The sequence below is a fragment of the Zootoca vivipara genome, chromosome 3 (genome assembly GCF_965207765.1).
Source record: "Zootoca vivipara chromosome 3, rZooViv2.hap1.1, whole genome shotgun sequence".
In the NCBI taxonomy this organism is placed as follows: domain Eukaryota; kingdom Metazoa; phylum Chordata; class Lepidosauria; order Squamata; family Lacertidae; genus Zootoca; species Zootoca vivipara.
The window spans coordinates 101,185,168-101,473,525 of record NC_142586.1 but is presented as its reverse complement, the minus strand read 5'-3'; the positions used below and the strand labels follow the sequence as shown (position 1 = coordinate 101,473,525).

Here is a 288,358-nt window from a genome sequence, read left to right as displayed (position 1 = left end):
GTTTCCAGAAACTGGCAAGGACTTTTATTTATTTCTATTTTTTTAGGAGGGTTTTGATCCCTGTGTTCAGAATCTCTTGATTTGGTCAGCTGTCAGGCTTTTTTTAAAAAAAAAATATTGGGAGGTACGCTGCTTTTAGGGACGCAGGTGGCGCTGTGGTGTAAACCACTGAGACTTGGGCTTGCCGATGAGAAGGTCAGTGGTTCGAATCTCCACGACGGGGTGAGCTCCCGTTGTTCAGTCCCAGCTCCTGCCAACCTAGCAGTTTGAAAGCACATCAAAGTGCAAGTAAATAGGTACCGCTCTGGCGGGAAGGTAAATAGCATTTCCGTGCGCTGCTCTGGTTTCACCAGAAGCGGCTTAGTCATGCTGGCCACATGACCTGGGAAAACTCTGCGGACAAACATCGGCTCCCTCGGCCAGTAAAGCAAGATGAGCGCCGCAACCCCAGAACTGTTCGCAACTGGACTTGACTGTCAGGGGTCCTTTACCTTTTACGCTGCTTTAGAATGCGTTGTCTCACAAAGGCTTTCTAATTCCGCTGCAGCACAACATTCTTGAGGAACCTTTAAGGAAACTGAGCTGAAGGAAGGGCAAATTCAGAACCCATTTCAAAGTGAGAGGAAGGCGGCTGGCAAATTTGCAATGCCGTTTTAAAAATGCATGATCTCTGTCCTCTGGAAGAGAAGCTATATCTGTTGTTTCCTATCTAAATGAAAATCCCACTGGCCCTCTGGGCTTCAGTTATTTGAAGGACGTTGGATCTGACTCCATTTTAAAAACAAAAAAAACCCTTTTTTTCGGTTCTGTACAAATCATGCAAGCGCAGGGAGGGGTGGAATGACTGGCGAACATGCATGCATAGGACCAAAGGCAAACATTCCCCATGATGAAAGGAACTCTGTAATTAATCGGACAAGAGCCTCTGAGCTAAAAAGGGAAGTAGAAGCAGGGGGGGGGATAGAACTTGGCCTGGATTTTTGCAGAAAAGATGCGAGCAAGTAAAAATGCAGGACTGGGATGCAGTGTAAGTGGTGTCAAATGAGGCAATGGATAATGGCATCTGGCTGTGAGTGCTGTATTGCATTAGGAGCCAGGATTTGGGGGCGGAGGGAGAAATGCTTACGTGGGAAGAGGTTTAAAAGAAGGACCTTCAGGTTTCAGGCTCAAAATACGCACTTACCGGCACGTAAACTTCAAGCTGTTGCCGCAATCCAATACTAGATGCAATTTTAAAAAAGTGTTTATTGGGAGGACACCCACAAGAGGCCAAATTATGTTGGCACCTGTGGCAGAAAATCCCACACCTTTGGCAGGAAAATCACAACGGCAGTAAGTGGGGTGGGGTGGGGTGGGGTGGGGGGAAAACAGCAACTTGCTACCCTTTTGTGACATCCAAAATCAGCTGCTTGAGGCGGCTGCCTCACTCGCTTTCAAGGTAAAAAGGTAAAGGACCCCTGGATGGTTAAATCCAGTCAAAGGCGACTACAGGGTGCGGCACTCATCTCGCTTTCAGGCCGAGGGAGCCGGTGTTTGTCCACAGACAGCTTTCTGTGGCCAGCAGGACTAAACTGCTTCTGGCGCAACGGGACACCATGACGGAAACCAGAGTGCACGGAAACACCATTTATCTTCCCACCGCAACGGTACCTATTTATCTACTTGCACTGGTGTGCTTTCAAACTGCTATGTTGGCAGGAGCCGGGACAGAGCAAGGGGAGCTCGCCCCGTTGCGGGGATTCGAACCGCCGACCTTCCGATTGGCAAGCCCAAGCAACTCAGTGGTTTAGACCACAGCACCACTTCACTCCCTTTAACGGTAGGGCCAGTCATAGAATCAGTAGCACCAGAATGTGGATGCACACCTTGCTGACTAGCATCATGAAAGTACACATTTGGATGTTCACATAAATCAAGGGCATGCAAGACATGCATGAAAGACCTAGGCTGGGTCCCTGGCAACTCCAATTAAAAAGATTGTGCAGCGTATGATGTGACGGACTCGCCGCCTAGACTCTAGAGAGATCCTGCTAGTCATAGACACTGCTGGTCTACAAGGACACAGTATGACCTGGCATGAAGTAGCCTCCTTTCTATGCTTTATGTATGTACTATATTTATGATCCAGCACTTCCACAGACATGTGGAAGCCTTGTTTATTTGGGCTCATCTCCTTATAGATGAATCAGGTGTTCAGTTGGGAGAGCGTGAGACTCTCAATCTCAGGGCTGCGGGTTCAAGTCCCAAGTTGGGTGGAAGTTTCCTGCATTGTAGGGGGTTGAGCTAGATGACCACTGTGGTCCCTTTCCAACTCTGCAAGTGTGTCTGTCTGTGATGCAGCTGAATGGTGAAGAAATAAATTGAATAAGCAGTAAATACAATAATAAAAGAAGGGGTGGGTATGAGGAGGTGGCAATGCAACATAGGCAGAAACATAGGAAGCTGTCTTAGAGTAGACCAGGGATCCCCAAACTAAGGCCCGGGGGCCAGATCCAACCCAATCGCTTTCTAATGTCCACAGAGGACATTAAGGTCCACAAACAATAACATATTGGAGATCCTGAGTCACAAGGTGGTTAGGCTGGCCTCGACCAGGACCAGGGCCTTCTCAGTACTGGCCCCGACCTGGGGGAACGCTCTGTCCCAGGAAACTAGGGCCCTGCAGGATTTGTCATCTTTTCGTGGGGCCTGCAAGACAGAGCTGTTCCGTTTGGCCTGCGGACTGACGCAGTCTGACCCCACGGTTACCCTCCCCTAAGGTTTTATTTCATAATGGTTTTATCTTATTTGTAGATTTTTAATTTTAAAATTGAATTTTAACATTGTATTAATCTGCATTTTAACTGAATTGTTTCTTTTATACTTGTGTTGATATTATTTGTTGTTAGCCGCCCTGAGCCGCCTTGACTGGGAAGGGCGGGGTATAAATAAAAATTATTATTATTATTATTATTAAATCCGGCCTGTAGACGGTCCGGGAATCAGCATGTTTTTACATGAGTAGAATGTGTTCTTTTATTTAAAATGCATCTCTGGGTTATTTGTGGGGCCTGTCTGGTGTTTTTACATGAGTAGAATGTGTCTTTTTATTTAAAATGCATCTCTGGGTTATTTGTGGGGCATAGGAATTCATTCATATTATTTTTCAAAATATAGTCCAGCCCCCCACAAGGTCTGAGGGACAGTGGACCAGCCCCCTGCTGAAAAAAGTTTGCTGACCCCTGGAGAAGACCATCTAGTTTAGTATTGTCTTACACTGACTGGCAGCAAGTATCCAGGATTTCAGAGATTGTACTTGGGAACCTCTGCATCCGAAGATGCTCTACCCTCTAAGCTGTGGCCCTTTCCATGTAAAGCAAACATTGTATACAATGTTGGTTTGGTACTTGGAAATAGCAGTTGGTGTAAACACAGAGAACTGCCAGATGGCATTGCTGTAATATGTCTCAGGTGTATTTCTACATCAGCTTCTCATAGTAGACCTCAAGAGGGACAACGTAGCAGATGTCTGGAGAAGGGATCTGACGTGCATTTAAAAAAATAAATAAATTATGTTTTATACCGGTACATCCAAAATGCCTCAGATTATCTCAGAATTATGTATATCCTGGCCACACCATTTGATTCCTAGGTAATGCAAGATTCAGCCAATTTTTGGAGCATCACTGATGTCAGTGCATTAGTATTTCATTTTCATTTATTAATTTCCCACCCTACCCTTTCCTCTCAAAAGAGCCCAGGGCAGCCAACAACGTAGTAGTAAAACAATACAATAAAAACAGATTTAAAACATCTAAAAGCCGTTAAGACACAAAGAATGTCAAAGAACATTCACAGCCCTTCACAGCCAGGCCCGGTGCGTCCATTTAGGTGGACTAGGCCATTGCCTAGGGCGCGAAAATGGAGGGGGCACTGCCGAGCCTGCCCCGCAAAACCCCTGCGCCACCGCCACCCTCCCAAGGCGCTCGCTCGCGCTCCTCCCGCCTATGGAGAGGAAGTTGGGGTGCATGAATCTGAGGGTCGCTGTGGCTCCATTCTGCTCACGCACATCTTGCCAGTGTGATTGTACACTGCTCTGGAAATGTTGAATTAAAGGGCATTACTGTATAGCAGGCATCCCCAAACTGCGGCCCTCCAGATGTTTTGGCCTACAACTTCCATGATCCCTAGCTAACAGGACCAGTGGTCAGGGAAGATGGGAATTGTAGTCCAAAACATCTCGAGGGCCGAAGTTTGGGAATGCCTGCTGTATAGAAATGTTTTCAATAAATAAATGTTCTCTAGGTTAAATTCCTCTCCCCAAATGTCTAGTAATTAAATCTCTTAAATTAAATCTGAATACATCTGATTATTATTATTATTATTATTATTATTATTATTAAATTTGGCAAATACTGTGTAACAGAAGGAAAGTGAAACGGGGAAAAATAGGATCATTGCCAAATTACATTAAGAACAATATATCTATGCTTATTTAAGTATATAAATGATCTGTATATGCAAACAGGCATCTAAATGAGATTGATTATTATAAGCCATGCCCTCATATGCAGAAGGGACGATGAGATATGAATTCATCTTAACTCTGCTACAAAGGCATGCACCTTGATGGGGAAATGCCCACCAAGATAGATATTCCATTGCACTTAGAGATACAACAGAAAAGCAACTATTAGAGAATACAATGAGCCCTCTGTCTGGAAGCACCTTTAGCCATTGGATAGGCATTCAGATTCCTAACCCCAAAGCAGCAGGCTTATTGTGGCAAGACGGACTGTTTCCAACATTCAAAACTGCGCCATTTTATTGTTGGAAAAATGTTGCTTCCCCCTAGCACCTAGGGACACTAGGTTGACACTTTCAGAACAACATGTAATGGCTTTTATACAAGTTGAAGCTAGTTTACAAAGCTATTGTACTACCAACCTTACTATATGCTTGTGAAACATGGACCACTTATAAACGCCATCTCCAACTCCTTGAAAGATTCCATCAACGGTGTCTCAGAAAATTTTTACACATCACTTGGGAAGACAGGAGAACTAATATCAGTGTACTGGAAGAAGCAAAGAGCACCAGTGTTGAAGCACTGATTCTTCAACATCAACTTCGTTGGACTGGTCATGTTGTGTGGATGCCTGATGATCGTCTTCCAAAGCAACTACTCTATTCTGAACGTAAAAATGGAAAGCATAATGCTGGTGGCCAACAAAAGGGGTTTAAAGACTCTCTCAAGGCAAATCTTTAAAAAATGTAGTATAAACATTGACTACTGGGAAACACTGGCCTGCGAGAGCTCCAGTTGGAGAACAGCCTTTACCAAAGGTGTTGTGGGCTTTGAAGACACTCAAACTCAGGACGCAAGAGAGAAATGTGCTAAGAGGAAGGCACGCTTGGCAAATCCACACCATGATCAACTCCCGCCTGGAAACCAATGTCTCCACTGTGGAAGGATGTGTGGATCCAGAATTGGCATCCAGTCACTTACGGACTCATTGTTCAAACCGTGTTTATGGAAGACGATCTTACTCGGCTACGAGTGATCGCCGAAGAAGTGTGACCATTTTGGCACATGCAACATGGTTGTGAGAGTGTCAGCCTGCAGGACACTGACTGCATGGTGAAAATGAGCTTAGAATCTGCTGGTTTGGCTCCTTCTGCCAAGTTCCCCAAGGGAACTCCAGGGCACAGTTCCACCCTGCAGAAAACAAGATTTAACAGCCCACCTTTCAACCTGATGCATGGTGGGTTGAATCCTGTTCTGCACTCATCTGCACTCGTCCCTGTGGGGCAACTTTGACAGGCGATTGAAAACCGCTCGCCTGTCAGTCACCAGGTGTTATTACGTGACGTCAGATGATTGACAAGTGGGTGATCCCATGCCCCTGCTGGCCCACAAGGATACGAGGAAATAAAGATCTGCCGCCCAGGCAAAAAGAAGAAGAAGAAGAAGAAGAAGAAGAAGAAGAAGAAGAAGAAGAAGAAGAAGAAGAAGAAGAAGAAGAAGAAGAAGAAGAAGAAGAAGAAGAAGAAGAAGGGGTCCCCCATGCCAGTTTTAGATTGTCAGGTGGCTACGGAACATCTGCTAGTTCAAAACATGCCACGGAAAAAAAAGATTGATCAAATGTCCTGTGTTTATCTGCATGCTGATTTGGGCCTTTAGGAAATGCTGCAGATCTATATTCTGTTTCATCTTCCGTAACCACTGGGGCTTTAAGGAACGGATTTGTCACAAAACCACAATAATAACGAAACTCTTGAAGCATGGGTAAGAATGATAGAAGAGAATGTCCACTGCTATCTGCTGTTTCAGGAAGCATTGTGCGTGGCCGTACACCTGTCACAGAGATAATGGGGCTGCTGTGAGTATGGATCTGAGTTTATATCCCTCTGTCGTTTACTCGTATTGCATTTGATATTAACAGCTGACATGACCTCTAGACTCAGAGAGGACTTTGGCGTGATTCAGCATGATGTCAGCGCCGGTTTAGGGCAGCGGTTCCTCCCTTAATGTTTCTAGACTACGACTTCCATCATCCCTGATCAATGCCCACGCCGGCTGGGGCTGACGGGAGCTGGAGTCCAAAACAGCTGAAAGACACCAGATTGGGGAAGGCTGGTTTAGAATGATGCTGAAGTGGAGAACTTTGTCTAATGTACAGGGTGCTTTTGTTTGAGAACGTTAGCAGCCACTCTTGGGTGTTACTGTTCCCACGCTGTTGCACTAGCCCTTGTTTTTCTTAACCGAGTTGTTCTGAGTAACTGTTATGCTAGGGGTGGGAAACCTCCGGGTTGGGGGGCAAGTATGGCCCTCTCTATCTGACCCGTGGAACACTGCCTAGATCCCACCACTCTTACTAGCCCATCTTTGCACCCTGAGTGATTTTGCCTTGCTGGAATGAGTCCTTGACCTCTGATCAATGCCTCTTGCTTGTCTGAATGAACGGAGAAACCAGGCTACCGTAGTTTCGTGACATTTGCATGCATTGCTCTGCCTGCTTTCGCCTCCGACCCTGCCCTCCACCAGCACGTGTCCCTTGGAGGGTTGACCAGAAGGGGACGTGGCTCTTTGCTTACGCGTTATTGTATTTTGTGCATTGCTGGAAACAGCCATTGCATGTGTTGCAAAGGCAGCCTACAAGTTGGGAGAAAAAAATGATGAGGGGACTCTGCAACTATGAAGGAAGTGTAAGGGTCCTAGACTATGCCCCCCAAAACTCTCCGCATGAGCAGAATTGGTCCTGAATCTCTTTAAACACTCCTTTAGGTACAGAATTAGAAAATAAGCATCCAGTTCAAATAGATTAAGAGAAAAAGAAATTCTGGAATCGCTGACAGTAAATATACATAACTAAAGTTAGATGACCTATATTGGATTTTCAAAAAGCCTCGAAGTAAGCTTTTTGAGGTGATGAACTTTCCACTATTGCATCGTTTGTGTAGAATGTTATTGTCTGCATTTCTACCCATCAAGATCCACCTGTCATCTGAAAATCGTCTGTATTTTTTTCTCAGCCCAGCCAAAACAATCCACTGTGTTTGTGACATGAGACATGGGCTACAACTAACTTCAAAACTCTAATAGGGCAAAAACCTCTTCTAAAGCATAATGTGACAACTGATAATAGGAGGCCGGTCTTCTGGTTCCCAGATCAAAATCAAGGAGTCCCCTTTTGGGTTGCCTGGTCAGTACTGTTCAACAGATTGATTCTGAAAGTTCACAAAGGCCACGATGCATCAAAGCAAATTAAATTTGCCAGATGAAGGTGCAGTCCTTTCAAAGGAGACTCTGCAATGGGAAAGTTCTGGATCCTAACCCTTGAACAAGTCAAGTGCAGATGGAATTCTGTTAGCAAACCTGGCTGCGTTTCTTGGGGTATAAAAAAGGATTATGGGCAATCCTCTTTGGTTCAGGCTGTGTTTAGCACACAAGAAATCAGTTTTTCCAGTTTTTCACCTTGTTAATTTGGAGACCTTGTTGAAGATTATTTAACACGCATTGGCCAACTCCCCAACATTCTGAAACCGAAATGATCTCTGGTGTGGACCAGATAACCATTTACTAAATTATTTATATTAATAACCCAACGTTCCTCCCCAAGGAACCCAGGGTGGCCAACGGGCAAGTGATAAAACATTTTTTTTTTAAAAAAAACAATTCCAGTACAGAAACAGACTGGGAAAGATCTCAGCTTAAAACATTTCCTGAAAGAGGAAGGTTTTCAGCAGGTGCCAAAGAGACTACAGAGATGGTGCCTGCCTAATATTGAAAGGGAAGGGGTTCACAACATTAGAAAGGCCTGTTTCCTACATTGTACAGAATGCACTTCCTGATAAGATGGCATTTACAGAGGCCCTCACTGCAGAGCAGAGTGATCAACTGGGTATAAAAGGAATGTGACAATCTTTCAGGTATCCTGGTCCCAAAACCGGCACCTTAAACTTTGCCTAGTAACTAACTGGCAGCCAGTGCAATTCTTTGAACAGCAGGGCAGCGTGTTGACAATCTATAATCCGACATCCCATAATACTAACTCTGTAGTCTGTGCAATTAATTATGCATAGGGGAAACAGTCAGATCTGAAAAACAAAACACCAAACTGGGAGACATCTTTGCTGCTGGTGCTATTCATGCATGCTTCCAAAAAAAATAATAATCAAATGCTAAAATGAGAATCAGGGTGTGTGTGTGTGTGAGGTGGGATTAATGCATCTTCAAATGAGGCAGGTGGATCCTGACACCATGGAAGAAACTTGCCCCGATTTAGTCTGGGCTCAGCCCACTTTGGGAGCCTTGCTTTCCTTCTTCTTGCTTCAACTCACAGCAGTTTTCAAGGCTGTTGTCCGTGGTATCATCTGTGAACTGTCTTCATGAGCTGGGCACTGGTGGCACGATTTTACAGTGGTTCCACTCCAACTGAAGGGGTTGAGTTTAAAGAATGACTTTAAGGGATTATGTGCCCATCCCTTGACAGTTGTATTGTTTGGTGCCTCAGGGCACTATTTTGCCCCCTTAAGGAAGGTTTATACGAAGGTGCTAGGAGCAGTTATTAGAAGATTTAGGGTGCAGTGTCATTAGGGGTGGTATTTTACTATTTTTGACTCAGAGTAGACCCATTGCAATTACTGAACATGGCAAAGTTGGTTTATATTCTTATGAATGCATAAAATCCCAGCACAATGAAAAGACCCCTTTACAAAGGTGGTCTGATCTAAATTGAGTCTCCAGTTTTCTAATTCGTACTTACTAACCAAGCCTGAATACTAATTGGCTACTATAACAATTGTTTCTTTGAGATGCTATCTCTGTCTCATTTCAAGTGGACTACACTAAGCACTGGAATGCTTCAGGTTATTCTGCTGTTCGGCTTATCTGCCTTTTGTATTACAGAATCTAGAGTTTTAGAGGATTGTGAAGTTACAATTGTTAGGACACGAAGCAAGATCGCTTGTTTGAAGGGTCAAGTATCCATAACTTTCCAGAATGGAAGGTTAATAATTACTGGCAGAATAATTTATTTGTGCTAGCACCATAGCTGCCAAGTTATCCCTTTTTTAAAGGGATTTCCCCTTATGCTGAATAGGCTTCCTCGTGAGAAAAGGGAAAACTTGGCAGCTATGGCTAGCACCCATGGCACTTAGCTGTCAATATAAGTATTAATTCATTATTTGCATGGTGCATACTTTCATATTGATAATGCTTAACGTCAAGTCACATTTTTGACCCCTTACGTGTGTTTGTTTCTGTAGAAAAGCATACTTTTTATTTTGCTTGATAGCTCTTGGATTCAGGTGTTTGAGATATACGGTGTGCAAGAAATTGTGAAGGGTTTTCCTTTTTCTTTGCTAGACCAAAGGAAAACAAATATCAGACAATGTATGGGGCAATTCAGATTCAGTTCACATCTATAATTTCCCTTTATCTGCCCAACGGCTGCTTCCAATAAGGGGTCATGCGTTGATGGTGGTGACAGATGTTGTGAGTTCATGTAGGAAATGAAACAATACCATGTTTCCACAAAATCACTATTGACACAAGTGCTACTCAAAGCAATGGCCCACAGACCAGCGGCTGCCAGTCCCTGGAGACTACACCATAGCCCAGGTTGAGTGTGATGCTCAAATGTGGTCCCTGGCACATTGGGGCGGCGGGTAGAACACACATCAGATAGTTTGAGAAGCACTGCTCTACACCTTTAGCCCATTTTATTTATTTTGCATATTTACCTGCTATAGATGTTCGCCAAATGTATCCATGGCATCTAATCAGTGAGATATCTTCACCATGTTTCCACTAAAGCCCAATGGTCTGTGTGGCTGCTCCCATAAAAGAATAAGGGCATGCCTTTGCAAGTTAACTTCCCATTTCCGTCCTTAAGAATAGAGAGCAACTTTAATTGTGTTTCACAGTGTATAGTTAGACCCATAATTTGTACTGCATTCAGAGCCATGGATTCAGTTTTTATAGGGGAAGCCAGGGGTGAGGGAACTTTTCCCAGCCCAGGGCCCACATTCCCGTCATAGGCAACCTTCCAAGGGCGACATATCAGTGGTGGATGTGGCAAGATACACATCACTATCCATCCATGTCGCCGTTACAATCTAGGCAGGTGAAATCACTAGGGGGCATAGAGCAAGGTCAGTGAGGGGTGTGGCTTGGGCAGAGTCCAAAGGGCCAGACAGAAAGCTTTGGGGGCCACACTCAGACCTTTAGGCCTGGGGTTCTCCATCCCTGGAATAGACTTTAATATGTTTTGTAGTACGTTCAGATACCTAAACAAAGTTTTTCAACTAAAGGGACACTATATTATTATTATTATTATTACTGTATTATTATTATTATTAATTCCATTTATATACATACTGCCCTACACCTTTAACAGGCCATAGATAATTTAATGGCCAAAGACCTGGGCAAAGAGGAAAGTTTTTGTGATTTAAAAAATTGTTTTATTCAGTTTCCAGAGTCCCGTGGCAGTTTAATGACTAACCAATTTATCATGACAAACTTTTGAGGGCTAGAGTTCTTTTTATTTGCTTCACATTTCTAAGAATAAAGCCTAAAGAGCTGCAGAATTACAATAATTATAAACATTAGCAAACGCACTGTTTCCTTAAAGGATGCCAGGTAATTATACTCAGATATATCACCCTGGGTCCTGACCTCAATATAATTTGATGTGTCACGAATAAAACACGCAAACATCTCTCCTGCTTCGCACACAAGGAATCTTGTAAATTTAAAAGGCAGCTCTCCAAAGCCATTTCCCCCTGAATACAGATAAAATCAGGTTTAACTTTCGTCTCATATATATGCCTCAACTCTTGCCCATGCGCTATTAAACTCTGCGCATTCCTTTAAAAAGTCACAAGCCCTTTATTCCTACACCCCTGACTTTCTTGGGGTTTCATAAACCCAACCCGAAGATGGATCGCCGAGACCGATTTTTCAGCTGCCTTTTACCATCATGTTAGGCTGGGAAACTGTGCACTGAATTTCCTCTAGCAGAAAGGGCAAGGAGAAAACAGAATATTACTCTAGTTCCCTTCCTTGCTGCACAACACCCCTCGCCACCTCTCGATTAGGGGAAGGCACCTGATGGTCTAGAGCCGAGTCACTCACCCAGCCTGTATATTAACCCTCGCGATTCTGCCAAGAGCTGCGTTGCCACCCACTTTACACACACCCCTGTACGTCGGGCTGCCGTGCTTAGTTTCCTACCCCCGTCGCATCAAACTGGCTCCCTCTGTCCCTTCGCATTGCTCAAAAGCACGTGAGCCGCCACATCGCACACGTCCGCTACACACTGCAATTGCAGCAGCAGCTACATACCCCGAACTTCTGACATTGCAATGCAAGGAATACATGGCCTCCTTGAAAAACTCCTAGGAACCTAGCCGATATCCTGGGAATCAGCCGGTGTCAGGAAGGCGCTTCTCCGCTCTGAAGGAAAGCTGATCTGCAGCAGAATAGGGGGCGAATCGCCCCGCAAACTCTCCCTAATCAGCGCCTTTTCTGTCGCTTCCAAGAACCAAGGCGAATTAAAAACTCGCTCCAGCATTCTAATCCTCAGCGATTTGTCCGGGTTTCCCACGCCCCCACCCCGTCCGAAGTTAAAAGTTTGCTTTCCCATCCACGGTGGTCTCCACCCTGGGTTCTTTCTTGCACCACTATCCCGCCACATTGCCCATGCATGTTAAGCCCCACGGTGCAGGGAGTGCACCGAACTTGCTTAAGGGAGCTGGGCGGGTTGTAGGTTTGCCAGGCGACTCCTTTTGCGCCCCTGCAGGAGTTGATCCGGCTCGGAAACGCCTTTTGCCTTTTCATTCTTTATTATTATTATTATTATTATTATTATTATTATTATTATTATTATTATTATTATTATTATTATTATTATTATTATTATTATTATTATCATCCCGAGGAGGTTGTTTGCATCCCCCTCGCAGCCTTGACTCTTTCAACACAGCCCTGCTGACATCTCTCTCTCTCTCTCCAAGAAGGCTTATCCCGCTTTTCCCTCTCAGCCCCGGAACTTTCCATATACAGGAGGCGCACATACACACGCATCCTGACGCTCAGTAGCGCCAGCGCCGGCTTCCCTCAAGACTCTGAGCGGCTACAGCCTCTTCCTAGGGACGCGCCCGCCTTTCCCGCCCATAACCCCAGTTCCCACTGTCTGACTCCTTCGCAGGGGGCGCCTCGCTCCACAGCTCAGACTGTGCATGCCCGAGTGACGCATTGCAGGTACGAAGCCACCAATCAGGGGAGCCCGTCGGTCGTTCACTCACTGGCACGTTTTGTCTTCCTCCGCGCTACGAAAAAGTCCCTCATTTGCAAATTTATTTATATCTTTTTTAAAAAATAAAAAGTACGACTTCTCGTTTCTTGCTGATCCTTGTTTGTTTCTCGTTGAGTGGGGACGACGGACAGCATCGTGGCGGTCTGGAGAGGCGGGGGGGGGAGGAGGAAAGGGATAGACAGCCGCAGCGACGGTTGATAACGGCTGCTTGAGGGCGTGGGGCCGGATCTCGTTTCGCCCCGCGCCGCGGCTTTTCTATGGTGATTTGGGAACGGGGGGAGGGGAAGGGAGATGGGGCGGGTTAGGAGCGCGGAGGGATCCGGGAGAGCGGTGAGGTGGTTTATGAGGCGCTGCCGGCAGGCGCGCTGTGCCCAGTCTGAGGAGAGCTGCCGAGCAGTTAAGGTAGCAGGAGCGGAGGAGACGACTGACAGCGCGCCACTCCCGCCTACCGCGCTTAGCGAGGCTGCCTTCATCTTCAGCGTTAGCTGCTGCCAAGCCCGGGCCAAGCCACCATGGTTAGCAAACGGGAGAGCGGGGAGAGGCGGTTTGCGTTTTAACTCGGATCGGCGGTTGGGCCGCGCGCAATCGGCGCCTTTTTGACCTGAGGCTGGCGTGAGACGGGGGGGGGGGGAGAGAGAGAGAGAGAGAGAGAGAAGGACATCCGCCTCCCGGGGGGGCTGTGGGAAGGCGCGGACGCGTGGGAGGTAGTTCGTCGTGTCCCGTCCCCCCCCCCAACCCCAAATAGGCGCGTGTTCATCGGCTGGATTCAAAATTCAAACCACCGGCGACGGTTGTTTCCGGCGCCATGCTGCTTTTCTCTCCCTTGCGTTCTGGACGAGGGAGAGATACGCATATGCACACCTACATAGTCGGCGGCAGTTTTCTGCCTAGTCGAGGGATTTTTGTTTAGGGGAAGAGTGGCGGAGAAGGCAGGCGCAGGCGGCAGTTGGCTGCAGGGGCGCGCGCGCGTGTGTTTATGTGGGGCGGGGTGGGTGCAACAGCGTCGTTATAGCAACCGAGATGTCACCGCCGCCCCTTCCTTGGCAGCCCTCGGCTTGGGGGTGGGGAGGCAGCTGCTGGAATCCAGAACAGCCATCGCTTATCTCTCTCTCCCCCACCCCCTAAAAAAATTAAGGCTTGAAGGCGTATTTGGGGAGAAATTCGGTGCATGCGAAACGGCGTGTTGTCGGGGAGGGGGCGGCTGCAAGAGGGAGAAGTTGCGGGGTGTTGCTGCTGCTTGATGCATTGCAAGATCGCACCTGGAGGGGTGGGGAATGCAGGGGGTATCCAAAACGGCTGCGCGAAGTCCCCGGCTTTGCTCTTCCTCAAGTGTAAGGGGGAAAGGGAGAGCAGATCGACCTTCACATTAAAAAAAAATGCAATCTGCAGAAGCCCAGAGGCTTGGAGTTGCATGATGTTTGTGCAAGGAGCGGGGCGGGGAGAGTAGAATGGGGCAGTCGGTGCCCCTGTGCTTGTAGCTGAAGAGTGCAGTCCTGGTAACCTCTGAGATAATATACTGTAAACCGTTCGCTGTTCTTGTGGATCCTTTTTAAAAAATAAAGGTTTTTTCTGTTGATGGCTACTGTCGAGCTGTCACATTATTAAGTAAAACTTGGCAGGGTTATACCGAGTTGTCATGCACTGGAATAAAGGCACTTATTTGGAAGGAGACTTAAGGCAATCAATCTGAGGGTCTGCTTGAACTATCCAGCAGCATAATGCAGAGGCTGTTGCTGCAGTTTTCCCTCTAGGCATAAACCCTTGTGAAGAGAGAGCAGCTTAGTTCTCTAATGGCAACTGTGACTCCCGTTGGGAGCACATCAAGGATATGTAAAAGGGAAAAAATATTTCCTGCTAATTTTGCAGTAGGATCTTAAAGGCATTAGTGAGAAAGCTGTGCACGATTTGATACTCCTAGTCTTTTGCAAAGCAAGGATGTGCTGTGTGAAGGAGATGGCTGCAGACCTCTGGCTTGGCAGTCATGGGTTTATTTTCACTTCCTATTGAAGGAATTGCTTAGATGAGCTCAGTTAATACCTTTTCACTCAAGTGAAGTTGAATGATTTGTTTTGACACTAAGGTTGTATGCAGATGTATTTATCAAGGGACTAGCTTTTCAGTTGCCATAAAAGTAGAGGTTCATATACCAAGGGATAATTTCAGGTCTTCAAAGCTATCAAGATTCCAGTTAGTGCTAGTATTCTGGGAACCTCATCTACAAGATGAACATATTTGAAAGTTGTTTTCTGTTACCCTGTCAGAGGCTTAATATTGACCATCTTCTAAATACTTTTACATACCTTAAATATATTGGGTGCAGTGTTCTGAATATACACTGTATTTGTAAAAGTGCAGTGCTTGTCTCACAAACATAGTGACCTACCTGAGAGAAATTACATTGCTTTAGATTTGGAGAGTAGATGTAAACCATTTTGTAAGTGTTCTGCAACATGTTTAATTTGGGTATGTCAGCCTCAGCAGCTGTCTCTTAAGCAGCCAACCCTGGACTATGAAGTTGTTCCTGGAATATGAATATACTGAAGGCTGGAAAAATGCAAGATGCCAGATCACAAACACTCCAGAAAAATAAATATGTTGACACCTAGGAATATAAACTTACCATTGGCCGGCCACTTGAGAACCATATACTGGCCTAGATGGAACACTGGCCTAATTCCACAGACCCTTTGCATTCTTTAAAGGCCTCTGCTTTGAGGCATTGGAGATTTTTTTTAGTGCCTCCCTATGATACCTTGTATTCCCGGGTACTGTTTGTTGCTCAAGCAATGTAATGTGGGTAAATGGTCAAACTGGAGTAAAAAAATTATTGGAGAAAAACACTTTGAGAGAGGATCTTATCCAAAACTCAGGCTTTCTTACTGATGTCATCCTTTTTGGAGCTCCTCTTGCATAAATCTGTTGGTAGCCGTGCTGTTAGTATACAGTAGGTGTTGGGTTCAAAGCCAACAAGCAAAATTGGATTTCCTTCTCTATTGCCAAATACAGTATTTTCTTCCACAGTGCTGTATTCCAACCTGGAATCCTTCACATAAGGATTACTGGTCACTATTTTCCCCTCTGTCCTCAATGGAGTTTGCCTTAAAGCATTATTTTTCCATCTACAACCACAGGAATTGCTCTTGGTTCCTTTTTTTTCAAAGCTTGTCCATAGCTTGTTGCTCACGACCTACACTTTAAAAGTCTTTTTTTGGGGGGGGGTGAAATTAGGGATGTCATGGGGAGAGATGGGTTTCATCAAGAGAGTTAGATGCTATCATTATTTATTAAATTTGTATACTGCCCTTCATCTGTAGAACAAAACAAAAATCCCTCTCCCACAAACACATTTAAAAGGGTATAGGATGTTAGTCAGCCAAAAGCCTGGTCGAAGAGGAACATTTGCACCAGGTACCTAAAGGTATATAACGGGTCAGCAAACTTTTTCAGCAGGGGGCCAGACTATATTTTGGGGGGGAAATGAACAAATTCCTATGCCCCACAAATAACCCAGAGATGCATTTTAAATAAAAGGACACATTCTACTCGGGTAAAAACATGCTGATTCCCGGACCGTCCACAGGCCGGATTGAGAAGGTGATTGGGCCGCATCCGGCCCACGGGCCTTAGTTTGGGAACCCCTGGAAAATGAAGGCTTAATAATTCCACATACAGAGTCACTGCAGAAAAGGCTCGTTCTTTCATTGAGGAGGCAGAGGAAGAAGGGCCTCAGGATGGTTGCAGGGTCTGTGTAGCTGTAGATTCCATTGTAGCTGATCCTGCGGGTTAAACCACAGAGCCTAGAGCTTGCTGATGAGAAGGTCAGCGGTTTGAATCCCTGTGACAGGGTGAGCTCCCGTTGCTCTGTCCCAGCTCCTGCCAACATAGCAGTTCGAAAGCACATCAAAGTGCAAGTAGATAAATAGGTACCGCTCTGGCGGGAAGGTAAACGGGGTTTCCGTGTGCTGCTCTGGTTTGCCAGAAGCGGCTTTGACATCCTGGCCACATGACCTGGAAGCTGTATGCCGGCTCCCTTGGCCAATAACACGAGATGAGCGCCGCAACCCCTGAGTCGGTCACGACTGGACCAAATGGTCAGGGGTCCCTTTACCTTTTACCTTACAGCATAAGTTAAGATACTTGTAGATGTGAATGACAGGTAGTAGCGACACCCCAAAATTCCATTCATACTATGATTTTTAGGTCAGATTGTTGTTTCTCTTGATAGAGCTACCGTGTTTCTCCGAAAATAAGACACCGTCTTATATGTATTTTTCCTATTAAAAAAAAAACCCCACAGTGGCTTATTTTCAGGGGATGTCTCACTTAAACGCATCCAGCCTTGCCTCTTCCTTGGGGCCCTCCAGAACTGTGCCTATCACTGTCTTATTTTCGGGATATGGCTTATATTGCACAAATGCTTAGAAATCCTGCTATGGCTTATTTTATGGGTATGTCTTATTTTAGGAGAAACGGTACTACAGAATATTATAACTGGTAATTTTTAGTGAAAGTATATGGTCAATTCAGTGTATTAGTAGTTATGCCAACACCAAACGTCTGTGGTGATGACCTCTTTTGGATGTGGGCCCCTCATTAATCCTAGCTTGCATGAAGGGATCCACTTTCATCTTGCATAGGCCTACCTACCTCATATTTGAACTTGCTCACTTTACCTTGGCACGATAGAGGAGTGCTAGTTTACACCAACACATCATGATACCTTCCATTAGTTTCTCTGTCGTAATCTGAATTTCTCACACAACTTCTCCATGTTTTTTAGTTTTTGATTACTTCATCCTGTAAGAAAATGTTTCCTCTTTCTTTGCCACAAGTATATACCTAGACCCTAACCAGATGTTTGGAAGTATTCTATAAATGCAGCACATATGAGCTATGTGTGCTATTGGCATGCACTCTTTCCAGGAAATGTATGAATTGCAAAACTAGAAATTTTACCTCAAAGTCAATTTATTTATACCGGTTCTTCCTCCCACTCAAGTAATTTAAATCAATCCACCTTGCTTCATGGAGCAGGTCTAGCTCTGAAACAGGTGAACAGGGTCCTTGATCATATGCAGAATGTACAGCTTGCACCAGTGACTCACCACAGTCTGTTCAACTTACTGAAGCAAAGCTTCTTGCTATACAAAGTTGCAGTACACTTCAAATGTTGCACAATGCAGCTCTTTGGTGAATAAGGGGTATAGTATGCCTGAAATACCTCTCATCCCCCAACCCCTGCTCATGTAAGATTGTGGATAAGGATGAAATACCTGATCCACCTCTCTCCATCCCACCTGGCACATATTTATTCAGAAATACAATTGATTCCTGTGGACCTGATGGAACACACTCCATTTGTGTTCCAATAAGTGAGTTAACGAAACAATTTGATGGTGGGGGAAATAGGCAAAACATGAGCATGACTTTGATTATGAGCCGCTCAGTCTTGCTGTTTTCACTGTCTCACTGAATCAGTTTCCTGAGGGGAAGTGAGCAGCAAGTTCACAAGACTCCTGCTAAATGTTTTTTAGTCATAGTATTCATGGTAACCAAGTGTGGTGCTTCTTGCAGGCTTCACTTCATGTATAGTTACCCCAGCACCCTCTACTTCCATTATATAAGTTTAGCTATATGTGTATGGCCATTTAGACAGTATATAAAAATAGATGGTGTTATGCTCAAACTCATAAAGCAGAAGTGAAGGGTGTGAAGCAAACTGAGATAGCCCTTTGTGTATTTTTCTTTTGCCTCTTCCACCACACACACACACACTTACCTACCTTGAGCCCACAGAGAGAGTTAGGATCTTGGTTTATAAAACTAAAGACATTTTTTGTTGAAATACATACTGAGGTGCACCTTAGGTGTGGTATTTTCAAATGGAATGCAGTACACTACAGGGTTATGAAGTGCAGGCCTGTGTAGCTTGTGGTTTGAAAGCCATCTAAAAGGAAGCTTACCAGCAACATACAGTGATGCACCAAGGCTTCAAATATATTTGTGCCAGAACAGTTAAGTCCCATCCTTCAGTATCTTGTCACCTTTTTCTTTGGTACCTAAACTATAGGAAGCTTGAGTATGGGGAAGGCAGTTCACATCATTCCACTTTGGTTCATATGTCTGTACAGGGCACTCCCTATTTGCACATTGGTTGCATTCTAGGCATTTGCCATGTCAGCGGAGCACACATAACCCCACCCTCTTTCAAGTCCAAAATGACCGATGTGTCTGTCAATTAAACATGCACAAAATGGTCACTGCCTGTAATTGGAATTTTTTTGTACATCTAGTTGGAGATTGGGGAGGCTTGCAACTTAACCTGAAAATAATTGAATCTGGGAATATAAAAGTGAAGATTGCTTGAAAATGTGACAGATTTGAACATTAATTTCTATTGTATCCAGAGAAACAGTTCAGGTGGTCTGCTGGTGAAGGAGGTTGCTACTGCTTGGCTTAATATGGTCAGTTAAAATTGGTTGAATGGTTCTGTGGTAGATTGGGCTATGGTTCTGTGGCAGACTGGGCTAGAAATCAGTGTTCTGGATCTTTGGGCTTCCAGATGCTGCATTGAGCTGCATCATTCCTAATATTGGCTAAACTGACTAGGGATAATGAGGGTTGTAATCCAACACCATTTGGTGACCCAAGATTGAAGGGCACTGTGGTAGATGATGCAAACTGAAATGCTTTCGTATTATGACTAATCTGATGTAATATAACTTGGCTTCAGGTGGGGGATTTAAAATAAGACAATATAACCAAGCTCTCATTTTTGTTCTAATAATGAGGTTATAGATAGTTTTTCCAAGGGAAGTGTGGCATTGGTAACCGCTTATAAATTTTGGGATCCTTTGGAAAATAAGTAATGAAATCATACTTTTTAAAATGTTAGCTTGATTTTATTGATTTCAAGATGCTTACATTTAATTGTATGGTACTATTAATAAGTAATATTAATATTATTGGGTGAATATGCTACTGAACACTTTATATTGCATGCAATTTTCACTAGGCTTTTTTAAATTTGGAGACTGATTTGTACATATAGGGGTTTTTGTATTGTGGCCTTGTCATCTTACATGCTATAAATTACTGCTATATTTAAAATTGAAATACAATTTTAAGGTACTCCTGAGTGCAATGAGTTTTTTTGGTGTTTATGAAACTGATAAATGCTAAGAGATTTAGTAGAATTTAAAACATTGTTCACATATCTGTTTCTTGGAAGAACTACAGTTCACTCTTGACAACGACAAAAAATATATATATATATAATAACTTTCCATTATGTAAACCATTATGATGCACATCTAAGATGTGTTTTTCCTATAAAACCATCATTACTCTTAATGTTGAAAATTAAGTTTGCATTGAGGAAAATCTATATTTGCACCTGAAAGAAGCAGGATGTGGTTAAGATGTTTAAAATCTTGCTAGCATTTTGCTGTGGTTTCTGTGAACATATTGGAATTGAATCACATGGGAACATTTGATGCAACCTGTAGCATACAAGTATAGCTCAGTTTATGCTGTAGGAAGTCCCATTGGGGTTCTTGACATAACCCAGTAACATTACTTTTTTCCAAGAAGTGTATATTTTAAAGCATGATACCTATTGTGCATTATTCCCTACAATAAGTGTTACACAACCAGCTTGCTTCCCAGTCCAAATCAACAGGATTGCAAGTTAAGGTGAGGCTCTCCATAGAAATAGGCATATGTGCCCTACTTAAAGTCATGAGCTTGCTCAAGCTCAATATATGGCAGGTACTTTGTAATAGCTGAAAGGATTATTCTATGCCTCAGATGAATATTGTGCCAGAGCTTCAGGGCAATTGAAAACTGCTCTTAGTGCCAGGGAACAAATAGTACTGTTGATGTACAGTCTCTATAGCATTATGACAAGTAATTGGCTAGGCCTCTAGTTCCAGTCATATCAAATGAATCCTTGATGTACAATTTAATTTAAATAGTTTTCTGGATAAGTGACATGTCATCAGATTTGTGAAATTTACTGGATACAATATTGGATATCAATCTTTAGTTTTCCATTGTTACGATTCACTTTGATCATGCTCAACACAAAGCTGCTTCAGCACTGCTGTTTGTTTGTTTTGCATTATTTAATTGAGGTAGAATATCGCTTGAGCAAACTGCCATCTGGCTTAGTTTCCCTGCTGCACCCAAGCAGTTGGCTGCTACGTAAGGGCAAGGGATGAGAGCTCAACCTGTCCCAGCTGTCGGCCAGAAAATCATCTGATGCAGATAACTCCTCTTCCCTTCATAAAAACTGCAGCTGTATGAGAAGGGCATGCAGGACCCCCCCATCACTTTGCAACGGACCAAGGGCTACTGAGATATTAGACCTATTCTTTATTGAAAGGCAGTGCCCAGATTGAACCCAAGTAGACTTAATGTCCATTCAGAATTTTTTTTCTGATTCTGGCATTCTCAAAATGATTCCTGGCCAAGCTTTATGTGGAAGTGGTAATTGCTTCAAATACTCTAGAAATAGCGGTGTTTTTAGGAGCGGCAAATCTGTAAGTAGGATGTCAATTTCCAAGGTACTAATTTAATTTTCCTCTATCTTTATAGGCTGATCAACTGACAGAAGAGCAGATTGCAGGTGAGATTCTAAAAATACACTACTTGTGATCATGGTGATATAAAACTTGCGTAGTTTTCAGTTGATGTGCAACTTTGTAGTTATCATAAGTAGCTGTGGTGCTATAAGTTGTATTGCAGAACTCTGATAATTAGATAAACATTCCTTGTGTCACACAGCCTTATTTTTTATCAGTACCCCTAATATTATTATATAACTAAGAACTAACTACACATGACTTCCCTGACATTCCTAACTCAACTCACAGGATAGAATTGTTGCATTGCCTATTTGTTAACCTGCATATTTTATAATACTTGCTTTTCTTGCTGTAACAAATTGGCATGTGTGCACTTCTATACTACAAGTAGAGTACACATTTACAAGCTTTCTCTCCTTGTGCAGCAAATTACACAATCTGGATTCATACTGACTCCTCCCTCCTTTGTTGCTATTAGCCAAGTAAGATAAGAGATTAAGATATTGGTATTTTTGGTTAGGGGGATTGATTTGTGTATGTGAACATTTAGATTTTTGTACTTCAGATCATTAATATTTGTCGAGTGCTAAAACTTTGCTTAATTCAAGCCCAAGTATAATGATAAACTTCACTTTTAAATTTTTTAAAGGAGATGCTGTCACAACGTAGTATGTTGAATAATGCAATTATTCACGTGTATCCAGTGCACTTAAGTTTAATAGTCTCTTAGAAGGTGTGATGCCAGTTTTTTAATAGTTTGTGACCAGACCAAACTGTGGAAGTCAGCAAACAGTTGCCTGGTAGCATCAAGAGAAATTGTGTACATGTGTTAGTATAAATACTTATTTGTAGCTGGTCAGAATAAACATTGATTTTGTACAGTTTCCGTTGAACACAAGCACTTAAATAATATTGGTGTAGCTAACATCTGCTGGTTAGTGAATCAAATCAACTGCTACACCATTTGTAGTCTTGGATTGATAGTGTTGAGTGATGTGGTGATTCCATATTTATCAAATGGCTCATTTTAAAAGTTCTCAAATCAGGTATAATTTATATTCATTAACACTTTTAAAGCATAGCTAACACTATGCTGGTGGAAGGATTTCCCCAAAATTCAGGGCCTGCTTTTATGTGGGACAAGATGGGTAAGGTGCTTTCCATGGTCCAATACATGTCAGGTCTCTAGAAAAGTGTCCAATGGCAAATGTTGTGATACTTTGCACTGAAGGGGTGAACATTGTATGCTACTATTGTTAAGGTGTGTATGAAAGTAGTGTTATTGTTGTATTGATTCCTGTATACAATGGGGGAAATTGGGCATTTAAGTTTTGGGAATGAGATGCCCTTTATTTAAAGCTGTCCTCTGAATATTACCAAGTGTATAAAACTCAGTTGTCTACTAACCTTGTTCTAAAGCAAGTGATCAATAATAAAAAGTAGCAATAAAAATAAAGGGACAGTTAAAAAATGTTCTGTGGCTATTGAATATGGAGCAAGTTGCTGATGTAATCTTAAAATCTTAGTAAAACATTTTTCATTTATTGTGCTTTTAGTAACTTCCCTAAGTGGTTTTATACAGTAGGTAGGCTTTATCCAGGGCATGTACTAGGTACTCCATACTTGAAAGGTATTTCCTCACCCTCCCTGAGGAATCTACTAGGCCAGCCACTGGATAGAACTAAAACACTGAGTTAACCAGCCCTTTAAATTTTCTTTTCCATTTCTTTGATTCATGATGTGTAGAGCATTGATTATAAATGGTGTATAGCGTGATTCTGTAAGATGGGAATAAGGGGTAGTTATGAATAGTAAGTGCCTTTGTAATGGGCAAATTTAAAAAGTATGCTGACATTTGTAGACACAGTTTGCTGCATTGGGTTGAATGGGCAGCACTTATGCGGTTTGCCACCCATTCTGCACATAGAATATATACATTTTTTCACATGTTCTAGGCTGAGCCATACTCATATTGAGCCTTAAGAAGTGGTAAGTGTTCAGAAGCTAGATAAAGAGCACCATGCAAGTGTTGGTGTATTTTGTCAAAAGTTACACAACTGAACTCTAGTGGGAACCAAATCAAGATGTCAGGATACTAAACCAGTAAAATGCGTTTTTGCATAGAACATGGGATAAATGTGTCCACTGTCAGCATATTGATAGAAGGTATACATTATCAGAAATAATAATAAAGTAGAGCCAGTGTGGCGTAATGATTAAAGCGTTGGGCTAGGACCTGGGAGAACAGGGTTCGAATCCCCACTCAGCTGTGATGCTCCCTAGCTAACCTTGGGCCAGTCACCATCTCTTAGCCTAACCTACCTCATAAGGTTGTTGTGAGGATGAAATGGGGAGGAGGTGAACCATGTACACTGCCTTGATCCTTGAAAGATAAAGGTGGTATATAAATGTAGTAAATAAAGTTTCTTACGTATTAAAGAATAGAATATTGTGGTATAGGGAAAGTTCTGAGGGATTCATATTATATTCCACATTTCTGATACTTGTGCTTCAGTGAATAGCAGTGGTGTTTGTGAACATGAGGTTAAAGAGGTGCATAAGTGGCAGAGGGAAAGCAAGTGGAGTATTTAAACATGCACAGGCTGGGTATAAACATGGCTTCCAAATTCCAGGAAGTAACAGGAGGCCTGCATTAAATTTGCTTTTTACAACAGCCTTAGGATAGAGGCTATGGCAGTCCAAACTTATGTTATCCTTGCTATCGACTCTTAAGTGGTCAGCACTCAGAAGTATGAATTGTATGTGACATATCCATTCTTTGCTACATTTCTCCAAGTCCTAAACTAAACCAAGGCAGAACTCAGTGAAATATTTTCCTGGATTCTTACATCATTGTGTGGGAGGTAGAGGGATTTATATTTTCCTATGGTGGGGGGGGGGGAGCTCCCTAATGTAGAAATCCATAACAGGGATTCAGTCTAACATTTTGTTCAAATCTTTCTCTGTGTGTGTTTAAAGGGTTCATGAAATGACATTTATACATGCCTCTCCCAAAGTTGTTTAATACAGGGGGAAATGCTACTTTCTTCTGCTGAATGTGTAAACTGGTCTTAACCTTAACATATTTGGCTTTTTCCTGGTTAACTGAAAGAAACAAATATCCCTAATGTGAAACTAAAAAGATACTTTAACTACTGAGGGGAGGGTTGTTGTTATTTTTTTGCCATAAAGCTTTAGATAAACTGTTGAAACAAATAAAACAGTAATGAGTGTAGTAGTCTGAACTAATCTTTCAGTTCAAGCTCGAAACCTGCTTAAATGCTATCTGAAAGTCATGGAAAAACTGAGAAACATGGAATGAGGCTGCAGTATTAGGAGTCTCACTGTATTTGGAGTCAATTTAAAGCAGGGAAAGGAAGCTTTTGGCTCTCCAGATGTTGGACTGCAGTTCCCGCCTTCCATGACCATGGAACATGACTGCTAGGGCTGTTGGGGGTTCTAGAAACATCTGGAGAGCCACATACTCCCCTTCACTGTTCTTGCTTTTTTAAAAAAGTTCAACCCAATTACTGATCTTACCACGCTAATCTGAATGCAGGAAGATTTTTCATTCTTGGTTTGCCAGAACCCACAGTTGATGCAGTAGTTTCATAACTGAAATATGATATATGTCTTACTGATAGTACAAGCAGTTTAGCAATGGGGCATCTATCAACGCAAAAGCTTCATTTTCTTAGTCAAATTTCCAAGATTGTTCAGTTCCATGAATTTCAAACTGCTTAACAGGTGTGCTATGCCATGGTCATAGCAGTTTGTGATAAACTACTGTCAACACAGAGGTGAGCCAATCCTATGGGCAGAAGGATAGGAAGGTGCTGCACATGGAAGAGAGAATTAGTGAAAATCTTCCATAGGAGCATCCAGTTCAGAGTTCCATTCCACAAACCTATACAGTCTTACTTTGGAAGTCGAACGGAATCTGTTCCAGAAGTCCATTCAACTTCCAAAAGTTTTGGAAAACAAAGCATGACTTCTGATTGGCTGCAGGAAGCTCCTGCAGCCAGTCGGAAGCTGCACCGGATGCTTGGCTTTCAACAACTGGAACACTCACTTTCAGGTTTTGATCGTTCGGGAGGCAAGGTGTTTGAGATCCAAGGTACAACTGTATCTCATTCTATATCTCCATTTTTCCATATACTGTTTATATCTGTATATATTTCCATATACCTTTGGGCAAATTAATACTGATATTCTTTTTCTATTAAAACTTCTGCTCTTATCTCAACAAGATTATCAGCATCGATCCAGCTCTGCTTTAACTATCAGAGAGGCTAGCTATCCTGTTTTTCTCTGCAACTGAGCATCTAACCTTACATGGTCACCTTCAGTATTGGGATTGAACACTCTGCTCTTAAAATTAAGGGTAGAATAAAGTCTATGAACATGCAGAGATAATGGAGAGCCTTTCAAGTATTCTTCAGTCATGTCAGGGGGAAAAGGTGGAGTATAAATAATAATAAAAAATAAAGTAGCACAAATCATGTAATAAAAGACTCAAAAATATATAGACCATTGTTCATTACTAGAAAGGGACAGGAATATTAGTTGGGAATGTCAGAAACCTGGTAGAAAAGTGATAATTGGTAAAATAATAGATTCCTCTGGTTCTATACATGTGCAAAGTAACTAGCATGCTATATACGGTGCACTGAAAACCTTCCACAGAACAAATAGCTTCAAGGTGCTTCATGGGAAACAATTCATGAATGAAATAACAGTCAACTTTGGAATCTTAAAGACAGAATTAGTAAATTCATTTTGGAAGCATGAAAGTTTAAAACTGCTATAAAAAGGGGTTGGATAAATGCATACTGCAGGATGGAAAGGATATGAATACCAGTGTGGCAGAGTAAATAGTTTCTAAAGAATGTCATAAAATGTAAGGATTATATTGATAATAGGAAACGAAGAAAGGAGGTGGGTCTTTGATAAACACAGATGAAAGTTATAATAATTGAGTAGAGATACTTCAGAGAAGCTAATGCATACTTTGCATCCATTTTCAGAGAAAAATGGAAGACCCTCTTAATAATTTTCTTCAGGGAGGGTGTCTCAAGGACTACTAATAAGCATAGGTATGCTCACCAATTCCTTGCTCCTGGGGAGAAGGTGGAGTCAGTGGGTGGTTTTGGTGGAGCCCATAATGGGAGAAGAGCTAGGAGTTCTGGTATCAAAGATAGTGGAAATGAGGCTATTTGCCTTTATTTCCACAAATAATGTTCCCTGAGAATTGAATGTCCACCTTGGTTCAAATTGATATGAAGAGAATTTTCTCATTGGGATGTTAGTGTTTGTAGTCTAGTTCACACCTCTCTCCAAGTGGGAAATGGCACTCAGTGTATACCGTAGCTATAGTTGAATTGGTGGTAACCATTCAGGAAGTATTATGCGATTTTGGACAACTTCCTATGCTGTGACAGTAGAAAAAGAAAATGGTACTCAGAATTACTAAGAAAGGGATTGAAAATAAACAGCCTATCATAATGTTAGTATATGCAACTTCGATGCTACCATGTTTGGAATATATCTGGTCACTCCATTCAAATAAACCACAGGGAAAGATACAGAAAGGAACAAATGATGGATAAGGTATTAGAGAACCTTTTTCTATGAGGAAATAATGATTATGGCTTTTCCAGTACAAAAGAATTCAAACAGTTGTCTCAACATGCTGTAAACTTGTTGAAAAATTGGCTAATCACATGAAAATCATGGACTTTTGGTCTGATCTAGCAGGGCTGCTCTACAATTACATTCTTGGCAAGACTTTGCCATTTGTACACAATGCAGGTCAGCTTGATTAACAGCCCTGGTTTCTGCTCAAGGCAGGTTACATTGGAGAGTGTTCCGAAAATGTTAGATGCCACAGATCTTGCTGAAACCATATTCGTTTGGATCTGGATGTGCTTTAGTTTCTTTGGATTCATTCATTGTGCTTCTCAATTCCTGTGCAGTTTAAGAGAGTTTGTAGAAATAAAAAGTTGTACAAGCATATCTTTAGTTTTAAGCTGTCTAATCTTTATATCCTATAGAATTCAAGGAAGCCTTTTCGCTATTTGATAAGGATGGAGATGGTACTATAACGACAAAAGAACTGGGGACAGTGATGAGGTCACTTGGGCAGAATCCAACAGAAGCAGAGTTACAGGACATGATCAATGAAGTAGATGCTGATGGTAAGCTTGGTCTAAAATAGTTAAGTCGCTGCAACACCAATGGCTTTCATTTAACAACCAAATTATCTTACAGGCAATGGCACAATTGACTTCCCTGAATTTTTGACAATGATGGCAAGAAAAATGAAGGATACAGACAGCGAGGAGGAAATTAGAGAAGCATTCCGTGTATTTGATAAGGTATTCAATTAATACACTCGGGAGGGGGAATATCTGAAACTGCAAAATCAGAGAATTTCCATATTCAGCACCAGTTTTCTAGTTTCAGCTAAGTTAGCATCTGCTCTCCATTTGGCTAGGTTGTTTAACTCAATCAATTAAACTTAGTTCTTTAAAACACTTCATACTTTCCTATTAATGCTTTTAGGAGATTGGTTCCTACTGGTTCTGATAAGTCTGCTGTTGATACATTTTATTGCTTAACCCATTTCATGAGCATTTTGAGAATTTGTTACTGTTTAAGATCTTATGTCCAGTTACTTCGTCACATTTCTGAAAAAGATCAAGCCACAGTTGGAATTTGAAACTAAACCTCTCATGAACCTGTCATATATGTTCCCTGTGAGAACAAGATGTTGGACCAGATGGGCCTTTGGCCTGATCCTTTCAGTTCTTCTTAGGTTCTTAACCCATTAACAAATTGTTGTATGTTTGCAGAACAATTTTGAGATATTCCCATTTCTTAAGTAGTTCTTGTTGAGGCAGGAAAGGAAGCAGTCAGATACTGTGACAACTCATAAATATTAGCCATTCATATTGCTACTGCCCTGCATAACCTATGTTGGAACTAGTTCATAATAACATTCTTTACTCGGTTGTGGAAGTCTAGTGATGCAACCAAGCAACAGTCTAGCTAGTCAACAACTGCATAATATGACTGGTTTCTGAAATTTAAATGGTATGTTTCTTACAAAACAATAAAAGTATAGGCAATTCGGGGACAATTTACATATTGGCAACACCATTCATGTGGGACCCAGGTGGCGCTGTGGTTAAAACCACTGAGCCTAGGGCTTGCTGATCAGAAGGTCGGCGGTTCGAATCCCTGTGATGGGGTGAGCTCCCGTTGCTTGGTCCCAGCTCCTGCCAACCTAGCAGTTCGAAAGCACGTCAAAATGCAAGTAGATAAATAGGAACCGCTACAGCGGGAAGGTAAACGGCGTTTCCATGTGCTGCTCTGGTTTGCCAGAAGCGGCTTTGTCATGCTGGCCACATGACCTGGAAGCTATACGCCGGCTCCCTCAGCCGATAATGCGAGATGAGCGTGCAACCCCAGAGTCGGTCACGACTGGACCTAATGGTCAGGGGTCCCTTTACCTTTAATACCATTCATAACTTGAGTGACCTGCATGTTAATTTTAGACCCAAGGCAGTCCAAAATACAGGTGGTGCTATACATTTTAAGTAGCCCAAAATTTCTGGCCATGTTGTGCACCTCTAGGCAAGGGTGGGATTTGAAGGGGATAGTGGATTTAAAAATATGGAAGTTATGCATGATCAAGGCAGTCTCTGTCATTAATTTCCTGTTGCATGAGTACTAACATGCACACACCTGGATATAGCAAAGCTCTACATACTACTTGTAAATGTTTTACAGGATGGTAATGGTTATATTAGTGCTGCAGAGCTCCGCCATGTGATGACAAATCTTGGAGAGAAATTAACAGATGAAGAAGTTGATGAGATGATTAGAGAAGCAGATATTGATGGTGATGGTCAAGTAAACTATGAAGGTAAAATTGATAACTGGTTTTCTCATTGACTAATAAACCCCAGCTGCCTGAACTTACTGGCCAGAATACAAAGGTGGTTTGTTTCCATGCACATGTTGGGATATTCCATACTGTACTTGCATTCTTTGCTGCTGCTTCAGCATTTGCAGCAAAGCTAGTGTAGTTCAGTATGGTCTAACTACCATTCTGCCACAAACTTAAATATGCTTAATAAATAATGAATAATAAACTTTGCATATGTCTGTACAGTAGGAAAGTGGTCTGTTCTCAGTGTAATGCAGACAGTGACTTTTTATAATACATAGCTGGTAGGTTTGTTCAGAAGTGCCATTGTAGTTTAAGTTGATCACTTATGTAAGAATAAGCTCACTAAACAGACAAACAATTTCCAATACTTAAAATACAAGCCATTAAAATATCTGTTAGGATTAAAAAAGTGCCTTAACCTAGCACCTAAAAGATACACATAGTGGCCTGACCTAGGAAACTAATTCAGTGTGTCTAATACTTGAAATCTTCATGTAGATTCCTAGATGGATAGCTTTTCAAGGTAGATAAGAAGTTTTGAAGGAAAACTGAGCAATGTGTATTGATGCAAGGAGGGGAGCTACTAGTAGTCACAAGCTGTATTTTAATTGTTGCTTTTAAATGTCCTCCAATGTATTTTGATTATTTTTAACGAGCTAGTTTTTATTAATGTTGGAAGCTGCTTTGAATCCCTGCTTGGGGAAAAAGGCAAGATATAAATCCATTTTTTAAACTCCTTATCATTTAATGTATATGAAATTGATCTGCCTAAGTTGTACAGACCAACCAGTAAGAGTATTTCTAATAAGTAGAACCACTTAATGTTGCAAATTGATTCTTAATATGTTCATGTTGCAAGAATACTTGAATAAACATGACTGTCTCTTTTCCTCTACAGAGTTTGTACAAATGATGACAGCAAAGTGAAGACACTGTACAGAATGTGTTAAATTTCTTGTACAAATTGTTTATTTGCCTTTTTCTCTGTTTGTAACTTATCTGTAAAAGGTTTCCCCCTACTGTCAAGAGAATATGCATGTATAGTAACAAACTCATTCCTCCATGTTTTTCCCTTTATCTGTCATCCTGATATTTTGGGAAAATGATCAAAGTAACAAATGTTTGCATGTGGCTTACTCTGGATATTTAAGCCCTTCCACACTTCTAAAGCTAGATGATGTGTTGGTCAAATGAGGGAACATCTAGGTTATGCCTGTTTTAAAATTAGTTCTTTTAGGAAACTTAGCATGTTGTTGAAATGTAGTCTTAACTCTTTGTGGACTATGGACAGTCAACAATATGGAACTTAAAAAGTTTGCACTATTGCAAAACGGGTGTATTATCCAGGTACTCGTACACTATTTTTTGTACTGCTGGTCCTGTACCAGAAGACCTTTTATTCTATGGTTACTATGCTTTTAAAACTTTTGTTCAGCCACTTATTTTCAAAAGAATCTGCTTATGGCACAACTTGCCTCAAATCCATTCCAAGTTGTATATTTGTTTTCCAATAAAAAATTACAATTAACCCATATTGTTCCTATGTCTCTGTAAAATTTTTGTATATCTCTTGTCATGTTAATTCTTGATACTTCAATAGGAACTGCAGTTAGACTTAAAGAATGTCGGGGAGATGGCCCACTGGACCTTCCATGTTAGGTATTTGTTGTCTGTAATGCCTCTATTGACACATGAAATCATTGATCTATTCTGTATGGACACCCTCAACTGTAAGGGACTGGGTTTGGGGTGTTTCTGGAGCTGGTTCCAAGTTGGGAGCTGTCGCCATAGTGGTGTTTTCAATTATACCCACTGCATTAATTCGATTACCTCTGATTGCATTATTGTAAAAAGCTGAAAAGCATTGTACACAATGTTTGAAGAATGGATTGAAAGCTTCAGTCTCTAGAGTGCAGCAGCTCATCTGCTAAGAGGTGGACAGATACTTGCATCATTTCTCAAAGCATAAGCACTGACTGCTGGTCTGTTTCTGGGCTCAATTCAAAGTGCTGGCACAAATGGCTTTGAGTACAACTGATTATATCAATGAATGTTTCCTTTCATATGAAGCCTTCCTCCTCAGCATTTATTAACTTCCAATGAGGTTCTGCTTCAAATTCTATCACAGGGACACCAGATTAGCCTTTATCAGAAGCATGGCTTTCTGTAGCAGCCCCAATGCTATGAACTCTTCTTCTGCAGACAAATAAAAACCTTGTTTCCGACAGCCTTTGGTTCCTGTTTTGCCATACTTTGCGGTTGTCTTATGTATACTATTTATTTTCGGCGTGTTTTTCTTTCGTACAGTCCGAACTTGGTAAAGCTGCCCTGAAGCTTGAATACTAAAGTGGTCTAAAATATTTTTAGTTAAATCTTCCTCATTCCATGAGTAAATGGGTGCAAGCCCAAAAACAAGGGTTTTTCCCCCCATTCCTGGATGGACAGATTGCATGTGTTTCAAAATCAAAAGCTCCCTCTTGATTGAGAGTTTGTACATTGTATCATAATGTCCATAGTGACACTTCATTATAACTGCTAGTGAGTGAAAGGAGGTACATAGGAAAGGTCTGGCACTTGCCTCTGTAGTGACTCATCATGAGTCCTGTCGTTTTGATACAGGTGTGGGATAGCATCTGGGGGTGATGAGTGAGGCAGAGCATGGCCACAACTTTACAAGGCAGTTTCACATCATGTACAGAAGTTCCATTCACTACCAACCATAACAAAACCTAAAAGTCAAAATGCTTGGTGGCCGTCGCAGTAATTTTGGGCTGCAAACGTCTGAAGACACGGTTTGTTACTTCTTTTGGTTTCCATTAAGCCTTTGACAATGTTCTATGGTGATTGATCACAGTGTGGGCCTTGGTCTTATGCATCATAGGTAGGAGATTTCTCTGGCAGCTGAAATTTGGTGCTTGAGGGAGGGAGATTAAGAGGTTTTATGTCTTCTCTTGCCCCCTGTCCCCCACTATGTAGCAATAGGAATTCTGCATTCTGAAGAGTCATCAAGCCCTGCCTCCATGGGAAAGTGGACAGGTGGGGTCATCATTGTATTACAAAAGCCCTTAGATTGGGTACGAGGATATTGGTCATAGCAACAAACGGATTCCCCACCTTAAAATACTGGTAATATTTGGCTTGGTGGGGAAGTATCAATCTGTGCTTATACACTTCAAGCTTATCCAGCCAAATCTATAATGGCAAATGCTCAGTTTGCGTTGCATTTGTTGTCAGGTTCCTAGAGTTTCCGCTGGGAGTCTGTATTTTCTTTGCATTTGTTAGATCTTTTTACAGCATGCAAGCCCAGTTCAGGTGCTTGACTCTGTAAAAGATGATTCCATCACCACACCTTTGCATGTTGAGAAGACCTGAAGCGAGAATCTTCCCACATTCTGTTGCTTAGATGGTTTTGTGCAATGATCATTCGGAGTTCTCATTTTAAGTGTGTTCCGCCTATTACACAAAGACATTTCAGATCTTTTCACACAGTTCTGGTAAAACGGGTGGGAATTGGAGTAGCAACCTTTCATGTTCTGAGAACACAGGCAAGTGTCTGTAGGACCTGTAGTATGCAGTACTCATGGCAACTTTGTATGATCCATCCTGTAACCATGCTGCATGTGGACTGGTCATCTGGTTGCATTTTCATGGGGCATGGGAGCCCTTCAAAGGATGAAATGTACTTGGGACATGTTTTGAGAGATCATCTGAATAAACCCATGGGAGTCCCCTGGAGATGGAAATGCACTTTAATTTTCATATGGTTCATTTATGCTGAAGAGAACAGCTGCATCACGGAGATTTTTTTTTGGGGGGGGGGAGAATGCAAACTACAAAAACCTTCCAATGTACCAAATTCTAAAGGGAACACGTAGGCTCATCTGTTTTTTTACAAGCACCAAGGTCACAGGTTCATTTCCCAGGAAGGTCTGGGAATGTCCCTTGGCTAATCCTGCTAGTCAGTATAGAAAACATTTAGCAAGATGGACCCAATGTTCTTACTTAATATAAGGCTACTTCCATGTTCCTTGACTCACAAGCAAACAAAGAGGCACACCCAAAGCAAGAGAGCAACTGATCTCGGTCGCTGGGAAACCAACTTGCAACTATGGTCTGGGGTCCAAAGAGCTAATTGAAGCAACCACAGAGCCTAGGGTTTGCCGATCAGAAGGTCAGCGGTTCGAATCCCTGCAACGGGGTGAGCTCCCATTGCTCAGTCCCTGCTCCTGCCAACCTAGCAGTTCAAAAGCACGAAGGTAAACAGCGTTTCCATGTGCTGCTCTGGTTTGCCAGAAGCGGCTTAGTCATGCTGGCCACATGACCCACAAACTGCGGACAAATAGAGCGAGATGAGCACTGCAACCCCAGAGTCGTCTGCGCCTGGACCTAATGGTCAGGGGTACCTTTAACTATTTTGCATTTTAACAGTAAACTACTATGCCATATTGCAAAAAGCTTTTCAGATTCAGTTTATAAAGCAGTTTGCCATATTCTTTAGTGTTCAAGAAACACAAGTCCACTCTCATTAATTTGATTGCCTGGTACTCTGCCTTCAAATCATCACGTTGGTATATTCATTGGGACACCATTTTATCCTTTATTGCCATACTTTTAATAAAAATATAGATAGCTTTTTTGCTGGAGGAAGACTGGCTTGTAATCGTAGAATCATAGGAGTTGGAAGGTCATCTAGTCCAACCACCTGCAATGCAGGAATTCAGGTTACTTTTACTCAGATTAGGCCTGTTGAAATTAATGGCCACGACGAATTTGGGTCTGCTAATTTCCATGGGTCTACTCAGAGTAAACAATTGAAAATGACACAATAGTGTTTTTTTTATAGGAATCGGCACTGGGTTTTGAAATTGCTCTTTTAAATGTCTTGTTTGCACACATCACTCTTGTCCAGCCGCTATCACTTCTAGTCAAACAGGTCTTGCACAGTTCTGAAACAACGCAAAAACCTGCACAGCCTGTTAAAATCAGGGTAATGCTGGGATCACAAGTGACTTCAAAATTGGATTGCTGTAATGCACTCTGCATGGGGACTGCTAAAAGCGTTTTTTGTTCAGGCATTTTAATCTGTTTTTAGTTTAACTGTTTCTTTAATCTGTTTTTAGCTTTGTCTTTTCTTGACAATTTTCATGTTTGCTTTCATAGAATCATAGAATTGGAAGAAACCACAAGGGCCATCCAGTCCAACCCCCTGCCAAGCAGGAAACACCATCAAAGCATTCTTGACATATGCCTGTCAAGCCTCTCTTAAAGACCTCCAAAGAAGGAGACTCCACCACACTCCTTGGTAGCAAATTCCACTGCCAAACAGCTCTTACTGTCAGGAAGTTCTTCCTAATGTTTAGGTGGAATCTTCTTTCTTGAAGTTTGAATCCATTGCTCTGTGTCCACTTCTCTGGAGCAGCAGAAAACAATCTTTCTCCCTCCTCCATATGACATCCTTTCATATATTTGAACATGGCTATCATATCACCCCTTAACCTTCTCTTCTCCAGGCTAAACAGACCCAGCTCCCTAAGCCGTTCCTCATAAGGCATTTGTGCTTTGTTCTTTGTAAACTGCTTAGAGGCTCTATTTACAATCAAACAGTATAAATTATCTTAAATTTAAATATGTAGCAATCCCTCTCCCCCCCAAAATGGGGGGGGGCAATTAATTGTTATTGCTTTTCAACTCTTTTTGATATTTCCTTAGTTCTCTGTTTTTAGCCACTTTCTGTTTCCAGGCTTTATTTATCTCTTCCTATTTCTCCTCTTGTGTGCGAACACTCTAATACAAAGCCCTTGAATTGTGATGTCACAGATAGCTTCATAGCTGTGATGCAGACCAACAGCAGTAGTCAGTTTAAGTCCAAAACAAGATGGAAGCCATAGCTCGCAGTAGGGGCGGAAGTAGAGTGAGCGAACCATTTGCGGTAAATCCTATACACTCATCTTTGGATTTATTTGTTTGTTTCTTTATTCAAAGTATTTGTACCCCATCCTCATTCAATGGCCTCTACGTGCCACAATAATCCCAAGAATAAAAATCAAATATAATAAAATTAATTACAAATCACAAATAAAAGAGCCTGGAGCAGCAGAAATAAAATATCACAATGCACTTAGAATCAGAATTGTAGAGTTGGAAGGGACCCTGAGTACTATCTAGTCGAGCCCCCTGCAATCCTGCCCACAATCGCCCCTGGGCAGCCTTGAACCACCAACCTTCTAGTTAACATCCAGACACACTGACCCATTATGCCAGAGACTTCGTCCTTCCCCCAAGGCCTGGCTTTTAATAATCATAAAATCCTAGAATTGTAGAGTTGGAAGGGGACCATGGGCCATCTAGTTCAACCCCCTGCAATGCAAGAACCGCAACTAAAGCATTCAACATCTGCTTTAATATCTCCAAGGAAGGAGAAATAATGATTCTACATTTAAAATTACAATCCTGACAAGACAGAAGTACTGTTCTTGTGGGACAGGAGACGGGCTGGTTTGGAGGACTCCCTGATCCTGAATGGGGTAACTGTGCCCCTGAAGGACCAGGTGCACAGCCTGGGAGTCATTTGGACTCTCAGCTGTCCATGGAGGTGCAGGTCAATTCTTTGTCCAGGGCAGCTGTCTACCAGCTCCATCTGGTAGGCAGGCTGAGACCCTACCTGCCTGCAGACTGTCTCGCCAGAGTGGTGCATGCTCTAGTTATCTCCCGCTTGGACTACTGCAATGCGCTCTACATGGTGCTACCTATGAAGGTGACTCAGAAACTGCGATTAATCCAGAATGCGCCAGCTAGACTGGTGACTGGGAGCAGCCGCCGAGACCATATAACACCGGTCCTGAGAGACTTGTATTGGCTCCCCGTACGTTTCCGAGCACAACTCAAAGTGTTGGTGCTGACCTTTAAAGCCCTAAACGGTCTTGGTCCTGTATACCTCAAGGAGCGTCTCCACCCCCACCGTCCAGCCCGGATACTGAGGTCCAGCGCTGAGGGCCTTCTGGCAGTTCCCTCGCTGCAATAAGTGAGGTTACAGGGAAGTAGGCAGAGGGCCTTATCGGTAGTGGTGCCTGCCCTGTGGAACACCCTCCCAGCAGATGTCAAGGCAATAAGCATCTACAGTGGTACCTCGGTTTAAGTACACAATTGGTTCTGAAAGTCTGTACTTAACCTGAAGCGAACTTTCCCATTGAAAGTAATGGAAAGTGGATTAATCCGTTCCAGACGGGTCCGTGGAGTACTTAAACTGAAAGTACTCAAATCGAAGCATACTTAAACTGAGGTATGACTGTATTTTACTTTTAAAAGACAACTGAAGGCGGCCCTGTTTAGGGAAGTTTTAAATGTTTGATGCTGTATTGTTTTTAATATTTGGTTGGAAGCCGCCCAGAGTGGCTGGGGAAACCCAGCCAGATGGGCAGGGTATAAATAATAAATTATTATTATTATTATTAATATTATTATTAGCGACAGCAAATATTTTGGAACAAGGGATGTAAGCAAAATAAATAAGAACTGCAAAAGCAAGTCATGCGCAAAGCAACAAAATTCATCAAAATTCAAGATGAGCATGTGACAGAATTGTAGTATAGAGCTAGAAAACCTCTACAAAAACCCCACATATAATACACTAATCAAAACAATTCATGAACACATTCACACAACACAAAACTTTGGGGCCATATCCTCATCCTGTCCCTCAACCAGGGCCGGTGCAACCATTTGGCAGGATGAGGCTGCTGCTTCGGGTGGCAGAAGCCCCCAGTGCAGCACCCCACCTGCCCGGCCATCTATTTCCGGTGAGATCTCACAGATCTTGCCTGAAATCAGTGAGATCTCACCTGAACTCAGTGCTGATGTCGGCGTTGCTTCATTAGCGGCAGAGGAGGTGGATCAGGTGGTAGCTGGGCAGGGTGGCACTTCCTATTTCGCCTCATGCAGGGCAAGAAGTCCCATTGTGCCAGCAGAACATTGGCTATAACCCAGCGTAAACACCCTATAAACCAGTATAAACCACACAACGATCACACCGTCCTTACACTCACCGCATTGCAGCACCCACTCAATTCCCGCTTCAGTATAGCTCTCATTCCACTAACCAATAAACTTGTGCAAAAAGAATTAAAATCAGTTAGCTTCCACACACACAAGCCTTCAAAAATTGAGTCAGAGAAGCCTCTCAAGAGAAGGAGATCCCAGAACAGGCTCTATCCCATGTACAGTACTCACCAATTTGCCCTTTGCCCTATGGTTGTATTTGTTTTTTAATGGAAAGGCTGGATTAGAGCCTACAAATCAGGGGTCTTCAACACGTGTGGAGTGCACTGCTTTCGCCTCCCAGTTTTGAAAGGGGTGTGTGTGCATTCTTCATTTCCCCAGGGCTCCCAAGGATGGCTGGTGGCCATTGGGACAGGCAGGGCAAGAAGGCAGAGAGGTTCCACCTCCTGTCAATGACAAGCAGAGCCAACTAATATCTAGCTCGCTCCCAAAGGCCCATGCTGAGACTTGGGAGGAGGAAAGCGACTGTTAGTGTCATGTACCCTAAGACGGCAAGCTGGTGGGCAGCTGGCTAAGGACAGGCTGGGGTTGGTGGGGCAAGGCCCCATTTCTCTAAGGGAGGAGCCTCTCAACTGAATGGCCCATTGTCCCGTGAACGTCAATGCAGTCTTTGTTGACTGGGAATGATGGGAGTTGTAGTCCTAAGCCATGGGTAGGCAAACTAAGGCCCAATCGCCTTCTAAATCCGGCCCGCGGACGGTCCGGGAATCAGCGTGTTTTTACATGAGTAGAATGTGTGCTTTTATTTAAAACGCATCTCTGGGTTATTTGTGGGGCATAAGAATTTGTTCAAAGGTAAAGGGGCCCCTGACCATCAGGTCCAGTCGTGTCCGACTCTGGGGTTGCGGCGCTCATCTCACTCTATAGGCCGAGGGAGCCGACGTTTGTGCGCAGACAGCTTCCAGGTCATGTGGCCAGCATGACAAAGCTGCTTCTGGCGAACCAGAGCAGCGCACGGAAACGCCGTTTACCTTCCCGCCGGAGAGGTCCCTATTTATCTACTTGCAATTTGATGTGCTTTCAAACTGCTAGGTGGGCAGGAGCTGGGACCGAGCAACGGGAGCTCACCCCGTTGCAGGGATTCGAACCGCCGACCTTCTGATCAGCAAGCCCTAGACTAGGCATCCCCAAACTTCGGCCCTCCAGATGTTTTGGACTACAATTCCCATCCTCCCCGACCACTGGTCCTGTTAGCTAGGGATCATGGGAGTTGTAGGCCAAAACATCTGGAGGGCCGCAGCTTGAGGATGCCTGCCCTAGACTCTGTGGTTTAACCCACAGCGCCACCTGGGTCCCGGTAAGAATTTGTTCACCCCCCCTAAATATAGTCCGGCCCCCCACAAGGTCTGAGGGACAGTGGACCGGCCCCCTGCTGAAAAAGTTTGTTGACCCCTGTCCTAAGCATCTGGAGGGGGCATCACATTGGAGAAGGTTCATCTACACGGGTTGGTGGCAGCTCTCCAAGGTATCAGGTAGAGTAGCCCAGTGGAAAAGCGCCCTGTGTTGCATGCAGAATGTCCCAGGTTCAATCCCCGGCATCTCCAGGCAGGACTAGGAGGGAACCAAACTTGAAACCCCAGAGAGCTGCTAGCAAATCCATGTAGGCAATATTCAGGTAGATGGGCCAAGTCTGTATTAGGGAAGGAAATACAAGAAAAAGAAAATACTTCCAATTCTTCGTTCATCAGCCTTATAGATTTAAGCAACACCCTTGTTCCAGAATAGTTACCAACTCTTCTACTTTCCATAAACCAACCTTTTTTCAGTCTTCAAACCCAGATATCACAGGTTTGTTTTCCTTTCTGTGCAAAAAGTCCATAAGGGGTTTCCGATCATTAATAAACGTCAACCATGGTTTTTCTTTACTTAAACACGTCAACTTCTCCATCTCAGCCAAATCCATTAATTTCAATAACCATTCTTCACTGTTGTTTTTTCCTTAAACAAATGTTTAGGGGTACTCTCATTTTCCTTCTCATGTTTAAACCCTGCCCCGCAATGAGTCCAAACTTAGATTCACAAAAAGTTTAGGGGTATGCGTACCCCTGCGCTGCCACCCCAGGAAAAAAGCACTGTCCATAGTAGATAATAGTGAGTCCTTCCATCTTTGTGGATATGATGTTAAAACCTTTTTTGGGGTTCAAAGTTATTGAGTTTTTTCAGGGAGGAGGTAAAATGTTGAGCTTTTTTAAGGGGAGCCACAGTTGTTCAGCTTCTTTGGGGGGAACCAGTGATCTACCAGTAGATCATGATCTACCTGTTGGACATGCCTGATGTATTGAAATAATACTCCACAACCTTTTTCTGTTTTTATATTCATTAGTCCCAGCAGGACGAGTTCTGGCTTTAGTTGAATATTAACCTTCAAAATCTTCTGTATCAATGTGTGTATTGGTATCCAATTTTTTAAAAGCTTTTTTACGCATCCATGAAAGCCACACATGCCATACAGCTTATCCACACCGTGAGAGACATGCATGCGCATGTCTCTCCTAGTGCCATAATTTTGGGCACACCTCCCTTTGGATTCTGCTCCCTTCCATTGATGGTCCTTGTGTGGAAAGCAGCACTATCTATGCACATGGTTGGGACCGCTTGGATCAGGATGTATGTATTTTGTTTTTGTGCTTTGTAGCATATATGAAGATTTGGGGTTTTGTCTGTGTTCGTATGTAGGCAACATGTATACAGTACGTACATCTATGACCAATGGACAAATGTAAAAAGTTGCACATAAAATCTGGATTTCTTTGAAGGTGGCTGAGAAAGAAAAGGATAAAGAAATTGATTTTGGAAGAGATACATGGTGGAGGGAATCCCTTAGGGTATGTATAATGTTCATTTAATTGCGCTTAGCTGTGTGTCACCAAGGTGGAAAATGAAACGCTGCATGATCCGAGAAGATTGTGCACAGTTTTAGAAGGCACTCTGCATTTTTCCAGCAATTGCAAGCCCTGGTTCTTAATCAGAGCAGAATTCTGGAATATATTCATTTACCGTGAGCCTTCTGATGGGGAAATCTGATGTGGAAAAGGGCACTCCATCCTTTGCATAACGCACATGGGAACAATGCTAATATAAAGTACGCCCCCTTCAACCAACCAACCCCCTATAGGAGTATTTCGCACATATTGACTTGGTTCATGTGGATGCATACTTTGGAAGCGAATTTCAACCTCATTTTTTTACCACTTCAGTCTGTGGAACTGACACTGTTCCAGGGACTGCATAATACTTGCTCTGCATTTCTGAGAAACTGATCTTTTAGTGTGGCAGCACCTACGCTTCAGAACTCCCTGCCTATTGATATTAGACAGGTTCCCTTCTTTTGAGCACCTGTAAAAAACAACAACCACGCATTTTTGTTTAGGCATGTCTATTCAGACATGTAGAATGTTGGCATGCATCTTAATTTGTTTTTTTTAGTTTTTCGTGGATTTAAATTATTTTTAAAATATTTTGAATAGTTGACTGTTTTTATCAATAATGAGATTTATTCGTTTTGTAAACTGTTTCGAATGTTTTTTATTTTAAAAACCCATCAAGCAGTAAATACATTTTATCAAATAGACAACTTTTTACACTACAAAGTACAACCAGAGCCCTTATTTTATGAAGGGGGAGGGGGAGAGTCCAGGATGGAGCAAACCATCTATCTATATAAAAATGTAAAAATCGTGAAACTGCGTTCTACACTTTTCTCTGTAACCGCTTGACCGATCGTCCTGAAATTTTGACACAACGATCCAGGCCACTTTCCGAGCGTTGTTGGGGGCAAAAATCCCTCAAATCACACACCTGGGCAGGTGTAGACCTGGTTTTCCACCAAGTCAAACAGTGCCCTCAAGTGGCGTAGTACCCTCCTCCACCCCCTCCCTTCCTGTGAAATCTAAGCCACACCCACAAACCAAATGACATCATCAACCAAGCAACTGAATGAAACCACCAAGGCGGCCATTATCAGACAGACTAGGCCGCTTTCCAGACTAGGCCAAGTGGAGGTGGGGGGGGGGAGAATAGAGGGCAGGGATAAGTAATGGGTCAGAACAGGGTGGGGGGAGACACAGGGATGAAACCTGCCCTCTCCACAATATCTCACCTCGGCTTTGCAGACTAGGCCGCTTTCCAGACTAGGCCAAGTGGAGGGGGGGGGCGAATAGAGGGCAGGGATAAGTAATGGGTCAGAACAGGGTGGGGGGAGACACAGGGATGAAACCTGCCCTCTCCACAGTATCTTGCCTCGACTCAGGGGGACTCTGAGGCTCAGGGGGATCTGAAGGGGGGCTATTACCCTCCATTTCACAGACTAACGCACAGCAACGCGTGCAGGGCCAGCTAGTCATTTTTAAAATCCTGCCAGCCTTCCAACAGCCAGAGTGGAAGGTGTAGGAAGGGTGGGAAGAAAGAGAGGAAGAGAGAGATTATACTTCTCCTCATTCTCTGTACTTTTTGAAATTTCCCCTATTATCGGTTTCAGCTAGAGGAGGACTAGCACTGTATGGTTGCAATACGCTCTCACATCCTCACCATCCATTTAAAGCACATTGCTTCCTCCGAAGAAACCTGGGAACTGCCATCTGCACCTTGCAGAACTACAGTTCCCAGCACCCTTGACAAAACTACAGTTCCCAGGTCATTCCCCTCTGTTGGAGGAAAGAGCTGTGTACGCTAAATTAACTGTCCTCCCCCTGCCCTGCCAACAAGCCAACAAGAGGGAAATGCTATCCCTTCTTCAACTGCCACCCCAGTTGGCTTCTGCACATGGAAGAGGAGCGGAGGCCATCTTGTCTTTTACCTCAGGCAGCAAAAGGGCTGGCCCTGCCCGATTTTCGCAGCGTGGTATTAAAATAGAGATGCAGGCAAGTGTACAAACATTAACGTAACTGAAGCCAACTGATTGTAATGCGTCTACTCTGAGTATAACTAACACTGGAACTCCCCTAACGGTTTTTGGCTGGCATTTTTTAACGGTTAATAACAAAAGAAGAGAAGAGATGAGATGAGAAGACAAAACAAAACAAAACAAAAAACAAAACAAAACAAAACAAAACAAAACAAAACCAGCTATTTAACCACAAGGAGAGTATGTGTTTATGCTTTAAAGAACACCATTTGGAGGGGGGGAGGAATGTACACTTGAATGCTGTTCCTCGTCTGCAGCATTGAGCTTCTTAGAGGAAAGGGAGGCTAAAACCTACAACATAGAGCAAATAAGTACAACAAATCCCCAAATCCTCAAGTTAATTGCTAGCCGCAGGTCAGATTTCATGTTTCCTTTCTTCAGGCCACCCCAATACCAGGCTTCTACCCAGTCCGGGATTTTATTGAGGATGCTCAGATGAACCCAGTGAAACAGACGTACAATTTTAAAGGGGAAGGCCGGAAGAGGATCTCCATCTTCCAGCAGATGACTGACATGACCCTACCAAGCAGCTTCAAATACGTCCCTCCTTCGTTTGTGCAGCTGGCTGAGAAAAGGCCTGCGACATATTCCTTCAAGAGCACCTCGAGGGACACGCCCACGACCACCTCCTATAGAGATAAGGTAAAAGTAAAGTAATGGGGCCATTCATTTAAAAAATTATGTTTTGGGGGGAGGGAGACATTCATTTTAATAACCAAGGAGAGGGGGGAAACCCAGCCACATGGGTGGGGTATAATAATAATAATAATAATAATAATAATAATAATAATAATTACAGTGGAATCTTGGTTTTTGAGTGTTTTGGAAGCCGAATGTTTTGGAAGCTGAGCACCGAAAACCCGGAAGTAATTGCTTCCATTTTTGAACGCGCCTCCGAAGTCAAAAGGCTTCCGGTGCGTGTTTTTCTTTTTCTCAATGGATTTTGCCAACCACCCATTGCTCTGTGACAGGTATAGGGCTCTATTGAGCGATTTACGACTCAATTAGGAGCCACTTATGTCGCCCGGCACACTCTCGCTGCGTTTTCTGCTCCGTGGACCCGGGCTTGGTAGTGAGAATGCAGAGTTCTTTCTCTTCTTTTCACGCACAGCGGTTGCTTGTATAGCCTTCGGATAAAAAGCCTTTTAAGAACACACAAAGTCCAAGTTCTTCTAACTACTGAGGTTTATTTACAGAGAAAACAACAAACGTCCTGGCGAGATAGCAGACATCTTGCGACTGTCTCCCAGGCAGAATCGAAACCAACTGTTACACAAAGAAATGCTTCCAGTATATTCTGTAACATGATATCTTCCTCAGTGGTCAGGTGGTACACAGTACACAGTTAACCCCTTGGTTACTTGTTACTCCTCACATGCTCCTTGGTTTTCGAAGGTTTCAGAAGTCGAACGGTCTTCCGGAACAGATTACGTTAAAAAACCGAGGTTCGACTGTATTATTATTACTCAACTTTAAAGGTTAAATGTATAGCTTTGCAATAGATAATGCCGCTATAGAAATATACTGCATTTCATCTACCGCAGCCAAGTCCCCTGGGTGCCTGCTCAGTCTGTTATCCGAATGCTTACTGTTGATGGACAACTTCAGAGCCCCTGCTTGCTTGCTCTCTCTTTTTTGGTGGTGGTGGGGGTCTTCATCTTTAAATTGGGATAGGACTGGACAGTGCTTCAGATACAAGCCTTCCTCAAAGAGAGGACTGTTCTCTGATAGAGGACAGTCTTCTGTGTGAAGAAGAGCCCCCTCAGTATTTGTGTGTAGGGGGCTAAGTCCCCTCCCTCAATCCCTTGTAGCCTGCCACTGCCAGGTGAGCGTTTGTGTGCGCAGAAGGGTGCATGACATCATTGTGTGTGATGTCACGTGTGCGTGTGATGTCATGTGGGGAGAAAGTTGGTGCCCCTGCAAGCGGAACACGTGAAACCGCCCAATAATCAAGCGCTGCGAGGAGAGAAGTGTGGGGATGTAAACCAGGAGCAGTCAAGTCACAACATTTCCTAGAGTGACCACATGGAGGAACACCTGACCAGGTCAGCAGCGGACTTCCTGCCACTGATCTGGGACGGACTTCCTCTCCATGTAATTGAGATGGGTGTTACCTGTCCAGGTAAAATATAGGGACAGGGCAGCGGCCATGTTCTCTCTCTTCTGACTCTCGGCTTCCAGAAGCCTGTTTTCTGATATTATGCTGTTAACTCAGGATGTCTTGAAAGTATACTCTTTTTACTTTTAAAGAGCATTGTGTTGTGCATTTTCTTTTAAGAGGGATAAAGGGGAAATACCAGGATATATATATATATATATATATATATATATATATATATATATATATATATATAAATTCTAGGCTTCAGCAAGCCTGAGCAACCGTTTCTGCTGTGCATTAAAAGGGGAATGTAACTCATGCTAAGTTTGGAGCTTGTTAACACAAGCTAGGATAAGATATACAGTGGTACCTCAACTTATGAAGACCATCCGTTCCGTGGCCGTCTTCGTAAGTCGAAGCGCCCGTTCTGCGCATGCGTGAAGCGTGCCTTTGCGCTTTTGTGCTTGCGCGGATCGCGCGCAGCGAAAAGACTTCCGGGGTTGTCGACTTCAGAAGTCGAAACCTTCGGAAGTCGAGTTGTTCGGATGTCCAGGTATGACTGTATTAAACAATATCTCCTCATCCACATTCCTGAACATTCCCACAAGAAGAAGCAGGGCCTTCTGGATTGTGGCACCTTCTCTTTAGAATTCTGTCCCCTTTTCCATCTCCCTCTTTGACGGCACTCAGAAATCATCTGAAGCCAACACTCTTCTCAGCTTTCAGTACAAAGATAATGTTACAATTTGAACATTGACCTGTGAGCTGCTGAAACTTTAATTGCTACTATTTTATAATCCGTAGAGAAAGCTTACCCTGTTAGATTCGTTAGCTGCCTCCTGAGTCTTTGTGATGAGGAATTGGGGAAACAAGTATTTTAAATAGTATATAAAATAGAACTTGGGTTACTGACATTTGTATTGTGTACACTTGATTCCCCGCAGGATATTAAGACTGACCCTGGGCAGTATGATCTTTTCCCTCCTCCTGTGCCCACTTTTCCAACCAAGTGAGTATACACAGTCTTTGCTAATCTCATTTCTCCCTCCCGCTCCTGCCCCACCCTGTACAGATTATTTTTGCCTGCTTTGTTTTAAAGCCTTCATTTCGCCTCATTTCCAAGCGGCGGCAAATCCCATGGCTGAGGACAAAGGGCGACTCGTGCCACCAACACAGATAGGCTCGTGCTGATTTCAATAAGCAGGCTTCAATTAAAAAGGTGGTTTGTTTTCAAGAAAGCGCCTCGCTTTGAGGGCTGACCTCCATTTGCACTGAGAGCATGGGGCATGGCTGGGGGGCTGTATGCTTCTGAAGACCGGTTGCTGAAAACCAAAGGAGGGAAGAGGGTTCTGGGCATCTGATTGGCCACTGTGAGAACAGGTTGCTGAACTAGATCGACCTTTGGAGTGGTCTGCTAGGATCTTCTTGAGTTCTTGTGCAAAGAATCAGTCACTAGGGCATTACTATTATTATTTGAATTTATTAGTTGTTTGTCAGGTGCTACATACAAAAATAAAAATAAAAATCTCCAAATGACCAAGGCTGCATACAGTACATGCCACGCATTCAAAACAACCCCTACCCCTGCAAATCCCGGGAACTGTAGTTTGGGAAGGGTGCAAAGGCACAATTAAATAAGCAAAGAAGCTAAACCCATGGTCCAATTAAAACAATATAATTGAAATAGATGTGTTTCCTGTAACATTCTTTAAGCTTTGCACATTGTCTGGTGTTATATTGTTAAGTTGCATACTGACTTTTGATCAGATAAATTTCTAAGCTAAAAGAAAAATGGGGCTGGGGACCGTTTCTGAAGTTGAGGCCTTCTCAAAAGAACTTAAAACACTTTCTCTCTCTCTCCCCCCCCCCCCATGCAGGAGTTATATGTTTCGATCTGCAGTTCAACGGCTTAACACTTTTGGTGGGGTAAGTACTCTGGCTAATCTTTTTGGGGGCAGGTAGGTAGCCGTGTTGGTCTGAGTCGAAGCAAAATAATAAAATTCCTTCAGTAGCACCTTAAAGACCAACTAAGTTTATATTTTGGTATGAGCTTTCGTGTGCATGCACACTTCTTCAGATACACACGAAAGCTCATACCAAAATATAAACTTAGTTGGTCTTTAAGGTGCTACTGAAGGAATTTTTTTCTTTTTGGGGGCTTGAGCCTCATTGAGCCAGGGTCATCTCCCTGGTGGCTTTGTGCCAAAGTGGGCTGAAGGGTAAAAGGGAGTGTGGCCAATTTTTAATTATTTTTATTATAAAATATGGTTTTTGGGAGGAGGGCTTACACTGGAGACTTTCTGAAATGATTCCTAAGGCTGAAATCCTGTACACACTTACTTTGGAGTAAGTTCCATTAAATTTAAGAGAACTTCCTTTTGAGTAGACAGGGTTAGAAATGCAGAATTTCTGCACTGGAAAAATACCCCCACACGTTGTTTAATTATTGTATTTCAGTCACACAAGGTGTGAAGGGGTGGGGGGTGTTATCCAACATGGCAACTGGATGCCCGCTTACATCTGTTGATGGCTCCAGAAACAGCTTTCTTCACTAAGATGGCAGGGTGCAGAATCTCACAGTGGGCCTTGCATGGATGAAGTGTGATATAAAGGGGAAAGGGAGTGGTGAGCTTGGGGGCATGAGTCATGATGATTCACATGCATGCACTCCTGGGACAAATGAGCCAGTTCCCATGTTATCACTCTGCACCCATAAAGAGATGCTCCCATGGGACTTGCAGGCAGCCTTGCACAATGAATGATGGATCTGTTGCAAAGAGGTTGCTGCTGCTGCTGCCATGTTAGGAGTTTTGAGCATGAGCAAGTTTGCCAAGCGGTAGTAAATTCGTATGCTGAGCACATAACCACTTGGACTACCCTTTCCCGTCTTGGTCCGATAATCCAGGCAAAATATTGAGAGTCTACTCACTGCTTGGCAAGACCATACTGATAATGCGGGTGACGCTGTAGTCTAAACCACTGAGCCTCTTGGGCTTGCTGATCAGAAGGTCGGCGGTTCAAATTCCTGCAACCGGGCGAGCTCCTGTTGCTCTGTCCCAGCTCCTGCCAACCTAGCAGTTCGAAAGCACGCCAGTGCAAGTAGATCAATAAGTACCGCTGCGACGGGAAGGTAAATGGCGTTTCCGTGCACTCTGGTTTCCGTCACGGTGTTCCATTGCACCAGAAGTGGTTTAGTCATGCTGGTCACATGACTTGGAAAGCTGTCTGCAGACAAACACTGGCTCCCTCGGCCTGAAAGCGAGATGAGCGTCGCAACTCCATAGTCACCTTTGACTGGACTTAGCTGTCCGGGCGTCCTTTACCTTACCTTTACTGATGACCAGCTTTACCTAGTCATTGAGATGCATGCTTAATCATGGCAAGGGGTTGTCTATAGTCAAGTCATTTTTATATTCTGTTATGGGACATCCTGAACATTCAAGGGAGCTGTGTGGTCAGAAACGAACATTTGAAGACCTAACCCAGATGTCTGGGCAGGTATGAGCATGTGAAGAATGCCTGGCAGGAACTTAAAGTTTATAGTACTAGAGATCAAGAAACACTTTCCGCATGACCACAACTCAGCATGTCTTTAAATAGAGTTACGGCTGGAATTGTTGGACTGAATATTGTTACTGCTTTCCTGCCAAAGCAGAAATAAAAGTTTGGGCTCCTAGTATTTATACTAGGCCTCGTGAAGTCAGAGCCTTCATACTGCCTGCCAAGAGCAAACACTGATGTTCTACACTTCTATTCTCTTCTGCACTGTAAAGTAATCTGAGGACAGGGTGTTCATCATATACTGTAGGCTAATTTACTAAACCTGGCCCAACCCCAGTTCAAGCGTTGCTCTCTTAAGGGCCTGCTCTCTTACGGGCTGTCTGTTACCTTATATTGCCATACCCTCCAACATTTCTCTGATGAAAACAGGGACTTCCTAAAGAAAAGTAGGACATTCCAGGAACCCGTACGGCTTCTGTAAATCCAGGGACTGTACCTGGAAAACAGGGACACTTAGAGGGTCTGTATTTCTTCAGGGAAAGAAATACAGTGTGGTGTAGTGGTTAAGAGTGGTAGACTCGTAATCTGGGGAACCGGGTTCGCGTCCCCGCTCCTCCACATGCAGCTGCTGCGTGACCTTGGGCTAGTCCCACTTCTCTGAAGTCTCTCAGCTCACTCACCTCACAGAGTGTTTGTTGTGGAGGAGGAAGGGAAAGGAGAATGTTACCCACTTTGAGACTCCTTCGGGTAGTGATAAAGCGGGATATCAAATCCAAACTCCTCCTCCTCCTCCTCCTCCTCCTCCTCCTCCTCCTCCTCCTCTTCTTCTTCTTCTTCTTCTTCTTCTTCTTCTTCTTCTTCTTCTTCTTCTTCTTCTTCTTCTTCTTCTTCTTCTTCTTTCCTATGGGCTCAGATGCACAGCTCTTTTCCACCAGAGGCCATGCATTCGGTATCATGAGCCCAATGTTGTGGAACTTGCTCCCAGTTGATATTTGACAGGCTCTCTCCATGTCAAACTCTTCAAAAAACTTTCAGCAGGCATTTTTAGGAAGTTTTCTGTTGTTACGATTCATTTTAATTGATCGTATCCATTGTGTGCACTTAATTTTTTGTGTGCATACACTGCTTAGAAGCTTCAGAAATTAAGTGGTACATAAATAGCTTAAATAAATAAAACCAGACCATCACAGAGTCCGTATATTGGGTAGCCTGTGCTGGCAAACACCAAATGCTTGTTACATCCCCACAAAATAATGCTGGAAGAACAAGAGAACTATTAGAAGTTCTGGCCTTCAGAAGAACTTGTGCATTCCACTTGCAAGGTATATACGGTCACACCATTCCCATTTGATGGATGTGTTGACTGTGATTGTCCAGATATAGTCAGGAAGAACAAGCGCACGTCCATTATTGATGCATCTGTGCCTTCGGTTAATAAAAACCCAGAATTCAGGAGCTGAGGCTGCGAGGAAGTATCAAGATCTTGTCATCAATATTAAGCAAGTGTATCAGCTGGAGAGCGTATGAGTCACCCCATCATAATCTTGATAAATGGCTTGATCCCAAAAGCGTTGAAAAGGTAGCGTGGACCGTATGAAACTCTCCAAAAGATGAATCAGTCATGTCCTCGAAGCTGTCACTTGAACACTGGCAGAATTATCCAGAAGACCTTGAATATCGCAGACACCTATGTGTGTTTTTCATGCCTCCCCCACAAAACATTCTTGCACCCGATTTTTTTTTAAAAAAAAACATTCTTGCACCCGAATGTAGAATTTGCACCAAGGGGACATCTATGTCATGATCTGTGAGGCAGATATTATTGTATAAACCCCTTTGGAAAAGTACCGTTGGAAAAGTGGAGTGCAAATATTAAACTCATCATTCAAATTAATTGTATCTTTAGACACTTGCCCTTCTTCACACAAGCCTGGTTGTGGAAAATGCTAGCTTTTTAAAGAATTTGCAACATTTTTTTTTTGTTTCGCTTTGTAAGGATGATCGGAGACATGAAAAGAATTATGTGCTCTTTTGTTATTGTGCTTAGCTCATGGAGCACAATTTGGGAACCCATGTTCTAAAACATAGGCACCAATGCTGAAGTATGTGGGGACATGCCTGAGCCCCAACCCCCAATCTTGAGGAACTGGGCCAGGGTGGCGGAGGGCCCTGCCAGGCCTTGCGGCCTTCTCCCAATGCGTGCGATGTCACACGTGTGTGTTGCGCATGTGATGTCACACACACATGATGAGCCCCCCCCCAATGTTGGGTAGAACTTGGCACCTCTGTTCTAAAGGAATCATAGTTCAATAGCAGAGCATGTAGCTTACATGCAGAAGGTTGCTTGATACAATCTCTGGTATCTCTGCTTTCCTCCACCCCAAAGAAATCAGAGGATGTGGGAAACCTCTACCTAAGACCATAGAGTGCTGCTGCTAAAGGAGACTACACAGGCTAGATGGAAAAATAATTTGACGTGCTACTACAGGGGAGCTTTCTGTGTTCCAGCTTTCTCAAGCTTTATTTAGGGCTCAGTTCCTTCCCCAGTGGTGGCGAACGCATCTTGTTCCTTGTGCACATCTGTTTAAATCGGGGCGAGGAATCTGTAGACCTCCAGAGATCATTAGACTCCCAGTCCTATCTGCCCCAGCCAGCATGTGCAATGGTCAAGGATGTTGGAAATTGTAGTTCAGCCACATCAGGAGGTCCATGGGTTGCCCAGCTCTGATAAAAAAATGCACACATTGGAAGAGAAAGGCACAACGAAATTGGCATTTCACACATTCCATCTACTACTTTCTTGTTGGCATTGGTCTGTCTCAAGAGACCATGGAGTGCGTGTCCGGGGTTGAAGTCAAATCACTGTGCTAGCAGCACCAAAATAACCTCCCCTGGATGCAAGCCTGGGCAGTGTATATAGAGGTCCTGGGCTGCCCAGACGACAAGACACTCCCCTTCCCCCGGCCTTGCTGATGTGGTCCAAAAGCAGAGCAATACGTTTGGCACCAGGCGCCATTTGATCATCTGGATTTGTGTAGGGTTTACTCCTTAGCCGTTTCTTCTCCCGTGATGTGCAGAACGGCTGGTTACGCAGCCTTCCAAAGAGGAGTCCCTCTTCTTTTGGTACAGAAACAATCATCGGATCATCACTAGTCCCTCTTTTTCTTTGGAAATGTTTCAGCTGGTGGAACACACTGTGCTATGAAGCCAGGGGGCAGGGAGAGCATTACAGCTTCTTAACACCTAACACATTCAGTGAACAGAGGTGACAGTTTGTGGCTGTGATTCATGCCTGCCTTACATAGGCGGAGCAGAGGAAGTGCCGCGCTCAAATTAGCCACCAAATCTGTACTGTATAAAAGGAGAACAGCCGACCTGTTGTCGAGGAACCCAGACAGGCTGCGGAAAGGGCCACAGTGAGAAGAAGGTCCAGATTTACCGGCTTCCTCCTTTGTAGCAGATGGAACTCGTAAGGAGGCTGATATGATATATTAGTGTTGACAGTCTTTACCACGAATGAGGAACCTCAGGCCTGGAATCCAGATGTTGCCATATAATTCTCTCTAGCTGATCCTCAGAACTCTCCCTAGGCACACTGCCTCTTCCTTGGCCACACCTCCCACTGGCTCTGCTGCACATGCCATCCATGAGTGTTTTTGCCTGGCTGGAATGTGTCCATGAGCTCTGATAATGCCACTTGCTTGTCTAGATGAAAGTATATATCTCTGTGAGTGTAGAAACAAGCCTTCTGCACAATGGTACAGAATTTCTCCTCCCGCTTTTGCCCAGTGGCTGGCATGTGGCCTTGAAGGGTTGTCCAGGAGGAGATGCAGCCCTCAGACTGACAAAGATTCCCCAATCCTGGTCCACCCAGCATGTTGCTCAGGGGTTGCAAAATTCAGTTTTGGTTGGTGCAGAATGCAGGTGGGCTAAATGCAGTGTAGTCACAAACCTGCTTCAGGTTCTGTTGAAGTCCACGTCCAGCACATCAGCCACGCATGCCAAATTGATTTATAGCCTAATGCTTTCAACAGGTTTGCCTGGGAATAAGTGCAGAGGCAAACCATAGGTTGTGGCCCCCCACCCAGAGAGCAGAAGTTGGTCAGAAAGGTTGTTGCCATCTGTGTGTCTTTGGAGACAATGGAGGAATGTGCCTTTGAGGGTGAAGTTGGAAGGTTGCAGCGCCTGCTGTGGCTGTAGAGACTGATACGGGAGAGACATGTTTTTTTGCAACTGGGGCAGATGAAGGCGTCCGGTTGTGCTGCTGCAGCTGCACCGCAGCATAGCCACTCATCCAAGTTGAAATGTAATTGGTAAGGGTTTGTACAGTTTTGAAAAATGGCAAAACCTGTTCAGTCAGAGACAACAGTGCAGTTGTGGGGAATATTTTTTTCAGCTTGAGGGAAGCGATTCCTTCTGGATGACCTCCCAGGAGCCAGCAGTGGGCAGGGCCAGAGGCAAAAGTGGGTGGACCAACAGAGGTTAATTTCCCCTTTATACAGAAGGCTGGCTTGAAGGTATATCCTTTATACAGAAGGCTGGCTTCTATACACATCCCTCTCTTCCTCCATCCAGGCCAGCAGTGTGCATTATAACAATTCAAGGGCTCTCCTGGTCCTTGGAGATCATGGGGGGAGGGGAGCTGCCCTTCGCAGGAGGAGGAGACACCTCAGCTTCTTCACTAGCCTGACTTATCTCTGCCTCTTGGCCTTCCTCCTCTCCAGCCTCCTCTTCTGCCTCCTCTTCTGGAGTGCTCTCTGCCACAGCCTCTTCCTGCTCACTAAACCCTGTTGCCTCTTCAGCTTCCGACACCTCCCCCCCATCTTTTCCCTCTTCTCCCTCTGGCCTCTCATCATTGTCCCACCACCAATCTTCGCGCTCTGAGCCTTCATCCCTTGGGGGTTCCCCAGCTGGTACCTCCCACCATTCCTCTGTGTCCAGCCAGCCCATGACATTGTGTGTGTGTGTGTGTGTGTTGATGTTGGCAAGGATTCTCCCTGCCAAATTAGCCTGGCATTTTTTTCATCAGCTCTACAGCGCCATCCGCAGAACTGATTCAATGTCTATTTTCGCCCTCTTGTCTTTCGGAAAGTTATGCTTACATGTCTTTTTTCTTTTCTTTTTAATAAATAAAGCGATCCAGCTCTGCTGTTTTCCTTTGGGCTTAAAGAAAACTCTGCTCCTTCCAAATACGTGGCTAATTTTTAGGTGCCAGCCATGCCAAATCCTTGATCAAACACAGAGTAGGATTTTGACTTAAAAGAGCACACTTCTCCTGTCCCCCTGATCAGATTAGCGCTTTTGAAGTCCTACAATGGAGGATCCTGGGGAAAGGGGAAATCCTGGTGAGGGTTGATCAGCATTTCTTTTGTGAAAGCAGAGCAAAGGATTGTGTGCAACTTGAATTCTCTTGAGGTTGTGCTTTGGCTTTTAAATAGATGTTAACCTTTTATTTGAAAATCCTTGAGGATCTCATTAATGTCCCGATGCCAGGTGGCCTTCTGTGATAGAAGAGACATTTTGTGTAAACAACAGCTCCTTAAATGAGTTATTGATACAGCTGCTGTCCAATATTTTGAAACAAATGAGCTGTAACCGACATCTTAACATTTGCAGCAGCCGTCGCCAAACACGTGTGCTTTGCAGGTGATGGGCTGGACTGTCTACTATTTGGGGGGGGGGGGACACGACAAGACAGGACAGGACAGAGGACCTCCAGGAAGGGTCTTTTGAGGGAGATGTGTGCAATGCACTTCATTGTGCATCGTTGTCATATGACACAACAGTCACACTGGTTTATTACCCTGCTAAGTAAACAGACAGCCACAGTTTCCTGTTACAGATGTAACAGAGAACTATGGCTTAAAGTAGGGATGGAGATCTGGGGCTCTTCAGATGTTTCTGGACCACAGCTTCCATCATCAATGACTACTGGCCATACTGCCTACAAGCCAACTATGTCTGGAAGGCCCCAGCTTCCTGTCCCCTTGTTTAAAGAGATGAGGATTAAAGTGCTGAAGCCGGCCCACAGAGGGAAAGGCAATGTATGGGGCTCAGTGCTCACTCTCAACTTATTTAGCTGTTAGTTCAAGCTTTCCAAACTTTTCATATTGGTGACACGCTTTTTAGACATGCATCATTCCGCAGCACAGTAATTCAGTTTTACTAGCAAACCAGAGGTTGAATTAACCCATTTCCAGTCCCAGGAGGAGTGCAGGAAGCGTTCGTGTGGCATATCTACACACTGCAGCCGACACACTAACATGTCACAGTCCACAGTTTGGAAAGCTCTGTTATTAAGTAAGTAATGTTATGCCCGAACTGCCCAATGTAAGGGCCAGCTCAGATGTAACAACAACCTATGGTTTAATTTTTATGAGCATGATGAACCATCAGGGTTGCACATTGCCTCCTCCAATCAGGTGGTAAAAGGTAAAGGGACCCCTAACCATTAGGTCCAGTCATGACCCACTCTGGGGTTGCGGCGCTCATCTCGCGTTATTGGCCGAGGGAGCCGGCATACAGCTTCCAGGTCATGTGGCCAGGATGTCAAAGCCGCTTCCGGCAAACCAGAGCAGCACACGGAAATGCCATTTACATTCCCGCCGGAGTGGTACCTATTTATCTACTTGCACTTTGACATGCTTTCGAACTGCTAGGTTGGCAGGAGCTGGGACTGAGCAACGGGAGCTCACCCCGTCGCAGGGATTCGAACCACCGACCTTCTGATCGGCAAGCCCTACTAGGCTCTGTGGTTTAACCCACAGCGCCACCCGTGTCCCAAATATAAAGAATAGGAAAGCATAAATGTATCAAAACCAGGAAAGAAGAAACCTTAGTTTGTCCACCTACCCATTTCAGTTGCTATGGAATGACTCATCATCATTCTTAACTTTTTCCAAGCGGTCATCCGCTTTCCGTTTGTTAAGATTTCTTTCCGTTAAAACCATGAAGCAAATTTTTTGCTTGGCAAAATACCCAGGGAATGGAATTTTAGTATCTGCAGCATGTAGAGGGGCTCCAGGCCTAGCAGATCGGTTTCTGTTTGCCAAGTTCAGGAGTGAGAAGTAAAGCATCTCAGCACAGCAGGGAAGACTAAGAGCTTGTGAGTGACCTGTTTGTTTGCCCTGTCTTGCTTGCCTAGGTTCTAATTGTTTATGGGCAACTTCAGCGCTGCTCTTTTCCCTTTCCCGAGTCCACTTTAAAAGCAAGGACTTGGGCCAGACAACCCTTCAAATAGCGAAAATCTTCTGTAAAGTAGCACATGCTAGCTTGGCCTCGGGGGAATTGTATTCCCATGAAGCTGGAGGGCATCAGTCTGGGGAGTCTGGTCTACAGGCTGTTAGAAAGCATTTCCTTAAAAATGGCTGTTCTTCTCATGTCCCTACTATATTGTAAAATGTCCCTACTATGTTGCCTCCAGGTGCACGGGTGCAGTCAGTATTTATTTGGGGGGCAAGCTTCATGTTGGGGGGCGGAACCTCAGTTAGTTAAGTATTTTTTATTGATTTACTTGATTGGGGGGCAGCTGCCCCCTTCCTCCCCCCCCCCCGGCTATGCCCATGTCCAGGTGAAATTTCCAGAAATCTGTACAAAGCCGTTAAACCACTCTCTCCTCTGGACAAAATAAATTGCTACAGAAGAAAGGATGGGTGTGTGTGTGTGGACAAAACAAAACACCAAATACCCACAAGAGATGTTGCCATTTCAAATGTGTTAAAAGGCATCATTTTTATGCTCTAAGGAACATGACAGATGCAAACACATGAACACGAGAGGCGGGGAATAGACAGGCGTTAACTCATCTACTGAACATAAATAGATTTTATTTTTCTTGGCTTTATAACAATAATATGAAAGTGTTGCTTGACACGTTGGTGCCACTTGTGTCTGCGAGTGATTGAAAATAGATGGACGGGCGTAAAGGGCTTTTGTTGCGAAGCAATGAGACAGCCCCACGATCTGTGTCAGTTGTTCATATATTAAAAGGTTTGCTTGTTTCTCTTTCCAAGATGAGGCTGATATCCTGTAATTACTTCAGGGGCATGTGAACCTGTCAGAATCCATCAGCATTGCTCAGATCTTCTGGGGCAAAAAAATGAAATGTTATTTCTGGCTTTCTCAGAACACAATGAAAGGACGGGAATAGTTTGTTCTGTGCCAGTGGCTCGCAAACTGTGTTCAGAAGGTGAACCCTGGGGGTTTCCTAGGATCTTAGCAAGGATTCTCAACGAGTCAATTACTAATGGCGGACCTTGGAAGACAGCTTGCACGATATTGCAAATCCTCACCAGGTGTTAGTAACCTCAAAATTGGATTGTTCCAAGATGCTCTATGTGGGGTCTCCCTTGGGCTATTCCGGAAGCAATGGTGGTATTTTCTCTAATTTTATGTTATGTCATGCTTCCCATGGCAGCCATTTTGTGTCAAGCCATGCCCCCATGGTAGCCATTTTGTAACTGGCACTCTCTCAAAATTCAAAATGTGGCCCCAGTCCAAGAAGGTTGGTGACCCCTGGCTTCCAGACTGACATGTGACAATACCACCACCACCACCACATCCACTATCAAAATTTCTATACTATTCCTTAAGAGAGGACCTTTTCTATGTTGGCTTCCCAATTGTGAAATGCTCTCCCCAAAGAGGCTTACAGGTGCCATCACTATGTTTTTAGGTGCCAGGCAAAAATATTCCTCTTACCCAGGCCTATGGCTATTCAATAATCTGTGGAAGTTATTATGATGACTATTTTATTATTAGGCTGTCTGTCAGTAAGCTTTTTATTATGTTTTTATTATGTTTCAGCACTGATGTTCTGTGATGTGTTTTTAATGTTGCACACTGCCCTGGGATCTTTTGATAAAGGGGATTATATGTTGAAATAATAATAATAATAATAATAATAATAATAATAATAATAATAAACAAACGGAGGATCACAGGACAGCTTACAATATAAAAGCACAAAAATACATAACATTGTAATGAACAAAAACAATAACTGTCTTCCGCCCCAGTTTAAAAGGCCATATAATGTTTAATTAGCCAAAGGCCTGGGAGATGGTGAATATTTTCTCCTGGCACCTAAAGGTATGCAGTGACGGCACCAGGTGAGTCTCTCTGGGGAGAGCATTCCACAAACGGGGAGCCTCTGCAGAAAAGGCTCATTCTCCTGTTGTCATCTTCCAGACCTCTGGCAGAGAAAGCTCATGAAGTATGGTAGGTTCTCAGGTGCTGATCTCAGGATCCAGGTCAGTTCATACAGGAAGAGGCGGTCCTTGAGGTAAAAGGTAAAGGTAAAAGGACCCCTCACCGTTAGGTCCAGTTGCGGATGACTCTGGGGTTGCGGCGCTCATCTTGCTTTACTGGCCGAGGGAGCCAGCGTACAGCTTCCGGGTCATGTGGCCAGCATGACTAAGCCACTTCTGGTGAAACCAGAGCAGTACACAGAAACACTGTTTACCTTCCCACCGGAGTGGTACCTATTAATCCAGTTGCACTTTGATGTGCTTTTGAACTGCTAGGTTGGCAGGAGCAGGGAATGAGCAATGGGAGCTCACCCCGTTGCGGGGATTCGAACCACTGACCTTCTGATCGGCAAGCCCTAGGCTCTGTGGTTTAGACCACAGCGCCATCCACGTCTTTGAGGTAAAAGGTAAAGGTAAAGGGACCCCTGACCATTAGGTCCAGTCGTGACCAACTCTGGGGTTGCGCGCTCATCTCGCATTATTGGCCGAGGGAGCTGGCGTACAGCTTCCAGGTCATGTGGCCAGCATGACAAAGCTGCTTCTGGAGAACCAGAGCAGCACATGGAAACGCCGTTTACCTTCATGCTGTAGCGGTTCCTATTTATCTACTTGCACTTTGACATACTTTCGAACTGCTAGGTTGGCAGGAGCTGGGACCAAGCAACGGGAGCTCACCCCGTCACAGGGATTTGAACCGCCGACCTTCTGATCAGCAAGCCCTAGGGTATTAATGATCCCATCTATGCATATGTGAACATCTCTGAAATAAACCATAAGCATTATTATGTTGTAGAAAGAAGGCCCAGGCCCGGGTACATATAACATAAAAGAAGTCTTGCCTACGCCTATTCGGTCATGCTTCCTGTCCAAAGTACCACGGTTGCTGCCATCGTATTCTGTGAGTATGATGCGGAAACAATCCAATTCAATGTTTGTTTCAGGCATTTGGAACTGCAAGGCAGTGTGAGGGGCCCCGTCCCTGGATTTTCAGCTCCCATTAAGAATCTGGGAAGGCCTGTGGCTCAGTGATAAAGCATTCAGAAGGTCATAGAATCATAGAACTGTAGAGTTGGGACCACGGGAGCCATCTTGTCCAACCCCCTGCAATGCAGGAATCTTACGCCCAATCTGGGGCTCAAACCCACGACCCTGGGATTAAGAGTCTTGTGCTCTATTGACTGAGCTATTTCAGCTGTCCCTGGTTCAATCTCTGGAAGCTCCAGGTAGAGCTGGGAAAATCCCCTTTCTGAAATCCTGGGGAGCCACTTCCAGTGGTTTTAGTAAATATGGAACTAGATGGGCCCTTGGACTGACTCAGAACAAGGCAGCTCCCTTTGATCCTAAGTACGTTTCTAGCATTCTTACGTAAATATATAGGGAAGTACGTCAAGATCGTATCCTTCCCAGTTTATCGGTCTCTTAAGTAAACCTGCTTCTTCGTTCTAGTGTTCTGGCCAACCAGCAAGCACTAGGCCATTTGATTTTGCTCTGTGATATTAACACAGTGAAATATCTTTACAAATGCTATCTGCAGCAAAAATGGGAACCCAGGAAGCAGAAGCAAAAACAAGGGGGTAGACAAGAGGTTTACTTACCCCAGGCCTCACCTATCAATGAGGTGGGGTGATGCCACTGCCTCTGGCAGCAGCCCCCAAAGTACCACACCTGCCCCACGCCTCCAGCACTGTCAGAGAAGTGGCGCTGGCAACAGCCCTCAACCAATGCTTCGTTTGTGCTAGAAAGTGGGCTTTTAGTGTTCAGCTGCAGCCTTCTGAAATCAATTGCCAGCTGAAACTAGTTGGGCACCCAGTGTCTTGATGTTTATGTGCCTACTAAGAATGGGGTATTTTTGTTTAAGAAGGCTTTCCCTGAAGTGTGGCGAGGGCCGGCACGTCCATTTAGGCAAACTAGGCAGCTGCCTAGGGTGCCAAAATGGAGGGGGCGCTGGCCAGCCTGCCCCCCCCCCCGGTGCTGCCTCTACTGCGCCTGTCACCTGTTGAGCGGCTTCAGCCCGCTATCCCGAGGCGCGTGCGTGCCTCAGGAGAGCGGCCTGAAGCCGCTCAACAGGCAGCTGACTCTGCCGTGGAGGCGGCCGCCCCAGGCTCACGCTCCCTGGGCGAAGTTCCAGAGGCGCGTGGGGAGCGTGAGCCTGGGGCTGCCTCCTCCGTGCCTCTCAGCTGTTTTTTTAAAAAATTATTTTTCATTTCCCCCACTTTTTCATTTTTTCTATTTTTTTATTTTTATTTATTTATTTAGGTGATCTCGCCTAGGGCGCAAAAAACCCTAGCACCGGCCCTGGGTGTAGCTCAGTCATTTTTGGAATTTCAATTGCATTATAGGAATAGTTTTATTGTTTTTAGACTTTGTAGGAATGGTTTTATTAGAGGGTTTTGTTTTTAAAAAAGAAATTGTGCTTTTGTGTTTTATTTCATTATTACCTTGTTCTGCTCTGCTTTGATGGCTTTAACCTATTGAAGTAGTTTAGGCATTTGTGAAATAATCAGTCAGGATGACCGTTTAAGGCTTGTCTGAGAATTCCCTAATTAATACTCCTGTACTTTGAAATCATAGGCTTTGTTTTACTTAAATGTATTAGTTTCTCAGTCCAACTGTCTCCATCAACTGAATTTTGTCTTATTGAAGCACATAGGCACACAGAGATTATTTACAAAACTGAATTTCTAAAGCGGAGTCTGGTGAGAAAATATTTTCTTTACTGACCAAGAATTAATTCAGTTATAAAATGCAAACTTCAGAATCCAAAGACAAACGGATTGTCTTTGCCAGAATCCAGCATGTAATCTCACAGCATCTTGACACAGATTGTTTTAATAGCTTGCCTTGTCCAAATTACAGTGAATAGAAAAAAATATATATTCTAAAACGATAATGACTTGCCAGACATGTTTTGATATAAGCAGAGGATTTTCCACCTTAATATAATGAATTTGCCCTTTTTATCTCCTCCCTTAACAGGGTACATTATATTTTCCCATCATTATTGCCTCTTTCATAATCCAGCTTGATTACAATTAGTGTGCCAATTGTGTTTATGCTTGCACTCCATCATCAAAACAAAAATAATATTGGCAACCAATACAGTAATCAGAACAGGTCATATAAAAACAATTACGCTTTTAAAAAGCATAGAACATAGACATTCTGTCAAAACCTAAATCGCTAATTAATATATACTTCCTGCTATTCAACTTCGGAATAAAATGAGGTGTTACATTTCTCTTTGCTTAAGGAAACCTTGAGTTCTGGCTTGTGAGTTGAAAATATGCTCACTCATCTAAAGAGTTAGAGCTTGGTGCCTTGTATTAACCGTTTGTCTTTGCCAAGTTCAGAAGAAACAGCTTGAGACTTTTCAGCTATATAGCTGCGAATAAAATGTTTGAAGTGTGCTTTAGGTGCAATATACAATGTGACACTAGATGGCGATGGTGAGCCTTATGGAAAATTCAAAGTATTTTTTCAGCTGCCCCAACACTTGTTTTGAGTCAATTTACCATTGCTTGTGCCTGTTAGGCAAGGAGATCTATTGTACCACATTTTGTATTACCTGGCTCAGAAATTTGAAATGTGAGAACTCATAATGCTCTTGCTCAACCATGAGGCAAGCCTTACATCCTTAATTTTTTTTCTCTGACTCAGATTTTCACCTGAACCAGAGAAGAATGTAAAATTCTCTCCCCCCCGTTTGCTTCCGAACCCATTATCCCCCACACATGTCCACTTACCTCTCTCTTTCTCTCCTCCTCCTCTTCTGCTTTCTTTCTCTCCAACATCAGGCACGTTGCTACCATCGTTAGCCTGATGCCAGGAGCCCTGGGAAATGCAATTTTCCCAGTGTGCCTCACATTTGTAAGCAGTTGTGTGGGAGGGAAGGGAGATAGTTTTGGAGGGATGGGGAGTGATCAGGTGAGCAGATGATAAAAGACAGAAGGAGGGAATTTGCTCCTCCTATGGAGGAGGGTGGGCGAAGGCTAAGAGGACCCCTTTGTGCTCTCCTGTGATTATTTGGGTTCAGAATAAACTGAGCTATTTTTCCAAGTGTGGGAGGGAATATTTCAGCGTGGTTCCTCCTCCCAGTCTGGTTCTCAGCCTGATGTGAGGTATTTATCACTAGCTCAGAGAGGTGGAGAGAGAGAGAGAAAACACACACACACACACACACAGAGCGCACATATTATGAAGACATGGGATTTTAAAAGAGGTTAGCAGAGAATGGGTTAAAAATAAAATACAGACTTAAAATGGTAACCAAAAATGTTATCGCTTAGTTAACACGCCGATGCGGCAATCTTGTGCCTGCTGGCTTCAGTGTTTTCCTTTATGCAAGCCTACCTCGGTTTAATCTAATAATTGCCTTGTTTCTTACTCTTTCCGTACAGAAAGTTCCTGGCCCAGGGAGTTACTGGCCTACGAAGCAGTCTCCAAAACAACCAAGAACCATTGAGAGCCTGGGAAGAGAGCACACCATCTTCTTCAGCAACACTTCAGAGCTTTAGAAAACAAGAGTGGTGCAGTACATGAAATTCAGGGGCACTGATTCTGAAAAACCACTCCTTCTTCTACCTCATCCATATCCCGTTCCTCACCAGGACCGATCTGCCCACTTTTCTTCCCTAGGCTTTCAGTGGGCCACAGTGCTAACTAACACCACGATGCCATTTTGTGTACTGGGTCCCCTGTCTCCATTTCCTCCCTGGCCCCTTCCTCGCATCCTAAGAGTCTCCATTGTTCCTGCTGTTTGACGTGGCTAAGTCATGTGTTCCTCCACCACTCAGTACGCTTCTTTCGGTTAGCAAGGAAACTGAACGATGGGAATAAATCCTGACCCCGGAGCCCTTGTGAGCTGGCGGTTGGGCTGAAGCCAGGTTCCTCTGCTGCCTCGAGGGTACCAATTTTCCTGCACTCCTCTCTGGATTCGGTAGAGCTTAACCCGAACTAGATGCAAAGAGCGTTTGATCAAGGACAGTCTCTGCTAAATGCAAGATCTGCAGTGAAAAGAAGAAGAAGAAGAGGAAAGAACACAGATTGCTGAACGATTCGAGGGGGCTCAGCCTTCGCAACCTTTCCCAGAGGTACAAGGAAAAAAAGACTTTGTTGCTGATCTTTTTATATGCCACAGCTTTCTGTTTCCTCACCCCACACCCCACCCCACGTATTTCCAGTCAGTCAGAGCCTTGTCTATCGCTCAGAAGCATCCCCACCCCCAGGAATGGTACTGAAGTCAGTGGAGCCACTCTGGAATAAATGGCTTTAGGATATTGGTGCTGTTCTCTTTGCAAGGTTTCAAAGGGTGGTGTAGCCCCAGATTGGAGGCATCTGCTAGCAGAACAAACTTTCATTCATGTAGTAGGGTTTCTATTTCTACTCCTCATCCTTGAGGTCCCATGAGTGGGGAGTAGAGGGTGGGATTGCTGGAACAGCGTGGGCATTAGGAGGTGCCGTGGGGAAGAACTGGTGGAAATTCTACACACACACACACCCCTTATAGGAACCGCTGCTGAATCTCATTCCTTTCTGCAAACAGAAAAAGCCTTTATAGCAATCATATAATTTTTGTCAGCAAAATATTGAAAAGTGTGGGGGGGGGGGGAGTGTGCTATAATGGAGGACTGGCTTACAAAGCAGTCCTAAGTTTATTCAGAAGAAGGGAAGTTCTGCAGAGTTTAATGGGGCTTCTTATTTTATTTATCAACGTTTATATATTGCTTAGCTAAAAAAAATATCTAAGGGGTTTACCTAAAATGGTGTAAAATATTCATTTAAAAGCACGATACCGACATACGTTAAAAAACAATAGAATTAAATTATAAAATGCATTCTTATAATTAAAAAAGAAAAAAGAATGCCGTACTATGTACATATGGGGATTAAAGCAAAAGTGCAGGCTTTTATTACACTTGTCCTGCTTCCACAGGACTTAATATATGAGATTCCCAGCACACAGTGACAGGTTTAAGACCTGCATGGCTTTAGATCTGGGATGGGGGGGCCTTCCAGATCGCCCATCAGCCCCAACCAGCATGGCCAATGGTTTGGTCGGGAATTATGGACGTATTATCTTGTAAGTGAATTTAGTATGACAGCATAAGCAAAACATGGCATGTTATGCTTGCAAATAAAAAGGTAAAGGGACCCCTGACCATTAGGTCCAGTCGTGACCGACTCTGGGGTTGCGCACTCATCTCGCATTGTTGGCCAAGGGAGCCGGCATACAGCTTCCAGGTCATGTGGCCAGCATGACTAAGCCGCTTCTGGCAAACCAGAGCAGCACATGGAAACGCCGTTTACCTTCCCGCTGTAGCGGTTCCTATTTATCTACTTGCATTTTGACATGCTTTCGAACTGCTAGGTTGGCAGGAGCTGGGACCAAGCAACGGGAGCTCACCCCGTCGCAGGGATTCGAACCGCCGACTTTCTGATCAGCAAGCCCTAGGCTCAGTGGTTTAACCACAGCGCCACCTGGGTCCCCTATGCTTGCAAGTACCATCACTTTATTACAGATGCCTGTGGGACGGTTTGACCTGCTTTGCAAATATGTTTCTGGGGTTTTGATTCATTTTGTATTGGATATATGACTAAGCTGATGATAAATGTCCGATAAGTACTGTCAATGATCTCCTGTACTGCTGTGTGCGACTGGTGCTTGCAGCATTGTAGTTTAAGGGCAGATGGGAATTATAAATCTATGAGATTGGTTACAGGTAGGTAGCCGTGTTGGTCTGGATCGAAGTAAAATAAAAAAAATTCCTTCAGTAGCACCTTAAAGACCAACTAAGTTTTTATTTTGGTATGAGCTTTCGTGTGCATGCACACTTCTTCTTCGTATCTGAAGAAGTGTGCATGCACACGAAAGCTCATACCAAAATAAAAACTTAGTTGGTCTTTAAGGTGCTACTGAAGGAATTTTTTTTATTTTAAATCTATGAGAAGTAAACTTCAATGCCCATAATTCTTTAACGGGGGGAATGTACTTAAAAGCTATAGTGTTACTAAACAAAGCTTTGGTCTTTGTTTTGTCTTGAAAGAACACGGTTCATTTTTTCAAATACACTCACTCTATATTTTTATTTTATTTAAACCCATTATTATATAGAAATTAACAAAGGAATGTTAAAAAAGCAAATAAGTGGATGACCTAATTTCAATCAGTGGAGTCTTTTACATATACTCATAGAATTTGTGACAGTAAATTGCTCTTGAAACACATTTTCTGTCCAATTTTGTCCTCTTAATGGAGAGCTTCAGTCAGCGAGGAAATTCAGCAAGAAGGAAATGACTGGCTGATAAATGAACCGAACTCTCGAAGGATTATTGATCATCATCCAAGGAACTCTGGAGAACAGGCCTTTCAAAATAAGGGAACAGTCGTTTAGTGCTCCTTACATACCCTCCGACATTTGTCCGATGAAAATAGGGGCGTCCCATTCCATAATGATAATTTTACTACAGTATTTATACCCCACACATCTTGCTGGGTTGCCCCAGCCACTCTGGGCAGCTTCCAACACATATCAAAACATAATAAAACATTAAACTTTTTTTTTTTTTTTAAACCTTCCCCATATAGGATTGACTTCAGGTGGCTCAGGGGTCAGATAACGCCATACCTTCCATCATTTCTCCGATGAAAATAGGGGTGTCCTAAGGAAAAGCAGGACATTCCAGGATCAAATCAGAAACCGGGGCAGCTTCTCTAAATCAGGGATGTCCCTGGAAAATAGAGACAATTGGAGCGTCTGTCCTAATAACTCTTTTTTTTTGCCAGTCTACTTAATCTCAACTGCAGTGCATAGCTGCCAAGTTATCCCTTTTTTAAAGGGATTTTCCCTTATGCTGAATAGGCTTCCTTGAGAGAAAAGGGAAAACTTGGCAGCTATGCTGCAGTGTCTTTCCAGAAGTGCTGTTCAATTTCATTAACTTGAAAGCAAGCATCAAAGTTCAGCAAGTCACGGCTAGTTGATCTCATCAGCACTTATGTAGTGTTAATTTCGAGTGTTAATAAGCGGGTAGGAACCTGCTGATCGGCCCCATCTATACTGTACTGTACATTTAAAGCAATATCGTACTACTTTAAACATTCATGGCTTCCCAGAGCATCCTGGGAACCAGTTTGGTGAGGGTGCTGAGATTTGTCAGGAGACTGCTGCTCCCAAGATCTAAAACGTCCATTGTTATTCTGACTGCAGCTTCTCATCCGCTCATTTGGCTACTGCAGTTCGCAGCGCCGGAACTGTCCTGGGAAAAATAAGCATGGAACAAACACGTAGTTACTATTCTTCTGTAACTAGCAAAGCTAGCTTTAGACACCACAGTGAAATTGCTATTCTATGGTCTTTTTGGAATGAGCTTTGCCAAATATTTGTTGCAGCTCTGATGGATGGTCATCTGTCATGGATGCTTTAGTTGTGATTATTGTATTGCAGGGGGTTGGACTAGATGTCCCTTGGGGTCCCTTCCAGCTCTACAGTTCTATGATTCTATGATGCAGAGCACATATGCAGTACCTATAGAGACCATGGATGGGCAAATATGTGCATTTGGGTTTCTTTCGGTTTCTCATTTTTCCAGCCTTAAATTCAGTTCTCCACATTGAAAGGACCTATATTTCATAATTAGAATCATAGAATTGGAAGAGACCACAAGGGCCATCCAGTCCAACCCCCTGCCAAGCAGGAAACACCATTAAAGCATTCTTGACATATGCCTGTCAAGCCTCTGCTTAAAGACCTCCAAAGAAGGAGACTCCACCACACTCCTTGGTAGCAAATTCCACTGCCGAACAGCTCTTACTGTCAGGAAGTTCTACAAAGTGGATGGCTTAGTGAGTTGCATGAAGATGCTTCCCATTTCCTTCCTTTCGTGAACAGGGAAGAGTTGTTGATTGAAGAGCAACTTAACAAGTCAAATGCAAGAGCTCCTAGAGGAAAATAAACAGAAGCTACAATGCCAACCATTGTGCATTGTGGGTCACATAACCTTGCTGTCCGTGGTTGCAGTTTCATGTTGAGGCAGGAGATGAAACATTAAACATTTAGAAACTGGGGAGTGCAATGCAGTAAGCACACATCTGCAAAAACGCAGAATGAGCTAATACATTTTGAGGGGAAATGTTATGAAGGCTAATGCTTCCATAATATTCTCAGTTTTAGCAGATGGAACAGCAGATATCTCTGACATGGAACAATTGTCTCTAGGTGTAAGATTTCTGGAAGAAAGTGATGGGAAGGCCGTACATGAGGGGTTTCTTGGGTTTCTTTCAGACCAAACTACGGTAGGCACGGCCTACACAATCCCATCTGCTTGCTCTGATCCTGATTTAGATCTCAGTAAGTTAGAATACGACGGTTGTTCCATCATGGCAGGAAGAGAAGGTGGCGATCAAGCACAAATCAGGGCAATTTCTCTTCAGGTAACCTTTGTTCACTGCCCATCCCCCTGCTAAACTTACTGGAAACGATCTGTAAGTGTGATGTGTATAATACAGCTGACACAATTAAAGCTATCGTAAAAATTTTCCATGACAGCATCTGAAGATAGCATCGAATACTCAATGTACTAATGCCGTGTAAAACACGGTGGACCCAAAAATGCAAGGTTAGCCATGCGTTTGCAGAAAGGTACCAAAGTATTTTCTTGCAACTCGAGCAACCGTCAAAGCAACCCCGAGAAACGATAACTTTTATACCAGCTGTGTGCATCGATGGCACTAACTTTTATTGTTTTCTCTTGTGAACATAGTCTTCAGTGCTGGAGCCAGTCACGCAAGCTCTGCAATCTGTGAAGTTAGATGCAATGGAAATGAAAGCCCATACACAATAGCTGTTGGGAAATATTATTATTATTTAATTATAAATATATGGAACAACACAGGGAAGCTAGTGAAGACGCTAGGCACAGAGGAAACCTAACTCCCAAATAAGGCCGGCACACCCCTGCAAGGTGAATATATATATATTAAAGGTGGGATGTGCTGAACTTGGGAGCCGCCCAGAGTGGCTGGGGAAACTCAGCCAGATGGGTGGGGTATAAATAATAAATTATTATTATTATTATTATTATTATTATTATTATTATTATTATTATTTTCAGGTGCATAGCAAAGGCTTTCTTATTCCAGCGGGCATTTTCAGATGCTGTTGGGATTCCTCTTCACTTCACATCTGAAGGCAGCCCTGTTTAGGGAGGCTTTTAATGTTTAATAGATTATTTTATTTCATTTTTCTGTTGGAAGCTGCCCAGAGTGGCTGGGGAAACCCAGCCAGATGGGCGGGCTATAAATAATAAATTATTATTATTATTATTATTATTATTATTATTATTATTATTATGAATTTTTACTGTTTTATTTTGTGTGTGTGTGTGTTTTAATGTAGACTGCTCAAAAATGCCAGTCGAGCAGCATATAAAGGCCATAAATAAACAAACAACGGGGCAGACGCTAGTTAGAGAATTCCAAAGGGTGTGAATGGCGTTTCCTTTTCCTAGAATCCAGTGACATTTCAGGAAAGATTTTTGTGGTCCTCTGAGGGAAGAAGACAGGCTGCCGCTGGCTCACTGGAGTGTCGGCTTATGTCAAGTCAGGTTGGTCATGCAGAACTGCTGAGTCCCAAATTGCTCTCTGGCGGCTCTGCTGAGCTCCTGTCAGGCCGACTGGCTCTTTAGAGAATGACAGGCCCCACAGATGCAGCTGGAGCAAAACGGAGGCACCAAAGTGACATTTTCCCGATACGGAAGTGAAATGTGTGTCCGTGTGTGTTTATATGTGTGTGTGTGTTTACAAATGTAGCCATGCTGCTCCACACACACATAAAAGATCTCCGCTCTGAGGTAAAGGTGGAATGTTCTAGAAAGCAGAACTGTCCAAGTTGGTGGCCGTCACGAGGAACACAGAAATCCGCCATCCCTCTAACTCAGTAGTGTCTGCATTAAGTCGCCAACATTTCAGGCAGGGCACATTCCCTGACATCTCTGGAGATGCCAGAGAATTGAACCTGTAGGCAATGGGTAGGCAAACTAAGTCCTGGGGGCCGGATCCGACCCAATCGCCTTCTCTCTCTCTCTCTCTTTTTTCAAATTCATTTTTATTGTTTTTCCATATCCAAAACAAAACATCCAAAGAAAGGTATCACAAAAAAATTTCAAAAGTATTTAAACAAGTCTGTACACATATTTGTCCTAATAATACATTCCAATATATACAAATGTTCTGCCGAACCTGACTTCCTTCCTTCCTCTCCTTGGTTTTCCATTTTCTTCTCAACTTTTATGCGCTTTCTTCCTTTTATCCCTGTCTTTTCCCTTAAGCAGTTCTTATTATTTTTTGAGACATGGCTTTCTGTCTTTTATGTTGCAGTTTTCATGTCAATCCTACTAGTGCTTTCCCATTTTTACAGTGTTCCTTTAAGTCATCTACGAATTTGCTCCATTCCTTTTGGAACCTCTGATCTTTTTGTTCCCTTATTCTTCCCGTCAACCTTGCCAATTCTGAATATTCCATCAATTTAGCCCTCCACTCATCTACTGTTGGAATTTCCTGTTGTTTTCCACCTTTGGGCTAGTACCATTCTGGCAGCAGTACATGAATAACCTTTGGTCATTTTTCTTAATTTCATTTCCCATCAGCCGACCCAATCGCCTTCTCAATCCGGCCCGCGGACGGTCTGGGAATCAGCATGCTTTTAAAAGAGTAGAATGTGTCCTTTTATTTAAAATGGATCTCTGGGTTATTTGTGGGGCATAGGAATTCGTTCATTTCCCCCCCCCTCCAAAATATAGTCCAGCCCCCCCACAAGGTCTGAGGCACAGTGGACTTCTTTGTAGGCAAAGAAGATGCTCTCTCGCTGAGCTGCAGTCCTTTCCTACCGTAGATGTACTACTCACTACTTGTGGTGAGTACTACAGCTGTCATCTTTTTGTTCTGGCTGTCAGAGAGTGGGCTGTTTAAGAAGATGTAATACAAAAGAAAAGGAGGAGGGAATAATACCCCTCCATACACCCTTTTCGGTTAGACAGCAATCATTAGCAATTTCCCAGTCATGGCAACATGCTTCTTTCCCTTTTGACAGTGTACTAGCGCTGGTTTTCCCACATAATACAATATTCCTGTAGTCGTTTTGTGGAAGAGGCTAGGCTAGGGAAACTTTTGCAACTGGGGGCATAGCTGTCAAGTTCTCCCTTTTTTAAAGGGAAATTCCCTTATGCTGAATAGGCTTCCTCGTGAGAAAAGGGGAAACTTGACAGCTATGCGGACCAGGGGGGGGGGCACAGTTAGCTTTTTATAAAATGCATTTTCCTCTCTCTCTGCTTATCTTTTTACTCCTTGCCTATTAACACTTCAACAGCATATTAGCATTTGTCTGTATGAACTCTTTTAATGCCTTTATTTGTTTTTTTATGTGCTTTTCGTAGAGTTGGAAGGGCCCCCTAGGGTCATCTAGTCCAACCCCGTGAAATGCAGGAATCTTTAGCCCAATTTTGGTATGCGAATCCATAACTCTGGGATTTAATATTCTGACTGAGCAACTCCAGCTTATATGCTGATGGTTTGTGTTGTATTTTAGTGATTTTATTTACCGTTTTTACGTTGTGGATCCCTTGGTTTAAAAGAAAAATTAAGTAGTTTATGAACATTTTAAACAAATTAGCAATTTTAAAGCGTTATTTTTAACACAAACCTAAATATCATTTTGTTTATTTATTTATTTATTACATTTGTATAGCACCTTTCATCCATTGATCTCAGGGCAGCTCACAACATAACAATGCAATATAAAAATGAAAAAACACATCATAGAATCATAGAGTTGGAAGAGACCACAAGGGCCATCCAGTCCAACCCCCTGCCAAGCAGGAAACACCAGGAAACATAAAAATGATAAATATCAGGAAATGATAAAAATAAAGAACTAAACAAAACCAATTATCCCTCCTCCCGCATAAAATAAACACAACAGTGCTATTCGACCTGTGTGTGTTAATACAGGCTGATTTTTAGTAACTAAATCTTTCTTCATTTCTTTTTAATTCTTTCCTTTTTTGTCAAACCCCTGTTGAAAAGGTACAGCTAGTGCAGCTCCCACATTTCAAGTTTGACCAGTTCGGTGGGAGGAAACCCTCCCATTTCCAGATTCTCTTAGGGGAGGGCAATGGGGAAGATTTGAGAGTGCAGAGAACAAGATGCAGAGGGGTTCCCATCCTCCCCATTTGATTTCATTTGCTGTCAAGGCTTTCCATGAACTACAAATGCTCAGCACTTTGCATGTTGCAAGAAAGAACAAATTTGCTGGCAGGCTCAAGCACCTAGGAAGAGGTGCGTATTGCGCAGATGTGAGCCAAAGGTTTGTAGTAGCAACCGGAACAAATCTATTTATTGCGCAAGTGTAGGTTGCCAGGCACAGCCCTGCTGGATGATAAGGCTAATGAGAAATAAAGTGGGGTTTTTATTTTACTTTGTTTCACAATGCTGTGCAAACAATTGCACAGACGGAATGGCATTTGAGGGGAGAGCGAGAGAGCCGGAGCTTTTGTCTTAAAGCATGTCAGGATTCTTCCCTTGTTTACATTGCAAGTGTGTCAATATTTGCAACCCGAGGCATGGTGTACGCGGTATTTGTTGCATCCATTCCAGACCAGCCGCCACTCGCCTGAAACTTCACACCCAGACCTGTACTCTGCAAATGTCTTTCGCAACACTTGCCGCTCTGCATTGCCTGGACAAGGGTAGATGCCCCCAGAGGCATCCTTGAGTCGAGAAAGGTCAAACTGCCTCATGCCCAACACTTCCTATTGCTGGCACTAATATTTTCACCCACTTTGCTTGCAAGCTGCAGATCCACCCCATTGCCACCTGCCATCATTTGGAAAGTGGCAACAATTAATAGCTTTCTATATACCGTACATACAGGGGCGTAGCAAGGGGTGCGTAGGGGGTGGTCCGCCCTGGATGCCACCCTGGAGGGGGGGTGACATTTGGCACGCCCCCTCCCACGAGCGAGCAGCCAGCCTCCACTCGGTAAAAAGCCTCGCTCAGCGGCTAGCTGCTCGCTCACTTGCTCGGCCGCTGACGCCCCTCCCTGACCCACTGAAGCAAAGCGTGCTGGCTGAGCAGGTGAGCGAGCAAGCTGCAGAGCGAGCAGAGGATCCCGGCGCTGGAGCGGCGCCGCCGGCAACCCGCTCCATAGTGCGCATGCACAGCATTGCTACAGAGCATCGTTGCGCATGCGAAGCCCCGGATGACTGAGCAGCTCCCTATGTCGCTGTATACATATATACTGTACATACATATACCACTATTCATATGAAATACATATGAAAATATCAGAGCACTTTACAACAATGGTATATGAAAACATACTCCCCCCCCCCAAAAAAAACCCATTAGAAGTTAACGCCAGCTAACTATTGCGGAAAGGTGCATTAATTAATTGCCTGCATAAGGAATGGGAAAGTTTTCTGGAAACATCTAAAAGTTGGAACAGAAGGCACCTGCTGAATCTTGGTTGGCAGAGGACAGTATTGACCTGATGCCTTTGACCGAAGCCCCTTGAGATACATCACCTAGGGATTTTATTTTATTATGAATACCACTGCTACTATTGCTACCGTACTACGACTATCCAGGTAAAAAACAAACCCTTGCAGTTGAAAGCATGGGTGTGTGGCTCATGTAATGACAACAGAATCACAGAATTGTAGAGATGGAAGGGACCACGAGGATCATCTAGTCTAGCCCCCTGCAACGCAGGAATCTGTTGCCCAACGTGGGGCTCGAACCCACAACCCTGAGATTAAGAGTCTCATGCTCTGCTATCCTCATTAGTTTGGCCTGGCTGGGGTTGATGGGAGTTGAAGTCTGATAACATCTGGAGGTCCAGAGGTTTCTCCATCTGTGTTCCAAGTCATTAGTTGATTTCCCTTATAATGCGCTCAAAGATGGGAAAGGACTGTGATCTCTATTAAGAGTTTTTAAAGGTTTTGGGATAAGTTGACTATGGTTGTTATTTATTTTCTTTGTGAGATCCAGCAATGCTATTTCGTGTGTATGTACAGCATGTGTAAACATGCCCGAGCGATGACAGAGGTCTCTTGGGAACCAGCTGGCTAAAAAAAAGAGAGAGAGGAAAAAGAGAGAGGAAAAAAGTTGCACATTCTTCACAAAACTTGGGCGGGGCTGGGAGTGGAGAAAAGCATGGACTTTCAGGGGTGGTTTTATATAAGAACAGAGGGCAGTTAGATCAGGACTGGCAAAACCTTTACAGTGCCTTGTGGATAATATTTGGGGTGCAGGAGCATGTCAGTGGTGTATGGGGCCAGAGGCAAAAGAAGGAGTGGTATGATTCTTACTTCCATATACTAGGCGACATTCCAGGCAGGAAAAAGTCTGAGGTTTCTACACATATTGCCTCCCCCATTCAGGCAAGTGAGAGGCATTATGGAGAGACCTACACCATATGTTTAAAGCACGTGGTTTGCCCCAAGAAACCCCAAGTTTGTTAATGGTGCTGGGATTTGTAGCTGTGTGAGGGATAAACTACAGCGCCCAGAATTATGGGGGAGCAATGTGCACTAACCGATCTGTAAACATGCAGTGGGGGTGGCAGTTCAAGGATACATTCCAACTATGCAAAAAGCCCTTGAGAAGGGTGTGTTGTGTGGTCAGTAATGGATTTGTGACCTGGGGGGAGGCGGTGAGCTTGGGTAGATTCCCTAGGGCTGGATAGAGAGACCTGGAGGGCTGCATTTGGCTCAGCTGTACTCAGGCCCGGCTCTAGGGGTAGTTTCAGTGGCGCAGGGCGCCAGGCCGGCAGGAGGGCACTGCGCGTCAAAGCCGTGCGGAAACCGCGCTGCACGCTGCGCCCGCCCACTAGGGCGGGGGCGCCGGAGCGATCTCTGCGCCACGGCGCTGGGGTGCCCGACCGGCTTGAGATAGCCCTGGTTGTACTCAAACTTCTGAGTACAGCAAGAAGGGAGTGACATTGGAAGGAGGGGGGGGGGAGCTGTTTTTCACAAAGGCAGAAGTTTGAGGAAACGAGTGGAGAAACAGTGAGAGGAAAATGCGGATCGAACCTGCAACTTTGGCATTATCAGCACCGCAACAGTAGCTTGACTAAAGCAGGGATGGAGAGTAACTAAACTTGAATGATAAAAGTTCAATAGCACATTCCATGCGAAGCAGTGATTGTGAGGCCTGGGTAGAGTCCCAAAGGCCAGGTCCAGAGTTTTGGAGGGCTGTACTTGGCCCCCTGACCTGCAACTCCCCAACTCTGCTTTTAGGTAAGGAGTGGGCAGCTTTTTTCCAACTCAACCACCAACCCCTTCCCCACTCCATCCCTTTTCCTCTGTCCCCTGCCAAGGCCTCGATGTGTAGCAACCACAACATCCAGTCAAATTCTGGTCTTCCCTCTCCTTCCCTCCCTCTACTATTCCTCTGGGATGGTTCTGGAAAGTCCATGAAGCACCTTTCAGCACAGCACCCAACTGGCTCCTTGCCTTGCCTTCAAGGTGGTCCTTGGACGTGTCTTGTTTAGTTTTGAAACTGTCCTTCACGCTATCCTGGATTCTTCCTCTAGCCAGAAATGCAATTTTATGTCTATCACGGCTCTCGGCTTTGGAAATTACGCAGGGTCTGCCTCAGCCAGCAATGCCGCAAATTAAGTTACTGTCTTGCCTATCATAATGCATTAACATAATGCCTCCCTATCTGTCTCGGATCCTGAGTCCTTTTCTCCCTCATTATCAATAGCTGGCAAGATGCATTGCGCAGGATGTCTAACAGGTTATGTAAGGACAGCGAGGGAAGCTCTCTGCAGGCCGTCAACTTTAATTGCTTTGAAAATCTGTATGTGTATAGATCCACCTGTGCCTTTAAGTCTGTCAGTCAATCATAACAGCATGCCCATCACTCAAGACTGGCATGCTTGGAATTCAAGCCATCGTCTTCTAGCAACAGATTTGACCAAAGGGTCATCGTGAATTACATCCTAGCCAAAAAACAACATCAAAGCAAATGCACAGAGGTCCCAACACCCTATCCTCAGAAGAGTCTGGATTAGGGGTTGCCCTTAGTACACACCTGACACCTTAGAGCTGGGGTGGGGGGGGCAGACAATCTACATTGTCTCTTTTCCTGATATCGTGGTGTTCTTAGTGGCCTCTAGTTCTCTGGATCTACCCACTGGGAATTTTCCCTCTCTTCTGCTTTGTGTGTGTTTAAGCGTGTGAGCAGGGATGAATGCATCTGTTAGTTTTGGTATGCCTGCTTCTCATTTTATCCAGTTCTAATTTCTGTTCTTTACATTTCTACAACAGTTTGTTGTATATACCGGTAACTAGATATCTATATCTAATGTTATAGGAAACTTTAGTGTGAATTTATTCTATTACGCTTATTTTTGTACACATGACTTGCCCGGAGGAGCTGAAGGACAAACTCTGAGAAAGTGCAAGCTTTGAAGGAGAGCTGTATTTCAGTACATGCATTGTTTTGGGAAGTAGCTGTACAGGTTTGCATCAACATGCAAAATGAACCAATTGCTCCCCGCCCCCCACCTTATGTGTGAGACAAAGAAGGAGACAAAGAAGGATTGGTGTGGTGCAAAGTGTGCAAAAAGAGCTCCCGTATACATTCACCTTGCAAACTACACCCATTTGAGGCTTTGGTTGCGCCCATTTTGGTCTCTGGCTCTATCAACTGCAACCCTGGATGACTTTTAACAGAATCATAGAATCGTAGAGTTGGAAAGGACCCCCCCCCTGATCACCTAGTCCAGGGGTCATCAGCAGGGGGCCGGTCCACTGTTCATCAGACCTTGTGGGGGCCGGACTATATTTTTTGGGGTGGAAATGAACGAATTCCTATGTCCCACAAATAACTCAGAGATGCATTTTAAATAAAAGGACACATTCCACTCATGTAAGAACATGCTGATTCCCGGACCGTCTGCGGACCGGATTGAGAAGGCGATTGGGCCAGATCCGGCCCCCGGTCCTTAGTTTGCCTACCCCTGAGTCTTAGTCCAACCCCCCGCAATGCAGGAATATGCAGCTGTCCCATATGGGGATCAAACCTGCAACTTTGGCATCATCAGCACCACACTCTAACGCAGGCACCCCCAAACTCGGCCCTCCAGATGTTTTGGGACTACAATTCCTATCATCCCTGACCACTGTTCCTGTTGGCTAGGGATGATGGTAGTTGTAGCCCCAAAACATATGGAGGGTCGAGTTTGGGGGTGCCTGCTCTAACCAACTGAGCTATCCAATGACCCTCTGTATGGAAAAAGTTCCCGACCCCCCCATTTTAGTAGGCCACATTTCCTGTGTTTGCAGCAGTCTCCATTCATTTCAATCCACCTCAGTTGAAATGAATGGGATTCGCCCAAATGAGCAGGGATTATGTGCATGCCTGGGACGCATCTGTGTATCTCCACCCACAATATGCAGGCACCAGTTCCTCCCTCCTGCGAATAGTGTCGAGATGCAGGCCCATCTCAGAGGATCAGAGATACGCCCCCTCCTGCATATCACTGCTTCAATGCTCTGCTCTGCTGTTTTGTTTTCCACCAAGCATGAAGGGTTGGCTTCTCTCCTCCTTCATTCTTAATGTTCTGAAATAACAGTCAGTCTGGAATTTTTATCTCCCCCCCCCCTTGTGGATATTATGACAAGACTTGCTGTAGAAAACAGCTCTATTTCTGGAGCGTCAAAACACTCAGGTGATAAGAAACAATGCTAAAAGATGGTGTGCTGTGAGTTAACAATGATACATGATGCCTAGGAAGAATGCGGGGGGGGGGATGTATCTTGCAGTATACACAAAGTTGAGTAAGTCACCATTATACGCATCGGGGAAAGTCAAGTAGGAAATACAAGAGGAGTATTTACCACTCCTATCAGCCAATCACCCATTCCCACCACCCTTCTGAGTAATACCCCTCCCCACCCTCTGACTATACATAAGGGTCTGGTGACTTCTGTTTCAGTGTATCTGAAGAAGTGTGCATGCACACGAAAGCTCATACCTATGACAAACTTAGTTGGTCTCTAAGGTGCTACTGGAAGGATTTTTTTAATTTTGTTTTGACTGCGTCAGACCAACACGGCTACCTACCTGTAACAAGAGAAGTAATTCAGGAAGTAGGTCATTGGCAACTCACCCCCCAGGTGTCATCAGGTCCACTACTGGACCACGGAGAAGATGCATCTCCTTAACCTCTGAAGAGGCTTGTGTAGCACAGGGCTAACGTAACATTCTCTCACCTGCCAATCGAAAAGACTACAAACTCTTTTGGCTCTGTAAGCAGGGCTGGCCCACCCATGAGGAAAGGTGTGGCAATTGCCTCAGGTGGCAGGATCTACTGGGGTAGCAGATCCTCATGTAGATCATTAGTCCCTCCTTGTTCCTGACGTAGATATTCAGTCACTCCTTCTCCCCTGGTGGGAAGAGAGATGCCATTGTGTTGTTTGCCTCAGGTGCCAAAATCTCTTGGCTGTAGAATAGGATAAACTTCATTCCTTCTGCTTTTACGTGTTCTTCAGTTTCCTAGGAAAGACATCAGCCAGGTACAAAGGCTCGGGAACTGGATTTATTTGTTGTGTGCAACACTCTGAAAGAGTTATGGAAGCCAGAACAGCAACTGTCCACACTGTAACATTTTGTTGCATATTGCTTGATATTAAATAATTATTATATAATGTACAATTTATGCCCAGAGGGCTCTTACTACTAGGTAATCCCATTAGAACAGCATCAGCACATTCTGATTCCTAGGTCCCACTAGGAGGCAAATGACTCTCCTATAACATTAGCCTTGTGCACACACAATTCTTGCATTTATGTTATTACACTGATGAATATATAGATGGTGAAAGATTTGGACATTAATATGTGGAACTGAGCCAGTGTGAAATACGTAAAGAAAAAGAACCCTTGTGCCTAGGGCTTGCTGATCAGAAGGTTGGCGGTTCAAATCCCCGTGACAGGGTGAGCTCCTGTTGCTCGGTCCCAGCTCCTGCCAACCTAGCAGTTCGAAAGTATGTCAAAGTGCAAGTAGATAAATAGGTACCGCTCTGGCAGGAAGGTAAACGACATTTCCGTGTTCTGCTCTGATTCGCCAGAAGCGGCTTTGTCATGCTGGCCACATGACCTGGAAGGTGTACTCCGGCTCCCTCGGCCAATAATGCAAGATGAGCGCCGCAACCCCAGAGTCGGTCACGACTGGACTTAATGGTCAGGGGTCCCTTTACCTAACAATCACCACCACAAAAATCTAAGTTATTTGCATGCATGTTTCCTGTTCAACTCTGAATCTCAAAGGATGGCCTTGAGAGAGCACTAACTCTTGCTACCGCTTGTTCCTCAAAAGCAGCTGCACAGATTCTCGACTCTCTAGGCAATCAGCCCTCACCCTTCAGCAGTTGGAATGTTCGCAAGCATCCCGTGACATCGCATCAGCTTATCAGAGGCATGAGGTGGGGGGCAGGGGACTCACAGGTGACAGCACCTTATAAATCCTATTGGGTGAAAGGGAATCTTAGTCATCCTTCATGCCCTGGCTTAATGGCCTTATTCCTGCCATTGTGGGGGACCTTGACAGCTCAATGGGAAGAATGACTTTCCATGAACTCGGCAACCCCGAGCAGACCTTTCTAGTAAAGGCGGTGCGGTGCTGAATGTGGAAAAGGCGATTTCCGCAATATATACCTCTAATTAATTTTCCTATCCCTCCAGCACCCATCACACTGCAAGCTGCCTAGAATAACAGCTGCCACCCGTGCCATGTAACTGAGAAGGGCCTGTGACACTATTGTATCTGGTTTCTTATCACTTACCGAGTGGATCCGAGTATCCACTGCACAGGCGTATTCATCAAATATGGATGAGGCGGGTAGAATGACTGTTTACACACTGAAAATCTATTTCGGTTACACTGAAAACACACACGAGGCAAGGGGACTGGTTCAAGCAGGTGGCAGGTGCAGAAGAATGGAAAGGGCTTCTTTCATTGTCTCGCTGAGGGGATGCAAGAGTTTGGTTGCTGTGCACGGCGGCAGCTGGCTGGTGCCCTTTTTGTCCGCACTCGGGGTGAACATCGGGGCCACTGGTGAGACCCCAATGTTTCAGACTCCAATGATGTAGCAGCATAGGGCCAGCCCACTGGTTTTACACACAATGTGTCAGGGTGGGCATTTGGCAGGGGCGTAGGAAGATAGGGGCGGTGGGGGCGGGCCACCCTGAGCGGCGGTGTCAGGAGTATGGGCAGGAGTCAGGCTCTGGGGCCTGTAGTGCTTTGCAGGACTGGGGCCTGCCTCAGCTTGTGCTGGAGAAGCAAGGAGTGGCCACTCAGGTGAGGCCTCAGCTTGTGCTGGAGAGGCAAGGAGTGACCACTCAGTTGAGACCACTTGATATCTCACTGCACCTGGTGGCAGGAGCTGGGAGGGATAAAAGCTCAGCATTTCCCTTCAGCTCTTTGCCACAGCAACGCTACCCCTGCCTGGTTGCCTCTGGCCCATAGCTGCCAAGTTTTCCCTTTTCTTGCGAGGAAGCCTATTCAGCATAAGGGAATTTCCCTTTAAAAAAGGGATAACTTGGCAGCTATGCTCTGGCCTCTCACTCCTTGGACCCTTGCCTTGCCGACTCCTTGATCCTCGACCCTTGGACCTTTGCCTTGCCGACGCCTTGCTCCTTGACTCCCAGACCTTCGCCTCTGCCTTGCTCCGTGACCCTGCGACTGCCTGCTGCTGGACCCTCAGCCCTGCACCTGTTCCAGCTTCTACATCACCATCTTGCCTCTGGTCCTGACGTCCTCAGTCAGGGCTTCAACCGCCCGCCGACCAGACCGTGACAGGTGGGCTTCAAGGGGCGCCATCGCGGGTGCCCGCCCCGTCCGGGAGGTGCGCCACACCCCCAGAACACGAATTATGCGCCTCCAGGAGGCATGCCATGCCCCCGGGAGGCGTGCCACGGCCCTCCAGGAGGGGCACCACGGCCCTGGAATGTGTGTACCGCTCCTCCGGGAGGTGTGCCCCCACCCCCAGTGCCGGAGTATGAAGCTCCGCCACTGGCCTTTGGTACAGGTCAGTGATAACTCACAAGGTGTCAGTGGACTCACTCAGGCCTAGTGACCACAGCGACTCTTCCCAGCAGGTCTTGCCCCAACAAGGCAGCTGTGAGGAGTGAAGGCCGTGTGATCTTAGGCAGAACAACAGCCAGAGTTGTGACATGTGCAAGCTGGAAGCTGGGAGACACAGAGACATGGCTTGCTCTGTGCTGGAAGCCTAAAAGGGGAAGCAAGAACTATGGGCATGTTTAATGCTGTGAGCTTCTCCGTCCTATGCTCAGGTTGTGTATATGTACTGAAGCTAAGTATGAAAGTATTGTTTTATTTTATTATGATCAGTGCTGTTTTTCTAGGAAAAGAGGTGCTGGAACTCACCATGAACACCTCCCTTGTTCTCTCAGAGTGGCAATGGTGCGTACCTGAGAGGTGCTGGAACTGAGATCTGGTGAGTTCTGGCTGGAAAAAACACACCCTGCGTTGGCCTACAGTTATATGGGAATGAGGTCTGACAGAATAGGAGGGCGAGTGATATTTGCTACTGACCAGCGCCAATTTTCACTGAGGTCAATCAATGGTTTTGGCAAATGAATCTCAGTTCGAGAATTGTGTGCAGTTACCTAGAAGGTACAACACACCCAGTTACACTATTTACAAAAAAGACACGTTTGAAAAGTCAGGAACAATCCAAACCTCTTATTTCCTGTCAAAATCTGCTTTCAATCTTCTTTACCCGCAAGTGTATTTCACTACACAGACCAGATAAGAGAATTAATACACGATTTGCTGATTCTTCCTGAATACTAATAATGCAATTAGCAAGAGGGAATACCTTCCATCAATGAGATCATCCGTATGCATTTTGATAAATATGAAAGCGATATTTTTATCTGGTCTGCTCTGTGTAATAGACTTCTCTCCTATGATAGCCACTTTTGTTTTCTTCCTTGTTGTCGCCCACAAAAGAAAGGTTTATGTTAGTTTATGTTTCAGTTTATGCCAGGGGTCATCAAACTTTTTCAGCAGGGGGCTGGTCCACTGTCCCACAGACCTTGTGGGGGGCCGTACTATATTTTGAAAAAATAATAATATGAATTCCTATGCCCCACAAATAACCCAGAGATGAATTTTAAATAAAAGCACACATTCTACTCATGTAAAAACACGTGGCAGGCCCCACAAATAACCCAGAGATGCATTTTAAATAAAAGGACACCTTCTACTCATGTAAAAACATGCTGATTCCCAGACCATCCACGGACCGGATTTAGAAGGCGATTAAGCTGGGTCCGGCCCCCGGGCCTTAGTTTGCCTAACCATGGTTTATGCGATCGTGTTTGCCTCCATTATCTGCTTTGTCAGTACTTAATTGAAAACCTCAATAAACAATTTTAAAAAATAAAAAAAGAAGCAGCTGTTTAGAAGCTGCTCATGGGGGATAGTCCAGGATCAACACAAGTCACATCCAAGCTGTGTAAACATTTTCGCTCATGGCTGGAGGTTACAGGAAGTTAAGGTTTCTCAGGAGCAATCCAAAAGGGTTTGAACTGCTGAAATGTACAGTAAAAGAACAGCAGCAGCAACCCCCCAAAATATATCTCCCCATTCCATCGGGGAATGCAAAAAGCATCATCTGAGTTCAAAGTCCCAGTTCAGCCATGGAAAAACACTCCAAGAGGGTGTGAAGCAGGGCAGGTGAGACTCGTGACCTGGGGTGTGGTGTGAGGAGTGTCCCGAGGGCCAGATGGAGAATTTGAGGGCTGCCTTTGGCCCCCATGGCTCAGATTCTCCACTCTGCTCTAAAAGGTGGATCATGCCTTGTGGTAAAGTTGTGGTGTTCCTTTCTCCTTTTGAAAAACAAAACAAAACAAAAACCTCCATCTCTTTTTTTCTTGGAGGTTATCCTTGGAGCAAGTTATTATCCTTTCACGTGGATAATGAATTCCTAGTGGTCTGGTCTGAGCAGGTTTCTGCTCTGGAAACCGAAGCTTGTAATCCAAGGCAGTGTTTATGTTGTCAGCCCAGGACAAGGGGATTTGCAGCCTTGGATCCTCACATTCATTTGCTAATTACCTCAGCCAGACAATGACTTGTAGGCCGATCAGCCAGCTACCTCTGACCCACAATGGCCAGACTGCCCTTAACCCCTTGAACTCACATTTCCCCTGAAATAAATACACATCATTGTGAAGCCAGCTGCAGTTTCGCCTCTCATATGACTACAGAGTGCAGGCGGGCAGGGATGGGAACAGGACTCATTTCTAAGCACCTGTTTCCAAGCGCTTCTAAGGATGGCAGCCATCTGTCAGGAATGCTTTGATGGTGTTTCCTGCTTGGCAGGGGGTTGGACTGGATGGCCCTTGTGGTCTCTTCCAACTCTATGATTCTATGATTCTATGATTCACTTGCACTCCTCAAAGCAGCAAACTGCTCTTGCGCAGGGTTTCCATAGCATTCTGAAATGGAAAGGTTGTTTCAGCTGGTTGTTGTATTACATTATCATTTTATTTTGCTGTCTATCTCTCTGCAAACTGCTTTGAGAAGAAAAAAAAGAGGTTTGTCTGTTTGAACCACAGGAAAGTTGCAGGCCATTCTCTGCGAATGTGAACAGGTCTCCTTAGCATTCTTTTGTCTTTTTGTCCGAGGCAGATCTTTCAAACAGATACACCTTTGCTGGAAATGAGGGCTTGGGGTGGTAAAAAACAGCAACCTTCCTTTCTGGCACTGGAAGAGACACATAAATCCTTGGCCTTTTCACGTCCTGGACGGGCAGACAAGGGTGCTACCCACCCTAGCTTTTAAAACATCATTGATCCACCACCTCAGGTCATGATGGAACAGTAGACTTTGGCCTTGTGGGTCTTGTCTACATAAAGAAGGTCTGCAGAACATGTTTGAATACAGGAGGTCCCACCTTCAATCCCCAGTATCTCCAGGTAGGCCTGAACTATACTCGCCTGAAATCCTGGAAAACAGCTGCTCATCAGTGTTTAGCATTGAGCTGGAATGGCTGGTGGTCTGAGCTGGCATCAAGCAGCTTCCTATGATCTCCCACAATGCCTCTGTTTCAGTGATGGTGCACCCAGTAGCTTTGGGGTGGGGTGGGGTGGCGCAGATGGCAGACCCCACCAGCTGAAAATTCATATCTTCTTTTGTGGGCCTTGGAACCAGGGAGCCGTTTTTGGCTCAGGGCTAGTTCTCACCATCTCTAACCTGGATTAGGGTAATCCCTTTGGACTAACACAGATTACGATAAGAGTTCGTACAACCACTCCCTGTGAATTGTGGTCTGCTTTAGCTCCGTTTAGGTCATGTAGTTTTATTTCTATTTAGCACATCCTGTCAAACTCTCACCACTTTCCCATCAGGTCAGGGCCAGGGGGAATTAGATGATGTGACTTGAATTGGCAAATTGGGTTGATACAATCTCAGCGTTGAGTCATGGCACTGTGAGACAGCACCTGTCTCATACCTCCTTGAAGATTCACGATTCCATTGCACATGAATTGCTGGACATGTGTTGAATTGCAGCCAGTAGTTCACTGGAATTATGTAGTTCTCTTTGAATTATGGTGCTGGAGGAGACTCTTGAGAGTCCCATGGACTGCAAGAAGATCAAGCCTATCCATTCTGAAGGAAATCAGCCCTGAGTGCTCACTGGAAGGACAGATCCCGAAGCTGAGGCTCCAATACTTTGGCCACCTCATGAGAAGAGAAGACTCCCTGGAAAAAACCCTGATGTTGGGAAAGATGGAGGGCACAAGGAGAAGGGGACGACAGAGGACGAGATGGTTGGACAGTGTTCTCAAAGCCACCAACACGAGTCTGACCAAACTGCGGGAGGCAGTGGAAGACAGGAGTGCCTGGCGTGCTCTGGTCCATGGGGTCACGAAGAGTCGGACACGACTAAACGACTAAACAACAACAACAAGTTCACTGGAGGCTTTTCTCAGGATTGGATTCCCGAAAGCTTGTGATATTTGCAGCAAGCAGGAATTGCAAGGAATGAAAAGCAGCAGGAAATGACTGCACACACAACACAACACATCTTTCTCCATGGAATTTGTTTATTCATCTTGTGAGAGTCATTTGAAACTCAATGCTATCACATTTCATATGAAAAGGCATATCAAATCTCAGCAGCATCACAAACTAGTTTGCAAATAAAATCAGATATTATGTGTGGCTTCCTTGAGGATGCTACATTTTAGAATGGTGGGTGGCTGCAAGAGGGGGAAACGGTAGTTTTGTTTGGAATATTCTGAAGCCCTTGGGGAAACTGGATGAATGTTAGTCCCCCATATGGCTGATGAACATCAGTCAAAGGCTCCTAAACTAACCCCGTTCTGGAAAAGATGTAACCCAACAAGAGCGAGTCTCAAATAAAACCTACATAGTGTACATCAACAGGATTTGTGTTTGTCATGAATAGTAGTAGTTTCATTGCTTTCAATGGGATTTAAATGCAACTAGATTTCGCTTGATCGTGCCTTTTAGGTATAGTATTTTTCCTGTAGGAGGACAATGAGCAAATCTAATAAATAGCAACAGTCACTGGAATATAATAGGAGAAATATTTGGTTTGCTCCGCTGTACATGAATAATAACACCTCTTAAAGACTCTCGGATATAAAGGTGACATTTGAGATTTCTGCAGCACTGAATGCAGGGTTATGCCAAAGTCCTGGTCCATAAAGCATTATTTCAAGGTTGCTTGCCACTCCCCAATTCTGGAAATGATACTACATGGGTACATGGCACAATTTATGAGCATGCTGCATGGTAAAGGCAAGGGCTTCCCTCCACCTTGCCACCCCACTGAAATGCCAATTTTTGCCTCCAGAATATGGGGTGCAAAAATGAAAGGGGGGCCTTTTGGCAGGTTGCTATGGGTCGGAGACTGGGCCGCCATGCAAGCAAAGCAGGTGCTATGCCACTGAACTACCACATGCCCTGTGATGCTTCCTCACTTTCATGATTACACTATGATTAACGTACACACCTCAAAGTGGCCTTGTTTTCTAACGCTTGGGCTGCAAAAGCCTAGTCTAGGCTACTGAGGTGATGTTAGTCCCTGAGAATGAGAGAAGTGAAGTAATTAAGGGGCTCTATCCTTTTTTATATATATTTTATCTCAAGCCTTTTAAAAAATCTGCTAGTGGGAGTGTGCAAACTTTGATAATAGTGCAACAGCATTTTGAAAGTGCACACACCCTCTTTCACTGTGTTGAATGCAAAAGGCCTTTTGTGGAAAATGCACTTGCTCAGGTGAGTGAATTGCAACAGAATGATCAAAAGCGACTGGCAAGGGCACTGAAATACCAGCATAGAAGTTCCCTGAAGGCCTGTCTCCTCTCTTTGATTCCTGAGCTGGGAAGAGCAACAATCAAGAGCCAACAAAACATGGAATAAAATGTTTTTCTCCACCTGTGCCACAAACAACATATATTGCATGAAATTGCTGTTTCAACATCATATGGTGCAGAATTATGCGTATATCCTTTTGTTTTGGTGACAAAAGGGTCTGCTCATCGGTTGCAAGCTGTCAATAACACTTGTTTCTTGTGTGCACAGAGGTGCCTCGAGTTTGGTCCAGTACTTCCTAGAGCACAATATCGCAGTAGTCAGTTTTTCCTAGATCAGGGCTGGGGAACCTGCCTGGGGTAACTAACCTTTTGGCCAGAGGGACACATTCCCCCTTGGTTAGCTAGGGATGATGGGACTTGTAGTCCAAAAACTACAAGAGACCCCAGTTTGGGAAACCCTACTGTAACACCCTGCAGTGGGCTCACAGAACGTTGTGGGAGATTTTTCGTTTTGCCCTCAATGTGTCCCACCCGCTCCACGTTGCTGACAAACATCCCTCACTGACAGCAGCTGAATGAATGAATGAATTTATTAATACGGTAGCAGACCAGCATCACAGCAGCTGAACATCTATGTTACTCCTCAGCGGTGCTCACTTGACTTTAGTAGCCCAGCTACTGAACGTATGTGAAGTGCTCTTAGGATACCACTCGACATTGTAAGAAATACATCGCTGCTTCCCAAAACAGCCCCCTCATGTCTCTTGCCCCTCTCTGTGCCCTGCCGCGTCTACTGGGCTGGATGAAAGGCCCTGCTGAGGTTTTAGAGCTCTGCCAAATAGAGCTGCCTCAAGCCTAGTTGCAACCGTGCTCTTTCTGGCCATGCCGCCTTTTGTGCCTGCTGCATCTCCTCCCCTGCTAGGCTGTGGGGCAACAATTTAAGGCAGGGATTCCCATCAGCACCAACTAGCATGGACAATGCTCTGGAATGACAACATCTAGAGTACGCATCCCCAAACTGCGGCCCTCCAGATGTTTTGGCCTACAACTCCCATGATTCCTAGCTAAGAGGACCAGTGGTCAGGGATGATGGGAATTGTAGTCCAAAACATCTGGAGGGCCGAAGTTTGGGGACGCCTGATCTAGAGGGTCACAGGTTCCCCAACCCTGATTTAAGGCAACAATGCAGATATAGAACCCTAGGCAGAAACTTCCATGAGTAAACATATTTAACACTTTATATGTTCTTTAAAACCACCACCACCACCACCATCACCACCTAGGGGTATGATGCAGCATGTTTTGCAGTTTTGATTTCAATGAAGGGATTTAGCCCCATGCTTAAGTCTCCCAGTGAAGTCAAGAGATTACCAAAGTGCTTAATTAGGGCTGCCTAATGCCACGTAAAGAGATGGGTGGATAACAGTCCTATGATGTACACAGCATCAAAGTAAAACACAGACATATATATTCTACCTACCTATCCTAAAAACATAAATGTTATCTAAAGTATAATCACTGAAAACAAAACTCGGTCAAATTATATGATCAGGTATTTTTCCTTGCAACAAATATCTAAAACAGTATCAAATATTGGACTGACAAAGGCCCTTAGTTTTGATACCCAAAATTCAGTCTTGCTGCTTGATGCCATTAGCACAGAGGCGCCTAAGGTCTGTGTGCTTTGAAAGCATAGTCCCTTGAGTAACCCTATTAAGGCCTATGGGCTTCTTTCAGAGTAAGCAGCCAAAGCAGACCCGTTTTATTTCTCTTCCTATGTGTGTATATCTTTGCGTAATCTCAATCTGGAGGCTTTGTTGAAAAGCTGGAGGAGTTCCGGGCGCCATATTTTAAGGAAGACATTGACAAACCGGAACACTCCTAACCTAGGATGACAATTGGTTTTGGAAACGCAAGTTCTACGAGCAACGATGGGAAGAGCTGGATACGTTCAGTCTAGAGAAAACAAGGTTAAAGGGAGACATGGCAATAGCTGCCTCCAAATAATTAAAGGACTGTCACTGAAGCACGGAGCAGACTTGTTCTCTGTTCCTCCAGAGGGAAGAACTAGAACAAATGAATGGGAAAGTCAGCTAAATGGCAGAAGAACCTTTCCTTACAGTAATAGAATGAGATGTTGGACTAGGTGGGCCACTGGCCTGATCCAACAGGCTTGTATTATGTTCTTATGAGCTGTTTGAGCGTAGAACAGATTCTGCCTCAGGAGGTGATGGGCTCTCTTTCTCTGTCTGTGTTTAAGCAAAGGCTGGATAGCCATCCATTAGGGATGCTGTAGTAGTTACAACCTCCTCCATTGAGCATAGGGGATTAAACGGCCTTCCAACTTTTTGGTTCTGTGTACCTGCACAATGCGATAAGTTCCTTCAGAAAATTGCACACATTCAGAACAGAACAAATCTTGGTTTTGAGGGGGACATGGGCAGTTGGGGTGTAGTGCCCCCTCCGTGTCCTACTTTTTAAAATAGGCCTATTCACAATCCACCAGACACCCTTGGAAAATAAAAGCTGTGCTTGAGCCTAGTCCATTTGTTTAGGACTGTCATAGATGGCATTGATATCTGGAAGATATAGAATCCTAGAATTGTGAAGGTCATCTAGACCAGGCGTCGGCAATGTTTTCCGGCCATGGGCCGGATCATTCCCACGGACGATTGTCCATGAGCCGGACATACGCAGAAGCTATTTCCGGCGCCACGCTGCCCATGTCTGGGGCACCGGAAATCACTTCTGTGCATGCCCGAAAGCCGAAAATTGCACCTGCACAGAAGCCATTTCTGGCACCACTCGGCGAGTCCCCACGCCGTGCCGGTTCAGCGCAGTGCGTGGGGGACTTGCTGAGCGGGCGGCTCGGTGACCGGGCGGCTCGTGGGCTGGATAAACGGGCTCTGTGGGCCGGATCCGGCACATGGGCCAGAGGTTGCCGAGCTCTGATCTAGACCAATCCTCTTCAATGCAGGAATTGAATGGCCAGGTCATGTAAACTACAGTCTGACAAACATGAACTAAAGAGAGGAAGAAGCCCTTTCTTTCAGGGTGCTGCTGATGGGGAAAGGCTTCACCTGCTTAATTTTAGTGTGTCAGGATAATTGCTATTACTGTACAGTGAGAGGAGCAAAGCCAAGAAAAAGTCCGCAGTCCTAAACATTACTGAAACTATCCCTCCCTCTATTCCCAATGTTCAGAGGTGGGTGCCATCGTTTGTATCAGGAATGGGAAACCTCCGGAGGCTTGGCTGATCTTGTCCCACCAGCGTGGTAGGGAGGGGTCAATTTCTCCCTCCGAGGCCATTTCACCCCCAAACCACGCCTATATGTCAATTGGTGACATTACTGGGGTTCAATCCTGCTGGGTGCTGCTTCTCCATAATGTTCCCTCTGGGGAAAAACGCCAGCGAAGCAGACCCCCTCCTCCCAACCTGCAGGTCAACTTTGACAGGCAGTGGGACTGCCCACTTGTCAGCCGGACGCCAATTGTGGCATCAGGTGATTGACAAGTGGGTGGCCCCGCCCAGCTGTCAAAGTTGGCTGGCAGGGTGGTAGAAGATAAAAGATTTGGTGCACCAGGCCTGGAAGCTTCCCCATCTCTGGCTTATGTAGTGAAAACGCCACCATCCATCCACGCACAAAAAAGAGGTATCAGTCAGGTTGGGAAAACTCCAGGATTTGCAGAAGTACTTCCCCCTTTTCTTAGTAAAGCAACCCAGAAGTCTTATGCCAAGAGTGAACTGGCAAGGTTCCCCCACCCACACAAACCCTGAGTCTTCATACTAGTTAGTTTTACAGCTCATGCAATTTTCCTTGCTTAGGGGTGGTGTAAGGATGACAGCATGATGCAGACTCGGGAGAGGCGTTGTATTGCTCATCAGCAATGTCACAGACACTATCCAATGGGTGCCAACAATATGCGCAGAACCGCATTATGTTAGGCTTGCAAAACCCACCGAGCTCATTCAGCCAAGGAAATGGTGACCTGCCAGGCGTGTGACATACACTCCCCACTCCCCAATCTGCCATCAAATGTTCCATTTTTGCAATCTGAAGAAAGGACAGGAGATTATACAAGCCCCCCCCCCTGCACTGCCTTGCATTCTGGATGGTCCGTGTTTTTGGGTGAAGGGAAGTTCAAGGCAGCACTACAAATTGCACCAGCCCCAGTAGCCAGAAAAATAATCGCATTTCCCCGCCAACAATAATATATCTTGCAATCTGCGTGTTGGGGAAATGCATTATCCCTGAAACGGAGCCACTTCCTTGGGTAAAGGTTTCTGAATTCTAGGTTAACAAAAGGAGCCATGTATATATATATTTATTGCACTGTAAACAAATTGCTTATTTGATATGTGTGCTGTTGGAACCACCTCCACGGAACACATGTGCATGGAAGACATTCTACGCCATCACAGTTCCCTGGGGATGACCGTGAATGGCACGACGGGGCTGCTGGATTCCAGGTCCAGAGCCGTCAGGAAGCACTCCACAGCCGCTTCATTTTTCCCCTGAGCATGAAGCACATCTCCAAGGCTGTTCCAGGCTTTGTGGCTGGTGCTCTGCACCTGGACTGCGTCCTGCAGAACCTTCTGAGCCAAGCTTCTCCGCCCGAGCCTGTTCAGCACCAGCCCCTGCCAAGGAAAAGCAAGCCGGTGTTAGCGCATAATAAAACCAAGCCGTTCAGTAGTGTGCCCGGCAAGGAAATAATAGAATCATAGAGTTGGAAGAGACCACAAGGGCCATCCAGTCCAACCCCCTGCCAAGCAGGAAACACCATCAAAGCATTCCTGACAGATGGCTGTCAAGCCTCTGCTTAAAGACCTCCAAAGAAGGAGACTCCACCACACTCCTTGGCAGCAAATTCCACTGTCGAACAGCTCTTACTGTCAGGAAGTTCTTCCTAATGTTTAGGTGGAATCTTCTTTCTTGTAGTTTGAATGCATTGCTCCATGTCTGCTTCTCTGGAGCAGCAGAAAACAACCTCTCTCTCTCCTCTATATGACATCCTTTAATATATTTGAACATGGCTATCATATCAACCCTTAACCTTCTCTTCTCCAGGCTAAACATGCCCAGCTCCCTAAGCCGTTCCTCATAAGGCATTGTTTCCAGGCCTTTGACCATTTTGGTTGCCCTCTTCTGGAGGGCACGTTCCAGCTTGTCAGTATCCTTCTTGAACTGTGGTGCCCAGAACTGGACACAGTACTCCAGGTGAGGTCTGACCAGAGCAGAATACAGTGGTACTATTACTTCCCTTGATCTAGATGCTATACTCTTATTGATGCAGCCCAGAATTGCATTGGCTTTTTTAGCTGCTGAATCACACTGTTGACTCATGTCAAGTTTGTGGTCTACCAAGACTCCTAGATCCTTTTCACATGTACTGCTCTCAAGCCAGGCAGGAAAATAGGAACCAGGCAGGAAAATAGGAAGCTGCCTTCTGCAGAGTCAGGCCATTGGTTCATCTTGCTCATCCTCTAACAGCATCCTGCTCCAACCCTCCAGATGTTTTGGACCATGACAACACACACACACACCCTGGCCACTGGACATGCTGCCTGGGTCTGTTGGGAGGATAAAACATTTGGAGAGCACCAGGTTGGAGAGCACCAGGCCTGCCTCTTCAAACACATTGGTGGGGCAGGATGTGCCACTTTAAAAAGGCTGGTGCCATTTTAAACTACACCCCATATTTTTATTATCTAGTCCTCCAGGGTGGGTACCTTTTCCCAGTTGCAGCTGGTAACAGCAGCATGGGATGTAGTGCAGCCATAATGTGTCGGCGTAAAAAAGCACAAGAAAATGTAAATCTGTATACCTTTTAGGTGAATAGATGGCAAAAGAAGGGCATATATGACACCCATGCTCAGTTTATCATTTATTTAGAAACTGCCTGCTGCATTTTCTCCCCCCCCCCTGCTTCTTTTCTGTTGATCATACTTCTGTGTACTTTTGGTAAGAAGAAGAAGAAGAAGAAGAAGAAGAAGAAGAAGAAGAAGAAGAAGAAGAAGAAGAAGAAGAAGAAGAAGAAGAAGAAGAAGGGGATACAGGGATAAAGTGACAAGGAGTCCCAAACCCTCCTGCCGCCCACAGTTTCACCCCTGCAGTCTGCCCTCTCCTCCTTTTTGCATCCAGGACTTAGTGAAACCAGCCCAGCCTTCCTACCGGCTGAAACTAGGAAAGAAACCACTGCTTGGAATAGTGGTGTGGCCCCACTGGGGGACAAAATCCTTCCCCAGGGGGATTATGGTTGTGTACATACTGTACATTTAAAGTGCTCCCCACCCCCACCCCCAAAATGCATCCAGGGAGCTGTAGTTTATCCCTCACAGAACTACCATTCCCAGGAACCTCAAACTACAGTTCTCAGGTTGTGTGTGTGTGTGTGTGTGATCCTGCTCCCCCAACACATTTTAAGGGGCAGGGAGATACAGTGGTACCTCTACTTACGAATTTAATGCGTTCCAAACGCACATTCGTAAGTCGAAAAAATTTGTAAGTCGAATCCCATAGGAATACATTGGGAGAAAAAATTCGTAAGTCGAAGCAACCCTATCTAAAAATTCGTAAGTAGAAAAAATCCAATCTAAACCGCATCCAAGATGGCGGACGGAGCTCCATTTGTAAGTAGAAACATTTGTAAGTAGAGTTATTCATAAGTAGAGGTACCACTGTAACAAAAAGGGATATAAAGGCATGCAATTTGGGAAGGGAAAGGTTGTGGAGATAAGAGCCGATTGTGAGAGAGAAGGAAATGGCTAGATCAATTTAGGAAAATGCTAGACCACAGCTGGACAGAATAGCTGCGCAAGAAGTCATCTACACCTGGGGAAATCGTCCAGCTGTTCCAGTGTGTGTGTGTGTGTGTGTGTGTGTGTGTGTGTGTGTTTATAAAAGAAACCACTGGGTTTCTGAGCTCAGAACCTACCCACCTCAATGATGAATGGAAGAAAAAACATGGGGTGTTTTGTTCAGGTGCCCTGTTATTCCACAGTAAATGCCCATTGTGGAAGCAGCCCAGGATATAAAAATGCTGATAGCTTCCTGGGTCTCAGGATTGGGCTGAAGGATTACAGTCTCAAGAACTCTTTTTCCTTTTTTTTTTACAGCTCCGTATTTTTGACTCCCTAAAGCTGGTATGACATATAGCACTGAACACTTTGTTTCCCTGAAGAACCCACCCCTTGAGAGATGCTGAGCTCTGGCAGAATTTTACATATCCCCACAGAGTCTGGCAAGCAGTAAACAATGCCTTCATGTTGTTGCCATGTAAGAGTCCAGCTGGGATCTGCCCACGATGCAGAATGGAAAGGGGGGTGGGGAGAGAAAGAAGGATATTCATATATCCTCCCGCAAAAGGGCAATTTACATTTTTAGCTGGGCATTTTTTTTTGGTAGGTTTCCTAATGAAAGTTCAGTTTCTCGGTTTCCATAGAAACTCCTCTTGTTGAGGTGCATGAATAATTTTTATGAAATCAGCAGAGATCTTGGGAAGATTAGCAATTAGTAGAGTAGCACCTCGGGTTAAGAACTTAATTAGTTCTGGAGGTCCGTTCTTAACCTGAAACTGTTCTTAACCTGAGGTACCACTTTAGCTAATGGGGCCTCCCGCCACCGTGCTGTGATTTCTGTTCTCATCCTGAAGCAAAGTTCTTAACCCGAGGTACTATTTCTGGGTTAGCGGAGTCTGTAACCTGAAGCGTCTGTAACCCGAGGTAACACTGTATCCTGTTTTTATTTTAAAGCAAATAATTAACAGCATCACCTCCTTGTTATGCTGGGCAAGGTGGAACAGCTTTTCTGTTTCGTTTCTCTACATGAGTTTTATTTATTTTCCAGTTAGACTAATATATAACCTGCTGGGAGGTAAAGCCTCAGGATGTGTCCTGTGAATTCCTCAGAGGCTCTTAACTCCTGTTTGCATCCAGTCACATCCTAAGTTGGAAAAGGATGTCGCTGTGTTTGTAAGACTATAAGGAAGAGCCTTATAGGCCTGACTAAGGGTCCACTTGGTCCAACAAGGACTCTCCTCCCTTCCAGAGGGGAGAGATTGTGCACGCGGCCCGCCTCCCGCCTCTGCAGGGGTGTGTGGTCGGCCCCCTGCACCAGGCCCTCCCTGCCGCTGCATCATACCCCTCTGCCAGCCAATAGGGCTCACGGGGGCGGGGGGCGGAGTCCAGCTCTGTTTAAACAACTGCTGCGGTGGGAGATTTCTTGACCTTGCTGTGGACTTCTGTTGGTCGCCTTGGTTGCCCAAGGGGCCTGGTAGAAGTTTTTTTTTAAAATCCATTTGGCAAATTGGCACCAGCCTCTTGGTTTTTTCCGCCTACCTCATAGCAGTTCGTCACAACTTTTGGTATTTGGCGGTTAGGCATTGGATTATTCAATATGTGGTGTATCTGTGTTGTGTGTCGGAGGTCAGGTTAAGGCCATCACCTACCTCCTAGGGGTATCCCGTTAAGGGGATCCGGCAGTTGTGGATCCCGTCCGATGCCCTACTGGGGTTAGGGCCAGGGCACGACCCCCGGTGACGTCAGGGGAAGCTTCCAGTTGTATTTGCATCAACAAGCTCCTCCCACTGTTCGTTAACCTTTAAGTGTCTCCACACCGGTCGGGTGGAGTCACATGTTGCGTTCCCGTCCAATGCCGAAGCCAATACCACTCACATGCTATAACCAATAAAGTTGTGGCCTTTATTTACCCATTAACCTAAAATCACGTGTCCTTGTGTCTTATTTACTCCACGCGGGTGATGGGTCATCGACGTGCAACCTCTTTCGCACAGCAGCCGATCAGATGCTTCTGGGAGCTCACAAGCAGGCAGAAAGGAAATTGTCCTTCGCCATTACTGCCCACCAGCCACCAAAATCTGGTGACATAATGCCTCTAAACTGGAAGCATCCATTAAGCCAACAAGGAGGATAACTGTTGATAGACTCATTACCCATGAATGTGTCTGATCATCTTTTAAAGCAATTTAAGCCAGCAGGTCCCATCATCACATTTTGGTGGGCAGCCAAGTTCCCTAAGTGAATTTTGCGTTGTGCGAAGAAGCACTTTCCTTTTTGTCTGTCCTGAATCACCAGCCTGCCGCTTGGTTTTGCAGGATTACCCGGTGTTTTGAGAGAGGAAGTAAAGGGCTTCTGCTATCCAGTTCCACTGCACATAATTTCAAAAAACCCTGCTCATGTCCTTTCTTCGATTACTCCCTACAACCTCCATCACGACCCTTCTTCACTTGAGTGTTCTTGCCTGGCTGAAATATGTCCTTGGACTCTGATAAAACCTCATGCTTACCTACATAGAAGATAAAATCACAGAACTGTAGAGTGGGAAGGGACCCAAGGGTCATCTAGCCCAACCCTCTACAATGAATGGCAGCTAAAGCATCCATGACCGATGCCCATCCAACCTCTGCTTTAAAAAACTCCAAGGAAGGAGCATCTACCACCTTCCAAGGCAGTGTGTTCTACTGTCGAGCAGCTCTTACGATCAGAAAGTTATTCTTGATGTTGAGATGGCATCTCTATTCTTGTAACTTGAATCAATTTATCCAATTAAACCTACTGGAGAACCTGGCCTCTAGCAACTGAAATGTGAAGTGATGCCCCGTCTGCAACTGGGCAAGGTTTTCTGTATTACTTTTTATATTTTCTGATTACTTTCCTTTTTATATTTTTACGCGTGAGCGCGCGCACGCATACGCACACACACACAAAATATATCAGAGAATTGACATGGAAGGATGAGGAATTCTAAAAGATGAAGAACCAGAATAGAAGCAGGCCCATCTGGGTTATAAGAACATGGAGAACATTGAATCTCCAAGGAGAACTGAAACATAAATGCTGTCAGAAGAGAGAGGCTACACAATGGGTCTTTCATGTACGCCATGTGAAATGAGGAAGAGTGATGTCCATGCCGCTAGATTTTTAGGAAAGTAGGGGGCTTTATTATACTGGCCATTGTGCCCAAATTCAGAGTGGGCTCTGTGAAGAACATCAGCCGGCCATTTAGGGCCCCTTTTTATCTATCAAGGAATGCAAAACAAGGTATAAAAGAGAAATGCAGTAGCTCAGCTATAGAGCACCTGCTTTGCATGCAGAAGGTCCGTGGTTCAATCCCCGGCATCTCCAGTTAGGGCTGGGAGAGACCCCTGCCTGAAGACTTGGAGAGCTGCTGCCAGTCAGTGCAGACATTGCTGAGCTAATGGACCAGTGGGCCATCACTCAGTAGAAGGCAGTTTCCTTCCCATGTTCTTAACGAAGAGGAAAGGAGCGAAAGAAAGCCACCCTGCTCTTTCTGACATGATTTCGTAGGCAGAAGGAATAAAGCGGGAAAAACATTGAGATCTTCCCCGCCCCCCTGACAATCAAAGGAAGACTCCCATGTAGGGCGCAAAGGCTGTGGAAGGCAACCCACTGCTCCCCCCCCTCCCTCCGACTCCTGCTCTCTTTCATTTCGCCAAATGTTAACAGAACCCACTGCTAATGCCTTTGAAGCTTAAGGATGATAAAACATTTATTGGCATAAAAGGCAGGCCCCTAGGCAGCCTTTCAGAAAAAGCCCAGCCTCTGATCGCTTCCCAGGGAGCCTCAGACAAACAGGAGAAGAGAAACAGGGAAGTGGAGGCAGAGAGGAGAAAGAGAAGCCTTTTATTTCTTCCAGTCCTGCTGAATGTCCTCGGAGCCTAACAGTGGGCTGCGTGGAATGCTCTGCAGACGGTCCCGCTTTCTCCGAGACCTAAATGGAAACGGAGCAGCGAGCAAAGGAACAGAAGGGCGTGCCTTGTCCACGCATTTAAAACAGACGCGGCACAATGCTCTGCTTGTCTCCCAGAGCCAGCCTGCAGCTCTGAGGGCCACCAGCTCTCAGGAGCAGAGGATGTTGCCACAGTGGCAGCTTTGCCAAGGACTGCAGAGGGGCCTTTGTCAAGCACAAATAAGAGTGCTTCCTGCCCCCTCCCATGCCAAAGGTGTGTGTGTGTGTGTGTGTGGTTTTTTTCTCTCTTTTAATGCATGCTCAGGCTGTCCTCGTGCTTATTCAGTGAGGCCAGCAGGATTCCACACAAGGCTTCTTAGTTCTGGGACAGATGAGTCTAAACATACTCCTGGTTGGCAGGCAGGCAGGCATGATGGGAGCATTGTTATGCTGTTTGCATTTACTTTCTGTATGCACCGCCTGCCCCTTTCAATTCACTGTTTACCCAAACAACATTTCTTTCTTCCTCCAGCCCATTCTTTGGGCTACAGGACAGGCTTTGTATGTGTGTGCGCATGCTAGGTGGAAACACTATTTGGAGAGACGGCTTTCTCCACCTGCCCCTTTTCTCCAAAGCACTTGACTTTCTTTTTGTCTTTTTGGTGTGGGGCGGAGGCAGGTGGGAGGTTGGGGTTGGGGGCGCCCAATGATTCTACAATTTGGGGGCAGGAGGAGAGGGGCATTGTTGCTGGCATCCGTCTGTCTCAAGAGACAATGGAGTACGCCTTGAGGGGTGAAGTCAAACTGCTGCATTGGCAGCAACAAAGTCACCTCACCTGCGGCAGAACCCTGGGCAGTGTATACGGAGGTACTGGGCTGCCCAGACAACAAGACCTCCTTCTCGGCCTCGCTGATGTGGTCCAAAGGAAAGCAGAGCAATACATTTGGCACCAGCTTGGCTGCAGGAGTTGCTGGAAGGAGGCCTTAGGGTGAGGACCAAAGGTGGGAAAACTACCCCACAGAAGGAGCACAATGTTTTATCCACCCGATGTAATACCCCTCTTCTAACACCCCAGACAAGGGGGGAAGGGGAGCTTGTTGCAGCAGGAGGGGGAGACACCCATGCCTCTTCACTAGCCAGAGTCATCTCTGCCTCTGGCCTCCCTCCTCTCCTGCTTCAGCTTCTGCCTCTGATTCTGGACTACTCTCTGTCACAGTCTCTCCCAGCTCACTAAGCCCTGTTACCTCTTCAGCTTCTGACCCTTCCTCCTTCCAGTCTTCTCCCTCTGACCATTCACTGCTGTCTCACTGCCACTCCCTGGGCTCTGAGCCTTCTTCCCTTGAGGGTTCCCCAGCTGGTTCCTCCCACCATTCCTCTGCATCCAACCAGTCCATGACAGAAGGGCTGTACCACATGTTATTTTGGCACACCTGGATCGGATGCTTGTCCCTCCCACATTCATAACAGTCTCCCACATCTCTGTTCTCAGCTCCACGGCTTCATAATAAGACAACTCCTATTCCATGCTGCTGTTTCATCAGCCACCCATCTGCATCTACACGGCACACAAACCTGCACATTCAATAAATTCCACAATAATCCCTGGCTTCAAACTCCACAGTGATGATGTGCCCTTTTCTCTCCCTCTTGTCTCCTCAATCTCCCTTTCTCTTTAAGAGCTCTCCAAATTCTTTGTCCTCCTCAGCGAAGCCTGTTCTGGCATCAGCTGAAAAGGGCATTCTAATGCAGGCTGAGCCAGCCCAGGGCAATTCAAGTACAGAAGGAAAAGCTGAATTAATGATTTAAAAAAAGAGATCACCCATGACAGGAGGAAAAAGAGACACAGTGCATAATGTAGGGCTCACCCAGCACATACCTAGGTAAATCTGGGAGGCAGAGCTGGGAATCTCTGCAGATAAAGCAAACTAGGTTATAGGACAGGGGTGGGAAATCTCAGGCTTTGTGGGGTGGTGATGAATGAGTCTCCCCAGGTCTCTTTATGTGGCCCTGCAATTCTCCTTCGGCCAGGCCTCCCTCCTCAGGTTACACCACTCACTAAATGGACCCAGATTGTTTTTAATTCCATATAATCATAGAATTGCAACAGTTGGAAGGGACTCCAAGGGGCATCTAGTTTAGCCCCCTGCAATGCAGGAATCTCAGCTTTAAGCATCCATGACAGATGACCATCCAACTTCTGTTCAAAAACCTCCATGAAGGAGAGCCCCCCATTTCCTGAGGAAATCTGCCCCACTGTCAAACAGCTCACTGTCAGAAAGTTCTTCTTGATGTTTCAGTTGGAATATCCTTTCTTGTAACTTGACTCCATTGGTTCGAGCCCTACCCTCCGGAGCAGGAGAAAACAAGCTTGCTCCATCTTCCATATGAGAGCTCTTGAGTTATTTGAAGATGGTTACCATATCTCCTCTCAGTCACCTCTTTCCCAGGCTAACATACCCAGGCTTTCCCAGGCTAACACACCTCTTTCCCAAGCTAACATATCCAGCTCCTTCAACTGCTCCTCATAAGGCTTGGCTTCTAGACCCTTGATCACCCTAGTTGCCTTCTCTGCACACGTTCCAGCTTGTCAATATCCTTCTTAAATTGTGATGCTCAGAACTGGCCACAGTATTCCAGGTGTGGTCTGAGCGAGTCAGAACAGAGTGGTAATATTAATAACAGTAAAATAGAAAATGCAGAGAGCAAAACCAACCCCTGTATATGGTGTTTATTGACCTGACTAAGGCTTTCAACACTGTAAATCGTAATACCCTGTAGACTGTCCTTCTGAAAATTGGCTGCCCAGATAAATTTGTAAATATCATTCGGCTCCTCCATCAACTTCGTTGGACTGGTCATGTTGTGCGGATGCCTGATGATCGTCTTCCAAAGCAACTACTCTATTCCGAACTTAAAAATGGAAAGCGTAATGCTGGTGGTCAACAAAAGAGGTTTAAAGCTGTGTCAAGGCAAATCTTTTTAAAAATGTAGTATAAACACCGACAACTGGGAAACACTGGCCTGCAAGCGCTCTAGTTGGAGAACAGTCAACAGGTGTCATGGGCTTTGAAGACACTAAAACTCAGAACGCAAGGGAGAAACGTGCTAAGAGGAAGACACGCTTGGCAAATCCACACCATGATCAACTCCCACCCGGAAACCAATGTTCCCACTGTGGAAGGACGTGTGGATCCAGAATTGGCCTCCACAGTCACTTACGGACCCATTGTTAAAACTGTGTTTACGGAAGACAATCTTACTTGGATACGAGTGATCGAAGAAGAAGAAGAAGAAGACTATTCGTTAACAGGGCCTGGAACTATATCCTCCACTCTCCCTCCATTAAAAATTAGGCGCCAGGACCTGCCCTATAACTTCTGCAGTCAAGAGAGCTTCAAATAATTTGTATCACTTCTGCACAATCTTCCTATTCTCCATTAGGAGAAACAGTGCAATTCTCTATGCCTGAACGATACAGCCGTGTGGATGGGACTCATCATACAAGTATTTCCCAATCAATGCATGACATTGGCACTGAACATGTGGCTGAACATGGGGAGAGGGACCCTAGCTGCCCACAGAAGGTCCCAGGTCCAATCCTTGGTATTGCCAGCTAAAAAGGCTTAGGCATCAGATGGTGTGGTAGATCTCTCTCTAAGATCCCGGAGATCTGCTGCCAGTCAGAGCATGCAATACTGGCCTAGACTGGCAAACAGCCTGATATAGTATAAGGCAACTTCCACTATACACCCAGCCCATGTAGCATGCAGTGTACAGTCCGTAGAGAAGTGTCTTTTGCACCAACGAAGATGCACACAAAGGCCTGGAGAAGGGGTGGGAAACCCTTTTCTGTCAAGGGTCACATTTCCCCACAGGTAATCTGTTGAGGGCCACATGCCAGTGGTGGGTGGAGTCAAAGCCCAAAGTGGGCACCAGCCCGCTTCTCTCTTTCTCCTGGGCAACCCCTTTTCTTTATCTCCCTCCCATTTCTCTCTCTTTCACCCCTGGTTTCCCCTGCATGAAGGGGTTTGAAGGCTACTCGTTGCCCATGTTGGATATTGTTCTCTCTGTGTGTGTGTGAGAGAGAGAATCATTTGTTCCAGAAACAAGAGAAGAACAGAGGAGAAGTTTCAAGAAGCAGCAGAAGGCTGAGGTTCATTTGTCTATGCAAGGACATTTTCTGTGGGAACTGTTCTTTGGACATGCATCTTCAACCCTGAAGACGCTTCCAAGGAAGGAGCTGCGTTGAGATGTTGTTGTTGTTGTTGTTGTTTAGTCGTTTAGTCGTGTCCAATTCTTCGTGACCCCATGGACAAGAGCATGCCAGGCACTCCTGTCTTCCACTGCCTCCTGCAGTTTGGTCAAACTCATGTTGGTAGCTTCGAGAACACTGTCCAACCATCTTGTCCTCGGTCGTCCCCTTCTCCTTGTGCCCTCCATCTTTCCCAACATCAGGGTCTTTTCCAGGGAGTCTTCTCTTCTCATGAGGTGGCCAAAGTATTGGAGCCTCAGCTTCACGATCTGTCCTTCCAGTGAGCACTCAGGGCTGATTTCCTTCAGAATGGATAGGTTTGATCTTCTTGCAGTCCATGGGACTCTCAAGAGTCTCCTCCAGCACCATAATTCAAAAGTATCAATTCTTCGGTGATCAGCCTTCTTTATGGTCCAGCTCTCACTTCCATACATCACTACTGGGAAAACCATAGCTTTAACTATACGGCCCTTTGTCGGCAAGGTGATGTCTCTGCTTTTTAAGATGCTGTCTAGGTTTGTCATTGCTTTTCTCCCAAGAAGCAGGCGTCTTTTAATTTCGTGACTGCTGTCACCATCTGCAGTGATCAAGGAGCCCAAGAAAGTAAAACATCTCACTGCCTCCATTTCTTCCCCTTCTATTTGCCAGGAGGTGATGGGACCAGTGGCCATGATCTTGGTTTTTTTTTTTTTGACATTTTCTGTGGGAACTGTTCTTTGGACATGCATCTTCAACCCTGAAGACGCTTCCAAGGAAGGAGCTGCGTTGAGATATAACTCTGCTATGTATGGATACTGGCGCACACACACAGCGACAGGGATGCCACACCCAATTCTTCTAAATAACCCATCAGAGGTTGATGGATTGGTCCAACAGCCCATTCCTAGCCAAGGGACTAGATTTGATATTGCGGGGTACGTGTTCATTTTGCTCGAGAGTTTTCTGCTCTCTGCAACCTCATTTCTTTCGCCTATTATTAATGACACCATCCCTATAATTTACAGCCAGTCAGCTCCTTCACACAGGCAGCGCTGCTGTAGCAGCTACTAGAAAATGCAGAAAGATGTAACCAAGAATGCATCAACCTTTGGGGGCCCTGGCTCTGCCGTGTCTCCTGTCCTTTGGGGAGCACTTCTTTATCTTTCCTTAACCTGAAATGATTCATAAATCATAACCCTTTATGCATCAAGAGGCATCCCTGAATTATATATAGCTCTGTATTTTCTATTACATGCTGAAAAGAGAAAGGATGAGAGAGGGCGTGTGTGTCAAGTCAAAGAGAAGATAAAGAATTAAAAACTTCCTATAAATATTGCATGCTCCTTGATGGGATGGGGGTCCAGCTACCTAAAACATTATGATATTAGAGAGCTGTAACGTATTTCACTGTAAGGTTCACTGATGTGCATTAATCCTAGTAGCTCCTGAGCTCACCTCTGTAAAATTGCAAGCGGTTAATGTCATAGCATATGCATGCTCATCGCTTGGAATCATAGAATGGTAGAGCTGGAAGGGACCCCAAGGGTCATCCAGTCCAACCCCTTGCAATGCAGTTATCTCAACTCAAGCATCCTTGACAAATGAACACCCAACCTCTGCTTAGTAAATGATGGCTGCAAAATGAGCAAATGTCCTGCATCACTAGCATCACTGACCCAACCTAGAGCTATCTTCCACTACAACTGAGTGAAATAAGTTCACAGGCTCAGCTGCCAGTTCCCAAGGGTAGAGATACCAAGAGGTGTAGCTGCTTGTGGGAGGCAGTTCTAGAATGGCAGTTGTAAGGGGAAGAGAGTATAGATAACCTCCCCCTTTCATCAGAAGTGGCTCCTCCCCAAGCAGCGAGGGAAGCGCGGGCTCTGAAGAGGCTAGTCAGGAAACGGATAGAGAGTGCCAGGTCTCTAGCAGCATGAGAGATCCCTGGCTCCACAGGCGGGAAGAGAGAGGAGGGGAAAGGGGTGAAAGGGAAAGCGCGGAGCGTAGACCTTTCCCCCCGGTTCCGGAATTACGGAGGAGAAGAAAGGGGAGGAGATTCACTGTCCCGCGACTCTTATGTTGGGAGAAGTCGCGCAGGGGGGCAGTGCCGGATTCTGCATCGGAATAAGAAGACATGTTTCCAACACCCCGTAACACTGTAAATAGAGTGCACCAATAAAGACTGTTAAAAGACAAGCATGTGGAGAGTCGTTACTCTAGAGTAGTCGCAACAACCTCTGACAGCAGTGCAGCAACAGAATAGGCAACTTTACTTAAGGACAAGTCTGTGCTAAGGTAGGACTGCACATGTCCTGGCTCCCATCCCAGAGGCGACAACGATGTGTAAGAAACAGAGTTTAAGTAAAGGCTTACACCAATTCAGGCCAGATCTAAGGTACAGGCTGCCACTGGCGTCACTTGAGTTCAATAACGGCATCAGCGTCCAAGACCAGACACAAGCTGTCAAGTCACCTTGATACCTGGTCACGCTCCTCCCAGCGCTTCCTCATGAGACTCTCTCCTCCAACAAGATTGATGTGCTTAGAGACACATGCTTCTCCAAACAGGAGCCTGTTCCCAATGATGGAGAGGGCACCAAATTCTTGGTTCCACTCCAAGTGAACTATGGACCACTTTTCACTATCAGCAGAATGAAGGGGCAATGCTTTTCCTGGACTGTACCACTTCAGGTTGCAGGTGGTAGTGGCTAGGCTGAACCTTTCCTATGACAGATTCTACCCTCCGCAGGGAAAACATTCAAACAAGAAAACCCCCACACCTACAGCCAAAAGAGGCGCAGTCTAGAAACAGCTTGACTATTTGATTCCTGTAATGATTAAAACCAACTGGGACAACGTGCAACGCTATAACTACAGAGTATAGCTAGATTTTAGCTGTTGATCCTACTGAATAAGTGAATGGGGGGGGGGAGAAGTACAATCTTGCAACATGCACACATTTCCTAAAGTCTGCCTAAATAATAACTGTGTTGACATTTGACCCATTATTATAATTTTACTGTGTGCAGCCAGTATACACCATTCTGCTGCTGGATCCAAATGACCTGGTTGCCCTGGAAAAAGAGGAGTCCCCCCCCCCTGACCCCAGTTTTAATTCTCTTGCATTTGGATTCTGTTCAAAGCCTGTCTGAAATTCCACTGCTCCCTAAGGAGTTGGCTTTTTAAAATAAAAATAAAAATATTTTGAGATATTAAGAAACACAGGAACATTCTTGGGATTCTTGGCCAGGCCTGTGAGCTAACCGAACAGAAGCCTGGTAGAGCCTGTGGGGAACCGAAGGAAGCATCCAAACAATATTCTTGCAATTCCCATTCAGGACTGCCAGGGTACAGTCTACGGTGATGTGCATTTGACTTGGATTCAGCAGGCAGTCGGGCCACTGCTCATTCCACTCCATTCCATCCTCTTATTTGTGCTGCCCCCTCCCCACCTCCAGCCCCGCTCCTAACCACACGGAAGACAAAGGGACAGGTACCGTAGATGCTCGGTCTCTGCAGTGTAATAGAGAATTTCAGAGCAAATGTGCATTTTGAGTTCCAGTCTCAGTGGGAATGCAGAGAATGCCCTTCGGAAAGCAGAAGCTTCCCTCCAGCCCCTCGCCGCCCTGGACGCTTCCAGTTAAACATGTTCCCTGGGTTGCCACCCATTCCCGCTCCATGCTTCGTGTTAAATGAAGATAAACCAGACCGTAAATTTCAGCATGGGGTTTGCATTATAAGCAGAGGGGAGAGAAGAACAAGAGCATTTGCAGTAATGTTGCAATCGAGGTGCTTTGATGGGGCCTGTGTGTTAGTAGCTAAATATTAGATCTGGCACCCCCAAACTCAGCCCTCCAGATGTTTTGGGACTACAACTCCCATCATCCCTAGCTAACATGATCCAGTGGTCATGGATGATGGGAATTGTAGTCCCAAAACATCTGGAGGGCCAAGTTTGGGGATGCCTGTACTTGATGATGCTGCTGGTGGGTTTTGCAGTTAATTTAGCGTATTGCACACAGCTTTTCTTTTTATTCAAGCTTCAAGGTTGCCAGTTCTCAAAGGATCGGTTTGCCAATGGGCACAGAATGTCCATTTACGTTTTAGGAACCAGAAAGGGGAGACTTGAGCAAAGCGAGAGCGACCAGTGTTCTCGGATTCTGTATCCTGAACTCTTTTCCCTTCCCCGGCCTCTCTCGGTGCCCCCACCCCCGGGATTTTTGCTCTTACATATGCCATGTGCCTGCAGCACAATAGCGTGAAGCAGGTGAACCGCTGAGAATTCGGCCAGGAAGCCTCATCAGATGGTGCAGCGGCTCAAGGGAGAAATTTCATTGCTTAGAATGGCCTGATGAACATGCTGCGGCCATATGCTGTGGCCTATGGGGTCATGTGCAAATGAGTGAGGAAAGCATCCATGAAGACCTAGGCAGTCATGTGCCCTTCCCTCCTCAAGTTTTACAATGAGAAGCACTTCAGGAAGAAGAAAAATCTCAATACTGAGATTGGGACTCACATCACACAATCCCTGATCCCTGAAACACACTGAAACTCCCCTCTTATTTTCTCTGTTCTTCAGGCATTCAGCAGCTATAGCTTGCTGTTAGAAGGAGTGGTTCCTATAAAATTCAGGTATATGACTTCTTGGGGAAGTTCCCAGACACTACAGAACTGGATACAAGTCACCCACAGAGAGGTAGATTCATGCCGTAACCATAGTTCCAAGATGGAACAAACTCAGATGTATCAGTTACAGGTAGGTAATAATAATAATAATAATAATAATAATAATAATAATAATAATAATAATAATATATTATTTATACCCCGCCCATCTGGCCGGGTTCCCCCAGCCACTCTGGGCGGCTTCCAACAAAGCATTAAAATACAGAAATCAAACATTAAAAGCTTCCCTAAACAGGGCTGCCTTGAGATGCCTTCTAAAGGTCTGGTAATTGTTGTTCTCTTTGACCTCTGGTGGGAGGGCATTCCACAGGGTGGGTGCCACTACCGAGAAGGCCCTCTGCCTGGTTCCCTGTAACTTGGCTTCTTGTAGCGAGGGAACCGCCAGAAGACCCTCGGTGCTGGACCTCAGTGTCCGGGCAGAACGGTGGGGGTGGAGATGCTCCTTCAGGAATACTGGACCGAGGCCGTTTAGGGCTCTAAAGGTCAACACCAACACTTTGAATTGTGCTTGGAAACGTACTGGGAGCCAATGTAGGTCTTTCAGGACCGGTGTTATGTAGTCTCGGCGGCTGGTAGCCGTGTTGGTCTGCCGTAGTCGAAACAAAATACAAAAAAATTCTTTCCAGTAGCACCTTAGAGACCAACTAAGTTTGTCATTGGTATGAGCTTTCGTGTGCATGCACACAAAGGTATCTGAAGAAGTGTGCATGCACACGAAAGCTCATACCAATGACAAACTTAGTTGGTCTTTAAGGTGCTACTGGAAAGAATTTTTTTATTTTGTTCAGATGTATCAAACTGTCTTGTCAACCAACAACTGTACAACCTGTATTTTCATAGCGGAAAAGGTTTGCTATGCATTTGCATTTAATTCTGTGTATATGCTCAAGATTCTTTACACCTTAAATTAATCATTCAGTTCTATTTACAATCTGGGAAGTATAAATATGGGGTGGAATGCAGAGAAGAAATGCCCAACCTCAAGTTCTCCTGTTTCTAGTTTCTTCAGGGAGGGGTCTTAAAAATATGTTTGTGGGCGTGAGGAATTCAAATCTGCTATTATTTTTGTGATTGGACAACAATTAGCTTGGTAAGTCTATGTTTGATGAAGAAGCACATAAACTGCTTTCGGAAAAACGAAAGAATTTTAATTTTACCTTCTGAAAATGTCAGGTAATGTCATAACAACAACAACAACTACTACTACTATTACAATTGCAAAGTACTTGGCAATAATTTGTAATGATTTTTATGCAATTTTGCACGTTTTACTTACCAAGCAAAACTAAATTATATTCCTTTAACCAAAATATCTTTTGAATTCCCAAGTCATATTACAACTTTTTAGCACCCCTCATTTGGGGAATTTGGAAGTTGAAAATTCAACACACCCTAATCACCTGTGGCGCAATCTGCTTGGCTAGCATCGAAACAGGGATTTCATTCGCTGTGCAGTGGTAGAAAGAGCTGGGTTTTAAATGTTTGCTTCTCAAGTCAGCTAACGAGTCCGAACAGTTCTCTTGCCCAGGGCAGTCTCGAGCAGGTCGCGTGCCCTGGCGCTGAGGGGCGGAGATGGCTCCGGTGCCCCCGCCCTCACAGGGCGCAGCGCCCTGCCTACCGGCCTGGCGCCCCGCACCACCAGGACTCTACCTAGAGCCGGCCCTGCTCTTGCCCTCTCTCTTTATTTGAGCATTATTGGGGGTGAGAAGTTGCAGAGAAATGCCATGGAGGGATCATGTCTCTGGAAACTACTGTAGTTTCTAATGTTATTGTTGATGCAGTCTTGGGTGGCGGCGGGGGGTGGGCATAGATTAAATGAAATCAGGAAGAAAGTGTCAGTCAGTAAAGCCATGGCTAGTACGATGAGGAAGCTGGAGTGCCAGAAAAATTTGGAAATAGCCCTAAATTATTTCAGCTCTCCAGTCCCTTTAGCACCTTATAAAAATGATTTTGGCGTTACAACTAAAACTTCAATTCTATATACATAATTAAATATTTGGACAGGGATATATAGATAGATAGATATGGATAGATATATGTATTTAAAGAAAAAAGTCACTTTTAGAAAATGCCATAGAAGAATAGGTTCCTGCCAGAATTCAGACAGATAGAAATGTTTCATGATCAGGATAAAATGAACCAAAGCCAATTAGTAAAGACATCCTGCATTCATCCTGCATTCAGATGCAGTTAGCCTGTCATTGTGCCTATTTCTGCAGGCACAACACCTCCAGCATATGGAAACTAATTTGCAGAACTGCTCTGCCATTGCCTCTGGGATTCCTTTGTTGTTTGCAGCTAGGACGTTGCCCAGCCATAAGCGTTGCTGTATTAATAGCCCGCTGAGAGTGAAGAGCAGATCTGGCTGCTTCCAGTCTCACAAAGCAGTGTGTGCCTTGCCTCAATCCGGCAATGATACGTGCCCCTTGCCCAGCCCCTTCACCAAAAAAACCCTCACTACGGTGAGAGGATCTTCCTCTCTTTCTCCAGCCATGGGTGGTTCCCAACCACCACCAATAATGATGCAAGTGAATGAGACTGAACAACAGGATCCACAGCCCAGATCTTTTATGGGGACATGGCAAGGTTTGAAACCTGTTCCATTAGCATGGTTTTTCATACAGCACATTGGGAATTATACTCCTGAGGAAGTACTGACCACTTTTAGTTAAAAGACTTCACAGTGCAATAGATTCAGGCATTTGTTGTTGGGCCTTGCAAATCTTGAGCAGCCTTGAAGCTGGCTTGAGTCTCCTCTCCAGGCATGCAGTACATTTTAAGCAGTACTTTAGAAAATAAAATGAAATCAAATCAGAGTTTTTCTAAGGATCCACTCCACTAGCTGGATTCCAGAGCGGATTATGTGGCCTGATCAGTCATACAGATTTCCGGAGTGGCTCAGAAACACTGTTATTCTACATTCAATTTGTTAGTCATTTCCCATCAAAACTGTTGTCAAGGAATTCCCAGCAAGGAACCTTTCTCTCTCTCAGTCTACATCTGATGATCCCCGGGGGAGACTGTAAGCCTTTGCTGTTTAATGAGGCCTTTGATTAATTCGTTTAGTTACCTTCGCTACCACAGAGGCAGGGAAGCTGTCAGGCACATGGCACCGAGCACACCGCATTGATCTATGCATCTGGACATCTCAATCAGCTGCGCCTTTAATGGGAACAAGGCAGCTACGGCTTAATTCCGCCGCTGAACATTTGCTGGAGCGAAGCACAGCCAGACCTTCAACTGCCACTGAGATGAGAGCACTTTCAGTTGACACAAGAAGAAAATAAGCACTGTGGAATGCAACCGATGACTTTTGCATTCTTGAGTAGCAAGTACAGTGGTAACTCTGGTTACGAACTTAATTCGTTCCAGAGGTCCATTCTTAACCTGAAACTGTTCTTAATCTGAGCTAATGGGGCTTCCCGCTGCTGCCGCACCACTGGCGCGCAATTTCTGTTCTCATTCTGAGGTAAAGTTCTTAACCCAAGGTTTCCCTGAAAATAAGACACTGTCTTATATTTATTTTTCCTCAAGAAGACACACTATGGCTTATTTTCAGGGGATGTCTTATTTTTTAATTACGTGCCCAGCCTCGCCTCTTCATTGGCGCCCTCCAGAACTGCGCCTATCACTATGTCTTATTTTCGGGGTATGGCTTATATTGCACAAATGCTTTAGAAATCCTGCTATGGCTTATTTTATGGGTATGTCTTATTTTAGGGGAAACAGGGTACTTCCGGGTTAGCGGAGTCTGCAACCCAAAGTGTTTGTAACCCAAGGTACCACTGTACGTTGAAGCACGATGCGAGAGGTTACAGTTCAAATTGTAATAAATTAATAAATGGTAGGATTTTGGTTATTTGGGGGTACTGGAGGGAAGTGAGACTCTTGAGAGTCCCATGGACTGCAAGAAGATCAAATCTATCCATTTTGAAGGAAATCAGCCCTGAGTGCTCACTGGAAGGACAGATCCTGAAGCTGAGGCTCCAATATTTTGGCCACCTCATGAGAAGAGAAGAATCCTTGGAAAAGACCCTGATGTTGGGAAAGATTGAGGGCACTAGGAGAAGGGGACGACAGAGGACGAGATGGTTGGACAGTGTTCTCGAAGCTACGAACTTGAGTTTGACCAAACTGCGGGAGGCAGTGCAAGACAGGAGTGCCTGGCGTGCTATGATCCATAGGGTCACAAAGAGTCGGACACGACTAAACAACAACAACTGGAGGGAAGATTGGAGGCCTGTGGAAAACTACAGGCTAAGCCTTTCGTTCCAAGCCAGCGGCTCACCTGGGATAGAGGCATTAACATGACAAAAGGCTGCACTGCTGTGGGGGACAAACCCCTCTTGAAAGGACCTTGCTGTAGGATCTGGACTCCCTCCATGCAGACTGAAGGTGTACATAGGTGAATACACCATATTTCTTAAAGCTACAACAGTCTCCACCCTGTCTCAATTCTCCAAAGGAGCACAGACCCTGGGGGAGCTCATGGAACCCCTGTCATATTGCTACAGCTCAACAGAGAGTGGAGGTGGCATTCAACTTCTTTTTCAATATTATCCATCAAATTCATATCCTCCAATATATCTCAGGCTAACTCCCTTTATCCTCACAAAAACAATATAAAATTGGTTAGGGAGAGGGAGAGGGAGAACAGCTCAAGGTCAGCTTCTAGGTTCAAATCCTTAGTCTGTTGTTGTTGTTGTTGTTGTTGTTGTTGTTGTTGTTGTTGTTGTTGTTGTTAAACCAGGGTAGTTTACAATATAAAAATGCATACCATAGTAACAACCAAAAACAATACCCCGCCACACACACAGCTTAAAAGGCCATAGATTGCTTAACTAGCCTGAATAATTTTAATGATTATTTGCAAGTAAGAGTCACTGTCATAGTGCTTGGGGACATGAGCTTGACAGCTTTGTTGTGGCTCTTCCCCCCTGAAGCCATTTCCCCGAGGGGCTCAGAGGGGTGGAGCCTACTGGTCTAGCGTTACAGGCAATATGTGTGAGTTTCCTCAAGGACCAATATTTTATCTTATCAGCCAGGCCTGAAAAGGGCGAACGTTTTTCAGAGGGTTTAATTTAAGTATGCCTTACAGCTCATAGACATGCTCATGGTTTGGAAAAGCAGGATTTGGAAAAGCAGGATTAAAAGGAAAGGAAGTGCAGGACTCAAAGAACAAATCGCGGCAATCTGCCCCATGGCACCCGAAGATACAGACACCTTCCAATTGCTTGTGACAGTTGCCACCAAACACTTCCATCATCTTTGAGTCTAGGGAGGCAATGAAGACCAAAGCTTCCTCTGAAAACGAAAAGCAGAAATGCTCTCTGCTGCAACTGTTTCATGAAGAGCCTCTCCAAAATATTCGGCAGGGCATGCGATATAGAGTCGACACACAGTCTCAGAGTGCATGTTTTATTCCTATTTATTTATTAAGTTTATATCCCACCCTTCCTTCAAAAGGAGGCCAGGGACTTCGGAAGCTGTATTATGCCAAGACCCTTGCTCCATATAGCCTAGTATTGTCGACACTGGCTGGCAGCAGCTCTCCAGGGTTCGGGGCAGCAATCCTTCCTTGCTCTACTGCGAGATGCTGCAGGGGAATGAACCTGAGACCTTTTGCCTGCAAGGAACATGCTTTACAGCTGAGGAATAGCTACAGCCATTCTCTGATGAAGTGGGTGCCAGGGATTGAACCTGGAAGCTTTTGCTTGCAAAATGTTTCTCACTTTGATCCTTTTACATGCTTTGTGGTATTTTATGCATTGTGACTTGCAGTTGTTTTAATCAGTTATAGTTTAGCAATTGTTGTTGTTGTTGTTTAGTCGTTTAGTCGTGTCCGACTCTTCGTGACCCCATGGACCATAGCACGCCAGGCACTCCTGTCTTGCACTGCCTCCCACAGTTTGGTCAAACTCATGTTCGTAGCTTCGAGAACACTGTCCAACCATCTTGTCCTCTGACGTCCCCTTCTCCTAGTGCCCTCAATCTTTCCCAACATCAGGTTCTTTTCCAAGGATTCTTCTCTTCTCATGAGGTGGCCAAAGTATTGGAGCCTCAGCTTCACGATCTGTCCTTCCAGGGAGCACTCAGGGCTGATTTCCTTAAGAATGGATAGGTTTGATCTTCTTGCAGTCCATGGGACTCTCAAGAGTCTCCTCCAGCACCACAATTCAAAAGCATCAATTCTTCGGCGATCAGCCTTCTTTATGGTCCAGCTCTCACTTCCATACATCACTACTGGGAAAACCATAGCTTTAACTATACGGACCTTTGTCGGCAAGGTGATGTCTCTGCTTTTTAAGATGCTGTCTAGGTTTGTCATTGCTTTTCTCCCAAGAAGCAGGCGTCTTTTAATTTCGTGACTGCTGTCACCATCTGCAGTGATCAAGGAGCCCAAGAAGGTGAAATCTCTCACTGCCTCCATTTCTTCCCCTTCTATTTGCCAGGAGGTGATGGGACCAGTGGCCATGATCTTGGTTTTTTTGATGTTGAGCTTCAGACCATATTTTGCGCTCTCCTCTTTCACCCTCATTAAAAGGTTCTTTAATTCCTCCTCGCTTTCTGCCATCAAGGTTGTGTCATCTGCATATCTGAGGTTGTTGATATTTCTTCCGGCAATCTTAATTCCGTCTTGGGATTCATCTAGTCCAGCCTTTCGCATGATGAATTCTGCATATAAGTTAAATAAGCAGGGAGACAATATACAACCTTGTCGTACTCCTTTCCCAATTTTGAACCACTCAGTTGTTCCATATCCAGTTCTAACTGTAGCTTCTTGTCCCACATAGAGATTTCTCAGGAGACAGATGAGGTGATCAGGCACTCCCATTTCTTTAAGAACTTGCCATAGTTTGCTGTGGTCGACACAGTCAAAGGCTTTTGCATAGTCAATGAAGCAGAAGTAGACGTTTTTCTGGAACTCTCTAGCTTTCTCCATAATCCAGCGCATGTTTGCTATTTGGTCTCTGGTTCCTCTGCCCCTTCGAAATCCAGCTTGCACTTCTGGGAGTTCTCGGTCCACATACTGCTTAAGCCTGCCTTGTAGAATTTTAAGCATAACCTTGCTAGCGTGTGAAATGAGCGCAATTGTGCGGTAGTTGGAGCATTCTTTGGCACTGCCCTTCTTTGGAATTGGGATGTAGACTGATCTTCTCCAATCCTCTGGCCATTGCTGAGTTTTCCAAACTTGCTGGCATATTGGGTGTAGCACCTTAACAGCATCATCTTTTAAAATTTTAAATAGTTCAGCTGGAATATCATCACTTCCACTGGCCTTGTTATTAGCAGTGCTTTCTAAGGCCCATTTGACTTCACTCTCCAAGATGTCTGGCTCAAGGTCAGCAACCGCGCTACCTGGGGTGTACGAGACCTCCATATCTTTCTGGTATAATTCCTCTGTGTATTCTTGCCACCTCTTCTTGATGTCTTCTGCTTCTGTTAGGTCCTTACCACTTTTGTCCTTGATTATGGTAATCTTTGTACGAAATGTTCCTTTCATGTCTCCAATTTTCTTGAACAGATCTCTGGTTTTCCCCATTCTATTGTTTTCCTCTATTTCTTTGCATTGCTCATTTAAGAAGACCATCTTGTCTCTCCTTGCTGTTTTTTGGAAATCTGCATTCAGTTTCCTGTATCTTTCCCTTTCTCCCTTGCATTTTGCTTGCCTCCTCTCCTCCGCTATTTGTAAGGCCTCGTTGGACAGCCATTTTGCTTTCTTGCATTTCCTTTTCCTTGGGATGGTTTTCGTTGCTGCCTCCTGTATAATGTTACGAGCCTCCATCCATAGTTCTTCAGGCACTCTGTCCACCAAATCTAAATCCTTAAACCTGTTCCTCACTTCCACTGTGTATTCATAAGGGATTTGATTCAGATTGTATCTTACTGGCCCAGTGGTTTTTCCTACTTTCTTCAGTTTAAGCTGGAATTTTGCTATAAGAAGCTGATGATCTGAGTTACAGTCAGCTCCAGGTCTTGTTTTTGCTGACTGTATAGAGCTTCTCCATCTTTGGCTGCAGAGAATATAATCAATCTGATTTCGATGCTGCCCATTTGGTGATATCCATGTGTAGAGTCGTCTCTTGTGTTGTTGGAAGAGAGTGTTTGTGATGACCAGCTTGTTCTCTTGACAGAACTCTATTAGCCTTTGCCCTGCTTCATTTTGAACTCCCAGGCCAAACTTGCCAGTTGTTCCTTTTATCTCTTGATTCCCTACTTTAGCATTCCAATCCCCTATAATGAGAAGAACATCCTTCTTTGGTGTCATTTCTAGAAGGTGTTGTAGGTCTTCATAGAATTGGTCAATTTCACTTTCTTCAGCTCCGGTAGTTGGTGCATAAACCTGGATTACTGTGATGTTAAAAGGTCTGCCTTGGATTCGTATCGAGATCATTCTGTCATTTTTGAGATTGCATCCCATTACAGCTTTTGCCACTCTTTTGTTGACTATGAGGGCCACTCCATTTCTACTACGGGATTCTTGCCCACAGTAGTAGATATGATAGTCACCCGAACTGAATTCGCCCATTCCCTTCCATTTTAGTTCACTGATGCCCAGGATGTCAATATTTATTCTTGTCATCTCATTTTTGACCACATCCAGCTTACCTCCATTCATGGTTCTTACATTCCAGGTTCCTATGCAATATTTTTCTTTACAGCATCGGACTTTCCTTTCGCTTCCAGGCATATCCGCAACTGAGCGTCCTTTCGGCTTTGGCCCAGCCGCTTCATCAGCTCTGAATCTACTTGTACTTGTCCTCCGCTCTTCCTCAGTAGCATGTTGGACGCCTTCCAACCTGAGGGGCTCATCTTCCAGCGTCATAACTTTTATATGCCTGTTGTCTTTGTCCATGGAGTTTTCTTGGCAGGGATACTGGAGTGGCTTGCCAGTTCCTTCTCCAGGTGGATCACGTTTAGTCAAAACTCTCCACTATGACCTGTCCATCTTGGGTGGCCCTGCATGGCATAGCTCATAGCTTCTCTGAGTTATTCAAGCCCCTTCGCCACGACAAGGCATTGATCCATGAAGGGGAGTTTAGCAATTATTCGTTGTAATTGTTAAATGTAAATTGTTTAGTTATTATTTGCTGGTATTTACTTATACTGTTTACTATTATACTCTAATGGATTATTGAATATTGTTTTATTTGACATAAGTTGTTTATTTTAAAGTTATTGCAACTTTTTGTATTCTTATTAGGTGTGTGATCTTTGCTGTTTATTTTGTTGTTTCTTCAGCTTGTAAATCACCTTGAGTAAGTATAGTAATATGGGAGTGCGGCCCACAAATTAAAAGTGAAATGAAACATGAAATGAATTGAAAAATGAGCTCTCTGATACAGAGGTAAAGGGTGTTGCATTATTACAACTGTAATAATGGAATATAACTGAGATTTTGATAAAAGAGAAAACATATAGAAATGAAGGATGAAGAGCAGGTAATAGATAAAAGAGGATAGAAAACCAAATGTGAAAGAAGGTGGAAGTCTGGTTCGGCGGAACTAAAGGAGAAAGACAATAGGAAAAGATGTTAAGATAATAAAGGGGAGGGGGAAAGGGGTCTTTTTTATTGTATTTTGTGAAATAACTGTTATTGGCACTGTAATTGATTCTAGTCTTGAATATACATTGATATTATTTTGGTATGAATATTTACTTTGAACAAGAATAAATAAGCCTGTATTAGGAATTATGTACGAAAATTAATAAAAAGTATTTTTTAAAAAATATGAAAGCATCCCTGCACGTGAAAGGCTAACTGGCCTCCTCTTGGGTGGGGTTTGTTGTTTAGTCGTGTCCGACTCTTCGTGGCCCCATGGACCAGAGCACGCCAGGCACTCCTGTCTTGCACTGCCTTCCAGGGGGGGGGGGGGTTAATAAACAACAAAAGAGAAGGAGGGGAATACAGACCGATCAAGTTAAAACAAGAGGAAGACAAAAAAAGGCTGCTACTCTTGATCAGGAGGCACATTATCAGGGACAAAAACACCTGACCATGGCAAACACGGGCAACACATGGATGAAATAAATGCCCCAAGACTGATCTGCCCCCACACTGATCTGCAGGAGCTGACCTGCAACGGCAAAGTAATTGAGAAAGCCCAATACAGGACTATGTAGATGTGGCAAGAGAGTTAAGCTGCAGGAATAAAGAAGTTGGTCCTTTCCTAGGGCTATTTGCACTTAGAGGAGCCACTGCCATCGTCTCTGCAGCTAAAAACATTCTGACACTGGACTCCCAGGCTCTCAAGAGCTCGTTTTTGGATCTGCATTCAGCTGAGCAACCTTGCTCTTCCTTTCATGGGCGCATTTTCCAATACCTTCAATATTAATGAATTAACTTAAAGGTAAAGGGACCCCTGACCATTAGGTCTAGTCACTCACGACTCTGGGGTTGTGGCGCTCATCTCACTTTATTGGTCGAGGGAGCCGGCGTACAGCTTCCAGGTCATGTGGCCAGCATGACTAACCCGCTTCTGGCGAACCAGAGCAGCACATGGAAACGCCGTTTACCTTCCCGCTGTAGCGGTACCTATTTATCTACTTGCACTTTGACGTGCTTTCAAACTGCTAGGTGGGCAGGAGCTGGGACCGAACAATGGGAGCTCACCCCGTCGCGGGGATTCGAACCGCCAACCTTCTGATCGGCAAGCCCTAGGCTCTGAGGTTTAGACCACAGCGCCACCCGCGTCCCTTAATGAATTAACTTACTTCCGAAAATGAACATATTGCTTCTTCAACCCCAGGGAAACAAACAATACATGGCCAGCTTGAAAATTTAGTGGGCTAGAAGTCATTATTATTATTATTATTATTATTATTATTATTATTATTATTAGCTTCCTCCGGGTATATCAAGCGCTTCACAGTTTATCTCCTATTCAGAGATCTGCACACTTATTTTAAAGGACAATTTATTTATTTTTTTAAAAATCCTTTGTGTACAGCTACAGACATCTGCCCCACCCACAGGAGCTTTTATTTCGAATGTGCAGAGTTCCTTTCAGAAGGTACGTCATACATATAGAATGTTTCACTCTAGTACATTCTTTATGAATGAACCCCGGCTGCATCCCTGGCAGCAGCAGAAAGCTTATTTTTCCTCGGAAGAAAGGTAAACAGCGAAGCACCTTTCCTGACACGTGCTCTCTCTCCCCCCACCCCCAGCCACTGAACGGGCTCCTGTAGAAATGAGCTGTCGTTTCTGGGGAGCTATTGTTATACTGCCTAGTTCCTCTGCATAAATGAGGTCAGCGGCTCCAAGTCACAAGGCGGACCATACCTCTAAGGAATAAAAGATGCGCAGGCCTTAACTGTAATGACATGGGGATTCAAGCACTGATGTGCCCTGGGAGCATCTGCAGAAACATGGGCATGTTGTGTACGCTTCTCAGGTGTTTCCTCCCCCCCCCTCTCTCTCCCTCCCTCTGCATTAATTCATGGGCTAACTAATTCCCTTCCTGGCGACTTTCCTGCTGTTATGCGCAGTGAAACACTGATTCATTTCCAGGGGAGCTGGGGGGCAGGAATACACCCCACTGTGGTTCCTTTATGATTTATCCTTTAAGGCCGAGCTGGCCAACTTCCATGGGGTCCATCTATTCCACAGACAGTAGATTCCCTCACAGATGGCCAGGCTATAATAAGGTTGGCATCACCTAACAGCAGGGGCTTCGCACTGATGGAGCACATGGATTCAGATGGCAAGATGTCATCGATTTGAGCGGGGGGGTGTACAAATGCGTTTCTTGGAAACTCCTCTCAAGGAGCAAAGCAGCGGTGGTCTTTCGCCTTCCCAGAATGCGCACGAGACAGCAATACAATCCAGTTCATATATGAAATGCACTGGTACATTTCGAGGCGCAACAGCTCGCTGTGACAGCTGTAATACTAAAACAAACGTTACAAAATATAGAGCAGAATACTTTCAGACCAAACTGATGGTCCCTTCAGGAGCTGGTGGCATGAGCTCCCTGGTCTGGACCTCTTACGATCTGCCTTTCCTCAGAGCACACAGGCCTTAAGATGTCCTGGGGTGGTGGTGAGGGAAGTGGTCCATTCAACACTTCTCTCAGGCAGATTGAAAATTGCAAATATCATGTGATGGCTTGATAATGTGAGAAGCCCATTGCTTTGCATGTTCTATGGGAGTGAGGAAACAAACAGTGCAAGAGGCTTGTGTCTCTGTCCAATGTGTGTGAAGTAGCCCTTAACAACAGGGCCTGCTACTAATCTGCCCTTCTGTTGATGCACAACCAACTTCTCTGCAGTGGCATGTATTTGTCTGAAGAGAGATAAAGAGGTTCTTGGCAACCATATGCTGCTCCTATGTTCCCGAGACTGTGCAGATGCCCACATCAGAAATCATGCCTAATTCCATCAGGCTGCAGAGCAGAGGGAGAGAAGGGGGAAAAGGGACTACTCCATCACCTCTTCTGAGAGGCTGGCTGCTTTTGGCCCTCGCTCAGATGTCACCTAGACAGCCTCTTAAAAAGCAGAGACATCACCTTGCCGACAAAGGTACGTATAGTTAAAGCTATGGTTTTCCCAGTAGTGATGTATGGAAGTGAGAGCTGGACCCTCAAGAAGGCTGATCGCCAAAGAATTGATGCTTTTGAATTATGGTGCTGGAGGAGACTCTTGAGAATCCCATGGACTGCAAGAAGATCAAACCTATCCATTCTTAAGGAAATCAGCCCTGAGTGCTCACTGGAAGGGCAGATCGTGAAGCCGAGGCTCCAATACTTTGGCCACCTCATGAGAAGAGAAGACTCCCTGGAAAAGACCGTGATGTTGGGAAAGATTGAGGGCACTAGGTAGAAGGGGACGACAGAGGACGAGATGGTTGGACAGTGTTCTCGAAGCTATGAACATGAGTTTGACCAAACTGCGGGAGGCAGTGGAAGACAGCAGTGCCTGGCATGCTCTGGTCCATGGGGTCACGAAGAGTCGGACACGACTAAACGACTAAACAACAACAACAGATGTCACCTAACAGCAGCCATTCCATTGGGCTTTCTGAACTGTCTCCATGCTAGTCATTTGTTATAATAATTCTTTAGCCTTAAGACCTGGTGGCTGAGCTTGCTTTTTTCCTCCTCCCTCCCCATCTCTTTTTCCTTGTGTGACATGCCTTCTAGATTATAGGACTGAGGGCAGGGACTGTTTTAGGACTGATTACTGCAAGCCGCTCTGTGAGCTTTTGGGGGACGGAAATGCTGGGAGTTGTTACAATGGGATCCTAAGTACGTTCATAATTCTACCCCGCTCCATCTGCGACCCCAACTCATTCTTCTGATTTTGCAGGCATCCTAATTCCCTCTCGTAGAAATCAAGTGGAGCCCTTACTACATGAGCCTACGCCATGCAGGTGGGGGGGGGCATGCGGCATTTCAGCTCCTCTCCCTTATACAGTTTTCTACCAGGCAGAATTGGCAGATTATTATAAGGGAGCCCAGCTGGGAGAAAAGTAAGTTTGTGTGGAGGGGACAGAAAGGCAGGGGTGGGTGGAGGGGTTCAGCACCCTCTATCTCCTGTAAATTTCACCACTACACAAACACTGTACTGTACATATGATTGGGGGTCGACTCTTATTTAAAGGTAATCCATGCCAACCCATGCAGTTTGAATTTCAGGTATCATGTTTCCTAGAATATTAAGCAATTTTCCTGGTGATGGGGAAATTGGTACCATCCTGTTATGTACTGAGCTGAATCATAGAACAATAGGATCCAGAATCAGCAGTCTGATTGGTCCGCAGGAGCCACCCAATCCAACTCCAGGTGGAAGTAAATCCGCAACCTGATTGGCCTGCAGGAGCAGCCAATCAGGCGGCTGGCAGAAGTCAATCCACAAACTGATTGGCCCACAGGTGTAGCCCTGAAGTAGCCAATCACGCAAAGCCCATTGTGTAAATAATGTATATAAGCAGATGGTTTTGGGAAAAGGGCATTCTCACGTCCATTTAACATTAAGAGGTAGCAAAGTTCGAAGCCAACATCAAGTGAAGACAATCCGAAACCTTGCTCTTTCCAAGGCACTGGGGTGGAGGGACAAACAGCTATTCCTCTCCCCCCCCCCCCCGGCTTCTTGTGCCTTTATTACCTAGGGTAACACAACACTGCTGCAAGGACCTGAAATTTTACATCTGTTTATGCTTTCCCTTTCCTTCCACAGCACTGCAGAGACAACTGGTGGATGTATGATGGATGTCTGGAAGGGAGAGAGGACACTGCACCCAGGCTCATGCCAATTACTTTTGGGGAAAATATTCCTGACAAAAGGAGAAGAATTTCATAAGGATCTCTTTTCAGTAACAGACGAGGCCCACTTTACTTCCTTCTGCTTCATAGGTTAACCAATAACAATGACTTGTTAATTCTAGAAACCTGGACCAACTTGAAACTTTCTCTGTTGGGCCGCATAGCTACTGTTAAAATGAATGTATTGCCAAAGATGTTGTTCTTATTTCAATCGTTGCCAATAGTTGAGAAGTTGGATTGTTTTAAAGAATGGCAAAAGGTTTTGTCGAAATTTATATGGCAGGGGAAAAAGCCAAGAATTAAATATAAGATACTTACTGATGATAAACAAAGAGGTGGCTTTTCCCTGCCAGATTTAAAGATTTATTATGAAGCAGCGACCTTTTGCTGGTTGAAGGATTGGTTTTTGCTGGAAAATTCAGATATTTTAGATTTAGAAGGATATGACAATGTTTATGGCTGGCATGCATATGTATGGTATGATAAAGTAAAGGCCCATAGAGGCTTTAAAACACATATAATAAGAAAATCATTGTATAGTGTTTGGTCCAGGTATAAGGATTTGCTAGAAAGAAAAACACCTAAATGGATTTCACGATTAGAGGCCAAGGTTCGTAAAAGAGTAAATATGGAATCCAGTTGGCCGAAATATAGAGATTTGTTGATTCAAGAAGGAGACCAATTTAAGTTAAAAACTTACGAGGAATTGAAATGTAATTTAAATGATTGGCTCCAATACCATCAGATAAATGAAGTGTTCAAAGTGGATAAATTAGTTGGTTTCCAATCAGAGAAGTCAAAGTTGGAAACAGAATTGCTAGAACCCAAGTCGAAAATGCTTTCCAGAATGTATAAATTACTGCTAGAGTGGCATACAAAAGATGAACAAACAAAAAACGTGATGATTTTGTGGGCGAAGGATGTGGGACACAATATTATGATTGATGAATGGGAGAAATTGTGGAATGTGAATATAAAGTTTACTGCGTGTAATTTATTACAAGAAAATCTAATGAAGATGATGTACAGATGGTATCTTACACCAGTAAAATTAGCAAAGATTTACCACAGTCATGATAATAAATGTTGGAGATGCAAGAAAGAAGTAGGATTCTTTTACCACATGTGGTGGACGTGTCCACTAGTAAGTGACTTCTGGAACAAGATTTATAATGAACTTAAGAAAGTGTTTAAAAACACATTTGTTAAAAAACCAGAAGCATTTCTAGTGGGCATTGTAGGGAAGGAAATTTTAAAGAAAAATGTACCTTTCTTTATGTATGATACAACGGCAGCGAGATTGCTAATTGCTAAGAACTGGAAATTACAAACATTACCAACGATTGACGACTGGCAGATGAAGATGATGGAGTTTATGGAACTGGCTGAGATGACCGGCAGAATCCGCAACCAGGGAGAAGAAGCGATGGAAGAAGAGTGGAAAGACTTTAAATTATATCTTTAAAAATATGCCAAAGTAAATTATTAAGACAGAAATTAAGTGTAAATGAACTGTGGAAATTTTTCATATGTAAGATGTTAGAGGAAAAAATAGGATTTATAAAATGATTAAAATGATATAGAATTTGCTAATAATAAATTCAACAAAGAACCACAGGGAGGGAAACCCGAGGGGGTCCAGATAGACAATGTGAAGGGATTAAGGAATTAATAATTTGATTTTGTATTTTTAATTTTGTCTGTTTTTTTCCCTTTCTGTAATGTTTTTTCTTATGTCTTTTTTCTCTGCTTTTTTCTTTTTTGTACTTCGGAAAACTTTAATAAAGAATATTATTTTTTAAAAAATGACTTGTTAATTCATCTCTCTCTCTCTCTCTCTCTCTCTCTCTCTCACACACACACACACACACACACACACACACAGGCACACAGAGAAAATGCACACACACATATTTTGGAGTCAAAGAATCATAGAGTTGGAAGAGACCACAAGGGCCATCCAGTCCAACCCCCTGCCAAGCAGGAAACACCATCAAAGCATTCTTGACATATGGCTGTCAAGCCTCTGCTTAAAGACCTCCAAAGAAGGAGACTCCACCACACTTCTTGGCAGCAAATTCCACTGTCGAACAGCTCTTACTGTCAGGAAGTTCTTCCTAATGTTTAGGTGGAATCTTCTTTCTTGAAGTTTGAATCCATTGCTCCGTGTCCGCTTCTCTGGAGCAGCAGAAAACAACCTTTCACCCTCCTCTATATGACATCCTTTAATATATTTGAACATGGCTATCATATCACTCCTTAACCTTCTCTTCTCTAGGCTAAGCAGTACAATTTTTGCTCCACCAGGCTGAATGTAGCCCACCTGCCACATCATGGGTTTGGGTGGGTTCTAGGCAGCTGCAGTTGAAGGCAGGTGGCTAAATGAGGTTTGCCGAGTCCCTGGTGGGCCACCACACATGGCAGACAGCTTAGTGGATCTGGAGACCTGACTTTGGAATGTATCGTTTTAGTTGTGATTCTTGCATTGCAGAGGGTTGGATTGGAGGACCCTCTACAATTCTGTTTTTGAATCCCATCATAACCTTTGAAATCAATGATTCAGCACCACCGGAAATACCCAGAATCATCACCTTCTTATACACAATACCAACACAGCTGGCAATGCTCAGGTAACCACCTCTCTAAGGTAGGTACCAGACCTTCCAGGTGTTGTTAGACCACAACTCCCATCATCCCTAACTATCAGCCAGGCTGGCTGGGTCTGATGGGAGATGGTATCCAACAGCATTGGTTTGGCATCACAATGGTTTACCCCTGCTCGAAGGTAAAATCGGGCAGAATGATTCCGTGAAAATATATGCTTTCCTGAATTGGAACCTGTTTGCTAAAATAGCTTAGAGAAACATTGCAGGATGGTTCTGGTGAGGGATTCTGCAGCGTAGAGGAACATGCCCGCCTGTATTTTCATTAATTACATGAAGTTTCTGGTCTCATGGACTGAGTTGGGTAGCTTAGGCATGCCCTTTTCCCAACACTGCAAATCGATGAGCCAGAAATGGCTGCCAAGGCCTGAGACTAGTGACACCCAGCAAGGTTTATGCAAATGTTGAACCTGTCCTGCTCTTTGCAGAATAACTGCAGAACTGTTCCAAAGCACTTCGGAAAGAAACGTAATAGATATTGTCTGAAACTCTCCTGGAAAACAATTTTTTCTGAATCTCATTCAGAAAAACCCACAGATATGATCAGATGGGGAATCCGAGTGATTCATCACGACACAAAGGTGAAAACAAAACATTAGGAGTAGGCCGTGGTTTTCAAAACCCCCAATAAATAAATTTAATTCCAACATAAGAACATAATAGCCGTGGGGGGGGGGGAATTGCTCAAGGGTATTATTATATAACAGCATTTTGCAAGGGATTCGTTTTGACAGAAAAGATCCATCTGTGTACTATCGCCGCTCAAAACACTAATAATCTTTAAAGGCAAACTTTATTGCAAAATACGTACTGATTATAATTTTTAACCCGGAGGTGAGAAACCTTTGGCCCTTTAGATTCCATTGGACTCCAACTCTCATCAGCCCTGGTCTACATGGCCAAATGTCAGAGGACAACGACATCTGGAAGACAGCGGGTTCTGCACCCCTGGCTTTTTTCCACACATTGTAACTCGCACCAGAATTGTGGGTGCTCGTGTGCAGAATTCCCCAACCTGGTGCTCTTCAGCTGTTTTGCACAACAGCTGCCTGGGGTGTACAGAAGTTGTAGTCCAAAAGAGCTGGCAGGCACCAGGTTGCAGGCAGGTGGTTCAAGGAATTGGTGCTTCTACTTTTTGCTTGCTGGTGCGTCATCAAAACAGAACTGGAACTCTACGTGTGGGATGTGCAGCCACAGGGGTGACATTTAAGGAGAGCAAGGAAGGGCAGTTTCAGGTTCCCCGTGACTTGGGCATTTCAGAGTAGATGTAATTATTCCTCGAGTGCGTTCGTATTTCTGAGAATTACAAGGTATAAAATAAGTAACCATAGCAAATCTTATTAAAAGACGCTTATTGCTTTTGCAATTTAATCTACTCAGCAACAAGGCTTTCAAGCTGGCTGGCAATCTTGCTCTCCTCAGTAAAATAGCTTGCCTCTTGCCTGCTAACCTGAAGAAATGATGATGATGGTATGGTTGCAATCCAACAGCTGGGTTGCAGGGGCCTTATGAGGCTGGTTAAGGCGTGTTAGGAAAAGGTAAGTGCTATTGAATCAGCTAAAACAGAGGTCTGTGAGTGGGTTGAAATACATCCTGTTGGAGAAACCCTCAGTAAACCCACAGAAAGCTTCATCAGCATAGAAGAAACTGAATGTTGGGAGATTTGTGGGAGAGACTGCAGCCCAACATAACTATGGACAACTGCTAGTTAGTGCATGAAGGGGTTAAGGGCCACAGAGCTGTATTGCTAGATAAGACTCAGCTAACTCACCCCCCCCATCCTCTGGAGAGAAAGTCAAGCTTTTCTACTCTTTTTCTCTCTGCATCATGTATGCAATGAGAAGGGTGTGTCTATGCTTGCTTCCAAGCACAAACTGCATAACTGCATGTCTGAAGCTACTTTACTGTACTTTCTACTCAAGGCTATTTTGCCTGTGTTATCCTTGCTGCTGCATGGAGCAGTGCATAACTGAGACCTTGAATCTGTAAGTAAAGCATTTCAAACTTACTTTAACAGTGTGTGTGTGTGTGTGTGGTCTGCTAATTGCAAGAGTGGTAGAAAGAGGTCAGCTGCTGTGTGCAGCTGAACGGGATAAAAAGGTCCAATAACCTATATTCCTAGGGATTTACTGTGTTGCTTATTTTTGTGAGTTTAATCCTCTGCTACTGGGGCTCTCTGTATGCACACCCTGCATTTTGAATCCAGGCACCCAGCCATTCCTCTCTTTTTTTGTTCACCCACATACACGGGTCCACAGGGATTAATATATTTAATTCGCAACTAGATTCTGAACAGACAAAACAAATCACTTATTTACACAGGGCACAATTAAACTGTGGAATTCGCTCCTGCGTGAGGAAGTCATGGCCACCAATTTGAATGGCTTTAGGTAGAGGATTAAACCAATTCATGGAGGATTAGGCTACTGATAGCTACTATCCACAATGGCTATGTTGTACCTCTACTGTCAGAGGCTGAATGCCCCTGAATTCCAGTTGCTGGGAATCACATGTGGGGGAGAGTACTGTCGCACTTGTGTCCTGTTTTGGGGCTTCTCAGAGGCATCTGTGAAGGCCACGGCAGGAAGAGGATGTTGGGCTAGATGGGCCTTTGGTCTAATCCAGCAGGACAGCTCTTATGTTCCCTTATGCCCTGCCAGCATCATTAGATGGCAATGGATGATGATCCCAGGGGTGGCCATGGAATGGAAGCCGTATGATCCAAATCTCCATGCTTCCAACATGCGTACAAAATTGGCCTGAAACTATGGAAGCCTTGGGGCTACGTAGAGGACATCTGTAGGCCTTGGTCACACCAAGAGGATGATTGCTCTGCATGACTTTTTTTTATTCCACCTTCCCTCCAAGAATCTCCATGGCATCCATCCGTTTCTGACCTCGCTTCCTTTCCCATTTGATCCCAGCAACAACCCTGAGAGGTAGGCTAGTCCAAGAAAGAACAACTAGCCCGATATTATTCAGCAAGCTTTGGGGTTCAAATCTGGGTCTGTCCTGTCCACAACGTTAACTCTCAGGGCACTCTTGAGAAGAGTTCCCTGTCTGGGTGAGATCCCCGGCACGAGCAAGTCATAAGCACATCTGCTTCACTCCTGCCTTTTGTAACATGCAAAGGAGTTCACAGCATTTGAGGGAAAGCCGTGGTTTTAAAGGAACAAATTGAAATTTGCCCCGAAGTGATTATCCGTAGCGCTGGAAAAGAATGCAACTCTCAATGGACACAGGCTCCCTCTGGACTGCGAATTGCTCCTATGACCTTTTGTCTTAGTGGTGCATGAAAAGAGTACAGAATGGAGACTTGCACTCTTCTGCTTCAAGGTAAACGAGCATTTAATTAGAGTCGGCATGATATTCTGTGCCATGCCTTTCTGTGTGTCGTTCTCCAGGCCAGCGTGAAGCAAGACTTCAAGGGAACAGATGTTAGGAGGTTTTTTTAAAAAAATTAAGGAATCCTTGCTTTGATTGCTGGACGTCTCTGAAAACAAAGATCCATGCACAGGGACATGGGATGAAACCAGGTGCAGAATTAAACCGGAGCACTGCTTCCTGGCTCCACTCTACTGCAGCTTCCTCCTGTCCTGGGAGACTTTTAAAGGGGATCGTCTACAGTCTTAGTTATTCATTATGAACTTTCCACATGCAGGTGGAGCTTGGTGTCAGTATTTCTGAACAGCTGATTCCCCATACAAGGTAGCTTAGAAGAATGTACCTCTGTGTCAGAGGAACCATGTGCCAGGCTTCACATGGGATAGTTTTGAAAAATGGCCATCGGGTCTTTCCATACATTGTGTGGAATGGTTTAGTCCTACCCCTTCCGGCGATGACATCACAAAGCGCAGTGTGATGACATCACAATTTGGTTTTCGTGATTCTGTGTGTAATGGGAGAGAGCTTGACAAGGGTGGGTGACATGTTTGGTAGACATTTGGGTAACATACTGTTCTACCCTGCATTGCTTGAGTCAGCAAAGAGTATGAAAGGTTGAGCAGGTATAGTTTTATGGGGAAAGGGAAATTGTTGTGGGAAGGAATTAACCAAGCAGGGATGAATTTCTGGGGGACCCTCAGTTTTCATTACTGCTAGGCATAATGTCTTTAATAATAGTGTTTTTGTGGTCAAAGCACTTCACTCACCCGGAGTGCCAACTTGGCTGTGGGTGCCTGGGGCCATGAGCTGTCCAAGGCTCTGGCACCGAAATTTGTGGGTGCCTGGACCCTTCATGGGGGATTTTGTGGGTGCTCGAGCACTCAGGGCCCCAGCGAGCTGGCACTTACGCTACTCACAATCCTTACAAAATCCCTATAGAGAAGGCTAGGCGTTAGTATTTTAGGAGGGTGGGATCTAGGAGTCTCACCAAGGGCTACAGAGCGAGATCTCACGGGGGAAATGAGTGAGGATTTCCCAGTCCACAATTCACACTCTTAGCACCGACTCTGATTAGCCTGACTCCCCGCTGACATTGCTACACCTACCCATCGTAAAAGAGATTTTACGATGTCTACTCCATTTTGGGAATTACCAAGCAGCAGCTGAGACAAATGGATAATGGCTGCCTACGTGTGTCTGGAGAAAAGCCATGACCGCTGTTTGTATTGCAGTCAAGGCTTCAGTTGTTTGATCACACTGATTATCCCATTAGTCGATTTAGACCTCTTGTTAAGCGTTTGAACTACTGTACAACTCAGTTGGCCTTGCCTGACGACATAGATGTCTTCCTGTAGCTATTTTCCTGGAGGATGAAGACTTTCTCCTATTGTTGAGCATTGCACATTTGCAATTCATGGTGTTGCCAAAGTTCACAGTTATTTGGTTCGGGACGCAAATCTCTCCAGTTTCCATGTTTTTTAAAAGGTTTTTTTTTATAAATATAAAAAATCAACCTTCAACAGAACAAATGACAAAACAAAAGGCAGTTGGGCAAACTACTCTTGCCTTCAGGCCATGGTGCTAGAGTTATGGAGAAGGTGACTTGGTTGGAATCAAGGCCGCTGGACCAAAGGAGCTCCAAGTGAGCAGCAAAAAGGGTTGGGAGTAGATTGAGGCCTTTTAAACCCCTGTCTCTGAACTCCCTCCTCGAGGCTCCATCCCCCTGTAGAGAACTCCTCAAAAGGACAACCCTCTTGCCTGAAGACAGGCACTCCTCCTTTGTTCCAGTCTCCCTCCAGGTACACTCGCCGCACCACTAGTCTGGTGATGGGCAGAGGGAGGCAGCTGGCTCCTCAGGCTCAAGACACCGTGCAAATGAAGGTTTGGGTTCTGATCCTATTAAGTCTTGGTGGCCTGGGAGATTCCTCTGGAGATTCCAGTCTATCAACCTCAGGTGCAATGGCCTGTTTATCTGGCACCCCTGCAACCTCTGACTCTGTCCAGATCATGGCTAATTCAGGGCTCATGATGACAACAAAGAACCATTCGAAACTGAAGAGCAGCTGCCAGTCACAACAAACAAGGCTGTGTTAGATGGGGCAAAGGTGTGACTCAGCAAAAAGCAGCTTCCTGCATTTCCTAAACCCCTGTGCTCAAACCCGTCTTCTTCAGGAGGTCCTTTCCGCGCTGGGAAACGGGGCGGGAGGGCGCCGGAGAGATCGCGCTGCGCCAGCCCGCCGCACAGCGTGCTGTGCCCACCCGCCCTCTGCGCTGGGAAACGGGACGGGAGGGCGCCGGAGAGATCCGGCGCACCATGGCGCCAGGGGCGCTTAATACGGCCCTGCACTCCTCCCCAAACGGGAATCATGTTTTGCTCAGATAGCATGTATACTTTGGCCACGCCCACGTTCACAGCTTGGCCACGCCACATTGCCACGTGGCTCCCAGAGTACTGGCGTGGGGTCATTGTGGCCCTCAGTTGGAAGAAGGTTAGGCACCTCTGCTTTTAACTAGCCGCTAACCTGGGACCCAGGTGGTGCTGTGGGTTAAACCACAGAGTCTAGGGCTTGCTGATCAGAAGGTCGGCGGTTCGAATCCCTGCCACGGGGTGAGCTCCCGTTGCTTGGTCCCAGCTCCTGCCCACCTAGCAGTTCGAAAGCACATCAAAGTGCAAGTAGATAAATAGGGACCACTCTGGCGGGAAGGTAAACGGCGTTTCCGTGCACTGCTCTGGTTCGCCAGAAGCAGCTTTGTCATGCTGGCCACATGACCCGGAAGCTGTCTGCGGACAAACACCGGCTCCCTCGGCCTATAGAGCGAGATGAGCGCCGCAACCCCAGAGTCGGACACGACTGGACCTGATGGTCAGGGGCCCCTTTACTTTCGGTTCAAAGGATCCCAAATTATGATGGTGGCGGCGGCGGGTATCAATTCCCTCTCCCCAAAGTGCAAACACACTGTGGGTTATCTTCATGTGACCCCACTTGTTTATCATTAAACACAACTGGAAAGAATCCCAAATGTGCTTATGACTTCTCTGCTATTGCCCAGAGGAATAATTAAGCCGACGGGCTTGTTTATCGCCAGATTTGTGCCCTCTCCTAAAAACCAGCCACACTGTTTCCAAGCTAGATTTTTCTGAAGAAAGGTCTGACAGCCTGAGGGGAGATGGGTGAGTTCTGCAACTAATTAGCGCTGGATGCACCAGGGACAAAGAGCCCAGCTCACTCGAGGAGTTTGCTTTGGAAGCAGATTGGATTGGTCAGGTGGCACCTAACGTTCCAAATCTGACAAGAGAGATCCAGTGACTGTGCAGAGATCATTATTTCTAATTCTCTCCAAGAAGGGCAGGGAGGACAACTTGTTTAACAAGCAAGAAAAACAACAACAGCAACAACAACTCCTTGGTAGAAACAATGGATCCAAAACAATAAAATTATGCGCTGGAGTGGAAAAATAGGAGAGAGGATTTTATTTGCTAATGCTAGAACTCAAGGTCACCCCATGAAACTGATTTGCAGCACATTTAGGACAAACAACGGCAAGTTCTTCTCCACCCAAGACATCATGGAATTTGCTGCCACAGGATGTGGTGGCGGCCAAGAAGCTTATGTTGGATTTTAGCAGGGGATCAGGGAAATTCATGGAGGCCAAGTCTATCAGCTGCTCTTAGCCAGGATAATTCAATGGCACCTCTTTGTTCAAAGGAAGTACACCCTTTAGTATTGGTTGCTAGGAGACAAACAGGAAGGAAGAATGCTTGCCTTTGTGCCCTGCATTTGGGCTTCTGGCTGCATTTAGCTACGGTAGCTATAGTTGGAGACGGGATCCTAGGCTAGATGGACCTTTGGTCTGTGCCAACAGGTTTCTTTCTACCTTCTTAACGTAGTAGTGGTACTAATGGTCATAATCCATTTCAATACATTTCCCAATTTTTCAAAAATAGTTATAGCATTATGGGCTCAAGCCACAACTGAAGGAAATACTACATCTACAAGAATTATAGCTGATGAACTACCAAGATTCAGAGCTAAAAACTTAACAACCCACAATTCTGCAAAAAATAAAAAAAAATCCAGTTTCTCAATCTGAGAATCTTCCCTGTTTCATTGTCCTGCTCCATGCAAAATCTGAGCCACCACCTTGTTTTGAAACAATTTCAATGCAGCATCAATTTTAAAAGCTATCATTTGTACATTAAAACATGAATATGGCTCCAAAGGTTCTAGAGACTGAAAGCTTTATGAGATTTCTGAGAATATGCGTCCTTAAAATGATTTCCTCTATGTAAATTCATGGCACTGGTCATCTGCTTGCTCATCACTTGACCATCAAGAGTTTCTGACATTTCTTTCCAAAGACCATAACCTTGGTCTTTGAGTAGTTAATCTTTACGATAGTCACAAAGCCTAGATAATTGCCTTTTTAGGCATACACAAGTAATAGATAGAAGAACTATATCATATAAAAATAGAAGTAAAGAAAATTACAGAGATAAATTGAAGAGGGAGAGAATTCCAGGCCAGACAGCCTTGGCCTGATATTGTTAAGAAAAAGTTTGCATAGCAGGATAAGTTGTGTTTTGAATCTATGCAAAACTTGAATCGATTACTTTCTTTTCATGAATATAATGACATTACAACTGTTCTGGGAGTTTGAGTGTTGGCAGCAACCTTCCTAGGTGTGCACAGTCCGTTTCTTCCAAAGCCCAAGGGCTGACTTTAAAAAGTTAAGGCCACACCCCTGGGAGTCATTTTGGACTCGCAGCTGTCCATGGAGGCGCAGGTCAATTCTGTATCCAGGGCAGCTGTTTACCAGCTTCATCTGGTACGCAGGCTGAGACCCTACCTGCCCGTGGACTGTCTCGCCAGAGTGGTGCATGCTCTAGTTATCTCTCGCTTGGACTACTGCAATGCGCTCTATGTGGGGCTACCTTTGAAGGTGACCCGGAAACTACAACTAATCCAGAATGTGGCAGCTAGATTGGTGACTGGGAGCAGCCACCGAGACCACATAACACAGGTCTTGAAAGTCCTGCATTGGCTCCCAGTACGTTTCCGAGCACAATTCAAAGTGTTGGTGCTTACCTTTAAAGCCCTAAATGGCCTCAGTCCAGTATACTTGAAGGAGCGTCTCCACCCCATCGTTCTTCCTGGACACTGAGGTCCAGTGCCGAGGCCCTTCTGGCGGTTCCCTCGCTGTGAGAAGCCAAGTTACAGGGAACCAGGTAGATGGCCTTCTCGGTAGTGACACCCGCCCTGTGGAACGCCCTCCCACCAGATGTCAAGGAGAAAAACAACTACCAGACTTTTAGAAGACATCTGAAGGCAGCCCTGTTTAGGGAAGCTTTTAATGTTTGACAGACTATTGTATTTTAATATTTTGTTGAAAGCCGCCCAGAGTAGCTGGGGAGGCCTAGCCAGATGGACGGGGTATAAATAATTTATTATTATTATTATTATAACGTTCCCAGAGTCAAACATTTAGGTCCAGGAGCGTTCAGCAACAGACACAGCAAGAGTGTTTGCTGTTGGTAATAATAATAATAATAATAATAATAATAATAATAATTATTATTATTATTATTATTTGTACCCCACACATCTGGCTGGGTTTCCCCAGTCACTCTGGGCGGCTTCCAACAAAAATTTAAATACATTAAAATGGTAACCATCTCACCTGGATCTCACCATTCACAACACACTCCATTTGCACAGAGCACCTGTTGCAGCTGTGATAAGGATGCTGAGAATTCCAAATAAACATTGAATCACAATTCAAGGACCCTGCATTCCCTTACTATAACTATGGTACTGTGTCTCCCCAGATCCCATTCCTTCCACCGTAACGAGGCCAATAGGATACTCTCACTATGTGACAAGGACACAAAGCAGCCCCCAATACATGCTCACCAAGCAATTCATGATTTCCACTCCGCTTGGGTTCACCGTCAGTGCTTCATCATACAGTTGCTTAGCCTCCTCCAAGCTGCTGTTCATCTCCGCCAGCCTCCCCCGCATGTACAGCACACTGTGAGATGTGGGAAAGAGACTGGCTGCCTCCTGGATACAGAAGCTTGCTTCTTTGAGGTGCCGCTGCTCCATGAAGAGTTCAGCTGCAAAACAAAAACGAAACAAGGCAAAGCGGTGCATTTAAGTGGGTGTCCCCTGGCATCTTTCTGGAGAGCTGAAACATTGACAATGCTGGTTAAGGGCGAGACAATAGCCTCGTGAGAAATGACCCCCCGCTTATGACTTGCTGATTTTGAAAATGTGTGCTTCCTGGCATTTGTGCATTTTACGGACTCATAAACCGTAGCTTGTTTACCGGCCACACACTCAGTCTCCTGGGTTGGTTCATAAATGAGAAGAAAACTGGATATTTAAGAAGCATGTAATGAACCTGGTGGATTTGCTGCTTCTGGGTTTTGTTTTTTTGTTTTTTGCAGCTTTGTTGTGGTTTGGTACAGCCCTTAGTTTAGTTGCCCCCCCCCCAATTAAGTAAGTATTAAAGGGAATCTCTTTTTCTTTTCTTTTTTGTTCTCAGGCAGTGGTCTTCTCCCAGTCACCTGGCACCTGGGAAATAACAGTAATTTCTTAAGTGCCTTAAAGAAAACAAAGCACTGTTAAAATGTAGAATTAGCACCGACAACATCCCGCCTGCAGATTTACAGTTTAAACAAACTGAGGAAAAAAGAAGGGCGTGGGTAATAGAAGATGGTGGAAAAAGAGAGACAGTGCCTAAAAGCATAAGAAAAGCAGCTACTGGATAAGGCCCAAAGACCAGGCACCCCCAAACTTTGGTACTACAACTCCCATCATCCCTAGCTAACAGGACCAGTGGTCAGGGATGATGGGAATTGTAGTACCAAAAACATCTGGCGGGCCAAGTTTGCCGATGTCTGGCTTACTGTCTCCCATGGTGCAGGTAGAACACAGTCATTGTGTAAAATACAGCAAATAAGGAGGAGAACCCTGTTTCGTTGGAGACGAGCTTAGGTGTCTAGGCGTGAAAAGCAAACGCTTTGCCACTGAGCTATAAGCCTTACTCTAATGGTAGGGTTGAAGAAGCTACAGAACCTATTTCGCGAATGGAATGCAGAGTCAAGGTGAAAGCAACTTCTCGTGCACGTTGCTACAGAGCAGGGAAGTGCACAATTATCACAAAGTTTGAAAGAAGCAGGCTCTGCAAAATGGGTGGTATGCGCTATTATTACCCTAAGCTTTTCACAAGCTCATAGTCCTGACAATTCAGTAAAATGGATCACTGTCAAATCTGGAGGCAAGCAGTTAAGCTCCCATCCCTAACAAGGAAGTATCTGTAACATTAACACACTTGTGCACGAACACTACCAAGGCAGATCGGCTGGATTCTGACTGACATGCTCAGAAGCTTATTTTACATTCTGAGGTGGTGAAGAGCTTTTGGCTCCTTCTCCCCCTGAACTGTTTCCATTCAATATGGCTATTATGAGAACCTTGTGCTTTTAAGTAAATTAGTGCCTGAAGTTGCTTGCTTTCCTTTTCCCTCCTCATCAGTTTAACCTTTTGTGCCATGCTTTTTAGATTGTAAGCCTGAGGTGGAGGGACTGCCTTGTTTGTTATCAACCTCATATAAGCCATTCTGGGAGCCTTTTTAGCTGAAAAACATGTTTAAAGTGCTTTAGATTAATAAACTTTCCCTGCGCTTTGCTGAAAAAAGTTTTGTTTAGCTGGGTATCAAGAAAATCAGCACACCAGAGACGACAGTTATGAGTTATTTTAAAAGCATTAACAGAGTCTATTATTCATGGCTATTTTAACTCACGTGCACAAAGAACAGAGGGAAATCCATTCGGAAAAAGGAAAAAATGGACAAATAAAAATGAGGTCGTTCGACTGTTTACTTTGCTCAACAAGAAGTAATTGTTCTGTTACTTTTTCACGATGAGAAATATTGAACAAGAATACTAATGCAACCCAATGACATTATCAATCGATTTTTGTTAATGTAAACACTAAGATTTATTACGCCCTACGTGCAAATGTTATTAAGTCCTCACAAAACCTTCAGGAAAAAAAATGTTTTGTTTTTATTGAACCATCTCACTAAAAATGAAATATTTGACGCTGAAAGAAATGCAGTAATTCTTGTTTATGGCTATGGGGAAACACATTTTTTAAACAAAAATAATTATGATTATTCCATTGCCTGGCAGATCTACTTTTAGGTAGCAGATAGAATGCTAATGCATGAATTGGATGCCATTTGTATTACCGCTGTATTGGTAGCAAGAGACAGGACAAAAAAAGTATTTTACTTTCCTAAGAATGCGATATGATACACGTTTGTCTGGGAGTAAGTCCTATTGAACTCAGTGCGGCTGACTTTTGAGCAGGCCTGAACAGGATTATACTGAAGTGTTGCCTTAAACTAGGGGAAAGGTGCAGGCCTTTGACAAATTTCTTCGTGCGGGAGGCGGCAAATTAAGAGCACACCCCTCTTCTCAGGCTATTCTGCACCTATGGCGTTTCTGCAATATGAAATGGAAAAAAGAAATTATTTAAATAAACAATGAGATAGATGGCTTTTCCTTCCAAGCTCACCAGTAAGAAGAGCCAGGGCATGGGGACCTAAGGTTGCTTATCTTAATGTGAAGGCTTATACCCCACCTCTTGGGACGCAGGTGGTGCTGTGGGTTAAACCACAGAGCTTAGGGCAGTGATGGGCAACCTTTTGAGCTTGGTGCGTCAAAATTCGCCAAAAAACCGAACATAACTCAGGTGGTGTGTAACTTCGAGAAAAAAACCATAATTTCACGATATTTATAGTTTAAATAACAAAAAATGTATAATTATAATATATAACTGTATTTAATAAACCAAAATCTAATTATTTAACCAAACCAAACCAGAAACCCCTTATTTATCACAAAGTGCCCAGAGTTGTTGAGCTTTTTTGGGGGAGCTGCTGACCAAAGTTTTGGAGGTTTTTTTGGGGGTGTGTGTGCAAAAGTTGCTTTGCTTTTTTTTGGGGGGGGGATGCCCCAAAGCTGCTGCACTTTATTGGGGGAAAGAGAACAGAAATGAATGATGAATAATACCTTCACTGGAACTAACACGCAGCCAACATAGTCTGCCAAAGCGCAAAAAAAACCCAGCACAGAACGGGTTAAAAAATGAACGCTGTTACACCCAATCATCGTCTGCCAAAGCGCCAGAAAAAACAGCACAGAAAGGGTTAAAAACCAATCTCTGGCTACCAGCAGCAGCAGCAGCAGCAACAACAACAACAAAGGTTTTAACAGCGGAAACAAGCTGTAGCATGAGGAGGAGCGGGAGAACAAATGGGGGAAAGAAACAACAGCGCGAATGGACCGGTGGGGTGCGTGCCAGCAGTGAGGGATCTGCGTGTCACAGGTTCGCCATCACTGGCTTAGGGCTTGCCGATCAGAAGGTCGGCGGTTTGAATCCCTGCAACGGGGTGAGCTCCCGTTGTCTGGTCCCAGCTCCTGCCAACCTAGCAGTTCGAAAGCACTTCAAAGTGCAAGTACAGTCATACCTCGGTTTAAGTACGCTTCGGTTTGAGTACTTTCAGTTTAAGTACTCTGTGGACCGCCTGGGACGGATTAATCCACTTTCCATTACTTTCAATGGGAAAGTTTGCTTCAGGTTAAGTACGCTTCAGGTTAAGTACAGACTTCCGGAACCAATTGTGTACTTAAACCGAGGTACCACTGTAGATAAATAGGAACCGCTACAGCGGGAAGGTAAACAGTGTTTCTGTGTGCTGCTCTAGTTTGCCAGAAGCAGCTTTGTCATGCTGGCCACATGACCTGGAAGCTGTACACTGGCTCCCTTGGCCAGTAAAGCGAGATGAGTGCCGCAACCCCAGAGTCGGTCACGGCTGGACCCGTTTTTTCATACCGTTTCCCGGCGGTCCCCCGTATCACTTCGTCTCCAGTTATTCTCCTGCCGGCGGCCTTTTTTTTTTCCTGCTTTGCCCATCTATGGGCACTGAAAATGGCCGGTGCCGGAAGTCATAGAATCATAGAATCATAGAGTTGGAAGAGACCACGAGGGCCATCCAGTCCAACCCCCTGCCAAGCAGGAAACACCATCAAAGCATTCTTGACATATGCCTGTCAAGCCTCTGCTTAAAGGCCTCCAAAGAAGGAGACTCCACCACACTCCTTGGTAGCAAAGTCCCGTCTATGCATGTCCGGAAGTGCGTAGACGCGACTTCCAGTGTCGGCGCTGGCCATTTTTGGTGCCCATAGATGGGCAAAGCGACACTGGAAGTTGCGTCTATGCAACTTCCGGTGTCACGCGGCTGCCGGTCCCAGATTCTGCCATCCCGGATTCTGCAGGTATGCCTCAGGGTCCCTTCTGGTTGGTGGTATAGTGGCAAGCATAGCTGCCTTCCAAGCACTTCCAACTTTGCAATTCTACGATTCTATGCATTGCCCCACCCACTTTGGACTTTGGCTCAACCCACCACACTGGCATGTGGCTCTGGCAGGTTGGGCATGAGGGAATGTGGCCCTGTGGCTGAAAAAGCTTTCCCGTCCCCTGCTTTCCAGAGAGGTGTTTAAACACCTGGGGAACCCTGAGCATGAAAACCAGTGGGCTTAATTCAGATGCATAAATGCTAGGCGCACACGCACTGAAGTATCTTGCGGAGTTGGGAGCTAAATGAGGATAGCAGGAGGAATATTGCATAAGGACATTACCATATTCGTCAATCTGTTAGCAACCAACAATATAATTCCACTTGCAAAAAAGGAAAGAAAAATGATAGTGGGGAGGATGGGAAGAAGGGGGATGGAGAGAGAGCTAAGCAGCATAGCTGCCAAGTTCTCCCTTTTTTTAAGGGAAATTCCCTGATGCTGAATAGGCTTCCTCGCGAGAAAAGGGAAAACTTGGCAGCTATGCTAAGCAGCCCTTTCCAGCCTTTCGACTGCTATGAATTTGTGGGGGCCTATCAATCCTCTTCAGATGCAGACATTTAAAGACCCCCCAAAAAATCAAAATCAAAGCCAGAAGTGTAACAAGAATGACAAGGCAGCAAGTCTAATTGAAGGCCCAGCCCATGTACTTGCTAGGGGAACGTTAATCCTTAAAGGATAGCATGGGAGCCTTCATTTGCACAAAGTTGATTTTGTGTGTGTGGAAAAGTAGATCTGCAACTTGGCTACTTTGAATTAAGACAAGAGATGGAATCTTTCTGACAGAAGGAGGGGGAAAGTGGCAGCTGGATTAGAGAGCTGAACAGAGAAAGGATGCGAGTCTAGCCAACAAGGAAGAAAAATGGTATGACAAAGGGAGATTGTTTTGGCTTGCAATAAACCTGTGCTTCCAAGAAATTTAATTGTATGCTCCTGTTAGTCCATTCATTCTGCTTATTGCTGAACCAGAAGCACTTCTAATCTATGGAACTAATTTACAGAGCACTCAGCAGAAATCAGATTGGAAGAACGACGAACTGTTGGAATCAGGCTTGTAAATCTCTGCCGGTTGGATGACCTGGGAGGGGAAAATGTCACCTCCAGGCCAACCATACAAGGAGACTGCAAACATGATAAACATTGGAAGGAGGGTTTGATTTCTTTCTCTTCCACGTGTCAGAAATACCACCAGTAGTTATGTGCGGGAAAGCAAGACTCATTGCAAAAAACTATTAGCTAGCCATTTATTTATTTTGTGGGGGCTTAATGCTGTTTTGAAGAAGGTGCTGTACCCTATTAGGCCCCCACAGTCCTCCTGGATGGTAACACCTTAGATAATGATCTCAATCCAAGACAATTTGCTCTGCAGGTCTCATGACCTCCTTCTGAGGAGGAGGAGGAGGAAAAGAAGGAGAAGGAGATGATCTCCATAGATCTCCTGGAGAAGCACAAAGAGAACTGCAAAATCCCAAGCTTGGCAATGTAGAAAGAGCCCTTTCCAAATGACAAGAACATCCCTGGGTTCAGAAGTAGGTATCCTTAAAGCAGCCTTCCCCAACCTGGTGACCTCCATATATTTGGACTCCAGCTCCTATCAGTCACAGCCAGCTTGGCCAATGGCCAGGGATGGTGGGAGTTGTAGTCCAACAATATTGGGAGGGAGGGTACCAGATTGGGGGAATAAAAGGTTTGATCGCTGCTTCACCTCCATTTCCTGAGAACAGTAGCGAACGCTCCATAGATTGCCTGCCCTCTGCAGAACACAAGCAAAGCTACTGCTTGACTTGTATTGCTTCTGACAGCCTTTTGTTGCTGGACAAACCATGTCAGCTTGCCACTGATGCACAATAAAAAGGAGCACAGATTAATGCTGGCTCATGTAAAATGCTAACTGCTCTGTACCTCTGGATGCTTTCCAAAGTTGATGTCATAGGCAGAAACAATTGGGAATTTTGTCCCCAAAAGTCAAATGGTTTTTTAAAAACCTCCAGTCCACTAGTAGCCACTGCAGGTGGTTAGCCTTGGGGGGGGGGGGAGGGATAGAGCTGATGTTCTGAATTTATCCTGTTCCATGGGTACTTGAGTCTTGTGTGGGAAGCAGGTAGAATCTGGCAAAATCAAGGCAGCTAATAAAGGCTCGTCAAGGTAGACAAAGCCAAAATACAACAGCCAAGGCCAGATCAAGTAGGCAAAGTCCAGCCAAGGTAGGCAAAGTCAAGTCACACCGAAGCAGGGGATGTCTAGTCAGAAGCTTGCTTACACAGATGACAGACAAAAATAGGGCTCTGGATAGCTCCAAGCGAGCTGGCTGAAGCTCTTCCCTTTTAAGGTAGCTATAAGAAGATGTTGTTCCAGTAGAAATGAAAGCCAACAGAGGCCTTATGGAGGCTGGCAAAATGGCTGGCGGGGTTGGCTCTGCCTCCCTGGAAGAGCAGGACGGGCTGTAGAGCTCCTCGCCTAATGTTGCAGTCCTGAACTTCTGTGAGGTTGGAGAGATGGGCGGTACTGAAGGAGACTCATCCTCTTAGTCAAAGGATGGAGGCAGGGCCATGTCCTCCAACCAGGAAGTTCTCAAACAGGAGACCTCTGGTTTTCCTTTTCAGGAACCATCCTGAGACTCATCATCATCAGAGTACCCACCCACCCACCCACTGCAAGGTCTCAGAAATTCATGAGAGAGTTTACGCAGAAAATGTACTTTTCTTCTGCCAACTAGGTTGTGAAAGCAAGATGCAAACCGGCCAATGTTGAACCTTCGGAGATTCAAGGGCCCCTTGACACCCAGGAATGATTGGAAGCACTTCCTTCTCTCTAAGATGCTGAACTAGTTTGCTTCTCCTCAGACCCCTACCAAGGAAGCTTCTATGTGCTCCCTTGCTGTTTACATATAGATCGTGCTTTTATTGGGTCTTTTCCAAGACACTTCCTCCCCCCACCACAGTGCTTGAATTAGGAGGGGGCAGGGAAGGTAGATGAGGACTCAATGGATTCCACAGTTCTCACCACTCATTATTCCCAGTTCTTGCCACATCATGTCCTTTCATAGCCTTCTAAAAGCAGATCCTTAGGAAGCCATATCAGCAAATAAGCAGACTAGGCATCATTTGCCCCCACTCCTGTAACCCAAGCACTGAACACAGGTGGCTATGGATGGGTAGCCTAATTAAACAAGACAGTGCAAAGTTACAAAACAGACTGCCCTACTCAGGTGAATTAGCAGAGAGACATGGTGGAGAGGCCAAATTATGGAGGCCAAATTATGGTCCCTGTGGCCTTCTAAAGCAACAGCTAAGGAGGTGATCCTAAAACATATTTCTCCCCCCCCCCTTGTAATCTTAGATTTTAAGAAAAGCCCTGCCATATCAGACTAGAAGCTACAATAGCTATAAAAGGTAAAGGTAAAGGGACTCCTGACCATTAGGTCCAGTCGTAACCCACTCTGGGGTTGCAGCGCTCATCTCGTTTTACTGGCCGAGGGAGCCGGTGTACAGCTTCCAGGTCATGTGGCCAGCATGACAAAGCTGCTTCTGGCGAACCAGAGCAGCACACGGAAACACCGTTTACCTTCCCGCTGGAGCAGTACCTATTTATCTACTTGCATTTTGACGTGCTTTCGAACTGCTAGGTTGGCAGGAGCTGGGACCGAGCAACGGGAGCTCACCCCATCGCGGGGATTTGAACTGCCGACCTTCTGATCAGCAAGCCCTAGGCTCTGTGGTTTAACCCACAGCGCCACCCGTGTCCATGAATTTAGCTACCCCCATTGTAAACCATCTAAGGTGGCATCTGTAATCCTTGCGAACTGAAGGCTGCCCACTCACAGCTCTAGCAGAAAGGAGGCTTATGTGGTGCAGAAAACTGTCTGCTGTGTTTGTGCTCAGGGTTGAGTTCAGGGCCGTCTCAAGCAGGTCGGGCGCTGAGGCGCGGAGATCGCTCCGGCGCCCCTGCCCTCGCAGTGCGCAGCACGGCTTCCGCGCTGCTTCACCGCAAGCGCCCCCCCCCGCCGGCCCGGCGCCCTGGCGCCCCGCGCCACCGGGACTACACCTAGAGCCGGGCCTGGTTGAGTTATTGCCACCACGTTGGGCTCCTTGGTCATGGCAAAGCCATTCCATAGGGAAGGGAGCTGTAAGTGTAAGCAAAGGTGATTGACTGGTTGCAGAGCAGCATGTCTATCTGTAAGTGGGAAGGAGGCCCAGCAGCGACTGACCCACACGGTGACTGGTATTCCCCTAGGGAAGCAGCAGAGTCTGCCAGTGTAGTTGTGGGCAACCTGGAGACAAACATTCCAGTCCCTGACCTTGTAAAGTTCACTGACTGTCGATACAACCCCACCTTTTCTCCTAATCTGAAGCCTAAAGGTAAAGGTAAAGGGACCCCTGACCATTAGGTCCAGTCGTGACCGACTCTGGGGTTGCGCGCTCATCTCGCATTATTGGCCGAGGGAGCCGGCGTATAGCTTCCAGGTCATGTGGCCAGCATGACAAAGCCGCTTCTGGCAAACAAGAGCAGCACATGGAAACGCCGTTTACCTTCTCGCTGTAGCGGTTCCTATTTATCTACTTGCATTTTGACGTGCTTTCGAACTGCTAGGTTGGCAGGAGCTGGGACCAAGCAACGGGAGCTCACCCCGTCACAGGGATTCGAACCGCCGACCTTCTGATCAGCAAGCCCTAGGCTCAGTGGTTTAACCACAGCGCCACCTGGGTCCCTAATCTGAAGCCTAGCTTCCCACTAACCTGTCCATCACAAATAAATAAATAAATACATTTAAAATGCTCCTACTGTACACACAACATGGGAGAACAGATATTTGTCATCAGCTCACTGTGCTATGCCTGCCCTCCATTCCAACTGCAGTGCACATGGACGGTATTCATGCCAAAATTTCTTTAAGGGGAAATATCTAATTTTCTCCCAGGGGACCGGAAATGGTTTGCTCAGTTTTGCTGGAGATTTTGAAGGGAGAATACAGAGAGATGGGGTATTTCAGTCCTCCCTTTGCCTCGGCGCTGTGGAAGACGGCGTAACGGTCTACCTGGCGAAGTCTGCAAGGCTCCACACAGAGGGCATTCAGCCAACCCAGGGATCGAATTACTGGAGCAAAGTCTTCTGCGAGTGGCCATATTTGGTAAAGCATGGGCTTAGCTCAGAGAGAACCAGCAGTGGAAGCGGACTGGGGCATTGCAGTCAAGTGAAAAGGCTTAAAATAATACAGTATTACAAGCAGAAGGAATAGGGGTCAGCTTAGGAAACAAGGCTTGTGGGCTGGGAAAAGAAAGGGAAAAGAAAGTTTTGATATGCAAAAAGTTGCAGCAGCTCGCAGCCAATAGCCAATGAAATTCTGGGGCGCCGGGGGTGGGGGTGGGGAAGAGTGCCAAATATTTCACATTCTCCAAAGGTCCCTGTTTACTAGGAATGACCCTTGTTTTCTGGTACTTATCCGTGTAAATTTTCCTCATTCTGCCCTTTTGCATGCCTGTGGGGAGGGATTGTGCGGTTTTCTTAATTTTTGTACAGTACCTAAAAAACAGAGGTGCTTTATAACTAATAACAGAATGGGATGAACACTGGAATGGAAAGCATTCGTCGAGTTGGAATGGAATGAACCAGAGTTGAAAAAGGTCTTAAGCTCCCCATCCATTCAGTGCAGGAAGTTCAAAGGTAAGAATGCTTTCAAGAGATGGCAGCTTAGTCCCTGTTTAAAGATGCCCAGTGAGGGAGAGCACACTGTCCCACGGCTAGGCAATTGGTTCCATCCGTGAATTGCTCTTACTGTTAAGAAGCCTTTTAAATGGGGTATGGGGGGGGGTTGTTATTGTTGTTTAGTCGTTTAGTCGTGTCCGACTCTTCGTGACCCCATGGACCAGAGCACGGCAGGCACTCCTGTCTTCCACTGCCTCCCGCAGTTTGGTCAGACTCATGTTCGTAGCTTCGAGAACACTGTCCAACCATCTCGTCCTCTGTCGTCCCCTTCTCCTAGTGCCCTCAATCTTTCCCAACATCAGGGTCTTTTCCAAGGATTCTTCTCTTTTCATGAGGTGGCCAAAGTATTGGAGCCTCAGCTTCACGATCTGTCCTTCCAGTGAGTACTCAGGGCTGATTTCCTTCAGAATGGATAGGTTTGATCTTCTTGCAGTCCATGGGACTCTCAAGAGTCTCCTCCAGCGCCATAATTCAAAAGCATCAATTCTTCGGAGATCAGCCTTCTTCATGGTATTTTTTTTGTTTGCTACTATGTTATGTACTTTTGTGTTTTTATATTGTAAACTGCCCTGTGATCCTCGGATGAAGGGTGGTATAGAAAATAATAATAATAATAATAATAATAATAATAATAATAATAATAATACAGTGGTACCTCGGTTTATGAACACAATTGGTTCCGGAAGTCTGTTCATAAACTGAAGCGAACTTTCCCACTGAAAGTAATGGAAAGTGGATTAATCCGTTCCAGCCGGGTCCGCGGCGTTCGTAAACCGAAAATTCGTAAACCGAGGTTCCACTGTAATAATAATAACAACTGTGTTTTTTATGGAGGACTGTCACTACCTAAAAACAAACCTGATAAATGGAACCAGAGTTTTTTTCCAGCAGGAACTCACCAGAACTCAGTTCCAGCACCTCTTAGGTGGGCGCCATTGCAATTATAAGAGAACAAGGGAGGTGTTCATGGTGAGTTCTGGCCCCTCTTTCTCTAGAGAAAAACAGCACTGTATGGAACCATCTTAAAAAGAATAAGCAGACTTACCAGCCTGCAACCAAATCTTTTCCAGAGTTGTCCACAGCTGCATAGGCCCTTGCTTCAAGGCCGTGCTGTGCATGGTGACTTCAGACATGGCCTGCTCCAGCCGCGAGGCTGCAATGGAAGATGCTCTCTGGGAGCCTGAAAACAAACAAAGAAACACACTCACAAAACATTGATCTAGCTATCCAATCAAAATATTGTTCTTTAGCTAATGGGGGTGGGGAGTGAGCTCCTTTCTCCATTCCTGATGTAAACCAAGGGTGAAAATATATTAGGCAGCTTTCCAGAAGTCCAGAGCTGTGCTTGTCTCAAAGAAATTAAATCTGTGAACCAGAAGTTGGATTCTGCCATTTGTATATAATGGATTTCTCCATTCTGAAGGAAATCAGCCCTGAGTGCTCAATGGAAGGACAGATCGTGAAGCTGAGGCTCCAATACTTTGGACACAAATAAGCAACTATTTGACATCTATAAGCAACTATAAGACGTCTGAAAGCTGCCCTGTTCAAGGAAGTTTTTAATGGTTAATGTTTTAATGCGTTTTTAGTATTTTGTTGAGAGCCACCCAGAGTGTCTGGGCGAACCCAGTCAGATAGGTGGCATATAAATATAAATAAATATAAATATAAATATACAGTGGTACCTTGGTTTAAGTACACAGTTGGTTCTGGAAGTCTGTACCGTGTTTCTCATTTTATAAGACATGTCTTATATTTATTTTTTCCTCAAAAAAACACACTATGGCTTATTTTCAAGGGATGTCTTATTTTTTTCTTCCTTCTCCTGCTGCGGCCGGCATTGCTGCTGCACCTATCACTATGTCTTATTTTCGGGGTATGGCTTATATTCCTTGAATGCTTAAAAATCCTGCTATGGCTTATTTTATGGGTATGTCTTAAAATATGAGAAACAGGGTACTTAACCTGAAGCGTACTTAACCTGAAGCGAACTTTCCCATTGAAAGTAATGGAAAGTGGATTAATCCGTTCCAGATGGGTCCGCGGAGTACTCAGCCTGAAGCGTACTTAACCCGAGGTATGACCATAATTGGTTCCGGAAGTCCGTACTTAACTTGAAGCGTACTTAACCTGAAGTGAACTGTCCCATTGAAAGCAATGGAAAGAGGGTTAATCCGTTCCAGATGGGTCCGCAGAGTACTTAAACTGAAAGTACTCAAACTGAAGTGTACTTAAACCGAGGTATGACTGTAATATTTAAATAATATAAATATTATTACAATAATAGTTGTTGTCGTCGTCACCTACCCCCAACAGAGTCAGATTGGAAATACGCCATGATGAGCACAGCAACTCATGTAGAGATGCAACAGGCAACCATCTCTGTGGGCGATTGCTTTGCTTGCTCACAGAAACCTTCAATTATTTAGTGAATAATCACGTCGCACTCATGGGAATAAACAGCCTACTGCCAGGAAGCCGCTTCACAAATCCTGGATAGGAAGTCTACCTCCATGTGAATGTCTGCGCTGGGTTCGGGCTGCCAAACATCTTCTGCTTTGTTTCTCTTACCAGAGTCGGTGTCGTGGGCATCGGGGAGAGTGAGATACATGCTGTTGTGCTTCTTGATTGGCGGCGCCTCGGCCAGGCTGCTTTCCTTCTCCAGATCGCTGCAAGGGAATGACAACGGCCACAATGTGACGGATGGTTGTTTATGGGAAGCGCAGGAGGAGCAGGCCTACCAAGTGAGCATCATATCTCATCCAATTGCCACCAGCTCTGAAAGCTGAAAACATCTGTGCGTATGAGATAGCGGCTGTCAAAATGCACCGTTGTTGGGGGGGAATTTCTGTCGGAAGAGATGGGAATTGGTTGTGTCACACAAGCAACGTCCCTGCGAGGCATTCTGACAGAGCAAACTAGCAAGGCGATGGGGAGGCGCTGCTGCTGGGGATGGACGCAACTCTGAGCAATTTGGCACATTTCAGTCAAGCATAGTTTAGCCCCTCCAAAAATCTGGCTTGCCTCTCCTTTTCCTCATTGCATAAGAGTGAAGATCTCATTTTCACCCACAGTCGGTCGGAAATCAAATTCTGTTTACTTGGCTCTAAATAATAATAATAATAATCCTATATAATAATGTCCAAGATGTCCCTGCGTCCAGTTGTCCCGTGTGTCCCTGAGGTACTGCGCATGTACCCCAGAGACACAGGGATTGGACAGCAGAGACTGCCCGCGCGCACTCTCCCCCCCCTCTGCCTCCTCCAACCGCCGCTCCCGCCGGACAACGCCTCACTGCAGGGCACGTCAGGGAAGCGAGGGTGGAGGCCGGCGAAGGCCTCCTCACAACCCTCCCTGGCCCGTGAGGAGCGGCGGTTGGAGGAGGCGGGGGGGGGTGAGAGTGCGCGCGTCCTTCCTGTCGGCGGCTGGGGGAGAGGAAGGAAGGAGAAAGCGCTCCTCCGTTCCTGTCCCCCTGCCGCCGACAGCAAGGACGGGTCCCAGGGTTCGGAGAAGCGCTGCGCAAGCGCTTCTCCGAACCCTGGGAGGTCTCCTTGCTGACGGCGGCTGCGGGAGAGGAACGGAGGAGGAGAAAGCAGCGCTTTCTCCTCCTCCGTTCCTGTCCCCCTGCCGCCGACAGCAATGACAGGTCCCAGGGTTCGGAGAAGCTCTGCGCAAGCGCTTCTCCGAACCCTGGGAGGTCTCCTTGCTGACGGCGGCTGCGGGAGAGGAACGGAGGAGGAGAAAGCAGCGCTTTCTCCTCCTCCGTTCCTGTCCCCCTGCCGCCGACAGCAATGACAGGTCCCAGGGTTCGGAGAAGCTCTGCGCAAGCGCTTCTCCGAACCCTGGGAGGAGGTCTTGCTGTCGGCGGCTGCGGGAGATGAACGGAGGAGGAGAAAGCAGCGCTTTCTCCTCCTCCGTTCCTGTCCCCCTGCCGCCGACAGCAATGACAGGTCCCAGGGTTCGGAGAAGCTCTGCGCAAGCGCTTCTCCGAACCCTGGGAGGTCTCCTTGCTGTCGGCGGCTGCGGGAGAGGAACGGAGGAGGAGAAAGCAGCGCTTTCTCCTCCTCCGTTCCTGTCCCCTTGCTGCCGACAGCAATGACAGGTCCCAGGGTTCGGAGAAGCGCTGCGCAAGCGCTTCTCCGAACCCTGGGATGTCTCCTTGCTGTCGGCGGCTGCGGGAGAGGAACGGAGGAGGAGAAAGCAGCGCTTTCTCCTCCTCTGTTCCTGTCCCCCTGCCACCGACAGCAAGGACAGGTCCCAGGGTTCGGAGAAGCGCTGCGCAAGCGCTTCTCCGAACCCCAGGATTCTAGCGCCCGTTATTAAACGGGCTGAAAACCACTAGTAATAATAATAATAATAATAATAACTGGGGCACGGCTTGACTAACATACATAACCTATTTTGAAGTTGTTTTAGGCAGCACGTTGATAGGTTTAGAGAGAAATAAGCCACATTTATCTATTTCCGGAACAGTAATTTTCATGACGGCTTGCATCCATGTTTTTTTCCTTCGATGTTGCAGCTATCTTTTATATCTTGTTAATAACTTTTTCTTTTTTTCTGTTGCTTACGTATTCTCATTTCGAGGACTGTTGTTGTTGTTATCACCCTCTTATTTCTGTAACACTATTACTTACTTTATAGGATAAAGAATTATCCATATAAACATTTAACCATACATAAAGTGTTTTCTTCTAAGACATACACATGCATTTGTTTTTTTAGGTCTTGTATGTAGTCATCATCCACATGGCATCAAAATAAACTTGGAAAAACTTTTACATTACAGGTTAAGCTCACACCCAGAGGGTATACTTCAATCTAAAAGCGATAAGATGATTTATCCATAGTAGTACAGATGAGGCAAGAACAAAAAGCAACTCCAATTAGAGGCAAACTCTTACCTGAGCAGTGAAACATTATGAAGCATCTGCCACTGGTGCAACATTTGCCTACAGGTCACTAAAGCTTCCTCTGGGCCCTTGTGCACCGATTCCAGTTTCACTTTGGTGAAGAGTAAACTGCAAGAAGGGCAGGGAGAAAGGGAAGAAAATTACGATTTCATTTTACAGGCACATATTTTATCAAGGGCAGCATTTTCACTTAATGAATGGATGGAGCTTAGGGACTTGCTACCATGCCAGGTTTAGCAATGAATCTCCAGGTTTTCAGTTAGATCATATATGCTAATAGTGAACTCGGGTGAACGTTGCCAGGATTGTAGCCAAAATGGACCCACTGAGAAGCAAGAGGGATGGATCAGAACAAGACAGGAGGGGAACTGTAATTGCCCTCCAGCTGTTTTGGGACACAAATTCCCATCATAACTGACCACCGGTCCTGTTAGCTAGGGATGATGGGAGTTGTAGTCCCAAAACAGCTGGAGGGCCATTGCTGCTCTAGAAGATACTAAATGTCTGAGAGGGATGGCAACAAAATGGGTAGAAGAGTGTGAAGTTATACTTAAACGAAAAAGCCTCAGAGATTATCAGGATCAAGTTTAAAGACAAAGTGTTGGTGCAAACCAGACCCTCCCTCCCTTGGGCTTGCCACCTATTCCTTAATTCAAAGAACAGTAATACAACATTTTGATATTATTATTCTTTTTTAAAAAGCTACTCCTTGAAATAAGCAATGGGCTGCAATCCAAAACCATAGCTGCCAAGTCTCCCGTTTTCCCCAGGAAATCCCCGTTTTTCCAGCTGTTCCTAGCTGAAAAAACGGATTTTTTTGTTTTTCCCCGGTTTATTCTGGCGCGGCGGCCATTTTGGAACTGGGCGGAGCATGCTCAGAAGCGACTTTTGATGCTGCTTTGCCCAGTTCCAAAATGGCTGCAGTGCGACTTCTGGCGCGGTGGCCATTTTGGAACTGGGCAAAGCTGCATCAAAAGTCACTTCTGAGCATGCTCCGCCCAGTTCCAAAATGGCGGCAGCGCTACTTCCGGTCTGCTATTTCCGGCCCGGTCCCTTATTTCTCTGACAGCAACTTGGCAGGTATGTCCAAAACCCATCAGGGACGGTGGTCCTCTGAAGAAAGCTGTGCTAGCATCACTCCACTGGTGAAGACAACCAGCTGAATATGTGGCCAGGCGGAACAGCTGCCGGCAGAATCCCTTCCAGCATCAGCCAGCAGAGAGCCCTGGAACACTCTGCCCCTGAAGTAGAGAACTTAAAAAGAATGTTTATCTCAGCTCCTCAAAGGGTAGTGGAATGTCCCTATCATTCCTCAAACATGCCGGAGTTTCCAGATGACTGTTTACTTTGCAAGCTGCAAATGAGGTTGCAGTTCAACCTGCCAAGCAGGAATGCCAAATGCACGACATGGAAACAGACATGCACATCCCTTCCCCAGGCAGACAGGATAAGTTGTGATTCGGAGAGTTCACACATAATATAGCCATATATGCATATGCTCAATTCCCATGTCTTTTTCACCAGGTTTTTCGAAGTAGAACTCTGGCATGGGTAACTTATTCAGTGCATTACAGTCCTCTTTAGGCATTATGAAAAGAGGACTGTAAACACATGAGGAAGTGTGCTAGTCTCAACCCTCTCCATCATTGTTTCCATCGCCTTGCAACTCACGGAAGGTGACTTTCCGTGGGAGGCAGCCTTCTTCATAATCTGTGCCACAATCCTATCAACATTACCATCCACTATCCTTTACAAAGTTCCTAATACAGTCATACCTCTAGTTGCGTATGCTTCAGGTTGCGTACGACATGGGATACATATGCGCCGAACCCGGAAGTAACGGAACAGGTTACTTCTGGGTTCGGTGATTCGCGCATGCGCATATGCGCCAAATGACGTCACGTGCATGCGCAGAAGCGCCGAATCGCGCAGGGAGCATGCGCAGATTTGGCGCTTCAGGGTAAGTACTACTCTGGATGCGTACGGGGCTCCGGAACGGATCCCGTTCGTATCCAGAGGTACCACTGTATGTGTATTGAGATGGACTCACTTGCAGGATTCTACAAAGACACTTACACTTAACAAATAGAAAATATAAGTATGTGGTTAAAATGTTGACAATAGAAAATGGATTAATACCGTGCAATATTAATCTTAGGCTATAAGGTGTAATTATAAGCAGAAGAAATAAATATGTAATAAACCAGGAAGGGAAGTTGGGGGAAATTGTGTGTGTGTGTGGGGGGGGGGGGTTAATTTACAAATGTAAAATGTAATTTGAATTTTTGATTACGTTAAAATTTGTTGCAAATTTGTAATAAAAATATTTTTTAAAAATAAATAAATAAATATGAAGTTCCTAATATGTGCTGCGTGTTGCAAAAGAACTTGGTAGTCACATCACATCCACTACAGATGAACAGCACCCAAGATACAGGCACACCTTGGAAACACAGGTGTCCTCCGTCATCTTGTTCTGTTCTATCGGCTCTTATTTCTTGGCATAACTAACAAGTCCTATATTCATCTTCTGGCGCTGCCTTTTATGACCATTAGGTTATCCCTTGCCTCTTCCACTAGCACAATGCAACATCGACACACAGCTTTAACAAGGCAAGTAGAAGATGCTGTTCTAGCTGCTGCCTTCCAACTCCCTTTCGCAGTCCATAGTTGCAGAGGTTATAGCAAGAACTAGAGTTGAGCACTAAGCGCCACTGAAAAGGAAGGCGACAGAGCTGTGCTTAAAATGTCATGTATTTGAAACATAGACAGCCCTGTCAGATTGCATTTGCTTACCTGAAAGATTGCTTCTTCCCACCAATGGCCTCCCATGACAGCACCATTCCATAGGAATAATGAAATTGTCACTCAGCAGTGGAAGATTGGTTGAATTTTAGAGACTGAGCATTTGCGAGAAATGGATCTCTCCACCTAGCGACGAGGACGGTCACAGATCGTTCAGGCAGGCATGTACAATGTCGACACGCGTTTTAATTTGGTTTTCAGACTATTGTCGATTCTAATTAGCTGTAGATATTTTAAATAGTTGTTTTAACTGCTGTTTTTGGCAGATAATTTTATTTACCCTTTTTGCAAACCGCGTTGAGGTTAGATTACAATCAAGTGGCGTGTGCAATCTTGTGAAACGCAGAAATAATCTCTGAGCACTTTTACAAGGATAGAAATGCATGAACTTCTAAGGCATTAATTGATCAGAAAATACATTTTATTTAATCATGGTTCGTTTCAAAGTTCACAAGTGACTCCGTACATGTATTTAAAATTAAGAGCTGCCATTTGACTAGAGTTTGGATTATTCGAGAGTTTTGAATGTCACCTACCCTGCCTCCCCCAAGTCCACTTCTGTAGTACCATGTGAATAATTCGGGTTGCCCTGAAGGAGATCTCAGTGTTATTTTATAGATATGGGTGTGCAGAGCATATATTATAGAGAAGTGAAGCTGGAAGGTAGAATAATATTTCTCTGTTAGAGATTTCCATAGTACCGCTCCAGGTTTCCTGCACATTGCCTTGGATTTGTATGAATAATAATACCCTCCTTCCCTCCCTCCCTGCCTCCCCGTCCTTCTCCCTCTTCCTTATCTGGCTTTATGCCACTAAAGAGAACTTATGGGCAAAGCGTTAACTTTGTCAACTGGCATGGCTCAGTCTTATTGGCTGGTTTAATTTCCGCATGACCTTTTAACTATGAGTGGTACCATTAAAGCATTGAGGTGGATTTATCAAAGATAAACAGACACATTTAATAACTGTATATATATATATTATATATTATAGGTTTCATGGAGGAAAATAATTTGGAGGGATGGGGGTTGAGCGTCCATAAAGTATTGGTACTTCTTGTGTCTATAAAAGTACTGGTCAGGGAATGTATTTTCTTGTTTGTTCTCTAACATAGATAAGGTGAAATGTACTCGGAGTCGAGAGTGAATTTCATGCTCTTTATTCAGCTCATAGTCATCAAGGAGAAGAGGAGAAGAAGAATGGCTCTTTTCCCAAAACCATCTGCTTATATACATTATTTACACAATGGGCCTTGCGTGATTGGCTACTTCAGGGCTACACCTGTGGGCCAATTATATTGTGGATTGACTTCTGCCTGCAGCCTGATTGGCTGCTCCTACAGGCCAATCAGGTAGCAGATTCACTTCTGCCAGCCGCCTGATTGGCTGCTCCAGCAGGCCAATCAGGTTGCGGATTCACTTCCACCTGGAGTTGGATTGGGTAGCTCCCGCTGTTTCTGAATCCTATTGTTCTAGGATTCAGCTCAGTACATAACACCCCTCCCCTCTAAGTTCCAGTCCTGCCCGGGAAGTTGCATTCGTAGTCCCCAAGGTCTGCTGGCCGCCTCCGTGTGCGTTGTGGCCTGGGGTGTTCCTTGGTCAGGGGTTCTGGTTCTGGCTCGTGTTCCGAGGCTGCTGGCTGTGCTGGGGCTGTCTGGTCTGGCGCCACTGAACCACTAGGCTGTGGCTCTGGTTCCGGTGTCCTTCCAGCCTCGGGGCGCCCCTCTGTGCCTACTGCTTCTGCTTCCCCTGCCCACCCCTCTCGCTCTACAGGCCTCACTGCCCTGCTGTCCCCTTGGGACCCCTCTGTCCCGCTCTCCTCCCGGGTTCCTCCTGGGAATCGTCGCCGTAGCTGGTCGCAGTGGCGGCGCCAACATTGCCCCCCTTCCGTTAGTACCTCGTACGACACGGGACCGGTCACCTTGGTGACTGTGGCGGGTACCCATGCTGGGCCTGCCCCAAAATTCTTTGCGTACACTGCGTCCTGGGCCACAAATGTCCGGGGGTTCCTGCCTTTCCCCACCACTACCTCATCCTGAGCTCTGTCGGGGTGAAGTCGGTCCAGTCTAGTTGCAAGGCGCCGGCCCATTAGTAGTTCAGCTGGGCTCCGGCCCGTCGTTGTGCTTGGGGTGCTGTGCTGTGCTAGAAGAAATGCGGCAAGGCGGTATTCCCAGTCCCCTTGTGTCATGCGGCGGAGGCTGTCCTTGGTGGTCCGCACCATGCGCTCCGCTTGGCCATTGGTGGCAGGGTGGAATGGTGCTGAGCGGATGTGGCGGATGGCGTTCTGCGCTGTGAAGGTCTGGAACTCCTCTGACGTGAATGCGGTTCCATTGTCCGAGACGAGGGTGTCAGGGAGCCCGTGGGTTGCAAAAAGCTTACGTAGTACCCGGATGGCTGCCGCCGTAGAAGTGGACGGTACCAGTGCGACCTCCAGCCATTTGGTGTAGGAATCCACCACTATGAAGAATGTTTTTCCCTGGAAGGGGCCAGCGAAGTCCACGTGCAAGCGTGACCATGGATGTCGGGCGGACTCCCAGGGCTGGACTGGGGCCCTTGGGGGATCCGGGCGGGATTCTTGGCAGGTCTGGCAGTGTTGGACCCAGGCCTCTATCTCTCTGTCAATCCCCGGCCACCACACATAACTCCTGGCAAGGGCCTTCATACTCACTACCCCTGGGTGTGTCTCGTGTAGGGCTGTGAGGACCCTTTTGCGGAGGGGCTGGGGAACAACAACCCTGCTTCCCCATAACAGGCACCCCTTGTGGGCCGACAGTTCATGTTTGCGGTTTGTGTAGCCAGCGAATTCTGGCCCGGGGCTGCTGCTGGGCCATCCTCGCCACACCCAGTCCAGGACCCGGGAGATGACCCTATCTTTTGTGGAATGGTGCGCAACTTCTTGTGCCTGAATGGGTCGGTCGGGAAGCAGCTCCAGGGTCATAACCTCTTGCGCAGGCGCTGGGTCGGGGCCTGTTTCTGGTAGTGGTAGCCTGCTGAGGGCGTCTGCGTGGCCCATCGCCTTCCCAGGGCGGTGGATTAGTGCATACTGGTAGCCGGCAAGGAAAATTGACCACCTGAGGACACGTGGAGACAACACTTGGGGGGTCTGCTTCTCGGGGGCAAACAGGCCAAGCAACGGCTTGTGGTCAGTCACTATGGTAAAGGGCCGCCCGTACAAGAAATCATGGAATTTTTTTACGCCCTTCACGATTGCCAGACCCTCCTTGTCAATCTGTGAGTAGTTTCGTTCGGCTGCAGCAAGCGTCTGGGAGAAGTATGCCACCGGCACCTCTCTTCCATCCGGGAGTTGGTGTCCCAGGACAGCGCCGATGCCATAGGGAGAGGCGTCGCATGCCAGCACCACTGGCAGCCTCTCGTCGAAGTGTGCCAAGACCGAGTTCGAGACGAGCAAGTCCTTGACTGCCTGGAATGCGACCCTTTGTCGCTGGCCCCACACCCAAGGGGCCCTTTTATCTAGGAGTCTGTGTAGGGGCTCCGCTACCGCTGCCTTATGCGGAAGAAAGGCATGGTAAAAGTTCAATAGTCCCAAGAATGACTGAAGTTCGGGCTTGCTCTTGGGCGCTGGGGCCTCACAAATGGCCCGTACCTTGTCACCGGTTGGATGGACCCCTTCTGCGTCCACCTTAAATCCCAGAAAGTCCACCTGCGGCACTCCCAGTAAACACTTTTCCCGCTTCACCTTGAGGCCCGCCGTCTGGAAACGGTGCAGGACAGAGCGGAGGCGGTCCTCAAATTCCTCTGGTGTGGGCCCGGCGATCAGTACATCATCGAAGAAGGGGGTGACGCCAGGAATCCCTTTAAGGAGAGAGTCCATTAGATTCTGGAATATGCCTGGTGCCACGCTAACGCCAAATTGCAGCCGCTTTACTCTGAATGCCCCTCTGTGCGTCACAATCGTCTGAGCCTCTGCTGTGGCTTCGTCCACAGGCAACTGTTGATACGCTTGGGCCAAGTCCAGTTTGCCAAAGATTTTTGACCCAGCCAGGGTGGCGAGGACATGGCTGACCACTGGCACTGGGTATGCATGGGCCGTGAGAGCCTTGTTTATGGTGCATTTGTAGTCTGCACAGATGCGGACCGAACCGTTAGGCTTGACGGGTGTGACAATTGGAGTTTCCCAGGGGGCGTTGGGCACCGGCTCCAGCACTCCTTGCTCCACGAGTCGGTCCAATTCCTCGTCTATGCGGGGTTTCAGGGCGAACGGGACCCGGCGGGCCTTGTGCCTGATGGGTCGTACAGCGGGGTCTAGCTGTAGGGCAATGGGGGGTCCTGTATATCGTCCCAATGCCCCATCGAAAACCCCTGGAAACTCTTTGCATATGGCGTCCACGTCCACTTGTAAGCTAGTGCGGTTCACCCCGGTAACGGCTAGCCCCAGAGGTCCAAACCATGCCAGTCCCAGTAAGCTAACGTAGGGGCCCTTAACTACCAGCAAGTCCAATTGTTGCTTTCGCCCTCGATATTGCACCCTGAAGGTCCCCACCCCCATTGTAGGGACCTTACGTTTCTGGAAGTCCCGGAGGGTGAATGGGGCCGGCCTTAGTTTGGGACCCCCATTAGGGCACAGTTCCCTTAATGTTCGGGCCGAGATTATGGATAGAGTTGAACCCGTGTCCAGCTCCATGCGGCATGGGGCTCCCTCTATCTGTACCTCTATATAAATTTTCTCTGTGCTGGGATGGGGCAACTGGAATACCTGGTAGTCCGTGATCTCCGTCGAGTTGCCTTGGTGCATGGTGCCGTGTGACCTGGGGCTCCTGGGTCGGTCATCTGATGCTTGTCGACGGGTGAGTCGAGCCCGACACACCCGGGCGATGTGTCCCAATTTTCTGCACTGCCTGCACTCTGCGTTGCGGAAACGACAGGTCCTCCTCTCGTGGTTCTCCCCGCAGCTTGCACAGTTCCCTCCTTCTCGTCGAGGCTGCTGTGGTGTGTGTGCTGCTTGAGTGCGCCGCTGTACTCGGTGTATTTCCTCCCTGTCAGATTCGGATTCGTCGGTGAGGTCTTCGTGGTAGACCCTCGGTTGGGATGGCGGGGCCGGTCGTGCCTCTTGCGTTGACCTCTCGGCGGCTTCGGTTGCCAGGGCTTCCTCCAGAGCAATCTGGAACGTGAGGTCTTTTTTGGCGTAGAGGCGTCGTTGCAACATCTCGTCCCTCAGGCCACCGACGAGGCGGTCACGAAGCATGTTCTCCAACTCTGAGAAGTTGCATAGCCGGGCGGCTTGGCGGAGGGAGGTCACAAACCCAGTTATGGTTTCCCCCGGGGCTTGCCGCTTTGCGTAGAAGGCATTTCGGCAAGCTACCACCGAGGGCTGTGGTGAGAAGTGCTCCTTCAGCCGTTCCATTATTGTTTTGTAAGAGACGGTAGCGACATCTCTAGGTGCAAGGAGAGCCCGGGCGATTTCAAACGTCTCCTCTCCACAGACGCTGAAGAATGTCGCCCTCTTCATGGCATCGTTGGTGACTTCTTTCGCTTGCAGGAGGAAGTTGAAACGGGCGGCGTACCCTTCCCAGTCTCCTGATGCTGGTTTGAATGGCGAGAAGCTGCTGTCGGTTGCCATTCTGGGTTCCTTGGGTCCTGGAGCTGAAGCCTGGATGCACGGTGCGATGCAGCGGTGCAGCAGGTGGCGGTGCTGCGGTGCAGTGCGTGGTGGCGGTCAGCTCAGCAGGATCCCATCCTCGTCGCCAGTGAAATGTACTCGGAGTCGAGAGTGAATTTCATGCTCTTTATTCAGCTCATAGTCATCAAGGAGAAGAGGAGAAGAAGAATGGCTCTTTTCCCAAAACCATCTGCTTATATACATTATTTACACAATGGGCCTTGCGTGATTGGCTACTTCAGGGCTACACCTGTGGGCCAATTATATTGTGGATTGACTTCTGCCTGCAGCCTGATTGGCTGCTCCTACAGGCCAATCAGGTAGCAGATTCACTTCTGCCAGCCGCCTGATTGGCTGCTCCAGCAGGCCAATCAGGTTGCGGATTCACTTCCACCTGGAGTTGGATTGGGTAGCTCCCGCTGTTTCTGAATCCTATTGTTCTAGGATTCAGCTCAGTACATAACATAAGGTAAAGGTAAAGGGACCCCTGACCATTAGGTCCAGTCGTGACCGACTCTGGGGTTGCTCACTCATCTCGCATTATTGGCTGAGGGAGCCGGCGTACAGCTTCCAGGTAATGTGGCCAGCATGACAAAGCCGCTTCTGGCAAACCAGAGCAGCACACGGAAACGCCGTTTACCTTCCCGCTGTAGCAGTTCCTATTTATCTACTTGCATTCTGACGTGCTTTAGAACTGCTAGGTTGGCAGGAGCTGGGACCGAGCAACGGGAGCTCACCCCGTCACAGGGATTCGAACCGCTGACCTTCTGATCAGCAAGCCCTAGGCTCAGTGGTTTAACCCACAGAGCCACCTGGGTCCCTCTAACATAGATAGTCACTTACTATTAGGGCTACCAAATGTCTGGGAATTGCACAGAGAAATGGCACCTGGGTGGATTTTTCCTGAATCGGCAAAATGTTTGAGAAAACCCAGACATATGGCAGCCCTAATAGTAAGTGCTATTGGGCTATTTTTATAAAAAAAAGAATAAAGAAAGCTGAACAGCCTTTGACCACAAAGAAAGAAAGAAAAGCTCAACCACTCTGTCCCGATTTTCACTTTGGGGAATATGGCAACCCTACTTACTATGTTGTGTTGTTTTCTAGATCAGCCTGGGAGCCACAAGTAACATTTAGGCTAGAAAAACTTCCAAACTTAAAATGAATCCCTGGCTTCTTTTGTTCTGGCTCATTATTCAGTATAAACGGTATTTGAGAGGCTACTGGGCAAGATGATGTAAATGTGATGAGCATGAATAGTCAAGAACATAAATGGCAGCCTTCCCGAATATGGTCTCCAAGCATACCCTCCAACTCCCGATAAGAAAAATCCGGGATCAGCAGCGGCGCGGCACCGGAAGTCACTTCTATGCATGTCCGGACATGCGTAGAAGCAACTTCCGGTGCCGGCGCTGCCCGATTTCCGGTGCCCAGACATGGGCAGAGCGGCACCCGAAATCGGTTCTGCGCATGTCCAGACATGCGCAGAAGGAGCCTCCCTAGCAGGTAGGAAATCCGGGGGATTTACGGGATTTTTCTCTATTTGGGATAACAGCGGGAAACGGGTTTAAATACGGGGGTTTCCCGTGAAAAACGGGAGACTTGGCAGCTATGTCTCCAAGTGTTTTGGACTCCAATTCACATAAGCTGCAGTGAATATAGCTTGTAGGAATGTTCAAGGAGGCAGGAGAGGATATAATGTTTAATGATATCCTTCCTAACTAGCGTTAGCAAGTTCTATGTCTTAGCAGAGTTTAAACATTCTCCTTTAAACGCACAGTGGTTTGCTTGTTGCAGGTTCGTCTGAACCTCTCTATATAAGCATCCTCTAGCATGTCTCTTCCAACTCTATGATTCTATGATTCTGTGTCCACTCTAGGAATGTTGTACTTGACTGCTATGTGTTTCACATCCCACATAGCTAATGGTCAGGGATGGTGGGAGATTGCAGCCCGAACTATCTAGAAGGGACCAGGTTGGAGGAGGCTGGTATGTGGTTATGAGCTGGTGTATGATCGAAAGGATGGAGGACAGGGGAGGTCTGGATTCCAATCACCATCCAATCATAAAGTTCACTGAGTGATGCTGATTCTCATTCTACCTCAGCATAGTCTGCTTTGCAGGGCTGTTATGAGGACAAAATGGGTCATAATCACCCTGTATACTGCCTAAGATCGAAGGGTGGATGAAATAAAAACACAGTAGGTACATTTAGCATAGATGAGCCTTAAGCATTGAATGTGAATAGATGATTCCACCCCCCATGCTGCTGGCAACAGCACCGCTCCCTAAAATCCCATTCTTTTATGCAAAAGGTATTCTAGTACCCTCTCATTATCTTCACTAGCGCTTGCTTTTTATTAACCGTACTTTTGATTCCAATTGTTCTCTTGGTGTAGATGTTCTTCCTGCTGCCACTGCCTTCCCATCTGGGCCCAGAGTATTTGCATACCTTGAAATCCCATTAGACCATTTCAAAAGTCTCATACATTTCTGCCCCTTGCTCTGGGCTGCGTTCAGTTCCTTCTTTGTTTAGAATGACAGGGAACACAAAGTATTTATGTTCGCAGTAAATCGAAACTACCTCTTTTGTTCCTTCGTATTGCTTTGGTACAATTTGGGGGGAGGGGGAGCAAATCAGCAGCCTTCTTCAGATTCCAGGAAGTATAATGCTTCTTCTTTTGCAAAAGAGACAGAAGATATGAACTGCTTTACCTTCCCATGGAAGGTATCAAGAAAGCAGGATCCCATTTCCCAGAAAAGACCCAATTCCCCATCACAACTGGCTCCTGCTCCCTAGAATGCAGCTTTTTATATTAAAGGACCCCATGGCGGTTAAGTCCAGTCAAAGGTGACTATGGGGTTGCGGTGCTCATCTCCCTTTCAGGCCGAGGGAGCCGGCGTTTGCCCACAGACAGCTTTCCGGGTCATGTGTCCAGCAGGACTAAACTGCTTCTGGCGCAATGGAACACCATGACGGAAACCAGAGTGCACGGAAACGCCATTTGCCTTCCTGCCGCAGCGATGCCCATTTATCTACCTTGCACTGGCGTGCTTTTGAACTGCTAGGTTGGCAGGAGCTGGGACCGAGCAATGGGAGCTCACCCCGTTGCGTGGATTCGAACCGCTGACCTTCTGATCAGCAAGCCCAAGAGGCTCAGGGGTTTGGACCACAGCGCTATCTGAGCATCAGACAATGTTCCCAAAATTTACCAGACTCATGAGAGTGGAGATGTGGGTGATTGGGAAGAACCACTCATGTGTTGACCCCAAGTGTCAACTAGTCCAAACCCCTGCAATGCAGGAATCTCAACTAGAGCATTTGTGACAGATGCCCCCCCCCCAATCTCTGCTTAAAAACCTCCAAGGAAGAAGAGCCCACCACCTCTCATGGGAGTCTGCTCCACTGCTGAACAGCTCTTACTGTCAGAAAGTTTTTCCTTATGTTTAGTTGGAATCTCCTTTCTTGTAACTTGAAGCCCTTGGTTCGAGTCCTGACCTCAAGAGCAGGAGAAAACAAGCTTGCTCCATCCACCATGTGACAGCCCTTCAGATATTTGAAGATGGTCATCATATCTCCTCTCAGTCTCCTCTTTTCCAGGCTAAACATACCTGGAAGCAGGTGACATTAGGAGGTTCATACTTCCACAGTAAACACTCCTCCCTCTGGGTTAATTATGTCCCTTATTTATTTATTTTACACTTTCCAAGTTTATACATTTCACTAATTTTACAATCATTTTGACATTTCAAAACTTGACTTCCTTCCCCCGCTTTCTGCGGTTCCTTAAATTTATTTTTAATATCTTCTGCATATCCAAATTAACTCAATTTGCTCATTTATTCATCTTCTCTAAATATATACTCCTATGAAACTGCAGGTTATTACAATAATCCTGCCAATGTTCTTATCTGTTTACAGTTTAACTGTAAATCTTCAACAAACCATTTCCAACCTTTGGGGAAAAGGTTGTTTTCTCGATTTCTTACTCTTCCGGTAAGTTTTGCCATTTCTGCATATTCCATAATTTTTTGTATCCATTCTTCCCTTTGCTTCTTTCCATTTTGGGGGCAAGTAACATTCTTGCCGCTGTAGTAGCATACACAAATAAGTTTCCATACAGTTTAGGTAGTTCTGACCCTATAATTCCCAAAAAGATCGTGAAGCTGAGGCTCCAATACTTTGGCCACCTCATCAGAAGAGAAGAATCCTTGGAAAAGACCCTGATGTTGGGAAAGATGGAGGGCACAAGGAAAAGGGGACGACAGAGGACGAGATGGTTGGACAGTGTTCTCGAAGCTACCAACATGAGTCTGACCAAACTGCGGGAGGCAGTGGAAGACAGGAGTGCCTGGCATGCTCTGGTCCATGGGGTCACGAAGAGTCGGACACGACTAAACGACTAAACAACAACAACAAAGTCAAACCATGTCTGCACCACTGATACCACGAAGGGTATCAGACCCACAAAGGGAAGAAAGTACCTGGAGTAGCTTTTTCTCAAGCACCTGGTGCCTTCCAGATGTTGACAAGATTACAGCTCTCATCAACCATGACCATTGGCCATGGTGGTTGGGGTTGATGGGAGTCGCAATCAAACATCTGGAGGACACCAACATGTGGAAGGTTGGCCTGGACGAACTGCCTGCAAGGAGGCATGGTCTGGCGGACAACTTTTCTCAGTCCACAGCATGAGAAGTTACACCTGTGGAAATTCCCTTCTTCCTTAAGTATTAAGGGTACAAAGGTCTTGTCTTACATGGGTAGAAACACAAAAAGATTTCTCTCCCTATTACACAAAACCTCGGGCAAAGCCGGGGTGTGTGTGTAGTTAAGCTTCATAGGTTGAATTTTGTATTTTCAGCTCATTCAGTAGTTTGATTACCACAAGAGTATTCTGCTATAGGAGTGTACATCACGTGCTTTTCTGTAATTCATTTCACGTGTTTTTCCATCTATTACTGGGAGTATTGCTATTTCTTTCAATAGCACCTACTACTTGTTACAGTGGTACCTCGACTTACGAAGGTGATCCGTTCCGCGGCGCTCTTCAGAAGTCGAAAACCTTGTAAGTCAAAGCGTCCATTTTGCGCATGCGCAGACTGCATGCGGGGCAAAAATACTTCCGGGATAGCGGACTTCGGAAGTTGAAACCTTCGGAAGTCGAGGCACTTGTAAGTCGAGGTACCACTGTATATTGTTTATGGGTTCCACTGATTTTCCTACTGAATAGGATGGTCCTATGTAAATACCTCCTGAAACATATTCCCAATAAATACAGCTAAAGGTCACTTTGACGGGTTTCCTCAACCCTAACAGCGCATTAAAAGTAATGTTTACATTCAAGTTTGAACACAAGTTTCTTTGAGGGCAAGACGGCTTCCAACGGGTGAAGCCGAAACTGATTTTCAGCTTAATTAGAGGTTTCTGGAAGCTTCTTGTAGCCTTTTCAGACCCTCTTTAAACCTATACGTTAGACAGGATGCGACATAAACAAACCTGCTCTTTTCACCTTGCTTCCTGAAATAAGCCTGACTTTATAATGCCACACAAGAAACCGTTCATGTCAAGTTATGGCCCCATCAAAGGAACAAGGGCGACTTTGTGGAGCTTAAGCCTGTGGCAACATCCAGCAAAATCGTTTGCTGAGAAAACGTGGAGCCTGGTTGTTTTCCTTTCCTTCCTTGATTATAAAGGCAGCCTGCCAGGAGCTTGAATGGAAACCTGAATCTGGTCTATCAGAAAGACCAGGTATGAAGGGGAAGGTGTGGAATGCATTAAAAGGGCAATTCCTGGCTGCACTAAACTCATCTCTCTCCCAATAAATGTCACCAACCCAGGTGACCAAAGCAGTTTCAGTGCTGTGACCAGGCCTGAAGCCAGACTGGAATACAGTGAAGCTAAGTATTTTAATCAATTTAGATATTTATCCTGCTCATTATCCAATGATCTCAGGGTAGTTCACGATATATTCTTTTTAAAATGAAGGCTAAGTATCGAATCGGGACGCGGGTGGCGCTGTGGGTTAAACCACAGAGCCTAGGGCTTGCCGATCAGAAGGTCGACGGTTCGAATCCCCGTGATGGGGTGAGCTCCCGTTGCTCAGTCCCAGCTCCTGCCAACCTAGCAGTTCGAAAGCACCTCAAAGTGCAAGTAGATAAATAGGTACCGCTACGGTGGGAAGGTAAACGGCATTTCCATGTGCTGCTCTGGTTCGCCAGAAGCGGCTTTGTCATGCTGGCCACATGACCCGGAAGCTATACGCCGGCTCCCTCGGCCAGTAACGCGAGATGAGCACCGCAACCCCAGAGTTGTCTGCGACTGGACCTAATGGTCAGGCGTCCCTTTACCTTTACCAAGTATTGAATGCTAGACTGTTGTGTTGCGGTCTGACACACAGTTTCACTTTTGTAAACACAAAAGGGAAGGAGACCTCTTCCCCCAAAGAGTTTAGAGCAGGGGTCCCCAAACTAAGGCCTGGGGGCCGGATGCAGCCCAATCGCCCAATCGTCTTCTAAATCCGGCCCATGGACGGTCCGGGAATCATCATGATTTTACATGAGTAGAATGTGTCCTTTTATTTAAAATGCATCTCTGGGTTATTTGTGGTGCATAGGAATTTGTTCATTCCCCCCCCCCCAAAAAAATAGTCCGGTCCACCACAAGGTCTGAGGGGTAGTGGACCGGCCCCCTGCTGAAAATGTTTGTTGACCTCTGGTTTAGAGTATTAAAACTCAGGACAGTCTTACACAGTATCTCAAATTGAACTCATTTTGAGACTGTATGGCAAACAGTTTTGGCTTCTGATCAAAAGTACGGAGGCTGACTCAAGCATTCAGACTTATAATACTCAAAATGAGCCAGGCAACAACTTGTCTCTCATGCACCTTTCAGATTTTCTCCCTTTGTATTCCTGCATCCGATGATTCCCTTTCTTCCCGGCCTCACACATTGCCACCAATACTCCAGGGTCACATGCCAAGTGTGGATGACGGACCAGCGTCCTTAACAACTCAGCTACACACGGATACATGCCCATCTGCCGTGTCTTTTTGTTCCAGAGCACCTCACAAAATGGAATCAGGAAGAAATATCCTTGAGACCAGGATATGAATGAATGCTTTGAAGAAAAAGAATCAGAGGGACCAGAGGGAAGAAGCGATGGAAGAAGATTGGAAAAAGTTCAAAGTGTATTTAAGAAATAATTGTATAATTGGAAAGAATTAATAGACGTTTAGGAGGTACAGGGAGGTTGTAGACATAAAGAAAATGTTTACTGTATATTCCTGCGTATAAGACTACTTTTTAACCCAGGAAAATCTTCTCAAAGGTTGGGGGTCGTCTTATACGCTGGGTCGTATTTCCTTATATGGTGAGTATATCCCAAACTTTATATTTTAACTGGAAAAGTTGGGGGTCGTCTTATATGCCCAGTCGTCTTATACGCCGGAATATACGGTAGATAAATATTGATAGTGAGGTGTAGTAATAAATATGCAATAAGTGTGAGATTTTATGAAATGATATAAGATAAGATTAGGAAAAAATAGTTATATGGTAAACGAGGTATAAGAATAAGATTTAGAAATTACTAAAGATGATATACAATGTAACGCAGCTGGACACGAAGAAGTCACCAATATTAGATTAGTTACAAGTTGAAGTTTTTGTATTTTTGTATTTTTTGCTTTTTTGTATTTTGTATTTTTGTACTGTACTATGTATTTTTTGTATTTTGAAGTCTCTATGTTTTTTGCTCTTGTGTTTTTGTTTGTTATAAAAATAATAAATATATTTGAAAAAAAGAAAATAAATCAGAGCTTACAAGGAGAGAAAATAAAAAGAAGGGTGGGGACAAATGCTTTTTAAAAATAAAATAAAATAAAAATGGTGGCAGAAAATAAAAATGAAAGGGGGTGAATCATCTATAGGTGCCCAGAACACTGATGCAGCTACCGCCCTTACAGCAAAATATCACATTTGGTGCAGGGAGGAGAAACCTCACAGGCTCTGTAGGAGTTCCCTATCACTGGAATATTTCCTTCTGGGTAGCATCACTGACTGAGAGCCAAATTTTGATCTGCCACCAGAGCTTGAGCTTATTAATCACCCAGTTCAATTGATTAATGTTTGCGGCTCCGCTGGTGCCCTTTGATGTCTCTTCTGGCCCTACCATTTGAAATTAACAATTATCCCCTTTGTCAGGCCTTGTGCGAAGGAAGGAGTTATAGTTTCTTACAGCTGCTATCTTATGACTCATATGTATCTCGGCAGCAAAACCATGTCACAGATAAATGCGACATCATGTTCCGGGTGCCGCGGAAATCAGATAATGTATATACCGGTAGGAGAATGCTGGAGAAGTGAAGATGGTATTAGTTCAGGACCAATGTCACCTCATATCTGTACACACACACACACAAAAAAGGGAGGCAGACTGGAATCTTCAGGCACATGGCAAAAGCAGAGTTGAAGTGTGCACAAATGATAAGCCACGGAATATTTATAGTATATCTGCATAAATTATGCAGGGAGGAGAAATACTAACTAGTAAACAATCCCTGCAGAGTAGCAACAGAGAATTCTCCTGCCTCTCTCCCCTCCTCTCTTTTAGTAATAAAGAATTCTTAATAGTCAGCCAGGTATAGTTACATACAGGGCCGGTGCTAGGGTTTTTGGCGCCCTAGGCGAGGTCACCTTCTCCCCCCCCCCAGTGTGAATGGCAGGAGGGATGAAAAGGGGCACAGAGCCCATGTTGTTGGCCTGGATGGTGGACACTGTCTCTGTGCCGCTTCTTTCCTGCTCTCGGCCACTTCTGGCCGCTTCCTCCCGCTCGGCCCAGAGGTGCCCGCAGAAGCCGAGCCCCGACTGAGCGGGAGCCGGCAAGGACAGCAGCGTGCACTGTGCCGAGCCCTGACTCAGCGGGAGCCGGCAAGGATAGCAGCGCGCACTGCGCCGAGTCCTGACCCAGCGGGACCCAGGAGAGACAGCAGTGCGCACCGCGGTGCTGCCCTTGCCGGGTCCCGCTCAGTCGGGACTTGGCGAGGCGTGCACTGCAGAAGCGCCATGCAGACCTGCTTCCACCACTAACAATACCCCAGTACGTCTTATTTTGGGGGTGTGTCTTATATTTTATTGCCTCCAGAAAATTGTGCCATGGCTTATTTTATAGGCACATCTTATTTTGTGAGAAACACGGTACTACTGATCTGAGTCAAACAAAAAGCACAGGTGCTAATTCTTTCAATAACACTTCACTCCCACTGAAGATGGCAAATGGCCATCCTGCCTCTGCTTAAAAACATCCAAGGAAGGAGAGCCCACAACCTCCTGAGGGAGACCGTTCCACTGTCAAACAGCTCTTAGAAAGATCTTCCTCATGTTTAGTCAGAATCTCCTTTCTTGTAACTTGAAGCCATTGGCTCAAGTCCTACCCTCCAGAGCAAGAGAAAACTAGTTTGCTCCAAATTGTTTTTTAAAAAAACTACAGGGCAACCGGGACATATTCTGACCAATCAGAACCCACTTCCATTGCTCAAATATCTGCTCAGTGCAGCTTTTGACCTGTCGGTCATGCTCTGCCTACCTTGCTTCATAGGGTTAGGAGCACAGAAAGCTGGTCTGTGCAGCTCAGCTGTCTACACTGACTGGCAGTGGCTCCCAAGGGTTTCAACCAGGATTTGTTCTGGCTTCTACCTGGAGATGTTGGGAATTGAACCTGTGACCTTCTGCATGCAAGCCTGATGCTCCACCACTGAGCCGTGGCCCTTCCGCTCGAAGGGTTTGTCACTGAGAGGGTGCAATGGAATATGACTGCATCATCTCTCTCGAGACAGGAGAGGATTAGACCTAAAACGGACAAACAGAGAAAAGACGCAAGCTGCACTGAAGAATGGGTGGTGGTAGGGAGTTTAGCACCAAGCCTTTCGCAGATACTAAACAGCTTTGCAGCTCTTTGTTGCCTTTGTGCATACAGACGTCCACTGCACAGCTGCCTTGTAGCAAAAGGAAATTTTGTTCTGACCGGCTCCAGAGCCCTGCAGCAGATCTGCAAGGTGTCTGAGGTCACAGCCTGAAGCTCTAAATCTGAGCCAAGAAGGGAGATGGAATTAGGCTGGCCTGCGCTCTTCTGCACAACAGCTTCTGCTGATGTGACACCCTTGCCACCCTCGTCGTTATTCTATTTCCTACGTGCCATTAGTCACGTAGGGAGAGCACTCGGCCGATAATAGTGCCTCGGAGCAGGCTGCACCAAAAGGCATTTCAAGCCCTTGTTTGTCAGCCATATTTTCTGCATTCCCGAGTAAGGGAAACAGCAGACACGGTTGAAACCCTGTTGTTTGTGTTGGAGAAGGTATCCCTTTCTTTCAGAATTTAATTAATCAATGCAGCTATTGCCAGAGAGCTAAAAATGAAATCTTTAGCAAGTCTACGGAGCTCTTCGCTGGCCTTATGGCATACCTAAGATCAGGGGTAGATAACCTAAGGCCTGGGGGCCAGATCTGGCCCAATCACCTTCTAAATCCGGCCCGCGGACGGTCCGGGAAACAGTGTGTTTTTACATGAGTAGAATGTGTCCTTTTATTTAAAATGCATCTCTGTGTTATTCGTGGGGCCTGCCTGGTGTTTTTACATGAGTAGAATGTGTGCTTTTATTTAAAATGCATCTCTGGCTTATTTGTGGGGTATGGGAATTCGTTCATATTGTTTTTCAAAATATAGTCCGGCCCACCGCATGGTCTGAGGGACGGTGGAAAGGCCCAGGGCTGGAAAAGGTTGCAGACCCCTGCCTAAGATGGATTCCCAACTGATGGAAAGAAATCTTTGTCCCTCTCTCGGCTGCACCTTACATTGAGTGTGACTGCTGATCTGTCTACCCCTAGGGTGGAGAAAGATAGCCCCTTTAACCAAATGTGGCCCTAGAAGACTCTTATCTGGCCCCAATGATTCTTCCCACCTGACATAGTACATTCCAATTGCTACAATAGGCACAAAAATATTAAGTGGTCCTTTTTATTAAGTGGAAATTTCCACGTGGGCTTGGGGGGTGGGGTGGAGTTCAGGAGTCACTGCTATAGATAAAACAATCTCTCAGAGCCTCATCACCAGTGCCGCACTTACGTATAAGCTAAACAAGCTATATCTTAGGGCCTCACTCTCTTGGGAAGGGGGGGGAACCTGGATGTACATTTCCAAAATATAAGATAAAAAACAAATAAAATAAAACCTACATACAAGCAACAGCATTTTTCAGTGTATTTCAGTTCAACAGTTCAACAATTACTTAGATAAAATACACATTTTGTTATGTGCAAATGGCTTTAGATACCTATTAGGTCCATAAATTAGCATATAGCATATATTCAACACAAAAAGCAGCAGCAAGTTGTTGTTGACAAAGGACAGCTGCACATATAAAGGGCCCCATTACCTTCAGTAGCTTAGGAGGGCCTCATCAAACCTAAATCCGGCCCTGCTCATCACATACAACATTTTCATAGTACACCGCTAAAATCATGAGGTGTGCATTTGGAATTAAATATATTTCTCATATGATACAGTTGCATCTGCTAGGAAGCAGGAATTGGAAGGGGGAAACATGTGATTGCTTAAGATGTAACTTTTGCAAGCAGCCCTCAAGATGCTTCGACTCCTCTCTTCATCTCCCCGTAACAAGGGGCATAATATTATTGGTCTATCCCTGCTCGTAAGGATTATTTTAGATAATGTATATGAAGCCCTCTGATCATGGGAGTTGAATGCCAGAACAAAGCATCGCAGCAGCAAGAAGATTTGCTAGAAATCAGCTTGCAAATTTCAGTGTCATATATTCGAGCTGTAACACGAAGGCGACTGATAAGGATGAAGACTCCAGACACTGAAGCTATTCTCCTTGTTGGAAATATCCCTTCATTAGTTGGAAACTTTGTTTTGTTGCTATAGCTACTTTCATTGCAAGTGGCCTTGACTAAGGCAAGAGGTATTTGCTATTTATTTATTTATATATCTATATAACTGTACGCAGTCTCCGCTGCAAAGAGTTACACTTCAAGAACGGCGAACCGTGCCTTCGGAGATGATTCATATGTACCTTATGTTTCCCATAAAAAGGGGGCGCAGAAGATGGGGTACGCTTTTCATGCTGAATGCACTACACCTCTCGACATTCCAAAAATATAAACATTGTGTACTTATAGCATGGGTGGGAAAGCTTTTGCAGTCTGAGGGCCACATTGCATCGTAGACAGTCTTCCAGAGACCGCATGGTGGGCAGAGCCATACAAGTCATAGGTTTCCATACATGCACCTATCTCCATCCTCCACCAGGGATGTGAAGCTATGCTGGGGAGAGTCCCAGAGGGAGAGAACTGGAGGACCACATTTCCCTTTATTTATAACAACGTCATTTTTGCATGAGCACTACCCGTTCCAAACAGGTTCTGCACAATATAGTGCCTTAGCATTCATGCAGGTACACTTGCGTTTTTACCTGCATATGCACCCATTCACAATCAAGATGCTTCTGCACAGAGGTGGACATGCTGGAACGTGTCCAGAGGAGGGCAACTAAAATGGTCAAAGGCCTGGAAACGATGCCTTATGAGGAACGGCTTAGGGAGCTGGGTATATTTAGCCTGGAGAAGAGAAGGTTAAGGGGCGATATGATAGCCATGTTCAAATATATAAAAGGATGTCATATAGAGGAGGGAGAAAGGTTGTTTTCTGCTGCTCCAGAGAAACGGACACGGAGCAATGGATTCAAACTACAAGAAAGAAGATTCCACCTAAGCATTAGGAAGAACTTCCTGACAGTAAGAGCTGTTCAACAGTGGAATTTGCTGCCAAGGAGTGTGGTGGAGTCTCCTTCTTTGGAGGTCTTTAAGCGGAGGCTTGACAGCCGTCTGTCAGGAATGCTTTGATGGTGTTTCCTGCTTGGCAGGGGGTTGGACTGGATGGCCCTTGTGGTCTCTTCCAACTCTATGATTTATGAGGTTGAATCTCCGAGAGAGTAAGATGGACCAAGGAATGTCAACTCTGGCAGCCAGGTGTGCACACTCTCCAGGCAATGACTTCATTCATAGCGCAATCCTATTCAAGGTGGCTTCACGGTGCTTTGTATAGTGGTTTCAGGTGTTGTATTTTTTAAAAATAAATAAATAAAAACCTTATATTTTAGATAATGGAACAATACTGCCCAACATTTTCTGATGCAAAACCAGGGCGAGTCGCGTGACCCACGTTTCACTCTCACGCAGGAGAAAACGATTTTGGGGGGCGCAAGAGCACGCAAGGCCATGGCACCCAAAATGGCTGCTGAGATCTGACGCAAAAAAGGGATGTCCCACTTTTTCTGGGGCACTTGGAAGGCATGTATTATTTTATGATGTAATTATTCTAGCAGGGATGCGGGTGGCACTGTTGTCTAAACCACTGAGCCTCTTGGGCTTGCCGATCAGAAGGTCGGCGGTTTGAATCCCTGCGCTGGGATGAGCTCCCGTTGCTCTGTCCCAGCTCCTGCCAACATTGCAGTTCGAAAGCATGGCAGTGCAAGTAAATAAATAAGTAAATAGGTACCGCTGAGGCGGGAAGGTGAATGGCGTTTCTGTGCTCTCTGGTTTCCGTCATGGTGTTCTGTTGCGCCAGAAGTGGTTTAGTCATACTGGCCACATGACTCGGAAATCTGTCTGTAGACAAATGCCGGCTCCCTCAGCCTGAAAGCAAAATGAGCGCCATACCCCCATAGTCACCTTTGAATGGACATAACCGTCCAGGGGTCCATCCTTCTTTTTAATTATTCTAGCATTACATCACTTGGAGAAAATGTAATAGCTTGGTGGTAGAGCATCTGCTTTGCATGCAGAAGGCCTCTTGTTCCATTCCCCAATGGCATCTCCTGGTAGAGCTGGGAATGTCCCCAGTCTGAAACCCTGGAAAGCTGCTGCCAGTCTGTGCGGACAGTACTGAGCTAGATGAACCCTTGGGCTGTCTCAGGATAAGGCCGTTTTGTATGTCTCTATGGTTCCCACTGCTCTGTGTTTTGGCTGTCTTGTGCAAAAATGCCCTGTGAATTGTTTGAATATGTCAAATAAGGCTTCCTCCCTACTCAATGTGTTCAGGATTGCAGCTTAAGTGCGTTCATGTGTCAAGAGGGTTGTGCATTTTAAGAAAAAGCCTCCCAAACAGATGTGATGCTAAAAGTAAAACAAATGGTCAGAATGCGGGAAAGAGCAAATCACTGGTCGACAGTAGCAACATCATTTAAAATACTCTCATTCGCCAACCTTATATCAGTGTAAATGAGAGCAGATCCTTTATATTCTTCCAAAAACCTTGTTGTTGTTTAGTTGTTTAGTCGTGTCCGACTCTTCGTGACCCCATGGACCATAGCGTGCCAGGCACTCCTGTCTTACACTGCCTCCCGCAGTTTGGTCAAACTCATGTTCGTAGCCTCGAGAACACTGTCCAACCATCTTGTCCTCTGACGTCCCCTTCTCCTAGTGCCCTCAATCTTTCCCAACATCAGGGTCTTTTCCAAGGATTCTTCTCTTCTCATGAGGTGGCCAAAGTATTGGAGCCTCAGCTTCACGATCTGTCCTTCCAGTGAGGACTCATGGCTGATTTCCTTCAGAATGGAAAGGTTTGATCTTCTAGCAGTCCATGGGACTCTCAAGAGTCTCCTCCAGCACCATAATTCAAAAGCATCAATTCTTCGGCGATCAGCCTTCTTTATGGTCCAGCTCTCACTTCCATACATCACTACTGGGAAAACCATAGCTTTAACTATACGGACCTTTGTCGGCAAGGTGATGTCTCTGCTTTTTAAGATGCTGTCTAGGTTTGTCATTGCTTTTCTCCCAAGAAGCAGGCGTCTTTTAATTTCGTGACTGCTGTCACCATCTGCAGTGATCAAGGAGCCCAAGAAGGTGAAATCTCTCACTGCCTCCATTTCTCCCCCTTCTATTTGCCAGGAGGTGATGGGACCAGTGGCCATGATCTTGGCCTAGGTGGGATAAATGACCGTATGCCCTTTCATGTACCCACTTATTTATGTACTAGTGTATTTCAGCCCGTTCAATAACGGGCGCTAGAACATCCTGGGGTTCGGAGAAGCGCTTGCGCAGCGCTTCTCCGAACCCTGGGACCTGTCCTTGCTGTTGGCGGCAGGGGGACAGGGACGGAGGAGGAGAAAGCGCTGCTTTCTCCTCCTCCGTTCCTCTCCCGCAGCCGCCGACAGCAAGGAGACAGGGAGGGTTGTCAGGTCCGCGGGTCGCAGGGCTCCTCCTCGCAGGCGGTTCGTCCTGGCGGGCGGGCAGGATTAGCTCATCTCGGCCGTGGAGAGGCAGCACAGCAGCGGCGGCAGCAGCAGCAAGAGCGGCGGCACCTCAGTAGCCTCGTCCTCCTTCTCGCCCGCCTTTTTGCGCGCTGCTTCCCGGCGCCCTCTCCCCCCGCGGGCTGGTCCCTCACGGAGGGAGAGCGCGCGAGGGGATGGTGTGAGGGGAGGCGGAGTCCGGCGCTTGGGCTTAGCGTCCCTCAGCCATGGCGCGCTTCGGCGCGAACTTCGCCTACGGCGACGGGGAAAGCCTGGCCGCCCTTGGTCCACCGGCGCCGGGAAACGGGAAGTGACAGGAAGGAGACATTGCTGGACACACACGCGCTCTCGCTCTCTCTCTCCCCCCCCCCACCAATGCTCAGTCCGGCTGGGATCAGCGGTTGGCGGCCGCAGGGAAACGGTAGGTGGGGGGGTGGGGAGAGCGCGCGTGTGTGTGTGTCCAGTCTCTGCTGTCCAATCCCTGTGTCCCTGGGGGACATGCGCAGTGACCCAGGGACACACGGGACAGCTTGGACACAGGGACAACTTGGACTTTATATATATAGATTCTCTCCAATGTCTCGACGCTCCTCTTTACCGAAGGAAGAACCGTCAAGTGGAAAAAGCTTTGTAAACCATAATAAAGTAATGCAGGTGTTAACAGCTGACTCGGGATAAAGTGTTTCAACTGGGATGGTGCCAGGGACTAGCGAGTTCTTTAATTCAGTGCTGCAATGAAGCTATCGACCTCAGTGCTATATATCCAAACCTTACAATGGCAAAAGCCCATCAGAGGTTGAAAGGCTATTTTTTATGTTCACGTGGCTTTGGCACTACTGCCGTTTTCAGAAGTTCTGCAGAGCGATTAATGGAATTTATTGTTGCTTGTATAACATCCTTGCAAGAGCTGGTGTGGGGAGAGAGCAGTTCAGATTGTTGCTGAGCCATGCAGCTCATTCCCAGGATAGGATTTGGAGGTACATGCATGCCTGGATGTTGGTTAGAGCGTGTTGCTGAGAACGCCAAGGTTGCAGGTTCGATCCCTGTATGGGACAACTGCGTATTCCTGCATTGCAGGGGGTTGGACTAGATGAACCTCCAACTCTACAATTCTACGGCCCTATCTAGGATTCTATGAAGTCACCGCCTCTGCAAGCTAGGCAGGTCTGAATCTGGTCAGTGCCTACATGGGGGATGGGGAAGAGAGCTGGAATATAAATGTAAGGGTGGAGGTAAATATTGACCCAGCCACTGTTTCTTGATTTAAACCTGCCACACAGTGTTGTAACAAGGATTTAAGACCATAGGACACATATTGTGTCAAAATTAAACGTTTTTTAATTTTGTGGTTTTTTGTGAAGAATAGGCAAATAATTGCAAACTCTTGAGAGTCCCATGGACTGCAAGAAGATCAAACCTATCCATTCTGAAGGAAATCAGCCCTGAGTGCTCCCTGGAAGGACAGATCGTGAAGCTGAGGCTCCAATACTTTGGCCACCTCATGAGAAGAGAAGACTCCCTGGAAAAGACCCTGATGTTGGGAAAGATTGAGGGCACAAGGAGAAGGGGACGACAGAGGACGAGATGGTTGGACAGTGTTCTCGAAGCTACGAACATGCGTTTGACCAAACTGCGGGAGGCAGTGGAAGACAGGAGTGCCTGGTGTGCTCTGGTCCAGGGGGGGGGGGTCACGAAGAGTTGGACACGACTAAACGACTAAACAACAACAGGCAAATAATTATGTTGATTTGAGAGTAAGATTTAGGAGAACCAATTATGATTGATATCTAAGAACAAGTATCCAAGCAAGTGGTAGGTCTTCTGCATGGAGAAGATGGAGAAAAGTGATTGGGTGACAGAGAGAAGGTGGAACTTCTCGACACCTGCTTTGGCCCTGACTTCTCCCAAAAGGAAAGTGGTGCCCAGCCAGGTGATAACAGAATAAACGATGCAAGGAGAGAGCTTCAGCCTGATACAGTGTATAGGAAAACAGGTGGTATCTAGCTACTATAAAAGAATTCAAATCTCCAGAGTTGGAAGGGGCCCAAATGGTCATCTAGTCCAACCCCCTGCAATGCAGGAATCTCAGCTGCAGTATCCATGGCAGATGGCCATCCAACCTCTGCTTTAAAACCTCCAAGGAAGGAGAGCCCACCACCTTCTGAGGGTGACCACCCCACTGTTGAACAGCTTTCACTGGTGATGAAAAACCTATGCTCACAAGAGTCTCTCTCAATAGCCACTTATTGTAAAGGCCTTCGGAGACATTCTTGTTTTGAAAGCAGAGTACGCAATTTTAGCTGTTGTGTTTTGGTGTGTGTGTGTGTGTGTGGAGTCAAGACTAGCAATTTCTGGCACAAGGAGGTTAATTCCGGCAGGGCATTGAGGAGATGAATGCACCTGGTTTTGCTAGGTCCATTTGTGAGGTTAACGGTGTCATCAACTTCTGTTAGTTATTGCATGCTATTTAGAAGTTACCTTTCCATTAAGCCACGTTAGCTGACGGTGTGGCTTATCACCTCTTTCCTGCTGCTTCTATCTAACCAATATTTACTGTTTTCGAAAAACTATTCTGCTTACTCTGGCTGCTGTTCTTATCCATTTTACTTGTGTGCTTTTGTATAGGTTTGACTGGATTACTTTTATTGCAGGCTGCTACGGATGATACCGACAGGCACCATATACATGTACTGTAATTAACAAACAAAACAAGTTATCTCAATTAATTGTCAGTGTGTGAATTAATAACGTTCACTGAATCTCCCTTGCAAAGCACAATTGATTGGGACATTTATTTATATTACTGATCAGCCACAGAAACACATATATCTACCGTAAGAGCTTGTTTTTTAAAGGCAAGACTCCACAAGGCACATTATTAAGAAATTAAATCTTTAAAGTGTATGGATATGTGGTTAGGTAGGAGGAGGAAAATGTGCTATTCTGTAATATTTGAGAAGCAGCAGGTGCTTGTGTAATTAAAGGAAGGGTTGTAATGCACACTCACATGGGAGGTAGGCTCAGGTTGCCCAAGGCATAAGTGGTGCAGAGTCCACTTCACTGACATCACCCTCTATAAAGGGGCAAGAGGAGCCAATGGCCAGTAAGATTCTCCTTTGGAAATTAACCTGAAGCTATAAAGCAACACCCATCTAAATCTTGTCTTCCTTGTCAACCTGACTAAGCCAAGACTGGTTATCAGGATCTATCTATCTATCTATCTATCTATCTATCTATCTATCTATCTATCTATCTATCTATTGGTGCATAAGTCCCCTTCCTCCTAATTTTCATACAGTAACAGGGTCTTGTGAAATGTACAGTGTGATCATAAGCTACCATGTTATTGAAATAACTAGAAAATTATCCTCCTGTTGAAAAGGTTACCCAGCTCTCCAGCTAATGTCTCTACTCTGTTCATCAAGTGCTGGATAAATCTTCTTCTTCTTCTTCTTCTTCTTCTTCTTCTTCTTCTTCTTCTTCTTCTTCTTCTTCTTCTTCTTCTTCTTCTTCTTCTTCTTCTTCCTCTTCCTCTTCCTCTTCCTCTTCCTCTTCCTCTTCCTCCTCTTCTTCTTCTTCTCCCCCTCCTCCTCCTAATTACTACTACTACTACTACTATTTATACCCCACCCATCTGGCTGGGTTTCCCCAGCCACTCTGGGCGCCTACCAACAGAATGTTAAAAACACAATAAAACATCAAACCATAAAAACTTCCCTAAACAGGGCTGCCTTCAGATGTCTTCTAAAAGTCAGATAGTTGTTTATTTCTTTGGCATCTGATGGGAGGGTGTTCCACAGAGCAGGCACCACCACCAAGAAGGCCCTCTGCCTGGTTCCCTGCAACCTCACTTCTTGCAGTGAGGGAACCACCAGAAGGCCCTCAGAGCTGGACCTCAGTGTCTGGGCTGAACAATGGGGGTGGAGACACTCCTTCAGGTATAATGGGCCGAGGCCGTTTAGGGCTTGAAGGTCAGCACCAGCACTTCGAATTGTGTTCGGAAACGTACCAGGAGCCAATGTAGGTCTTTCAGGACCAGTGTTATATGGTCTCGGCAGCAGCTCTGTAAAAGCCAGAAGAGCTTTCGTTCTTGCTCAATACGCACTTAAACCCAATTGTGCAAAATAGGTTATCAGCAGTCAAAACTGCACCGCACATGCCCCGAGATGGCAGGTTGAGCCATGCATGTTGCCCAAGTGCACATGTGTTTATATGCCTGCGCGCTAGATGCCAAAATGTGTCAGTTTTAACTTCTAAGGGAAGGAGTTAAATGCAGAAGAACTTTAAACACTGTAATAAGGAATTCCTCAAAAGGCAAAATGAAGATAGTGCTTTGACAGGGATCTACCAATTCACCTAGTCAAGATGGCTTATGTTTTACCTCCAGGGTCAGTGGCAGGGTGCCTCTGAATAACAGCTGGTGGAGAACAAGAGCAGGAGAGGGTCATTGCACCCATGCCCCACTTGTGGGGGCCTACCCAGGGCATCTGGTTGGCCACTATGGGCAACACGATTTGCTCTTTGGTCTGATTGAGCAAGACTCTGCTTAGGGACAGGAACCATAAACTTAGGGCTGTCCTTGGTAAATATATGGAGGATATACTAATCCTTAGGGTTGTCCTTGGTAAATATTTGGAGGATATACTAATCCTGGGGTCACGAAGAGTCGGACACGACTAGACGACTAAACAACTAATCCTGTGACTATCAGTATGCCAATCTATCTCTTTTTTTTTTAATATAATTTTTATTAGATTTTAGCAAGAAATACAAGAAAAAAGAAAAAGGCACAAAAAAGAAAAATACATAAAAAAACGACAAAAAAAACAAAAAAAACAAAAAACAAAAACAGATTCAGACTTCCTCATTTCCCCTTCTTGAGTTCTTATTGTTAAAAATAGTTCTCGCATTTTCCCATTCTAACTTCACATTCTTTTTTCTAAATTTCAACTTTTTCATCTTTTTCATTGCTATTATCCATTCTCCTTGTACTTTAACCTCTTTTCTCTTAACATCCTCTCTCCAAAATTATTATTATCTAATCCCTAGTCTCTTTCCCTTACCCAAAAATATATAAGATTCACATCCTAATTTATTACCCATTTACTTCCACCCACACAACAAAGTTCCCACCCCCCCTTCCCTGGAATCGAAGTCTCCAGATGAATCAGCCAGGTTCTTCATACAATCCTTAATACATTCCGAGATCAGACCATATTATTTCAGACAATACCAAATAATCCAAGACCTCTCAACCCACCCCTAGTCTGTCCCATACCAACTTTTGCCGAACTCTTGCCCCCCTCTTCTGTAATCCCATCACTTTGTATCTTTGCACCTTTTCATCCTCTTTCTGCCCCCCAACTGTTTGTGTCCTCCCCTCTCTCACCGGGGCGCTGATTTTCCCAACCTCTTTTTTGGGGTGCTTTTTTGCTTTTACCCTCTCCTGTTTCACTTCTCTCACCAGTGAAACAGTGTTTTCTCCTACTTTCCCTCCCTGTTCCACCCCTCCCACCAGTAGAACAGTGTTCTTTTCAGGAAATAAATCCATTGGTTCAGCATATTGTCCTTCAGTATTATCTTTCTCCTCTTCTATGTTTTTTACATACGTCACTCCAGCACAGTCCTGGTCTTCCAATCTTTTTTCTTCTCCCTTCTCCTGATCTTCTATATCTGTTGGATCCTGTGTTTTACAGTCAAAAACAAATGTCTCGGCAGTCTCTTCTCTCAGAAAGTTTACATCAAGCTTGGAGATGCTCACTTGCTTAGTAAGATCCAAAATTGTTGCCAATATTAAGTCCCACTGTGTGACTTCCTGTCCACTCTCTGGAACCTTCTCTCCTATTCCTTTGTCTAAAACCTCCTCCATCTTTGTACAGACCGGCCGTGGAGTTGAAATTTTAGTCCAATATATATGAAAAGTGAACAAATAGGCAAAAAGCCAAGAATCCAGTCCCACTTGGTCAGAATCTCTCTCTTTACTCCTTCTTTTCCTCAGAGTCAATACTGAGCAGCCTCAAGGCAAAACAAATCCTCTTTCACTGTTTACAGCTCTCAGTCTCTCACATTCAGCCAGACACATTCCTTTGTATTGTGACGTTAATCAGCAAACTGACTGATCTTTCCTTTGACCCGACTCCAGGCTCGCAGGGGGCTTTTCTCATGCTGGATCTCAGTCTTTTGCAGAGATAAATACACCGCTTACTTTTTCCTTTACTCTGCCTCAGGAAAAAGCTCTATTTACAGCATTTCTGGGTTTTCTAGCTTGCTGCGATCTTTAGTTACTCAATCGGGGGGAGATGACTTCCCTTTTTAATCTCCGCCTCCCACTGCCAAATTCTTGTTTCAAATTGATTGGTTTCAACTTACTTCGTCCAGATCGTAACTTTTTCAGGAAGAATCCACCGCCTGCAGGTTGGAGGCTCGGAGCTTCGCTTCTTGGAGGTAACGATGGTATGCCTAAAATGGCTCCCGCGACTGCCACTCGGCTGGCTCTCAGGGGCTCTTGCGGGCTTCCTGGGCAGCTGAGGAGTCGCTTCTGGAGCTCCGCCAGGCAAAATTTGCCCCCTGGACGCTCAACCAGGGGTATTTACGGGGATCCGCGTGCCCCCGCGGATTTCCCCCCCCTCCGCAATGCCAGAAACCTCGCAGCGCGAGGTTTCTGCGCCTCCATTTTCCAGCGCGGCAGACCGGAAGTCCAGTATGCCAATCTATCTCTTTCCGGACACAAATACACTCTGAAGGCTTCATTGTGGGGTGCACGCAACATGGCCGATCTTAAAACACAGTACAGTGGTACCTTGGGTTACAGACACTTCAGGTTACAGATGCTTCAGGTTACAGACTCCGCTAACCCAGAAATAGTATCTCGGGTTAAGAACTTTGCTTCAGGATGAGAACAGAAATCGCACGGCTGAAGCAGAGGGAGGCCCATTAGCTAAACTGGTATCTTAGGTTAAGAACAGTTTCAGGTTAAGAACGGACCTCCAGAACGAATTAAGTTCTTAACCCGAGGTACCACTGTAGGCACATTGAGACCAGATTGTGAAGAGTGATCAGTCACAGACCTTTTTTGGAAATGCAACTCAGATTCATCATTACCACAAAATGTTCCATTTATGAATGAGAAATTCTCTTGTTCAACATCTGCACCCATGCATGCCACTGCCACTCAGGTGTAGGCAGTGCCGGATTTATGTATAAGCTAAACAAGCTATAGCTTAGGACCCCACTCTTTTGGGCCCCCCCCCAAAAAAAATTAAAGGGAAAAAATGGATGTACATTTCCAAAATAAAAGATAAAAACAGCTACTTTGAAAAAAATACATATTTTGTTATGTGCAAATGGGTTTAAATACCTGTTAGGTCCATTAATTACCATATAGCATATATTCAACACAAAAAAGCGACAATTTGTTGTTGACAAAGGACAGCTGGACATATAAAGGGCCCCATTACCTTCAGTAGCTGAGGGCCTCATCAAACCTAAATCCAGCCTTGGGTGTAGGCCCAACGATCCTCCCTCTCCCAAGTCGCAAACTTGTGTTTTCGGTTGCAGTTCTCATTAAATTGGCAGCTCACACAACCCAGGCCAAGTGAAGGAAAACTTTGAAACCTATTTCCTGACATGTTTAAATAGTGCTCCATAATCGCCACATCAAACCTCCTTGTCTTGTTGTGATAAATCATTCTGTGCCGATTTTGAGCTATTGTTTCCCTTCACGGCAGCCTGAGCAATAGGAGATTGAAATCTGGTTTGTAGCAAATGGCAGGGCTCAGTTTCCGGAAGCAGGCATTTTTGTTTCGTAGCCAGAGAGACCTCGTGGCCTCTTTCCCCTGCACTTCCCTGTGCCGGTTTCTGGACCGTTGACTTTTCATTATGATCGCTATGCACATTTTAATTGGCTGCACTTTCACAAACCATCCGCCCTTCATTTCTTCACACGGGCTCCTCAATCTCCTTGGCATCACCACCACTTTCAGGGGCTGAGCAAACACGCACTAAGAGGCGCTTTAACAAATAGCTTTGAGAGGCGAAGTTCGGAACAGAGAAACGCTATGGGAGAGGAGTGCTTGACCTTCCCGCCACCCACACTTCCTCTGCTTCATTAGCTGCTGCCCTTGTATTCTGCATTGAACTGCCCTGTGCTCCACCACGCTGCATTTCTGTGCTTTTATTGCAAGCTTTTATTGAATTATGGTGCTGGAGGAGACTCTTGAGAGTCCCATGGACAGCAAGATCAAACCTATCCATTCTTAAGGAAATCAGCCCTGAGTGCTCACTGGAAGGACAGATCGTGAAGCTGAGGCTCCAATACTTTGGCCACCTCATGAGAAGAGACGAATCCTTGGAAAAGACACTGATGTTGGGAAAGATTGAGGGCACTAGGAGAAGGGGACAACAGAGGACGAGATGGTTGGACAGTGTTCTCGAAGCTATGAACATGAGTTTGACCAAACTGCGGGAGGCAGTGCAAGACAGGAGTGCCTGGCGTGCTATGGTCCATGGGGTCACGAAGAGTCGGACACGACTAAACGACTAAACAACAACAACAACATTGCAAGCTCCCAGGAAAGAGTTTACTCTCCAAGGCACCCCGTCAATGTTTTAAATATGTACGGTAATAAACAGATATGCACCAAAGACATATGAACAGGTATAATAATAATAATAATAATAATAATAATAATAATAATAATAATAAATTTTTATTTATACCCCGCCCTCCCCAGTCAAAAACCGGGCTCAGGGCGGCTGACACCAACAGAATTACAATAAAACATAAAAACAATTAGTTAAAATACAGATTAAAATACAGTATTAAAATTTAAAATGCAGCCTCATTTCAAGTAGGCCATAAATCCAAGCCATGAGGGAGGAAACACAGGGGTCAGGCCAAGTCTAACCCAAAGGCCAGGCGGAACAGCTCTGTCTTGCAGGCCCTGCGGAAAGATGACAGATCCCGCAGGGCCCTGGTCTCCTGGGAAAGAGCGTTCCACCAGGTTGGGGCCAGTACTGAAAAGGCCCTGGCTCTTGTAGAGGCCAATCTAGCCATCTTATGACTCGGGATCTCCAGAATATTATTATTTGTGGACCTTAAGGTCCTCCGTGGGGCATACCAGGAGAGGCGGTCCCGTAGGTATGTATAGCACAAGGAGCTGCCTAATACAGAATCAGCTCAGAACAGCAGAGCACCCAGAAATTTAGCAGTTAGCTCTTTCCAAAATCTAACACAAAGGCTCTTCCTAGCTCTGCTACTTGAGGTCCTTTTACTGGAGTTGCTGAAGGCAGTCTTGGACCCTTTAAGAAAAGTCCTGCTGGCTCAGACTGAAGGACTATAAAGTCCAGCATTCTGTTCCCAACTAGATGCCTATGGGAAGTGTCAAAGGAGGACTAAGGGCAATGGCATCCTTCCCGCTCATGTCTCCCAACAACTGGCACTCAGAAAAATACTGCATGTAGAGCATGAAACTCTTAATCTCAAGGTCATGGGTTTGAGTCCCATGTTGGGCAAAAGATTCCTGCATTGCAGGGGGTTGGGCTAGATCAGGGGTAGTCAATCTTTTTATACCTACTGCCCACTAATGCATCTTTCTTGATGGTAAAATTCCTTACCGCCCACCAGTCCTCAATGGAAGGAGGATTCAGCTTGTGCCGTGGAACCCCCTACCACCCACCTAGAATCCTGAAACGCCCACTAGTGGGCAGTAGGGACCAGGTTGACAACCCCTGGACTAGATGGTACTCCAGTTCTAGTGTTATGAATGAGAGAGAGAGAGAGAGAGAGAGAGAGAGAGAGAAATGTCTCTGTATCAACTTTAAGCACACAGTGCACAAGCTTGTACACTTCTATTATGTCCGCCCTTTCTCGACTTTCTTTTTTCCAAAAGTCCAAAATGCTGCAACTTTCCCCTGCCATACAAACAAAATATGCCCTACACCCAAACTTGTATCTTTGCCCAAATGTCCATAGTTATATCTATTCTTAGTGCCAAAAAAGATGCAAGGTACAAATAGTTTTGACCAGGGTTTCCCAAACTTGTGACTCCAGCTGGTTTTGGACTACAATGCCCATCACCCCTGACTGCTGGTCTTGCTAGCTAGGGATGATGGGAGTTGTAGTCCAACAACAGCTGGAGAGCAATTTTGGGAAACCCTGCTTTAGACTTCTTAATACTGTAAAACATTGCATATGTTAACATTGCTTACTTAAAGCAGTCTGGATATTCCGCCAGGGCCATGTTGATGACATCCAACGCATGCTGGTGGTGCTTTTGAGCCGAAAAAAGGAGGGCCAGCAAATGAAGGGAATTCATATCATCCTTGCACAGTTTCAGAGCTTCCTGGAGCTGTTCTATCGCATCACAAATCTGGAAAATGAAAAGGATTTCTCTCATTTAATCCTACTTTCAGTTCTGTTGAAGTTCGCTTGTTTTGGTCCTTGAGCGTAACAAAAGCAGAACACACAGGCTAAAGACACACTAGAGGCAATATTAATAAAACTCATCAGCATGAAATAAAACCAACTCAGCTGCAAGGCTAGAGTATAAAAGACATCTTACAGATGCATGTTATAAAAGAGCATGACAACAATCCACCTCATAATTAAATAATTCTCAGCCATCAGTGTCCAGGCTATAATCTAGAATGCACGAAGCATAGAAAAGCTGTTGCTACCTTGGCCAAATTTTAAAGTGTTGGTAATGGCTTTTAAGACCTAAATCAGAGCTAGGGAACCTGTATCTCTCCAGATGTTGCTGGACTCGAGCTCCCATCATTCTTGACTGTACTCTAGTTGGTGTCGGCTGGGGCTGGTGGGAGTTAAGAGCTCAACATCTGGGAGCCGCACATCTGCCAGTCGATTGATGACTTTCAACCATATGAATCTGTTCAGCCAAAGAACAATACCCCCATCTCTCTCCCTCACCCTTTCCTTTCCCCCAACTGCAAGATGTCGATGACAAAAGTGACTCTCCCCAAATGTAAATGAACTGTGGAAAAAACCATGAATTGAAAATGGAGACTATAGATGTACCTTTCCTTGTCTGTTTGCTTTGTGACACAAAAAACCTCAATAAAAACTAATTAAAACAACAACAACAACAACAACAACAACAACAACAACACCACCACACCATATGAATCTGATCAGGCCTTAAGATTGTCTTTGAAGGTTTATAAATCTATCACCTATCTGATACATGGGCGCTGATGATGACAGTGCCTTTTTGGTAGTGGCCTCATGTTTTTGGAACTGGATCCCAAGGGATCCATCAGTACAGGTTTTTAAGCAGGCGCCGAAACCCCATCTCTTTCAGGCCGTTTTTCATTGAGACAGCTGCCTTTAAATTTCTGTCTTTAAATTGCTTCCATGAATTTCATACTGCCATCTTCCAAAACGTTTTAAACTGCTGACTGGATCATAATGTGCTTTTTGTAGTTTTTTTTCCTGTACGCATGTGCTTTCTATACAAGTCACACAGTGTGCGGGCTTTGCCCTAGAGGAGGCAGCCAGGATGTCTTTAGAATTAAGTTTCCAGAGAGTGGCAGCCTTGACATCGGTAATGAATACAAAGCCACTCTCAAGTCTATGTGGCTTGACATTTTATCTTTATGCCTCCTTACGGGAATTCTCCGAGGAAATCTTCCCCATTTGTTATTGATAGCAGATCTCGAGTCACCTTTAAGATGATCCTCTGGAAAGGGCACAAGGGTCTTTATTAGCTCAAAAGAGCATCTCAGGGATAGATACAGCAGTAGAGCTATTTAGGTTTGAAAAACTTGTGGCTACAGATTGGACATTAATGGGTTCTGTTTCATTTTCCTACACAGAAGAGCTCTTCACATAGGAAAAGGTTAATGTGCAAAAAGGCCCTTTAAAGTGAAGGAACAGAAATACCAAATACTTGGTAGGCACTTGTAGGCTGCACTGTCCAGGATTTTTCCTGCCATCAAGAGGGCTATATACTCTTTTAGAACTAAGGCCAATGGAGAAGGGCCGTAGCTCAATGGTAGAGCATCTGCTTTAGATGCAGAAGGTCCCAGGTTAAATCCCCGGCACCTCCAGCATCCTGCCACATTAGACAGCAGCTGCCAGTGCTGTGCTAGATGGTCTGACTCGGTATAAAGCAGCTTCTAGTATTCCACCCCACCCCACCCCCAAAAAATAGTTATTAAAGTTTTCACAATACAATCAAATTATATCTAGAAGACACTAAGGCCTGGGGGCTGGATCTGGCCCAACCACCTTCCCAGCATGTTTTTACATGAGCAGAATGTTCCTTTTATTTGAAATGTATCTCTGGGGCTATTTGTGAGGCATAGGAATTCGTTCATTTTTTTAATTATTTTTTTTCAAAATATAGTCCGCCCCCCCCCAAGGTCTGAGTGACAGTGGACCGGCCCCCTGCTGAAAAAGTTTGCTGACCCCTGCCCTACATTATGGAGACGCAATGGTAGGAAGTGTTGTCCCTGATGGGTTTCTCCCATTTATGCAGCCATTAAAGGCATAAATGTAATGCCAGGAAAAAGGGTGGCCGATCAAATCCCCACTAAACTCTCGGCCTCAGTTTTTTCTCTGTGAAGTGGGGTTGGCACTGCCTTGCCATGCAGGGCCCTGGCGAAGAGCGCCAAGTTTGCAAGAGAGGCTGGATGCACTTGCCGTGCAAAGAATCAGGAGCTGCATTTTTGCAAGAACAGGCGCCTGACAAATATCCTTGGGAGCTTTAAGCCGCCGCACAAGCTGCGTGGGCGTAGAGGGGCTCCTGTTAATATTTATTGCTGCTCGCGGTCCTTGTGCAAACTCCCTGCGATAAAAACCTTTGGCTCGTTGCTTCAATATTTCAAGGCCTTTAGAAAAGCTGGCAAAGGAAACGCAGCGGTGTCTTTTGGCAGGGCACCTATTGGCCCCAGATCTCGCCAAGTTTGTGGGGGCGGGGGGGGGGAAGGCAGGGATGAGATGATGGAGCTCGGCAAGGCTGGCAGTGGAGGAGCAGAAGCAGATCTATGAAAGGGGGCAACAAGAAGCAAAGTCATTTTGCCACTAAACCAGAGAGTAATCTAGAACCAGAAGTTGAGAACTGTTCGAGGAGTTTCATTTGCTGCACTCTGCCACCCTTCCTTGCCTAGAACCTGGTGGGGGAATCGCTGCCCAGTAACTCTTGGAACCCACAGCAGACTAGAGTCCTAACACCTCCATTTCTAGAAGGTTTAATGCAGGCATCCCCAAACTTTGGCCCTCCAGATCTTTTGAACTACAATTCCCATCATCACTGACCACTGGTCCTGTTAGCTAGGGATCATGGGAGTTGTAGGCCAAAACATCTGGAGGGCCGCAGTTTGGGGATGCCTGGCTTAATGCATGGGTAGGCAAACTAAGACCCGGGGGCCGGATCCGGCCCAATCGCCTTCTAAATCCGGCCCGCGGACAGTCCGGGAATCAGTGTGTTTTTACATGAGTAGAATGTGTCCTTTTATTAAAGGGACAAAGCACGGCACTTTGGCATGTCGGAACTTAGAATTGTAGAGTTGGACGTGACCGCGAGGATCATCTATCTAGTCCACCCCCCTGCAATGCACAACTCTTTCGCCCAATGTGGGGCTCACAACCCTGAGATTAAGAATCTCATGCTCCAAGGACTGAGCTATCCCTCTTTGGTGGTGGTTGTTCTGAACGTCTCTGGAGAGTCCTGGAAAACCTAACCACAGAAACACCATGCGACAAAAATGTCACCTTTCCCCCCAAATCCAGGTGGTCAATGCAGCCAGACCACTGCCAGCTACAGGGTTAGGAAGTAAATAAGGCGCACCTTGTGGGATGCATATGGAGACAGAGATATATTATTATTATTTATTAAATTTGTATTGAGTTGCTATGATAGGGGGCTTGTTCACATATGTTGCTTAGTCTCTCTTTACCCAAAGTTTGATCACTCTGGACCAGCCTATACATGACATAAAAAGTGTCCTTGCATTTATATGTGCATATTGGATTATATATATATATATAGCAGCTGTTTATGTTTTGTGGGCCAGTCCGGATCAGGATCATGGGATGGAGGGAGATGGGTTTAACCCTCTCTCCCTAGTGTCGCTTGCTAAACAAAAGTTGTCCCCCACAAAAGCAGTTAATTACCCTAGGTTGGAAGCTGCTACTGATGATTTTCATTAGGGTGTGTGTGTGTGTGTGTGTGTGTGTGTGTGTGTGTAAGGTTAACACAAGCATCCCCAAACTGTGACCCTTCAGATGTTTTGGCCTACAACTCCCATGATCCCTAGCTAACAGGACGAGTGATCGGGGAATATGGGAATTGTAGTCCAAAACATCTGGCGGGCCGAAGTTTGGGGATGCCTGGGTTAACACATGCATCATGGTCCTAATCTAGATTGGGGAACCTGTAACTGCTATTTAAAAGCAGAGGGAGGAATTCAACACCACACTCTTTTGATCGTTCCATCAGCGCAAGGACTTTAGCTTTCCAGATACAGAAGTTCTCCTTCTACACCCCCAATGTACTGTTCTCAGGGTTCGCCTGGACCCCCCCCCCCAAAAAAAGAAGATTTCAGGGTGCATGCAGGAGAAGGAGAAGGGACGGAAGCAAGGCTTCTGCTGATGGGACTCTTTCGCATTATTAGACTCAATGTATAAATATGAAGATGCATTTAACAGAGCATGTCATTCGGCCCTCACAGATGAATCAACGCACTTCACTGTTCGAGAAGTCATTGTGTGATGTGACAGCTCTATATGCGATGGCTCATTCACACACGCAAGTTGTCACTTGATGCCACAGCATGTGTGACCCAGCTGCAGAAGGCTGCTATACAACAAGAAAATCCCTTGGGTGGGTGGTGCAGAGGGAGGGAGGGAGGGGAGAATCATCTTTAATGCATAGCTGTCAAGTTCTCCCTTTTTTAAAAGGGAAATTCCCTTATGCTGAATAGGCTTCCTCGCGAGAAAAGGGAAAACTTGACAGCTATGCTTTAATGGAACATATAGATCTAGAACGTTGCTTTACTGCAGGGTTTGCTTTGATACAGCTGCAGAACAAATGCACAAATTCCTGTGCACAGAAATATGAACACTGAAAAGTCATTTCACAGTGGTTTTCCTACACTGGTTTGGTTGAGCTCATCAATATAGTTCTCCAACGTTGCCAATTTAAAAGAAATTGTGCTTGCCTTTTCCTCTGTGTGTACTAAATGAGGAGGATCCATGATTAGGAAATGCTGGCTTCCATATTACTACGCGTGGCTTGCTGAACTCTGGGTTAGACTACTGCAATGTGTTGTAAGCAGGGCTGCTCTTGAAGGCTAGTTGGAGAGTAAAGTTGCTCCACAATGGCAAGGGTACTGACTCATATCTGCCATAAGGACCTGTCCATAGGGGCTTTTGTTTGCTCCCAACTGGTTTCCAAGCACAACTGAAAGTGTTGGACTTGCTCCCATATGAATCTGCCCAATTTTCCCCACGCCACACCTCCTTCCTAGGCCAGACTCCTCGCTGACTCTGCTCTGTGCCCATCTCAACAGCTTGGGCAGACCCTCCAAGTGTCCCTATTTTTCAGGACAGTCTCGGATTTACAGAAGCTGTCCCCGTTTCTAATTCGATCCCAGAATGGGAGAAATGTTGGGAGAGTAAAGAATAGGGTGTCCCTATTTTCATCAGAGAAATGTTGGAGGGCATGTTTGATAATGCCTTTTCCTTTTCCTGTGTGCAGGAACCACTACTTCTTGCGAGGCTGGAATGTAGCCCATTTTCCCCCTGCCATCACAGGCATAAGGCCCCAGAAGTTTGTCTGCAAAGTAATATGACCCTCAGATTGAAAAAGCAAAAGTTGTTGGCTAATATCCTGAGTCTACTTGCTGTTTGTTTTGATCTAAGAAATTGTGAAGTCAGGATGAACGAGCATCTTCTGAACTGCCTTTCTGAGCGACAATGGCCAATGAGAGGCAACGGCACAACAAGATGACTCAGCGGAATCTGAACTAATAAGCCCAAGGCGAGGAATGGACTGAGCACTTGGCCATGGTGTCGTTCCATTCATTTTGGAACGCTGCCCTTATGTCAGTAGCCACCAAATTGGCTGATGAAAGCCTCGGCCATGGCACTTGCCAGTTCATACAATCTGCCAGATGAATTAGTAAGTATCATTTAGGCTTCAGTTAATCAGAAAGAGAATACATTAAATAGTTTGAATTATTAAGGATATTAAAAATGCATTACGAAAATGTTTATCATGAGCCATGCAGGCAAAAGCAGAATCGGATATTTCAGAGGCCTAAAAATAAATATGTCTCGGGTGTCAGCAACACACTCCAAGTGTGCTTTAAAGATTTATACCGGGTTAAATGGAGGAAAACAAGGCAGCCTCAGAAGAGGCAGGACGGCACTAATCATGAGTGAATATTGTTTGCAGGGCCTTAGGTTGAACTACACACGAGGCCTTCACGCCTCTCTGGCCAATACATAATTTCCTCGCTCTTTTATTTGTGTTTGCAAAGACAGGCAGTAGCTCACACACAAACAGGCACAATACCCATATCCTATACTCAGAAGAGAGCTTTGAGCAGAATCGAGGCATTCTTGGCATGCCTCTGGAGGCCAGCATTCACCAGCCTGGTGACTTGCTGATCCTTTGGACTACAAGTCCCATCATGCAATTCAAAACATCTGGAGGGGACCAGGCTGGTGAAGGCTTCTCTAGGCTACAGTAGAACTGGCACAATAATTAACCAGCCTCAGTGACGAAAGGACAGGTGAAAATTCAAAATTCAGCTAAACAGAGCACTTTCTTTGAAAAGCATGGCTCCGCTTTATGAAAACTATGTTGACTTTAAAACAAATCCATAACACAGATCTTGGAACCGTTTTGAGGGTTTTAGTCCTCAGGCCCCCAAAACCTGCAATAATATTTAGCTTGGTTCCCTAGAATTATTATTACTGTTACTATTACTATTATTTAAATTTGCATACCACGCTTCATCTGTAGATCTCAAGGCAGTACACAACATAAAATTACAATTTAAGAAACACAAAATACATAATAAAAATAAGAACAGAAACAAACTTTATCCAGTGTCTTTAAGTCTTCCATTAATAGCAGAACTGGTTGGTGCTGTGGTTTAAACAGGGCTTGCCGATCTGAAGGTCGGCGGTTCGAATCCCCACGACGGGGTGAGCTCCTGTTGCTTGGTCCCTGTTCCTGCCAACCTAGCAGTTTGAAAGCACGTCAAAGTGCAAGTAGATAAATAGGTACCGCTCCAGCGGAAAGGTAAACGGCATTTCCGTGCACTGCTCTGGTTTGCCAGAAGCGGCTTAGTCATGCTGGCCACATGACCCGGAAGCTGTCTGCGGACAAACGCCGGCTCCCTCGGCCAGTAAAGTGACATGACCGCCACAACCCCAGAGTTGTCCGCGACTGGACCTAACGGTCAGGGGTCCCTTTACCTTCACCTTCACATTAAATTAAATTGTGCTCTGCATCCCTCGAAAAATGGCAAAATATGTAATAAGGGTTCCCTTAAAATTACTGAAGCACCTTTGGCTTCCTAATAAGCTAGTCAGTTTGGAAAGAACATACTGAAGGTAGAAGGTTTGAAAAACACTATGATAAGGGAAAGGCCTCTGAACTGCAACTACAGATATATGACAGAGCATCCCAAGAGTCCTTTCTGCTGCTTGTACCTACCTGCCTGACAAGAGCCAGCTGCAATGAAAGGTAGAGGATGATTTGGTGGTCTTCAGGTGCCAATTGACGTGCTCTGTAAAACACAAACACAGAGAGCATGGTAATGGTTCATTTTATATGTGTTCCTACGCATTGCATTCCTGGAAGCCTGAATATTTAAGGAACACGCCTAGAAAGCGGTGAAAGCGAGTAACAGTTTCAGGTTTAGCAGTATAAGAGATTAGCTTCGTGTGAAGATATTATTTAATGGGTGTCAGGCTTTGGGGAATCGGTTTCCTCCCCCCGTGGCAGTGGATAAGACGATCAAAGAAAGGAAAGCAGTTAGAAACTTTAATAATCACAGCGTGAGAACAAAGAACACATCTCCTAGAAATGGCAGTGCTCCCAATTAAGGTATACACTCCCTTCATCGCTGTTAATCTATGTCACTCCTACGTCTTGTATTCTGAGCTTGTACCCTCTGTGCTTTCTGTTCTGACACTTTCTTGACCTTGGGCTGAGCAAAGGAATGCTGTCCAGAGACTATGAATCTGTTAACCCTCTCTTTTCCAGTGTTTCTTTCCCCTAGCTGTTCCCCATCCAATATTTCCCAGCTTCTGCCTTCTGAACTGTGCCCCTCTGCAAATCACTGCTCCAAATCTATACTATCCTCCTGCTCCTGGGAAGATTCAGGATCATTATCAGGAGGGGGGGGGGAGAGTCTCCCACCATTCCACCTCAGTGCAGCACAGGGCTATTGTCAAGATTGGAACGTAATAATGGAGGCCTGCTTGGCCAGTTCAAAGGACCATAACAGAGAGCATCCTGGTCCACACCGGGCCAACCTGATGCTTCAGGTAAGCTCACAGCAAGGATTTAAGCCCTCCAAGCCCCATCACAGTTGGTATGCTCTCTGCAAAGGATCTTCCATGGCATACTCTCTCTGAAACATGGATGCTCCCCTTAGCTGTCATGGCTAAAAGCTGGTGACAGAGATATGTACTGAGACTTTTTAAACAAACAGACAAAATCTCCTGCATGCCAACCTGGAGGAAGAGTGGAAGGCATAGCTGTCAAGTTCTCCCTTTTTTTTAAAGGGAAATTCCCTTATGCCGAATAGGATTCCTCGCGAGAAAAGGGAAAAGTTGACAGCTATGGTGGAAGGCAAATAATGATAAATCACTAAATAGGATATATTAACTTGGTGTGATAAGGGTTTGCCCAATAGATAAGATGGAGGCTGTTGAGGATCAAATCATTCATTCAGAAGGAGTCTTTGAAGTCATCTAGTCTAAGCTGTTCAGTGCAGAGTCACCAAGGTTAGGTTACGTTAGGTTAGAGTTACTGCATTGATGTAACGCTCCCAACAACTGAAAGACCTTACGCAATTTACAGTGATGATAAATTTTAATGATAAAACAACACAAACATATTGGGGAAACCCCATTGTGGGTGCTGCCCAAATGCCTGGGTAAACAAACATGTCTTTGCCTGACGACGTTCAATAAGTGGGTCCCATAATGAAGGAGGCTGCCTTCTTCCTCTCGGCCATTAAGATCAGTAGAAGGGGCCCTTCTGGCAGTTCCACCACCCTCAGAGGTTCAGGAGAGGGCATTCTCTGTGGCAGCCGCTAAGTTGTGAAATTCCCACCCCACAAACATGCGCCTGGCACCTTCACTGCACACCTTTTGCTGACTGCTGAAGACGAATCTCTTTATCCTTGCCTTTGACACTTGGGGTATGTCACCCCGTTCCCATGACTGTACTTCGTTTCAACTATTTAACTTCGTTTCAACTATTTAAAATTTCTGTTGCCACTCACCCTGAGACCAGCTGGCTATGAATTACCTGCTGGTAATTAACAATAATAACAGTGATGATACTGTCTGGACCGAAGGTAGTTTGTGTATCTGCAAAGAATGGAACTCGCTGTGCTCTTCAATCTTTCCCTTGCACTTATGCATCCACCTATCAGGGCTGCTGCAGAAACATTGGCTACCCCAGAGTTAGGATAACTAACTATGCCATCAAAAACAGAAGCTTGAGTTGCAATCTCCCCACACACCCCACCATAGGCAATGAATGCCCTTACTGTGAAGGAGGCACAAATAAAATTATCTTTCAGGCATCTGTGGGACTCTGGAGGATGAGAATTCCTCCAGAGTGTGGAGTAACCACTGAAAACAACTCCCTGTGCCCTCATTGAGCGACAGTGTGCTTTTTTGGTTTATTTCAGGGAATGAAGGTATTCTGAGGCATGCCGGGCGCAGGCCATTTAACAGCTTATACAGTAAAGGTAAAGGTAAAGGGACCCCTGGCCATTAGGTCCAGTCGTAACCGACTCTGGGGTTGCGGCGCTCATCTCGCGTTACTTGCCGAGGGAGCCGGCATACAGCTTCCAGGTCATGTGGCCAGCATGACTAAGCCGCTTCTGGCGAACCAGAGCAGAACACGGAAACGCCGTTTACCTTCCCACTGTAGCGGTACCTATTTATCACTTTGACATGCTTTCGAACTGCTAGGTTGGCAGGAGCTGGGACCGAGCAACAGGAGCTCACTCTGTCGCAGGGATTCGAACCGCTGACCGCAAGCCCTAGGCTCTGTGGTTTAGACCACAGCGCCACCTGTGTCCCTTTAACAGCTTATAGGTCACTGCAAAGAAGCACCTTGCATTTTGCTAAGAATGCTGCAGCAAGCCAGCAGAATACCTGGGGCGTTTTGCCGTTTTGCCCTCGGCTGGAACGGAGACGTACTGCCAGGAGACAGCTGCATGCAACAATTGCATGCAGTTCTCCCTGTTGCAAAAGGGCTGTCAAGGTTATCACATGCGTACGGGATCTGCTTTATACCAGGTCAGGCTGTTTGTCCAGCTAGCTCAATATTGTCTTCTCAGGCTGGGAGAGGTTCTGATTGCAGAGCTCTCTTCCCCCTGGCTCCTACCCAGGTCTTACATGCCAAGGGTTGAGCCTGGAACCTTCTGCCTGCAAAGCAGATTCTCAGCCACTGAGCTATGGTCCTTCCCAGCAAACCAATTGCAACCTCCTCTCTCCCTTGTTCTGTGGGGCTGCAGGCAGCTATTCAAATATAATGGGCAAACAGGTCATGAGCCATCTCAGCAGCAGCCCCTTCAGTAACCTCTAATTTGTATCCCACTCACTATTAGCCTCATATCTGGCATTGCTCGGGGATTCCGAGAAACCCCTCCCTCCCCCCAACCCCCCCCCCCAGTGCTGTAGCAGAATATTGGCATTTAGGGAGGGAGCAAAGGATGCTAACACACATATTGCACGCAGAGGGTCCCAGGTTCAATCCTTGCTGTTCCCCCAAAGGGTTAGATAGCATAGTGTGAAATACACTGCCTGGACAGCGCCGCTGATCAGAATAGACAATGCTTGCTTTGACAGACCAACAGTCTGACCTCGGTTTAAGGCAGTCTCCCTACGCACATAGCCTGAGCCCGGATGCCTGCTTCGTAGCACCTTCAGCTCTCTCAAACCACCCCGTCTCTAGCAAATATACTTTTCTTAACGCTAGCAGGCTGTTCTGCATCTGGTCAACAAGGATGTCGTTGAACTCTCCCGACAACACCCCCTGTTGGCTACGGGTGGGCACCTGCGATGTCCGATTAGCAATCTTGCCCGTGTCCAAGCCGGAGTTAAGATATCAAGGAAACAAGCCACGGCCGGCGGGGAAAGGTCAAAAGGCTAAAAATAAAGAGGGTTTAAGAGTAATATAGGACAGCAATTACATCTAAATAGCACAGTAAGGGAGATGTTACATCTGAGTCTAGGAATGCCTGCCACCCCCCCCCCCCACCAAGAGGGAGCTCTGTCAAAACGATGCCTTCTCACACTTCTGGTTAGTGCACAGAGAATCAGCAAGCAGGGGGAGGACCTTTTCCGTTGACTCTGGAGGCAGAAATATGCTTTTGCTGACATGCCTTTATTCCCTCGTTAGCACCTAAAACAAGGATAAAGGAGGAAGATGCCCTCAAGAGCTCCGACACAAGTAGAAGCCTAGAGAGACTGCTTCACACAAAAACACCTGCCAGTTGGGAATCTTTCTTCCTCACCTTTCCAGAGTCTCAAGGGCTTTTCGGTGCAAGTTGTCCTGTGTGCTTTTCAGGGTAGCTGTAACACAAGCAAAAGAGCATGAGAAGTTTTGTAACCGTTGCAGCGAACACTAAGCTTGAATGGCTTTGTGCTCCTTTTTTTTCTTTCTTTCTTCCCCCTTTCAAAGTTGGGGAAAACAGTCCGTATGGTTCCTCAAAATGAACATTCCTCTAATGATTTTATGTTGTGGGGGGAGAGAGAGAAGAGAGAGAGAGAGAGAGAGAGAGAGAGAGAGAGAGAGAGAGAGAGAGAGAGAGAGAGAGAGAGAGAGAGAGAGAGAGAACGGACGCACAGTTCTCCCTAGATCTTGTTGCAGAAAGTATTCCCTGCCTTAATTCATGGAGCTCTACAAAGTGATCACTCCTGTAAGACCAGACGTCTATAGACAATCTTTCGTTTTTGAGAACGTCCAGCTAAAGCCGAGCCAGAAATAAAAAGTCATGCCAAGTTAGAGAACCTAGATCTTGGTATCTTATCTGTTTCTTAAATCTTTGTGCTGCCCTGCATCAAGAGAGCTTAGAATGATGCACCTATTCTTCCCCATCTTTATCCTCACAACAGCTCTGTAGGGCAGCGCTAGGAGATAACAATTCGCCCCAGTGAACACTCTGACTTTAGTGGGGATTTGAACCTGGATCTTCCCAGTCCTAGTCCAGCACTCCAGACACTACACTGCACTGATGGGGTTTAGTCCAGATCTCGCTCCACATCTTCAGGTGGGGGTTTCTTCCAGAGATCATTGCCATTCCAGATACCATTGCCAACCAGCCTTCTCTGCTCTTAGCAGCTTTCGTGTAGAACGTTCTGCCGTGGAAAGTCCACAGAGCTAGTTTTTAGAAAACAAACCCAACCCCCTTTCCCTGTTTTTATGGGAGGCGCAAAACGTCCTACTAATTCCTACAGCTGACTTTTGCTCTTTCTCGTTGTCTCTTGCTTTTAAATAGCTTCATGGGGTTGCTTTTTTAAAAAAAGTGATTTTTCTCGCAAAAAGAGTGGGGGGAAAAGCACAATAAAAATGGAACGTGTACGAAGGACCCTTACATTTTAAAAGATTTCCTTAGTTTATTTTGCCTGCTTTGAATACTTTCGGCTTGGAGAAGTTCTGCACAACCCCGGAAGCTTGGCATTTTGTCCCTTAACGGAGCCCACGAAAACGGACATCACCTTGCGGCCTCCGTGTGTTTTATCCCACTAGGTTGGAGAACATGACTACCTGAATTAAGTCCATTCGTTTCCACAGGTCTTCTCCGAGTATGACTTAGCCGGATGTAACCCACAGTTTCTTACACATTTTTGGCTGCAACCCTGAAGTGAAGCCGTTTTGTTCCCATAGGCTGGAATGGGATTCCAGCAGGACTGGCTGGATATGGGATGGCAGCCTTTGGTTTCCCTGAAATATTTGTGTGTGGTTTCCCCCTCTACCTGTGTGGATGCCGATAGTTACCCAGAGCCAGGTTTTTATGAGCTGCTTGCTGAGCCTTGGCACTTCTGCGTGGTCATCTGTGCAAAGCTGTTGGAAGGCTGCCTGAAAGAGAGAGCTTTGGGTGCTGCACCTGCTGTCCCCTCGATGTAGGAGACGTGTCTGTCGGGAGCCTGCTGGCTCGGGAAAGAGGGGACAGAACTTTGCCAGAGGCTCAGCCAGTGCAAATGTCCCCGGGTGTGTGGGTGTGTGACTGAAACTCTTCTGGGATAGACTTTGGCTCCTGAACAGAGCATAAATTAGCAATGACAGATGTTGGCCGAGCGGCACCTTCTCCTGCCCTCTGCTTTCCTGAGGACGCAATCCCAGGAGGCTCCAAGGCTTTAATGGAATGCTTTACACCACAGCGAAAAAAGAATGGACTTGATGAACTTGTAATCTATTGAGACAACAGGGAATGAATGCGCAGACTTCTGCAGGCAGTCTGAAGGTGTAGAAGCTTGGAGGTGCGGCCACTAGTGAGGAGATGGGTGAAATTTGTCATTCTTATGTCAAACAGATAAGGAAAAGATGGGCCAATTCTGCCAGTTACTGGCAAGGAAGAATTTGAGCTGTTAGCAGTAATTTCCGGATCAGCTCATGATGTTTCCTATGCACGGTTCTTTCTAAAGACCCTAATTCTAGAATGAAAGGGTTCAAAGGGAATGAATAGCCAATAATTAAACCAATGGTTATAACCAATTTACCCTGCAAAACACAGAGAGATTTTAGAACAGAACCATCAAATGTGCTAAAATTAGCACTGACTTGCATACCTCTCCAGCAGTTATCCATTCCCCTTGTACTGATTTATTCACATGGGCTGGAGTCACATACCAATGATGAAGAATTCCAATCTGGATTCCACCAACCCAACTCGGCAAACGGCAGAAAAAATCTTAAACAACTCATCACCCACAATAATACCACCACCAGACTTAACATGGACACCGGTACCAGAGCCTGCAATAAACCCAGATGCCAACTTTGCTGCCACATACACCCGGACAACACCATTACTGGCCCCAACAACATACAACATACCATCTCAGGACTATTTAATTGCTCATCTTCTAACATTGTGTATGCCATCAAATGCCAACAGTGCCCTTCAGCTCTCTATATTGGACAAACAGGCCAAACCCTACGCCAAAGGATAAATGGACATAAATCTGACATCAGGAACCACAAGACAGAGAAACCAGTAGGAGAACACTTCACTCTCCCAGGACATTCTATACAAGATCTCAAAGCAGCTGTTTTATTACAGAAAAATTTCAGAAACAGACTGGAAAGAGAAGTTGCTGAACTGGAACTCATTACCAAGCTTAAAACCATGGAGCCACCTGGGATGAACAAAGACATAGGATTCTTATCTCATTATGCGTGATCAAGCTTTCTTTAGCGCCTCAGCCCTTGCTTTTTCCCCGCAGGACCAATTGCAGTCATCAGCAGTCGTTAACAGCCATCAACAGGTTTACCACTCCCATCACCCATTCCCACCCACCCCCACCACCCTCTGTATATACATAAGGGTCTGGCTCTTCTGTTTCAAGTGTATCTGAAGAAGTGTGCATACACACGAAAGCTCATACCAAAATAAAAACTTAGTTGGTGCTACTGAAGGAATTTTTTTATTTGGCAGAAAAAAAGACACTCGTTTATCTTCTCACACAAAAAGCCAAGAATAAGCCCCAAACACTTGCACCTCCCTACCTCAGAAGGCAGATGGGGAATCCCCAACATAGAACTATATGACATCACCAACCAAGTGAGCCACATAATCCCATACATTCTAGAAGATGAGACAAAACAGTGGGTACACTTAGGTACACTCCCACCACAGCATACCCTTTCCTCCAAAACAAACTAAGGAAAATCCCCACAACATTAAACAGGTTGACACAGACCATGCATGGAACAACACCTGGAAGACAGCAGTTTGAGGAGGGTTCGAACCAATGCCTGACGACATACCCAGAAGGAAATTTCTGCTCATATATCAGATACAAAGGTCCGTATAGTTAAAGCTATGGTTTTCCCAGTAGCTTGATGTATGGAAGTGAGAGCTGGACCATAAAGAAGGCTGATCACCAAAGAATTGATGCTTTTGAATTATGGTGCTGGAGGAGACTCTTGAGAGTCCCATGGACTGCAAGACGATCAAACCTATCCATTCTTAAGGAAATCAGCCCTGAGTGCTCACTGGAAGGACAGGTAGTGAAGCTGAGAAACTGGGAAACACGGGCCTGCGAGCGCTCCAGTTGGAGAGCAGCCTTTACCAAAGGCGTCATGGGCTTTGAAGATGCTCAAACTCAGGATGAAAGGGAGAAACAAGCTAAAAGGAAGGCATGTTTGGCAAACCATGATTAACTCCCACCCGGAAACCTATGTATCCACTGTGGAAAGACGTGTGGATCCAGAATTTGAATCCTCATCACTTATGGACTTACTGTTAAGATTGTGTTCATGGAAGACAATCTTACTCGGCTATGATTGATTGCCAAAGAAGAAGAAGAAGAAGCCCAAGAAGTGTTGTTCATCATAAAGCAGGTTCTCTGGGCTTGCAATAGTAAATTCTCTTTATTATCAGCCAGAAACATGCTTGTTTTTTCATCTCGGGCTTATAAAGTCCTTGATTTCTCTCAAGTGGGTGGTTAGCTGAACCTTGTGGATGAGAAGTCTGATTATTCTCCATGATCGGCTGCATTTTAAACAGCTGCTCCAACATGTTTTTCAGCTTCGGTTATCACAAGATGTGGCTTTCTTATTATTATTCTTTTTTTAAAAGGATTAGACATATCAGAAGAGGTTCAGAGGAGGGCCACAAAGGTTATCAGAGTATGGAAAAGAAGTCCAATGAGGAAAGGATGGCCATTCCCTTACAGCCGACACTGCAACCATCCCTATTTCCCAGGGACACGCCACATTTTCTGGATCCCCTGTCAGGTAAATTCCTGTCCCCTTTTGTGAGGCTGGTCATTCATCAAGTTTCAGCTCTTACTGCACAATCTCTAGATCTCGAACCATAGTTTCCAGGTCATGCAAGGCAGTAGTTCTACTTTATTCTGCACTAGTCAGGCCTTATCTGGAGTACGGAATACTGGACACCATCCCTTAAGAAGGATGCAGGTAGGAAAATAGGAAAGGTTGAATGGGCTCAAGCTACAGAAGGGTACACTTTGGCTTAAAGTAAGGAGGAACCACTTGATGGAAAGAGCAGTCTAACAAGGGAAGCAATTAGTTAAAAGAGTGGGGTGGTGGGCTCTCTCCCACGCTTGGAGATCTTCAAGCAGAGACTGGCAGGCTGTTGGGAATACTCAAGCTGTAGATTTCCTGCATCGAGCTCCTTCCAGTTCTATGATTCTACAAACTCATAGAGGCTTATCAACAGCTATCACCCATGAAAAGCATTGAGAAATGTACTCTGGAAAATCAGGCGCTTGCAGACAACAGGGTGAGGGGAAACATCCACTTCACGTATTGCTTGTTAACATCCAGGTGCATCCTGTTTAACTGTCTTATGACATTATACTAAGAAATGTATAATGTTATGGCTGCAGATACTTGCATTTGGGGGGGTGTCCTGCCTAGGAGATAGATAGATGATAGATAGATAGATGATAGATAGATAGATAGATAGATAGATAGATAGATAGATAGATAGATGATAGATAGATAGATTTTTGTTACTATCAAGCAATATATAAATCTTGTGGAATAAATTGCTGGCTGCTGTTGGCAACAGAATGGTGGACTATGGTCTGCAGGGCAATCCCTGCATGCACTTCTTCTTAAAATGCATACGCTTCAGGCACTTAAAACTGGCATCTCAGAAAGATTGTTGTGCGGACCACATTAGACAAGTCAAACACATTACCATCAGTTGCTTGCAGGCTGTACGTCAGGCCCAAGGCCAGGTAACCCTTGGCTAAGAACTCTCTGGCATCTTCTCCCAAGCCAATCACCATCTTGGCAAAACGCTCTCCTTCTTCCAGCTGTAAGGGTAAGCCAATAAGAGAGAGACAGACATTACTGGAAGGGCCCCTTTGCAAGTAGAACACTCCTTTGGAGGAAAAAAAGATCAAAACAGAATATCATCCCTTTGGGATGAACACTGCATGCAAAAATCGGCACCTCCGATTCTGGAGGTAATATAGCCATCATGAGTTGTAGTCACTGACAGCCTTATCCCTCCATAAATCTGTCTAGTCCAGGGTTTCCCAAACTTGGGTGTCCAGCTGTTTTTGGACTACAAGTACCATCATCTCTGACTACTGGTCCTGCTAGCTAGGGATGATGGGAGTTGTAGTCCAAAAACAGCTGGGCACCTAAGTTTGGGAAACCCTGGTCTGTTCCCTTGTAAAAGCCATCTTAAACTGGTGGACAACACAATGGCTGGTATCGTCAAGTTGTGTTCTGTTCTGTATTATGTATTAAGTTTGACTGCAGTACTCATTCTGGCCACCGTGGCTGCAGTTCTTACCCTGCCCACAGTGGCTGCAGTTCTCACTCAGGTCCACAACATGCAAATGAAGGACTGAGACTGCTGTTCACGGATTGGGTAACTAGGGGAAGTTTGCTACTGTTGCAAGTTACTGAGTACTATATAAGCCAGCCGGCTAAGCTGTTGTGCAGTCCAGGACTCAGAGCTGAAATAAAGGGCTGGTTGTTTTAAGAGCTGTGTCTTCATCCGTCTTTCCCACAACTCAACATGTTCAATGGGGTGCTCCCCACATTCTGCAGACCTACAGCATCTCCACGCCTGCTAAGTTTCTGCTGCAATTAAAGGCACAGAAGCAGAGCCATTAAAAAACACACCTCTGGCACATGCATGCCTAGCTAAAATTTTGAGCCTGTCATCAGCGTTAACTTACAAGCAGGAAGGACAGGGCCTGCACGGGGCCCGTTGGCGGATGTTCTAAAGTTAGAGGAGGTGCTGCAGATGGGAGACGAAGGACATGCTTGAGAGTCTTGAAGTGTATTCCTCATTAGCTCACAGGATAGGCTGCAGGCCTTGTCAGCAATAATCGACAGTGTCAGCTCTGGGTTAAGAGCCAAGTAGCATAGCTTAGCACTATTGGACAGATCCTCCTTCTCGGAGACTTTGATTAGAGTCTCAAGTTTTCTTTAATGGTTTGACTTGGAGCTAAACCAGGTTAGACACAAATATTTCAGGGTCCGATGGGAAAGCATTCTTGATACCCAGCCTTGTCAATAACTCGGCCGTTTGCTCACCTCCTTCGTCCCAGAAAGGTTAAACATAACTTGGCCTGCCAGAAATATGCTTGCCACCCCAACCCTTCCCAAGAGATCCCCTTCTGCGGAGCCCGTTTTGCATTATGATTGTGAAAAAAGAGTTCGTAGTAGAATCACAGAACGGTAGAGTTGGAAGGGACCTGCAGGGTCCGGGTTCTGGGAAACTAAGCCGGAATAAAATTCCAGGGTGACCAAGAAGCCTCAGGCTGCATTAAAAGTTCTGCAACCTCTCAGGGTTCCTTAGCTGTCAGAGAGAGAGAGAACAAGTTGTCATCCTCTCCTGAGCCGAAGGAGGTATGCACAAATAACACTCAGCAAGATTTGCCAACAAGCTGCATTCAGCCGCTGCAAAATATAATAATCTGAGCTCTCCACTGCCATCATCGTTGATAGAAACTGTGGGTTTTGTTAGCAGCAGCCTAACTCCTGAAAGCTGCTTTCCCCGAAACAGGGGGAGGCAGTTTCCCACAAACCATGTCATTTTACGGAAGGTTTAGGAATGCCTATTTGAGCCATGCCCACAGGCACAATGACAAGGGAGAAGGAACAGCAGGTGCTATCCCCTGGCAAGCGGCCGCCCAGCTGGTATTCAGCTGGCACAACTTGTTTTGTGTTTTCCTTTTTCTTCTTCCTCAGGAGTCCAAGGCCTCATACAATAAAATCTGTACTCTGTGTGTTTGGAACAACTTGGCATCGCTGGGGACAAGTGCAGTGCTCCTGGCCTTGGATCACAGGGCAAATACCTCAATCAGCCTTTGCCAACCTGGTGCCTTCAAGATGTTCTAGACTAGAACTCCCAGCAGGCTCTGCTGACTGGGGGCGTTGTGAGTCCCAAACATATGGAGGGCACCAGGCTGGTGAGAAGGCAGATCTAGATTTCCAGAGGACAGAGGTGTCACTCAAAACTAAATAAATGAGAAGAGAAAATGGGGAAGGGTTAAAATGAAACCCCAGCACTGAGGGGCAAGTGCTTGTGGAGGCACAGAGGTAGAAGATTTAGGGCAGGGGTCCCCAAACTAAGGCCCGGGGGCCGGATGCGGCCCAAACACCTTCTCAATCCGGCCCGCGGACGGTCTGGGAATCAGCATGTTTTTACATGAGTAGAATGTATCCTTTTATTTAAAATGCATCTCTGGGTTATTTGTGGGGCCTGCCTGGGTTTTTTACATAAGTAGAACATGTCCTTTTATTTAAAGTGCATCTCTGGGTTATATGTGGGGCATAGGAATTTGTTCATTTTTTTTCTTCAAAATATAGTCCGGCCCCCCACAAGGTCTGAGGGACAGTGGACCAGCCCCCTGCTGAAAAAGTTTGCTGACCCATGATTTAGGGAGTCTTATGCAGCAAGGTTCATAGCTCAGTGGCAGAACAACTGCTTTGGATGCAGAAGGTTCTCCAGTTGGGCTTGGTGGCATCTCTGTCTGCTCCATATGAACCTGACTCCATCATAAAAAAACCAGCCATTCCAACCTCCAAGCATATAGCTGATATATACCATGAAGTTTTATCTTACTACAATACAGAAAACTCAGTGAGATTTTTTTTAAAGTCCCTTTTAAATGAGCAAGGCCTGCCATGAAGGCCTTGGGAATTACAGGGTCTGCATTTCACAGCCTTTCTGTGGCACTGCCGGGGTTTGTTTGTTTTTTGCTATTGAAGCATCCAACTGACACTTCCGAGGCAATTTCCATGCTGCCCTCAATCAGTTTCTCTGGTTGAAATCCAGGTAACAAGACCTGCCCATTGTAAGTATGCATGCCCGTCACTTGCTGAATCAAGAACCTCAAGCTTAAATCGAATCCACATGTGCATCAGAACGTATTCCCAGATGTGAATGACATCTACGTGCACTGCTTTGTTTTCAGTGGAATATACATTTAAATGCTCATTGAAAGGCATGTGCCCCATCCCCATTCTGCAATAAGTGGTAGTAGTAAGAAGAAGTGTTTATACAGGGCTTAGACAGCATGTCCAAACTACTTTACGTGCATTACCACATTCATTTAATCCTTACAACATAGGACATGTTTGAATTGTTCAACTTTCAAATTCCGAAAATGAGGGGTGCTAAAAAGTTGTAACGTGACTTGGGAATTCAAAATATATTTTGGTTAAATTAATATAATGCAGTTTTGCTTGGTAAGTAAAATGTCTGCAAACTTGTATAGAAATCATTCGAAAATTATTGTCAAGTATTGCAGTTATATCATCATCATCATCATCATCATCATCATGTGCTTTTCTTCTAGAAAAAAACTGCTGGTAATGCATACCCTTGAGTACTCCCAGAAAAAAGCACTTACTACTACTACTACTACTACAGTACAGTGGTACCTCAGATTAAGAACTTAATTAGTTCTGGAGGTCCGTTCTTAACCTGAAACTGTTCTTAACCTGAGGTACCAATTTAGCTAATGGGGCCTCCCGTTGCCGCCTCGCAATTTCTGTTCTCATCCTGAGGTAAAGTTCTTAACCCAAGGTACCATTTCTGGGCTAGCGGAGTCTGTAACCTGAAGCGTCTGTAACCCAAGGTACCCCTGTACTACTACTGTACTACTATTGCTATTTAGCATTACCTGACATTTTCAGAAGGTAACATTAGAATTCTTTGGTTTTCCAAAAGCAGCCTGTGTACTTTTCCATCAAACATAGACTTACCAAGCTAAATGTTGCCCAGTTGCAATAACAAAAGCAGGCTTGAATTCCTCACATCCAAAAACATATTTACTGAAGAAATTTGCAAAAAGGTTCACCCCCTAAAATGACATGCCCAATGACAGCAAGCTTGTAAAGCGGGTGATTGTTACCACGCTCAAGTTTCAGTATGAAGAGATGAGGCCGAGATGCCATTTGAATGGCAATGCCCATCAACTTTAGGGTGGTCTGGTCACCTCAAATATTTTATTAGGGGCCCCTGATATAACCTCAGCCCCTAGGAATTAGCTCCTATGCCACCAGCCCTGAGGTGCCCTGCCCCTGAGGTACAGTGTATTTCACTAACCGTACCCCCTGGCGCATTGGGACTTCTGGATCTCTTTGCCGCGCCCAATTAATATTCATTTCTGCTTCTTAAGCATTCTGAGATTCAGAGCACAAGGGCAGGAAAGTAAATTAAATGGCAGCTTGATTAACTAGCGAGAGAAAGTGCTCTGTGCTTTTCCAAACGTGCTGTAATTATTAAAATGATGTTTATTCCAAGCCGTTAAAAAGAGGGGGGGGGGAGATTTCTAAGTACGGTGGTACCTCGGGTTACAGACGCTTCAGGTTACAGACTCCGCTAACCCAGAAATAGTACCTCGGGTTAAGAACTTTGCTTCAGGATGAGAACAGAAATCACACGGCGGCGGCAGCGGGAGGCCCATTAGCTAAACTGGTATCTCAGGTTAAGAACAGTTTCAGGTTAAGAACGGACCTCCAGAACGAATTAAGTTCTTAACCCGAGGTACCACTGCACAGCTTCCTTGAGCACAATAAACAAAGCCCAGCAGCTATACCACCACACCAAAGAATAAACATTAGACAGGGAAAGAACACTGGGCTTTTCGCTTATATGCGGCGTTCTGACTTCCTCTCTCTTTCTGTAGCTAACTGGCAATTACATTTCTAAATTTATTCCAAAACTAACAGCATATTTATAGCTTGCTCGAAATACACAGAATAAGTCGCATTTGCAAAGCTTCCTGAAAATGAAGTGCCTTGATACTTCCTAGCTGAGAAGTTGTTAATTTTCCATTAAAAGGCCGCAACCAGATACCTAGGTACAGCTAGCCATTCACACTGCTGCCAATAGTGGAGAAATTATCCTGCCGGACTTCCACCGACGGTGATCTCGTTCTAATTTTATTACTCTGCAATTTGAGCATGCATAATGACTGTAATCATTGTATTTAGGAAAGAAGTCCTCCCAAGGCTGAAGTATTATATACTTTGCTGATGGAAGGAGGCAGAGCTGCTGATAAACGACGGGGACCATGTAGATTTTACGAGGGTGTGCATGGTGTTTTAACCATTTCTGCTAACTTGTGCACTGGATTATTTTACGAGCCGATGGGTATAGTCTCTCACATACCGTTGGCATCTACGTTGGGACCTATTTGTCGCAAAGCATGGCAAGCTCCTTACAGGGCTCCAGACAGGCTGGAACAGAAGCCTTATAGTGCTTATAAGACTTTTGGTCTGAAGACCTAGGCCTCCCCATTGGTGGCCCCCAAGGCTGCTTCGGTCAAGCCACACCCACCTGCCCATATGACATCAGATATTTTTTTGGGGGGGTGAAGACACAGTTCCCTGCCGAAAGCAGGGTTTTCAGGCATGTTCGGTTGATTGATTGTACGGGGGCCTGAAATGTTCTGTGCCTTTGCAAAGCACTACAGTGGTTGTGTTCAGGATTCACCAAGGTGATGCAGTGGAAGAGTTTTCACAAGAGCATGGGGAAAGAGAGAACACAGTTGTTGTTTTCCCTTTCCCACCCTCCTGAAACCTCCCACAATCTGACGCTGCAGCCTATAAATATTGTTGTTGTTTAGTCGTTTAGTCGTGTCTGACTCTTTGTGACCCCATGGACCAGAGCACGCCAGGCACTCCTGTCTTCCACTGCCTCCTGCAGTTTGGTCAAACTCATGTTGGTAGCCTATAAATAGGTCTCCTTAAAGATATTCCCAAGCACACACACACACACACACACACACACACACACACACACACACACAAATCTAAGACTTAAATTCTAAATGGATGGCTACCACTCGGTCTTGAGAGAGGAAGGGAAGCTCTATGGCGGGAGCAAAACTGGTGCATTCAGGAAGGGCAGACACACACTAAATGCACATGTTGCCCATATTTCAGGGTGTTCTTTTAATACATCCCTCTTGCCATCTACTGTCCGGGCTGGAGTCAGACGCAGGTTAGCACTAATGTAAGAAGTCACCAAAGCCAGCGAAGCTAACTCATCATTCAAGTAAACCTAAATGCAGTTCAGGCCTAGTGGTCTCAGCAACCCTTGCCGATAGGTCTTGCCCCAATGACACAGTTGTGAGGACTGGAGGTCCCTGCCTTCCCACCCGTCCCTAAGGCTCCTCCTCTCCAGGGTTTTCCTCACTCAAAAGTCTCAAACTGTGTCTGCGCACAACCAATCTCTATTCTGATCTTTTCATTTCTCAGAGGCCAGAGGGAAGGGGAGCTGGTTACAGCAGGAGGGGGGGAGACCCCCTGGATTCTCCAGCAGTCTCTTGGCCCCCTATCCCCTCCAGCCTCTGCTTCTGCCTCCGACTGTGGACTTCTCTCTGCCACAGACTCTTCCTGCTCACTAAACCCTGTTGCCCCTCCAGCTTCTGACATCTCCTCCTCCCAGTCTTCTCCTTCCGACCACTCATGGTCATCCCCCTGGCTCTGAGCCATCTTCCCCTGGGGGGTTCCGCAGCTGGTGCCCCCCGCCGCTCCTCTGCATCCAGCTAGTCCGTGACATCTGCACTGAAATTGGACTCCAAACTCTCTTATGTTTAAAAAGCAAAGTGGGTGAGGCTAGAAAACAAGGAAAACTGTGTGTCATCTGCTATAACAGGTGTCTCATTAAGCAGAGTCTATTTCTACATGCTGCTTTTTGAAGACGCAGCTGGATGCAGCCATTGCACTGAGGGCTGGGACTTGAAACTAGACCTTTTCAATGGCAGCATCGAGATGATGGAACTCATTGCGGGGGAAGCTAAACCAGCTGCCTCTTTGAGCACCTTCAGAAGGCAACTGAAAACAGTTTTCTTTCAGCCTGCTTTTTATAGAGATGCTCGTTGGTTATTTACTGATATATCACTGCTGCTGTCTAGTTACTGCATTCTTGCCCCTTTTTTGGTGTTTTGCCATCTTATATACAATGCTGGCCCAATTTTGGGTGGAAAAGAAGGCTTTAAAATTATTCTATAAAAATAAGCATATAAATGCTTTGCGGAACACCACGAAGAAAAGAAACACACACACACACCCGAAAAAGAAAAGAACCCACAGCCAAGAACTGTAATAGCAAAACGATTCCAGAATTTTTCGCATGTTAACAGTTCGATCCTGTGCAAGTTTACCTGGAAGTAATTTCTCCGGTGTTCAATGGGGCCCCAGGGAAGTGTGCACAATATTGGAACCTCAAGAATGAAGACTTTATTCTACTGTACACACGTGTATCCTTAAGTCCCTTAAGACTGCATCCATTAATCGAATTGTCAGTGCAACTACCTGAAGAACTTACTTACTGCAATATTAAAATGTAGCAAGGCGCGGCCCCCTTGCAAAGGAGCACAATGCACTTCAACACCATAAAATATTAACAATAATATTAAAAAAATATTTTCCCCTGGAAGTATTTATTTGACTGTGACAGTTGAGGAAAAGCGAGGCCTGCGTGAGGCGTTTTATCACCCGCATTGTGATCCTGTAATATTTATTTCAACCCGTTAATTATTCAGTCAAATCAATTAAAAGCAAGACAATTAATCAGCCCCCGAGCTCTTGGCAACCGTCTATTTCCCTTCCCTGCAGCTTGCCACTTCTTATTTTACTTGATATTTCCAATGATCACCATCCACCGCTGACTGCAGGGCCACCTGGTGGAGATGCCATTGGCGGAAGCGGCAGGCTGAGAATTTATTAAAACCCCGAGCAGCTAAACAACCGGCAGATGCTTCTGCTGCTGAAGATTATCAACGTTTTCCCGAGCCACGGCTCCTCCCAGTCACCCCTATCGCGGTGACTGGAGGGTAACATCTTAACAAGGCTGACATTTTTAACACAGAGAGAGACCCTGCTGTTGTGACATTGGGAGCAAGAGAAAGGGATCCAGCAGCCAGCTGGAGAAAACCAAGCCTTCTCAGAAGCAGATGGGCTCCTAGATACATTTAAGCAGCAATCCTGAGCCTACTTAAGGGGTGCAATGTCTGACTGTAGCGTAGGGGGGGGCTTATCCCCCTCCCCGTCAAAAAAAAGGCATGCATACTGGACTGGCTGCACAGGAGAAAAACAGCAACCAAGCCTACGTATTATGTTTGGAGGGAAATTGGATAGAGCAGGCAGTTCCCCACTCTGAAGCAGCGGGCAACAACATTGAGCGCAGAGCTGTAATTTTGCAGCTGTTCAAGCTCACTCCCCCCCCCCCCCGCTGCCTCTTGTCTCCTCCTCTCTTTGAGCCGCACTCAAACGCTGCTGCTGCTGCTTTCAATGCGGCACCTAATGCATTATGTAACAAGCACTGCGCCAGGCAGCTTGCTTACCCAGTGCAGAGGGCCGATGCAGACCTTGGCGGCCAGGAGAGGGACGGTGGGGTCCTCAGGACGCAGCTTCACGCATTCTTTGAGCACCGAGACGGCGTGCGCGGACTGGGCAGGAGGAGGAAGGGGAGAGGCGTTTAGTGTTAGGCAATGCAGTTCCCAAGTACAAGCAAATGTGTCACCTCTTCAATACTCAGTGCTAACTCTGCAGAGTTAAGACATCTGAAAGAGAAGAATCGGGGTTCCCTGGAAACCGCATCCTGTAGCTGATAAACTTAAACTTGCCCCCCCCCCCCAGATCAGGGCCACTGATAGGTTGTAGTAAAATAAAAAAATTCCTTCAGTAGCACCTTAAAGACCAACTAAGTTTTTATTTTGGTATGAGCTTTCGTGTGCATGCACACTTCTTCAGATAGGTTGTAGTTACTGAGAAGCAAGGGGAAGGTGTTCTGCTTCTGCTCACGCCACGCCCCCCAGGAGCCTCTAATGTCTCCATTTCACTGGCTCCATCCATAGCTGAACCCTAACAATGAAATGGGTTCGTTTCCAATTGGATGGGAAGAGCACTAGAGACTTGTGGCACTTCTGTGTATTTCATAGAATCATAGAGTTGGGTGGGTCTCCCAAGGGTCATCTAGTCCAACCCCTGCAATGCAGGAATCACAGCTAAAAGATCGCTGGCAGGTGGCCACCCAACCTCTGATTTCCTTATGCTCCGCAGGGGTCTTCTGATGGGGCACTTGGGTGGTCCCCCATGCCGCTGAGCTTGGGTTGGCTTTTCACATGGCAGGCGCTGCTGCCCCGTGGAACTCCTTGCCAATAGAAGTTTGGCGAAAGACGTCCCTGCCTGTTTGTAGGCATCTTGGAAGAACTGTGTTGTTCACACAGGCCATTCAAACCTGAGATCCTTTACTGACCGGCTGTCAATGATTGACATTTTTAATTCTTCCTTACTGTAATGCTGTCTCTGTAGTTTGGCTACTGCCCTGTGGCATTTTCACATTAAAGTTTGGTTTAGAAATATTTAAATAAAGAGTGTTCTACTTGCCAATGAGCACGGAAACTGCTACCCAGCAAGCACCCCACTCACCCCAGAAAACTATCCTAATACCGGTACTGTATTAAGCATTCTCTGTCTCACACACACACCCCACTGTCGCAATCAGAATCCTTTTCCAGTGCATACAGAAAGCCCTTTTCTGCCAAAATTTCAGGTGCTTCTCTCTTGCTCAGCATGCTGCAAGGCTGCCAACACTCCTATGCACAGTTTAGGTATGATACGCAATTCCTGAATTTCCGTACTGCCTGCATTAAACAGAAGCAAGTACTATTCTGCATAGGGACCATTGCATTGGGGGAGGGGGACACAAATGGATTTGGTATAGGAGAAAAGGTAAGTAGAGGCCCCTGGTTTAGGGAAAGTAGATAAGAGACTGGGTTTTCTCTCTCTCTTATAATCATGAATGGTGGGAGATTCAGGTAAGATAAAGGCAAGTGATTCATCACATAGCAGCACATTGTACATACCCACCAACATTCCTCAGATGAAAATAGGGACATTTCTCACACAAACACACACATACAACTCACCCTCCTCGGCCCCCCATTTGTGTCCCTCCCCAGCAGAGCTTTTCCACCACACCAATGTGACACAACACACAGATCCTCCACCATCCTGGGAAAAAAAAAACCTTAGTCCTGATTTTATTTAAACCTTTGGTAGATTTTGAGTGCTGGACCATAAAGAAGGCTGATCTCCGAAGAATTGATGCTTTTGAATTATGGTGCTGGAGGAGACTCTTGAGAGTCCCATGGACTGCAAGAAGATCAAACCTATCCATTCTGAAGGAAATCAGCCCTGAGTGCTCACTGGAAGGACAGATCGTGAAGCTGAGGCTCCAATACTTTGGCCACCTCATGAGAAGAGAAGACTCCCTGGAAAAGACCCTGATGCTGGGAAAGATTGAGGGCACTAGGAGAAGGGGGTGACAGAGGACGAGGTGGTTGGACAGTGTTCTCAATGCTACTAACATGAGTTTGACCAAACTGCGGGAGGCAGTGGAAGACAGGGTCACGAAGAGTCGGACACGACTAAACAACTAAACAACAAAAGATTTACAAAAAGGAAAACACACACCAATAAATACATTTTAGATTAGACACGGACACACAAAGCATTTTTTTAAATTAAAAAAATCAAGACTCCTTGTGCTCCCCCTTTCTTTCTTTCTTCCTGCCCACGGGGCCCTGCCCCCTGTCTGCTCCTCTGAGCCAGCACATCCCAAAGGGCTGGGCCTTGGGAGCCGCAGCGTCTCCTCCTCCTTGCTGACTCTCCAACAGCCGCTGCCCTTTATTTTGCCTGACCTGTCGCATATTTCGCCCAGCCAAAGTTGGCAACCCTAATCACTTTCCACACATTCCCACGAGAAGGTCCTGGCAGGCGAGGGCAAGCCAGCAGTGTCTCTCTCCAGGACTAAAAGAGGAGAAAGGAGGGGAGATGGGCAGAATAAATCCCTTCTCCTTTATGCCCGCGAGTCTGTCAACCCTGACTTTTCCAGCATTGATGAAATGATGGGTCCGTAATTGAAAAGCGGCACAGTTAATCAGCAAGGCAATCTTTAATCCCTTGACAGTGAAGTACAGTAAAGAGTGCATAGCGAACGTTGCAATAAAAGATTACACGGTGGAAAGGGCTCGTTGCCAAATGGAGCTCAGCAAAGTGCCTAACGTGGCTCTGAGAAACAAGCCCCCTGGAAATTCTTGCAACCTTTCCTATCAAATGTTAGAAACGAATGCTTTGCAAACCTGCCAGCATTCCACAGAACAGGGCCATCTTAACCATAGGCACCCAGGCGCTGGGCTCTCAGGGGCGCGAGGCCGAGAGTCCGGGGCCCGAGAGTTGGAGCGCCGTGGCGGGCTCTTCTGCTGCGGGCTCTTCTGCACCACGAGTTCGGGGGCAAGCGAGACAGCGAGGCGCTGAGGCGGCCAACCAGCTCCACCCTCCTGCGCGCCTGGGATTGGTGTAGGGCCATGAAGAGGCCTGCCCAGCGCACGCTGCTTACACCACGAGGCACCTTGCTTCGCTCAGTCACCAACACCAACGCCTCGGGCTGGTTTGTTGCGCTAGGCTCCTTGTGTTTCCTGTTTTCTTTCTTTTCCTGAGCAGAGATAAGTGTGGGACAACTTTGGGGTCCCCCTAAAAAAAGGTTGACAACTCTGGACAACCTGGGGGGGGGCACTGGGTGGATCTTTGCACCCCAGCGCTGCATATGCTTAAGACAGCCCTGCCATGGGAAAATGTTCACATTGTTCACAAACAAGCAAAACATTTATTATGATCATGGGTTGTGTGTGTGCATACACACCAGCAAAGATGGAAGATCCTATATAATGCGGAAGGAATTTGACAAAATGAACTCACACGGCCAGGCCTCATCTGCATTATACATTTAAAACAATATTAAACAGCGATGGCTTCCTTCCAAAGAATCCTCGGAACTCGGGTTTGTTAAAGGTGCTGAGAGTTGTGAGGAGACTTGAGGGCATCCTGAGCAAGTTTGCAGATGACACCAAATTGGGAGGGGTGGCTAATATCCACCCCAAAGGACAGGATCACACTTCAAAATGACCTGAACAGATTAGAGAACTGGGCCAAAGCAAACAAGATGAATTTTAACAGGGAGAAATGTAAAGTACTACACTTGGGCAAAAAAAATGAAAGGCACAAATACAGGATGGGGGACACCTGGCTTGAGAGAAGTACATGTGGAAAGGATCTAGGAGTCTTGGTAGACCACAAACTTGGCATGAGTCAACAGTGTGATGCAGCAGCTAAAAAAGCCAATGAAATTCTGGGCTGCATCAATAGGAGTATAGCGTCTAGATCAAGGGAAGTAATAGTACCATTGTATTCTGCTCTGGTCAGACGTCACCTGGAGTAATGTGTCCAGTTCTGGGCACCACAGTTCAAGAAGGATACTGACAAGCTGGAACGTGTCCAGAGGAGGGCAACCAAACTGGTCAAAGGCCTGGAAACGATGCCTTATGAGGAACGGCTTAGGGAGCTGGGTATGTTTAGCCTGGAGAAGAGAAGGTTGAGGGGTGATATGATAGCCATGTTCAAATATATAAAAGGATGTCATATAGAAGAGGGTGAAAGGTTGTTTTCTGCTGCTCCAGAGAAGCGGACACAGAGCAATGGATTCAAGCTATAAGAAAGAAGATTCCACCTAAACATTAGGAAGAACCTCCTGACAGTAAGAGCTGTTCGACAGTGGAACTTGCTGCCAATGAGTGTGGTGGAGTCTCCTTCTTTGGAGGTCTTTAAGCAGAGGCTTGACAGCCATCTGTCAGGAATGCTTTGATGGTGTTTCCTGCTTGGCAGGGGGTTGGACTGGATGGCCCTTGTGGTCTCTTCCAACTCTATGATTCTATGAGACCCCCCCCCCCGGTCTGCTCGCAGAGCTACAGTTCTCAGAGTAGTTTAACAGCCAGTCCCTCTTCCAGGGAACCTTTGGGAACTGGGATGGATAGACAGGCTGGAGATAAGTGATGATGCTTAAAGATATGTTCAGTGCTCCTGGAGGTTTGCCACTAAATGTCAGAACGTCCCGTCATTTCCCACAGGACGTCAGCAATTTATTACTGGACATTTTCAGCATTAATGAGTTCGTAACACCTGCCAAAGAAAACGCAAGGTTTATTAAAGATAAATAGAGTTCACTGACTCCCTAATGTGATCACTATGATGCTATGAGAGATCATCTTGGCTGTGACACCTGGAAGACCTGCTCCCTGCCTTGCAGGCCGTTCCATCTTGCCTGGAAGGGCAGGGCCTTGACTGACTCCAGCTGCAAAATCTGGGGCTGCTGAACAGACTCTTCCTGTCTTCCTAATGATAGAAGTTGAATTTTTCAACTTTCAAAAATGAGGGGTGTTAAAACGTTTATAACATGATTTGGGAATTTTAAAATATATTTCAGTTAAATTAATATAATTAAAAATCATTAAAAATTATTGCCAGACCCAGGTGGCGCTGTGGGTTAATCCACAGAGTCTAGGGCTTGCTGATCAGAAGGTTGGCGGTTCGAATCCCCATGACGGGCTGAGCTCCCATTGCTTGGTCCCTGCTTCTACCAACCTAGCAGTTCGAAAGCACATCAAAGTGCAAGTAGATAAATAGGGACCGCTCCAGCGGGAAGGTAAACGACGTTTCCGTGCGCTGCTCTGGTTTGCCAGAAGCAGCTTTGTCATGCTGGCCACATGACCCAGGAAGCTGTCTGCAGACAAACGCCGGCTCCCTCAGCCTATAGAGCGAGATGAGCGCCGCAACCCCAGAGTCGGACACGACTGGACCTGATGGTCAGGGGCCCCTTTACCCTTTATGATGTTGCTGATGTTGTTGTTGCTGCTGCTGCTGCTGCTATCAAGCATTACCTGACATTTTCAGAAGGTAAAACTAAAATTATTTAGTTTTCCAAAAGCAGTCCATGTGCTTCGTCATCAAATGAAGACTTACCAAGCTAAATGTCCAAGCGCGAAAATAATAGTGGACTTGAGTTCCTCACACCCAAAAACATATTTTTAGGACCCCTAAAATATTTGGTTTCACCCCCTAAAATGACATGTCCTACAGTGGGTTATTGTTTAGAGGGAGTTGTTGGCTGGGGGTTGTTGCTGTTATTGATATGATTTGTGTGGAAATGGTTCAGTCTGGCTGTGCATTTTTTAATGCTTTATTTGTTGTCTATCACTATTTTTGCTATGTTTTAATTATGTATTGTTTTCATGTTGTGAGGCACTTTGAGCATAGTGCGGAAAGGCGGCATGCAAATAAAATTACGTATGCCTGTATGCATGTGTACGCATGCTAGAGTTGGAATTTAGTGTGCCTGTTAAATCCAACTTTCACAACATCGGAGAAGCCAAACCACATATAGGATAAAATATAGTGGGGCAGTAGTTTGCCTTGATGTGCTTAAACCAGCCTTGAATTGAAGGGGGGGGGGAAGCAATGCTAGCAAAAGTAGAAATTATGGGGTCTCCCACTATCTGAAGGGCTGCCACTGCCATGTAGAAGATGGAACAGACTTGTTTGCCGTTGCTCCAGAATGCAGGGCTAGATCCAATAGGAGAAGGGTAGGAGCTGTTGGACAGTGGAACAGACCACCTCATGAGATTGTGGATTCTCCTTTGCTAGTGATGCTTAAGCAGAGGCTGGGCGATCATCTGGGATGCTTTAGCTGAGTGCTGAGAATTGAGCACTGAGCACTGAGTATTGAGATGACCTAGATCCCTTCCAACTTCATGATATACAGTATATAATTACAGAGAAATATATAGACAGGTGGATCTTTGGTACAAACTACATCCCATAAGAGATGATATGGAGTTCTGGGTCTGCATCTTCAGACTGGGGGAGGGAGGAGATCTTCAGCGGCAGTCGTGAGCATCTCTATGCGTACCAAATTCCAGCTGCATTTACTAGCGCATGTGCTTGTGCAACGCATGCGCATGTGCTGTTGTGTTGTGTGCACAAGAATGAGAGAATGAATGATCACACATATTAGAGTAATAGTGGATTCCGCAGCGTCTGTGTAGGGTCTAAATAATCAGATAATTAAAATGTTAGTATTCCTCAGTCAGGCTGTGGGTGGAAAGTTCATTGTTTGCAAGATCCAGCGCAAGATAGTAATAATTAGACTTATTAGTGATGCGACTTTAAACTGGGAAAGAATTTCAATACAAGTTCTAGGTCTGCATACAAAACTCCATATTTGGATGTCTCTGATCAATGCATAGGGTGGGCGTGTCCCCCCCCCAAGCCAAACGTGAAGCAGACTTCAGTTTCTCAGTTCTGGGCCGCAACACCTGCTGTTCACCCATTACAGTACAGCCAAGCTCTTCCCTGCACATCTCTTTAAAAAGAATTTTTTTTGGCAAGCTACAGATCTGTGTGCGGAGAGCTGTCTCTTTCATGCTTCTGACAAGGGTCTTAAGAACCCCTCTGCTGGATCATCAGATCAAAGGCTTGCCCAGTCCAGCATCCTCTTTCTCAGAGTGGCCAATCAGAGTGGCCTCTGGGAAGTCCACAAATAAATAGGACATGAGGGCAGTGAATGATATTCAGAAGCCTCTTAGTTACTCTGTAAACCATCAAGGTCAGTAATCATTGTTCTTAAGGCTTTGGAAGGCAGGACAAGAACTAATATCTGAAAATTGCAGGGAAGCAAATTTCAGCTAAGCATTAAGTGACATTTCCTAATGATAGAAGTTGTTTGACAACACAACAGACTGGCTCTGGAGACGGTTGACTCTCCTTCGCTGGAGCTGTTCTACCAGGGATGTATGAGTTGCATTCTGCATTGCAGGTCCTGCACTGAGCAGTAGTTTGGATTTGATGGTCCCTTCCATCCCTGATTAAAAAACTGATATTTAAAATGATCTATTAATAATGCATTAGCTTAAAGAGTTAAGTGCATTGCTACTGAAGTATATTGAAGTAATATGGGAATGACAAAATGACTGGAAATAAACCAATTTGATCAAGCAGGGATATTGAATTTATGATATGAATGACACAGAATTAATAGAAGTGAAATTATTTATTAATGAATTTAAGAAATTGATGGCTTTCATTGCATGGATTAATGATAACTTAATTCCTATAAATTAATTCCAATGTAACACACACACACACACACACACACACACACACACACACTAGATGGAGTCACAGAAGAACCATCCAAGCTTTATCTGGGGGGAAACTGCATCCAGAAAAAAAAAAAACCCAGAGCAGAAGGATGAGGTGTGTTCCCTTCCTGATATGTATGGGGAAAATTTAGCTACCAAACTTAAAGCTGTGGATGAAAAGGGGGGTGGAAATGTGGTCGATATCTAGCATGCACAAAAGTTGATTTCAAGTCAGTTTGGTACATACAGAGGACTATGATGGGAACGGATTACCTAAGCTGGTTTTAAAATATACAATTAAGCAGCTTCCAGAAGAAACAGTATAGAAATTGGATTGCAGCAACTGGGAATGTACTGATTTCAAAAAGCCCCCCCCCCCATTTTTTTTACAAGCATACATACTGAGCAGAAGGCAAGCCGTCTTTCAAACAGAGCTAGTCTTTCAAAGCAGGGCAAGCTTTTCCCCCCAGAGCAAACAATATACCCTTTGGGCTGCAGAGGCCACTGCAAAATGCAGGTTTCTCTGTCTTCCCTGGGCTGTCTTCCAAATCCAAATGAAGTGGATACACATGATGAGCATGTTGTCATATATGCTTGCAACCTTCCTTGCAACCTCAGATTCTAGTTCTCTTAATCTGGTGCAATTTGGTGCCTAGATTCAGCTGATATTATACACTTGTCGCCCCATGTGGCAGCTGGGAGCTGGTGCTTCAAGGATGGGAGAGACTGCCAGGCAGTCTGTTTCCAATCCTTGCCATTAAAGCAATTGCCTAGGATTAGAGAGATTATATAATCTAGTTGTAAACCCACTCCCCAGAGTTTATGACGGCGACCCAATATCCCACATTCGCTGTTCAAGCCGCTGGCTGCGATCCAAGCACAGCGGCGATATAGCTCTTTCTGGTTTTGATGGATTTTCAGGAATCTTTGGAAATTTCCATGTGCTTAGAGAGACAAATCTCTCTCTATCTCCCTCTCCCCACTACACGCCCTCTTGCCCCTCCTCTCTCGGCAGAGAAATCGACCCACTGAGTGTCCTCTAGCTGGCTGACCTTTGTAACGGAATCTTGAACCGGTACAATCTTTTAAACTTCCTTTCCTTGCTTGTGCTATTTAAGGAGCCAGCGAAGGCCCCTGCAACTCCCAAGGCTCCTGGCTGCAAGGAAAGACAAATGTACGGCTGCTGCCTTATTTCTTTTTTAAAGTGCGTTACTTAGCAACCAGGCTAAGCTTTTGAAAGGAAAGCAACCAGAAGGAGCATCTCAAACCATTCCATCCCTTTGCTGCTGCAGAACGTTATACCCCAGATATTATTTATACAGTTCCCCCTAACTTTCTAAAAGGGTTTCTTCCACCCTTGCAAGCTGCCAGGTCAAACTTTGAAACTGGCCTTCAGGAGGGTGGGGTTGTGGTCATGGCAGACTTTTGGAGCATTTGCGTACTGGACACAATGTCTATTTATATTTCCATCTGAGAAATGTTGGAGGGTATGGAATAGGGTTTCCCTGTTTTCATCTGAGAAATGTTGGCAGGCATGACATTGCCCTCCTTTCATCCCAAAGAGCTCACAGAAGTCTGTTTATTCCTTTCTCTGTTCCTTCCCTCACCCGCACCTCACAAGAAACCTGTGACAGAAATTTGTTTTTTTCATTACATTTACAAATCGCCCTTTCTCCACATGGAGCATGAGAAAACGACAAAAACGACAGACCGGCAAAACGCAGCAGCGTTTGGCCGAGACACAGGGCTAAGCAGGGCATAACAGGTCCCATTAATCCAGACCTCGGCCTCCTTCGCATTTATAGAATCATAGAATTGTAGAGTTGGAAGGGACACCAAGGGTCATCTAGTCCAACCCCCCGCAATGCAGGAATCTTTTGCCAAAATGGGGATTGAACCCATGACCCCAAAATTAAGAGTCTCATGTTCTACCAACTGAGCTATCTTGCAGCATCTTACTTTAAAACAGGGGCACTGATCCTTATTCTCTCCCACACACGACATCCATCTGTTTCTTGCTCCGGGCACCAATATCGCCCCTTTCTCCAAAACAGAAACAGAAACAAGTAGCTGGAGCAACAGACTGAAGTGAGGCAAGACACAAGGTGGTCCAGCACCTATCATGACATGGAGTAGTGGCTAGGATAGGAAGGTGGGTGTCAGCCAGGAGTTCCTTGTGCCAGAGACTCCAGAACACCCAGAGGCAGATTCTTCTGTGGAATTATCCCCTTCACAACAGGGACGTCACATTCCCCAGCACCTGCTTGGCCAGTGAAGGCCACACACACAAGGCAGGAGAGGTGCAAAAACAGAGGAATACCCTGTTAAGGTTTCCTCCACAATTCAGGGAACGTTAGCCCAAGAGGGACAGAAAGCCTCCTATGCTCTCCAGACCTTCTACAGAAAGTCGACAACATACATTGCGATCCAAAGGCCTGCAAGCTTGGCTGACCCTGCTTGCTACTTGACCAACATCCCCCTGGAGTGTTTATTGTGGGCGAGGAGGAGGGAGAAGGAGAGGTCTGGTCAGGGCGGCAGAGGATGCCAAGCAGTGGCAGCCCCGCACCATGCTAGACTGGCAGGTGGCAGCTGAGGGGTCCACCAGTGAGAGGGAATGAAGGAGAGGGGGAGGGATGGAAGGAAAGGAGAAATCGCTCCTTCTCCCTTCTTTCTATTGGCCCTTGTGCCAGGCCAGGCTCTTCCTCAGCTGCACCAACAGCGACACAACTACCATTTGGGGCCAAAACTGGACAAGGGACACTTTTGTTCAAAAACAGGAAGATCCTGTTTTCCTAGGGACAGGTGTTAACCCTAGCCCTTCCCCCACTATACATGCAAACATAGCAGACACATGAAAGGCAACACATGTGTCACAGTGAACATCCCATGGGCTTCTCACCTGAGTTGGGGATATAAATCCAGTGCTCTATATCACGACACCAGACTGGCATGAGAGCCACTTAAAATGTGAAACAGTCACCCAGGTTAACAACCATCTCTGAATATCAATGCACTCGGCACACAGTTTATTAAACAGCAAGGGAGCACCTTGCCTCTGCACATCGCCGACCTTTTCCTTTTTAAAAGAAAAAAAGGGAAGGAGATGAAAGCCCAACGAAAATGGTGATAATGGATTGCAGAGAAGCCTCGCTGCACTTTCCCCGCCCGACGCTCTGCCAAAATTTACAGCGGCACAGCAAACATCAGCTGGGAGCCGTTTGATTCTCTCGCCCACGCAAAAGCTCAGAGTAACCAAGGCATCGGCGAGAGCAGAGCAGCTCTTTGCAAAGCCTCCCCTTCACTCCTTGCCATGCCCAGAACATATCTCAAGCGTCAATTAAGGGAGGCAGAACTGCTGTCTCCTTTGCCCATGGGCCTTCATTCGCACACAGCCAAAGGGAATCAGAATTAGAGCCTCTTCTAGAAGATCAGATCTTGTGTTCTCACTGTCAGTACTACACATAGGGAGAGTCCTGTTGGATCAGACCCCAGGTCCATTGCTTCCAGCATCCTGTTCCCCTCACTGGCCAACTAGATGCCACCAGCAGAACAGACCATTCCAGTTATGGTTCCCCAGAGGCTGGTAATTCAGAGACACAGTGTCCCTGGCTCTAGAGCAGGCATCCCCAAACTTCGGCCCTCCAGATGTTTTGGACTACAATTCCCATCATCCCTGACCACTGGTCCTCTTAGCTAGGGATCATGGGAGTTGTAGGCCAAAACATCTGGAGGGCCGCACTTTGGGGATGCCTGCTCTAGAGGAAAGAATAGCCTCGTCCTCCTAAAATTTGGCTAGTCCCCTTTTGAAGTCAACTAAGATGGTAGCCAGCCTTTTCCTCACTTCATTTAAAGCACACGGCTTTCCCCCAAAGAATCCTGGGAACTGTAGTTTGCTGAGGATGCCGAGAGTTGCCAGGATACCCCTATTCCCCCCACAGATGCTACAATCCCCGGATCTAGGGATTTAACAATCAACCCCTTTCCCCAAGGGAACTCTGTTTTGAATCATAGGAGCAGTGATTCATGCCACTAAGCTACGAGTGTTCCATGTTTATGGGCAGGCAAAACCAGCATAGCATGTATGCATCCCTATTAATTATACACAGCAACATATCCCCTTCAGACCCTGTTTCCTGTCTCCGAGATGGACTGGCCGTTCTTCCGTGTGCGCTAGAGACCAAAGGCCTGCTTCTGATTGGCACCAGCGACCCTCATGTGGCCTTGCAAGAGAAACATCTTCAAACAATTCTTACTCAGGAACCTCTGAGCCTGGTTTAAGTGCCCCCGCCACTTTTGTTCCCCGTGTTTGGATCCTGTGCGGAAAGCTAAGTATAAGGGAGTTGGGGTTGGAGAAAAGCTAGCCACTCTCCATCCTTGTTTCCCAACTACCCTCCTGCCTAAAAACTTGACAGCCCTTATGGAGAGCTAGAATTTGGACGGATCTGATGCAGTTTTCCCTGGTGGAAGCTATCCGGTCTGGCTCTAGTCTGTGCCGGGATGGGAAGCTGCTGAGGAGCCCCTGTGTGTGACACCTTGACTTCCATCGCAACAATGAGAAAAGCCAGTATATTTTTTGTTAGTAGTTATCAATTCACTAGCGCACCTGCAAACTATATTCAGCACATTTCATGATCCATGCTGTTCATAGTGGGGGGACGGGGACTGCATACCTAGAACAGAGGGAGCAACCCGTTTTCCGTCAAGGGCTACACTCCTTCAGGAGTAATGTGGAGGGCATGACACACATGGTGTGCCCCCAAACCTTGTTTTCTCTCTCTTTCCGGCATCTCCTCCCTTCCCACCCAACAGGCTGCTGCAGGAAAAGGGACAGGCCACTCATCTCAGAAATCCGAACTTTCAAAATTAGGCTGCAGGTTGCAGTTGATTGAGAAAGTACAGCCTTTGTTCAAGAAAGTCAAAACGCCATTATAAAGTATGAATACGGATAAACCTTTGCATTGCACTAATAGGTTGGCCAGCAAGAGAAAATCGGTGTTATTTTTCTCCTTTTACGAGCGCTTACAAGGTGGTGTTTTTACCAAGCTCAGGTTGGAAAACCTAGGCCTTTTTAAAATGTGTTTTTCCCCCGGGGGGGAGGGGTTATAGAGTTGTTGTTGTTATTATTTTGAGTATGTATTTTGTGGTTTTGTATTTTGACTTTATTCTGTGAAACGCCCTGAGAGCTGCTTGGTATAGGGCGGTATAAAGGTAAAGGTAAAGGGACCCCTGACCATTAGGTCCAGTCGTGACCGACTCTGGGGTTGTGCGCTCATCTTGCATTATTGGCCGAGGGAGCCGGCGTATAGCTTCCAGGTCATGTGGCCAGCATGACAAAGCCGCTTCTGGCAAACCAGAGCAGCACATGGAAACGCCGTTTACCTTCCCACCGGAGCAGTTCCTATTTATCTACTTGCATTTTGACGTGCTTTCGAACTGCTAGGTTGGCAGGAGCTGGGACCAAGCAACGGGAGCTCACCCCGTCACAGGGATTCGAACCGCCGACCTTCTGATCAGCAAGCCCTAGGCTCAGTGGTTTAACCCACAGCGCCACCTGGGTCCCTTATAGGGTGGTATATAAACCCAATAAATAAATAAGAAATAAAGAAACCACAGCAGAGAGGGTCCAGGACACAAGATGAGTACAAGAGCTGATCCTCTGGTTACTCTTTACAAGATACTGTACTAGGATCAAAGATTTTGAAGATTTGTGGGGCAATTGAAGCGCTTGTCACGCTGTGTTTCCATCATGTCACATATTTATTCCCGGTGCTGCAAGTCTGAAAGTAAAACCTCGGGATGTGGGCTCATGTTTCTAATGAGGTCAGGAATTGGCTGTGGCAGAGAGACAGGTGAAAAGAGATCTTCTGCCTTGGAAAACCTCAAGTGCCTTTGGTGGTCTGGGGAGATAGCATCCTCTTTCCTCCCTGCCCCCATCCCTCTGGCTCTCTGCCATCAAGCTGCAGAGTATGATAAAAAAACCCTAGTCCACATGTCCTGTCCCTGCCATTAGTGAGATGACAGCATTGCAGAGGATAGAGCCGGAATCCTTTGGGAAAGTTTCAGTGCCTGGGCTGAAATACTGCACAGATGGAGAAAGAAATTGCTTCTGCTCAAAGTGTCAGACACAGAATATTTTACAGATCTCGGATCAATTCGCGAAGATCATGCCATTTAGCTTCCAGAATATTTAACAAGATTAGGTAGGGGACCAGGAACATCCTTGCAGTATAAAAAGCTGCCTTATATCGTAGCCAAGATTATTTAGTTCACAAATGTTTGTACTTCAGCAAAGAAAGGCTGTGCTCCAGTTATATAGAATGTACTTTGTTCTTTGGGCAACCCAACTTTGCTTTGAGAGTTAACGTACTCAAAATGCCACAGTCAAATGGAGTCAGGGAGCAGGATTCGAAGTACGAGCAGCAGAAACGAAATGATAACAAATGTTATAGACTAGAGGATATGGATTGGATAAATGTATGGTGTACAATGCAGCAGGAAGAAGGGTGGGAACATCATGGAAGTAAGGGTAGGAAGTCAAAATGCCAATAGGAATTAATATTAAAGTTGAAGTTAATATGTAATATTTTGGGGGGGAAATTCAATGAAAATCTAAATTAGAAAGGAAAAGATAGAGTTAACACGCTCAACCACCTGAGCTCAGCATTGGAAGAAACTGTGATTAGAGTAATACTTTATGCACCTATTAATCAATATCATATTACAATAATACTCATACTGGGCCTGTTTGGGGGAAAGGATGGGATGTAAACAAACAACAACAGTAGTTCAAATTACCATTTGCTTTGGAGAATTGAGTACAGATAATGGAAACTTTTCCATGAAGGTAAATGTTCTTTGTGTTTGTTTGTGCCTTACCTTGCCACAAGCTGCCATGGAAAGAGCCAGTTGATACCATAGGTGAAATTCACCAAACGCAAGTTTCATTGCTCTCTCCAAACACTGGGGAGAAAAAGAAGAAAGCACAAGTATTATCACTAGCAGATTCTCAACTTTTGTGGAATTCATTACCAAAAGGTTGGGGGAGGGGGGGACCTAGGTGATTTTATATTTTTCAGTGGGGATAAAAAAATGTCCATCTGGCATAGTTCAGGTTTTAGCTGCACAAGAGACACCCTGATCCGGTGGGATCAAGTAAAGTCTCTTGGGTGCCTCTTGGGAGAACACATTTTCATCAATATATTAGATCCAATTCTCTTAAGTTGTGTGTGTCTCCTCTCCCCCCCCCAATAATTTTTATTAAATTTTCTGTTTTACAATTTAGAATATTCATTCAAACAACCTTAAAATCTCAGTGACTTCCCGTCTTCTCTTTCCATGGTTCATTTTGCATGACATGAATCCCTGCATATCTTACATAAACTAAACCATTCAGTATTCCATTGTTACATCCATCAAAACTTATTTACACTGTTGACTTTATCTTAATGCTGCCAGCGGTTTCAAGCGTGCACAATCCCCCCCCCACATATTCAGTAAACATTTTCCAATCTTCTTTAAACGTATCTTCTTCATGTTCTCTTATTCTTTATGTTAGACCCGCAAGCTGCGCATAACTCCATCAGTTTAAGTTGCCATTCTTCTTTAGTTGGGACCTTGCTCGTTTTTCCATAGCCCCCCCCCAAAAAAAGAAAGAGTAGGAAAATGGGAGGGTGGAATGGTGCGACCTATAGGAACTCTCCTGCTAGGAGGTGAGGATACAGGGCAGGCATCCCCAAACTTCGGCCCTCCAGATGTTTTGGACTACAATTCCCATCTTCCCCAACAACTGGTCCTGTTAGCTACGGATCATTGGAGCTGTAGGCCAAAACATCTGGAGAGCCGCAGTTTGGGGATGCCTGATACAGTGTAACGTTTTGTTGCAGGCCCGACTCATCTCAGCTGACAGCCATCCCCACATCCCGCGACAGCAAAATTTCAGAAGTGAATTACGCTCCTCGTATCGCTGCAGCGTCGTGGGAAGAAGGCGCATTACAGCAGCTCCCACGCTGCCAGCGTTAAGAAAGGTGGCCTTAGGAGTCTCCCTCCTCTGGAGTCATGGGATGAATTGCACACGGCCCCAGGCAGAACATGTGTATACCCATAAATGTTTCAGTTAGATGTAGTGCCACTTGGATACACTTCAGCAAACGTTATAAGCAAGCTGGTGTGTGTTTGGAAGAACATAGAGTGCTGCCTTGTTGTTTTGGGGAGGATTAAAAAAAGAAAGAGAAGAAAACCTAGGAGTAGATACCTCAGAAAGCATGACATACTGCCCTCTTCTGCCCAGCGTGATAGTTAGAAGATCGTAAACCGCCGACGCATCCCGGAGACTGATGGCTCGGTCGTCTTTTTGGTCAGGGGCCCGGCTAATTACTGCGTCCTGGTTTGCCTGGGAGTGAATTCAGAATAAAAAGAGAGGTCAGGTCCCGGAGGAACGAGCGGAGACAGCCAAGCACACCTCAGAAAGAGGTCGCCATCTATGCACTGCATGTCCAAGCAAAAGTGCCCATATGCAGCCCCCTGCTTTCATCCGCAGGAAGCTAATTTGGGAAGGCAGAATGCATTTACAGAAATGCTGGGAGACGATTCCCTCAGATTATCTCTCGGAAACCTCTAGAATGAGAGACGACAAGAGGCCCCACAGCACCAGAATGCTTCAAGGCCCGGGGCTGCACTTAAAATGGTGCGCCCAATTACTTCAGCTGCCTGCAAGTTTACGACGGCAACCTTTTAAAACGATGCAAGACAAAAGAATACTCCTCCACTTTTTCCCGTGGTCTGAAAAATGTGGGTTTGCGTTAAGTATCGCAACATCCTCTTTTCAATGTTATGGCGTTCTCTAAACTGTGGCTCCAATACAATCGTCTCAAAACTCAATGGCAGGGTTTTGGACGGCAGCTCGACAAACCCTCTGTACCCCACTCATGCCCTCCAACATTCCTCCAATGAAAACAGGGGCATCCATACCCTCTGATGGAAATAGGTAGAGGTAAAGGTAAAGGGACCCCTGACCATTAGGTCCAGTCGTGACCGACTCTGGGGTTGTGCGCTCATCTCGCATTATTGGCCGAGGGAGCCGGCGTATATCTTCCAGGTCATGTGGCCAGCATGACAAAGCCGCTTCTGGCAAACCAGAGCAGCACATGGAAACGCCGTTTACCTTCCCACCGGAGCAGTTCCTATTTATCTACTTGCATTTTGACGTGCTTTCGAACTGCTAGGTTGGCAGGAGCTGGGACCAAGCAACGGGAGCTCACCCCGTCACAGGGATTCGAACCGCCAACCTTCTGATCGGCAAGCCCTAGGCTCAGTGGTTTAACCACAGCGCCACCAGGGACGTCCTAAAGAAAAGCAGGACATTCCAGGATCAAATCAGAAACTAGGGCAGCTTCTGTAAATCTGGGGCTGTCCCTGGAAAATAGGGACACTTGGAGGGTCTGCACTGCTTAGTAGTACAAAACGGTTCGGCTTTAAGATGTTTTGCACTGCAGCACGGCTGCAGAGAGTCCTCCTCAGGTTAATGTTGACTTGCAAAAGAATATGTTGCTTAAAACATACTTATTTTCCCTGTCAGGTGCAAACCCTAGAGTGCAAACAGCTCCAAAAAGCACAGCTATGGACCCATAAGAGCACCATCCTGTTCCCAGATGCCTCTGGGAAGTCTGATACAGAACAAGATAGCGACAGCCCCCTCCCACATTTGTTACCGGGCATTAAGAGACATGCTTGCTGTCACCCCAAGGGGTAGTCTTCAGCTACTGAAATCTCCATGTATCTGTTTGTTCCCCTTTGTAAAGCCATCTAAGGCAGGAGCAGAGAGAACAAAGTTGAACAGAAGTGCAACAAATAAATAAATCCTAATTGTTTTATCCAGCTCCTTCTCCCCAGGCCTCCTGTGAGCTCCTCTCCTAGATTTGGCTTGGAGTCTCCAGGAATTGACCTCGCTCTCCAGCCATCTGCTAAAACCAGTCTTGGGAGATTTGACAAGCCACCACCAGTTGGGCCCACAAGGTGTCCATAAGGCTAATTCTTGGTTTCTCCATTAACTACCTCGTTGATCTTGTGACAGGAATATCTGCCCTCAGGAATATAGATCATAATGAGAACAGAAAGGCAGCTGGGTATCAGCTGAATCCCTGTATAATCCAGTATGATCTACTGGATCATGTGGAAACAAAATTTTAAAAAATTCCTTCCAGCAGCACCTTAGAGACCAACTAAGTTTGTCATTGGTATGAGCTTTGGTGTGCATGCACACTTCTTCAGATACACTGAAAGAGAAGTCACCAGACCCTTATATATAATGAGAGGGTGGGGACAAACATAGTTGGTCTCTAAGGTGCTACTGGAAGGAATTTTTTTATTTTGTTTCGACTGCGCCAGACCAACATGGCTACCTCCCTGTAAAATAGATGCTCTATCACTGGTGGGTGGGCATGTCCCCCCCCAAAAAAAGAAAGTCATTTGAACTTGTCAATTCACTCTGAGCAGAGAGAGATGAGCAGGAAATGGATTTAGAGCCAATTCATACTCTCACTCCTCAACTGTTCCCAGAGGTGTGGCTATTCTTTATGCCCTAATACAAGAGGAACGTTAAAATCTATTCAGTGAAGGAAAGCTTTTTTCTGGAGGTTTAATCTTCTGTGGGCCATAATCAACGGCACTTTGTCACGGGGCATTCTTTGAAAAGGAAGATTTAAAAAGAGCAGTGGGGAAAGGCAGAAGTTTATGGAAGGATGTGCATAATCAACCTCACTGTCAATTAAACCTTTCCACACATTGCATACCACGCTATTAAAAAGTTTCTGCACCAGCAGCTCTGCAGCAGCGTTTATTTGTGAAAAATAGCTGTGCCGAACAAGCCCCCACATATTCTGAAAGCCAGTAATCAGCTTCGCATCAGAGTCAGCTATTTCAAGCATTTGTCAGTGGGCCAAACTAGGAAATTTAAAGTGATGCCTTAGCACAGATAGAATATTCACCCGAACTAGTACATTACCGCAAGCTTTGGGCTTACGAAAAAAGGGGACAGGAATACATGTAACTACAAATACCGCCTGTTAGCACTGCAATAAAAAGGAAGTGCTTCCTATATGTTCCAAGCACAGGCAATGATGCCATACACCAAATGCAGAAGGAACATGGAATAATAATAATAATAACACCGGTAATATTTTGTATACCACCTTTCATCCCTAGGGCGGTTCACAACATAAAAATACAATTTAATTATCACTTGCACAAATAGTGTTTCTTCTTTTGACCATAATCACTTAAGAAAGTTGGAGAGTGGATGGATCTACACACAGGGGGGGAAACACTATAAATACCGTAAGTCAGAAATTAAATCGTTATAACAATATTTCTAAATAAATAAAAAACCTGATGTAAAAATGCTATAGAAAGGTCTTGTGGTCTCTGACGTCATCTGGTGTTGCTTGTTTATAACACATTCAAATCACTGCATTTTGACTAATGTAGTCAAATAACGTCTAATATTGTACAACTATGAGGTTTTCCTCATAGCTGGGGGTTGTTTGAAACTTATTTATTTAGTGAAACTTCATAGTAACACCTTACCTACAAGGCCACATTTCACTACAGTGACATGTGAATTTGCCAATTCTTAAACTTTGTACCAGTGACTATTTGAGATTCCTTTTCAGGTGCTTACAAGAACATAAGAAGGCCCTTCGAGATCAGGCCAACGGCCCATCTATCCCAGCATCCCCTTCTCACAATGGCGCCTGTGAGAAATCCACAAGCAGGGCCCAAGCAGAAGAGCCCTCTGCAAGCATGTAGCTCAAAGGCCAGGGCACATGCCTTAGATGCAGAAAAGTCCCCCGTTCAGTCCCTAACAACTCCAGCTAAAAAGGGATCACTGGTGGAGAGCCAGAGTGGTGTAGTGGTTAAGAGCGGTGGACTCGTAATCTGGTGAACTGGGTTCATGTCCCCGCTCCTCCACATGCAGCTGCTGGGTGACCTTGGGCTAGTCACACTTCTCTGAAGTCTCTCAGCCCCACTCACCTCACAGAGTGTTTGTTGTGGGGGAGGATGGGAAAGGAGTATGTTAGCCACTTTGAGACTCCTTCGGGTAGTGATAAAGCGGGATATCAAATCCAAACTCCTCCTCCTCCTTCTGTCTCTAGGACCCTGGAGAGCAGCTGCCCATCAGAGGAGGCAACACTAGGCTAGATGAACACATAGTCTGAGCTGGTATAAGTCCGTTTCCTGCGTTCTAGAAACGGACATCTCTGTTGCTTCCGTCTCTAAGAAGAGTTTCTAGTCCTTAAGAATGCATGCAGGGACGCTCACTGGAAAACCCGCAAATGTGCATATATTTCAGGAATGGACTGGGCTGCTTCCAAAATCATATTCCATACTCGCAGGGTGACCTTTCAAAGCAATTATGTGAGTGCTCTACATACAGAAATGTTATGCAGAGATGGTGACGTGGCAGAATCACCATATGGTGCCTCCAGCTTGGAGCAGAGTTGCAAATTCAGACCGACGGCAGACAAAAATGAAAAATCCTTCCTGGGGCCCCCAACTCCCCTGTATGTCCCAAAGCGGATAAGAAGGAAGCCAGCAAGGCAGACCACCGAGCACCCTCTAGTACCTTCAAAATATGGTTCTACGGTCATCCTGTGATTCTACGGCCATCACCACATCCTGCGGTAGCAAACTCTGTCGTTTAACCATGCGCTCGGTTGTCCGATTCAACACACGGGTGGGGGGGGGGCGTTTGACGTAAGCCGAATGAGCTCATTCGGAGCACAGAACTACAGGGCACTGTGACATAAGAGTGAGTGATGTGATGATTGACAGAGTGGAAGTGGGATGGGATGCTGGGTGGAGTGAGAAAGAGTGACAGGCAGAGAACCGCGGGTGGGAACATGACGTTTGGAGCTGTGAGGAGAACAGAGGGGAACAAATGACTGAGAGAGGTAATGGGAGCAAACGTACATGACTTAAGTTATCTCGGGATAGCATCAGAATTATGAGTGACTCCGTATAAAACCTCTTTCATATTAGAGAGCTTTGAAACTCAGCTCTGGAATAAAGAACAATACTGAAGCTGTTGAAATCCTTCACTGGAGATTACCCTCTGCTCTGAAATTGATAAGCATTTATCAATTATAACCAAACACCTAAGTTATTTGAGGAGAGCGTTTTCACCAGGGCAGGCTCACGCTATTGTATTGTCCCCTTCCTAGCCACCAACCTGCACCCTACATCTTGTTTGCACTGGGGATGTGTAGTACCGGGGGGGGGGGAGTCGTTCCCTCCTCCAACGTTTCCCTCCCCTGCCCAACAACAACCAGCCTCCTTCCCCCTGTTCTACAGAAGTGAAGTAAAAGCATTTGTTGTAGTTCCTTGGGTGGAATGAGGGAGCGGAGATGCAGCTGAACTTTCTTAAAAATAGCACCTACACTGCTATTTTAAAAAAAAAAAAAACGACGACCAGCAAATAGGGTCTGCAACAAAATTTTGCAGGGCGGATTGTGCCTGTTCAGGGTTTCAACCATTTTCTTCTCTTCCAGGACACTCTGTTCCACACACACACCTAGTTTTAAACACATATTCACATACCAAGTCAGTCAGCATTCAGTGCACGCTGAGCGTGCTCAGTCCTCACAGGTCTGTCTCTGATTTATGCACACCTTTGGGGTCTCCCCTCAACCTGAAATATTTTTTATTTATTTCTGCAAACCATAGAATTGTAGAGTTGGAAGGGACCCCAACGGTCATCTAGTCCAGGCATAGGCAAACTTGGCCCTCCAGATGTTTTGGGACTACAACTCCCATCATCCCTAGCTAACAGGACCAGTGGTCAGGGATGATGGGAGTTGTAGTCCCAAAACATCTGGAGGGTCGAGTTTGCCTATGCCTGATCTAGCCCAACCCCCTGCAATGCAGGAATCTTTTGCCCTTGAGTTTCCCAAAGCTTGTTGAGATGCATTGCAGATTCTGGTCTTGTTTTGCCTGCATAAGGATCCACAGCCGAAAAAGGGAAAACGCTATTAGTTTGTAGAATTCTACCCAACTAACCCAATAGAGCCAACGAAAAGAATGGAGCATTTAAAAAAAAAACTAAGAAGAATTGGGAGTGTGGAAGCTAGAGGCCACTTAGCTCAACATCTGTCCCACGAAAACTGGTGGGGAGCACTGTTAAAGATGGTATTCCATGCTAAGGATTGTAAGAAAGGAATCAAAAATAAAACTGTCAAAATATCCTAATGCCTTTATACAAATCTATGGTGCAAACAACACTTAGAATACTGTGTACGCCTCTGAAAGGCTCCTGCGGGGCTGCAAACGGTACAACGAAAGGGGGGCGACCAAAATAACCGAGGGAGTGGAGCAATTCCACTATGGGGAAATGTTACGGCATTTGGGGCTTCCTAGTTTGGAGAAAAGGTAAGAGGAGACCTGACATAGATGGAGGGCTTTTTTTTTCCAGTCAGAACTTGCCGGAACTCAATTCTGGCACCTCTCAGATGGGCGCCATTGCCTTTGTAAGAGAACAAGGGAGGCATTCATGGTGAGCTCCAGCACCTCTTTCTCTAGAAAAATAGCACTGTGGGGAAAAGTACTTCTTCACACAGAGTATGGTTAAACTACGGAATTTGTTCCCACAAGAAGTAGTAAGGGCTGCCATCTTGGATGGCTTTACAAGAGGAGTAGACAAATTTAGGGAGAATAAAACTATGAATGCCTGCTAGCCAAGATGGTGATGTCCCGCTTCTTTTGCTGGCGGCACTATGTATTCGTTGCTGGGAATCGTATGTGGAGATTCCCACCTGCACTAAATGGGCTTTGGCCTGATCCAGCAGGCCTCTTCTTCCTGTCCTTACTCAAGCAAAAGGCAACAGAAATTTTTGCAGTCCTGCTTCCGCCACCTTCCCTCTTTCTCAGACATTTTTCCAGGTCAAATCCCATCTGGCCATTTAACTCAATAATAAGACGGTGATAAATGATTCCCAAACTCTGTTACACTGGGCACACTGTTTATTAGTCTTGGCTACAGGCAGTCTGTTTTCCAATTCAGCTGAGGGAAGACAGAGAGAGAGAGAAGGCAGCCAAATTACTCTGCACCACTTGTGGTGTGTTTTGTTAATCTACAACATGCCTGGGAGATGCCACACCGAGGGGAACACATTCTCTTGCCATTAAAAAAAAACAAAAAACAGTACCAAATGACAGCGACAGTGGCTTGGGTGACAGGCTTATCAACTGCATCAAAACTGAGGGACAGGTCTTCATTGTGTAAATGGAAGCATTTCAAAATAAAAATCCTCAGGGGTGGGGGTTCTGGGAGAAAAATGCTGACAGAAAAACGCTCCTTTCCCAGCTTAGAGACAGCACTCGCTTATATTCAGCAGCACTAGAAATCCTGTTGAAGAGGGCAAGGTGACTAAAACAGGCCAAGGGAAGTTTTAAGGACAGCTCTTAATCTACCTGCACTTGGTAGATCAGGAATAGACACTGAACAGGCATCAGGAATATTCATTTATTAGTGGATTGTTAAATAGATGTTTTATTAAAAAAAAAACACACACACACACACAACCCAGGCCAAGGCGAACCTATAATTCGGTATCAGCTTTCCAATTTTTACCTTCAGATAATTATTTCCACACTTGGGGCCTCCAGCTGTTTTTTGACTACAGTTCCCATCATCCTTGACCGCTGGTCCGGCTAGCTAGGGATGATGGGAGTTGTAGTCCAAAAAACCAGCCAGAGACCCAAGTTTGGGAAACCCTGCCTTAGAGGAAAGGTGGGTTACAAATGCTATTTTCAAAAATCCACAGAGGAACCCCCTGTGCAGTTGTCTCAGAACTCCTGCACGTCACATAGGCTTCTAGGAGATGTACTGAGGCACGAAGGCCGGCGCAAGATGCATGCCACCTCAGACTGGTTAGGCTTGGACTACTGCAATGTGCTCTATGTGGGGCTACTTTTGAAGGTGACCCGGAAACTACAACTAACCCAGAATGCGGCAGCTAGACTGGTGACTGGGAGCGGCCGCCGAGACCACATAACACCGGTCTTGAAAGATCTACATTGGCTCCCAGTACGTTTCCGAGCACAGTTCAAAGTTTTGTTGCTGACCTTTAAAGCCCTAAATGGCCTCAGTCCAGTATACCTGAAGGAGCGTCTCCACCCCCATCGTTCTGCCTGGACACTGAGGTCCAGTGCCGAGGGCCTTCTGGCGGTTCCCTCGTTGCGAGAAGTTGCAGGGAACCAGGCAGAGGGCCTTCTCAGTGGTGGCGCCCGCCCTGTGGAACGCCCTCCCATCAGATGTCAAAGAGAAAAACAGCTACCAGATTTTTAGAAGACATCTGAAGGCAGCCCTGTTTAGGGAGGCTTTTAACGTTTAATAGATTATTTTATTTTATTTCTGTTGGAAGCCGCCCAGAGTGGCTGGGGAAACCCAGCCAGATGGACGGGGTATAAATAATAAATTATTATTATTATATTATTCTTTTGGCACCTGAGCCATAAGAAACACAGGAAGATGCCTCATACTGTGTTAGATCATTGGTCCGTCAGACTGGAAGTGGCTCTCCAAGGTTCAGGCAGAGGTCTTTCTCAGCCCTACCTAGAGATGCCCAAACCTATTACTTCTTCACACAGTTGATATTTAAACAATGGAATTCTCTGTCACAAGGTTCAGTCTCAGCATCTGGTATTCAAAGGCATACGGCCTCCAACAGTGGAAAGTGAACATAGCCATTGTGGCTGCTACCGGTAGCCATTAATAGCCTAATCCTCCTCTTTTAAGGCCATCCAAGCTGGTGGCCATCGCTGCATCTTAGCAGGGCAGTCTCGAGCAGGTCGAGGGTGCAGCATGGTTTCCGCGCGGCTTCGCCGTGCAGCGCCCCACCTACCGGCCCGGCGCCCTGGCACACCGTGCCATCGGGACTCTACCTAGAGCCGGCCCTGCCTCTTAGTGAAAGCAAATTCCACAGTTCAGCTTAGGCGCTGTGTGGAGTACTTTATTTTGTCTGTTCTGAATCTCTCGACATTCTTCATGGGATGACCACAGGTTCTAGAATTCTCCGCACTGTGCATAATTTTATCATGCCCCTGGCCTGTTACTCGCCCAAATGTTGTAAACTTCAGCCTTAGTGAAAAAATCCTGTTAAGTTTGCCTTGTAGGGCACTGTAGATACACTTGATTTTATTGCGCATTCTTCTGTTCAAAACTGCTTGTTTTTAAAGTTGCATTTCCTTCTTCTTTTGTATTACATTGGTTTTAGGTAAGCCACCTTATTGTTATAAAAAAACACACCCAAGGTATACATCAATAAATCATAAAGCACCATAGCTGTATCTCTGTAGCCTAGAGATCTGTTGTTTGTCAACTGGTCCACTCTGGGCGGTTTTAAAATAAGGTTCAAATAACACAGTGTTTTGCAAAAGAAAGAAGGGGGGGGGAGAGAATGATATTGTTCCTATGCCACATTTAGGGTGACTCACAGTTTTCTATTAAATTTCTCAGACTGCTTGCTGAACATTTGCTTAATCTGTCATCATCGAGCGATGCTTCAAAAAACAAAAACAAGCAGCAGCGCTCTCTCTGTGCCGTATTAAAAGACAACTGCTGCTTTCTTCCCCACTGAACAGGCAAGATTTTGTGAACAGGAAGCCAGTTTGCAGATCGTGAAAGAAACCTGGAAATGCCATCCTGAAAATATCAAGCCTTATCCTGATGATTATCGCACGCTTTCATTATTCCCCTTCTTTATAAGTACAGTATTCCTATCTGGCTTACCATGGATTCACTGATAAGGAGGAGGAGGAGCGCCTCTTCAACGTTGTCATGGGGGCTGTAGATGCTGAAAGACAAACAAACCTGTTGTTTTAATATAAGCAACATCAGCAGCTCGCTCATGGGACACTCTTGTTAACACCACCACAGGACTAGTAACTTGAACCGTCTCATGCATGATTCATACGTTATATAACCGCTTCTTCAGGCCAGGATGACTAAAAGCTGCAGGGTGTATCCTAGGAGAAAACTCAGCCCTGACTCAAGCGAGGCAAAGCTGTTTGGTTAGACACAACTTCTGCACATGAAGCAATTTCTCTCCTGGGCAAAAAAACCCAAAAAACCTCCAGATGACAAGTTAAGTTTCCACAGATGGAATATTAAGAAAATGGTAATAAAACACAGATTGTATGGGGCCCACAGAGACCCACAACCAAAGACCTGCCTGTGGTTTTGAGCTGATATCTGAAATCCAGCACAGACCTCCTCAGCTCTTTGCCATTCCTCCAAGACCTTCATTCCCTAATACCCATCTCCCAACCCTCCAACTTCAGACCCTGTGAGCTAACACATATCCTTTCCCGTTACTAGATTTCCCCCCCCCCAGCCAAACTGATCTTCTGCTTCCCTCATGGTGCCAGGACCTCAATACCTCAAGGACCGCCTATTTCCATATGAACCTACCTGGACCCTGAGATCATCTTCTGAGGCCTTTCTTCGTGTGCCTCCTCCTCAAGAGGTCCGGAGGGTGGCAGCACGAGAACGGGCCTTCTCTGCAGTGGCTCCCCGTGTGTGGAATGCTCTCCCTAGGGAAGTCCGCCTGACGCCTTCATTATACACCTTTAGGCGCCAGGCAAAAACGCTCCTTTTTAACCAGGCCTTTGGTTGATCTGTTTGACATCCTATACCCTTTTAAAATGTGGCTCTTTTCGGGGTGGGGGGTGTTAATGGGTTGATGTTTTTATCATGATTATATATGTTGTGATCTTTTCTGTGAGCCTCCCTGAGACCTCCAGGTATAGGGTGGTATATAAACTCATTAAATAATAACAATAGCAATAGCAATAACAATAACAACAACAACAACACTAGAGTATCAGAAATCTGTGAGGGATTCTTGCCCACTTCACCTGTTACTCCCATGAAGTGGGTAAGCCTGGGGAAGGAGGCTGTGGAGGCCATGCATTGACTCCCATTCCCACCATTGCATCTCCTGTCTTTGCCATTAACGTGTTCACCATAATGTCTGCAGCAGGGAGGGTATTCCTGCATGTATAGGCTTTGGGAACAATACAGAAACTAGGCCAATAGGTTATCCAAATGGCACAGGGAGCCTCCGTTCATAGAGAAGTTCGTACTGTAACTCCCTCTCACCTCTCGCCACTGTCCAAGTTATGACAAACATGGTCTTATGACAGCTGAGGAAGGACACATGTGATTTGGGGGCGGGGCTAAGCACCCAGCTCCACAACTCTTGTCATCACATGACTCAAGTGTGAAGAGCGCTTCTTTCGCCTTCGGTAAAAAGGTAAAGGGACCCCTGACCATTAGGTCCAGTTGTGACCGACTCTGGGGTTGCGGCACTTATCTCGCGTTATTGGCCGAGGGAGCCGACGTACAGCTTCCAGGTCATGTGGCCAGCATGACAAAGCCGCTTCTGGTGAACCAGAGCAGCACACGGAAACGCCGTTTACCTTCCCGCTGTAGCAGTACCTATTTATCTACTTGCACTTTGACGTGCTTTCGAACTGCTAGGTTGGTAGGAGAGTAAGTGAACTGAAATCTCCAGGGCATCACAACCAACGCAGCGGACGACTGGGAGGGTTTTGCGAGTAGCATACAACCAAACAGTACTAGCCAGCCATTGCTAAGTGCCTTGACTGCCTGCCCTTTCATGTTATTTTATCTGGCCCTGGATGTAACAGCCCCAAAGAACTCTATACGCACTTATCTCCGGTGTGTAGCTGCAGTCTTCTGCGAAGGGTAGTGCAGATGTACAAATTATCCTCTTTGTTCATGAACTCGGGGAGAGGATCAGATAAGGGGCTCCAGTAACAATCTTCGCTCAGGGAGTGGAGAAGCAGCTCTGCCAACTGCTTGGCAGCCGTCTGGAGAAGAATGAGGGAAACGTGTGTTTTTTAAAGCCCACAGTAAGACACCTATTTGCCTACCAGGTTGATGATTCAACTTGCTACGAGCAGAGGCATAGCAAGCCCAGGTGGTACCCGGTGCAGATTTTTTTTTGTCACACCCCCACCACCTCCACCACGCAGCTCTGGCTCTGGTGAAAAGTGAAAAACATGAATTGCAAAAAAACACCAGAGCTTACAGAACAAAACCGACTTCAGATATGAAATCAGCATTGAAAGAACATATAAGATCAGTTGAAAAATCTTATGCAACAGGGGGGGGGAATGTTCACCCGGGGGGCACCGAGTGTCACCCCCCCTCCAGGGTGGCACCCGGGGCGACCCACCCTTGCTACACCACTGGCTACGAGCCAGTACACATGATACGTCGGATCTGCATCGGGTTGCTTTTTTAACTCGGTCATGACGGCCACACACGACTCACCTTTCCAGTTGTCTCAAGTACACAGAGAAATGCTTTGTTCTTAGGATTCTCACCTCCAGTAGTATATATGGATAACATTTGTGAATGAACGGCTAAACGATTTTAAGTGGAACCCAGGACACAACTCACCAGCTAGGAAACAGAGAGGGCCGGGTTCAACTAGCTCAGGCTATTTTCCCATCCAGCACACAATTGTCTGCTCCAACAGACAGAACCGCTCCTGTATCTCAGCCAGGAGTCTTTCCCAACAACTGATGCCTTCTCCTTTTCCTTTTCTTTTCCATAAGCTGCAGGTTCTAGGGATTGAAGCTGGGGCTTTCGGGATGAAAAGCATGTGTTCTACACCGAACTGTGGCCCCTTCCCCTATTTAGTCTCCACACCACAAGAGTCATCTAGTCCAAACCCCCCGCAATGCAGGAATGTTTTGCCCAACATGGGGCTCAAACCCACAACCCTGGGATTAAGAGTCTCATACTCCACCAACTGAGCTACCACTCTGCGATGGGTAAACTATGGTTTGCATCGTTCTTTGGGGGAAGCCACAGTCAATAAAGCTCTGCTTTCTTGGAGAGAGTGTCTGCGTGTGTTTGTGGGGGTGCTTGCTCTACTGCACATTTCACTAGCTGTTTCAATTACTTTCACTTTTGTTATGAATAAAACCAGACAAATTGGAATAGCCCAAGTCTTTGATTTATATTATAAGTCTTTGGCAAAAGAAAAAAGAAAAGGGGGAGAGCATTATTATTGCTTAGAATACAATGCAAGTAAAAGGCATCCACAGATTGCCATGCAGTATTCCAAATTAATTTAATTGCATGCCTTGTCATGTTAATCTTATCTAAAAAGTGTTTTTGTCATTGATGCTGTTAAAAATATTTTGAAACAGAATTAGCAATACAATATTAAAACTGAAGCCTTCACCCTTCGAGATAGCCCAATGATTTAGAAGCAATTACATCACCAATAATTTGAGGAAGTGGCTATTCAAACATCATGATAAACCATGATTCTGAGATGTTGGGAACAAGCCACACTCAGCATTGGACTCCCACCTTTCCCTGATCTTCCATCATCATGGCTGGCAGGGAAGCTTTCATTCCCATTTTTGATTAGCCACAGTTTAGTGTTACATCCCAACCCTACACTGTGGTTAGCCTTAGAACACCGAGTTGGAATCGACCTCCAACTTCATCTAACCCCCTGCATCAGCTTAAACCATGGAACAAATTATAGTTTCCTCCTATTCATAGTTTGAAGTTAGCTTGGTTTTTGGTTTTTTAAAGCTATAGTTAAGATCAGCCACCATTTGTCAGGATTGGATGAAATGATAGGCTGTGGTTTATTAAAAAAGGCTTCTGAACATCTCTCAGAGGCACTGGAGGAAGACAGGGGAGACTAGAGTGTCTATGCGTGCATCATGATTTCAGCAAAGAACTGGTAATGGGAATCTTTTGTTGGTCATGCCGTTCCTTAGACTGGAAGCAAGTGGCGGTAGAAGCCCTTTAAGCTTTAGAATCAGCTTCCTAGTACTTTACTCGGGGTTTTAAAGATTATGTCGTTAGATAATGACAACACTTACATACCTATATACTATATGGCATTATAGTTGCTTGCTTTCTTTTTTGCTCTATATTTCTTTACATTTCTACATTAGACTTTATATTTCTACACTATATATTTCTGCATTATTTTGTTCGGTTTAAATACTCTCAATAATTTTTTTTAAAGATTAGTTTTCTTTTATTATTACTCTTTACTAGCGGGCCCGGCCATGCGTTGCTGTGGCTCATCCCTGTGACCCCCCACACACTCTGTCCTGACCCATGACCTATTCAGCCCCCTCCCCCCACCCCACCCCCGGTTCATCCCTGTGACTGTCCCCACCCTGTCCTGATCCATGAAGCATAGCTTCCCCTTCTCCCCCCATCCCCCATCACATCCCTGTGATTGGTCCCAGTCCCCTCCCTGTACCCCCTCCTCCCCCTGCATCCCTGCAATTTCCCCGGTGGCGGTGGCGGCATGTCCCGGTCTGTATGTCAGGTATTCATTGCTGTAGCTTAGTCTGTTAAATGGACCCTCAGAGTCCCCCTTCAGACTCCTCCCCCCACCCCGGCTCATCCCTGTGATTGGCCCCACCCTCCCGACCCATGGCCTTTCCCGCTCCTCCTCCCCCCACCCCCTACCCAGGAGAGCCCCCACCTCTATTCGGCCTAGTCTGAAAACCCAAGCCGAGCTGCTGTGGAGAGGGAAGCTTTCCTACCTGCAGTACCAGTGTAGCCACCGCTAGAGGCCGCTGTTGTGCAGAATCTCCTGATTCTGGCTTCTATATCCCAGCATGCACTTTAGGGTGAGTTGTGTGTTCTGGAACAGGGGTTTGGGGGGGGGGTCTTACGTGGCCCAGGTGTGACATTTGTCTTTGCAAACTTTCTAAGATCCTTTGGACATTCGCATGGGACGTTGTGTCCGAAAAGAGAAAAGTGGAGACCCACCCACATGCCCTTTTCTCACACACACACACACATTTTATATATATATATATATATATATATATATATATATATATATATATATTTCTAATGCAGATTCTTGATTTTATCCAGCACCCCATAGTTTTATTGCAGTGTGCTTTTCCTTGTGTTGTTAATTTTGTTTCTGTGTACCTCGCTTTTCAAGAGTAATAATAATAAAGCAGGCTGCAGGTTTCATTACTTTAACTACTGTTACTTTACTTTAACTGCTTTCATTACTTTAACTACTGTAGGTTGTTGTCAGGCTGATTTATAATGCAGAACAAACACCGCCTATTTGCAGTGCACTTGCATGCTGCTGAAAGTAGGTGAGGCCATCACCCTGAGAGACTAGGAACCATAGGGAATTAAATTCCCATGTTGCCCAACTTTGCTGGGCATCGCAGCACATGTTCACAGCAGCACTCCAGCTTCTGCAAACCACGGGAACTACATTTTTCATGGCTCCTGGCATTGCTTAATGCTGACCCAAAGTACACGGAACCCTAGTGTGGTAGCTTCTTGGAGCTCTCCTCTCTGTCCCCAGTCCATCTCAATAAGTTTGGGGAGATTAGGGGCAGTGGGAAAGGCTCGAGAATCCCCACAGCCAAAATGGATCCATTTCAGAATCAAACTCCATTCCCCCCCCCACCTTCTCCCACATGCCCATATACAACTTTCTGCCTATTACTGCATTTTTTGTTTCCACATAATAGCAATATACACACAGCTCTTAGTCAAAGCTGAAGAAAACAATTGAACGTGAGGCTGAGAAATGCCAATCATGGATATCTGGGGACCTCCGTACCAGGAGTCTCCACCTCTCCTCCTGACCAGCACATAGCCCAGTGAAAGCAGCGAGAGCAGCAGCAGCCGGTCAGGTGTGTGAGGGGGGAGGAAGATAGGAGGATGGAGGAGAGAGGGCTCAGCGATACTACAGAGCCCTTGCACCACGTCAGCCAACAATTAAGGCGCGGTGTTAAGCGTAAGGAGAGGAGGAGGCGTTTCGGGGTGGCCAAGCTCTTATGCTGGTCACGTAACAGGAAACGTCCACTCCCGGATTCTGCGAGTGACTAGCAGGTCATGTTTCTTGGCATCTCTGCACTGTAAATACTATGCACAATAAACCTGTTAAGGACAGGACGGACTTTGGCGTCTTTACTCGAGAGTAGCCACACACCAGCCCTGACAATAAGGAACGTATTTTTGTCACCGGATTTTGCAATTGCCCTCGTGTGGAAAAGAACCTAGTAAGCAAAACAGGCATGTGCGTCTAAAATCAGAACTTCTCACTATGGGGGTTTCCCGATCCAATCCCATCCAACCTCGTTATCCTATTAAACGATGGGAAATTGCAAGGCTGGACTCGCAGCCCATAGCAAGGAGCAGTACTAAAGAACCCCAACTGTCTTTTTCCCTCTCCTTTCCTCAAATTGCCATCTGACAAAAGAACAGATCCCTCATCTTCTGATGAGTTGGGCTTACCATTCTGAAGCTCTGGGTAGCCTTTGTTTCCATGGTCCGCAATAAGTCTCGGAGGTTTCGTATTCCTTTTACGATGTTGCTAAGAGGAAGGGAACGGCAAGAAATGTAAATTAGGATTGATTTGATTGTGAGCTAATATGATGAAGAGAGAAAGGGAAAAAAACAGAACATCTCTGACATTTTAAAGAAACACCCAATCATGCTCAGGTTGGGCTAATCGTAATAAAAAACAAATGAATGAGACCTTCGAAGGATAGCTCATCCCAGATGGTGGAATATGAGACGGTCTCTGATGAGTACAGGAGACATCTGGGAGCTCCTCCTGGATCCTATTTTAAAGCTCTTTCGAAATATAGCATCTTATCACTTTGTCCTTGGCATATAAGACACGGTGTGGTACAGTGGTTCAAGCAGCAGTCTAAGAGGCCAGAGACTTGCGTCCGCACCTCCACTCACGCATAAAGGTCACTGGGTGATCTTGGTTGGGCCTACCTCAACGGCTTAAGTCTATTCTACCTCACAGTGTTGCCATGATGATAAAATGACAATAAAATGATTATAACTACTCTATTCCAAACTTAAAACTGGAAAGTGCAATGCTGGTGGTCAACAAAAGAGGTTTAAAGACTCTCTCAAGGCAAATCTTAAAAAATGTAGTATAAACACCGAGAACTGGGAAACACTGGCCTGCGAGCGCTTCAATTGGAGGATACTGTAGCCTCTACCAAAGGTGCCATGGGCTTTGAAGATGCTCGAACTCATGATGAAAGGAAAAAAACATTCTAAGAGGAAGGCACATTTGGCAAACCCTTACTGTGATCAACTCCCGCCTGGAAACCTATGTCCCCACTGTGGATGCAGAATTGGCCTCCACAGTCACTTACAGACTCGCTGTTTTAAAACCATGCTCATGGAAGACAATCTTACTCGGCTACAAGTGATCGCCAAAGAAGAAGAAAATGAATTTTTTTGGGGGGGGGAACTATGTATGCCGTAGACCATGGTTTTCGAAACTTGGGTCCCTGGCTGTTTTTGGGGACTACAACTCCCATCATCCCTAGCTAGCAGGGCCAGTGGTCTGGGATGATGGGAATTGTAGTCCAAAAAACAGGTGGAGACCCAAGTTTGGGAAGCCATGCCATAGACATAACAAGAGCTCCACAACCTCCAGTTGCTTAGAACTACAACTTCCACCATCCCTAACCATTGACTATGCTGGCTGGGATTGATGGGAACTGTAGTCCAAAACATTTAAAGGGCACTGTGCTGGGGCGGCCTTCTATAGGTTGTGTAAAGGAACCTATAGACTTCCTTCTTCTTGAATGAAGAGTATTTTGCAGGCCTATTATGAACAGAAGTGTCTGAATGGATCGTTGTTTATGTCACAACGTACTAAAGGACATGTCCTCCGATGAAGCCCCTTCTTCCCAAATCTGTCGGCTACTTTACATTGCAGGACGCATGCGTTCAGTGCAGACCACCAGGTCTGAAGCACCTACATGCACTGAAAACAAATATATGTAGGCACATCAGCTGGTGATAGTAATTCAGGCACCAGTGTCTTCAAGATGGGATTACCATCTTGGTAGTGCACTTTTGTGCACTTCGTATGAGGATGCACTTGACCTGGAAAGTGCAGAATACTGCAGGGGGGTTTCTGACAGAAGCGAGACCCTGCTGGCATATAACACCTCTGCTAACAGTTCTGCACTGCCTGCCGATTTGCTGCCTTGCCAAGTTCAAGGTGTTGCTGTTAGTATATAAAGCCTTTGTATAGGGATTGGGGTGGTGCTGTGGTCTAACCACTGAGCCTCTTGGGCTTGCTGATGAGAAGGTTGGCGATTCGAATCCCCGCAACGGCGTGAGCTCACGTTGCTCTGTCCCAGCTCCTGACAACCTAGCAGTTCAAAAGCACACCAGTGCAAGTAGATATATATAGGTACCACTGCGGCGGGAAAGTAAATGGGGTTTCCATGCGCTCTGGCTTCCATCACAGTGTCCCATTGCGCAAGAAGCAGTTTAGTCATGCTGGCCACATGACCCGGAAAGCTGTCTGTGGACAAATGCCAGCTCCCTCGGCCTGAAAGCGAGAGGAGCGCCGCAACCCCATAGTCACCTTGGACTGGACTTAACCATCCAGACCTGGACTTAACTTATCCTAGACCATTGGCTATTCTGGTAGGGCTAATGGGAGTTGGAGTCCACCAACACAGGTCCCTCCATCCCCAATATAGTTCCCAATTCATTCGCCTGGTTTTATCATAGTTTCCCAAACTTGGGTCTCTAACCCTGGATTAGATGTAAAATCTGTGTCAACGTGGGTGGCGCTGTGGGTTAAACCACTGAGCCTCGGGCTTGCCGATCAGAAGGTCGGCGGTTCGAATCCCCGCGACGGAGTGAGCTCCCGTTGCTCGGTCCCAGCTCCTGCCAACCTAGCAGTTCGAAAGCACGTCAAAGTGCAAGTAGATAAATAGGTATCGCTGCGGCGGGAAGGTAAACGGCATTTCCGTGCGCTGCTCTGGTTTGCCAGAAGTGGCTTAGTCATGCTGGCCACATGACCCGGAAGCTGTACGCCGGCTCCCTCGGCCAGTAAAGCGAGATGAGCGCCACAACCCCAGAGTGGTCCGCGACTGGACCTGACAGCCAGGGGTCCCTTTACCTTTACCTGTGTCCTTTTTTTTTTAAAGAGTTGCTGTTGTTGTTTAATTAAATTTGTACACTACCCTTCATCATAAGATCTCAGGGCAGTTCACAGAATAAAATACAAGACAAAAACACAAGCAAACGATCAAAACGAAACAATAAAACACTAGAACCCAACCCCTTTCCCACAGACACATTTAAAAGGCTGTAGAATATTAATCCGCCCAAGGCCTGGTTGAAGAGGAATGCTTTCGCCTGGTGCCTAAAATATATAATGAAGATGCCAGGTGAATGTCCCTGGAATTCTATGTTCGTCTATTGCATTACCTAGAATTTATGCCGTGGCCTGGAAAGAGAGGGTGGGAGCAGAGGGGAGAGAGCTTGGTTTTCTGCTTCGTTGTTCTATGTTGTTAATCACTCTGGTTCTTATGGGAGGACAGCGGGGAAAATAATAATGATACATTAGCAGCCCGTCTCCTTGTAAGAACTGTACTTTATTTAGAGCATTTTTCCAAATAATTCCACTTCTGGAAATAGAAACCACTCATATAATAATAATGACCACAATCAAGTGTCCCTCCCCGGTTCCAAAATGTCAAGAGTCTTGACTTATAAAAGGATCTTCTTGTGCCCCCTTGCGGCAGAAAAGGAAATGTGTGCCACTCAAGCTATGTGACTTGTCTTCTCAGACTCCCACCCTTTGTGTTGAAAACCGAATTTTAAGGGAAATGATTCACATTCTGAGGGCAGAAACACGGCTCAGCTTTCTTATAGTTTCGGGACGTAGGCTGATGCTTCTGCTAATGGTTCACCCATGCTTTCGATTAAATGACACCTAGTTCTGCAGTCCCACGAGCACTGACTTGGGAGTAAGTTTGCACAGAGCACAGGGTTGACATAGATTTTAGGGGTGCCCAGATGAACACCCCCCAATCAGGCACAAGAGCACTGTGCATGTATATGCTTGGGGCGCTTTTCTCACTAGTTAAGATAAAGGTAAGGATCCCTGGACGGTTAAATCCAGTCGAAGGCGACTATGGGGTTGCGGCGCTTATCTCGCTTTCAGGCTGAGGGAGACGGCGTTTGTCCACAGACAGCTTTCCGGGTCACGTGGCCAGCAGGACTAAACCGCTTCTGGTGTAACAGGACACTGTGACAAGTGCCAGAGCGCACGGAAACGCCTTTTACCTTCCCGCCGCAGTGGTAGCTATTTATCTACTTGCATTTTGACATGCTTTCGAACTGCTAGGTTGGCAGGAGCAGGGACCGAGCAACGGGAGCTCACCCCGTCACAGGGATTTGAACCACTGACCTTCTGATCAGCAAGCCTAAGAGGCTCAGCAGTTAGGGTGTCAGATCAGGACCTTCTGAGACCATCTTGGCTGTGAGTCTTAGAAGAGCTTCTCCCTGTTTGCAAGCTTTTTTCCACCTGGCCTGGGAGGGTGGGGCCTGGACTGACTCCAGCTGCAAAAGCTGAGGCTGCTGAACAGACTCTTGGGCTGAGGTATTGTTTAGGGGGTTTTGTTATTGGGGGTGGGGTTGTTGCTGCTATTGATTTTTATATTTTGGTATCGTTTTATGATTTTTTTTCTGTATCATTCTCATGATTTCTGTGGAAATTGTTTCAATTTGGTTGTGTACTTTGATGTTTTATATGATTACTTTTGTTATGATTGCAATTTATGTATTTCCCCCAATGTTGTAAGCTGCCTTGAGTGCGGTTTTAACTGAGATAACAATAATATAATAATAATTAATGATTAATTAATTTTATTATTTATACCCTGCCCATCTGGCTGGGTTTCCCCAGCCACTCTGGGCGGCTCAAAAGCAGAATAGTAAACACACAATAAAACGTCAAAAAAATTAAAACTTCCCTAAACAACATGCAGAAAAGGCAACATACAAATGAAATTATGTGTGTATGTATTTTATGGAAGGAAAGCTGGGATATAAATGCAATAAACAAATACCGTAATAAATAAACTAACCCCAAGGGGGTGCAGTCCTTGTCCTCTTGCATTTTATTTCTGATTACAGTGGTACCTCTACTTACGAATAACTCTACTTACGAATGTTTCTACTTACGAATGGAGCTCCGTCCGCCATCTTGCATGCGGTTTAGATAGGATTTTTTCTACTTACGAATTTTTAGATAGGGTTGCTTCGACTTACGAATTTTTCTCCCAATGCATTCCTATGGGATTCGACTTACAATTTTTTTCGACTTACGAATGTGCATTCGGAACGCATTAAATTTGTAAGTAGAGATACCACTGTAATTCCTTTGAAATGGCTGTTGGCATGTGTGTTTCTGTCTGTCTGAAAGGGAATTTAACAGAGCCCAGGTTTAATGGACAAGCAGACTCTTGAGCTCCATCAAGGGTCAAGGGAATGGGATACTCTCTGCTCTCTGAATAGTCTTACTTCTGCTTGGGTTCAGAAGGAATATAAGTCAATTGGAGTGGCAGTCTACCTGAGTCTCTTGCATGGTTGGCCTACCCTGCCTGGCCGTTGTGGCAGCAAGGGAGGCAAAATCCTCCTTCCATTTCAGGACTGTCCAAGGGGATTCATTTGAACACCGCTTCCATTTTGCAGCAATGTTTTACAGTCATACCTCGGATTACAGACGCTTCAGGTTGCGTGTTTTCGGGTTGCGCACCGTGCCGAACCCGAAAGTACTGGAACGGGTTATTTCAGCGCTCGCGCATGCGCAAAAACACTAAATTGTGTTTTGTGCATGCGCAGGAGCGTCAAATCACAACCCGTGCATGTGGCGCTGCAGGTTGTGAACGCTGCAGGTTGTGAATGCCGCGGGTTGCGAACGTGCCTCCTGCACGGATAACGTTCGCAACCTGAGCATCCACTGTACACTGGTTCAGCGGCCCTGGCACCATTTTCTGCCTGTGCTTTGCCTAGGACAGCATCCGAAGCCTGTTACATGAAACCACGCTCAGCATCAGTCATTCGAAATGGCAGAGAACCTGCAGCCACCTACCCTCTTTTCAAATGGGCCACGTAAGCGCTCTGCAGGGCTGCTTCCAGGAAGTAAGGCAGCTCAAAGTCCAACGCCGGTGCTTGAGTGCCCTTTATGCCTCTCGGATGAGTGTTGCCGAAGCTCTGAGGGGGGGGGGAGAGGCGTCATTGTTGCAGGTGAGCAGGAGATGCCATTTGGCTAAAACTGTGTCTTTATTTTTCCTCCCGAAAGGACAGAGAAATTGGCTAACGTTTGGGAAGCGAGACAAGGCAGAGACAAACTGAAAATTACACTAAATTATCTGTGTTGTTTCGCTCGGCTATTTTTGCACTGTTTTCACAGGCAAGATGCCTGCATTTCTCTGAAAACCTCCGTATACTTCCGACAATTTGCTGCAGAGCTTGGGACCCATCAAGCTAAACAGCAGACCCACAAAATATGTTCCTCTAGGGGTTCAAGAGCCCCAATTTTTGGTGCCTGCCTAGAACAGGAGGGTTTCCAAGAACTTTGCAGGCTCAACTACACAGCTGGTGGGCTTATTCAGCTGAATGCGCCCAGGCCTGGATTAACCATGTAACATCTCTATGACTCATAGGAGGGAAGCATCTAACTAGTATGTACTATATAATGCCACACATGCACATAGAAATCATTAAAATGCATTAAAATAGATACTTTACAATGAACAAATATATTTAAAACAAGAAGGTATTTAAATGTAAATAATTCATTGCACACACAGGAAATGTATCACCGGAAAAAAATGAAAATACCGATTTACGTAAATTTTGCATATGCAGATCTTCACTTGCAAGTGTAGGTACAAATTTAGAAATAGCTATACAATGGTACCTCGACTTACGAAGGCGATCCGTTCCGCAGCGCTCTTCGTAAGTCGAAACCTTCGGATGTCGAAGCGTCCATTTTGCGCATGCACGATTTTGCGCTTTGCACATGCGCAGAACACGTGCACGGCGAAAATACTTCCGGGTTTACTGACTTTGTAAGTCGAAACCTTCAGAAGTCGAGGCATTCAGATGTCGAGGTACCACTGTAACTGCCAACTAACACAGTTAGAAATAACTATAAGTGGAAATACAGCACATAGGTATAGATGCAAAATTAAAAATAATGACAGTGGTACCTTGGGACCAAACGGCTTGGCTCCCGAACAAATCAGCTCCCGAACGTCGCAAATCCAGAAGTAAGTTTTCCGATTTGCGAACGTTTTTGGGAAGCCAAATGTATGTTTCGTCTGTTGGCATTGTTTCCGGGGCCAATCAGCCTACCAGAAGCCGCGCCCAGGTTTGCGAACATTTTGGAAGTCAAATGGACTTCCAGAACGGATTGAGTTTGGGAACCACTGTATTACAATTCAAACAGAAATGCTACACATCTCACGAAACAAGAGTTGAGGGGGGCTTCTGTGTCTCCTCAGGCTACTATTCAGGTCCTGCTAAATATCGAGGAAAAACTTAAAAGTTTACCTTCTCGAGTTCCTGTAGAAACACTTGAGCCATCACACAGGCCCTTTCAAAGCAAACCATGACTTCTTCCTCACGTTCGGAGAGGCGGGCCCGGGAAGCGATGGAATTGGGCGAGCGCTCCAGCGCCAAGCCTGTAAGGAGAGCAACAACAAGTTCTTATTAAAGCCAAGATGGAAACTGCCCATGAACAGGCCTGAGTTGTCACTTAATGTATCACGTCATGTCACCTTCACTCCATCCACTCACCTGCACACCTTGCAACCCACTCTTGCACCTTCACAAGGTCTTGTTTATCCTCATCACCGCCACTGGCTGCCATTTCTGAAACTATAGCTCGCGTATTTCCGCTCTAACTCCCTAGGTGTTTGCTTATTGTTTATTTTGATCAATGTTGAATATTCCTGCGTATAAGACTACTTTTTAACCCAGGAAAATCTTCTCAAAAGTTAAGGGTCGTCTTATACGCCATGTCGTATTTCTTATACGGCGAGTATATCCCAAACTCTATACTGGAAAAGTTGGGGGTCGTCTTATATGCCCAGGCGTCTTATATGCCGGAATATATGGTACCTGCTTTAACAGTATTTTACTGATCATTTCATTATTATTATTATTATTATTATTATTATTATTATTATTATTATTATTTACCACTTTGAGGTGGTGGTGGTTGTTTTTACAGCTTAGTGGTATATAAAGTTTGTTAAATAAAATAAACAAATACATCCCTGAGCATTGGCCAAGCAGGCAGGGGGTGATGGGAACTGGAGCAGACCTTACTGGGCAAGGTGGGCCAATGGTCAGATTCAAAACAAGGCAGCACCCGCCCCTCGTTCTTGCCTCTTCCAACCACTCACACCTCTGCACCAAACACGGGCATTCTGTACACAGAATGTACAGAGGAGGTGTTGGGAACGGGAAAAGCCCTTCTCTTTATTCTTCCTGTTCCTGAAAAGGATGCTCTCTCCGCCATGCAAAGCTGCTGAGGGGCAAAGAGCAAAGCATTACCTGAGTCAACATACACAAATAAAGAACAGGCGAACGGCCGCATGCATGCATGCAGCCAATAACAAATCATATATAAGACGAAAGATCCGAAGAGATGCTCCCTTGCCTCACTTCTGCGTGGCTTCAGGAAGAGGAAGAGAAGGAGGAGGAAGAGGAAGAAGAAGAAGGAGAGAGAGAACGGAGGTGGGCGGAGCTGTGGCCCTCCAAATGTTGCTGCACTACAACTCCCATCATCCATGACCATTGGACATGCTGGTGGACCTGATGGGAGTTGGGAGTCCAACACCTGCTTTAAACAGATTTAAAATCTGTATGGTTTTAATTCTATCCATATTTAATTTAGGGGATGCGCGTGGCGCTGTGGTCTAAACCACTGAGCCTCTTGGGCTTGCCCATCAGGAGGTCGGCGGTTTGAATCTCCACAACAGGGTGAGCTCCCATTGATCGGTCCCTGCTCCTGTCAACCTAGCAGTTCGAAAGCACACCAAAAAAGTAGATAAATAGGTACTGCTCCGGCGTGAAGGTAAACGGTGTTTCTGTGTGCTGCTCTGGTTCACCAGAAGCGGCTTAGTCATGCTGGCCACATGACCCGGAAAAACTGTCTGCAGAAGTGGACAAATGCCAGCTCCCTTGGCCTGCAAAGCGAGATGAGCGTCGCAACCCCAGAGTCGTTCGCAACTGGTCCTTTATCTTTTACCTTTTTTTAAATTGTATTTTAATGATTTGACTTTACTAGGTTTGGAGCAATTCTTGTTTTCATCTGTAAACCGCCTTTAGCCCCATCAGGGGAAACGATGGGGCTACAACTAAATGTATAATAGATAATAACACCTGGAAGGCTACAAGATCCTCATCCCTGAGATAGAGCATTCTGCCTCACATTGGGCCAAAGGGGGGGGGTGAAGGTGCCACATCACCAATTAAACTGGCCGCAGGACTGCATAAATATATATATACTAGTATCACGAAGCCCGTTAAATTAACGGGTGCTAGAATTAATTAGCTGGATTCCCCACCCCCCCGGTGACTGTTTTAAGGAACTGAGCCTTCCACAACAACAACTTACACCACCTGTGTCCCTCCCTAGAGATCAGTTATTCTTTCCCCACACTGCTTGCTTGTTGTTCTGGCCAGGATGCAGCAGCTCCCCAAGGGATGTTACAAGGTCTACTCAGGTCAGGCAACAACAAAAATAGCCCAAGAACTCCAGTGTCTGCGTATACTGCAAACCGCCCTTTGATCCTCAGGTGAAGGGCGGTACATAAATTTAATAAATAACTTTGCTACCATGGGTCAACGTCTGTCCATCCTAGATTACACTGACTGACCTGGTCTTAAGAGAAAATGTTAAACCAATGACTGGCAGTCTTAAGCATGTCTGTCTGCTCAGCGGGAAACACAACTGTGCTCTTAGGGGCTTAATCCCCAACACACTCGGTTTATAAACAATTTATAAGCCACTCAACTACAAGAGTGGTTCACAAGGATATAACCTCAAAAATAATAACAAAAAATCAGTTATAAAATCAAACATCGATTAAATGCTTGCTGGAATAAGTCTTCAGCAAGTGCCTGAAGTTCAGCAGGGAGGAGACCTGCCTGACCTCGGCTGGGAGGGAGCGTCCATAAAATTAGGCCTACAATACTGAATGCAAGGCTCCTGGTGGATGCAAGCATGTACCTGAGCCCTGAAGGGCCACTGACAGTGACTCCTGCAAAAACAGGCATCCCCAAACATCGGCCCTCCAGATGTTTTGGACTACAATTCCCATCTTCCCCGACCACTGGTCCTGTTAGCTAGGGATCATGGGAGTTGTAGGCCAAAACATCTGGAGGGCCGCAGTTTGGGGGTGCCTGTGCAAAAACATCCTTGATCAGTCACAGATATAAGGGATTAGGTAGTCCTTGAGGTATCCTGGACCCAAATTGTTAAGAGCCTTCTAAATGAATGCAAGAACTTTGAACCTGGTCTGATAGCGTATGGGCAGCCAGAGCAGACTTTGGAGCACTGGAGTTATATGTGTTTAACACCAACTTGAACTTCTGAGCTTCTGAACCCAGGCACGAGGGAAGCCCAGCATGAAGTGCATTGCAATAACTGAGCCTTCAGGATACTCTGCTCCACAAAAAGTTCACGCCATAATGAATTTGTCGGCCTTTTAGGCGATGCAGCAGAGGTGGGGAAGTTCTTTCAACCTGAGGGCCTTCAACTTCTACCAAACAGCTGTCTCCTACAACCCGGAGCTCAATGAGGAACCCATGGTGCAAGAAACATTGTGGTAGGGAGAGGTATTGATAGTTAAACTCAGTGCTGTTTTTCTATAAAAAAAGTATGTTTGGGGTGCTCTCATTTTCCTACTCATATTGAAATTCTGCCCCTCAATGAGGCCAAACTTAGATTCACAAAATGTTTAGGGATATGCCTACCCTGTGTACCTCCGGAAAAAAAGCACTGGTTAAACTACTCTGGGAACTGTAGCTCCCTTAACAAACTATGGTTCCCAAAATTCTTTGCAGGAAGTGATGACCGTTTAAAGTGGCATCATGGCGCTTGAAATGTCTGCTGCGGATGTGGCCTCACTCGCAAAGCTGTCCTTTCCAGATGTCATTATCCAGCAAGGTTCCTTCTGCTAGATATGCACAGAAGCCAACAAATCAGCAAAACTATCAAGACACATCATGCGTGCAGAGAGATCAACAGGCGCACATCAAATTGACCACAGGTGCACTCACTGCAAGGTTCATTCCAAGGGCACACGTGTTCAGTTTCAAGCTTTACATACCAGTTGGAGGTATCAGATCATCCCAGAGCTCCCATCCACCTAACAAGCTGGAAGGCATGCTGAAAAGGAGGAGAATAGGAAAAGTAGATCGATAGAGAGAGAGAGATAGCAACTATTCCAGCAACACTGATATAAAGAAAAGCACTGGTGGCAAACAGAAGATGGAGATCGCAAGAGGGTTTTTACAAAGTTCCTCCAGAAAAATAATGCAATGGTTGCCCCGGCATTCCCGCGACACCCAACTCCCACCAAATGAAAAGGGTTAACAGGCATCAAGAGATATATCCCCCCACACACACACACCCTGAAGCCTGAAAAAGCAGCAAAGACAAATGCAAAGTGTTACGCAGAGGGAAGAAGAGCCATATGATTCAGGTAACTGGCTCGGCACTACTGAGAAAAGTGAGAGGCTAAGGCAAAGAGCCAGCAGTGGGGTGATGCAGCAAAAAAAGCTAACGTCATTTTAGGCTGCATGGAAAAGAAGGATCCTACCCCCAAGAAGCAGGGGATGGTGCCAGTCTGGACTGGTAAGGTATCAGCAGCAGCAGTTGCCTTTGACCTTTTCAGATCTCATGCTTGTTTGTAACCCTGACACACAAAATCATCACCATCACCAAATAGTTCCAGCAGAAGTGGGCAACCCATTACCTTTGATTACAAAAGCTTCTGTCAGCAGCCGCAGCATATACAGAGGCTTCTTCTCCACCACGATGTCATCAAGGCCAGCTCTTGCATACATGCTGAGAGCATCCCTGTAAGAGCCCTCGACATAATGGAGCTTCGCCAGGATCAGCATGGCTTCTGTCAAATCTTTTGGCTGGAGAAATAGAAACAATTTCCATCAATAATCCATCAGACCCCCAACTGGAACAATGCAATGTTGACATTCAGCCCCAAGGCTGAATTCAAGTAGAATCAAGTGCCTCAATGCACAAGCCTTGTGAGCTTTGATGTACATGCTGAGCTGTGATAAGCAAAGGCATTTTCATTCATTTGAAAGAAATATATCCATAGATCTGCCCACACACTCAGCGGCGAATGGTGCCGCTTGGCTGTCCGGGGTGGCACCCCCTGGGGGCGGGGCATCGCTCTGCGGCGTGACGTCACGACACACGACGCGTGCGCCAGGACAGACTGCGCATGTCCGCACATGCACAGTCCGTCCAGGTGGCCGGCGCGCTCTGAAGCAGAGCGCGCTATGGAGCAGTTTGCTGGTGCCACCACCCGGCAACCCACTCCATAGCACGCTCTTTTCTTCCTGCTCAGGCGGAGGAGGCGAGGCGCAAGTGGAGCTAGTATGGAACTAGGGGCGGCCCGCCCCCTATGCCCCTCCCTTGCTATGTGCCTGCACGCACTGTCTCACCAGAGTGGTACATGATCCGGTTATCTCCCGCTTGGACTACTGCAATGTGCTCTACATGAAGCTACCTTTGAAGGTGACTCGGAAACTACAACCAATCCAGAATGCGGAAGCTAGACTGGTGACTGGGATCATATAACACCAGTCCTAATGCATTCTCCCTTGGCTCCTAGTATGTTTCTGAGCACAATTCAAAGTGTTGTTGCTGACCTTTAAAACCCTAAACAGCCTCGGCCCTGTAGACCTGAAGGAGCATCCCCACCCCCATCGTTCAGCCCAGACACTGAGGTCCAGCTCCGAGGGCTTTCTGGCGGTTCCCTCACTGCGAGAAGCGAGGTTACAGGGAACCAGGCAGAGTGGTGGTGCCCGCTCCTCCCTTCAGATGTCAAACAGATAAACAACTATTTGACTTTTAGAAGACATCTGAAGGCAGCCCTCATCAGGGAGATTTTTTTTTATGGTTGATGTTTTATTGTGTTTTTTAATATTTTGTTGGGAGCTGCCCAGAGTGGCCGGGGCAACCCAGCCACCAATGGGAGGGGTGGCAATGAAGGTTCATCTGCCATCTCAGCTTAAATAATTGTATAGCCCCACCCAATGCAAATTGAACAGTTTTTGGACATCCTCCCCAAAGCTGCCAAATATCCCCCTCCCCAATTTGTGGGGCATGAATGGCCCTGTGGAAGAGTGGGATGGTCAGCCACTCGAGGTTAAGCCATGAGCCCAGGTTTAGATGTCTCAAGAAGACAGACTCCGACTTGTTTCCTAGTGGCGCAGCAGCAAAAAGCAGGGGAGAAGCAGAGCCAGAAGACTTCTCAGCATTATGTACCAGCATGTTGTGCATTTGCATTAAAGCATAATAATAATAATAATAATAATAATAATAATAATAATAATAATTTATTATTTATACCCCGCCCATCTGGCTGGGTTTCCCCAGCCACTCTGGGCGGCTTACAACAGAAGAATGAAATAAAACAATTAAACATTAAAAGCCTCCCTAAACAGGGCTGCCTTCAGATGTCTTCTATAAATCTGGTAGCTGTTTTCCTCTTTGACATCTGATGGGAGGGCGTTCCACAGGGCGGGCGCCACCACCGAGAAGGCCCTCTGCCTGGTTCCCTGCATAGTGTTTGTTTGCTTGTTTTCCATCTTTATTGAGTTTAATTGATAACAAAACATTCTTATATATGGTATTTCAAAAGTTTCATGTAGTTAAGTAAGAATGTATGGTGAAATGAACTGTATAGGAATGAATTGACTTCTATTTGTAGCTTTTGAAATAGTGTTTGTTTTTAAGTATAGTTTAAATGAAATCTGGGTGGAAAGAAATAGGTTTCTTTCCTGAATACTTTTAATTTCCCCCCAAAAGCATAACAAAATTTTGGCAAACACTGAAAACCCCCTCGTTTGCACTATTTTGTTTCATTTTAGAATGTGAAGATGTTCATATAAGATCTTTCAAACTGTGTGTCTGTGTAGGTTATTGTTATTGTTTGTACGTTATGTTTTTGCGTTTTTACATTGCAAACTGTCCTGTGTTTTTTGGATACAGGGCAATATAGAAATTCAATAAATAAGTAACAATGTGATGTGTGAAGCAGATTACAGAATCCTGCAGCAAGGACAATGGATTAGATCAGGCTTCCTCAACCTCGGCCCTCCAGATGTTTTTTGGCCTACAACTCCCATGATCCCTAGCTAGCAGGACCAGTGGTCAGCGATGATGGGAATTGTAGTCTCAAAACATCTGGAGGGCCGAGATTGAGGAAGCCTGGATTAGATTCTAGTGGAGGATTTTCTTCCCTCATAAGTGGAGCAAAAGGAAATGGAATTATTTACTGGAGTCTTTTATGAAATGCAGGACTGAGAGAGAGATGGGTTCCAACATTTCGTATCTGAGCCTTCCAATTGTGCATCATTAACAGCACGTTAAATGCTCATGTTTTATGTCAGCCGAGGACACTTACCGGCAACTTCCCTCGGTTTAGAATGCCCGTCAAATACTTTTTGGCGTCACTCATTTTGGGCTCGGATTTTTCCATTAATGGAACGGCGTCCTTGATTTTGGCAAGGTTCTCGTTCAAGCACAGCTCCAGCAGGGCCTCGGCAACTAAAAGGTTCCCATAGTCATCTGCAAGACAGAGTAGACAGAGTAAAGGAAAGTCACACACTCAATGTCATGTTCTCATCTATAGCAGGCCACAAAGATAAACACAGAAGTTATCTGCTATATAAACATTTTGTTACATAAGGAAGTTAAAATACTGAGAGCAAAAGTTATTCGCCTACAAAGCAACAAGCTCAGACGATTCCCTGCTCTTTTTTGGCACAGGCAATGACCATTTTGCATGTGTTCAATGCGAATACAGAGATTTTTCAGGCCTGAAAAATCTGTACTGGAAATATATCGTATTTTAGCTACAAGGAATGGGCATAATTTTCTCGCCAATGCCAAATTGTATAGGTTGGTTTCAGACTTAAGGCACTGAGGAACTTACTTCTGAACAAACATGCATAGGATCAACATTTTGCAATTAGGAAAACGACAGGCTAACGCACTAAAAAGTGTGGGATGAAGGAATGCTTAATAGGGGAAAGGTGTAACCACCAGGCAAGCAAATCGTGACGAATACTCATAACTTTCCTGCAAACAAATCAGAAGGAATGTTCAATAAAGACTGGGTATAGTCTAATTTCCAGCAAGAATAGTACCACCAAGCCAAAGAATATATTGCTCTAAAATGAGTGCAAAGATAGGGGAACCCGTGGTCACCCAGGCATTGTTGGACTTCGACTCCCATCAGCCTCAGCCAGCATGCCCAACAGTCAGGACTGATGGGAGCTGTAGTCCAGCAACATATGGTGGGCTACTGTTTCTCCCATCTGTGCTTTAGAGACATGATAAGTCACTGAGCTTACATGGGCAACCAGCCCTATTTTGCCAGCTGCCCAGCCACAGTCAAAAATAAGAAGGTTTCTGTTTGTATAAACGCAAGTTGGAAGGAGGGAGCAGCGAATGAATACATTTTCTTACAGAAGTTCTTCTGCTCCAGTGGCGTTTACCTGAGTAGATTCAAAGTGATTTCTTGCAGAGCACTCCAGCCTGCAAGAGGCACTCGTTTCAGCGGAAAGGAATGCAAAGCGTACAAAAGGGAACGAAAGAGACGGCACCTCTGTTCAACCCAGCGGGGAAGCGCGCACACTTGAACAGCTGTTTCATGCACAGCGGAGCACCTGCGGGGCTCTGGGTTATGGCAACAAGACACCATCTAGTGAAAGGCAAGTGTGCCGAGCTCCCAAAGCAATTAAACTGAACTTGAGCATGCAGCCGCACAGAAAAGTCCTCCACTCCTCACCATTGTTTGAAGTGCATACCGATGGGTCAACAGCAGCCTCCCTCAACCTGCTGCCCTCCAGACAGAACCACAGAATTGTAGAGTTGAGGGTCACCTAGTTGAACACACTACGAGGCCAGGATCTCAGCTAGAGCATCCATGACAGGTGGACATCCAACCTCTGCTTAAAAACTTCCAAGGAAGGACAGTCCACCACCTCTCGTGGGAGTCTGTTCCACCGCCAGACAGCTTCCTGTCAGAAAGTTTCTTCCTGGCGTTTAGTCAGAATCTCTTGAATCCACTTGAATCCACTGGGACAGGTTCTACCAGGAGAAAACAAGCTTGTTTCCTCTTCCATGTGGCAGTCCTTTAGATATTTAATGCTGGCTATCATATCTCCCAGGTGACCCAGGTGGCGCTGTGGTTAAACCACTGAGCATAGGGCTTGCTGATCAGAAGGTCGGTGGTTCGAATCCCTGTGACGGGGTGAGCTCCCGTTGCTTGGTCCCAGCTCCTGCCAACCCAGCAGTTCGAAAGCACATCAAAATGCAAGTAGATAAATAGGAACCGCTACAGCGGGAAGGTAAACGGCGTTTCCATGTGCTGCTCTGGTTTGCCAGAAGTGGCTTTGTCATGCTGGCCACATGACCTGGAAGCTATACGCCGGCTCCCTCGGCCAATAATGCAAGATGAGCGCGCAACCCCAGAGTCGGTCACGACTGGACCTAATGGTCAGGGGTCCCTTTACCTTTACCTTTTATCATATCTCCAGCATGTGTTTGACCAAACTGCGGGAGGCAGTGGAAGACAGGGGTGCCTGGCGTGCTCTGGTCCATGGGGTCACAAAGAGTCGGATACGACTAAACGACTAAACAACAACAACATCATATCTCCTCTTAATCTCCTCTTTCTCAAGCTAAACATACCTAACTCCCTTAACTGTTCCTCATAAAGCTTGGTTTCCAGACCATTTATTATCCTGGTCGCCTTCTCCTGCACACATTCTAGTTTGTCAATATCCTTCTTAAACTGTGGCACCCAGATCTTTTGGACTCCAGTTCCTATTAACCCTGCCTAGCACATGCTGGTGGGAGTTGTAGTCCAAAACATCTGGGAGGCACCAGGCAAAAGCATCGCTTGGGTTGCGGACTTTTCGGGGTGCGAACGGATTGGGTCCACAACCCGAGGTACCACTGTAATCGTTTATTGCTTTGACATCTGGTGGGAGGGCATTCCACAGGGTGCCACCACTGAGAAGGCCCTGTGCCTGGTTCCCTGTAACCTCACTTTTCGCAGGGAGGGAATTGCCAGAAGGCCCTCAGCGCTGGACCTCAGTGTCCAGGCTGAACAATTGGGGTGGAGACGCTCCTTCAATTATAGATGGGGACTATGGCCACGCTCCCCACAAACACACTCACTCCTGTGCACACGAGCACACCCTGAGATACGTTTGCGCAGCATGTTTCGCCCTCATTTCTGGGCCGTCCCTGGCATTGCCAGGCAACAGGCCTGCTAAGGGTCTCTTGAGGCAAGTGTGGCTGAGCAGCAGGATCTCACTCAGTCCAGGATGGGCTTCATCTCTCACACACACTACCCGGAGGTCTGCTGCCAGCCGTAGAGGATGAGAGGAAAATGTGTGCCAATGTACTTCTGTCTGACGGATAAACACATATGTTCTTGGGTGGGGCTGCCTGGCCAATTTAAAATTTGGCAGGGCAGCCCCTCTAGAGGAAAAAAACGGCTCTCCAGCCCTGATCTGAGGCAGAGATCTGAAAAGGGAATGCAAGAACCTGGCGAATAATTCACTCAACCTCTTTCTCTCCCCCCCCCCCCCGTCCCTGGCGACCATGTTTTTAGAACGAAAAAGTTTCGCTTTTAAGGTTTATTATGTCCGAGATGCAAGCAAGACACACATGGTGCTTACAATGTTTCCTGGAGCTACAGAAGAGACCACAGAATATTTTCTTTTCCTACCTCAACAAGGCTTAAAACAGGATGCAAGAATATGAATCATCGCCCACTCGCTCTAATTTCCACCCTGCTGAGATGAACAGCCTACAGCACACAAAAGGAAGGCCTAAACTTTGAAAGAGGCACTTGCACTTCCTGAAATAATAATAATAATAATAATAATAATAATAATAATAATAATAATAATAATAATGTCTCCTTAGAGCCTGCCCTATCTCCCAAAGGAACCCAGAGTGGCAACCACATAAATTTTTTTAAAAAAATTCTGTGGGTGGTAGAGTCCAAGATGGCTGATACTGGCAAAGGAAGGAATTATTATTATTATTATTATTATTATTATTATTATTATTAATAATAATAATAATTTATTATTTATACCCCGCCCATCTGGCTGGGTTTCCCCAGCCACTCTGGGCGGCTTCTAACAGAAGAATAAAATAATCGATTAAAGATTAAAAGCCTCCCTAAACAGGGCTGCCTTCAGATGTCTTCTAAAAATCTGGTGGCTGTTTTCCTCTTTGACATCTGATAGGAGGGCGTTCCACAGGGCGGGCGCCACCACCGAGAAGGCCCTCGGCATGCATATTATTATTATTATTATTATTATTATTATTATTATTAACTATTCATTTACTTTATTACTCATCCTCCACCCTAAGTTCTCAGGGTGAGGTACAACAATTTAAAATACAACATTCACCCATTCGTTGTTACTGATGCTACACTGGTCTGCACTGGGAGATTCACAGAGGATTCAGATATTATCAAAACTCATTTAAAAACAGTCATGGTTTATCCCAGGTGTAGGCAAACTCAGCCCTCCAGATGTTTTGGGACTACAACTCCCATCATACCTGACCACTAGTCCTGTTAGCTAGGGATGATAGGAGTTGTAGGCCAAAAACATCTGGATGGCTGAGTTTGCCTACCGGTATGCCTGGTTTATCCCAAAGAGGGCTGAGTACTGGACTTACTGAGAAAAGGTTCATTATTATTATTATTATTATTATTATTATTATTATTATTATTATTTGTACCCCACCCATCTGACTGGGTTGCCACTCTGGGCAGCTTCCAACATGAAACATAATAAAACATTCAACATTAAAAAGCTTCCCTATATAGGGCTGCCTTCAGATGTCTTCTAAACTGGTTATATAGTTACCCATCTCCTTGACAATTGATGAGAGGGTGATCCAGTGTTGGCGCCACTACCAAGAAGCCACATTTCAGGGTGCCGAACCTTTATTTCTAATGGTTTGAGAAGTCAACAGTATCATCCATCCCAGGAATCCTCGGCTAAATGGAGTTAAAACCAATAGTGCAATGGAGGGGAATCACGCAAGGGGAGGATAACCCAGCAGGCTCACCGATGTCATCTGCAGCCTCCTTGCTATGGCAGGTAAATGAGGAGAAATTGAAGCTTTTATAGAATCACAGAATTGTAGAGCTGGAAAGGACCCCAAGGGCCATCAAGTGCAAACCCATGCAATGCGGAAACTGCAGATAAAGTATTCCTGAGAAGATGGCCATCCAACCTCTGTTTGAAACCCCCAATGAAGGAGAGTTTACCACCTTCGAAGGTAGTCTATCCCACCGTTGAACTGCTCTTGCCATCAGAAAGCTATTCCTAATATTTAGTCGGAATCTCCTTTGGTTTGAGTCCTACCCTCTGGAGCAGGAGGGAACAAGCTTCACCATCTTCCAAGTGACAATCACTCTGGAACTTGAAAATGGGTACCCTATCACTTGTCAGTCTTCTCTTCTCCAGACTAAACCAACTCCCACAACTGTTCCTCATGTTGTTGTTGTTTGTTTGTTGTTGTTTAGTCGTTTAGTCGTGTCCGACTCTTCGTGACCCCATGGACCATAGCACGCCAGGCACTCCTGTCTTCCACTGCCTCCCGCAGTTTGGTCAAACTCATGTTCGTAGCTTCGAGAACACTGTCCATTCCAACCATCTCGTCCCCTGTCATCCCCTTCTCCTTGTGCCCTCAATCTTTCCCAACATCAGGGTCTTTTCCAAGGATTCTTCTCTTCTCATGAGGTGGCCAAAGTATTGGAGCCTCAGCTTCAGGATCTGTCCTTCCAGTGAGCGCTCAGGGCTGATTTCCTTCAGAATGGATAGGTTTGATCTTTTTGCAGTCCATAGGACTCTCAAGAGTCTCCTCCAGCACCATAATTCAAAAGCATCAGTTCTTCGGCAGTTCAAGAATTGAAGAAAAGAATTGAAGAATTGAACTGTTCCTCATACAAAGATACGTTTCCAGACCTTTTATCAACTTGGTCACCCTTCTTCACACCCATTCCAGTTTGCCAACATCCTTCTCAAACTGTGGTGCATGCTTTCAAGTTTTACCGACGTTTGTGACATATTGGCACGGAGGAAGTCAGAGAATTAGTCCAGTTTATTATTTTAGGATAGCTGACCCTCAGAAATTAGCTGAGCAATGTAGCCTATGCTCATTCAGTTGCAAGTCCCATTGTGTTTGATGATGGGGTTTACTTCCAGGTAACTGTGTCCTGGACAGCAGCTTTACTAGAGAGTAAGCCCCATTCTACATCCCTGGGACTTACTTCTGTGTAAACTTGCACATTGTATAGCTGATTTCCTTTGAGGCTGCACTCCTGAGCAAGACAGCATCCTCTGATTATTCCCAATGGGGGTAAAGTGTGAGAAAAATCATTGGGAGCAACACACAAGACACAAAAGGAGTGTTGGGGAACAAGCAGCTGTGGAGTGCAGATCCAGTCACACTTCTGGGGAAACACTGGGGTTGTATTGTGTGTTTAAAAAAGCATTGGCTCTCATGAGGCAAAGCTCATGATGCGCCTGATAAAAAACATTTTTTGCTGAGACAAGCCTACCTACCGCACCCAGATATTTAGAGCGCTGGTGTGTTTTTATTTCTGGATGTTTTTTTAAAAAAAGTTTTGATAGTTGTTACTAATAATCCTATTGCAGGCTTCCTCAACCTCAGCTCTCCAGATGTTTTTGGCCTACAACTCCCATGATCCCTAGCTAGCAGGACCAGTGGTCAGGAATGCTGGGAATTGTAGTTTCAAAATATCTGGAGGGCCGAGGTTGAGGAAGCCTGTCCTGTTGTTTTCTTTTGTACACCGCATTGAGGTTTTCGGTATGATCAATCAGCTCAGTATAAATTTAATGAAGTGATTAATGACAAAACGGATGCTTACACATCAGGAAGAACTTTCTGACAGTTAAGAGCTATTCGAGGTTGTGGACTCTCCTTCCTTGGAGGTTTTCAAGCTGAGGTTGGATGGCCATCTGTCACTGGATGCTATGGCTGAGATTCCTGCATCGCAGGGGGTTGGACTAGATGACCCACGGCCTCCCTTCCAACTCTACAACTTCACCCTCAAGCATTGTTTGGGGTGCGGGTGAATTAGCTGCTCTTGCAAAAGAGAGTGTGGGTGGGTGAAGGGACTTGGGTCTTGGGTCCAGACTAAGTTGCGCTTAGACCGAAACCAGTGCGTAAAGTTCACATGACTTCACTTGGGAGTTGATTCCTGCAGCTTTCTATGGGAGCTGGCTGCGCGCAACCAACTTAACGAAGCGGGGCACAGATTTTGCAACTCTCCCGTCTGGGCAGGTTTTGCTCCGGGAGACCGAAGGACGACTCGATCCTTGCTAAGGGAAGACAGGCGGGCGGGCGGGCGCCGCGGCTGCTGCTACTGCTGCTTCCATTTCCTGGGGAAGAAAAGCTGCTGGCTGCGGGATCCCCGGCGGCGACTTACCGGACGGTTGGGCTCCTGCGCCGGCTGCTCCCCCCTTGGCCCACTTGTGCCGGGGACTGGCCGCCCGCGTCCTCATCTGCTCCACCACGGCCAGCTGCGTGTCCCACTGGCAATCGGCGCGGCACCTCTCCACCGCCTCTTCCATTTTCAGGTGGAAATGCGAGCCTTTCGCAGCCATCTTAGCGTGGGTGGGTGAGTGACTCGTGTACAACAGGGAAGTCCCGGGCAGCCGGGCGTGCGCCTGGGGAACAGCCGGGTTCCCCTCCCCTCGCCGAGCAGGGGCAGGATCGCGCGCTCCCGTGCGCCTGGTGGAAAGGGAGGCTCCAGCGGCGCTGCGGCTCGGGACATATGCATAGCTGCCAAGTTATCCCTTTTTTAAAGGGATTTTCCCTTATGCTGAATAGGCTTCCTCGTGAGAAAAGGGAAAACTTGGCAGCTATGGACATATGTGGTCCCCCTTCCCCCCCAAAACCCCCCCAAAAACTATCCTACAACGCCCCGATGATCCAGATGTTTGGCAGCTAAGAGGAAGCGCCCCGCGCAATGCGTGTCAGGCATCGTCGAAAGAGAGGGCTGGTAAAGTTGCGCTGTAGAATGGAGTGGGTTAAAATGGGGGGGGGGCAGAAATGGAACAAGAGGGGTCTTTAGGGGTTTGTGAAGCGCGCAATGTTTTCCATCTATTCTTTTGTTTTACTTAAACAAAGCGCTTATAACTCACCCTTTTCTCCACGGAACTCGACAACACATAGAATTGTAGAATTGGAAGGGACCACGAGGGTCATCTAGTCTAGTCCAACGTGAGGGACTCGAACCCACGACCCTGCGATTAAGAGGCTCGTGCTCTACCGACTGAGGAACCCCTTCTCATTATCTACCCTGTGAAGTAGGTTAGACTGAGAGGAGTGAGCTTGGTGGCCGAGCGGGGATTTGAACCCTGGTCTCCCAGGTCATAGTCCCGACACTCTTAACCATTACACTGCACTGGCCGGTCCCCCCAAAAAGAGGCTGTTAGGGGCTTCTGCCCCAATGGGCAATGGGTGTTTTCTTTTCTCCTCCCCACTTTCACCCAGGTTCTGGGGGTTCCAGGCTAGACCTGAAATTTCAGACTTTGATTTTAACCTCCTTCTGTGCAAAGAGAATAAAGGGCCAAAAGTTAGGGGTGCAGACTGTTTTCTGCTTGGGGAGAGTTTTTGCTGTTTGCTCCACTCCACATCCATCAGGCTGCACCCTTAAAGTACAGAACAGTCCGGCTCTTCCTTTGTCCCCAGGAAAAGCTGCAAGGGACTCTCACTTCCTGTTTCTTGACTGTTACTCCACCTGATGTGCCACACACCCCTTCAGGTTTCAGATTGTCCCCTGCCACACAAGCCCCATGACAATATTACTCTCTTTTGTGCTTGCCACTGAGATGCTTTTGCATTTGCTGTTGCCTCTTGGGCAGGGCCTTTTTTTGTTGTGTCACCCAGCATGAGAAACTTCCCTGTCCCAGGAAGCTATGTTGTCTCCTCCTTTGCTTTTGCAGCAAGGATCTGAATTTTCTGTTTAGATTTTTATTTTGTTTTTGCTGTGGACTAGACAGCTCTCTGTTTCTTTTCCTTCATTTTGTCCCGTTTTGGGACTTCCGGTGTTTCTGTTATATAGATAATGTGAAGACATAATAAAAGGAGCATCTCTTCCCCCATCGTTCTGCCCGAACACTGAGGTCCAGCTCCAAGGGCCTTCTGGTGGTTCCCTGCCTACGAGAAGTGAAGTTACAGGGAACCAGGCAGAGGTAGTGGCACCCTCCCTGTGGAACGCCCTCCTATCAGATGTCAAGGAAATATACATCTGACTTTTAGAAGACATCTGAAGGCAGCCCTGTTTAGGGAAGTTTTTAATGTTTGATGTTTTTAATGTTTGATGTTTTATCGTGTTTTTAATATTCTGTTGGGAACCGCCCAGAGTGGCTGAGGAAACCCAGCCAGATGGGTGGGGTATAAATTATAAATATTAATTATAGTAAATACAGTATAAAAGACTGCTTGCTATTGCCATTATCCATGCATGTTCCAGAAGTCTGCACAGCTCTTCAACTGCTCGTTTTTTACTCTGTCAGGAACAGAGACAGCGATGTGGTGGCAGCAGGGGTTTGTTTGTTTTGGGAAAACTTTGAATTGAGAAATTTTCCAATGCACTAAACACATTTGTACCAGGCATAAAGGCTGCAAAAGAGGCTCAAAGGAATGCTTCTGAGGTCATCTGTGAAAATCCACACCAAAACTAAAGGGGAATCAAAATAAGGAGCATCCAGGATATTCTAAAAACTGCAAAACTATATTATTCAGCATTTAGACACTTTGAGCATAAGAAAAACCTGTTGGATCAGGCCATTGGCCCATTTAGTCCAGCATCCTGTTCTCGCAGTGGCCAACTAGATGCCTGTGGGAAACCCGTAAGCAAGACTCAAGCAGAAAAAAGGAGGGCCCAACTATAGGATGAGTTAGATCACAACTTTGCATTTAATGTACAGACTTAAAAATTATATAAATCATATCAGCTTGAGTGGTGGGGATTATAATGACCAGGATGCTGCAGGGGTACAGTAATTTAATCCTTTCCTTTGAGGAAAATCCCTCCTTTGCTGCTGCTGTTTGCTTTGTGAGACATCACATTCCACAATTTTTAAATTATTATTAATATTATTAAATTTGTATACCACCCTTGATCCATAGATACTTTGCTATTAACGTTTACTTACTTACTTACTTACTTACTTACTTACTTACTTACTTACTGGTTCTTTTGCACCAGTCATTGCTAAGAGTAATCAAATTTCAAATGTTTTTTTAAAGAATCAAGGTACAAATATCAACTCCAGAATACAGTTTGCAAATTGAGTTTGTTTCTACAAAACAAGATGCATTTGCACAATTCAAAATTTATTCAGAATTTCAGTTTTCTGGGCTTCTTAATAGGGCATTTGAGTTTCTCCCGGAAAGACAAACCCGCAAACGATAATTCACTGTTGCAAACTGTGAGTAGTGGAACTGATTTGTCCTAATTCTTCTTTCTAATGATACGCTAGCAACATTTTCAGCCCTCCGTCAATTACTTATATGCTGTCTGTCAGGATACAAGTCCTACCAAGGCAGTTGATAAGTAACATTAAATTAATCTCCCAAACCACAACTTTTCTGGACACCAGTCATACAAGAAATATGCAAAATAACTAAGCATGTATTAGAAGTCACCCCAGAACTGGCCCTACTAAACATCTTCCAAGATAATAATGCCCACTCACATTATAAAGATCTCATAACCCGGCAGCCAGAAACATCATAACCAGACACTGAAGAGACCTGTCAGGAGTAAGCGTGGACCAATGGTATCAAATAGTATGGGAAACAGCCTTACTAGAAAAGCTAACCCATAAACTGAAACTGACAAGTTTATTTCAGTTTTCCCTGGGAAGCCTTCACTCTGGTATGGTTCCCCGTTATCACATACACAGTCCCAACAATACAACAAGAATCCGCCAACAGCATACAAATCATTATGGCTAACCTGACCCAAAAACCCACCCTCTCGCACACAAAACAAACCTCACTACAGCCAACCAAAGACAACCAACCAAACCCAGCCTATGGCCATGGCCAACCTTTCTCACCACCAAGGAAATACGACAAGCGAACAGAAAGAGAACCCACACAAGTGACACGGACACAAAACCCCACACATACACTAAGTAGAAAAATAGAAGCATTGCCAACCCAACCCACCCCCTCCCAACCCTCCCCTTCTTTTCTTCCCAACCTTATGCTGCATACAACACTTATGTCTTGCAACAAATGAAACTGATCTGTAGAAAACGCAAGAAAAGACAATGCACACATTTTTGTAAACGAAGAAATCTTTAATAATTTTTAAGTGACATGAAATGACATATTTTAAATGCACAATAAACAGCAGCAACGTATTTAATCCCCATCAAGAGCCTTCCCACAAGGCAGTTGATGGCAGGTTGGCCTGTGAGGCGGAAAGTCTAACTAGAACAGGACTTGGGCAGGGTATAAATGATGATTTTATTATTATCACTTAAGGTGGCCTACATCCCTCGCTACATTTGCCACGACTACAAGGCAAACTACATCCATATCAGTTCTGTGTGATTTGTGTGGGCTGAAGGCAGAGTAAGAAGAGCTATTATGAAACACATCAGGATTAATGTCAGGTAATTGGAGCCACACCTATATAGCCATTGCTGAGCATCTAGAGTCTGGATTCTAGGACGTAATGTTAAGAAGGAAGTTTCACTGCCTTTTGATTGAAGTCCTTGGGAGGAAACTAATAAAAAATTACTTAAAAGAAGAATTTACAGGGGGGAGAAAAGGAAGTCTTGTTTATTACTGGTGTATTTGTTGAATTTATATACCGCCCTTTACCCGAGAATAGCAGGGCGGTTTATGGTATAAAAACACAAAAATAAATACCATAATAAACAAAACAATAACCACACACACACAAAATAAAAAATTCCTTCCAGCAGCACCTTAGAGACCAACTAAGTTTTCATTGGTATGAGCTTTCGTGTGCATGCACACTTCTTCAGATACACTGAAACACACAGTTTAAAAGGCCATAGTTTCTTCAGCCATAGCCAAAGGAATATAGAAAAACAGTTTTGCCTGGCACCTAAAGATATGTAATGAAAGTGCCAGGCACATAGCTGCCAAGTTATCCCCCTTTTTAAGGGATTTTCCCTTATGCTGAATAGGATTCCTCGCGAGAAAAGGGAAAACTTGGCAGCTATGGCCAGGCAAGCATCCCCAGGAAGAGCATTCCACAAACAGGGAGCCACCACAGAAAAGGCCCGTTATTGTATTACTGCCCTCCGGACCTCTCATGGAGGGGGAAAGCTATGGGATCAATTTATTTGTAACATTTATTCTGAGAAGCTCAAGAGACAGGGCAACAGGTGGTTCTACCGCCAGAAGCACATAGTACCCCAGGCCAGCTAAATTATTTTGCCGCTTCATGCAGAAAGTCCCACAAGCACCTCCTCACTTTCCTTTCAGTAAAAATGCAACCACAATCGGTTATATAACTAACATTTTTCTGCCCTTTGATGGTACCCAACCACAGCTACACGAGGTGATGTCTCTCTGCCTAATGAAATAGCAAGCAGCATCAAGGCACAATAACAGTTCTTCATTCCCTATTTTATCCTCATAACAACCTAATGGTGTAGGAAAGGCCCAAACTACTGACTGGCCCAAAGTCATGTGCCAAGTTTTATTGCTAAGGGTGGATTTGACCCTACACCTCCCAACTCAATGGCTATTTCACCGCTTCACGACATTGCTTGTTATCTAGTATTAGTATTATTATTTAGATTTCTCACCCACCCTTCACTGCGTGCTCCCTGGGACAGGTTACAGAAATGTACAAATACAATACTTACTGTACTGAAAACGGTTAAAACAATTCAATCAAAAGGTGAGGGTGGGACCTAAGAACATCTACTTCTGAATCAACCCACAGAAATTTCAGGCTGCGTCATGTTTTCCTCCAGAGTCTAGAAACACTAAGGGGCACAAGCCCCAGGGCTAACCCAAGATGATAATGTTATTGCTAAATTTGTATACTACCCTTCATCCAAACATCACAACAAAAAATGCATAATAAAAAAACCAATAACCCCACTCTCCACACATCATCATCATGGCAGCTGAGACAAACGACAAACACAATCCTACTCATGACAGGGAAAAAGAGGCGAGCGAAATTACTCGAAAGCCACAAGATTCTTGATCTTTTTAAATTTTATTTATTTCTTTATTTAAGTAATTTTACAGTCATTTCTGTTATCAAACTGCAGGTTATTACAAGAATCCTGCCACTGTTCTCGTTTTGGGAACCCCAGCCTCGTTCACACAACCTGCGAGAGCCTCAGAGGGCTCGCTAGTCGTGCGAAAGGCGCTGGAAGCGACCAAACCCAACAACCGCAGCTTAGCCTCGGAGAGAGAAACGCGTGCTGATGTTAGTCAAACGAGACAACATAGGGACAAAGTGGGCGGGTCTTCACGTAGTCTTTGCATCGATTGGCTATTGGAGTCCACGCAGGCGATGATTGAAAGAGCACCGGGCGTACCAGAGGAAAGTTGGGAGGAGTAGCCGCCCGCGGAGACGCTTCAGACAAAAGGCAGAGGGAGGGCCGTAAACGAGTTCTTTGCGGCGATTGGGTAGCTGAGACCCCCCCTGCTGGCAATGACTGACAGAGCACCGGGCGTACCAGAGGAAAGCGGGGGGTGGGATTTCCTTCCCTTTCTTTCTTTTTTAAAGACCCGCCCTTTGAGCGCAACGTTGGAAAGGAGGGAGGCCACGTCATGAGATCGGAGGGAGGGGCGTGGCCACGGAGCCGGGAGTGGAGAGAAAGGGGCGTGGTATCTTGCCGCTGCACCTGGACGTTCGACGTATAACTCCGAGGCGACCGAAGCCAATAGCTGGAGAGTTGGGCGGTGGCAGGACGCAAGCGCGAGAGGGGTGGCCGCGAGAGGAGGCGATGGTGGCCGGGTAGGTCCAAACTTTGTCCGGTGTCGCCTTAGGAGGAGCTGGCGGCGCTGGGAGCAGGTGAGGCGGTGGGGCCAGTCCCCATTGTCCTGGGCTTTTGCCACCTGAGGCATTAACAAGGCACTCTTACCTAGAAGAACCCATAGAGGTCAGTGGGGCTTACTCCCGCGTAAGTGGCTGCAGGACCAAGCCCTGTTGAGTTCTATGGGGCTGCGCCGTTAAAAGCAGAATTTCCTGCCTTGAACGGCGTTTGAAAGCGGGGTGGGCAGCTTTTATTCAGAAAGGAAAGCTGACCGACCAACCACCTATATATATATATATATATATATATATATATATATATATATATATATATATATATATATATATATATATATTAAAAGGTTGCCTCAGGTGTCTGCCCTGTTCAGAGTAGACCTGTTGAAACCAATGGGCGTTTGTTTTGCCATAGCAGGGGGTGGGTGGGTTTAAAGAAACCTATTCCCATTCCCCTCCGCGCGCACAAAATATAAGAATGCCCCAATTCTTTTAACATTAAAAATATTTTTAAAACTCTAAAAAGAAAGAGAGGGAGGAAATGTGCTGTCGCTTTCCTGCCGTTGCAGGCTGTCTTCAATATCTCTTCTCCTCTCCCCCATAGGAAATAATGTTAATCACCTTACAGGTTAATAAATAGGAGTAAACCGCTCACAGAAAGAAAGAAAAAAGCTCCAGTGAGAAAGCTGTTTCCCCGTTATAAACCTCATCCCTGATCAAATAATGCCCAGACTTTTAGCCAAAATTTAATTAGCGGAGTGCAAGTTTTTTAAAAAAAACGGGGAAGAGGGGAGAGGATGTGTGCTTTCCTTTTCATTTCTTCACATTACAGTTGTATTGTTCCAGCTGTTGGCTGGAATTAGTGCAAGGTTTGCTTACCAAGCAGAACTGGAGAGTGGGGAGAGGGCTTAAGTTGTGTATGTAATGCTTTGTGTTGATAAATGTCTTCCGAAAGGTTAAGAAGGGAAGGGGGGAATGAGTTAACAAGGGGCTCATAGTGGTGCAGGAAAGGCCAACGGGTGAACGATTTCTAGATGTTTGTCTTTGTACTTCAAAGTCTAAAGGTTTGTTGATAGTGCCTTGCTAAATCCCAAATTTGGGTTCAAACAAATTGAAACTACACTAGTAGTACTTCTGTTTGGTATGTATTTAGCACCCACCATATGCTAGGAGCTATTCAGTTACTATCGCACCGCATTTCCTCCCCATCGATATTAAAATGGTTAGAAATTCCAGATCCACTAAACCACTGGTCTTTTTTTTAAGGGTTCAGGCATGACTACATTAAAATGTATGGTTGGGAGATAATTTAGTGGGCCCTTGTAGCAAGTAACAGCTGCTGTACCCATAGTAAATAGATAAAGTTGGAGGGGAAGGGGAAATCCCACCTCTGCAATTAGCTTTTAAATTCATCCCGATTCTATGTCCTGTTAAACTCTTAATATTCACACTCTTGTCCCAGTAACTGACTGCTATGCATTGTGTGTTGAATTGCATTAAGTGCAATTGACAGTTCTTAGCTGTTCAAAAGGTATCTGCACAAAGTGGCTTACAGTAGGAAATAGTTTAAAATGGGAAAAGAGGAAGTACGTAGAACCTTAAATGTGACACGTTACACATAGTGTCACAATAAATTAGGTAATCAGACTTTGGCATTTGAGTGAATATGCAGAATTTGTGCAATAATAAGCTTGATGTTATCTCAAGAAAGGCAAAGGCTTCCTGGCAGACAGCTGTGCTCCTTGATTCCTTCATGTACATACCAGACTGCCGATTCCACCTGTGTGAAAGTCTACTTTGAACTCTGCCAGGTGTTTAGCTAAAGGTTGAATACCAACCAAGTTCCTGGTTAACAGATGCTGGACTCCCTACTGAAAATGAGATTTAACAATATGCAAGCATAACACAGCCAGCCTCTTGAAGTAAGAAGGCATAGATAGGCAGATGGCTTTAGTACTGTGCATCTGTGAACTTTCATCAATACCTAGTTGATATCCTAGAACATATTTTCATCGTGGCTTTTCATGGCAACTCATATTTGGTTGTGAAAACCCAAAATACAGGTGGTAGGAGGAATAAGGAAATGGAGACTCTAAAAGGTATAAGTGCCTGTTTGTTACCCACAACTGTAGTAGTTGTTGTTTTATTCTTATATGTATTAATCATAACATTTATTAGCTGCCTTTCCAACTAAATGGTCACTCTTTTTTTTTTTGCTAGGACCATGGCTGTTACGATACAACCAAGGATTTCTACACTATATTTCCTCTGTTGCCTAGTCCTTGCCTCTTCTGTGTCCTCTTTTGCAGAGGACCATGCAGATGGGAGTCATCAGGCAAACATGCGTCTTGATAAGAACATGGTACAAGATAAGGAGTATGTATTCTCTGCAGTCACACTCAATATAAATAAGTGGGGGAAATGAGGATCTGATATGGTAAGAGTCATCTGATATATCAGCGGAATTGAATTCAACAAAATGTTCCAGTGCAGAGTGCCAGCTAGCAGGTCATGCCTTTTCCCCATTCCATTTCCCCTCCCACCTGACTTTCTGTCTCATCCCCCGCACACACAAATAAACACACCAGTCAGCCAGCAGGCTGTGGTTACTGAGCACATTCAGTACCCATTGGGTTCTGTTTAGGCAAGTGTGGAAAGCCTTTATCCCTCCAAATGTGGCTGAACTACAACTCCCATCAGCCCCTGCAGGCATGGCCGACGGCTATATTGCCTGTGAAATCTCTCGTAAGCTCTGTTTCATGCAGTCCACCTGGCATGACTGCAACTAACATGCTTTTAATATATATATACAGTAAATAGTCTCGGGGAAGCTCAAGCAGTCTTGCACTGTGTGGCTGAGAAGATTAGTTCTCTCTTTCCTCTCTGCTGTGGTCCCATCTCTCCGAAGATACGGTCCACATTTCAATCGAAGTCTGGCTTTTAAATGCACATGGCATTACCTACATGCACACACTTGCATGTTCATTGCATTTGGTTGGTGTCTGGTTGCATCTGTGCGCACTGAGATTCGTCGTATTCTTACTCTGCAGCCACATCATGGAACATTTAGAAGGCGTCATTGACAAACCAGAATCTGAGATGTCGCCACAAGAGCTGCAGCTTCATTACTTCAAAATGCACGACTACGATGGCAACAATCTGCTTGATGGGCTTGAACTTGCCACTGCCATTTCACATGTACACAAAGAGGTGAGCACTAATTTCCTGGTACAGAAAATCTGATAGACTGGTGAGTGGTGTCCGTGAGCAAGCTTATCTTTTAATATATATGGAAATGTCTATAACATTTTGCATATGTATATAAAGGTAAAAGGACCCCTGACCATTAGGTCCAGTCGTGGATGACTGGGGTTGCGGCGCTCATCTCGCTTTACTGGCCGAAGGAGCCAGCATACAGCTTCTGGGTCATGTGGCCAGCATGACTAAGCCGCTTCTGGTGAACCAGACTAGTGCACGGGAACGCTGTTTACCTTCCCGCCAGAGCAGTACCTACCCTGTTTCCCCGAAAATAAGACATACCCATAAATTAAGCCGTAGCAGGATTTCTAAGCATTTGCACAATATAAGCCATACCCTGAAAATAAGACATAGTGATAGGCTCAGTTCTGGAGGGCATCAAGGAAGAGGCCAGGCTGGACGCGTAATGAAAATAAGACATCCCCTGAAAATAAGCCATAGTGTGTCTTCTTGAGGAAAAATAAATATAAGACAATGTCTTATTTTTGGGGAAACACGGTATTTATCTACTTGCACTTTGATGTGCTTTCGAACAGCTAGGTTGGCAGGAGCAGGGACAGAGCAACGGGAGCTCACCCCATCCCGGGGATTTGAACCGCCGACCTTCTGATCAGCAAGCCCTAGGCTCTGTGGTTTAACCCACAGCGCCACCCGCGTCCCAATGCATATGTATATAGTGGCAGTTTAATCCAAAGACTTATCCCTTGGGGATCAGCTCTCTCAAAGATTCCACGCTAGACCAAATTTTAAATAACCCGTAGATTACAAAACTTGCTAATGGTTTTTAAGTGTGGCCTGGTTTGGGGGGGTGAGTGGGCGGAGGAGCTGCAGCGCTGCTTTGATAGACTGTCAAATTGAAAATCTTATTTTGTACCTTTCTGAATCTTTCTGGCCCACTTAACTTTTTTCTAGCCTTCATTAGCTGATTTCTAGGAAACCCAAGTGCAGCCTTCAAGGGCAGAATATTGAGTGGGAACATTCTGATTTCCAAATATGCTCATCTGCTGAAACCAATCCATCTTTTTTTTCCCCTTTCCCTGTAGGAAGGTGGAGAACACACCCAGACGATGAAAGATGAGGAGTTAATTAGTTTGATAGACGGCGTCTTGCATGATGATGATAAAAATAATGATGGCTACATTGACTATGCTGAGTTTGCAAAGTCACTGGAATGATGATTTCTTTAAAAATCTTTTCGTCCATGTGACCCAGTACAATGTGATTCCTTACCGTATGTTAGTTTGTGTGTTCTCTACCCTTTGGGCTGCAAAATTAATGGTAGAAAAGTGAAATGGCTACACTTTCATTTCTTATACCTTGGGGAGCAAAAAGGTTGTGATGGGAACTATTATTTGATACAGCCTTATTAGTCAACAATGGAGCAATACAACCCATCTGTGTTAGCAAATTATTTGGCAGTTGTCTTAAAAGCCTGCTTGAACGAGCTATCATCTAAGTCACTGTACTCCAGAATAACTTCTGGAGGACTCAAAAAGGTATTAGTTATAAAGGTCATAGCACTACAGAGTCTTAAATGCCATAATTATATCATAAAACCAACAGTATGATTTTGTGTTTGTGCTTTGAGTTCACCATTATTATTATTATTATTATTATTATTTTGCAAAAATTGGGAGTATAGGCACAATGCAAGATTAAACTCTTTAAGATCTGTCAGCAGGAGAGTTAAGTAGCTAATTAAATCTCCATTAAAATGGATGAGTGTAAAAGTGCTTAGTCTTTGCACTTTACCCTAAATCTGTAAATATATGTTTGTCATTATAGACATATGCCTGTCTTTCAGTTGTCTCTTCTTTTGTCTTTCAGTTGTCTCATGTTCTGTCACTACTTTACTGGGTTTTGCTGTTCCTTAAATTATGACCTTAGAACTGACTGTTGAATTTTAAATTAAGTATATATATATATGTTATATACTTAATATATTTAGTGTTATGTGTATTATACACCATCAGTACAGTATTTTACTTCAGAGTTCATTTTCAGAAAGTGTAGGTTAAATACTTTCATTCAATGAGGTCTTTATGCCAAGAACTATGTTAAGTAATGAAAGGTTTATAATCACACTGAAATGCTGCCATGTTAAGGTTCTTGCCAGTGTACCTTGACACAAATTTGTGGTGTGAGTTATGAAAATACTTTCTAATTTTTTTTTTAAAGAATCTCTATAACGAGTGTTTAAATACTTGAATGGTCTGCTTATTCTAAAGGGTTCTATAACTATATACATCTATGTTGTCTTAACAGCCTTGTGCAGATCTACGGTGATAATCTAAACTGCCCTGTTGTTTGGCTTATTGTATAAAACAGAAGCATACATTTACCGGTAATCAAGCGTACTATATTCAGAAACAGAAAGCCAAAATGCTCCTCTGTAAATTGTGTAAGAGACCTATTTTCTGTATAAAAAATATTCTTATATGAAGTGCATTTGTAAAAATTGCTTCCTTTGTTAACTGTGTAATAAAAATGTGGGTTGTACTATGTTCTTCTAATGTCAAAAATGTTAGGTTTTTTTAGCATAGTTCATGCTATAAATGCAAAAGCAATAAAATCTGACGTGCTGGAAGCTTTTACCCTTCAAACATGGAAAATATGCACAAATTTTGCAAAGGGGATTTTAAAAAAAGTCAATTTGCTTTTCCTTTGCAATGAAACACATACTCAGCCTTATCTGGGGTCTGTTTTTATGGTACCAGAGTAGCCTGGTTCCAGTTTCCAGACAGGTGCTTCCCACAATGCTCTGTTGAATGTGCTGCATCAGAGAGGAGAACGTGAAAAATGCAGGTGATGTACTTACTTCCTATACCGGTCTTCCTTCTCACTCATCTTTTCGCGCTAGCGCCATTTGAACAAGACCACGCTGGACAGTTTGCAGAGCTCTAACTTTTGTGTTTCAAACTGTTTTCTTTAAAATGGGGGGCGGGGGTGGGGGAATAACCTGTGTCTTCAGACTTTGTTGGGCTCCCACTTCTGACCATCCTGAGGTTGCTGCGGTTGATGAGAAAGTTCAGCAGCATTCGGAAAGCCGCAAGTACCCGCTTGGTTCTTAAGGTCCTAGAAGTAAAAAGATGAGTGCTAAATCATTTTTCTCCCTGCCAAGCCATTCCTCCATTTACTCTCTCTTGGGCATTTGGTACCCATCTGTCTCGAAAGACAATGGAGTGTTCCTCTGGGGATGAAGTCAAACCGCTGCAGAATCACTCTGGCTGCAGAGAACCGCAACACAAAACTGCGGCCTCCCGCTTCATGTTAGCAGCACCAAAGTGCAGGGACCTGGGCTGCCCAGACAACAAGACTCCCCTCTTGACCTCGCTGATGTGGTCCAAAGGAAAGCAGAGCAATGATTTGGGCACCAGCTTGGCAGCAGGGGTTGCCAGAAGGAGGCCTACAAGGCACCATCCAGCCATCTCAGACACCCCACTCCGGATTTGTGTAGGGTTTACTCCTTAGCCTTTTCTTCTCCCCAAGATGTCCTGCGAGGAGGCATCAGGTATGGAATTTTCCTTGGGATTTACTCCCAAAGCCTTTCTCAAGAACGATCATAGCCACAGACTTAGCAGAGATTTAGGATCAAGAGTTTTCCTCCTTGTGAGAGGATTCAGTGCTAAGGAAATGCATGCAGTAGCCACTAGATGGCATGACAGATTACATTTGCTACTTTTAGGGTTTGCAAAATTAGAACTGTTGAAAGGAGAGAACAAAAAACTTTTGTTTTTTATTGGCCTTAAGAAGGCCCCAGGTTCATCACCTGTTACTATTGTAACAAGGCAAGGTTACCCCCTAGTCTATGCACTCTCAACACTTACTGTATTAACACAGCTGGCGCCAACAAAAGGCATTCAGAACATTGCATTGAAATCGCTGCATTACACACCCCTCTCTCAGTAATTCTGTCATTAAACAGGCCAAGGCTCTTCAAAATCACCTGTCCTTGCCAAGACCAATAGATGAAGCCAAAAGTTTTGCATGAAGTCCAAAGCGCTTGAGCTATGACAAGCCAAATACACATTTTTTAAAAAATGCACGAGGTGACCTCATTTTTCCCTTCCCTTGCATCTCTTAAACACCTTGTCCAAGTTTCTGCACCTCATATCTCTCTCTCTCTCTCTCTCTCTCTCTCTGTGCCCCCTACTCCATTTTCTGGAATATGATCCTATTAGCAACATTTCCAAGGTGACATTTTACAAACTTATGAACGAGGCTTGCTTTAACGAAGCCACTCAGATGTGAGTGTGTGGAATCTTTCACTTCTCGATATAATGCCTTGCACTTTGAGGGTGTTCAGGACTCCGAACATTAATTACCACAGTGATTTTATTTTTAAACAACTTCCAAAAAATGTTTTCATATATAACAAGAACATGTAAAAAAAAAATACAATGCATTGAAGTGAGGTTTGGTTTGGTTGGTATACAACACGTACCTTTTATGTTGTTATTTCATAATACATAGGGAGAAAGAACATGGAAGAGTGATGCGTTGTTTCATCTCAAACTATCAAGTCTCTCCAGAGAAGTTCTGACCTGAAGCGAGTGTTGAGGTCCCAGTTTTACTAGCTGACCACAGAATGACCCCGCCTTACTGTCATATGACATCATCTCCCATGTTTGTTTGTCTCTTTGTACTTAACTTTGTCAATCTTTCCATTAAGGCCTATTGCCATATTCACATTTTCCATTCTTGAAATGTTCCTCCTCAAAGGGGAAAAAAAGGATCCGTTTCAGCAGAAACAAGTGAAGGAACCTTTAAACTTACACACCAATGATCTCTCACAGGGACGTGCGGTCAGTGGACTAGGGGGATTAGGCTAGTACAGTAGTCCTTAAAATGTTACTGGTAAATATTAGAGTATTAAAGCCATGGGCCTCCTTCCCAAAGTCCATGAAGCTGCTGCCCGGCTTAGGGAGGGAGGCACAATGCTCCGGCGGGGTCCAAGAGCACTCCTGCCACCTTCCCAAAGCCCGCCCAGTATTGGGGAGCAGGGCTCCAGCATCCTTTTAGAGGCCTGGCATCTCCTTCCCAAAGCCCAATCACCTTTGGAAGATTGTCAAGAAGGGCTCGGCCAGGGGTTGACACTTGACTTGGTCATATTTATTAGCTTGGCTGCTTTCTCCTACTGGAAGCCAGTGTCTGTTGAGAACTGAAGCCAATTTCAGAGGTGTTTTTTTTTAACTGCCATTAATAAGAAAACCTATTGCACAGACAAGCAAGTAAAAATACACAGGCCAGATGACTGCGCAATTCCTCAAGGTGAGTCGTTGCCAGAAATAGACAGGCCTTTTTAATGATAAGTAATAATCAATAAGCAAGCCTTTTAAGTTGAGATCTTTCACAGCCTGCATCTGTATTGGAATTGTTTTAAAGTGTGTTTTTTTAAAAAATTGTTTAATGATTGGTTTGCTGCCCTGGGCTCCTTCGGGAGGAAGGGAGGGATGTAAAACAAATAAATAAGTCGGCCGAAATTTCCATCGGGGTGGTGGTGGAATAAAATAAGTTCAGTTTCAGAGATGTTTGCAGAAAACTGATTAAACGTCCTTTCTCATGTCATTTGTGTGTGTGCGTGTGTGTGTGTGTGCGTGCGTGTGTGTGTGTGTGTCTGCTGCCAAAGGAGAAGTGGGTATAGGTGCAGCTGCAGACCCTCCCTCTGCCCCTGAAAATCCTTGGCAGTACAGAGTTATTATTTTTGCTTCGTCTCTTCTTCATTTTGGCAGGACGGCCAGCAGTTGTGCTAAATCTCTCTGCATCTGGAAACTTGAACGGCTGCTCCTCCCTGTCTGTCTTGTAATGAGAGAAAAGACATGATGTTCTCGGCTGCAGGAATGCTAAAAAAGAGCCTTGTGCGAAGGGCGGGAGGAGTTCTCACCCCTCGCAACCCAACAACAATAAGAGGAGTTGGGTCCCTTAAGCCAAAGCGGGCATTGCCCCACAAACCTCAGCCTTCCCTCAGCTGCCCTGCCTTCTTACTAACCATGAATCCAGGGGTGGTACTGCCTGCTGGCTTCATGCTCCTTAGTCTCAGTGTTGCCCTTGTAGAACTCAGCAGGCAGGAGGAACCCTAGAATTGTAGAGTTGGAAGGGACCCTGTGGGTCATCTAGTCCAACCCCCTGCAATGCAGAAATCTCAGCTAAAGCACCCATGGAATAGGGGGAACAAAACTAGACTTAGCTATCTCAGCCTGCCATTGGCTCTGGTTCCGCCTAGTCTTCTGCCCTACCAATCCCAATGTGCCGAAAAGGCAAAAGCAGAGATTTACTTCCTGTGCATTGTAAGGGTTAATTCTGTTAAAGTCAGCTACTGTAGCCAAGTGGGTGATGGGTGTAGGTGTTGCTTAGCAACCAGGCAGAGTTGCACAATGTTTGCTGAGGTAGCATGTGCTCTGAATGACTGTGTACTGTGCAGAGTTCCGAGGGAGTTTTCCTCTGTGCATTTGTTTGGATGTTTTCCTGCTGTGTACAAGGCCTGATGTAAAAGAAGGACAAAACCTCTCTATTTATGACTCCTCAAATTTATACGCTGCTTTTATCCAGTTTTCCTCAGTAAAGTGCTTTCTGGATTTATTTTCTCTGTCCGCATTATTTACGTGACTTTGCTAACACAACGGATGCCAGGCACCACTGACAACAATGCCAGACTACAGAGCTGGTGGCTACTGGTGTAGAGATAGAGCAATGGCATTATCTGCATAGCTGCCAAGTTATCCCTTTTTTAAAGGGATTTTCCCTTATGCTGAATAGGCTTCCTCGTGAGAAAAGGGAAAACTTGGCAGCTATGATTATCTGTCTTGAGCACCAGGGTTGCCGACTGGCCCTCATTGGTCTGGAAAGTGAGTACGGTAATAACGAGGCCTTCAAGTTTAAAAATAGTTTACAACAGATTAGCATAGAGGAAGTCCATAGAATGAGGAAGGAAAATACTCACATAGAGGCTGGATAGAAACTTCTTCCATTTTCTTTAACAGAGATTCAGGCTAGCAGTCTAACTTTTCTTTGTGAGATTGCTTGTGTTTCTAATTAAAAGCCAAATGTTGCATTTCAGCTGGCTGAGGATCTGGCTGAAAGGAGGTCTTGGTCCCAGGGACTCAATGCAGCTTTCCAGGCCTCTCCATCTGTCCCCTTGGGATTTTCCCTAGGCCACTATCTCTCTCCCCAAGCCACAGCCCTCACTGATCCTGTTCCAAAACTTCCTCAAGTTGGCTTTGCCTAGCTGGAACGTGTCCTTGAACTCTGATCCTCTTTCCTGCTTACCTGGCTAGGCAGACAAGGGCTATGTATAATCGAAAGCCCTGATCTTCCATGAAGTCAAATGGGTGAACTTGGGCCAGTGACTCGCCATCTTTTAGCCTAAGATACCATGCGATTCTTGCACAGAATTTGATCGATAATAATGAACAAAATATGACTGGTTACAACCGTGAGCCCTGGAGTAGTCAAAGTCTTTCCAAAACACAATGCTTCTAGCACTGCTTACCACTCCCATCAATTATAACCTTAGGCCTCTGCATGCAAAATTCCCTTTGTAGGTAGATGCTAGCATAGCCCAAAGCTAAAAGGTAATGGTAAAGTTAAGTCCAGTCAAAGGCGACTATGGGGTTGCGGTGCTCATCTTGCTTTCAGGCCGAGGGAGCATGACTAAACCGCTTCTGGCACAACGGAACACCGTGACGGAAACCAGAGTGCACGGAAACGCCGTTTACCTTCCTGCCGCAGTGGTACCTATTTATCTACTTGCACTGGTGTGCTTTCGAACTGCTAGGTTGGCAGGAGCTGGGACAGAGCAACGGGAGCTCACCCCGTTACGGGGATTCAAACCGCCGACCTTCCAGTCAGCAAGCCCCAGAGGCTCAGTGGTTTAGACCACAGCGCCACCCGCGTTATCACCAAGCACAAATTGGGTGCTCTTTTCGCAAAAAGGCGCAGCAAGGAGCTGCAAGAGTTCATCATTCGCCCACCTTTTCCCTGGGATTTCATGCATAAGGAACACATCATTTTCTAGGCTTTATTCTGGCACAGCCTGTTGCACACCATGAGCCTGGCTTCCAAGCGTTTCCTCCATCCGTCATGTCAGTGGCCTGCCTGGAAATAGCTGTTCAATCCAACACATACCCATCTGCTTGTAAAATGTGAACTCCTGCATTTAAAGGGCTTACAGTGCGAGCTCACTTGATTTAGCGGCTCTGAGTCACTCTTGGTGATCATTTCTTCTTTACTGAATTAACAGGGCTGAGAACTATTTGGCCCTCCACCTGCTAGAAAACTTCCCAAGTGGAGACCACCAAGGCTAGGATCTGGTGGAACTACCTTTCTGCTATTTATAATACTTGAACTAACGCTGACCTGCCAGTCTATCGGAAGCGTTGGGATCAAAATTGTGAAATATAATCTTCTGACATTTACCTTCTTCTTCAAAAAAAGAGTTGCACCCTCATCCCATCCATCAGAACTGTACAATCTTGAGATTGCCTACGTTTACTTTAAAATTAGATTGTGTAGCACTTTATAGGCTAGTAAAGTCTCTTTATATGTTTTTCCCCCTTCCAGTAACGCTTCCCAAAAAGGGAGCTACAAAAAAGACAATCAAATTCTACGCATTGTGCAGAGGTGAACTCAAGCACTGGGGCTGGTTTTGTTCAAGTCTTCCAGAAGACCCATTTATCAAGCATTCATCCTGTTCTGTTTGCAGGGAGTTTAGATGATGTTGTCAAGTCAATGTTTATTACGGCAAACAGCCAGCATATTAAACCAGAAATTCTGCATAATTCTCTACATGAACAATAAAAGCAACTGATATGGGGTTTTAACAGTCAATATACAATACTTAAAATACAGGTCCAGCGGAATAAAACACCATAAAAGAATAAGAAATTTAACTAAGAACTGTAGCCGCAATAGCATCATCGGAGGGCAGGACAAATTGTTATAATATGTTATTCAATAAAAGAGATTTACGTTTTTTAATAGCTAAGGTGCAGAATTTGGCCACAGCGTAGGATACTGAGCTCAAAGAGTCTTCCAGAATGAATTTGCATAACGTTTCGGGGGGAAATTCCAGATAATATCAAGGGTGTAAATTTTGATAATAGGGGTAAAATGAGTCGCGATCATTCTTCATTATAGAATTCACAGAATAGAAGAATGTGAATAATAGATTCCACCTTGTTAGACATGCATGGGCAGAGGCGCTCTTCGATTGGTATACGCAAGAATTTGCCATGTAAGACAGCTGAAGGCATCGCATCAAATCGGGCTCTGGAAAAGGCCCATCTATAAGATTCATAGATAATATGAATCTAGATGATGTTGTGTCAAAGCAAGCGTTGTCCAGAACTTCCCAGTGTCTTTTCCCTGACACTTTCCTTGTTGATTTTCGTTGTCTGTGTGAAGTCTGGGTCCTGCTTCAAGGAAGGTGACGGTTAAGTCTCCTGGGAAATAAATAGATTAAAAGAATCGTAGAACTGTAGAGTTGGAAGGGACCATGAGGGTCATCTAGTCCAACCCCCTGCAATTTAGGAATCTTTTGCCCAACGTGCAGCTCACAACCCTGAGATTAAGGTCATATGTTGGTCTTCTCTGCAACTTTAAGGGTCAGGGTGCTTACTTATGCTTTCCCAGAATCATAGAATCTTGGAGCTGGAAGGGACCCAAGGGTCATCTAGTCCAACCCCCCTACAATGCTGGAATCTTGGCTTAAGCATCCATGTCAGGGCATAGGACTCAGCAACTTCCCTGTCACATTGCGCCTTGCACCTGGAAAACAGCACACTTCCCAGGACACCCTCTTACCACCACCACACGTTTCTTCCTCCTCTGAGGAGTGACAGGAATCTTTTTGTACACTATCACTGCACCTTCCACAGCCAACCTCGGTTTGTTCTTGTGGGGCAGGATGTGGTTTAAAATGTATGGTCTGTTGCTCCGAAACGCAGGCCCGGGGCATAGAAAGCAAACCCCAACCTCATCCTCCAAATAGTATTGGTTGTGGAATGGCAGCTGGGAAGGGGCCAGACCATAATCGTCACCACTTCAGCCAAATGAAGTCTGATGCTTGGAACCAGCAATCCACTGAGCTGTTGCACCCACATCCCTTTGGGCCTCGTCTGAGGAGAGTCAAGAATCTCTATGACACAGAAAGGAGATATTTTCTTGGCGGATTCTTTCCCAGTCTCTGGTTTTGATTTGCTTTGAACTCCTTTTAGCACTTATGAAATTGCTTGGGCTACAGAAAATGTCACAATTGTGTTGTTGGGTGTGTTTTTTTAATGAAGAGACCTTGCTTGGGAGATGATAGACAGACAGACAGACAGACAGATATGGAAAAATCAAGGAAGGAAAGACAAGCTATTCTGCCTATTGCCAGTTAGTTTCCAAGCCCAGTCCAAAATGCTGGTATTGACCTATAAAACATTATGCAGCTTAGAATTGCAATACCCCACGGAACATGAACCAACCCGGACACTGTGTTCTTCATCTGAGGCCCATCTCTGTGTGCCCCTTCGAAGGGATGTGTGGAGGGTGGCAACACAAAAACAGGCCTTCTGAGTGGTGGCTCCCCATTTATGGAATACTGTTCCCCAGGAGGCACCAGGCAGAAACATTATTGTTCCCAGGTTTTTGTATTGTAATTTTCTGCTCATCTTCCAGTGAGGTGGGGTTAAGTTGTATCTACTCTTTCATATATATTATTGGTGTATTTTCGATTGTTTTATTCTTGCTTTTAAAGTTTTGGCACTCGCTGCTTTGAGTTTACCTTTCTGGGCAGGGGGGGGGGGGAGAGATCCTTCTTTGGATCTCGCTGCAGGATTCCAGCCAGCCTCTTCAATTAGAAAGAGGTCAGGAGAGCGGATCTAGCATCAAAGGTGCCATTTCTGAGAGAACGGACCAAATAAGAGCAGTCACTGCAGATTGGAATGTTGGACCTGACAAACTGCTCCGCCAGGGGATATTCGGTGTAGTCAACTGGCCCTTTCTTACACTAATCCTGTTAACAAATAACAGGATTTGTGTGCGAAGCTGCCTGGGGGCCCGCATGTGTGCTTTCGTAGCTAAGAGTGGGGTGAGGCTTTGCTGCAGAAATGAAGCTGAAGAAGGACATGTTAAGCAGGCAACTCTGCGTGCACCAATGCAAGAATCATAGAATCATAGAGTTGGAAGAGACCACAAGGGCCATCCAGTTCAACCCCCTGCCAAGCAGGAAACACCATCAAAGCATTCCTGACAGATGGCTGTCAAGCCTCTGCTTAAAGACCTCCAAAGAAGGAGACTCCACCACACTCCTTGGTAGCAAGTTCCACTGCCGAACAGCTCTTACTGTCAGGAAGTTCTTCCTAATGTTTAGGTGGAATCTTCTTTCTTGTAGTTTGAATCCATTGCTCCGTGTCCGCTTCTCTGGAGCAGCAGGAAACAACCTTTCTCCCTCCTCTATATGACATCCTTTTATATATTTGAACATGGCTATCATATCACCCCTTAACCTTCTCTTCTCCAGGCTAAACATACCCCGCTCCCTAAGCCGTTCCTCATAAGGCATCGTTTCCAGGCCTTTGACCATTTGGGTTGCCCTCCTCTGGAAACGTTCCGGCTTGTCAGTATCCTTCTTGAACTGTGGTGCCCAGAACTGGACACAGTACCCCAGGTGAGGTCTGCCCAGAGCAGAATACAGTGGTACTATTACTTCCCTTGATCTAGACACTATACTCCTATTGATGCAGCCCAGAATTGCATTGGCTTTTTAAGCTGCTGCATCACACTGTTGACTCATGTCAAGTTTGTGGTCTACCAAGACTCCTAGATCCTTTTCACATGTACTGCTCTCAAGCCAGGTGTCTCCCATCCTGTATTTGTGCCATGTGATATGCACCCTAAATGCCTTGACCCCCCTCAAAACATCTCTACAACACAGGTCAGGTACTCTGAGGCTCCCTCTAACATACCCTCCAAGTGTCCCTGTTTTCCAGGTGCAGTCCTGGGGTTATGAAAGCCATCCTGAAATGTCCCTATTTCCTCCTCCAGCTCTGCCACCGCTGAGCTCGAGTTGTGTGGTGCAGGTGGGTGGCAGGAGGAACCGGCGCTTTCCCTGAGTGGCAGCTGTGAAGGAACATCCTGTTTCCTCTCCATGGCTGCCACAGCGTTGCGGGACTCCTACCTTGGTGTTATGTACTGAGCTGAATCCTAGAACAATAGGATTCAGAATCAGCAGTCTGATTGGTCCACAGGAGCTACCCAATCCAACTCCAGGTGGAAGTAAATCCGCAACCTGATTGGCCTGCAGGAGCAGCCAATCAGGCGACTGGCAGGAGTGAATCTGCAACCTGATTGGCCTGTAGGAGCAGCCAATCAGGCTGCAGGCAGAAGTCAATCCACAACCTGATTGGCCCACAGGTGTAGCCCTGAAGTAGCCAATCACGCAAGGCCCATTGTGTAAATAATGTATATAAGCAGATGGTTTTGGGAAAAGAGCCATTCTTCTCCTCTTCTCCTTGATGACTATGAGCTGAATAAAGAGCATGAAATTCACTCCCGACTCCGAGTATATTTCACTTGGGCAGCTCATAGTGGCTTCTGGAGAGCAGGCGAAGAAGGAGAGAGGTGTAGTGGTCCCTCTTTTCATATGAGGAATGTTGGAGGGTGCGACGAACCCCATTGCCGACATTGCCAATAGATTATGAGATGAAAGAGTTCAGGGGTAAAGCAATCCCCACTCAATTCCTTACGCCTTAAAATAAACCCCTCAATTCTCAATTCTGGGCTTCTCAGTAAAGAGAGTCTAATTCCAGCTTTCGTGGCCTGATCTCACAAACACTCAGGGCTATTTGAATGAACAACCGGTTGCCTACAGAACAGGGACTCCCTCAACTCAGATCCCCACTGTATCAGTCTGCCATATCACCCTGGCAAACTTGTGGCACTCTAGGTTTTCACCATCCTGCCCTTCCTGTGTGACTCTAGGTAAGTTTTGCCCTATTCTGAGTCTCCACCTCTGTGAATTTTAATACGCTGCTGGAATAACCAAGCATAAAAAGAAGATGAATTTTATTTTCTTGAGAACATAGGTTTTTCTTTTCTTAACGATGCATAAATTTACAAGCTTAGTTACGGTTATACATTAACTCTGTCAGACTTTAACTTCAAGTTATCCTAACCCTAACCTAAACCACCACTATCCTGGCCCCACACCCTTCTTCTTCCCCCTTCGTCACCACACTTCCCCTCTTCCAACTGCCAACATGGTTATTCCCTCCTTTTTAAACCGGGCAACTTCCCGCCTCCTAAAGATGCGCTGTCAGTTAAGCTGAAGGTGGATTAACTCTTTCCAATCCAGGGTGTAATAAATCTTCCATCCTGGGGCTAATCCGTTACAGAGGAGGGCATGGTCCGTTTTTAAATGAAGTTTCAATACTTGTTCTGCAGGGACTTTCCAGCTTGCAGTTGGAAGTCTCTGTGTTTCTTTCTTTTTGATTTTAAAATTTATTTTTAGTGAAAAAAGATTGTGGTTGGTTTTTTTTTTAACAACTTCATTCTGTTAAATCACCTTGAGATTTCTTCCAAATGGGAAGCAAGGGGCATAAATATTTCAAAAAGTAAATACCTGAGCAGAACTTGGTATAATGGGATCTAATGTTAGGGATCTAGTGTGCCTAGGACTGCAGCCTTTATGTGCTGCTCTTGTGCTTCCAAGCTCCTCTCCTTTCTCAGCTCAGCTGGAAGGTATAAATACTTCATGCAAGCTTCTGTGCTTGATTTTACTGCTGAGTCTAATAAACAAAGATAAGCTGAATTCACGGGGTCTTGTCGCGCAATCTGCAATGGCTGCTCTTCGTCAACAAAAATTTACTTCTGTGCTTGTTACAGGTAGGTAGCCGTGTTGGTCTGGCGTAGTCGAAACAAAATTTTAAAAAAATTCCTTCCAGTATCACCTTAGAGACCAACTAAGCTTGTCATTGGTATGAGCTTTCGTGTGCATGCACACTTCTTCAGATAACCAGGCAGAGGGCCTTCTTGGTAGTGGCACCCGCCCTGTGGAACACGCTCCCATCAGAGGTCAGAGAGATAAACAACTACCTGACATTTAGAAAATACCTAAAGGCAGCCCTGTTTAGGGAAGTTTTTAATCTGTGATATTTGATGTATTTTAATGTTTGCTGGAAGCCGCCCAGAGTGGCAGGGGAAGCCCAGCCAGATGGACGGAGTATAAATAATATATTATTATTATTATTATTATTATTATTATTATTATTATTATTATTATTATCTGTGCTGTCGGACTTAACGGCGACAGAGACAGAACGGAAATAAGGAGAAAGTGGAGCAGGGGCAGCAAATGTAATACTCTCCAAATCATAGCTGTCAACTTTTCCCTTCTTTAAGGGAAATTCCCTTATTCCAAATAGGATTCCTCACGAGAAAAGGGAAAAGTTGACAGCTATGCTCCAAATGTCATTGGACTCCGACTCCCATCATTGCCAACAGTCGGGGTAATGATGCAGCTGCTCCTGAGCTATGACTCTTCTTTGCCTTGTGCTTTTTTAAAAAAGAGAGAGAATGAGAGAAAATGGTTTTCAGAGTTTGAGGAAGCCTGTGATTTCAAAATGGCAACATAATTGTTCTGTTCCAATCTTTTGTGAATCTGAAATAATTTCAAAGTTACTGGACAATGTGCCAACAAAGCATAGCATTTTAAGATCTCCCCCGATTTTCACTGAGGAGGATTGGAGCACATTATTATTATTATTATTATTATTATTATTATTATTATTATTATTAGCCTTCGGGCCTCTTTCACAAGACCATTTTATCATGGAAACATTGAATGGAAAAGTTACCTTTGGGTGGCTCTTCCAGCTCAAAGATGGTTATGCAAATAGATCCCACTGTCAGTGAAAAGAGGGTTTGGCTGTTAATCTTCAAATCTCCTTCAGTGACTCCCCTCGAAATGGGAAGCATTTTGTAGGCTTAACCATAAGTTTATATGAATTACAAGCTTGACACAGGAAAAGATAATATGCCACGTTGAATTTTTCAGCTTTCAAATTCCATAAATGGGGGGGGGGGGGTTTTGCTAAAAAGTTGTATCAGGGCTTGGGAATTCAAAAGATAGTTTGGTTAAATTAATATACTTTTGTTTTGCTTGGCAAATAACATGTGTGTAAAATGGCGTAGACATCATTAAAAACGATTGCCAAAGACTTGCAGTTATATTATATATTAATATTTTCAGAAGGTAAAATCAAAATTCATTGGTTTTCAAAAACCAAAAAACAGTTTATATGCTTCTTCATCAAAAGCTGACTTACCAAGATGAATGTCCGATTGCAAAATGATAGCAGATTCGAATTCCTCACACCCCAAAACACATTTTAACACCCCCTCACTGAAGAAATTTGCAAAAAATTAAGTTTCACCCCCTAAAATGGCATGGCCTAAATTGCTCTGTGGCACCCATGAATTTTGCGTTTGTGAATATTAAGCAACACACCAGTCACAAATCACTGCTACAACATGACTAAGAGACACATTAGTAAGAGACACATTTTTAAGAGACACATTCTGTATCTCTCTCTCTCTCGTCTTGGTCTGACCAACCACCCTGCCTTTTCCACATGACGATTGCTGCCATCTGGCTTCCCCCTGGAGCGAGACTGAGGCACCGGGGTCAAGGCTACAAAAGCAGTTCTAAGTGTTGTGTCTCATTCAAGGTCATGGAGCAATTGAGAAGGAGGCATTCCTGACAAGGAACAGGAACTGGGACATGGGCTTCAGACCCTCCACCCAAGGGATATCCCTGTGGTCACAAACCACAAGGTTTTCCTGATGTGCGATAGTTGACTCATAGCAACTATAGGAACTGGGCTGTAACTTAGCGGGGGAGCATCTGCTCCCAGTAGGGCTGGGAATGTCCTGTGTCTGAAATCCTGCCAGTTTGTGTAGGCAAGTACTGAGCTTCTTGTGACCAGGTAGCACAAAAGGCATGACGGCATCGATTGCTGCAGCTTGGAATTGTGGGAGTTAGACCACAGGGAACCAGAAAGCATGTGGTCTGTATCCCTTCCCAGGCAGGGTGGATAAAAATAAATGATTTTTTTTAAAAAAATAAAAAAATAGGATTTTTATTTTATTTTAATCAGATTTTTTTAAATTTTAAATTGGATTTTTTAAAAATGAAATGCGTTGGAGGAAAAATCTTTCTAAATTTATTTTTCTCTTTAAGTTACATTCTAGTCCAAAGGCTATTCATCAGGAAATAAGGATTTGTTTTAAGTTTTTCATGTGTGCTAAAACGAAGTTTTTCTGTTTTGTTTTTTAAAAACCGTTTAACCACACCAGTTAACAAACATGGACACATATGCTATAATGTTATTGTTTTAGTTAAAAAAAATTTAAAAATTGTTATTAAGGAAATGATTGTTTTTCTTCTTTCTAATAAAGTACTGTACAGTACAGCAAAAAAAGTTGTCCAAATTTAAATAGTTAACTTATTAAACCTCACAATAATTTCATAGCATAGCTGCCAAGTTTTCCCTTTTCTCGCGAGGAAGCCTATTCAGCATAAGGGAAAATCCCTTTAAAAAAGGGATAACTTGGCAGCTATGTTTCATAGTTATCGGTCTATGTTTTTTTTTTAATAGTATAACCAAATCAGTAATTTTTGACATAACTGTAAAAACTACTCTGAAAATTTATTATTCCAAAAATGAAACCTTCATCTGGTTGTAAATATTAAGATTATACCAGCAAGAAACAACATTTTAAATCAAGCCTTACTGGTGATTTAAATCAAGTCTTACTGACTAGTGATTTAAATTGTGATTTCAATCAATTTGATTTAAATCAAATCCACCCTGTTCCCAGGCCTCATCCAATCGCTTTCCAAACGGTGCAGGATGTTCTTACTAGTGTGAGATCACGGAAGTGTGCTTTTCAGAACCCATGACGCTGCTGGGGTTTAAGCTCTCAAGGAAGCCATTGTTTTCCACTTCCCTTTTCAGCACTTTGCTTAACACCCATCTGGGTAAATTTCTGACCTACCTGCTTATGCAATACGCTTTCCTGCTTGAATGGCTTGGCCGTTGAAAATATAAGGGCACCTTTATCTCTCGCCTTAGCTCAGAGAGAGAGAGAGAGAGAGGCCACATTCACAACACAGAGTTAAAGAAGTAGCATATCACTTTAAACCATGGGTAGGCAAACTAAGGCCCAGGGGCCGGATCCGGCCCAATCGCCTTCTAAATCCGGCCCATGGACGGTCCGGGAATCAGCACGTTTTTACATGAGTAGAATGTGTCCTTTTATTTCAAATGCATCTCTGGTTTATTTGTGGGGCATAGGAATTTGTTCATTTCTTTTCTTCAAAATATAGTCCAGCCCCCCCCCCCAAGATCTGAGGGACAGTGGACCGGCCTACTGCTGAAAAAGTTTGCTGACCCCTGCTTAAACTGTCATGGCTTCCCCCAAAGGATCCTGGGAGCTATGGTTTGTTAAAGGGTACTGAGAGTTTTAACAGCTCCTAGGACTCTTTGGGGAAAGCCATGACTGTTTAAAGGCCCCTGTTCCCTGCCCAGAGGTACAATTTAACTGTCAATCCCTCTTCACAGGGAACTCTGGGTACTGTACAAGGGTCTCCTGACAAAAGCTCAGAACCCTTAACAAACTACAGCTCCCAGAATTCTTTGGAGGAAGCCATGACTGTTCAAAGCGGCATGGTACTGCTTTAAATGGAGGGTGTGAATGTGGCCAAAGAGAGAGAGAACAAGAGGACCCTAAAAAGACGCCACACCTGCCCTAAAAATTCAGTCTCGAAGGGTGGATAGAGAGGGAGATTTTCCCATACTTCTCCTCATAATGGGGTGAGGGACCCTATTCTTTTAGACTGTAATTTGTCTTTCAGATTTGTGTTTTTACTTAATGTCCGTAACACAGAACGGAAAGCTCAACATTTTTGGGGTCACCCGAAAGAAAAGCTCGGCAATTTCAGGGTGTCCTGGTTTTTACTTTTTGAAATATGGCAACCCTACAATGTGTCACTGTGTGTGTTGTTGTTGCTGCTGCTGCTCTACTGTCTATCTCTCAGGCTTCCCACAGGCATCTGTGAGAACAGGATGAGGGACTAGGTGCTCCACTGGCCTGATCCAGCAGGCTTGTCTCATGTTCTTAGGAGTGAGAGCAAGGAGAGGGAGGGAGAGACCATGTTCTGCGATGCTTAAAAAAAAGTGTCTTCGAAGATTAATCAGAAGGGCTTTGCTGCCAAAGCAGGTTTTCCATTTGCATTAGAGTGATTGAAAACAAAGGCCGTTTCTGTGTCACGCATGTGACAACCCCTAGAAAGTATGAGCGTGCCAGAATGTGTAGGAGTGCGTTCCTTTGTGAGTGATAAAGAGTCGCCCATCTGTGGGGTGTTTTTTTTTATGCCGGACACTGGCTAATTTAAATTTTGGCAACACGGACCCCAAATAGCAACCCAAAAAGAGAGATTTTCCACATCCAACTGTGAGGAGTGAATGGGACTGCAGAGTGCTAGAATAGCAAACAACAGAAGGAGGGAGACCGTGGCCATGGCAGAAGTTTATGTTGTATATTCCACCGTTTCCAGAAATGGTGGGATAGTTTAGGTCAGCCTTCACCAACCAGCTGCCGGGAGCTGTAGTCCAAAAGATTTGGAGGGCACCGGGTTGGCGAAGGCTGGTTGAGCCCTTTCACACAGAAGACTGCGAGATATATAAATCTGTGCTTCGGGTCACAGGAAGTGGTGACACAGCATTCCGATACAAAACAAAACAAAACAGAAAAAGCTTTCTGTTCACTTAGCCTCTCTGTGTGGTTCCCACTGCAGTAGCCAAGATTTCTGAAGGAAAAAGAAGTTCAGCAGACAGAAAGAAAATGAAAACTATGCAGCGTGCTGCCGCCAAGCAAAAGCCGGAGCAATCTCTTCCTGTCAGTCAATCTGAGGTGGCCACTTGCTTGAACTGGCAGTACTCTGCCCTCAACAGCAGCTGGGCTTTCGGAAACAAAGCGGGTGGAAGATTCTTTGCCGTCTTAGCCCCATGTCAGGAAAAGCTTCTCGTGCTCATTTTATGAGGGCCTTAAAGGCTAAAGGCCCAAGAGTAGGACAACCCTGGTGTAGTGGTTGTTGTTGTTTAGTCGTTTAGTCGTGTCCGACTCTTCGTGACCCCATGGACCAGAGCATGCCAGGCACTCCTGTCTTCCACTGCCTCCCGCAGTTTGGTCAAACTCATGTTCGTAGCTTCGAGAACACTGTCCAACCATCTCGTACTCTGCCGTCCCCTTCTCCTTGTGCCCTCCATCTTTCCCAACATCAGGGTCTTTTCCAGGGAGTCTTCTCTTCTCATGAGGTGGCCAAAGTATTGGAGCCTCAGCTTCACAATCTGTCCTTCCAGTGAGCACTCAGGGCTGATTTCCTTCAGAATGGAGGTGTAGTGGTTAGGGTGTTGGAATAGGACCTGGAAGACCAGGGTTCAAATCCCCACTTGACGATGAAGCTCATTGGGTTGACTGTCTGTCAGCCGAACCTACCTCACAGGGTTGTTGTGGAGATTAAATGAGGAGGGGGAGAGCCATGCATGCCACCTTCAGCTCCTTTGAGAAAAGGAAGGGAGGAAGTCAGAAAGTTACGAGAAATTCACGGAGGATAAGGTTGTCAATCGCTACAACCCCAAATCCATTCCTAGGAACATAAGAAGAACCTGCTGGATCAGGCCATCTAGTCCGGCATCCTGTTCTCACAGTAGCCAACCATTTGCCTGTAGGAAATCTGCAAGCTGGACCTGAGGACGAGAACACTCTCCCTTTCTGTGGTTTCCAGTGACTGGTATTCAGAAGCATTGCCGCCTGCAGTCATGGAGGCAGAGCATAACCGTCATGGCTAGTAGCCATTGACAGCCTTCTCCTCCATGGATTTCAATCCTCTTTGAAACCTTCTCAGTTGGTGGCCATCTCTGCCTCCCGTGAGTTTCCTATTTAACAAGTGCCGCGTACTTTCTTTTAGCCCTCCTGAGTCTTCCAACATTCCACTTCTTTGGCTGTCCACGAATTCTAGTGTTATGAAAGAGGGAGAAAAAAGTTTTCTCCATCCACTTTCCTCATGCTGTGTATCATTTTATAAACCTCTTATCAGGCCAGCTCTT

General features: G+C 45.4%; 4 protein-coding genes and 2 long non-coding RNA genes across 9 annotated transcripts; 4 read left to right on the top strand and 2 right to left on the bottom strand.

The window, feature by feature from the left end:
* Positions 1-13,193: 13,193 nt before the first annotated feature.
* Positions 13,194-30,883, top strand: CALM2 (calmodulin 2). The gene is made up of 6 exons (XM_035111162.3): positions 13,194-13,321; positions 21,405-21,435; positions 27,448-27,591; positions 27,665-27,771; positions 29,189-29,324; positions 30,250-30,883. The coding sequence occupies exons 1-6, from the start codon at positions 13,319-13,321 to the stop codon at positions 30,276-30,278; spliced, it is 450 nt and encodes a 149-aa protein (XP_034967053.1). The 5' UTR covers positions 13,194-13,318; the 3' UTR covers positions 30,279-30,883.
* Positions 30,884-34,798: 3,915 nt separating this feature from the next.
* STPG4 (sperm-tail PG-rich repeat containing 4) lies at positions 34,799-63,862 on the top strand. Its single transcript, XM_088666763.1, has 7 exons — positions 34,799-35,280; positions 40,163-40,231; positions 42,691-42,951; positions 45,355-45,419; positions 46,288-46,336; positions 57,953-58,057; positions 61,557-63,862. Exons 1-7 carry the CDS (start codon positions 35,227-35,229, stop codon positions 61,671-61,673), a joined length of 720 nt encoding a protein of 239 aa, XP_088522889.1. The 5' UTR covers positions 34,799-35,226; the 3' UTR covers positions 61,674-63,862.
* On the bottom strand, positions 40,907-43,590 carry LOC148686383 (uncharacterized). Its single transcript, XR_015949162.1, has 2 exons — positions 43,107-43,590; positions 40,907-42,938 (listed from the first exon to the last, which is right to left on the bottom strand). It is a non-coding gene; the product is annotated as an uncharacterized LOC148686383 (long non-coding RNA).
* Positions 63,863-88,848: 24,986 nt separating the features above from the next.
* On the bottom strand, positions 88,849-258,707 carry TTC7A (tetratricopeptide repeat domain 7A). The gene is made up of 20 exons (XM_035111163.3): positions 258,363-258,707; positions 251,265-251,428; positions 248,583-248,751; positions 244,144-244,274; positions 242,678-242,799; positions 237,037-237,115; positions 232,417-232,577; positions 230,473-230,536; positions 220,942-221,079; positions 219,567-219,650; positions 204,999-205,103; positions 196,370-196,487; positions 190,991-191,048; positions 186,940-187,012; positions 179,459-179,619; positions 145,509-145,625; positions 143,176-143,273; positions 141,650-141,784; positions 130,388-130,590; positions 88,849-89,177 (listed from the first exon to the last, which is right to left on the bottom strand). Exons 1-20 carry the CDS (start codon positions 258,538-258,540, stop codon positions 88,956-88,958), a joined length of 2,580 nt encoding a protein of 859 aa, XP_034967054.2. The 5' UTR covers positions 258,541-258,707; the 3' UTR covers positions 88,849-88,955.
* Positions 258,708-258,806: 99 nt separating this feature from the next.
* On the top strand, positions 258,807-260,379 carry LOC148686382 (uncharacterized). The gene is made up of 2 exons (XR_015949161.1): positions 258,807-258,938; positions 260,004-260,379. It is a non-coding gene; the product is annotated as an uncharacterized LOC148686382 (long non-coding RNA).
* A 4,345-nt stretch (positions 260,380-264,724) lies between these two features.
* MCFD2 (multiple coagulation factor deficiency 2, ER cargo receptor complex subunit) lies at positions 264,725-270,707 on the top strand. Of its 4 annotated transcripts, none has more exons than XM_035111164.3 (4): positions 264,725-264,914; positions 267,168-267,323; positions 267,998-268,157; positions 269,249-270,707. In XM_035111164.3, the coding sequence occupies exons 1-4, from the start codon at positions 264,904-264,906 to the stop codon at positions 269,378-269,380; spliced, it is 459 nt and encodes a 152-aa protein (XP_034967055.1). In that variant the 5' UTR covers positions 264,725-264,903; the 3' UTR covers positions 269,381-270,707. The 4 variants fall into 4 exon arrangements, with proteins under 4 accessions (XP_034967055.1, XP_034967056.1, XP_034967058.1 ...); XM_035111165.3 differs by having other exon boundaries at positions 264,885-264,971; XM_035111167.3 differs by having other exon boundaries at positions 264,885-265,059.
* The last annotated feature ends 17,651 nt before the right edge of the window (positions 270,708-288,358 follow it).

Bases quoted from the DNA above. Each gene is read 5' to 3' on its own strand.
- CALM2 (XM_035111162.3), top strand. The intron at 27,772-29,188 runs GTATTCAATTAA...AATGTTTTACAG, and splicing joins CATTCCGTGTATTTGATAAG to GATGGTAATGGTTATATTAG. The intron at 29,325-30,249 runs GTAAAATTGATA...TTTCCTCTACAG, and splicing joins TGGTCAAGTAAACTATGAAG to AGTTTGTACAAATGATGACA.
- STPG4 (XM_088666763.1), top strand. From the start codon at position 35,227: ATGGAAGCCATAGCTCGCAGTAGGGGCGGAAGTAGAGTGAGCGAACCA. The intron at 46,337-57,952 runs GTAAGTACTCTG...ATTATGTTGTAG, and splicing joins GGCTTAACACTTTTGGTGGG to AAAGAAGGCCCAGGCCCGGG. The intron at 58,058-61,556 runs GTGAGTATGATG...CTTTCCGTACAG, and splicing joins GGTTGCTGCCATCGTATTCT to AAAGTTCCTGGCCCAGGGAG.
- TTC7A (XM_035111163.3), bottom strand. From the start codon at position 258,540: ATGGCTGCGAAAGGCTCGCATTTCCACCTGAAAATGGAAGAGGCGGTG. The intron at 205,104-219,566 runs GTAAGGCACAAA...CCTCCTGCCCAG, and splicing joins CCATGGCAGCTTGTGGCAAG to TCCGCGCACGCCGTCTCGGT. The intron at 143,274-145,508 runs GTAAGAGTTTGC...ATTCCCTTGCAG, and splicing joins CATAATGTTTCACTGCTCAG to CGATCTGGAGAAGGAAAGCA.
- MCFD2 (XM_035111164.3), top strand. The intron at 267,324-267,997 runs GTATGTATTCTC...CTTACTCTGCAG, and splicing joins AACATGGTACAAGATAAGGA to CCACATCATGGAACATTTAG. The intron at 268,158-269,248 runs GTGAGCACTAAT...CTTTCCCTGTAG, and splicing joins TTTCACATGTACACAAAGAG to GAAGGTGGAGAACACACCCA.